The following is a 229,051-nucleotide window of genomic DNA, read 5'->3' on the forward strand; positions in this document are numbered from 1 at the left end:
TGCAACTCATCTCCGGAGACCCCTCAAAGGAGCCCCCCCCCCCCCGGGACTCCCTTTTAGCCAAGGTAAATCTCCTCAGAGTTTCCTGTGCATATCTTGGACTGATCTCTGACTGAGAAAAGTAGGCAGTAGGCATTAAATTGCCCTCCACTACCCTGAACAGAAGCCCCAGCCTGCTCCCCTTCTGAGAAGGAATTCAGCTCGGCATTTTCCAACCTCGGACGTCGCAGATGACCTAGTCTTTATACTAGAACAACCGATGGACTCAATAGACTGTCTTATAAATAAGATTAAACAATTTGGTCACTGGGCAGGATTAAAGATTAATTATCATAAAACAAAATTTCTGATAAAGAATATGATGATGGAACAAATTCAATCCTTCCAGCAAAGATCAGGGTTTTTGTATGAAAAAAGAATCAAATATCTAGGTGTTATTTCAAATAAGTGTAGTGACTTGAAAACAGATAATTATGACAAACTGCTTAAAGAAATTTAAAAAGATTTGGAAAAATGGCACGACTTGAAACTATCCTTAATGGGAAGAATAGCCTTAATAAAGATGAATATTCTTCCAAGGTTAGTATTCCTGTTTCAAACAATTCCAATATTTTTAAATAGTGGATTCTTCCAAGAACTGAACAAGATGGTTGCTAAATATGTTTGGCAAGGCAAAAAACCTAGAATTAAATTAAAGACATTACAAGACTCTAAATTAAAAGCAGGTATGGGTCTTCCTGACTGGCAATTGTATTATAAAGCCTCTGCGCTTCTATGGGTAAGAGACTGGATACTGCTGAATGACAAGAGACAATTGTTGTTAGAAGGATACGATCTCACTATGGGGTGGCATGCATATTTATGGTATCAAGAACTTGAAGGCCATTCCTATTTTAAGAATCACTGATTTCAAAAATCCTTATACCATACGTGGTCATGGCTAAAGACTAGAATTTATCAAAAAATTCCAAGATGGGTTTCTCCAGTAGAAGCATTTACCCATCCAAATCTCCTAAAATTAAATCAAAATTATAGGTATGAAGATCTGTTGGGAAAAGATAATCAATTGAAAACCAGAGAAGAGCTGGAAAATATGGATGTTAAAAAGAACTGGTGGTTAAGAATGCAAGTTGAATCCAGATATGCCAAAGACAAGGTGACAAGTTTCAATACAGAACAATATCTATTTGATAAAATCCTTTTGGGTCCACAGGAAAAACTAATCTCCAAATTATATACATATCTACATCAAATGATGACACAAGACGAAGTTGTAAAAAATTGTATGGTCCAATGGGCAAAAAATTTTGGTAGAAGAATGGGAGAGATTGTGGAGGACTTCCGGGATTGGAAAATGGTGAGCTGAGCTGCTTTCCTTAGGCTGGCACTTCTGTTCGGGGTAGTAAAAGGCAAACTAATGCCTTCTGCCTACTTTTCTCAGCTAGAGAATTGTCCAAGATATGCACAGATACTTTGAGGAGACTTACCTTGGCTGAAAGGGAGTCCCAGAGGGGGCTCCTTTGAGGCTTTGAGGGATCGCCAGACAGAAGTTGCATATTCATAATCTACAGAAGTTACCAGAGTCATTTATTTGACTTAAGCTTGACAGGATCCGAATCTTCTTTTACAACTTTAAACATCTAATCTACAAAAGCCTGGTGTCAATTTGGATAAACTACAAAAAAATTGTATTGATCACTGTCTTTTCACTCCGGGCCTAACTAAAGCTAAACAAAGCAAAATTAAAAGGTGGGAGTTGGATATAATGGAAGCCTGAAAGGAGGAGAAGAAAAGGGGCTAAATTTGAACTTTGTAAATTTTAAAGACAGTGCTAAAAGGAGAAAGGAATTTATTGTTTTGTCTATCTGCAGTTGAGGAAGTAGCCCCATTGTCATAGATCTGCAGCACTCACAGTCAACACAGGAAGTACATCAGACATCGCAAGTTTTCTCTACCAGCGAAATGAGACTTGGTGGCAGGAAAAGCAGGAAGTACCAGAGGAAGAAGAAGGAAGTAAAAGAAGTAAAAGAAATAAACAGCCTACTCTAGGATTATAATATCAGAGAGAAACATCGGCGGCCATTGTTGGGAGGACAAAGTTTTAACAATGTTTTTAAAGTGACTGGGACATTAAAAATTGGTAGAGTTAATTGAGTTGGTAATTTTAAAATAAGGACTATTGGACAGTGGTGAAGAAGATCTGAATTGGATAAAGGGAAAAGAAGGAAATTTTTTTAAAGTGAAGCAAAAGTCGCATCCACCATTTTGGGGAAAATAAAAACTTTAAACATTAATATCTGAGCCTGTAAGACTCAGAGGATGGCAAAATTGGGTTCATTGGAAAAGGCAAGCTTCACTCTATTAAACCTGATGGTCCAAATTTAATTTGGTGAGATAAAAATTGTCGATCTTTTTTTACATGTCAGACCCGAAGCGAATTCGTACTAGGTTTGCTTCAATGGAGAAAATGCAAGCCAATTAGATAGAATGGAAGCCAGAATAATGAAGAGGGTGAAAGAAATGATAACTGCCTCTAAAAAAGAAATAAGAAAGGATATTGAAGACTCAAAAAAAAGAATTAAAAAAAAGTGATAGAGAATCTCAGAAATGAGACTGTAGTAATAACAAAAAAAAGTACAGGAGATGGAAGAGAGAGTGAAAACATATGATTCCACCTTATTAAAATTACAAGAAAAGGTGATAATACATGACTGCAAGTTTATGGAGACACAGATTCGTCTGAGAGGTGTACCAGAAGATGAAGAATCTGACTTGAAAAAATACATAATAAAAATAATTGCAGAATTTTTGGAGGAAGATCCTGAAGGGAATAGAAATATGTATGATTATATGTATAGAGTGAATTCACTCTATGCAAAAAAGAACAATCTGCCAAGAGATGTGGTCATAAGATTTATGACAAAAGAAATGGTGGGAAAAATCTTGAACAAAATTTTTGAAAAGACATTGATAGTGGGAGGTAGTAGGATAAGAATTATGAAAGAGTTGCCAAGACAAGTGTTAACTGACAGGAATGCATATAAAAAACTGACAGAAAAATTACGTGACAGTGGAATGAGATATAGATGGGTAATACCCGAAGGTTTGAGCTTTGAACTTCAAGGGAAAAGGATCACAATTACAAACACACAGGAACTGCGTAGATTTTATGGAGAAAATAAAGAATTTGCACCATGATGGATTACAAATTAATATCTTGGAATGTAAACGGAGTAAATTCACCACAAAAAAGAAGGGCAACATTTCATTGGATAAAAAAACAAAATTTCAATATAGTTTGTTTACAAGAAGTGCATATTAGACAAAAGGACTATAAATTTATATGGAATAAGGAATTGGGACTAGAATTGTATACATTGGCTGAACAGAAGAAGAGAGGAGTAATTTTTTATATTAAAAAAGAATTAGACCTGAAATTGGTTTTTAAAGATAAAGATGGAAGGTAATTGCAGTGGAAATTTTATTGAATGCTAAAAAAACTTTGTTGTTGGGACTTTATGCTCCAAATGGTGCAGAGGACATTTTTTAAAAAAAATATTACGCAACATCTTGATGAAGTGACTTATGATCAAATTTTATTGATGGGGGACTTTAATGGAACAGTCCAGAACACAATAGATAGATCTGGGAAGAAAAAAAATTGACAAAGAAGGGAAATTGCCAAAATCTTTTTTTGAACTGGTTAAACAAGAGAGTTTGGAGCATATATGGAGGATGTTCAATCCTGAGGTACGGGACTACACCTTTTTTTCAGCCAGACATAATTCTTTTTCTAGAATTGACATGTTGTGGGGTACCAAAGATCTGGGACTTATAACAGAAAATAGAGATTTTACCCAAAATAGGAGCTGATCATAACCCAATAATGTGGATTACAAAATTGTCTAAAAAGAAATAGTGACATCTCTAGAAAACAAGACTAAAGCTTTCTTCCAAATAAACAACAGAGAAGATATTGAATTCCAGATGGTGTGGGATGCCTATAATTATATAATTACTTCTTATATAATGGTGAGAGAAAAAAACCATCCATCTTTTTCTTCCCATAGTACATATAAGCGTGCCAGCCAAATTTATTTCCATGACCTTCCAACGTTAAAAGTTTTTTATTCAATAACGTCACCCAATCTTTTATCCACACCAAACAAACTGCTTCATGATATAGTCTTAAATCTGGTAATTGGAATCCTCCTTTTTCTTTAGCGTCTGTTAAAACTTTCATTTTAATCCTTGGTTTCTTTCCAGCCCATACAAATTCTGAAATCTTTCTTTGCCATTTATTAAATTGTTTACTGTCTTTCACAATTGGGATAGTTTGAAAGAAATACAGTATTCTCGGCAAAATGTTCATCTTAATTGCAACTATTCTCCCAAGCAATGACAAATTAAGCTTGTTCCATTTTATCATATCTTCATCCATTTTACGCCATAACTTTTCATAATTATTTTTAAACAAATCAATGTTCTTCATTGTTATTTCCACACCCAAATATTTTACTTTAGAGGTGACCTCACATCCCATTAACCTCTGCAATTCCTTTTGTTTATTTACTTGCATATTTTTACATAAAAGTTTTGATTTTTCCTTATTAACATAAAGTCCCGCCAGTTCTCTAAAATTTTGTATTTTAGCTAACAACAAAGGTGTTACTTGTGTAGGATTTTCATTTATAAACATTATATCATCTGCAAATGCTCTATATTTATAAGTAAAACCTTTAATTCTCATTCCTTCTATTTCTTCATCATCTTGTATTTGCATCAATAAGATTTTAAGAGTCATTATAAACAACAATGGTGAAAGCGGACAACCTTGTCTTGTACCTTTGCTAATTTTCATTTCTTCTGTGAGATCTGCATTTATACATAACCTTGCACGTTGTTCAGTATATATTGCCTTTATCATTCTTATAAAGTTTTCCCCCAACTTTATTTTTTCCATTACTGCAAACATAAAGTTCCAGTTCAGATTATCAAATGCTTTCTCTGCATCCGCAAAAAATAATGCAACTTCCTTCTCTGGATGTCTTTCATAATATTCTACAATATTTACAACAGTTCTAATATTGTCTCTTATTTGCCTTTTGGGAAGAAAACCCGCCTGATCTTCTTTTATAAAATTTATTAAATATTGTTTAAGTCGTTCTGCCAGGATTTTTGTGTATATCTTATAATCATAATGAAATTGGTCTATAATTCTTTACATTCGTGACATCTCTATCTTCCTTTGGAATCAATGAAATTACAGCTTCTTTCCATGTATTAGGTATTTTCCCGTTTGATCTTATCGCATTCATCAGTTTTTGAAGTTTCGGTACTAATTCTTCTTTAAACACTTAAAATTTTTTTGCCGTGTAACCATCTGGTCCAGGTGCCTTTCCAGATTTCATTACATTAATCGCTGCTTCAATTTCTATTTTTTTCAATTGGATCATTCAAAATTTTTTCCATATATTCAGTTAAGGGTGCTATTTTGATCTTTTGCAAATATGTTTCAATCCTTTCTTTCTTTACCTTAACACCCTTAAATAAATTAGCATAATACTTAAAAAATTCTCTCTTTATTCCTTCTTGGTCCACCATCTCTTTCCCATCAATCACAATTTTGTTAATAATTTTACTTTCTCTCTTTTTCTTCAGTTGCCAAGCCAAGTACTTCCCAGGCTTGTTTGCTCCCTCAAAAGATTTCTGTTGTAATTTTTTCAAATTCCATTCCATTTCCTTATTTAACAAATGTCTCATTTGTGTTTGCAATATTGTAATCTCCCTTATAATTTTCTTTTTCCCTGGCCTTTTTCTTAATTTACCTTCTTTTTTCTTAATTTCATTTTGAATGTCCAAGATCTGTTTATCTTTTGCTCTCTTATCTTTATTATTCAATGATATTAATATTCTTCTAATTACAGATGATTCAATAAGAAATTTCTAAGATCTTGGGATACGAATTTAACAAAGTCGCAGAGTTGAAGTCTTGAAAGTGAATTCTCTGAATCTGTGATGTAAAGCAGCATATCATCCGTGAAAAGGCTGGTTTTAAATTCATGCTGACCAATGCTAATTCTGTGAATGAGAGGATCATGCCGTATGAGGGATGCAAGAGGTTCTAAAGCCAAGGCAAAAAGAGCAGGAGACAATGGATAGCCCTGTCTATTTCCTCACTGTAAATGGAAAGTGTCAGACATTAAGCCATTGATCTTGAGTTGTGCTGAAGGTTCTGAATAGATAGCTTGAATAGCCCGGGTGAAGGTGTCGCCAAAACCTATATATTTCATCAAGGATAGGAGGAATGAAGTCTCAAGAGAATCAAATGCTTTCTCTACATCGAGGGAGAGGAGAGAGGAGAAATGCAGCTGTTTTAGACTATTCACATGAGGACATTATATGAAGAGTTTTGTGGACGTTATCTGTTATTTCACGTTCCGGCATAAATCCAGCTTGGTCAGTATGGATATATCTTGTAATAAGCGAATTCAGACACTTAGCCAATATGGCTGTGAAGATTTTATCATCTTGATTTACAAGAGATATAGGACGGAACGAGGCAGGATTGGTGAGATCCTTGTTTGGTTTAGGGAGGACAATAATAGAAGCAGCATTCCATGTTCTAGGTAAAGTGCCAGATGGTAGAACCTCATTGCAGGCATTGGTCAGCAGATGAAGAAGATTTGATAAGAATTTTCTGTAGAACTCAGAGCTGTCTGGTCCTGGTGCCTTGTTATTCTTGAGATGTTTAATAGTGTCCATGATATCCTCAGGTTCAAACAGCCAATCTAGAAAATTATGGTGGTCTTCAGAAAGTCTGTAAAGAGCGGGGTGCGAAGAGAGAAAATTATTAATTGAAGTGGGAGATGGATTTTGAGAAGTATATAAGGAGTGGTAGTATTCCAAAAAATTGTTTACAATATCTTCAGATTTGGTTAGCAGATTTCCCATTTTTTCTTTAGAAGCATAGACATGCTTGGATTTCAAGACCTGTTTTATTCTCCAGGAAAGGAATTTTAAGGAATGAGATGAGTTAGTCCGATGTTTTTGCTTAATATGTACAAGATTCTTCTGTATTTGTGAGCTTTCAAGCATCTCTAACATTTTACGTTCAGAGAGAAGTTTTCTATAAGTCTTCTTGCCTCCTCTTTCTTTGTGTTGTAGTTCAGGTTGTGGTATTCTTTCTAGCAGTTTTTGTTTGAAGGCTTCTCTGCATTTCCTTAGATGAGATTAGAGGGAGATGATATTGCCTCAGACAACTGCTTTCAGAGCTTCCCAAGTGATAGACGCTGATGTACCAGCATTAGCATTATCTTGTAAATATTGTTTTATGAATAAGTCAATATGTTGAGTAGATTCTTCATTGTTTAATAGAGTATTATCAAATGACCAATTTCTGGTGGCTTTGGAGGCAGCTAAAGGTGTTAGTGTGCACATCACCCAAGCATGGTCTGACCATATGATTGAGCCAATGTCTGCATTGCAAGCCCGATGAAGAAGTGGATTAGAGAGAAGAATATAATCAATCCTGGTGTAGGTATTACATCTTGAAGAGTAGTACGTATAATTCTTTTCTGTGCTATGAAAAAATCTCCAGGCATCTGTCAAGTGGTGATCATTCAAGAGCAGTTGAAGTTTGGAAGGTTTTTGATGAGATTTAGCTTTGAGAGGTAGAGACAAAGAAGGATCCAAGGCTCGGTCTATCACGCAGTTGAAGTCACCTCCAACGATCAGCTCACCTTCCTAAAAATTTTGAAGTGTGGTAAAGACTTCCTCTAGGAAAGAAAGTTGTGCATTATTTGGGGCATAAACTGATGCTATTGTAATTTTTTTATCGTCCAGCAGACGTTTAATAAAAATAAAATGGCCCCGGGGATCTAGTTTTGTGGCCTGATGGTTGAAATGTAGCTTATGTGAGAGAAGAATTGAGACTCCCCTCAAATTTGAGCTGCCTTTGGCATGATACTGAAATTGATTCCATTTGGCTTTCAGAAAGGTATGGTCCGTGGACTTTAAATGAGTTTCTTGGGGTAGGACTATGTCTGAATGCTGTTTCAAAAGATTATTCAGGATGCATTTTGTTTTAATAGGATTGTGAAGACCTCTGACATTAAGAGAGATGATGATCCAGTTATGTGCCATGTGAAAAATATGAGTGAAAAAGTTATAGGTAAAGGGTTAGGAGGACTGTTGTTGAAGGGTTAAATGAAAAGAAGTGTCTGATAGTGAGTGTTGATTGTATGGAAAGCCATGACACAGGTATCAAATTAACAAAAATTAAAATGTGGAAAAATAAATCTAAATCTATATAAATGAGGGTGGAGTCAGCTAGAATATCAATATTTAGGGGGTTGGACCTCAATTAAAACTGAAACAGTTTGCCAGTGTGGGGGCTCCTGCCTGTGCATGCGGCCTAGTCAGGAAAATGAGGCCTCCAGGCAGTAAGACCAAGTAAGTCATCCCAAAAGGCAGGGTGTGTTTAGATCAGGGACAGTAGGACGCGTTTAAAACCACATTTTGTTTGTCATGCTGTTTGCTGTACGGGTGCTGTGCTGTGCTAACTTTTTACAAGCAACTGTTTTTGTTTTGTTCTTCTGTTCTTTTCTTTTTCTCTTTTAATTAAATATTTTTGCTGTTTTAAATGCTGGCAGTTCATCTCTGTACCACATAGATCCCCAAACCGCTTTAGACCAAGCTGTGTTGAGAAGGGGGGCCCGGGGAAGGGGGAAGGCATTCAGTTGGATAAGGTGCCAATCCTTCAGGGGTGCCCCAAAGAAGTGCTGAGGTCTCTGTGAAACCCAAGTGCAGGGTGGCAGAGGACCTTGAGGCCTAGCCTCATAGCTGGAGAGGGGGATTGGGAGTCCTGTTCCTCTCAATCTGAACCCCTGGACTGAGCAGGTGGTGGCAGCGAGCCCAAGGGGCAGGAGGAGAAATAGCTCCCTCCAGGAGTTGGCGACTCAATAGGGAGCTGACGGGACCGGGTCTGAAGGCAGAATCGGGCCGGTTCCGTCACACCCTCCTTAGTTTATGAACAATGTTTTCCGATCTTAAACTAAACAGACAATTTCAGATAGTAAGGATTATTAAAGAGGCAATTAGACTGCAGAAAAGCAATTTGAAGTGTATCTATACTATTTAAGGGTTTTTGTTTTTACTGCACACTACTTTTCAATGGCACAGCAGCACAATTTTTCCTCTCTCTCTGGGGAATACAGGCCTGCATGTAAGCATTATTTTGTTTCCAACTTGGACCAGATTTTCAGGGAGTATCCGCTACATCCACATATTTAAACAGATGGGAGAACAAATCCCACTTTGTAGGCATTTAAAGTCAAAACATGTTGCCAGCCATGACTTCTTTGTTTGGATGAGGTTCTCAGAGAATGTACCACACATCCAGGACATCATCATTACCAAATTTCAGAAAGGTAGGAGAAAAGCTTGAGGTTTGATAGGCAATTAAAAGCAAGACACATATCAGATATAAAACTTCTGTACGGTTTATCAGTTAAATGCTTCCTGTATGCCAATTTCATATCACTTGATCTCTCCTTACTCTCTCCTTCTGCCTCTGACTGCACATACCAATAATAAAAGATACTTTACTGTATTTTTGTTTAAATTAAGAGGCATAACAAATCTCAAGTCTCAAATAGTATGCAACATCCTATAAGGATTCAATTCAAATCATACAACTGTTTACAGAAAATCTAACTACTATACCACACTGCCTCCTGGTTAACAAATTCTTGTCAGATATGCATATAGCACTGATGTGTTCAGTGTTGTGCATCCAACATATCGAACAAAAAATGGGGATAAAAGAATAAAGGACAGTGTAACTGCATTGCACCTAAACTGTCAGAGGGTATGAAATGTCAGATTTTCCAGTCTCTTTACTGCTCACAGGACATGGAAATTAAGGTAGCAGTCATTCTTTTTGGAGATGTATGACTTTACAGGTCCTTCTCTTAAAATGAAGGATTTGTTTTATTTTAGATACCAATTGCTCCCAATGAAAATTGTTAGATTGTTTTTTTTCTCTCCCATGAACCTTGTTAACATGAATAAGAAGGTGCAGTTCCTGCCTTCTAAGATCATCTTTCATGTAAACTGGCATAGACAGTATTGTGCTCAGTGGTCCAGGGCAATGATTCGGTACATTGCTTCTCCTAGCATAAGAACAGAAAGGTTTGCTTCATAATGTCAAGTCCATGCCGAGCACACAAGTACATAACACCCTCCTCCAATACAGCCGTATTCCTGTGATTGCTGTTGAGATGCCTGCAGGCTTTGACTTGCCATGTAAAAGGATGGAAGATGGCTAATAGAATATGAACACACTTTGGCAGTTGTGCAGACCTGTTGTTTTAATGAGGCAAAATACTAGGACCCAAATTGTGGTGCAGCCTGTCAAATTATTTTCCATCTGTCACAGAAATGTGAACATTGTGCTTTCCAGGGAGGTGTGATGGAGCTCTTTGTACCCTCCCCAGCTGCAAATGAGTGGATTGAAAATGTAGATATTAGTATTTAGGGAGATTGACTAATCTGTCTGCATAACCATTGTATCTACTTGATTACATATTTTATTATTATTGTTTTCTTCCTGTATGTAACTCTGCCATATGATAGATAAATAAATAAATAAAGCTGTTATACTTTTCCCCCAGTAGTAAAAATCTCCAGGAGGGAAGCTGACTCAGAGCATCTAATAGGATGCATATGGTCCCAGTACAAGTTCTGACATCTCTAGTTAAAAGGATCGGGTCACAGGTGATGTGAAAGAGCTTGACCTGAGACCTTGGAGAGCTGCTACCAGCCAGAGCAGACAATACTGACTTCAACAAACCAAGGATCTCAGACAGCTGCATCAGTTCACATTATCCTAGATGGCTGCTAGCTGCCCCTGCATATATACCCTGTTGCTCACCAGCCCTCTCCATGTAGTTGTATATATTAGTCCACTAGGAGGAATTTGATAGCATGACTCACCCCTCCGAGTCTTCTATTAAGAACTGCCCAAAGGGAATTCCTGAAAAGGAGTGGTGTTAATATAAAGTTGTAAACTGAAGAAGACTATTTCCAAAATGCGGAATGTAGTCTTTCAGAATGTAGCCTTAATAATCATGCTAAAGTTGTAAGCAGAAAAACAAAATTACACTAGAAACAAGAACCAAACTAAAGTGTGTTTGTTTTTAAGATCAGTGTCCAGTTTAATTTCAAATGTCCTCTTGTTCACTCATGTTAATTCTAGTTAACCCAGGATTCCTTGAAAGGAGTCAGCCAGCCATCAAGGGACCCTTAACTACACACAGCTGAATACAGCTTGACAAATTAAAACTGCAGCGAAAACCTAATATATTTTGAAAAGTGCTTCTAAAAGACTCCATTCTGGAGCCAGAGAGTGCATCAATTCCTTGCCATAACTGATAATACAGAACTCTTGGAATGGACTGAAAAAGGGATCTTCTTGTTGTTCTCAGTTCCATTTTGTGACCTCAGAGGGCAGAGTAGTGGTTGGTAGGAAAAAGCAGGGGTGTATCCATATATTTTGACATCCTGTACATTAGCAAAACTCTTGTCGGTGCAACAGAGATCTGAGTCCCTATTTTCCAGTGCCTAAATCATTAGAGGAGTGCAAGAGATGAAGGGAAAAGACTACATCTTATTTTCCTCACAAGTTTTATACCTCACATGGATGCTGTGCTTTCTACTCTCCTTTCCCTCCCCCCACTAGACAGCAAAGCAAGCAAACTGTGGAAAAGTGCCCCAAAAGCGGGGGGCGGGGATGTGACACAGGAAATAGACTCTGCAAAAAAGAGGAAGAATGAAATTGAGAAAGAAGAAAAAAAGGAAGGGAACAAATGAAGAGGGTCAAGTTTAGGTACAGGGAAATCTGCTTCCTTCTTGCTCTCTCTTGAGCTGGGCAGGCTGGGAAAGACTGCATGTTTAGATTCATGTCTAAATTTAAACCCTGATTGCTTTGCCTCTCCCCACCCTCTCTTCCTCTCCCCCACCCTCCTCTCCTTCCTTGTTCTCTAGTGCAGGCCTCTTAGGACTGACAGTTTTTAAGCTGAGCAGGGACTGGGATATTAAACTCTCTCAAGCAGCTTTTCCCCCCTTGCCTCCTTCAGAGTCTTTGAGTCTGCAGACAGAAGAGGGACAGTGGAAAGAGGAAGGGAATGGGGGAACAAATATTGCCCAAGGACATCCCACACCTGCATAGTAGAGAGGTAAAGAACTCTCTCTCTCTTTAGTTATCTTTGTATTGTTTTGCAATGTGGTCCAAACAGATGTGGCTAAAGTTGAACTGCTTAAATAACTGGAATTGAACTGACAGACCTGCATGTCTTTGCTCTCTATGTAATGTTTAACCATCTGTGCAGAGTCTGGGGTTTGTTTGTTTGGGTAACTTTAGGACTATGTGCCATTTTCTTTTTCCTCTCCTGGTAGAATTTTGAGTTAATTGTATTTGGCGAAGGGAGACTGTGAGCACCCAAGACAGTGCTGTAGTTCATTTCTGAAATGGGTGCTAAAAGTGGACTTTCCTAACTTTTGTGAAAATTGAGACTAGTTCCATTTTCTTTAAGACAGAATTTAGGCATTCAGTTTTCACTTTGGAGGGCACACTCAAGTTGCTGCTAAGGGATAAATGTCTTCCCCTGACTGGAATGTGATAGCCGTATGTTATTATAAGGACTGATACGGTGGATCTGATCCCAGTTTCTCATTACTTGCTCAGAGACCTTGCATATTGTTCCCGGCAGGCCTCTTGTGCCTTTCATCATCATCTGAAATCCAACAGGTGAAGTTTTCTTCACTTGAAGATGTAGTTCGAGTGAGTGCTTCACATGCTAAATTTCTGCCTGCTGTACAGACTTTAGAGGCACAACAACCTCATGGAAGGGGCACAGATTGCCTTAGAAATCTGTGTGACTTCTCCACTCTGAATTTTTTTAGATTTTGGCCATTACAGAGAGTAAGTTTGTTTTATTTAATTGTTATTTCAGTAGATGTTAATTGAACTTAATTTTCTCAGTACAAGCCCTCCAGTATTGAGTGCTTTTTCTGCAAGTAGGACAGATTTTTAAGTGAAAAGATCCTGTTTCTCAAGGTCTTGAGGTGCAGGTAAATTTGAACAGAAGACATGCTCAGCATATTATTTAAGATAAGTAAGGTAGACTAATATGTTTGATCTTCATGATTTGATAGTCTAAGGTTGTCACTCCCCAGTTGGCAGCACAGGATCCCCTGGTTTGGAGATCGTCTTCCCGCTTCAGGGTTATCAGAAGGGGGGGTTGAATGTCATTGGCCACTCCATTATATGGAGACTGGTCCTTATAGGATACAATGGAGAATTGATCCATGAATATCTGGGGCTCTGAGGGGGCTGTTTTTTTAGGTAGAGGCACCAAATTTTAAACATAACATCTGGCACCTCTCCCCTCCCCCCCCCCAAGGTTTCAAAAATATTGGAGCAGGGGATCCAGTTCTATGAGCACCAAAAGAAGGTGCTCCTATCCCACATTATTTCTAATGAAAGGAAGGCATTTAAAAGGAGTGACCCCTTTAAATGTGATGGCCAGAACTCCTTTTAGAGTTCCATTGTCTCCTGGCTCCACCCCCAAAGTTTCCAGATATTTCCTGAGTCAGACCTGGCAGCCCTATAACCAACAGAGGCAACAGCTCTTCCTGCAGCCAGCTCTCAGGGTTGACCACTGATTTGCTGTGCCATAAATGTTTGTGTGTCATGCACTGTCTGCACAGCTTACCTCAGTGTTTCATTTGTATTGCAGGACTAACACAGCTCCCAGCAGTAAAAGCATAATATTTTATACCTTGGAAAAATGTGATTCTGCTCCCCGTACTGGGTATTAATGGATATTATGCCTCCAGTGGGGATTGTTTGTTGTGTAGGTACTTCTGATACAACTCGTGATTAGTGACTCAAGCGAACTTCCATTCCTGCAGTGTTTTGTCCCTTTTTAAGTTTCAACTCCAGCATGCCTGGAGATTTTGAGATGGAGCCTCAGGAGGAGGGCAGGATTTGGTGAGGGGAGGGACTTAAATAAAATGCCATAGAGTCCACCTTCCGAAGCAGTCATTTTCTTCAAGTCAACTGGTCTCTGTTGCTTGGAGATCAGCTGTAATCCTAGGAGATCTTTAGTTACCACCTGGAGGTTTGCAACCCAGTCTACCATTATTATTATTTTTAGCTAATAGCAAGGCTGCTGTCCTCTGCATCTGTGCCAGTGTACTGCTATTTTGTAAGCCTTTGTCTAGTCTGTTTTTAATTCTGTGGAGATAGGGTTGCAAACTGATGGAGAAAATATGTCTGTCCTTTTAATAGAGGCTTAATGGGTTGATATTTACCTCTGTGCCATGAAAAGCTTCAGCTGTCCATTTCCACATGTTTGGCCTCTGTTAAAAGGCCAGGACTTTTTTTCTCCAGGCTTGTTGGTGGCCCTACATAAAGAGGCTGTGCTGTGTCCTTCCTGAGGCAGATTGCACATATAGCCACTGGTTTTGAAAAGAAGGGTAGAGATGAACAGCTACCCAGCCTCCTTTGTTCAGTGTGTACAGGCAGGCAAAATACCATACTACAACCCTTGAAAAGGGACTCTGAGGCTCATTACTTACCATGCAAGTGGGACCTTTTAAAACTGATTTCAAAACAAGGACTGTCATATCCTAAAAGGGAGAAGAACAGAAAGGAACATGATTTTCCCTATGAAGATTAACACATCAGAATAAGCAATTTTTATAGGAGACAATATCTACAAATCCGAATTGATTGTGCTTATCCTTAAAAAAAAACGTGTCTCAAATTTCTGTCAGGGTTATCTTTCATTGCACAGATGCCTGCGAATGCCCCTTAGGTGTAGATTTTCTTATAGGAAATGCAAAACATTAGACAGTGCCTGCCTATCTAAACTAATAAATATTCTATGAAGTCCAAGCCCTACTGCTGTAGAGAGTAGCAGAAAATCAGATCATAAGACATTAATTCCTGTGTCACATGAAGAAATTGGCTAAAGGCTTACATATGAAGTAAAAACAATAGGTCATTTTTAGTATGTCAGAGCAACACCGATGTTTGACTTGCCTTTTCCGGTTATCTGAAGGCAAAAGTTTAGAGAACTGAAGCCATGTAATCAATTTGTTTAGGAGAGCTTGTGGATAGTAAAAAATTCTGCTTTATGGTACTTTAACTTAATGTTACTCTTTCTTATTTTGCCTCTTGCACCACGGATTGTATGCCTGGTAGTACTTAATTCATTTTCTTTGTCCTTCCCAGACATTTTGCTATAGTTACATTGGGCATTTTTGGCATTACTTATATTTAACCAACCCATGTGCTATTATTCTGAGTTACAGCTTCGTAGAATTGCCAAATGCCTGGGGAAAATGCCCTGTTCCTTTAATAAAGGCTTAATGGGATACTTACCAGATGATATTGTTGACCTCCATTCCAAGGAAAAGCCTCTATGAAAGGAACAGGGCATTTTCCCCAGGCATCTAGCAACTCTAGCATCTAGCTAGAGCTATGTATCTGAAGAAAATCTCAATTTTGTTTTTAAAAAGACAATTTAATTATAATGCTTAACTAATGATGAAAATTAAACACAAATAGAATTAGCCGGCTGGCCAATAATAAACCCAGTATTTCATCTTGTGACTGACAAGGGTACAAGGGCAAATTTGACAGCAGTTTTAATAAATCAAGCTTTATAGGAAGTTGGTGTGTGGGGGGGCGTTGATTAAGAATCAGGAGCTCTTCTCTTCAACTTCCATTTCATCTCAATCATCATAGACACCGATGTTTCTAAAATAAGGGATGCTTTTATTGGTAGTATTGAAGTTCTGGACAGTGCAGCCGGGGTGGGATGGGGTGGAGGATAACAGGCATAAGTGACAACAGACAAAACAGGTCAGAGGAATTGCTGGCCAGTACAATTTTGCCAGGTGCCATCCCATGGTAAAAATATGTTTGTGTTGTCTGTTTGTATCCTGCTTTGAAAACCCTGGCTTTAATTTTCATACAGCTACAAATAAATTTGAAGCTGATTGGCTATGGTTAGGCATCCAGTACTGAGTTGATGCATCTGAAAATCAACAGAGATATGGGTGGGGGGGATGGGTTTGCAGCGTTCCCGACAGATTGCTGATAGGTAGCTCTTGTTTCCTGGTAACATATACAGAAAAGAAGATATAGTAGATGCACTCTTGCTTGTTGCGATTGCCTTAAACAAATTCCTACAGTAGGCCAGACCGATGGTTCATTCACCCATCTATCTGTTTCTCAGTGTTAGCCAACTGTTACAAGGTACAAGACAAGTAGGGCAAGACATTGCACAATGTTAATGAGTCTTTTTGAATCATATAGCTCTACCATGTATCAAAATTAGAGCAGGTTTTGGGCTTATATTTTCTGTGATAGGGTGGGCCACAGAAGCAAGGAAAACACAGAATGATGCATCCCTGTCTCTGTGACTAATTCATTTTTTCCTCGGCCTTGGTTTTCAAATTGAAACGTTGTGGGGGTTGGGGGCACTGGGCTTCTGCATAACAATGCACTGTTTTTGCCTTGTTTCCAGGTTTTCTCTGCCCTCAATACATTGTCTCTCAAATCTACTTTAACCTTTTTGGAAAGGATGCTAGCTTGCTATTCTGGAAGGCAAGGTGTGCATTTTCCTGTCCTGCAAATGTCCCACCTACATCAGCATAATTTTCCTACTGTCATCTCTTCTGGGTGCCATTTTGTGTGCATGCTTTTGTGTGCAGCATGCACACTTCTTGCCTGATCTGAAGCTTATACTCAGAATTAAACTTTGTTGGTCTTAAAAGTGCCACTGGACTCAAACTTTGTCTTTTAACTAGTCACTGATTTTCCTATCCCATGACTACTTTGCTGATTTTATTAAAGAGACTGCTAAGGGACTTCTTGGAAGGTACAAGATTACAGTGCAAACCAAAAATACTGAAAATGTGAAATAGATCACATTTTCTACACACTAGATTAAAACTCTCCGTTGAATGTTAGCAAAGCGTGGCTTTTTTTACACAAACTATATTGCTTTTCCTTTAAAGTACTGTGATATGATAATCCATTCCATCTTTACTGTAGCTGTGATCATGTTGCCTTATAGAGAAGAGACACTCCTGATTTGTATTTTTTAGGATTATCTCCGACTAGGGTTGCCAAGTCCAATCCCAGAAATATCTGGGGACTTTGGGGGTGGAGCCAGAAGACTTTGGGGGTGGAGCCAGGAGACACTGGGGTGGAGCTGGGGGGGGAAACGGCGCCGGGGAGCGTGGTGAACCGCCCATCTCGGAGCGGGTGACGCCGCTGCGCAGCTGCCGCCTCTTCTCTGCTTGCCGTGGCTGCTCCTCCGAGATGGGCTCAGGCTGAGCCCATCTCGGAGGAGCAGCTGTGGGGGGGCGGGGGGGGTGGCAGCGGTGCGGCGGCCTCGCCCGCTCCGCCTCTGGGGTGGAATCGGAGGGGGGTGGAGGCGGGCCGGGGGCGTGGCGAGCCGCGAGTCCGGGTCCTAGAAGGAGGAGCAGCTGTGGGGGGGCAGGGGGGGCAGCGGTGCGGCGGCCTCGCCCGCTCCACCTCTGGGGTGGAATCGGAGGGGGGGGTGGAGGCGGGCCGGGGGCGTGGCGAGCCGCGAGTCCGGGTCCTAGAAGGGCCCGGATTCGCGGCTCGCCATGCTCCTGGCCTGCCTCCACCCTTCCCTTCTCTGGTTTTGCCTGCGCTGCTGCCGCCTCTTGGCTGCTCCTCCGAGATGGGCTCAGCCTGGGCCCATCTCGGAGGAGCAGCTGCGGTGGGCGGGGAGGGGGCGGGACTACGGTCTCCTATTCGACTTCCAGTGGTGGACAGGGGCACTAGGAGGATCAGGCCGGGACTCTTGGCAGGGTGGACACCTTCGAACCCACCCCTCAATCTCTTCGTCCATTCTCGGCCACCATACATAACTGCGTGCTAGGGCCTTCATCCGTACTATTCCCGGATGTGTTTCGTGTAGGTCTTCCAGCACTTGTTTCCGCAATAGGGGTGAGAACCACCACCCTGCTTCCCCAGAGAAGGCACCCCTTGTGTGTGGACAGTTCTTCCCTGCATGCTGCGAAGGCCCTGAATTCTGCGGCCTGTTTACCCTCAGGCCATCCCCTCCCCACCCAGTCTAAAACACGGGCGAGGATGCGGTCTTGACCCGAGGCTTTAGCCACCTCGGCGGCATGGAGAGGCCTCTCTGGTAGCATCTCAATAAGCATCACATGGTGGGCTGGGTCCCGGAGCTTTTGCTGCAGTCTTTCATCTTGGAGGCCCTAGACGAATCGATCCCTCAGGGCTTCGTCCAGCTTGTCAAAGCTGCAGTTCCCCGCAAGTTGGCGGAGGGCGGCCAGGTAGACTGCGGCCATCTCTCCCGCCCCTTGATCCCTCCTATGGAAGAGAAATCGGCGGGCGATGAGGGATAACTGGGGCAAGAAGTGCCCGGTCAGGAGTCTGACTATCTCCTCATAAGTTTTCTCCGTGATCTTCGCGGAGGCCGAGAGACCCTTTGCGATCTCGAATGTGGCCTCCCCACAGACACTCAGGAGCACGTCTCTCTTACGGCTGTCATCCTTGATCATGTTCGCTTGTAGGCAGCAGTCGACCCACTCCGTGTAGGTCTCCCACCTATCGGGGTTGGCGGGGTCGAACTCTGCAAGGTGGCCCGTCGTCACGCTCGGGTTCGCCATGGCTGCGGTGGCAGCAGCGGGCGCTTCTCCTAGACTGCGTGCCTTCCTCGTCTCCGGCCAGGTCAGCGAAGTCCCGCTTTGGGAGTTACCTGGCTAGGATCCCACCTTCGTCGCCACTGTAATGTACTGAGTGACGAGACGTGTTGAAGGCAACATACTTCATTGGCGAGTACATCACACGAGGGAGAAACGCGGGCCGGGTCCCGATTACATACATGCCTCGGAACAACCCTCTGTCTGGCCAGGTCCAATCCTGGCCAGTTAAACTTCCCGCCACAGATCTTGATTGGTGGAGTGTATTAGCGAGCTACATCTGGGGACCAGTGGGTTTCCACTGGTCGCCTCTGTAGCATTCGCTGTGTTGTACAAGAAGACTTACATGCAAGACATAACATGGCAGGTCCATTTTAATGGGCGTGCAAGCACATGATCAACAAGAGGCATGTTGAATGTAAAACACACAATTATCCCTTGAAAACAGTACTGAAGCACAAAGAGCAACAGGAGTGCAATTGTTTGGGGGGTGGGGCGGGGTTCAATTGACGGAGGAGATGAGCCACTTTTCCTGAGGAACAAAACAAAATCTAAAAGCCATAAAAGCACAGGGGAATGTACAATTGAAAGTGGCAGTGAGAGAACTGTGAAAAGGACAAAGGCTTGCATTAGATCACTATGTACTGTGTTGCGTTATAACGCGAATTAGTTCTATTTAAAAAAAAAATTGCTCATTGCCAGGCATGATTTCAAAGGGAAGGGGGCAAAAGTGATGCCCCAGTGAATGACGGAATAACAGGGTTAAATCGTGGGGGTGGAATGATGTGGGTGTGTTCTGATGCTGTGGAAGCTTGTCTGCGCATTTGCAAGAGTTCTGCACAAGAATCTAGAACCCTGAGTGTGGGGCAACCAAAAAAGTCTGGGAAAATTAGGATCACGTTGGTGCGGTGGAAAAAAGGGTGAGAAGCAGGTCTGACCACCGAGCTGGATCAAATAGTGCAGAATACGACAGCAGCCCCAGGGAAAATACAGCCATGATGCCGGGGCAAACACTACTGTGGAATCGACCTGACTCTGAAATATGTCAGGACTCAGGCAGTGTACTCTGCTATGCTGAACTCTTTCCAGCAGACCCCCTGTAGGTGTTAAGAAAAATATAACTTGAGAACAGATTTATACTTGTAAACTGGGGACTGTGACCAGTGGTGAAGTTCCAGAAAGACACTTGTGCAGTCATTCTCCTCCTGTTATAAAAATACTCATGATCTCTAATGTGCAAAAAGGCAGTAAGTAGAAATTTGGAAATTACTTTGCTTGAGAATCCAGTTTGTGTAAAAATGTTATCTGAAAAAGCTTTCTGTTGCATAGGCCAAGTTCTGCTTTTACTTACCTCATTAGTTACCTCATTAACCAGGGAGGAGTGCTGGAAATGGTAAGCCTGAGGCTCAGTTTATTAAAGTAGGTAATGTGTTGAGCTCATTGAATACTAGTTGCTACAGAAGGATGCAAGTATTTATTTTGTTTTATTTAAAATATTATTATGCCACCTTTACTACCAAGTAGGGTCCACAAGGTGGCAAACATTTAAAAAAATTAAAACATTTGAGCAATTAAAAATACGTTTAAAATTATAAAATAATTTGTATAAAACACATAAATAATACCCGAAGGAGAGCCAGTAACTGCTGTTGGGGGTATGCAAAAAAAGTCATAACCTGCTGGCAAAAGACACCAATAGAGGGAGACAGACAAATCTTCAAGGGGGGGAAGTTCCAAAGTGCTGGTGCCATGACAGAGAAGGCCTTTTCTCAGGTTGCCACCTGTTTGTCTTTGGATGACAGAGGCAAGAGAAGCAGGGCCTCTGATGATGACCAGAGTGCACAGGTAGGTTCATATGGGACATGTTGGTCCTTAAGATATATTCACTCTAGGCTGTATAGAGCAGTGGTGGCCAAACTATGGCTCAGGAGCCACATGTGGCTCTTTCACACATATTGTTTGGCTCTCAAAGTCCTTACCACCCCATCAGCCAGCTTGGAGAAGGCATTTCTCTCTCTTTAACTCACTTCTCTAAGCCAAGCTAGTGAATTGGAGAATGCATTTAAAGCTACTTTCTTTCCACCTCTCCTTCCCCATCAATTTTCCTTCCTTCCTTCCTTCCTTCCTTCCTTCCTTCCTTCCTTCCTTCCTTCCTTCCTTCCTTCCTTCCTTCCTTCCTTCCTTCCTTCCTTCCTTCCTTCCTTCCTTCCTCCCTCCCTCCCTCCCTCCCTCCCTCCTCTTAAATATCTGACTTTCATGTCTTGTAGCTCTCAAACATCTGACATTTATTCCTTGTGACTCTTACATTAAGCAAGTTTGGACACCACTGGTATAGAGCTTTAAATTGAGCCCAGAAGCAAATTGGCAGCCAGTCAGCATTCTGTACCAACTAAAGCTTCTGGACAGTCTTCAAGGGCAGCCACAAATACAGAGCATTTCAGTAATCTAATTTAGATTATTCCCAGGGCATGTACCACAGTGACAAGACCTTTTCTGCCCAGGAAGGGCCACAGTTGGCTCACCAGCCAAAGTTGGCCACCACTGCCAAGAGGTTGGGTACAGGAGCACCCCCAAGATAAGAACCTGCTCCTTTAGAGGGAGTGCAGCACCCTAAAGTAATAGGTTGCTAAGCATGTAACTGTGAATGATTTGGATTTGCATTGCTGTTTGGACATTGTAGAAATGTATCACCAGCTCTCCCCATGTAACTTTAGAGAACAACAAAGAAAGAGAGTGGGGCACTGAACACTGGCCTGCATGTTGACAGCCATCAGACAGAATTTACTGGAAATGGCCTGTATGGTGCCTTATTAATCCAAGTGAATTCTGATACATGTGCAGATGGTTAGATAATTAAAATGACATGTTTGTTAAAGCAAATGTAAACTGTTTACCACGTTGCAGTCTTTCATTTTTAAAGAAGGGTGGTGGGGGGAGGTCATTCAACTTTCTGTAGTGCGATTTTTGTGCTTCTAACTAGAGTGAGTGAGAGAGTGTGTGTGTGTGTGTGTGTGTGTCTCATGTGCAATCAAGATAACTTCTGATTTATGGTGACCCTGTGAATCTAACTGGATTAGAGTATGTGATTTTCATATTAATACTGCTATCATTTGGCAAACTGTCTCTGAGTTTTGTATATACTGGGTAGTGTGAGAGTAGCTTGAGCCAGATGAGCTGAGGCTCAATTGTTTTTCATTAGCCATTGCCAGTGAAGAAAGGATAGAAATTCTTTTAAATGAATTTTTGTAATAATATTGTTTATTGTCCAGTTATTTAGGGGTGCCATTACTTAGGGGTGTGTGGGACTTTATAAGATTGATTTTCATGCTAAATAGGACTTATAAATATATTTATTATATAATATATATTTATTCTGCTTATATTCATATATTGGAGCATAAGTTTGTTGAGTGAACACTTTCTTGTTCTATTCTGGTTTTTATTGGCTGTGATTTTCCTGTTTTGTAATTTGTAATTGGCCCCTCTTTTTGCCCCATGGGTATTTCCTGACTGCCCCATATGTGGGATGTTGTCATAGCCATTAGCGGAAAAGGTTGTTTAATCAATATTCTGTATTATTAGGGAGAAAGACATAGGAGACATTTGCAGAGTCATACTTAAGATATAAACTCTCTTGTTATTACACCTCAAGTTAGAGGGTAGTGGAGCAGACATTCTTATTGGATATCTGAGTTTGAGGTTCCTAAGGCAAAGTACCTGGAAGGGTCCTGAGAAGAGATGTTAGGAATATGCCCACCTGATATTTGTAATCAAGCAAGACTGATGTTATTTATGTAAGTGCTCTCTTTTTGCACAAGGACCCTTTCACCAGAATTCCTATCAGTTTGCCTTGAGCAGCTTTGTGGTAGGTTGTTGCAGCTTGCAGCTGCTTTTTCCTGTCTCTAGAAACTAAGTTTTCTTGATTGACAACTGAGTCATGTATCCCCACGAGTCATACTCAGGTCATTTAAGTGGCCTACTTGTATCACTGCAGTTCATTTGTTCTTTGGATCTGCACAGTCTGATGCATCCTTTAAATGATCGATACAAGTTAGATTGCATTGCCTGCTTTCTATACCAGAACTATTCAAGAAATGATGGCAGAGCTGCCTGCTTATTCTATTCTATTCTATTCTATTCTATTCTATTCTATTCTATTCTATTCTATTCTATTCTGTTCTGTTCTGTTCTGTTCTGTTCTGTTCTGTTCTGTTCTGTTCTGTTCTGTTCTGTTCTGTTCTGTTCTGTTCTGTTCTGTTCTTTATTCTGGTCTAGAAGATGATTTAGAGGTTTCCTTCCTCTCTATAGTTTTATAGCCCAAGGATTCCACTTTTTAGAAACTTTGACAGCTCTTAACGTATTTGTACAGATGTCAGTAAGTTTTCTTAAACTTTAGGTTGCTTTTTTGTGGTTTGTTGTATTTATCCTACTTGGTTACATTGTTTATTTGTACCCCAAGGCAGTCTGGAACCTCTGGTCTTTCTCATCATCCATTATGTATAACAACTAATTCTGTTTCAGTCTCTTGTACAGATAATCACTCTTGAAAGATTTATGATGGGATTCACACCCAGCTTATCTGTCTAGATTCTTCCCCCTTTCTGTAATTCTTCCTATTATAACCCCCAAAACAATTTCCTCTTCAATACATCTGAAAAAGAGAGCTCTGACTCACAAAAGCTCATGATGAAATAACGTGTTAATCTTTATGTTGCCAGTGGGCATCTATTTTATTTTATAAGAGGGGGAAAAACTCAGGTCACTGGACAAATATCTGGAAAGGGGGTTAAGAATGGTTGCTTATCAAAGGGGGTCTTTTTGGTGGAAGCAAATAACTTTGTCAAATAAAATTTCTGTTAGCTTTACTGAGTCTGTGTTACAAAAATGTATTGAGAAATATTTCAGCTGAATAAATACACATTGAGAAATATCTCGGCAGGATATCTCAACAGAAGTAATTCTGCAGAAAACTGCACACGTCCCCACAGATTTTGGTGTGCCAAGACAGCAACTGTGTGATGATGATCCATGTCCTACCTGATCTTCTTGAGAACATTCAAGAGGTCTGTTCATTTCATGGTCATCACAACAGACTTCCTAAACTACTCTACAGAGAAACCCTTTGTATATTTACTCAGAAATGCTCCCTATTTGAGCTCAGTGGGGCGTACATCCTAGTAAGTGTTTAGCCCAAGCCCTTTTTTACCTAGGTTATCTGATGTCTGAACAGTGCACATTCGTCTTGTGATACCATCTTCAAAATTATTTGTTTATTCATAAAGTACTATAAATGGTATGTCTTCTCTTTATGGCTGTTTTGGTATTTTTGCAATGCATTCCTAAATTGCTTCTGTCCACTGAAATCAATGGGCTTAGAATAGTACAGGTGGGAGCCTGGATAAAAGCTCAAGCAAACTTCTTGGTTAGATCTGCGGGTTAGATCTGGATTAAGGCAAGCTCTGGTTAGGTACTGTTATGTATGAGATGTGCAGTTTTCTTAAGACACTCATCCCAGAACAGGAAATGTAAGCTGTACTTGTAGCTAAAAGAAAAATAAAAGCATGCAAAGTTTTAACATTTGTTTTTCTTGCCCCCTATCAATAATAATTACACTACTTCTGAAATAATTTTTAAATTACAAAAATCTATACTCAAAATAGCTATTTATGTCACAGAAATGCTGTTCTAAGAGCTTAATGGAAAATTCTCTGGGCTGTTTTCCTCGAAATGTGAAGTGACCCATTCTCAGGATGAGTGCTAGAGTTCAAATCATATTGTCAGTTCTGAAGCCCTCCTTCTTTTCCCTAAATGTATTGGAACATACTGAAATTACTGAGCACAAAAATAAGGTATTCTGTACATTTTGGGAAGCACATTCATGTATAAATAGTTCACCATGGCTAGATTTATATATTAGGACATGACAGTTTATGAAGTATGTTTAACAAAAGAATGAATAACATCCAAGTCAAATAAGCTACTATATAATACCTTTGTATACATTTAGTGGGTGCCTTTCCCACAATTAGAAGGCTCTGATATATCAAAACTGGAGAACCCTTGTTCTTGGACCCTATATAATGGCTTTAGTTGATCTGACATATAGCAGTTGCTGTTTTAGTGTTAATTTGTAGGGCCTGTGGTGTGCTGGGTTCCGCATTCTGTAATGAAATCACATTGTCTCTTCTCTGAGCACTTACAGATGGTATGTCCAGATGTTCACGATGGAATGCATACATCATACCTAAGGCCAAAATCACATGTGCATTTTTACTGTGATTTAATGATCACTCAGGAATTCACTGCCACTTCAGTTAATGCACATGACCACTGTTGTCAGCTTATGACTTTCACAATTTATATAGTACTATATCCTCTCTAGCTAGCATGGGAGAAAACTCTCCACACACCTGACTATCCCAGATGTTGACCTGTGTAACCTAACAGCTAGCCACAGATGCAGTCCCACTGACTGCATCCTGCCCAGCCATCATGTCATTCATCCTGCTCTCAAATACAGTTGGCCAGGTCAGGAGGCAGCTTGTTGGGTTCACTGATATCTTGATGGTTTCTTTTTTTAGACTGAAGAATTCATACCAGTATGGATGTACATAGATGACCTTTGATGATGACAACAACAAGCCCTTTCCTCTAGCCACAAGAGAAATGGCAGCAGAAAAAATGTATTGGTGGTTGCAATTACCTCAGCATTATGAAATTGATAAGATTCTTCCTTTATGTTGCCATTTTCAATGGAGGGGTGAAAAGCAAGAAAATCTGCACCAGTGAAATTGACAAAACAACACCAACCCAGCAGTCAGATTAAAAAGCCATTTTCAAATGTATGCAGTTCTGTGGACAAAATGACAGATGGAGGATTGAAAATACCCTTTAAGTAGAATCCTTCTGTTCACAGAACTCACTAAAATCCAGGAATATTGGCATGTAATATTGGCATGTAAGTAGACAGGCGAGTTCCCTGTCTTTCACACAAACATACAAAAAATGGAAGAGACTCAGAAATGCCTTATGAAGCATGTAAAAGCTGATTAACATTTCAATCTTATACAGGTTTACTGAGTTTGGTGCAACTTACAAATGAACACACATAGGACTGCACCCTCAGTTAGCAGCACTGGTAGCAGCTCCAACCCAGCTGAGTTTCCTGCTGGTCCCTGTCCCATCTAATGCTAAAGAATCCAAACCACGTGGCCTTAGGAGAGCTCTTTCTGTGTATATATGTATCATCAAGTCACAACCAATTTATGGCAACCCCATCAAGGGGCTTTCAAGGCAACTGAGAAATGTAGGTATTTGGTCTCTAATAGTATGCAAACTGCAATCTGTATTTGGTTGGTATCCAGTTCCTGTAACAATTTAGCAAACTAGTTCTCTCTGAAAAGCATGGAAGCGGATGGCTGGACACACTTCAAGGTCCTGACCTCACTTCACCTATCCCTACTGGATCCTTGATTGAGGTTCAATGGCAAAGTTTCAACTAGGGGAAATATTCAGAGCAAACAAAAAATTAAGGAGAAAAATAAGGGGAGAGATCAAAGCTTGATGTAAAAAAAAACAGTAGGAATCCAGGGCAGGTTCCAGTAGGGTAGATGTGATCAGAGGCCTACTGCCAAAGCTTTGGCTGGTAAGTGGTCAGAATACATTGTATATATGTTGCATTTCCACGTGTGGAACATTTACATTTACTGGCTGAGTGTAGTAAAGTATTTGAGGAAGGTTTTCAGAGTTGAATCTGAGAATGTTCTGCACTGTGGCAGAAAGGACAACATGTGCCATTTCAATCCTGGCTAGATGGATCTGAGGATAAGCCCTTTCCCTGCTAGGCTGTAACTGACTGAGATCACAAGCCTCTCTTCTAGGTGGGCTCTACTCTTTCCACTGGTAAGGTTGGGTCTTCCACTATGAAGCTCAATCCTTTGGTGCTGGGAGCATTTGCTCATGCAACACAAATGTCTTCCAGGAGCCAAAAAGCCCCTAGCAACAGAGGAATGTGTTGTGGAGCAGAGAATGAAGCACAGCACCAGTGGAAGCAAAGAGCCAAGCCTTTAACCTTTAACAGGAGTCTTGTGGCACCTTAAAAATTAACAGAATTGTCTTTCAGTATAAGCCACATCAAGTACCACATGACTCTCATTTAGTTTTGCTGCAACAGACTAACATGATCCCCACTGGGATTACTAAATTTGTAACAGGAAGTCCCTTCCACACTAACTCCAGCAAGGAGATGCACCATAATCTTCTGTTGGGTGTTGGTGGATAATTTGGTGTTCCTTCTGTGCTGTCTTCATTTTGAAAACCTATGTGTGAGAGTGTGCACTGTGTGAGATATTCCTTGGTCCCAGGCAACTGGTAGCATTTCTCTGTTCTGTTTAAGAAATCGTGTGAGGGGATAAAGCAAGCAAGCATTCCGAAGGACCTTATTTGTCCAAGAGATTAATTGTCCTATTGGGAGAGGCATTCCCCAACAGGCCAAGTAGCACCCCCTACCATGACCTCAGGTTGGGAAAATGGCATGGGAGGGGAGGCTGAAGCCTCCTTTCCACCTGCCGCATGGCCATGATCTGAATGGGATTCCATGAATACAGGAACTGAGATAAACATCAACCCACAAAACAGACTAGAGAAGTCACATGATTAGAGAGATTTGTATGGGAAGAATACTTGTTGCAATGTAAATGGGAATATTTTTGTTCTGGCACAACATACAAAGATATGGGAAACGGTGGCAACATTTAATCAATCTGTTCAGCCTGATTCTAGCCATGCTTGGAAACCTGTTGGAATTCAGTGGGGTTTATTTCCAGTAAAAGCAAATTTGGATAGTGTATGTAGTTGTCTATTTCGCCTTCCCTTCTGGCTTTCAGTTTTTTCCATATGTAAAATGGGGTTAGCTTGGGACACTTATCTCAGAAATCTGACCATACCTGACCATACTCATGTGCCAAGTTACACTCCCAATACAAAATATTTATTTTTCCCTCTCAGATTATTCACTGGAGCTTTGTCAGTTTGCTTAATCTCCATAGACATTATTTAGAGAATCACTTGCTTCTTGCATACCACAGAAAGGAATAACAACTTACTATAAATCCAGAACCAAAAACCCTAAGCACCAGCCAAAAGTCCCTATTGGGTGACGGCACATAACTACACTATATAAGGCACTTCCTGCTTTGGTCTGTTTCAGGAGCAAAAATCTGCCTGTCAAAACTCCTTAAGACAACCAGCTGGATATTCTGTTGCATGCTCCGTGCTGTCCAGCAGTTTTTAGTGAACCCAATGAAACTGACCCCTTTTAAACAAATCCAGATTTAGCCTTCACCGAAATTTACCCACATGGAAAAAATTATTAACTGGAAGTGGGCATGTCTTTGGCCAGGTTTTGTTTCTGACCAGTGTCACTGAAGCTATTACAGAAACTCTGGCATGATATAATGCTCTTCTATGTGGCTTGTGCAAAGAGCCCACAGCAGCAGGGAGAAAAGGAATTAAAGGGATAATTCTTTTTATTAGAATATTGTAGACTATTCAAACTGTATCAACTACTTTTAAATAGAAAAGCTGGCCAATGTTTTTTGTGTTTATAGTTTCCTGCTGCTCACAGATGTTTCCTTTGCCTCTTCTGGGAAAGACAAAGTTGGTCAGTTCTAGGTTCTGCTTCTGCTGTAACCAGAGCAACTTTTTCTCTTAGAATTTCATGTGTAAATTACAAGTATCTCTAGTGCAGGGGTCCCCAACCCTTGGGCCATGGACCAGTACCGGTCCATGGCCTGTTAGCAACTGGGCCGTGGAGTGAGGCAGAGACACCGCACCACCCCTTTCGCCCACCCGTATCCCAGAAAGAGGCACTAAAGAGGCAGCGCAGCCTCACTCCAAAGCACCACCTCTTTCATTTGCCCAGGTCCTGGGTGGGCAGAAGGGGTAGTGCAGCAGTGACCTTTGCCTACCCCTTATTTGAAGACCCCCAGGGAGAGGCAACAAAACCCCCAGTACCCCCACCCACCCATCCATGAAAATATTGTCTTCCACAAAACTGGTCTCTGGTGTCAAAAAGGTTGGGGACCACTGTTCTAGTGCATTAATATGTCTATGTCTGAACAATTGCCTTCATTGAATTAAGTATTGTTATTACCAGTGGTTTTTTGTAGAAGAAGCCGAGCAGGAGCTCGTTTGCATATTAGGCCACACTGCCTGGCCTGGGAGCACATGGCTGCCACATAGTGGGTCAGGCCAGCTGCAGCTTCGACCAGCCCAGGTGGAGCTCCACTCCTGTGGGCTCCAGCAGGAAAAAAAGCCCTGGTTGTTACAGATTTCCATTCTAAATTATTGTAATCATTCTTCATATCCAATGTGATGCCATGGTTGGAGTGCTGGACTAGGATCTGGGAGACTTGGGTTCTTGCCTGCACTTTTCCATGGCAACTTGCTTGAGGCAGTCACACTCTCTCTGCCTCACCTACCTCACTGGTTACTATGAGAATAAAATGGAGGCAACAAGAATTTTGCAAGCCCTATTGGAGAGAATGGTGGGGTATGAGTTAAATAAAATAAATAGCACTTGACAAACAAAAAAGCCTGTTATGGGGAAATGATGAAAACCCATTTCCTGCTAAAATGATAGTAAAGCTTCCCCTCATTTTTAGTGCCATCCTAAATAGAGTTATTTCAAGCTAAACCCACTGTAAGAATAAAAAACCTCTGCAATCCTGGCATAGCTATTGATAAGAGCCCCATGGCACAGAGTGTTAAAGCTGCAGTACTGCAGTCCTAAGCTCTGCTCACGACCTGAGTTCAATCCCCGGAGGAAGCTGGGTTTAAAGGTAGCTGGCTTGAGGTTGACTCAACCTTCCATCCTTCTGAGGTTGGTAAAATGAGTACCCAGCTTGCTGGGGGGAAAGTGTAGATGACTGGGGAAGGCAATGGCAAACCACCCCGTAAAACAGGGGTGTCAAACTCATTTGTTATGAGGGCCAGATCTGACATAAATGAGGCCATGCTGGGCTGGACCATGTGTGCACCTATTTAAGATTAGGTAGCAGAGATATAAATTTCATAAAGAACACAGACAAATCCAAATATATATATATATATATTTTAAAACTTAAAACATGCTTAAAACATTAGCACTCATGGGTCTTGAAGATGCTTTCTTTGTATTTCTCCCATGGGGTCCAGGAAACTGGGCAAAGGAAGCTCAGGCTCTTTCTTTCCCTCCCCAGGGGACTGGGGCGGGGAGGAGCCTCAGCCAATAGGAAAAATCGAGGCTTGGCACGGTAGCTCTGCTGTGCAATTGAGAAGCCTGGCAAAGCAAGCTATTCCTCCCCAAGAGAAGAGCCTCAGCCAATGGAGAAAATGGAGGCTTTGTTCTGTCGCTCCTATGCAATTGAGCAAGCCTTGCAAAGCAAGTTGTTATGCAGAAGAAGGAAGCAAGACATAGGGAGAAGGAAGCAGATGATAGCCAGTCACCCGGGGCCTAATAGAAGCCCTCCAGGGGCCTGATTCGGCCTCTGAACTGCATGTTTGACACCCCTGCCGTAAAAAGTCTGCCATGAAAACATTGTGAAAGCAACATCACCCCAGAGTCGGAAACGACCGATGCTTGCACAGGGGACCTTTCCTTTCCTAAATAGAGTTACTCCAAGTTAAACCCACTGTAAGAATAAAAAACCTCTGCAATCCTGGCATAGCTATTGATAGGATTTCACTGTTTGTTTACTATTTCAGGGGCTGCCTATAAAATTTACGTTGTTGGCTACTCCCCTCTATTTATCAATATATCTAATTTTCAAATGTGACTCCCTCTGTGGATAGTTAAATCTGTGAATTATGGCCACAATGAGACAAGAGAGTCTTTCTTCAAATGGGGGAACCTCCAGAGTTGCAGAAAAATCTGAGAACTGCAGGGGGACTGAGGCAGGGAGACTGCAGAAAAACCTGCCATGTGGAAGCCACACCTTATCTGCAGCAGTTGGGAGACTGCAGAAGGCACTATAGATTTAATTTGTCTTCTGTTTTGCTAGGCATGATCTATTCTGCATCTTTCTGTCCTTCCCTGTCACTTATGGTCTGCAGAATGTCATATTCTCCTGCATAGTCTTCTCACTTAATGATAGCTAAACTGAAGGCTGCGTTCAGAGTTCAACATTTTAAAGCAAACATTATGCATGAACCAAGTTTGTGGCAATGCGTGTGCATTTGCCTTGCTTCCTCTTTGCCGTCTTGCACTGAGTGCAATGAAGGAATCCTGGTTTAAAATACCGTAAATTCCAGTAACCCCCAGTGTATGAATTCAGGCACCCAAATTAACTGGGGTTGGTCCACCCCACCCCCCAAAAAAACCCACACAAACCAAAGCCTGTATTAAATGTTGGTTTAGAATCTCAGTTTGTGGGAGGGAAACAAACTCTGTTTCACCTGGGCACCTGCAAATCATTTGTCACTGATAATGGGAATTTGTTTAAAACCAGGATTCCTTAATTGTGTGATATGTAAGAAGAAAGGCCTGAGGCATGTGCACAAGACTGGCAACAAACTGGGTTTAGGCACAACGTTGGCTTAATGTCAGCTCAATATGACAACCAGGGTCTATGCTAAAAAGGAATATATCAATCGGCATTAGAAGGAGCATGGTACAGTGGTTAGAGTGTCAAACTAGATTGGGGACAGCCAAGTTCAAATCTCAACTGTACCATGAAAGCTTGCTGGGGAACCTTGGACCAGTCACATGCTCTCAGCCTAACCTACCTCCTAGGGTTGCCAAGAGGATGAAATGGAGGAAGGAAGACTGTTATAAGCCACTTTGGGTCTCCACTGGGGAGAGAAGAAGTAAGATGTAAATGAAGTGAATAAATAGTGTATTGCAGTCTTTGAAGGAGTCTAGGATCCTTGCCTCCTGCTCTAGCATTAAAAGGCACTGATTTTTCATTAAAATTTTGTTACAAAAATACTAGGAAAGCACAAATTCTACAAATGCTACTAAATGAGGGAGATGAACATGAATTTTCCAAAATCCCTGTTTTTGTGGACTGACTGTGTGAGCTGGAGAGTTTATCATAGGAGTAAGTTCAGCAGAAAAGTGGTGCAACCCTGGGCAGAATAATCTAAAGGCAGATTGTGGCCATCATGGCTTCCACTGTTTGTTTAATGCCAAAAGCAGCTTTACTGTGGATAAAAGACTGCACACATGAATTGCACAATTTCCCTCTTATGAAGGGGCTTGTGTTGCCAGATGCATGATGTGTGGAGTGGGGAGGATAGAGCTGAAGCAGGCTGCAGGGGAAAAAGGATGTTCTGTCAGTGAAGGTAAAAGCAGTTTGTTGACACTCATCTTAAATCTTGAGAGGAGCTGTTCCTTGTGGAAAGGGCCCAATTTGCTCCTCGACTCCCAATTCAAACAGCTACTGTAGAATCTCCTTCTAGGGAAATAGTCTAAAGGCTCATGAGTATCACACACCCACTTCCGGAGTAACCTCAGCTTGGAGTTATCTGATGTATTCTTAGATAGTGATCTCTATACACAATCTCTGAATTCACCATCATTCCTTCTGCCCCATGCCTATTTCTTTCTTTTTTTGCCAGTTTGCTTTGGGGAGTTTTATTATTATAGTGCTCAGGTTTATTTATTGCTAATAGCCAAAGATTCTTTTAGATATCAGAATACTTGCAGTTCAGTTAAAGTTTCATCTAAAGTGGTGTGTCTGGAGTCTATTTCCTACCAATAAACAAGATTTGGTAAAGGATACAAATTAACCCAATGTTGTTGCTTGGAAAGCTTTTTCTTATGTGAAGTTTAAATTCCTTTTGAACCTTTCTTCCTTTACTTATGTTTCAAAGTTTGTTCTTTATTCCCTTGTAAAAGCACTCTGTCTTTGGGAGGGGGGGACATACAATTTGATTTGAATGAATTATTTCCAGAGTGCTCTCAGTCCATGGCCTTTTTTTATTCTGCTTAGGGTCCAACTGAAGAGAAACAAAACGTTATTTGAGCTGGGTTGTCACCAATATGAGAATTTTTCAATACTGGAAGCTCAAATAAAATGTATACTGCAAGTCAGAAAAGGTTCAAATAGGTATTTTAAAAAGCCTGAATTGTTAAGTAATGGAAGCAGTAAAAGGAAAGAAGAATTCCTTTAAGCCATGGAAGGCTAGACCAAGTGAGGTAAATAAAATGGTGCACAGGCTTTGGCAAATAAAATGCAAGCTGGTGATCACAAAGGGGAAAAAGAACTATGAAGGACATATTGCAAAAGACATAAAGACCATGGCCAGATTAACAATTAGGCCAACTAGGCACTGGCCTATGGGCCCCCACACCTTTAGGGGCCCCAGGCCAGCTCCCCCTGCCCCAGTTTTCTCTCTGCTTGCAGCTCTCCCAGCCTGCATGCACAGCCAGCAACTAAGCTGCTCTTTGCTCAACTTGCCTGGTGTGGCTGCTGCTGGTGTCATTGCCAAGTTTGCCTCTCTCTGCCTCTCCCCCGAAAAAGCTTTTGAGAAGGTACCTGCAGGCTGCAGGGTGGGCTGCGGCGGCAGGGTGGGTGCTCCAACTCAGAGATAATTTGCAAGGGCCACCCGAGATTTTGACTGCCTAGGGGCCTCCAGCACTGATAAGACCAACAATACAAATTTCTTAAAATACATTAGAGGCAGAAAACCAGTCAGGAAGGCAGTGTTCTATATTTTTCTGTAATAAAATCATAATTGTTTTACTTAATTAGTGTCCTTGGTAAATTTAGCGATAATTTCTGGAAGTGGAATCCTGTATACATAGATTCTAGATCCTTTTTAAGCCAAAGGTGCCCACCTGTCAATTTCCAAACTTCTTTTGAGGGCATTTTGGCTTACAGGTGAGAAAAGAAACCCCAGCACAAATGGTGGCATTTCTGTTTGGGGTGGAGCTCTGCCCCACTCCCAGTAGGCTCCCTCCCAACCCCCCACTGGCACGTAAGTACCTGGGAACTCTAGGACAAGGGTGACAGAGTAGATGTTGTTTACCTGTACTTCCAGAAGGCTTTTGATAGTTACTCATCAATGACTCTAAGTAAACTCAGCAGTCGCAGGATAAGAGGACAAGTTCTCTTGTGGATTAAAAGCTAGTTAGTTAACAGGAAACAAAAAGTGAGTATAAATGGGCAGTTTTCACAGTGGAAGATGGTAAGCAGTATGGTACCACGGGACTCAGTACTAGATCCAGTGCTTTTTATTTTCTTCATTAATGATTTGGAGTTGCAAGTAAGCAGTAAAGGTGCTAAGCTTATGGATAGAATCATAGGATCATAGAGTTGGAAGGGACCTCTAGGGTCATTTAGTCCAACCCCCTGCACAATGCAGGAAACTCACAAACACCTCTGCCCTAAATTCACAGGATCTTCATTGCTGTCTGATGGCCATCTAGCCTCTGTTTAAAAACTTCCAAGGAAGGAGAGCCCACCACCTCCTGAGGAAGCCTGTTCCACTGAGGAATTGCTCTAATGATCAGGAAGTTCTTCCTGATGTTGAGCCAGAAACTCTTTTGATTTAATTTCAACCCATTGGTTCTGGTCCTACCTTCTGAGGCCACAGAAAATAATTCCACACCATCCTCTATATGATAGCCCTTCAAGTACTTGAAGATAGTGATCATATCACCTCTCAGCCGCCTCCTCTCCAGGCTAAACATCCCCAGCTCCTTCAATCTTTCCTCATACGATTTGGTCTCCAGACCCCCCACCATCTTTGTCACCCTTCTCTGGACTCGTTCTAGCTTGTCTATATCCTTCTTAAAATGTGGTGCCCAAAACTGAACACAATACTCCAGGTGAGGTCTTACCAGAGCAGAGTAAAGCGATACCATCACATCACGTGATCTGGACACTATACTTCTGTTGATACAGCCCATAATTGCATTTGCCTTTTTAGCCACCACATCACACTGTTGACTCATCTTCAGCATATGATCCACTAAGACTCCTAGATCCTTTTCGCACATACTACTGCTAAGACAAGTCTCCCTCATCCTATAACCATGCATTGGATTTTTCCTACCTAAATGCAGAACTTTACATTTATCACCGTTAAAATTCATTTTATTGATTTTAGCCCAGTTTTCCAGCCTGTCAAGGTCATCCTGTATCCTGTTTCTGTCTTCTTCTGTGTTTGCAACCCCTCCCAATTTAGTATCATCTGCAAATTTAATAAGCATTCCCTCTATTCCTTCATCCAAATCATTGATAAAAATGTTGAACAAAACAGGTCCCAGGACAGATCCTTGAGGCACTCTACTTCTCACTCCTCTCCAAGAGGATGAGGAACCATTCTCAAGCACTCTAAGCTGTTCGAGGGAGGTGAGAACAAGAGACAACTGTTAGGCTCTCCAGAGGGATCTGTTGAGGCTTGGGCTAGTGGGCATCAACGTGGCAAAGGACTCAGAAGTTGGGAGCACTGCTGTCCATAGCACTGTCCAGGGGGTGGTGACTTGGAGGGACCCATGCTTGGGACCTTGACAACTCCCACCCCTGGTGGAGAAAACCATGTATTTCATCCTGAGCTACTTGATGGAGCAAAAGGATATAATGTATTATAATTGAGACCCAGTTTGGTGCAGTGGTTAGCAGTGCAGACTCTTATCTGGGAGAGCTGGGTTTGATTCCCCAGTCCTTCACATGCACCTGCTGATGTGACCTTGGGTCAGTCACAGTTCTCTCAGAGCTGTTCTCTCATAAGCAGTTCTCAAAAGAGTTCTCTCAGACCCAGCTACCTCACAGGGTGTCTGTTATAGGAATCAGAAGGGGAAGGCGATTGTAAACCACTCTGAGACTCCAAGCGAAGGGCAGGGTATAAATCCAGTTTCTCCTCCTTCTTCTATTAGGAAACTGGACATGTGTTTGTAGTTTTCTGCAAGTGTGGGTGGGTACCATTTGCCCACCCTTGCTCCTGAAATATCACCTCTGATCCCCTTTCAAGAGAAAGGAATGGAGGAAGAGATCTTTTTTTTTCTTTAACACTGCCAGGCCTATGGTCATTCTAATATCTTCTGGGAACAAGGCCCATTTCCTGTGAGAGTTTTCCCTCCATCCCTGCATTCACAGATGCAGATGGATAAAAAATTTCCATTGCAACTTTTGCTTTAAAACTAAGAATGGATGTTTTTGGCTAAGATTATAAAACTCCATTCCAAATACTGTCGATGTGACTGGGTTGAAAACGTTTACTGCTAACAGCTGTCTGGCTCATTTCCTCTTCTTCAGTAACAGGCACCACACTGTGTAGAAATTAAGTTGCCATCCTGTACTCACTTACTAGGAAGTAAGGCGCATCAAACACAATGGGATTTACTTCTGAGTATATGTGCTTAGGATTTCAAAGCTGGCCTGTGTTATGTATGGTGTGTAGCAGATGTTTAAAAGTCCATATACGATTCACAAGTATTTATTCATACAGAGCTGTAGCTGTCAACCTATCTTGTTTGTCATAGTTTTGCCAGAGTTGAAGGTCTTCCTTAGAATATTTGGGTTGAAGAGTTGAGGTGCCATTATGTGCTATCCTTTTGCATCAAGAAGTAAAATTTAGAGCATCCTCTTCTTGTTCAGTCCTGACTATGAAAGGCTGCAACCACACAGGTGCTCTGCTTCACCATGACTCACAAAGTGGAATAGTATTTTTTGGAGTATCCACATGACTTTGGCCTCCAATCATCCACTTTCCAGGATTTCTATTGCTTTGCTCCAGTTTTTCCTCAAACCAGCTTTGTTCTGATCTTTTCTGATAGATTGCCATTCAAGCAAGTTTGCACCATTTTTAACCTCCCACCCACAGCTACAGTTATGCTGTTTTTTCTGCTGTCTTCTCCTTGCAGCTGCCATTTTCTTTGCTGTACCACTGGATGGTTTTTTTGTCAGCTTAAAAAACCCACAATGATATAGCAACTACCTCTTTTTGAAAGCTGGCAAAAAGCCCTCCGTTGGCACAGGAATGGGGAATGGCAGTCATGAGAGGATGACCAAGGAAAGTATGGAGGAAAACCCTGCATGATGCAGAGGCATTTGCAGCAGGAATGGGTCCACAACAGAGGGCTTCCAGTGTCCTGGCCCCACTGATGGACCTCCTGATGGCACCTGATTGTTGTTGTTTGGCCACTGTGTGACACAGAGACCAATTTCACACTCACCTTACTCCGCCCTCACGTCCATCTTCTCTGCACGGCGCCCTCCCAATTTCCCACTATTTGGGCTGGGGCTGCAGCAAACATCGCAGTTTTCATACAGCAAACGGAAACTGCTAAAAACCAGTTTCCATTTGCTGCACAAAAACCGCAATGTTTGCTGCAGCACCGATGCAAATAGTGGGAAATTGGGAGGATGCTGCACGGAGAAGACAGACGTGAGGGTGAAGTAAGGGAGTGCAAAATCAGCCAGAGTGTTGGACTGGATGAACCATTGGTCTGATCCAACATGGCTTCTCTTATGTTCAGAGAGTTGTTGTCATGTGGATGCAGCCGTAGTAATTACAGAGTTGGACAGGCATCTATCATCCATGACCATGATGATTAAATCAAGAAATATAATCAGGAGAGTCCTTCTCTGTATCTAATGTTCTTTTTTTTGTTCGCAAATTAACCCTCAGTGGTTCCTGAAACGGCTTTAAACATTACCATTCTGTTTGCAAAATGTTCTGTTTATTTGATACATAGCTGCAGTTGTCAATATCTAAGAATCAACCTGTCCTTTAAAGAAAACAAATTTCCCTTCTTTATCACCGCTGTCTTCTTTAAATCAATACTGAGCAGAACAGCTTATATAAATATCAGTGCCTTTCTGATCTTGGATTGTAATAAACTAATTACCTCCTATCAGCACTTTTACTTTTTTGTTAAAATTGAACAGATATATGCTTCTCTTGCAGTGCAGTCCCTGTGCAGAATTAATCCAGGGTGTTGAAATCAATGTATTCAGATGGGAGTAACTGTGCACTGGATTTGTTTTATTTACCTCATTTATACCCTGCCTTTCTCCCTAGTGATAACACAGAGCAGCTCACACCATTCTCCTCTCCTCCATTTAGTCTTCACCATAAGTCTGTGAAGTAGGTTAGGCTGACAAGGGTAGAGCTGGCATCTCAGGATTCCAGCTAAGACCTGGTTCACACATGTGGGAGAATACAGAAATGAGATGCTACAATAGACTGTTCTATTTCATGTGTCTTCAGATGTTCCTTTGCAGAAAAGCTCATATAAGGAGAAAATCAGCACAGCAGAGAAATGAGACAAAAAGGAAATGTCATCAGGAGGTGAATTCACCCAAAACTCTTAGCAAAAACCAGAAGTGTCATGCACTGGCACAACTGCAGTACACCTGTCTCTACCCCCCCCCCATTCCTCCTAGTGTTTCCACCCATGGCAGTCAACCCTATGAGTTCCTCCACACACACTCCCCAATACCCTGCCCCATTTTTGCAATGGCTCCTCTGGTGACAACTTCCCACAGGTGCCTGGGTTTCACTATGCCAGTGGATTCTGCCCCCCTCCACTGTGACAGTATTGCACTGTATACTTGTTAAGGAATTATTAACTGTCCTAACCATGAGTGTAGTTCATGGCCAGGATATGATCAGAAATACTTTTTGTCATCCTTGAGGCATAATTTTTTTTAAAAATTTTTAAAAATTAACTTTTTAAAACTTTTTTAACTTTTTAAAAAATTAAACTTTAACTTTTTTCAATGCATGAACAGTTGCATAACAATTCTGTAAAAATACAATGCTTGAATAAAGTCTAATCAAACAAAACATGTAATGAATCAAAAGATCTATCAAAATGTGCAACAGGTTTAACCAGTGCCCAATAAAGTCCACTTAGGGTGTGGTCGCACGTACCATAAGTGACGACACAGCTCCGTCTGGCTGACGGATTAAATGTGTTCGTTCAGACATGCACATCTGGCAATCGAGCGTCATCCAGGGTCATTCCGACTTGCTGCGGATCAGTGCCGCGTTAATTTGACAGCACATAAAGTCCGGCCCTTTTTCAAAATAGCGGCACAAGATCGGCTTTTTGTTGTTTGGACAGCTCACGCGTGATACTGCCTCTCACCTTTAAAAAAAAAAAAAGCCCCAGCAGACATGCACATTGCCAGATCATCCGGGAATCTGAGGTGACGCTTCTGCTTCTCCAATCAACACAGGATCGGAGGGGGGGGGGAAACGTTATCCCACTATTCAGAACAGGAAAAAATTCTTTTTTTTCAATGTGGAGGATTTCAAGATATCATTGTCACTGCCAATTTCTAGGAAAATAATTCCTGGCAGTTCCGTGGTTTGGATCGGCAACGTTAATTCTGGAAACTTTCGCCCTTCCCCCCTGCCTCTGAAGAAAGTTTTGATTTCCCAGCTCCAAACAGTTGGGCGCATGTTCAATGGACCCCCTCTCCTCCCAGAAATCACCATCTGATTACGCATGCTCCAAGAAATGAGTGTGATAGTATTGGATGTCTGATCGCGCACAACAGAATGAATCACATTCTTGGATGCTCGTCTGAACTGCCCTGCATCGAATCAATATTCAGCAGTTCAGATTTGAGTGCTACACACACGCTTTTAATGGTATGTGTGACCGCACCCTTACAAAGAGTAGTAAAAAGAAATAGTTTATCTAATATGGTCAAACAGTGATAGGATTAGAACAGTGCCAAAAAACTGTACTTAGTTGGTATAGTTGTTTCTGGGTCATTCTTATTAGTTACATAGTCCTAGAATGGAAGCCATTGTTCTAGGAAAGGTGATTGATTGTAAAAAGTTGCCAGTAGATTTAAGTTGATCCAAAATAGTTTCCACGATGAAGAAATCCCAGATTTTATTATATCAATGTGAAATTGGCAGTAGGTCCTTATTTTTCCATTTAGCGGCAAGTATGGCTTTAGGAGGCAAACATTAGCTCTATCGGGCTGTTTCAGGCTGAGAAAATGGCAGAGGAGGAAGACTTAAATCCTTCTCATTGCATGCAGTGGTTCCAGTTGAATTGTGGCCATGCATGTCTGCTATTTAAAGAAAGAAACCACTGGGAGCTCCATTTGCAGAATTCTCAACGTCTTGGCTTCTTTGTCCCATCCTGTCCGTCCTGGCCACGAAAGAAGCTCAGAACAATCCTTTTAGTGTAAAACCAAAGCAACAGTGGCATATTTGCAGCACTAGGAGGAACAAATTACACACTTTCACCTTAGAGCAAAAGATTAAATTAATTCCCTCTTGTGTGAGAGGGAGAACATTCTTGCAATTCTTGCCCCAGTTTCTTGCCTGGTGTAAAAGCTATACAGCCCCCCTCCCCCGTTGATCTATCTTCTGCAAAGAGGAAAGCAGAAATCTGTGAAATTTGAGGGTATGATCTGAGAGTCTGCACTTTACTTGTCAGTCCAGCAGCCTGCAGTCTAATCTTAAAATGATATGCTTGCTGTCTCTTAGGAACTGAAGGCCCCACAACTCTTTCTCACCCTTAGGAAACAATATGGGTATATGTGCTGAAGGAAACTCAAAGTTCCCAGCCTCTTGTTTCCTTTGGATTTGATGTATGGTAAGAGGGGCACTTGCTAGAGGAGAGGACTGCTGGGTGGGAAGATGGCTTAACTCTTCCATATAAAAGTCTGGTGACACCTTACAGAGACTAACAACATTTATTTCAATGTGAACTTGTGTGAGTCGCTGCTTATTTTGTCAGGTATGCCAGTCTTCTCCTGAAAACGTGGGAGTCAGTTTAAAATGACTTGTCCTCAGCTAGGTTCCAAAATCATAAGGGAGTTTGTAAGCCAAAATGCCCTCAAAACGAGGTTGGGGAATTGACAGGTGGACACCTGGCTTAAAAAGGATCTTGAATCTATGTATACAGGATACACATCCAGAAATTATTGCTTAAAATTGCCAAGGACACTAATTAAGTAAAAACAATTAAAAATTTATTGTAGAAAATGTAGAACACACATACAAGATAATACATACATACAGTCCTAAGAAAAATAGAGAGAGATGCAGAGACAACACAAGGATGGACAAACAGGGTGATAATTACCGATCGTAGTCTTCAAGAAAAGCTCCAATGGTGACGAACGAGGACTAGGGGGAGGGAACCCTCAACTGATCAGGAATCGGGGATGTATCTAGACAGTGGAACTGGGGTACTGCTAAATGCACACCTGTGTGGAGCTGGGTCACAGGTTATAAGGACTGCCTTGAGCCCTTAGGGGATGGGAGGTACAGGGGTGGATGACAGTGGTCAGCTGGTACATGACCTCAGAAAAAGGGGAGGCTCTGCAATGACCATAAGGGCTGGACTTATGCAGTAGCCAATAGCCAGTTAATTGGCGGTCCCTGATTGGATGCTCATAGCTAGCCATTGACCAGACTTGGCCTTAGTTAACTGATAGGACTTCCAGGTAACAATGGGCCAAGGGGGAGGCTCCAGGACGACCATTAAGAGAAAGAATGGGAAAAATTATTAAGGGGGGGGGGTACTTAAGTCTATCAAACTTATCTAAAAAGGTGACAATAGATGGCCAAATTGCTTCGTAGGTAACACCTGATCTATACAACTGCCCCCAACTGGGGATTGGCAACTCTAATTCATGCTTGTATGAGAAATAAGCATGATAAACTATGTGACAATCCTGCTGATTCATTTCATTGTGCTTGTGTACGCTTATTTTGTAGAATACAATACACTTGGAATGCATGAGGTCAAATCCATACAATATTTTTCCCTATGGCACCCATGAACAGATTCCATTCAAGTGGGGCCTGCAGGGAATCCCATCTCTCCTCAACTCTCTCGCTAAGCCCAGTGTTCTCTCTGGCAGCCACTGCTGGATCCAGCTTGGATACTTGGATTGTTTGGTAGCTGCCGCCAGAGCTGCCACAGCCCCTGGGCTCTCTGATAGCCACTGGTGGGCCTGGAGCAGTCACCAGGCTCTTCCTGGGCTCTGCTGCACCATGGCTGGACACAACATGGCTCCCAGGCAGCACTGCTGATGGTAGCATGTCCAGTATGGCACCACTGTCATTGACTGCCAGAGGTCAACACTGTTTTACTTTTCAGGGGATTTAACCTCTCCCCACTGCATGTATTTTTTAAAAAATTTAATATTTTTCTGCAAATCTCAAGAGTGCCCCAAGTTTGCTGGGAAAATCTGTTTAGCCTCCACATGGCCGCAATCCGCAGATTTAGCTATCTGCAGATGGAGGCACTGGTGACTAATAGTATATTGCTTTTTCATGAATTAGTACAGTACTCTTGTTTCTCAATTGCATAATGCACACAAGATATTTTATAAGACAAATTATGCCTTTATTTTTAATAAAACACTCAGACCTAACTAGTAATCTTGAATGTTATCAGTGCCAGTATATCTTGTTTTGTAAGGGTGGCTTGTTCTTCAGCGGTGTAACTGCATCAGCAAGCTCAGAGCTTGGTATGTGCAGATATCTTGCAAGTATTTTCATCTTCACAAGTTTCTTGGTTTCCTGTATTTCTCATGCACTGACAAACATCTTTTTTCTGTGTTTTTCCCCTCAGGATAAACCATCAGATACTAATGTGGTGGAACAGAAGCCTGCAACTCTGTCTGTGGCACAACTAGCAGGGAAATTCCAAGATCAACCACCTGTTTCTGGAAAGGAGGTGAGGTACAATTCAGCCACTGAGGAATCTCAGGATAGACAATTAAGTGGTTGAGAAGTTTCTCTCCTGTGGCACAACAGCTTGAAGCTGCTGAGCTCCAGGCAAGAAAAGTGATTTCTTGCACAACTCAGTAGTCTAGGACTATATTTCAGTTGCTCTGACTGCTGAAATGCAGGATAGATTAACAGGAAGCTACTAAGGTATTGAATGCATTGTTATGAAGGCCAGATCTGACATAAATGTCACTTTGTGTGCCACTGTGTCAAGCAGGGGACCAGGGAGGGTTTCTACTGGCTGCAACCACTCTGGTAGAGTCTGTTTGGGAGGGCCCAGAGCACCCACCTGACAGCTGTCTTCCTTCTCAGCAACCACCTTTTATCTGTGACCAAAGAGGTGTGCAGACCCAGGCAGTATAACAACAATAATTTTATTATAATTGCTGAAGAACAAACAAATGAGTTTTAATTATTTAGTGCAACAGTGAACAAGGAAACAGTAAATATGGTGCAAAGAAAATAAAAGCCCTGACGCAACTAACGATACATTCCCTTCCTTCTGATTCCAACTGACTCACCACTCTTTAGATGAGGGAGCTCTCATGACTGCAGCCTTCCTCCAGCCCAGCCTTTCCAGAGAGAACACTCCTGATTACAACCTCTTCAGAGAGAACAACCTCCCCCTCTAGCCAGGTCTATTTATTCTTTCTTCCCAGGTCCCACCTCTCTTATCTCCACTGGGCAAGTTTTCCCTTCAAAACTGCTGCCCACACAATCAGAGGGACAGAAGAGATCCTGCGAAATGTAGGCCCTCTACCTACTCCAATACAGGCTTCCCTGGAGCCTGTAGGCCTCACTAGGCCTAGGTTCATGACAGCCACATAAAATGTAATGCCAGGTACAGAAGTAGGGTTGCCAATCCCCTGGTGGGGGCAGGGGATCCCCCGGTTTGGAGGCCCTCCCCTCGCTTCAGGGTCGTCAGAAAGCGGGGGGAGGGGAGGGAAATGTCTGCTGGGAACTCTGTTATTCCCTATGGAGATTTATTCCCATAGAAAATCATGGAGAATTGATCTGGGGCTCTGGGGTGGGGCACTGTTTTTTGGAGTAAAGGCACCAAATTTTCAGTATAGCATCTAGTGCCTCTCCCCAAAATACCCCCCAAGTTTCAAAAAGATTGGACCAGGGGGTCCAATTCTATGAGCCCCAAAAGAAGGTGCCCCTATCCTTCATTATTTCCTATAAAAGGAGGGAATTGAAAAGGTGTGCCGTCCCTTTAAATGTGATGGCCAGAACTCCCTTTGGAGTTCAATGATGCTTGTCACAGCCTTGATCTTGGCTCCACCCCTAATGTCTCCTGGCTCCACCCCCAAAGTCTCCTGGCTCCACCCCCAAAGTCCCCAGATATTTCTTGAATTGGACTTGGCAACCCTATACAGAAGATATAAAATTTATGAAGGACACTGGCAAATACAATTGATGATATTTTTACTCAAAATATGCACATGCTTAAAACATCAACACTTATAGTATTTCCTTAAAGTACCTCCCTGATACCCACCCTCCCACTTCCACTGCTAGGGTTGCCAAGTCCAATTAAAGAAAAATCTGGGGACTTTGGGGGCAGAGCCAGGAGACTTTGGGGGTGGAGCCAGGAGACATTGGGGGTGGAGCCAGGAACAAGGATGTGACAAGCATAATTGAACTCCAAGGGAGTTCTGGCCATCATATTTAAAGGGACAGCACGCCTTTTCAAATGCCTTTCTTCCATAGGAAATAATTAAGGATAGGGGCACCATCTTTTGGGGCTCATAGAATTGGACCCTCTGGTCCAATATTTTTGAAACTTGGGGGGTATTTTGGGGAGAGGCACTTGCTGCTATACTAAAAATCTGGTGCCTCTACCTCAAAAAATAGCCCCCCCCAGAGCCCCCAATACCCATGGATCAATTCCCTATTATTCTCTATGGGAATTGTTCTCCATAGGGAATAATAGAGTGCCTAGTAGACATTCCCTCCCCCCCAACACGCTTTCTAAGGGGGGGAGGGCCTCCATACCACGGAATCCCCCCTCCCTGCCCCCTCCCTCTCTCTCACACACACACACACACAAATACTTACCATACTTGGTCTTCTTCCAGCAGAATTTGCTCACTGTGAAAACGAAAGTAAGGCTGCACAGGAAAAGAAAGGGAGGGGCCGTTCCTGTTTCCTGTGCAGCCTTAAAGGAACACATTTTAAAAACGGATCCCAAGCTGTAAAACAACATGATGCCTACAGGTATGTTCTCTCTCTCTCCCCGCCCCCAGATTTTTTAAGAGCGGGGGAGGAGGCTGAAAATTCGGGGGTCCCCCGCCAGGGCGGGAGGGTTGGGAAGCCTATCCATTGCCCATTACTCATTAGCACTGGAACAGTATACAGAGACGTAATGCACAGCCACTGTCATCTGGAAATAAAGGTAATGACCAGTTGTTCATGGGCCAGGTAAGAGTCCTGGATGGGTCAGTTCCAGCTCGCAGTCTGACACCCCAGTCTGTTCTGAAAACAGAGCAGAATAATACAGGATGAGTGTTTTTATCTTTCCCATCATGTGCTGTATGGGATAGTGGGGGGATGCACGCCTCACACCATGGATCCCCTAACCCTAATGTTGGTCCTTCCAGGATCCTGTAAACTGTCAGTGGTGGGACCCCTTTGCAGTTTGGAAATTGCTTGGGAATGTAAAACTGGAGGAAGTGCCTTTTTCTGATCCTATGTAATCTCTTGCCTGAATCTTTTAAACTTCAAAATGCATAGGTTTTTAATATTGTGGGCTTACAGATGGAGGGGAATTAGGGTTGAGGAATGTGCACCTCCTGATCCTAATCTCCCTCTCATATTTATTATAAACTGGAAGTCTCTCAAGCAGGCCATTCTTCCTCTGTTCCCTTTTTCTTCCTGTTTTTATTGTAATCATGTGCTTTTCAGTATTCTGTATCTCCAGAGGACAATGAGCATAGGATTGCCAGTGCTTGGCAACTGGCAAGAGGGTTATGTGGAAGGGCAGCATCCCAGGAGAAAAATTAAAAAGAGAAATAAGGCCTCATTGAGTCACACGAAGTTCCTCTCATAGAGTACCTGGTAATTCCTAGCGTTACCCAGAAATAATAAAAGAATTTCCAGAAACGCTACGGTAGATCGGGGGTGGGGTGGGAGGGATTCCCTGCCAGGGACTTGGCACCACTTGCTGGGGATTTGTGGGAGATATTTTCTATTTACAGTCACTCTTTACTAGATAAAGTTTTTGCATAGGGTTGCCAAGTCCAATTAAAGAAAAATCTGAGACGGAGCCAGGAGGCATTGGGGGTGGAGCCAGGAACAAGGGTGTGACAAGCATAATTGAACTCCAAGGGAATTCTGGCCATCACATTTAAAGGGACAGCACACCTTTTTAAATGCCTTTCTTCCATAGGAAATAATTAAGGATAGGGGCACCATCTTTTGGGGCTCATAGAATTGGACCCTCTGGTCCAATCATTTTGAAAATTGGGGGGTATTTTGGGGAGATGCACTAGATGCTATACAAAAATTTTGGTGCCTCTACCTCAAAAAATAGCCCCCCCGAGCCCCCGATACCCACGGATCAATTCCCTATTATTCCTTATGGGAATCGTTCTCTATAGGGAATAATAGAGTGCCCAGTAGACATTTCCCTCCCCCCACGCTTTCTAAAGGGGGGGAGGGCCTCCAAACCAGGGAATCCCCTGCCCCTTCCCTCTCTCACACACACAAATACTTACCAGAACTTCTTCCTGCAGAATTCTACTTGCTGTTAAAATGAAAGCAAAAGAAAGGGAGGGGCCGTTCTCCATGGAAACTATTACTGACCCTTTCCAATGAAGCCTTTCCTGTTTCCTGCGCAGCCTTAAAGGCACACATTTTACAAACGGATCAGGAGCTCTACAACTATATGATGCCTACACGCATGTTCTCCCCCCACCCCCGCTTCTGGATTTTTGGAGAGCGGGGGAGGAGGCCACAAATTTGGGGGGCCCCTGCCAGGGCAGGGGGGTTGGGAAGCCTATTTTTGCATATTTGGGAGATCCCTACCTTGTTTGTGGTTACCCTGTTTCACTGCCATACTGAGAGGCACAAGGTCAGAAACTAACTTGTAAATAATGTTGAATTAATGCATGCTCTTGATTGTACAAGTGTATTTTGCACTTCTGTTGCATTTTTGCTATTGGACGAAACAAATGTCTCTCCAACAATGAGATTTTTTGTGTCTCAAACCCAGTTGGTAGTAGAGAGCCTGGGAGAGATTAGTAAACTCTTCAACGGTAAATGGAATGCCTTCACAGAAACTGGGAGATCAGAATTCCTGTACCGACAGAGCCCCACCACCACCACAATAAATGGTGCATCTGTTACCCATTTGTTTTAGTTAATTTTCCTAGATAGTATATTTATTGCTATAGTGCTTGCAGATAGAATGTGGTTTTGCAGCTGGCAAATGCACCAACTACATATTCCTGGTCATTCTATTAAGAATGAATGGCAAAAGTGCATTGTCATAGTTTCTATTCTTAGAAACTTTCTATTTTTATTTGATTTATGTATATGTATATACATACATGAATATCTGTGGAACAACAGATCTCTTTCATACAAACACAAACACTACCACACCTAGTTCATTTTTAGTCTTATATCTTTTGCAAACAAAGCAGTCCTCATTAGGGTTTGTAGAATCTTTCGGGCTCAAGTGCCGTGTTCTACTGGAGAATAGGAACAGAATAGGAAACTGCAGGAGAAACACAGAACAGTTTTTAAAAAGAGAAAAGGGGCTGATGTGAAATTATTCAGGAGGGTGTTTTTTATAAAGGCAATAGTATTGTATTTTAAAGCACAGTTTCTTGTATTGCACGGGTTTCTAATTTAATAACCTAGTCTTATTGCACTGCTTATTTTATGTTTTATGCTGTTTTGTATTTATATACCAATAGCTGCACATGGGGCCTCCATTTGTAGATATCTAAATCTGTGGATTCACACCAAGACTTTTCAGCAGACTTGGGGCATTCCCCAGGTTTGCAGAAAAATATTGCAGGGGGGCAGATTAAAATACAGGGGGGTTTAAATCCCACCCAAAGTAAAGTAGCATTCTCTATGCAAGTGCAGGGAATGCACTTACCGCAGATGCCAATGGTGATACAGGGGAACCTTGCTGGGCCCAGTGGTGGCACAGCCCAGGAACCCCCTTGACAGCTACTCTAACCCAACCATGGAGGCAGTGGACACCGGCTGCTGATCCAGGCCCAGCAGAGGAGCATGTTGGCAGCTGCTCCAGCCTGGCCACAGAGCTCAGTAGGAGGTAATGGACCCTGAAGCTGTTTGGTGACAAAGGGAAGGGATCCCCCCTCCCACTGAGCCACAAGGAGGGGCTCTGCAGCAGTGTATTGTGGGCATCATGAGTATCCATTTGTACTCTATAATCTGCTTTGAGTCTCAGTGAGAAGAGCAGGCTATATATAAAGTAAGTAAATTGTAAAGCATAGTGCATCAAGAGGAGGAGATGACTTTGGACTGTCAGGAGGAGCCGCACTGACTTTCAAACATATTTGAGATGCAGAAACGCTATTAAAATGTAGGTATGATTTGTTCACTACCAAATTTAATTAAAGGCACAGGGATCTGTACTGGGCCCTGTGGTGTTCAGTGTCTTTATAAATGACTTGGATGAAGCAATAGAGGGGATACTCATTAAATCTGAAGATCATACTAAATTAGGAGAGGTAGTAAATACAATAGAAAATTCAGGATGATCTTGACAGGATGGACAAGTAGGCTAAAATCTCACAAAAAGAATTTCAAAAGAGATAAATGTGAAGTTCTGCATTTAAGCAGGAAAAATCAAATACATAATTATAGGATGGGGAAGACTTGTCTTGATAGTAACGTATCTGAAAACGTTTGAGGGGTCTTAGTTCAGCATATCTGCATATGAGTCAGCAATATGATGCAGCTAAAGTCTCTCCGCTGAGTCTGAAAGTTTGTTGCCGGGGCAGTACATATATGAACTTTGCCTTCAAGCACTGTGCAGGTATGGGAGGAGACAGAGGAATTGCATCATTTCATCAGTGAAGTCACTGGTACTGTGCAGTAGATACCTATGACAACTTTGCAAGTGCTTTTCACACTGCACTCTGTAGCAGTCTGTAGCTCTCTGCAGGACAGCAAGGTTTGGAAATGCATATTTCAAACAAAATTGTGAAAACATAAGGAAGCACAAATAATCATTAAACTTGTTAGTGTGGGGAGGATCATGAAGGATGGTCAAGCCAGGGGCTTTTAGCAGAATAAGTATTCATAATTTCCTAACTCCGTCCCCCCACCCCCCAATCATCTCTGCTCTCAGGTTCTTTCCACACAAGCTGCAATTTGTTTTACAGTTTGAATTTCCTTCCTTCCTCTTCTGTCACTTGATTAGCTGTTTCTCTATTTTTAGATACCAGCCCCTAAACCAACCCGCCGAAAACCACCATGTTCCCTCCCTCTCCATGCACACAAGACAGAGCCTGGCCAGAATGGTGACCTTGTAAGTATCAGTATTCTGAGGAAAAGGCTGCAGGGAATCATTTGCTCTCCTTTTTATAAGATATAAGCAACTCTACATTTCTAAAGACTGCAGAGTCTGCTGTGGACTTTGATGGCCTGACCAGGTAGTGGCTTTGCTGTCATCTATACTCGTGTCTTTGTAATTAAAGTACAAACTATGAAAACAACTTCAGCCTCTAGTACTATCTCAGCCAAAGGAAAGATAGATAAGATATTGGATTTATATCCCGCCCTCCACTCCGAAGAGTCTCAGAGTGGCTCACAATCTCCTTTACCTTCCTCCCCCGCAACAGACACCCTGAGAGGTGGGTGGGGCTGAAGAGGGCTCTCACAGCAGCTGCCCTTTCAAGGACAACCTCTGCCAGAGCTATGGCTGACTGAAGGCCATGCTAGCAGGTGCAAGTGGATGAGGGTGAAGAAAGATGGGCATGCAAAGGAAGGGCAGCACTAATACAGGGAGAAGGAACAACATTTCCTACTTACAGAGCACTTTGGAGTAGCACTTGGGAGCCATGTAAAATATCAAAGCTTGTTAGATCAAGGGCTAATCAGGTCCTCCCAGTTGGTGTAGTGCCAGTTTGGTGTAGTGGAGAGCCAGTTTGGTGTAGTGGTTAAGTGCACGGACTCTTATCTGGGAGAACTAGGTTTGATTCCCCACTCCTCCACTTGCACCTTCTGGAATGGCCTTGGGTCAGCCATAGTTCTGGCAGAGATTGTCCTTGAAAGGGCAGCTGCTGTACAAAACTCTCTCAGCCCCACCTACCTCACAGGGTGTCTGTTGTGGGGGAGAAAGATAAAGGAGATTGTGAACCACTCTGAGACTCTTCTTCCCAGCCAACACAGAGTAGCCTAAGCTATGCATTCCACATATGCATAAATGTACCTGTCCTTGCTATGCTGAGTGATGCAGTGCCTGGCTAGGTGTGCGGCAGTTTGCACAAGCCTTCAATTTTTCCTGTAGACTTCTCTCGTTTTCATCTGACTGTTCCATGCAGAACCCACCAGCCAGGTCAGTTTTGCGGTTTTATTTAAAAGATCTGCCATTTGTTAAGTGCTCCTGGGAAAATATCATAGAAATAATCCATGTTGATCCCTTTTCCCTTTTATCTTGAGTCCTGGTTTTGGAAGGTCGACTTTGATGCAGCCGCAGCTTGTTGCGGTAGTGGGGGGGGGGGGGAGGGGGGAAGGGAACTTGTGTGTGAATTTTTAAGATAGTTTATCTGACATTTCAAATTTCCTTCTTCTAGACTGGCACACTTCAGTCTCCATTTCCTATGTGGCAGGCTTTTCAAACATTAAATCTCTTTACTGTGTTTTAAATCTTCAAGTTATAGATTGGGAATCTGTTCTCCAAAACGCCTAATTATAGGTTAATGTTTTCCCAGACCTATAATTTCTTTCTTTCTTTTTCTTTCTTCCTTCTTTCCTTCCTTAACTTATATCCCACTCTATCCCACAAGTGGGCTTACGGTGGCTCACAACATAAACTGGCTCACAAACATAAAAGCCAGTTGGATGCAGTGGTTAAGTGCATGGACTCTAATCTGGGAGAACCGGGTTTGATTCCCCATTCCTCCACATGTACCTGCTGATGTGAACTCGGGTCAGTCACAGTTCTTCCATCCTAGACCCTTGCCAGTCCGGCTTTCGTCCGGGTCATGGGACGGAGACAGTGCTGGTCGCCTTGGTAGATGACCTCCAGCGACATCTGGATCGAGGTGGTGTGGCGGTGCTGATGTTATTAGATCTGTCGGCTGCGTTTGATACGATCGAATATCAGCTACTGACCCATCGCCTCGCCGACGTAGGGGTTAGGGGGTTGGCCTTACAATGGCTTTCCTCCTTCCTCAAGGGACGGCGACAAAGGGTGGCAATCGGGAGTGAGCTATCCCAAAGGCACACACTCCCGATGTTATTCAACATCTATATGCGCCCCTTTGCCCAGATTGCTCGGAGGCATGGGCTTGGGTGTCACCAATATGCAGATGACACTCAGCTCTATCTGCTAATGGACGGCCGGCCTGGCTGTGTCCCAGGGAACCTGGACCTGGCTTTGCAGGCCGTGGCAATTTGGCTTAGGCTGAGTGGGCTGAAGTTGAACCTGACGAAGACAGAGGTCCTTTGCGTGGGTCACGGCGCTCTGGGGAGGGAAATTCCTCTCCCGGTTTTTGATGGTGTACCGCTGAAAGCGGTGCACCGGGTCAAGAGCCTGGGGGTTCTACTGGAGCCTTCATTATCAATGGAGGCCCAGATAGTAGCCACTGCCAAGTCGGCGTTTTTTCATCTGAAGTGGGCACGGCAGCTGGCCCCCTTCCTAGAGCGCCGGGACCTAGCAACAGTGATTCATGCAACGGTCACCTCAAGATTAGACTACTGTAATGCCCTCTACATGGGGCTGCCTCTGTGCCGAACCCAGAAGCTGCAGCGGGTGCAGAACGCAGCGGCTAGGTTGTTATTAGGGCTCCCAAAGTGGGAGCACATACGGCTGGGCCTGCATGGACTGCACTGGCTGCCAGTTATATATCAGGTTCGTTACAAAGTGCTGGTTATTACCTTTAAAGCCCTATATGGCTGAGGACCTGTCTACCTAAGGGACCGTCTCTCCCCATATGAACCCCAGAGAGCACTGAGGTCAGCGGGGAAGAACCAGCTGACTATCCCCGGGCCAAAGGAGGCAAAACTCCAAAATACTCGCACATGGGCCTTCTCTATTGCAGCGCCACACCTTTGGAACCAGCTCCCGGAAGAAGTGCGGGCCCTGCGGAGCCTTGAACAGTTCCGCAGGGCCTGCAAGACCATCCTTTTTAAGATGGCCTTTGCCGATTGAATGATCAAATGATTTGCTTAAAGTGACTTGCCATCATATTCGCTGATAGAATAGCACCAGAAATGTTGATTTTAACTTATAATTAGAATGTTTTTAAGATTAATGTTGTTTTAATATCCATTGCATAACTTACTGTATGAAATGCTGTTAGCCAACCTGAGCCTGCTTCGTCGGGGAGGGCGGGATATAAATAAAATATTATTATTATTATTATTATTATTATTATTATTATTATTATTATTATTATTATTATTATTATTATTGACAGAGCTGCTTTCTCAAGAGCAGTCCTTGAAAGAGGTCTCTGAGCCCCACCTACCTCACAGGGTGTCTGTTGTGGGGGAGAAGAGGGGAAAGGAGATTGTAAACCACTCCAAGACTCCAAGTGAAGGGCAGGGTATAAATTCAATCTCCTCCTCCTCCTGCTCCTCTTTTAAAATAACAAAAAAACCCCACACAAATAGCTAAACAATTTAAATGATCAAAAAAGATGCCACTAAATATATTCTGTAGCATTTTAAACAGATGGTGGTAAGCAGCCTGATTAATACAACACGCTCCCATATACAACAATATACAACACTCTACCATAGGTAATAAACAGTATCTGGAAGGCACTGGGCAGCTACCAAAGGGGAGGTGGAGATGGTTTAACACCTGCCACCTCACCCAAGGGCCTGGTGGAACAGGTCCGTCTTACAGGGTTGCCAAGTCCAATTCAAGAAATATCTGGGCACTTTGGGGGTGGCAAATACAATTGATGATATTTTTACTCAAAATATGAACATGCTTAAAACATCAACACTTATAGTATTTCCTTAAAGTATTTCCCTGATACCCACCCTCCCACTTCCACTGCTAGGGTTGCCAAGTCCAATTAAAGAAAAATCTGGGGACTTTGGGGGCGGAGCCAGGAGACTTTGGGGATGGAGCCAGGAGACATTGGGGGTGGAGCCAAGATCAAGGCTGTGACAAGCATAATTGAACTCCAAAGGGAGTTCTGGCCATCACATTTAAAGGGACGGCATACCTTTTCAATTCCTTCCTTCCATAGGAAATAATGAAGGATGGGGGCACTTTCTTTTGGGGCTCATAGAATTGGACCCCCTGGTCCAATCTTTTTGAAACTTGGGGGGTATTTTGGGGAGAGGCACTAGATGCTATACTGAAAATTTGGTGCCTCTACCCCAAAAAAACAGGCCCCCCCCAGAACCCCAGATACCCGCGGATCAATTCTCCATGATTTTCTATGGGAATAAATCTCCATAGGGAATAATAGAGTTCCTAGAAGACATTTCCCTCCCCTCCCCCCGCTTTCTGATGACCCTGAAGCAGAGGGAGGGCCTCCAAACCAGGGGATCTCCTGCCCCCACCTGGGATTGGCAACCCTACTTACAGGCCCTGAAAAATAGGTCCCGCAGGGGGGAGTATGTTCCAACAGGCCGAGGCCTGGGCCAAAAAGCCCTGAGCCTGGCAAGACTAAATGATGTCTCTTGGGTCAGGTATTACCTGGTGATGTGAATGAGTGGGACTGATGAATAGAATTGCTCTGTTCTTCTTAAAATTACATCATTTCTTGCAGAGAAAAGGACAGTGGGAAGGACAGTGACAAAATTTCCCCTAATACAGATTATAAACTTTCTTGGTGTTGTTTTGGTTTTTTGGGTAGGCCAAATGTTAGCTGTAGGGGCCACAAACAAGGATCAAAAGACAATATAAATCACAATTAAAATGCAAAACCATGTTCCCTTAGGGAGGGGATACTCAGCTCGTGTTTCCTGCCCTCCCTCTGATGGGCTCAGCAAAGTCAGCTGGAAGCTGCATGGAGGGAGGCCTGCGATTACAGCTGGATCCAGGCTCAATGGCCGACAGAGGAAGTATGTAGTTCACAGGAAGTGATTTTTGTAAACACTCTGATAAAGAGGAGTCCTGCAGCACCTACAAAATTTTTATAAACTTTTTTATATTGCATATTGTGTGTGTGTTTGCACCTGGAAGTCATGTCAAGCTCTGGTGACTGACCCCTACTGGGGGCCTGGAGGATATTCAGAGAGGTGGCTGAATATGGCCTGCCACCCCTGCCTTTCAACTGGGTATTTCAAGGAAGTCTCCCATCCAAGTACTAACTACAGTCAACCCTGTTTAGCTTCTGAAATCAGGCTTGTCTGGGCTATCCAGGTCTGGGGTTACCATAAATTTTTGTGAACTAAAGATCACATTAGATTCATGCAAGTTTGTGATAGAATTAAAAAATTGTTAGTCACAAGAAAAATTCCTGTTTATTTTTTGCTGCAACAGACTAACGCACTACCCCCTAGAACTAACTACTCATAGGCTTCCATCTAAGAACATAAGAGAAGCCATGTTGGATCAGGCCAATGGCCCATCTAGTCCAACACTCTGTGTCACACAGTGGCCAAATTTTTTTTATATGTATGTATGTGTGTATATATATATATATATATATATATATATATATATATATATATATATATATATATATATATATATATATATATATATATACACACATACATACACACACACACACACTGTGGCTAGTAGCCACTGATGGACCTCTGCTCCATATTTTTATTTAAACCCCTCTTGAAGGTGGCCATGCTTGTGGCCGCCACCACCTCCTGTGGCAGTGAATTCCACATGTTAATCACCCTTTGGGTGAAGAAGTACTTCCTTTTATCCGTTTTAACCTGTCTGCTCAGCAATCCAATGCCCACAAGTTCTTGTATCCTGGTATTTGTTAGCCCACTAATCTTCCAACAGTGTGTAGCCCAGTATTACTAATGCCATACTGAAGGTGCTGGAGTGTAGAGATGGTAGTTTGCCTAACTAAGGCTATGAGCTCATGGCTAGGGTTGCCAGGTCTGTGGTGGAAAATACCAGGAGTTTTTGAAGATGGATCTGGGAGAGGGCGGGGTTTGGGGAGGGACCTCAGCATGGTACAATGCCATAGTGTCCACGCTTCAAAATAGCCATTTTCTCCAGGGGAGTTGATTTCTGCCAGCTGGAGATTGGTTGTAAAAGCAGGAGATCTCCAGACCCCACCTGGAGGCTGGCAACCCTACTCACGGCTGATATTTGAACTTGGGTCTTCCCAGCTCACTGCATACCTTTAACCACCATTACTCCATGAAAGGAGGTATGCAGACCTGGAGAGTTTTACAGTAATGCTCCTTGAGTGCTCTGCCCCTGGTGACATTGTCCTCTCTAGGCCTCATATTTTTCTAATTCCAGTCACAGTCAGAAGGCAGAATTCTATAAGAGGTTGGAGTAATTGGCCCCTCTTCTCCCTCAAGAATGTCATAAAGATTATCAGCTTGTTCACTCTTTCTTATTTATTTACTTTACGTATTTGCTTATTTTGTTTACTTGTTTTATTTATTTGTCAGCTTTCTCCCTATCAGCATTCAAGGCAACTTTCAATAAAAGATAAAATATTTAAAAAACAGTAAAAACAGTGAATAAAACAGCAATTATAAAAAGGTCACAATTCTAAAATTCCAATTAAGACTGCCAATAAATAAACAAACTAAAGCAGTGAAATGCAATCCTAAATAAAACTATCTTCAGCTTACCTTCTGAAGATTGACAGTATACACCTCTCTGGGAAGATTATTCCATAACTGTGGGGCTGCCACTGAAAAGGCCCTCTCCTATATGCCCACCAGACAAGCTTCTTTGATTGGTGGGATAGTCAGAAGGGCCTCTCCCTGCAGTCTTAATTCCTAGGCAGGAACGAATGGGAGAAGACAGTACTTTCTTCAGCTTTCCTCCTGCACCCAGCCCTCTTGTGTGGTCAGTCATCTGTTTCAACTGCTTCTTATCTCTTTTTCTACAGAAACCTTCTCCAAATACTTCTCATCCTCCAAAGGTAAAGGTAAAAAGCTCTCCCATGATTGAAAAACTTCAGGTAAGACCTTGCTGCCTTTTTCATGTCAACTTAGACCGATTTCGCACTCAGCTTACCCCGCGGTCACATTCCTCTTCTCTGCGCAGTATCCGTCGAATTTCCCGCTATCTGTGCTGGAGTTACAGGAAGTGCCACAGCTTTCACGCAGCGAACGGAAACTTGTTTTTAGCGGTTTCCATTTGCTGTGTGAAAGCCACGACACTTCCTGTAACTCCGGCGCAGATAGTGGGAAATCTGATGGACGCTGTGCAGAGAAGAGGAATGTGATTGTGGGGTGAACTGAGTGCGAAATCAGTCTAATATTATTTTGGCTTTGTTCATGACCTTTTCCATGCCAAGCCACTAGAATGTATTCTCTTGATTGAGATGCTGGAAAAACTATAGAACTATAACTGACACAAGAAGCGTCGCTGGGTTCCCAGATATTCAGAAAGGGCAGTAGTCAAATCTTCTGTGCCCCAGATTATCTGTTGAGATGATGCCAAGAGAGAAAATAATCTCTAGGTTAAGAGCTTTGAGCCAGTAAAACAGGCCAGCAATTCAATATCTCTAGGTTGATAATCTTTAACCATCTTAAAACACGACCAAATGCATTTCAGCCTCCAAGGACTTCTTCAGTGGTCCCATTATTGTATACATGCACACTATGATATTTAAATATGTGTTAATGCCATAACTATTCAATAAATTGTTTATTTTTCATATATAAATTATTGAGTAATTATATTCTTAGAGAGAGATTGAATTGTTGATCCTGTTTTATTGGTTTAAGGCTCTTAACCTAGAGATATTGAATTGTATCATATCAGTTCTAATATTCGCTACTTCAAGGGTGGAATATACCTATGTTTTCAAAGTAGATTTTTCGTTTACTTTGTAATGAATATATAAATACATTGTTTATTTCTCATAATTTTCTCTCACCCAACCTTTGGCTACCCAATTTTGTTGTTTCTTTGGATTGGCTTTTTCCTCCTTCTGTTTTAGTGTGTTACCAAGAGAAACATTAGTTGATAAAACAAATACCAGATCCAGCTGTGTTGGTCTGAAGCAACAGAACATTTGAGTCCAGGGGCATCTTTTAGAGCAACAGTTTTATTCAAGGTATGAGCTTTCGTGTGCATGCACACCTTCAGATATCTGAAGGAGTGTGTGTGCACATGCAAGCTCATATCTTGTATAAAACTTTGTCCATCTCAAAGGTGCCACTGGACTCTTATCTTTGTTCTAAAACAAATGCTAATCATTTTCAGTGCAAGGGCTCCCTCTTGTGGTTGTTGTTAATAAAAGTGATTTCCAAATGGCAGCCAAGACAGAAACTTGTGTTGTTTTAATCCCACACTTTCCCCCAGGAAATTAAAATATCCTCCATCCTCCATAACAAATAGGCTCAGCGAAGTGTCCATGAGTTGCCCAAAGGTACCTAGTGAACTGAGTAGGGGTGTGTGAAAAATTTCATAATACATAATTGCATAATAAATTTCATAAATGTGTGATAAACTTAATACATTTTGAAAGTGCATTTTGCCATAGGGCACCAAGAAACAATAATGCACCATACAGGCTGAGGCATTCTTAAATTAAGATAAAGTTCCATTGGTTCATCATTTTAGGGATGATGGTGTCAATGTATTATTCAGTACAATTCACACCCACAACAAATGAGGCTTTGGAAATAAGTGGGGTGACAATATGAAGCCAAGACTTTAACTCTTGGGAAGGAAGCTGAAAATAATGACTTTTCTCTTCCTCTTTGCAGGCCAATCTGGCATTTGCTCCAGCTTCATTACTGCCAGGTGCTTCTCCCAAAAGTCCTGGCCTAAAAGTGATGGTTTCTCCATTTAACAGCCCACACACTACTCCCAGCTGCCCGCAAATTCAGCCTCATGCAAATGAATCAAAGGAGACACCAGCTAGCTTTGATCAACCACCAGAGGGCACTCATCTTCAGTTTTATAATAAGGTATGTTCAGATGGAGCTTGTATGCCTCTTGGTAGGTACTGGATTTTGTTTTTACTAAAATCTGGATTCCAGTCATGAAGTCCAGTCTTGTTAAGTTGGTCTGAACAGAACAAGCAGAATTAACCTTTGTTGGTCTTAAAAGTGCCTCTGGACTCATAATAAGATAGGGCACATGATAATTTTACCAATGCCAAACTTAAAACCAGATCACTGATATGATGAGTCACATGAGTTAGTTCCATACTAGCTGTTTAATTTTTAAGTCATAAATTGTTCACTCAGCTTTTAGGAAGAATCAAGATTTTGTGATTGCCAACTTGCTTCATTTTACTGGTTTTCATGCCTTTATAAAGAAGTGGTCTCGGGTAGTTTTTTTTAAAACTTAAATTCTAATTACAGCACCAGTTATCTGGTATATACTATGTAAGTGCTACTAAGGCCTGCTGTCCCTTAAAATTTTGTTGCTTCACTTATTGTTTTCAGCCACTTCTGTTTCTCAGTTTTATTCGTTATTTCCTGTGTACTTTAAATTGCTTTGGCTTTTCTGAATCAACCTTTAACTAGTTCTTATTCCTAAAATGAGATTTAGCTACTATGTTTCTCTTTGCAGCCAAAGCAGTTGCACTATTATTATTTTTTTACAAAAAAATTACTATAGTTGTATGATTAGGAAATTATAATATGAAGCAGGGCTTTTTTTGAGGAGGAACACACAGGAACGCAGTTCCACCTGACTTGGTGTCAGGTTGTGTAGCCTAATATGCAAATGAATCCCTGCTGGGCTTTTTCTACCAAAAAAGCCCTGACATGAAGAATGAAAAAGAATCAGCAAGCAAGTGAAACAGTAATTAAAGTCCTTCTCCACAGAGGAACAAGAACAAATTCAGTATTTATTCAGGAATACTGTGGCCACTTTTCATTCTTCTAATCATATCCAACATTCTCCTGTATTTTGCCTGCTATCTCCTTTGCCTCTTCTTCCAACCCTAAAATTGCACTTTGGACTTGAGCCCTGCTTGTCTCTTTGTGGATACTGGATTTTGGTTTTGCTAAAATCTGGATTCCAGCCAAGAAGTCCAGTCTTGTTAAGTCATCTGAGATCCCCGATACCAAACTTATGTGGGAAAGAAAGGCCTAAGGTGTATGGTATAATGGCGAGGAGAGAGAGAGAAGACCTGGAATTCATAGTTCAACACAAGACCGTCAGCATCCAAACACTGAACTCATAGTATTTCATTCCATTAATCCAGAATCAAAAATAAAACACTTGAGTGATTTTTGACTCAAGAGAATAAGTCAAGATTCATCTGTTTTCAGGAGTCACCTAGTTGTTTATCTAAGCAACAATGTTTCATTTGCCAGAATTTTCACATAAAGTTGATTACATAAAATAATCTGCTTATTGCTTCTTTTTCTGATAAGGGGCAATCTTATTTGTCTTGTGAAAGAAATGTGGTGGAAAATGAAGATGGCTGAACTAGAGCATGATGTAGAACAGAACTAGAACATGGCTGATAAGATGGGCATAGAAACACCTGTTAGATATCGTTGCTGGCATTGCAACATCAATCTAGTTCACACTTTTCAATCTCAGTTTTATCATCCATTCTAGGTACGAACACGAGGATCAATGAAACGCAGGCCACCCTCTAGAAGATTTCGAAAGTCACAGTCAGAGTGTGATGACCAGGATTTTCAGGTGACTGTTTCACCTCAGGAAAATGGTGCCAAGGAAGAAGAGGATGAGAATGGTTTATTCATGGACAAGAGTAAGACTGTGAAATCACTCTCTCCCACTGTAGATGGAATAGATCACAATATGAAACAAAACAGGAGCACATCTGATGAAAAAACCCTATCATGTCAGAGATCTGGAAGAACTGCAAACAAAGAGAGAGACATGGGAACAGAAAAAGGGACATTAGATAAGGACAGTGAAGAAGAGAAGCCTCACCAGAACCTTGCAGAGGAAAACCCATGTGAGAACATTGAGGAGGACAAGGAGAGAAATCCAGGTAGCAGCACTGCAGAGAATACTTTGCTGAATAGGGAAGATGGCAATGCTTCTGACCAGGAAAACAGAGATAAAGGAAAGAGGAAAGATAACTTCTTTAACAGTGAAAACACACAACAGGGATCAGACACAAAAGACACTGGGACTCCACAGTCTGCAGGAAACATGGAAACTGCAGCAAGCACCAGTGTGTGATAAATATAATACAAGAACTGGCTGTATACTGTAGGAGGGCACGGAGATAAAGGTAGGATTCCCAACACAGTGCTTGCTTCTGAATGACCTCAAGCTCATTTTAATATAAAAATTCCAAGGCTGCCAGTATTATTCTTTTCCTTTTGGCAGTCCTTAGGCTCTTTACTGAGCAAAGCTGGTCAACTTGAATGGAAAACAGCCTGGTACAGACAATGCTAAGCTTCTCAAGCTGGTGATTCTCCAAGAAGAAAGATGAAGAAAAGTCTTCTCTGTTCAGTTACAGAAAACAGCAGCTGCTGAGGCGTCACATTTCACTCCACTGTCCAGCTCTAACAGTAACAGCATTTTTTTCAAATGGAAAGAACTCTAATGCATTTAATTACATTTTTTTGATTAAAGTGGACATTTCCAAACCTCTTGTGGGTCGCCTGCTGTAATTCCACTGCATGCATGCCAATTACACGGTCACCCACAAAACCACACAGAACAGTCCTTTTCTGGTTTACTTTAGGGACTATGGGATAATTTACATGAGTGGTATAGGAAACTTTCTATTTGGTAAGATAAGAATGAGACTGTTATCCTTCAGTTTTTCTTGCTTTGCTGGGTGTGGGGTGGGCTGTGGGTGTCTTCACACATGACGTTTAAATTAACTTGATCTCTTTTAGCTCAGTTTATCCGATTGTCAGATTGTTATTTATGTAGATTGGAAAGTCTAAGAAATTGTCCTTATGGTCCTTATGAAAGGGAATTGTCCTTATGGTCAAGATAGGGTTTACATTTGTTTTCTTTAAGATCTCAAGTGAAGCAGCATCCACATTAAACCGTAAGTGCAGAAGAAGCCATATCTTGTGAAGTTCAGCTCTTCCACTCAGGAAGCCAATACCGGTAACTGTATAAGAAAATCTAGTATATTGCATCATCATATTGTCAGAAACAGATGGCAACAGCATGTCAGCTGCTGATAGTAATCTGAAGTAATGGCTGCCATGTAAAATAGCAGCATGAGAGAAGTATCTTCGGTAGAGGGATAATATTAAAAACATTCACACTGTTATTGACTGTCTCCTTGGGTTGCCAACTGCCCAGAGAAAAATGTCCTAAAGAGGCTTAATGGGTTGATATTTGCTGGGTGATGTTGTTTACCTCCAAGCCACAGAAAGTTTCACTTGCCACATATCAAGCCTCTATTAAAGATACAGAACATTATTCTTCAGCTCTTTTGGCAAACCTATTCCAGACAGAAACTTTACACATTGCTGGTTTGCCATGATAGCACTGAACTGGAAGTGCAGAAAAAGAAGGACTGTGTTACATCAGATGTAATGTGAAACATTACATATCAATGCAAGATGCAGCATTCAGACATACTATTTCTAAATATGGAAGCTCTATTGATAGCTGTTATGATAGCTGTTATGCCCTGTGGTGCAGAGTGGTAAAGCTGCAGTACTGCAGTGCTAAGCTCTGCTCACGACCTGAGTTCGATCCCAGAGGAAGCTGGGTTCAGGTAGCCGGCTCATGGTTGACTCAGCCTTCCATCTTTCCAAGGTCGGTAAAATGAGTACCCAACTTGCTGGGGGGGAAGTGTAGATGACTGGGGAAGGCAATGGCAAACCACCCTGTAAAAAAGTCTGCTGTGAAAACCTTATGATGCGATGTCACCTCAGAGTTGAAAATGACTGGTGCTTCCACAGGGGACTACCTTTACCTTATGAATAGTCATTTATATACTTAGTTCCTATGAATTTATCTACCCCGTTTCTTTTAAAGTAATTGATGCTATCACAACATCCTGCAGCAAAGAATTTCATACATTAAGACGAACTGTGCAAAAAAAATGATCTCTTTTGTTCGTCTTGATAGAATCATATTTTATGGCCAAAACTGTTTTTAGATGCAGAATAATTTATCTGTATTTATTCTCTGGATATAATTTATAAAAACCAAAGATTCAGTTCATATGGGCGGCCCATAATATGCTCTTAATGCTTTAGCAATAACTTGACTGGTTGAACTGAAAATAATTGTTAAAGTACTTGAAATGGAAGCATTGCTGACTGCACTCATTGCAAAGTCAGAGACCTGGCACATAACAGATTTTTTTGTGTTTGGGAACCATCTGTTATAGCGAGATTCTGAGTTTACCATGTTTCTCTGAGTAAAGGATGCTTTAGTCTCTTCCTGGCTCTTCCACAAGCCAGATAACTGAGATGGAGATTCACACTGATTTTTCACTAGCATTGCTCCGCCCCCAGGCTTCTGTTTCCCCTGGTATAAGCAACTGATTTCCCACCAGTTGCTCTGCAGCTGCATTTTGATGTGGGGCTCCCTCCAGTTCCCCTCACGGCTTTGTGATGCTGTCTTTTAAGGATTAAGAAACCATGAGGGGAACTGGAGGGAGCTGTGCTTCAAAATGTGTCCACGGAGCAACTGGTGGGAAATCAATCACTTATGGGGGGCGGGGGGAGAAGTCTGGGAGCGGAGCAACGCTAGTGAGAAATCTGTCTCAGATTTGTCAGGATCACAGTCCCACTTTTGATCTCACAACCTGAATCAGAGGAAAGACATCTGCCAAAACTTTTGGAGCTAGTTTGGCTGAAGAGTGTGTTGGAAGAGATGCCTAATTACAGCCTAATGAGCCTCATTTCAGGTTTGTTGCAAGGTTTTAAACAAGATGGACTCTTCATGGTGGTCAAGTTTATCCCACAACATGGAGGACAACTGGTTTATTATTAGCATTCATCATGTCCGAGTGATACCAAGGGGTTGTGTGATCATTCCATGAAGACTGTAGTGCCATCAGCTAACCCCAGCATGATGTTCTGATATGCCGCACCATTCATCAGTAGTTTTCTTGCTTATTTCTCAATGAACCTTCAGGATGTTCAGTTATCTGCTGTCTGTACTTTTGGAAGTAATACTATACAATTTTGCCCCAAAATACAGCATTTCCAGGATCAATATAGTTCTAATATAATTTGAGTTCTAGTCTCTTAGAGAAAATATACATATGTAAAAACATGTAATACATATGTAAAAACTGCCTTTTTACATACCTTCCTGCAATTTTTCCTAACAGTTGCTTTGTGTCTTGATGGTGGCATTAAGCATACCCTGAAGAGCCTGCAGATTCCTAAGAAAATCTGCTCTTTTTTGAATGTCTTTTTCTGAGTACCTAACAGTGAATGAGACCTTTGCAGTGCAGTCCTAAACTGTGATACCCTTCTAAACCCACTGATTTTTATGGGTCAAGAAAGATGTGATTGTATTTCGAATACCACCATTGGCCACCTACTATTATTAACTCTGACTGGCAGCATTACCCAAGGACTCAGGCAGGCAGAGGGTCCCTTCCTTACCTAACATGCTTTAACTGACATGCTGGGACTAAAACCACAGATTTCTTCCCATTCATTCAATTTATTTATAACATTTTGATGATGTCTTTCCACCCAAACAGGATCCCCAAGGATAAAACATGACAACAGTGCAACAGTAAAACAGCATTAAAATATAAGTAAATATAAAACTTTAAATAAAACATGTAAACACACATAACAACAACCCCCAGGGAGGAGGGCTGATAACAGTTAGTGGGATTTGTACAAGTCTGCCAAACAAAATTGTTTTTCTCTTCTGGCAGAAAATAAAAGTAGAGGGAGACAGAGGAATTTCTTTGGGAAGAGAGTTCCAAAGTTTTGGCACCATGACCAATAAGGTCCTTTTTTAGATTGCCACCTGCCCTAGCCTCAGATGGGGGAGGCCCCTGAAATAGGGCCTCCAAAGAGTCAGGATGGAGTAAATTCATAAGGAAGTAGGCAGTCCTTAAGATATGTTGGATCCAAGCCTAACAGGACTTTCAAAAGTTATTACCAGCACCTTGAATTGAACCTGGAAGCAAATTGGGAGCCACTGTAGATGGAACAAGCCCTGACCAGGATAGCCCAGGCAAGCCTTTCCCCTGGAAAATGTATAGCTTATCTCTATTTCATCGTCATCTTATCATATACGTCAACTACATTCCAGAACCCCAGCTGATTCTTACAGATGGCCAGTTATCTACACTCTTTCCGGCTGCTGCTCATACCATATAAGGCTAAGATTACCCTCCAATAGCTCTTACCTTTCACCCACTTTCTACTGACCTACATTCTAGCAGCTAGCTGCTAGCAATAAGAATGCTTGATAGTGCTTAATTTCATAAAGAGGTCTTGTGGCCAATTTCATAAAGAAGATCAACCCCAAAAGAAATTCCACCACAATCTCATAAGAACTCAGAAGCTAAGAAGGGTTGACTGGGGTTAGCACTTGGATGGAAGACTTCCTCAGAATACCCAGTTGGGAAGATAGGGGCAGACTTTATTCCAGGCACCTGTTCACAATTTTCACAGATTTCCTGGGATCTGCTAAAAGCACAAAATACAGCTGATTGTCATCTGCTGTTCAAGTCAGGGCATACCACTTTAGACACCAACAACATTTTCAGGGTACAAGCTTTCTAAAGAAAGGAGATTTGACACTCAGAAGCCTATATCCCCACAATCTTCTTGGTCTCTAATGTGCTACTGGATTCGAGTCTTAGCTGTTCTTATGGACCAACTTGGTTACCCTCTTCTGAAAGTATCTTCTGAAATGTTTGTTTTCTTTAAAATGCACAATATGCACAAAGATAAACACAGTGACTATAAACCAGGAAAAACAGATCTAATTCCATCCACCCAGCTTTCTTTTCCCCTCTGTTTTACAGTTTCTGCTTCACATGGCCAACTATCTTTAAAACTCAGAGGACTTTCTAATGCATTAATGAAGCATGAAGGAGAGGGGGTGTCAGTGTTCAAAGATAAGGTTCCCAGATCCCAACATTTATAGCACATAATGCAACACCAGGAATTCACCTGCTCAAAAGCTATCTAATATTAATTTTAAAAGCTCAAGTAATAAACATATTGCAAGAAGGACCATTCTAGTAAGTGGAACAGAGTAATCTGTCATGCTCTCACATTATTTTCACAAGCAGGATCTTCCCTAGAGGGAAAGACTGAGGAATGTATTTTTTCTAAAAGTGTCTGAATTATACAGGACTCCTGAACACAGAAATAGCCAGTGCTGTTCACTTCAGTTTGAGGATGCAGCCTGAGAACTCAGAAGAGGATGGTTATAGCAAGGAGTCTGTTCCAGGCATACCACAATTGGCAATGTTCTGTTGTTACTGTGAGGGACTCCAATATAGTCTGTGCATTTCTAATGAGCAATGCTTAAACATGTAAGATTTTGGATGAAGAAATACACAGCCTATCAAAAAGTTTGAAGGGGAAAAAAAGAGATGTGCCAGAATCAAAAGCCTACATGATTGCACAAGCTTGGCACAATTCCTGTTACCTTTAATGAGTTTTGTTTAAAATGAAATTAGTCAGTTTGAAGAAAGTGGAGATGGATAAATACACTTACTGGTAAATAAAGTCTAGCCTTCTGCAACATTTTATGAGTTTCCAACATATACCACAATAATGCTTGTTCCAGTATCAGGATTTCATTAGCTAAATGACACAAGCATTGTTGGAGAAGTGTCCAGTGAGGGTGGATAAACAGCTGAACGAAGAGCTGAGTAAGCAATGCCTTGTACATTGTAGCCAGAGACTTAGAATTTGATAGAGTTTAAAATTGGAAGCCTCTCCCATGTGGATGCTGCCAAAAAGCACTCTATCCAGCTATAGTTTTCATCCAATGAGTGTTGCAGATATCTACATAACAACTGTGCAAAGCTAGAGTAGATACCAAATGGCCATCAGAAGTAACCCTGCCTATATGCAGTTGTCATGACTTCCCTCTTAAAATATGTAGTGCTACCACCAGGAATTTAATTCCAAACACATTCTCCACTTAATTGTGCCCAAACTCTCAGGGTTCTTCATTGGATTATGTGGCCCTGAGGATGAGATTCTTATGTTATTAAAAACATAGCACTCCAGGTTAAGATAAAACAAAATAAAACTTTATTTGCACAATAAGTATATTGGTTTGAAGATGTTTATAGATTAATTCTTCAGTAAATAATAACTTCTGATTGAGGTGTCAATCTTTCACTTCACACACTCCTCACTCTCAAATCCTCCTTTCTCCTCCTAACTCAACTTTCTGACAGCTTCTGTCTCTCACACTCCTGTAATACTCTGACAATATTAGGTTTTGGCTCTCTATCTAGCCCCTAATATGTCCTCTAAAGTATTCTTCTTTCTTTTCCTAGTATCTTAATGCCTTTCACTGCACTAGTATGAGATTCTAATCAGATGACTGCTTCTCAGACTCTGTAGACCAGGGGTGGCCAACAGTAGCTCTACAGATGTTTTTTGCCTACAACTCCCGTCAGCCCCAGCTATCAGCCATGGGAGTTGTAGGCAAAAAACATCTGGAGAGCTACTGTTGGCCACCCCTGCTGTAGACTGTTGACTGACCACAACTGTTTGTTAACTGCTGTCCCTCTGCTGAGAGTTAACTGCTGACTGACTTCTCTCCCCACCCCCACTTCTTAGCTCCACCCATGCTCTCTCAGTCACCAACCAATCACCTCACTAACTCACTCTCCCTCTTTCACCCCCCCCTTTCTCTTCTGCAACTTCCTAACAATTAAAGGAACACATATATAAATTAAAATCGTTACAGCCTTAATACGTGAAAAAAATTTCAGGAGCTTCCACATGGCCATATTCACAGATCTAGCTCTACAGCTATCAAAAGAAGCCCCCTCTCCCCCCCCCAACAAAGGTACAAGCAAGGAGCTTCAAGAAGAGACAAAAGTTTCTTATACATATACACATTCCTGTGAGTGAATTGAAATTTATTACATCTGCACCTGATGTGAGAGAACTATGACTAGTTTGTACTATCAAAACATGTTCTATGTGAAGTAGTTTATGAAAACAACTCAGAAATTACTGGTCAAAATGTGGCTGCTTGCTTTTTAACTAGGACACCCCAATATGATTATATCACCTCCATTTAAAGCCATTGCACTGATGATCTGTATCAGTGATACTCAATCAGTGATTTGAGAGTCGCCTGATTCTGACATGCTACCTGAGACTCTTCTGGGCACCGTTCCCTAACATGGCACCCTGCCCCATCTTTCAGGGAAGTGGGCAAGGCCCTGCAATTCCCAGCTTTCAACACCAGAACAGTTAAACTGTGGGCATCCATGAGGTGCAGGTCTCATGCCAGGGATGGAAGTAAATGCGGCTCTATTGGTTGGTGTTAATTGTGAATGTAGCTGAGTACCATTGATCTATATGCTTTTGGATACAATTTCAAGTGCTGAGTCTTACCTACAAGCCCTTTATGTTTTTCACAGAATCTGCTGGCTGTAACTTTGATTAGACTTACACAAACCATCATAGCCGATTTTCAACCTTTTCCCCATTGTGACAACTACTTTCTGGAACGACCTGCCTGAAGAGATGTTCAAGCTTCCTTCAGAAAGACTCTTGGGCATTTTCTTTAGAAGGGGGCACTTGCTAGGCAATTACATTGGATTTTTGTGAAGTATTTTTGCCCTCACTTGAGAGGCAGTGCTGTTAATAGTTAACATTTTGTTTTTAACAGTATTTTAAAGATGTCTTATTATTGCTGCTAATCTGGTGTCTTGAACATTCTAGGAAAAGTATTATGTCTTTAGCCTCATTATTTGTATTGACTGCTTTTGTCACAAGGCCTGTTCTCTAAACTTCCATTTTTCAAGTATATTTAGTGGATCCTTGGGGGCCCTCATACCCTGAATATAAGTCCTAAATTCATTCTTAGACTGCACTTAAGATAAGCCTTTTCTGAAATTATAGTGGGGAATGAATGCATTTCCTCCCATGCTTGCAATACCAAGCTGCAGTGAAATAAGGGTTCTGTTATTTTAAAACAGGGTTCTCCAATGTGGCACCTGGGGGCCACAGGGTGCCCTTGTAGGTTTTGCCCACCACTGCTCAGCTGGGTAGCAGGGGGGCAAGTCTAGGGGAAATATTGTGGCTGAGCAGTGAATGCTACAGCATCACCTATATATGATAATATCATTTTGAAATTGTGCTACAAGTGATGGCACTGGGTCACCTGCTGCAACCCTACCTGGCACCCACTGAACTTTTCAGAAAGTGTGTGAGGTTACTGTAAGGCAGGGCTATGTGTTATTGGCTGCCCCCATCCAAATAGGAAGGTTTTCCTAGAGGATCAGGTAGGTGGGTGAGTTTTCCTTAGTCAGTGTGTGGCTCCACTTCTCCTTTGGGCTTGCCTTCTTCCTAGGAGGTGTGAGGAAGGAAGTGTTCCATTTAGCTGTGTCTGCTGTGGCTGTTATTTTGGGGTAGCACTCACCACCACTACCCTAAAATGCCACAGGATCAAAAAGGCTGAGCACTCCTTTTTAAAAAATGTATCAGCCACCTTTTTAATGTACACAAAAGATTTGCACAATTGTGGTAAAAGAACTGCAAAAACATAATAAATAGAAGCAATTGCATTGAATTTGGGTAAACCTCCTGTCATGTGCTTATTGCAGGGAATATTCCTTATATATCAGATCAGGCAACTTAAAAAAAAAAAAAACCAAAACGCTTTTGTGCCTTCAAAAGAATTTGGGGCACAGATTCTCCTTCCGACGTAAGGGCACTATCTACCAATCTCCGCCTGCTATGTAGCGCTTCAAGACGCAAGAGCCGGAGAGAAAGCTGGAAGCTGGCAACCGTCTTTGCCACAAAGCTCCACCATCCGGGACTTCTTCCTGGTCACTCCGTTCAGCAAAGAAAGAGTAAATCGCCAGGCCTGCTAAGATTTCAGCGGTTTGAAGAACTCGTAGACGAAGATGGTGTGCCTCCGCAGTAGAAAACGGATGCCTGAAAGGATTATGTTGCGTTCCAAGGCCCAGCAACGGTGGTTTTTATTTTGTTTTTGAATGCCGCTGCGGGCCAGCGCGCTTTCATAAACCCGGCGAGGATTCCTTAAGGAACATGGCAGTTCTCCGTGGTCTCTCCTCACAGTATAATGCAACAGTGGTGAGTACGCGCAGATTCGTCCACTTTCATCTCCCCCTCCGGATGAGAGACTCGGATAGGCCATACGATCAGTACAAGCGAGTATGGTATGGACGGGACAGTGGACGGAACGATCCGTGAAAATGGCAGGGGTGCCTCCTTGTGTAGCCATGAAGTCATGCAAACGATTAAAGGAAATACTTGCGCAGTGCAATGGGGGCGGGATAAAAGTAAAGAAGCAGACTGAGAAAAGCAGAGCTGAGAGCGGCTCGTTGGTCTAGGGGTATGATTCTCGCTTCGGGTGCGAGAGGTCCCGGGTTCAAATCCCGGACGAGCCCGCGAAGGGGGGGAGGACATTAAAGACTCTCTCTCCTATTTTGGGGGACCTCAGCAGTTTATTAATTTTACAGCTGTTTCATCACAGTCTTAGCGAGGGTTACTTGAGGACAGAGACGTTTGATGGCGGGGAGACGTGCCTGAGACTGCGCTAAGAATACTAGTGTAACATCCCCCCCCCTCCCCGAAAAGGTTAACGTGGGATGCCGAGGGCTGAAAGAAGGAGCAAAATATTACCCGATTAAGGTTGCTGTTTGTGTCTTTACACAATATCCGAGAGCTGGATTGAGAACCATGAAATACAAAAAAGAGAAATACCAGATTACGAGGCAGTATGCATAATTTAAAAGAGGCTCAAAATCTTATTTTATTTTTGGGTTTGTTTTTACTGAAAGTCAAGCAAGACAGTTTCATTCATTTTATTTTCTCATCAGAATCCTTCAATTGCAGCCCCTCCCCCCCATTTCACTGAATAGATGTATTATTAGAGTTATTTTATATGCAAGAAAATAGGGCACAGAGAAACAGGAAAATTTTATTTTTCTCACGATCTCTCATAAGGTTACGCAATGAGTAGCGCAAACAGCAACATAATCGTATTTGCACACAACCTCTTCCTACCCTAATACACTGCATAATATAATATATAGCTGTAAACATGGGGAAGAGATTTAAATATACAGGGGGAAACACTTCTTTGTTAAAGAGGGAAAATAAAGGGCTCGTCCGGGATTTGAACCCGGGACCTCTCGCACCCTAAGCGAGAATCATACCCCTAGACCAACGAGCCACTCTACTGAAGTTGTCTCAGTATTCTAGGAAAAGTTAAGAGTTTTGGTTTGTTCCTTTCAGGATTCTATGGCTATATGGATTCCAAAGTACTGATGTCCTTTAATCGTTCAGTAACTTACTTTTGCAAAAACATGCACACACAACCAAAAACTAAAGAAATTAAACTGTTTTTCCGGTGATTTGCTTGTGGTGGAATGCACACAGGCTAATCTGTTGTACAATTAGCTATCTATTTTGTTCGGTTTTTGCTATGGTCTTTCACTCATGCAGCGTAAGATATGGTTTTATTGGCAGCCGTGAATTCTACAATCCCCAGTTAGAATATGGATGCCGAATAAAGAAACCATGAAAATATATTCAGAATGCATCAAAATTCCACAATATATGGAGCTGGATTGTTTGCATGTGGGGATGCAATGGGTGTGCGCTCCTTATAATGAATTTACTGTGCCGCGATCTCTTTCCACCTCTTTGCCCTCTCCGGCATTCGCTCCAGTGGTGTGTCCATAGACTCGAAGAAGACCGTGCATCAAGGAGGACATCACAGCCATACTGCAAGTCCCACAAAATGCTATGCAGTCAAAATGGGGGCAGGGGCATAAACCTACAGTAGTGCTGTAATGTAATGTAATGTTCCTTCCAAACAAGGTATTACATTGCTTTTAATTTTATTTCTGTCCCCGCTCATAGACCAACATGCTCAGTCTTCAATTTCCCTAAATTCTTTTTGAACCTATAGAATTTCCAAAGTTCTTTAGTTGACGCGAAAGACGCTTGCCGGATCCAGGCCCGTAGCTACGAGGGGGCCTGTAGGGGCACAGCCCCCTGACTGCTGAAAGAGGCCTACTGACTCTGGGACCCCAAGCAGCCCCTGGGGCCTCTGCCATGGCTCCAGGAGAGCGGAGAGGTCGCTTCTGGGGCGGGGGGCATAAGTGGTCCCAGCCTCTGGCCTGAGTTAAAGGGTCCGCCTATCAGCTGAGCCGTGGACCCTTTAACTGGCAGCGGCTGGGGGCTGCTTCTGCAGCCGGCCCGCATGTTATTTTACTGATGGGGAAGAGAGGGCGACGGTGAACTCGCCACAGCCCTCTGTTCCCTACCACTAAAACAGCGTGCGGGCTAGCAGCAGTCGCGATGAGCAGGGGAAGGAGGAGCAGCAAGCAGGAGAGCGCCACAGCAGCGGGCCAGCAGAGCACGTTGGCAAAGCGCTGCAGTGGTGGGTGGGGGCGAGCAGAGCATGGTGACTCGAAGGTGCCGGGGGGGGGAGTCTCCTGCCTAGGGCCTATTCACCCTAGAGCTGCTCCTGACAGCAGAAGCAGCCCCCAGCCCCCTGCTACTCAAAGGGTCTGTGGATCAGCTGTTTTGCGGGCCTTTAACTCATGCGGGACCTGCTTCTGCTGCTGGCCCGCACGTTATTTTACTGGTGGGGAAGAGAGTGAGGTGGTGAGCTTGCCGCAGACCTCTGTTCCCTGCTGTTAAAACAGCGCGTGGGCTGGCAGCAGTCGCAATGAGTGGGGGGAGGAGGGGTAGTGAGCAGGGGACCGCTACAGTGGCAGGTGAGCAGAGCGCAGCAGCAGGCAAGTGGCAGCGGGGGACAAACGGAGCGCCACAGTGGCAGGTGGAGGCGAGCGGAGTGCAGCGGCCTATTTGTCCTAGAGCTGCTCCTGGCAGCAGAAGCAGCCCCCAGCCCCGCCCTTGCTACTTAAAGGGCCCGTGAATCAGCTGTTTTGCGGGCCCTTAACTCGCTCAGGAGCCTGATTCTGCTGCCGGTCTGTGCGTTATTTTACTGGTGGGGAAGAGAGGCCGGTGGTGAGCTTGCTGCAGTCTTCTGTTCCCTGCCACTAAAACACTGTGCAGGCTGACGACTGTTGTGGCGAGTGGGGGGAGGAGGGGCAGTGAGCGGTGAAGCGCCGCGGTAGCAGGCAAGCAGAGCATGGTGGCTGGGAGGCGCTGGTAGGGGGTTGCCTGCCTAGGGCCTATTTGCCCTAGAGCCACTCCTGGCAGCAGAAGCAGCCCCCAGCCCCCCCCCCCCCCCGCTACTTAAAGGGCCCATGGATCAGCTGTTTCATGGACCCTTAATTTGCTCAGGGGCCTGCTTCTGCTGCTGGCCCATGCATTATTTTACTGGTGGGGAAGAGAGGACAGTGATGAGCTCACCACAACCCTCCATTCCCTACCACTAAAACAGCACATGGGCCAGTGGCAGAAACAGCCCCCAGCCTCAGTGCAAGATAAAGGACCCATGAAACAGCTGATCCACGGGCCCTTTAACTCACCAGGGGGCTGGGGGCTGCTTCTGCCCCCAGCCCAGAAGCAAGTTGGTTGGGGGGGGGAGGGAGGGAGGACGGTGGCAAGAGAAAGAGGCAGGGAGGAAGCCACTAGAGGGAAGGTTGTTTGGGGCACTGGGCGGGGCATCAGTGCCCCCTGAAAAATGTAAATGGCCCTCCCACCTTCCAAATTCTGGCTATAGCCCTGGCGGGATCTCATCTGGCATATTTCTGAATGTAGTAGTAGTAGGCTTCGGGATTAGGTACGTTTGGCATCCACAAGAGGGCCTTCGCAGAGCTGGCCGGAGATGAAGAAGGCACACCGTCTAGGGAGACGGAAGCACCCGCCGCCACAGCCACCATGGCTAACCCGGGCGGAGTGAAGGGTCGCCTCGAAGAGTTCAACCCCGCTAAACCAGAGAGGTGGGAGACCTACACGGAGCGGGTCGATTGCTACCTTCGAGCAAACATGATAACGGACGACAGCCGTAAGAGAGACGTGATCATGAGCGTCTGCGAATACCTGGCCGCTCTCCGCCAAATTGCGGGAAACTGTAGCTTCGACAAGCTAGAGGAGGCCCTGAGGGACCGCTTCGCCTGGGGCCTGAGGGACGAAAGACTACAGCAGAAGCTCTTTGCAAAGGAAGAGCTCACCCTCCAGGGCGCCTTCAATGAGGCCACCGCATTCAAGAGAGCCACTAAAGCTTTCCACAACCTGCGGGCAGAAGCCGTCCACCAGGAGGAGATGACGCAGAGCCAGCCAGAGGAGGAGGAGACACACCAGCTATGCCGCCCACCAGGGACGGGAATGAGAGCGACCCAGCGGCCACAAGCGATTGAGAAACCAGCCACCACCAAGTGCGCCAGCTGCGGGGACCCACACGAGCGGCGGGACTGCCACATCGCAACGTGGACTGCCAGAACTGCGGGAAAATGGGCCACATCACGCAGGCCTGCCGGGCTAAGGCCACAGATGCCAGTCCACCAACCAAGACTCGATCGAGGACTACTTGACCGCCTCGACTAGCCTGCCCAGGCTGTGGCCAGCTGGTTTTATACTACGGGACTTCCAAAAGAACCCTGTACAGATTCTGGGATGGGCCACAGTGAGGGTGGAGTTTAAGAGCTTTAGAGGGAAACTTGATATACTGGAGGTCAAACGCCAGCTCACCAGACCTGGGCCTGGCCTGGTTTCGACCGCTGGGAATTCAGATCGTGGGGATGCAGCAGCTGGGGGCACAGGGGTTCAAGCACGTGTGCCGGGAATTCCCAAAGGTGTTTGATGGGGCCCTAGGGTGCTACAAGGGCCCTCCCATCTCCTTACCCCTTGACCCCCACGTACGACCGATATGGCTGAAGGCCAGGCGGGTTCCATTCACTCTTAAGCCCAAAATCGAAGCAGAGCTGGACCATCTCACTGCTGGAACCGGTTTCATATGCCACATGGGAAACCCCAATAGTTACCCCGGTGAAGCCAAATGGGGACGTGTGCATATGCGCTGATTACAAGTGCACCATAAACAAGGCACTACAAGACAACCCATACCCCGTTTTAGTAGTCAGCCACGTTTTGGCAGCACTAGCGGGGTCAAAAAATTTTGGGAAGCTGGACTTGGCCCAGGCGTATTAGCAGCTTCCAGTGGACACCGAGACGGTGGAAGCCCGGACCATAGTGACCCACAGGGGAGCGTTTAGGGTGAAGCGGTTGCAATTTGGGGTGAGTGTGGCTCCGGGGGTTTTTCAGAGCCTGATGGATTCTCTCCTCAAAGGGATCCCCAGGGTGCAACCGTTTTTCGACGACGTTCTGATCACCGCACCGGACGTGGAGGAGTTCAGTAACCGTCTGTGAGAGGTTCTCCGCAGATTCCAGGCGGCCAGACTGAAAGTCAAGTGGGAAAAGTGCTACCTCGGGGTGCCAAGGGTGGAGTTCTTGGGGTTTGAGGTGGACGCTGCAGGGATCCACCCGACGGCCGACAAAACCAAGGCCATTGCAGATGCCCCGGTCCCCACGTGCAAGGCGGAGCTACAAAGTTTCTTGGGGTTATTAAATTTTTATCATTCGTTTTTGCCCCACAAAGCGGCCATAGCAGAACCCCTCCATAGGCTCTTGGATAAAAACGCCCTGTGGGTCTGGGGAAAGTAGCAGGCAGCCGCTTTTCAGGCGATCAAGGGGCTCCTCGTATCCAATATCATGCTCCACCACTTCGATGAAGCCCTGCCGGTGATCTTAGCATGTGATGCGTCACCGTATGGGGTGGGCACTGTCCTGGGTCACCAACTCCCGGATGGGAGGGAGGTCCCGGTAGCCTACTACTCCAGGACCCTGACACCCGCGGAGCGCAACTATGCCCAGATCGATAAGGAGGCCTTAGCAATTGTGGCAGGGGTGCATAAATTCAATGACTACCTGTACGGTAGGCGTTTTACAATAGCCATGGACCACAAGCCGCTCCTGGGACTCCTCGCCCCAAACCGTCAGACGCCACAGATTCTGTCGCAGCGTGTCCTGCGGTGGAATCAATTCCTAAACTCCTATTCGTATGCCCTGGTCCACCGCCCGGGCAAGGCGATGGGACACGCGGACGCCCTCAGTCGCCTGCCGCTGCCCTCCATGGACCCGGCCTCAGCCCACCATGTGATGCTCATTGAAACGCTACCAGAGAGGCCCCTCCACGCCGCCGAGGTAGCGAAGGCCACGGGGCAGGACAAAATACTCGCGCGGGTTCTCGTCTGGGTGGGGAGGGGATGGCCTGAGGGAAAACAGACAGAAGAATTCAGGGCATTCACAACACACAGGGAAGAACTGTCCACACACAAGGGGGGTCTTCTCTGGAGAAGCAGGGTGGTGGTTCCCCCCCCATTGTGGAAACAAGTGCTGGAAGCCCTACATGAAACTCATCCAGGGATTGTGCGGATGAAGGCCCTAGCACGCAGCTATGTATGGTGGCCAGGGATGGACGAGGAGATCGAGGGGTGGGTTTGAAGGTGCCAGGCCTGCCAGGAGTCTAGGCCCGAACCGCCCAGTGCCCCGGTCCACCACTGGGAAGCCCATAGGAGGCCGTGGTCCAGGTTGCACATTGACTTTGCGGGGCCATTTCAGGGCCAAACATTCTTCATTCTGGTTGACGTGTACACCAAGTGGTTGAAAGTTATCCCCGTAGCTTCCACCTCAACGGCGGCAGCAGTCCGGGCATCGCGAAGGGTTCTTTGCACACACAGAATTCCTGACACCATCGTCTCGGATAATGGGACAGCGTTCACCTCCCAGGAGTTCTTGCAGAGATATCTAATACAACACATACGGTCTGCCCCCTTTCATCCGGCCACCAACGGCCAAGCGGAACAGATGGTGCGCACCACAAAGGAGGCCCTGGGACATATAGTACAGGGGGACTGGGACCACCGCTTGGCCGCATTCTTATTGGATAATAGAATCACCCCCAACCCAGTCACCAGGGTGAGCCCAGCCGAGTTGTTAATGGGGAGGAAGCTGATCACAAGGTTAGACCGCTTGCATCTAGACCGGGCCACTGATCTCCACAGTTCGCCCAAGATCAGGGAAGCGGCTAGGGGGTTCTTCCCGGGAGATCCGGTGTACGTAAGGAACTATGCAAGCGGCCCCGAGTGGGTAGCGGGCCGGGTGCTGCGCGTGACCGGGTCCCGCCACTGTGACGTCTCAACGGAGGGGGGCCAAATCCTGCGGAGGCATATAGATAGATGCGCCGCTGCACCCTACCGGAAGAGCCGGCTGTAGTAAGGAAGGAGGATGAACCAACAGCCGCAACCACACCGAGAGCTACCCCGCCCATGCCAACCACGCCGACTGTTCGGGCGGAAGAGCAGCACTGTGGCGGGGGTGACCCCCTAGGAGCTGGGGCAACAGGTGGCGGACAGCCGTGGGCCGGTGTTACCCCCATGCGGGGAAACTGCCGCCCCGTCCGCCGCAGCAGCGGCGGCCCCGGCTGGCCCGGTGGCCACTCCTACTCCACAAGTAACTCCAAGGAGATCGACCAGGGAACATAAGGCCCCAGCATACTTGCAAGACTATGTGTCCTGAACTAGGGGGGGAGGAGTGTTATGTCTTGAAACGTAAGCTAATGTACCGCGAGGCAATCGCTACAGAGGAGACCAGGGGAAACCCACGGGTCCCCGGATGTAGCTCGCCAGATGCCCCGCCCATCAAGATCTGTGGTGGGAAGTTTAACTGGCCAGGATTGGACTGGTCAGACTGGGGGGCAGTTCCGGGAAATGTATATAAGCGGGACCCGGCTGGCATGTTCTCTCTCTTGTAATATACCACGGAATAAAGCATGTTGCCTTCAACCCGTCTCGTAACTCAGTACATTACACACTCAAAACAATAACTGATTGGTGGGGGACATTTTTAAAAACTGTAAACACAAAATCACCTTTTGAAAGAGCAAAGAAGCATAGTGTCCTTGTGGAATCAATAAAGTTGAAATGAAAACACTTTGGCTGTCCAGTTAGAGAGAGAGACAGACAGAGATTGATTAAAAAGCAGTGATTTTAACTGTTGTTTTTCCTCTCAGGATACAGATTGCTAAAACTCCCTAATTCTGATGCTAGTGCTGGATGAAGCACAAACAGGGTTTCCTCCTAATTCCTATGGAGGTGGGGTAAGTGCACCTTGAACAAGTAAGGAAAGGTTGATAGTGGAGGTAGGCTAGCTATCAAGGAATTCAGTAGCTGCTAATTAGACAGCATCATCTTCTTTAGAACATAATAGCAATTTGCTGAATCAGACCAGTGGTCCATCTGGTCCAGCATCCTGTTTCACACAACAGCCAAGCTGTTGCTCAGGAGGGCAAACAGGGCATAGAGCCCAAGACCATCCCCTGTTGCTGCCTCCTTGCACTTGTATTCAGAGGTTTGCTGCCTCTGGATACGGAGACTGCTTTCAGTCACCATGACTAGTAACCATGGACTTCTTCTCCATGAATCAGTCTAATCTCCTCCCCTTAAAGCTATCTATGTCCATGGCCAACACAAGTAAATATTTCCTTTCATCTATTCTGAGGCTGTTTCCCAACAATTTCATTGGGTATCCCAAAGATCTAGTATTATGAAGAAGAGAGAAAAAGCTCCCTCAATGAACTTCGAGCCCATGCAGGATTTTATAAGCCTATGTCACAAGTTTTAAGTTTTAAAGAGATGCTCTTTAAAAAACAACCCTATATTCTTGTAATGGTAACAAAAGATCAGAAACACAAATGCATACATTTCATTCTCCATTGCCTCAAAACTGGTGAAGATCCAGAACGGGGGAGGGGGGATAATTTTGAAGGACAGAGAAACTGGCCTTACAGCATCCTCTAATAGCCAAAAAGTATGTAAAAATTGGATTATTAATCCTTAATATCCCTTGGAGAGCCCTGAGTTAGACAATTGGCACATTTGAAATAATTGGCACATGAGACTCTTGGGAGTTTTCAGGTCTTTTTCCATACCTGCTGGGATATGAGTGAAAGCAAGATTTGTGCTGGTCAAATATATGAGAAAACATAAAAGATACAGACAGACAGACAGACAGGCAATTCTATATGGAGATCACTGGAACAATGAACAGATCACATAGTCTGATGTCTGTGAGCATGGTATAGGGGGGGAATTACTTTTAAAAAGGAGGGAGGGAATTGAATACCCAAGAAATATCTCTCAGACCATTTAGCAGTGTAATAAGATTGGAATGGGGAGATCTAGGGAAAACAAATTGGGCTAGCACTTTTCATAAAAAATAATTTTTCTGCCATTTTCCAGCAACAGGTTCTACACACCTAACACAGCCACAGGACTAAAGGATGTATAACCCTGGTTCAGGGCCATAGCCAGGATTTTAAAAAGTCAGGGGGGCACCCTTTCCCATCCACTGCAGGGCTTGACGCTTCTCAGAAGCTTTCTGGGGTAGGGGCAAAATGTGGCCCAACTGAGGTAGCCAACCCTAAAACTTTGGAGTGAAGAAGGGACTGCACCTTGCGTGCTAGCAGGGGGGTTTCCTTCCACCTCCTTCTCTCCCATCCTGGCACTTGGCAGCCAGGAGCGCCATTCATCTCCCCCCTTCCCCAGCCCATTCCATATGGCTTCCTCTGCCTTCCTCCTCTCCGCCTGCTGCTTTTGCTGCTGCACTGCACTGTGCACTGCTCAGCTCTCCTGGCTCTGCTGCCACTAGTGACACTTCACTGGCTCAGCCATGACAAAAAGAAAATGAAAAAGAAGAATGCGTGCCAGAGGCTCCCTGGGAGTCAGGGGGCCATGCCTGGAAGTCGGGCCTCTGGCTACAGGCCTGCCCTGGTTGAATGTATAATCCCATTTGAAGCAAAATCTGATTATTCTGGTAGATAAAAAAGGCAAACAAGCATACAACACATCAGTTGTGTGCATTCATGCTCTTTCCCAGACTGGGACACAAAATATGACAAGATTCTCTTCAGAAGAGGCTTTCCCACACCCCTCCCTCCTTCTTTTCCAAGAAAACTACCACATCCTTCCCTACCAGGAATTTGAAGGAATAGAAGAGCATTGTGGGAGTTGCCACTCACAGTGGCAAAAACACGCGTGCAGAAATAACCTTCAGCTCTAGAAAGAAGTTCCTGAGCAAGCCTATATCATGTCTCCCCTTAGCCAGTTTTTTTCCTAACTTGTAAAGTCCTAGACTCACAGATTTTTCTTATAGGAAAGGTTCTCTAACCCCCTAATCCTTGTTGCCTTCCTTTCTCTCTCAAGTACTTTTTGAGATTTGGCAATCAGAACTGCACACACTATTCCAAATGAGGCCATACCAGTGCCTTATCCAAGACAAGAGCATTACAATATCGGCCATTTTATTTTCAGTCCCTTTCCTAATAATTTGCACCACGGAGTTTGGCTTTTTCACCACTGCTACACATTGGGTTGACATTTTCGTTGAGCTTTCCACTACAAACCAAAGATATCTCAATCTCAGTTTCAGCCTATTTAGACCACATTACAATTAGGATTTTTCCACCACCAAACATGTCAAGTTGTGAGCAATTTATGGCCACCCATAGGGTTTTCAAGGCAAGAGACATTCAGAGGGGGTTTGTAGTTGCCTGAGTCTGCCTACTGACCTTGGACTTCCCTGAAGGTCTCCCATGCTAAACTGTTGGAATACAAGTTATGCACATTTCACACATTATAGAGTTAACTGTTTGTTTACCTGGAAGAGGAAATGATGTATTGTAACCTAAACTCAATTGTGAACCCAGTCTTCTAAGCCCCGGAAAACATGTAAACATAGCATTGGTCAGAAAGGACATTAGGTGTGAAAAGCTTTGATGTTGTATGCAAGCTGAATTGCCCTTTTTCCTGGTGTTTTCTGGGATAAAGAAGTGAGAAAAATACCCCTAATTCCAGAACATCGTAGTCACCCGCTTGGTTGCCAGCGTGTCTGGAGACTCAACTCGCACACATCTGCCAGAAGAACATGGGTTTTGTCTACCAAACTGGAAGGGACTTATGAGTACTAACAGCCACAACATTACAGCAGCATTCCGTGTCTCTTGAGGAGTGCTAACCAGGAGAACAAATGGTTTCCAGTCGCTCTGTGTGATCCCCATCTCAGCCATAGCAGCGGAAGAAGGTGTGCCGCCAGGAATTGTCCAGGCAAGCGGTTTCCAGCCTTGACCATAGAATCCATCTTGGGAGGCTAACACCACCAGCAGCTATCTTCCTGCAGTGCCAGACTCCATAACAGCGAAGCGGGAGGCTCACGTACTCAACAGATGTCACCTATGCATAAAGCCATCAAGCTTATCTTAGGCGTGGATCTTGTCAGACCGCCTAAGCCTTTGTCCAACGGAACTCAAGACAAAGACTGGTGCCAATAGAAGATCGAAGAGAACATCTTCACCCAGAGCCAAGTTTCTTTGTATAGACCAGGTGTTACCTAGGAAGCAATTTGGCCATCTATTGTCACCTTTTTAGATAAGTTTGATAGACTTAAGTACCCCCCCACCTTAATAATTTTTCCCATTCTTTCCCTTAATGGTTGCCCTGGAGCCTCCCCCTTGGCCATTGTTACCTGGAAGTCCTAAGGCCATTGTTACCTGGAAGTCAGTTAACTAAGGCCAAGTCTGCTCATTGGCTAGCTATGAGCATCCAATCAGGGACCGCCAATTAACTGGCTATTGGCTACTGCATAAGTCTAGGCCTTATGGTCATTGCAGAGCCTCCCCTTTTTCTGAGGTCATGTACCAGCTGACCACCCCTGTACCTTCCATCCCCTAAGGGCTCAAGGTAGTCCTTATAACCTATGACCCAGCTCCACACAGGTGTGCATTTAGCAGTACCCCAGTTCCGCTGTCTAGATACATCCCCGATTCCTGATCAGTTGAGGGTTCCCTCCCACTAGTCCTCATTCGTCGCCATTGGAGCCTTCCTTGAAGACTACGATCGGTAATTATCACCCTGTTTGTCCATCCTTGTGTTGTCTCTGCATCTCTCTCTATTTTTCTTAGGACTGTATGTATGTTTTATGAGTTTATTATCTTGTATGTGTGTTCTACATTTTTCTACAATAAATTTTTAATTGTTTTTACTTAATTAGTGTCCTTGGCAATTTTAAGCAATAATTTCTGGACGTGTATCCTGTATACATAGATTCAAAGATCCTTTTAAACCAGGTGCCCACCTGTCAATTCCCCAACCTCGTTTTGAGGGCATTTTGGTTTACAAAGAAGCCAGACAAAGGGTTGTAATCCATAGCCATGTAGAGGTCAGACAAAATTAGACCAGCTGGTTAAGTTGTATTTCTTTTTATCCCAAGTACCCTAACCTGATGTTTTCAGGTAAACTTTATTTCTTTTGATAAGCTTAAGCCTCGACTCAAATTATTGCCACTCCACACCTCTGAATTTTCAAGTATCTCCAACACAAGCACTGACCCTGTTTAGCTTCTGAGATCAGATGAGATTAGGCTAGCCTGGGCAATCCAGATTAGGACTAGTTTATGTTTCTCATGGTCTATGTTGGAGTCCCATTTTCTTAAATGATACAGCTGTTTTTGGATATCACAATGTGATGTGGTTTATACGAATTGTGGTTTATTATGACACCTGCATTCACTGATCAGTTAGTTAAGCAGCATTGCTCTATCTAGAAACACAACAGTAACAATGGAAGAATGTTTGTTCTCTTTGAAGGGGCATGGTAGAAAAACAACAAGCAGACAGATTTATACAGAAGATGGTTACAGAATAGTTACAGGATAGTCTTTTCAGAATTTTGTTTACCACTTTTTATTGCGACATTAACTTCAGGCTTCAGTTGGGAGAAAGTACAAGAAATATAGGAATTCTTTGAAGAGGAGAGGGGAAACAAGAAGGAAATCATTTGAACATGATCTTGGTAGAATTTTTAAAATTTCAAGCTATGTTGATTGTAGGTGAGTTGATGTGGGTGGTTGGAGTATTTATGAGTTTAGACCTGTTCTCTGATTTGTTGTTTGTTTATCTTATCTCCACCTAACTTGTTTGCCTTCTGTAAAATGGATGTTGTGTTGCAACAGTGTATGTGGGTGCAAAGGAGAGGTTTGGTATTGCAAGACTAAGACCTCACCCCTAACTCGCTCTCACCTTGTGGCTTTGGACAAACCTCTTGCTTCCAACTAGTCCATCATGTTTCTAGCAACAGCCAGCCAAATTCCTCTGGAAAGATTACAGATAAGGACATGAGGTGATGAGGGCAGCAGTATTCCCTTCTTTTAGGAGTTTCTTTTTTTGGTGGGGAGGTCTACATGCAACATTATGCAGAACATGGAGTCCCCAGATTTGGACTGATCACAAAAAAATAAGTCAATTTGATGATACTGATTGGCATATGTAGTAAGGCAATATCTCAGTAATGTGATGCCCTATTCTTAATTCACTTCTGCTATTCCAGAAGTCACTTATGGAGATGCACTGATCTCAAGAATTTTCCAGATGAAATTGTACCTCTGTTAGAATTTACTGAATGCAGTCCATATAAGTATGCTTATATGAACATAAACTCTACTGAATGCAATAGGACTTACTTAAGAAAAAGCATGTATAGGTACGGTTGGGAACACCTAACCAAGTCTTTTTTGTAGAAAAAGCCCAGCAGGAACTCATTTGCATATTAGGCCACAGACCCCAGACACCAAAAGGAGCCTTGTGGCGCAGAGTGTTAAAGCTGCAGTACTGCAGTCCTAAGCTCTGCTCACGACCTGAGTTCGATCCCTGGTGGAAGCTGGGTTTTCAGGTAGCCGGCTCAAGGTTGACTCAGCCTTCCATCATTCCGAGGTCGGTAAAATGAGTACCCAGCTTGCTGGGGGGAAAGTGTAGATCAGGGGTGGCCAACGGTAGCTCTCCAGATGTTTTTTGCCTACAACTCCCATCAGCCCCAGCCAGCATGGCCAATGGCTGGGACTGATGGGAGTAGTAGGCAAAAAACATCTGGAGAGCTACCATTGGCCGCCCCTGTTGTAGATGACTGGGGAAGGCAATGGCAAACCACCCTGTAAAAAAGTCTGCCATGAAAACGTTTTGAAAGCAACGTCACCCCAGAGTCAGAAACAACTGGTGCTTGCACAGGGGACTTTTCCTTTCCCAGACACCAAACCAGTTGGAACTGTATTCCTGTGCATTCCTGCTTTTTTTTTTTTTTTAAGCCCACCACATAACTAAAATGAAGACTGACAATATGGCTAGTTGCATTTCAGCATCTAGTTTTTTCTGAATTAACTAAATAGCTCACATATTTTGCTACTCTTACCATTGGGACCTGGCTTCAGAGCTGCATCTCAAAGATGGAAACTGTGGCATAGTTTGTATTAATCAACAGAGAATGCAAGCAGATGTACATTGTCCAAACACAAAGGGAGAAGTGATTGCAGTCAGGCCAGACTACTGTGGCAGATAAATTTTAGGAAATTACTATGGCTGTAGCAGCTAGTCAGTTTATTCTGTCTGTCCTTGGCAGGAACAAGTGGACCTGCATTTCCAATACCTTTTTGAGGTCTGTGGCCTTTGCAGCTTCATATCTCTGCTAGGCTGAAGAATGGACAAGTATCCCAAGGCATATTCAGATGTCTCCTATTTGAATTATGTCCTTGTCCCATGTACAGAAGCCATTTGCCACTTCAACAGCTAGTTGTGTTCATTTCCCTCATAGCCACATATCCAGTTCCACCTGCAGCAAATACATACACAACTCTACTGCACATAGGAACAGCTTATAGTAGTGTATCTCAAGGGTAACCCAACCTTTACCAGAGACACCACACGAGGAAGCTTACTTTTAATAGCTTAGATCCTGTTACTTTCTTTCACCATGTTGGACCTTATGAGTGTCCTGCTAAGAGTAAAACTAGACATGACAGTATTCATAGGTTTGACCTGGGGATGCTGCTGTCTTTTAACGCAAGTTTTAAAATGCTGCACGGACCCAATCGTGATTTGGTGCACAGCAGGGGGAGGCTGAGGAGCTCTCGTTTCCCTCCTGTATGCTAGGGAATTCTGTTTGAAATTCTATTTCTTTATCTCAAACAGTGTGATGGATCACTGGATCAAATAATCATTGAGAGGCATTTAACATGAAAAAGCAAAAATATATTTATTTCTACAGGGAAAGGGTACTGGGAGGTAACAACAAACACTATAGAACTACATGCTTACACTAGAAGATCATGTGCTTAATGGAGACTACTTCCTCCTTCTTCTTGACCTCTCTGCCTGAACAAAGGAAGTCACCTGACTAACTGACCAAACAGACAAAACAGGTTTTCCCGCTTCCAGACTTGATTGACATCAGTCAGTATCTTCTTCCCAGGTGATGCAGACAATAGGGAATCAGGCACAGTGTTAACCCTATAATAAGGACATACAGAACAGATACATATTTCCAACATCCCTTCTCAATGCCTAATGTGCAAGTCATTATACATTCAACAGTCATTACTCATTAGTCACTATAACATTCACATCAACTAGATTCATCATTTCACGTAAATGTTCGAATCTAGCACAAGGTAATGGCTTAATAAGTATATCAGCTATCATAGCTTCTGTACAACAATATTCTATCTTAATCAGCCCCTTCTGGTGTAAATCTTTCACTAGCTCACATTAAATACCAATAGATCTACTTCTGGCCATTCTACTTTCCCCTTTACATATAGCAATACACGCTTGGTTACCTTCAAACATTTCAATAGGTACAGGTTCTTTTATCTCAAAGTCTTTCAGCAGATGAAAAATCCATTCAAGTTCACTGCAGGCACTGGCTACTGACACACACTCAGCTTCTGCTGCAGATTGTGCCATTATAGTCTGTTTTCTGCTAGTCCATTCTACAAGTCCATTTCCATAGAAGAACAAGTATCTGCTGGTTGATCTGTAATTGCACGATTCTTCTGCATAGCTGGCATCCATGTATTCAACTAGTCTGGGATTCTCAGAAGGTTCAATGATCAGTCTTGAGTCCATAGTCCCTTTTAAGTATCTGGCAAGTTTCTTTACTGCATTCCAATCGTGGTGATTAGGCGAACTTACTTTTCTGCTCAATATTCCAACAGCAGCTGTAATTCCAATATTCCAATATCAGGTCTGGTAGTTTTACTCAGGTACAGGAGTTTTCCTATAGCTTCTCTGTACTCTCCAATGTCTTTGAGTGGTTGACCACCCTGAGATCTCAGGTATGCAGGTTCAAGAGGTATCTTAAATTCTTTACAATCTCTCATGCCAAGGGATTCTATAAAATCCATAATCTTTCGTCTTTGGCACAGTTGAAAAATTCCATTCTCAGATCTCTCAATCTGTATTCCTAGATAGTGTTTAATATCTCCAAGTCTTTTGACTTCAACCTCTTTGTTCAGCTTTTCAACAATGTCTTTAATGCCTTCTTTGTTCTTGCAGCTCACGACCAAATTGTCAACGTAAACCAGAATGTATTGATATTCTCCATCTTTGAGTCTAGTGTACATGCAGGGTTCTGCTTTCCTTTGCTCAAATCCTTGTTGCTGTAGTAGTCCAGTTATTTTGTCATACCAACTTTTCACAGCCTGTTTCAAACCATACAGTCCTTTGTTGAGTTTGAAAACATAGTTCTCTTTGCTCCTATAGTCTGGATTGCATGCACATAAGTTCCTTCAGACGTTTAGTCACATTCTCCCCTTCTTGCACTTGAAAACCAAATATTTTTGCCCTTTAAATCATGAATAGTGCTTATGGAAGTTTTGTTGTATTTATTTTTAAGGCATTCAAGCATTTCTTTTGCAGTTTTAAAATTATGCAATTCAGGAATTTCATATGACTCAAGAGATTCTAAAATGAGAGTTTTTGCAAAACCATCTAGCCGTTTAAAATTTAATTTTTCTTGCTCATTCTCAGGGAGATTTTCAGTCAAAACTCGTTCAGCTTCATAAATCTCAAGTCTTTGCGTTAGGAGTGAGAGCCAGAATGAGAAATTATTCTTAGTAAACTTCAGGGTAAATCCTATCACTGGTAGGATACTCACAGAACCAAAACCAAGATATACAGTGGCTGTTCCTGAAGACGTGGAACAGAAGATCCAATGGTTCCTGCTGCTCCTGCAGATGTGGAAACAGAAGGTCCAGTGGCTCCTCTCTCTGGGCTCGACATTTTCACAGCAATCAGGCAGGACAGGGTTAAAGATTCTTCCTTCCTCACTGGAGAGAAAAGGCGGCTGAAGGTGCGCACATGGTTGCAGCAAGGCTCTTCCAAGGTCTCGGACATAATCCATAGAAAAAGAGTTTAAAAGCTCCAAAAATTCTCTTTCTAGCACATCTGAGGCTGTTAGACAAAAGTAGCAACGTTTCCAGATCAAGACAATCTGAATTCAAAGCTCATTTAAGTCAGAACGCTCTCAGTAATGGCAAGAGAAAAAAAAAGACATTGTTTTAAAATTGAGGCTTGTCTGCACAGCATAGCAGCCTTTTGCTTATTGCTTTCTAAATGCTCTCAAAGGCGATCCAGATAAAAAAATCATTTAGAGTTCAAAAAACAGTCCATTCTATAAGCTACCAGCTTGATGGCAAAAACCAAGAACCATCCTCTGCTACCAGTTTTGTTAGGAAATTCTGTTTGAAATTCTGTTTCTTTATCTCAAACAGTACAATGGATTACTGGATCAAATAATCATTGAGAGGCATATAACATGAAAAAGCAAAAACATATTTATTTCTACAGGGAAAGGGTACTGGGAGGTGAAACAACAAACACTATAGAACTACATGCTTACACTAGAAGATCATGTGCTTAATGGAGGCTACTTCCTCCTTCTTGACCTCTCTGCCTGAACAAAGGAAGTCACCTGACTAACTGACCAAACAGAAAAAACAGGTTTTCCCGCTTCTAGACCTTGATTGACAGCAGTCAGTATCTTCTTCCCAGGTGATGCAGACAATAGAGAATCAGGCACAGTGTTAACCCTATAATGACTGGAACTTTAGAACATTGCAAAGGACATACAAAACAGATACATATTTCCAACACTGCACACATTTTCAAGTGCTGAATCAGCTGCTGCTGTGTGTATATGCTACTGTTTCAGCACCTGAAAAGGTGCCATGGAAGGGAGAACAAGAGCACCTCAGCCTATTGCCTCATAGCATTTTAAAATCACTTTTAAATGGCCACAGTGCCCACAGTTTGGACCTGTGGGCACCAACACATCTACTTTGGCTCTAAGTCTTCCGTCAACAGCGAAAGACTTTCTCCAGTGGAGAATGATGTTTTCTAATGGATAAAAAAAATTCCTTGAAAGAAGTCTGGGTTTGGTGGAGGAAAATGTAGTGGTCATAAGATCCAACACAGTATTTGTAGAAATGACTGTCTCAAAAATTTTTTTATTCCGCACCCTACACACACAACCTAAAGTTCATCTTCTCAGTTCAGTCAAAATTAGTTCTATTGTGAATGAGAAGGGTACAGCAATAGGTGGGTCTTCTGTCAGTAACTGTTTCATGTGGAACAAATTCTCATTAAGTGATTAAACAAGAGGTTTTTTTTAAAAAAAAATCTGATGTTTTTAAATGTCTCCTTGGTAGAGGTTGGAGCTTCATAGTCCTGCCTGGTTTGTCATTACTGTCAGGAGAGAGGTGGCATGGAGGGAGGCATGCAGAGTGGGGAAGGTGTCTTGAGAAACACAACATTCCATTATATCCAAAGGCAGCTACAAAATCCAGGTTCTGGGCTGACAATTTCTATGGTGTTGGAAAAATTCCAGTGTTACAATGCAGTGAAAATTCCTCCTATACTATGAAGCTAACTGGGTCATGTTGTGCCAATCACTCTCTCTCAGCCTAAGCTACCTCACAAAGATGTTATGAGGATAAAATGGAAGAGGAGATGATAACCATATACACTGCTCTAAACACCTTGAATAAAATGTAATGATAAGCATTATGGTTTTATCTAAATGTTACACATTGCTGCATGGGGTGCTGGACTGATTGGTTTGGGAAGAGGCATGGAGTGATTGAATTAACATTTTCCTCTGTCATTTCTCACACACACACATGTTTATATCCCATGTGTAGAGAAACCAGCTTTTATGTGTAAAATGTACAGAATGTATGTGAAATGTGCAAATTAATTTTGCATTAAAAAGGGAATAAGGTTCTGAGGTAAAAGTGGTTTTACTTCCAGCAGAGGTTCTGCCAGGTTGCTATGCAAGGTGGGCGGAGCTGTTTCATAGTTACTGTAACCCAGGGAATAAAATCTCGGTGGGGTTTACAGTAGTCCTCAAGAGGAAGACATTTATACAGATATAGTTATATATGGGAACACAGGCATCTATGAAGGGGATCATACATAATCAGTCGATCTGTGTGGACAGTACAGCCACTCTTGTTGTTCCATAATTATGAACAATGAGTTGGTGACCTGAGAGGCAGTGGATATTACTGGCTGAAGAGATCTTGGCAAGAAAGTGTATAAAGCTAGACACAGACTGTTTGGAGTTACAGCAAACCACCTGGTGTTGCCATTGCTTGTGGTCTGGGCAGATTGATTTAAAGAGAGATGGAAACTGGAGAGAGAAGAACATAAAATAGATCAGGTAAGATTAAGCAGCAGAAGTTCCTAGGAACTGCTCCCAACCTGTGTTGTAGTTGTGGACTCTTCAGACCTAGTCCTGACCTAGATGACTGGCTTCAGTAACCCATATAGCCACGGAAGGACTGACTTCAGAATTCAGCCCAGGAGAACTTCAGAATTAAGCAAGTTTGTACTCTGTAAGAGCTACTGTCTTCAGCTATCTGACAACCAAGGAAAAGCTTGACCAGAAAGAAAGCTCCAGGATATAACAAGCAGCTGTTTTGTAAGTGCTGACATTTGGTACAGGCTAGATTGAGAGAAATCAGCTATTTGAATTTAATTAGAGAAGTGAACTAGAACAGAGATGATTGCCTCCCTTAATTACAGTAACTTTAAAGGAATTATTTACAGGGTGTGCAAGACATCTAGCTAAGTAACAATTATTACTGTTATATAAATTTATATTTGTGTGCGTGCTAACTAGTAGTCTCAGTACGTTTCTATGCTATGGCTTGCATCGATCTATGGGGGTATAACAGTATATTTTACCTTTGATGATAAATGGTGGCAGATGAGTTTAAGGGATAGAGATCAAAGAAGATTAATATATTTTTTAAAGTTCTAAAAGCAATAAGAGAAAAGAAAGAAAAAAAAAACCAGGCACAATGCAGGTACTTGTATTGTTTCTGCACTGAGGTTTAAAGAAGCCTGGGAGATGGAAGCATGGTGGGAAGAGGTAGGTGACCAACTCCCCACTCACCCAGTACCAGGCCCCAAACTATATCTGGTCCCTTTTGTGGTGGCTTTATGCAGTGCAATTACATAGCTGGGGATACTAATGCCTAGCCCACACATGAGAGGACAAACAGAAAAATCATGTATGTGAAAGGGGCTGCTATAATGTGAGCCTTGAAGGTTGATCGATCAAAGGATAGGGCTAGCTTATTACATTACTATTCAGAGCACAAATGGAAACCAGATACAGTCAAAAGTTTTAGGTGTGGACCATTCCCAACTGGTAATGAATTGGCAGAGTAAGACAGACAGTGTACATAAACCTCTAAAGAGGAACAATTGCCTTGTGCAATGAGTCAGCCACTCCCAAGCTCTTTTGAATTTGATAGTGTCAAATCTGAATACAAATACCAGCCCAACAGCCTCAGACTTCAGTCTCCTGATGAAGCTTCTTGAATAACAACTTTCAAGTCAGTTACTAGATGTCCAGAAAGAATGAAATCCACCCCTCCCCAGCAATTCCATTGTTCTTGTCTCTATGTAAAGACTGCTTAGTTTGGCCAGGCAAATGACAGAAGCTTCTAACACCACTGCTCCAAATATGGAATGAGTTAGATCATTTTAATGGGTAGTAATTGCCTTGTCCAAAGGCAAATGCAAGACAGAAGAAAAGGAGAGTTAGTACTGTGGTGGTTCTGCAAATATAAGACTACCAATTTCCTGTACATTTAGGTAAATGAGTGCAGTGAAGGGTCAAGGGTAGATCTAAAACAAAATGTTACACTAACAGTTACTTAAGTGGCAAAGTTGCTCACTTGAGTATCTCAGTAGTGCTGGTAGGTTAAAAAACCCATCTGCTACATATGTTATGGTAGTTGTTGAATCTAACCCTCCACATTCCTAAAGATGCTATGTAGCCTGCAGTCTATAGAAGAGAAGATTTATTTTTCCCCTCCATTGTCTGCTATGCAGACCATGGTCATGAAGAGACCAAAATAAGCAGAGAACTAGTTTGATGTGGCTGAAGATGGCTGTCTAGATAAGATTTCACTGTAGCAGACCAACTAGGGTGGCCAACTCCATGTTGGAAAATTTCTGGAAAGTTGGGGCTGGAGTTTGAGGAGGGAATTCAACAAGGATATGATGCCATAGACTTTGTCCTCTGAAACTGCCATTTCCTCCATGGTAACTGATCTCCGTAGTTACCATGATACATGATCATGGTCCTAGAGTAGGTCTGCATACAATTGCACTGTCAGTGTCTGCCACTTATTGTAGTCTTGTCAGTTGCCAGTGACCATAAATTTCCCCAAAGAATGAAGAGGGACTGAAATCTGGAATTTATATTTTACTAAGCCTTGGTTCAGACATAATACAAAAGAATTGTTTACTTTCATTATGTTTAATTTGGGAAACTAGGATAGACCCCACTGATTGCTCAAATCTTTGTTTGCCATGACTAACACTGGTTCTATTGTCTTCACTCTTTTCCCTGCAGAAACCCAGCTGACATCTCAATCTGCATTGATGCAAGGGTGACACTGTGGAAGCAAGTATGAATTAAGTGATAATGTCCATGTCCATTAATCATATGAAACCAGAGACTATGTGTACTTCATGATATAGCTACTTCATATTATGGGTTCAGATCATTAATAAGCATATTCTAACTAACTAACTAACTTTGATATCTAGCCAGGAGAGAAATGCCACCCCACATCATTATAGAGCTACTATGTGATCACCATCAGAAAAGAAGAGCTCACTTATTTTGCAGTGGTACAACACCACGTAACGGTTTAAAATTGTAACTTTGTTTTATTAGTTTTAACTTGTAAATATGAATGTTTTTATCCGCCCTAAGTCCACTTGGAGAGAGGGCAGGATAGAAATTTAAAGTAAATAAATAAATAAATAAATAAACAAACTATAGGTAGCAGAATGGGTTGCATTTAAGAACATAAGAGAAGCCATGTTGGATCAGGCCAATGGCCCATCCAGTCCAACACTCTGTGTCACACAGTGGCCAATATATATATATGTGTGTGTGTGTGTGTATATATATATATATACACACACACACACACCGTATTTTTCGGACCATAAGACGCACTTCCCCCCCCAAAAAAAAGTGGGGGGGAAAGTGTGTGAGTCTTATGGAGCGAAGGTACCTTCCTTGGGGGGGGGGGCGATCCGTTGCTTCCGCCTCTGATCCCGGGGCTTCCCCCGCGTCTGCCTGCCTGGCTCCAGCTTCTTCCAGCAAGTGCTGGGATCGCTCCACGCTGCCCCCACCGCAAACCCAGCGCTTCGCGAGCGCCGGCTGCGGAGAGGGCAGCGTGCTTCCTCTGTGCCTGTCTGCCTGGCTCCAGCTCTGACGCTTACAGCAAGTGCCAGGATTGCTCCCTCTGCCCTCCGATCCCAGCGCTTGCTTTAAGCATCAGAGCTGGAGCCAGGCAGACAGGCACGGAGGAAGCACCCACCCCCTCTGCAAACCCAGCGCTTCGCGAGCACCGGCTGTGGAGGGTGCAGCATGCTTCCTCCGGGGGAAGCGCCGGGATCGGAGGCGGAGGCAGCAGGTCGCCCTCCAGGAGGAAGGTGTGTCCTTAGGTCCGGAGTGCCTTATGGTACGAAAAATACGGTACACGCACGCACACACACATATGTATGCTGTGGCTAATAGCCACTGATGGACCTCTGCTCCATATTTTTATCTAACTCCCTCTTGAAGCTGTCTATGCTTGTAGCCGCCACCACCTCCTGTGGCAGTGAATTCCACATGTTAATCACCCTTTGGGTGAAGAAGTACTCCCTTTTATCTGTTTTAACCTGACTGCTCAGCAATTTCATTGAATGCCCTCGAGTTCTTGTATTCTGTGAAAGGGAGAAGAGTACTTCTTTCTCTACTTTCTCCATCCCATGCATAATCTTGTAAACCTCTATCATGTCACCCTGCAGTCGACATTTCCCCAAGCTAAAGAGCCAAGCTAATTTATGCAATTTTAGTAGTCAATGTTTGTTTACTTAAACTTTGGGTTCTTGTGACATCTGAACTTTGGAACTTTTATTTATTTATCTTTATTTATTTTATTTATCAAATTTATATCCCGCCCTCCCCCAACAGGCTCAGGGCGGCTAACAACAGTTTTAAACATTAGCAGTTTACAACATATTAAAATTAGATCTATAAAAACACTTCCATATATATTAAAAATCCGAGATGGCAAGCTTCTATTTCCCATTATATTAATTTAGTGAGATTGTCAATGCTGAAGGTAATAGGGGTGTGCATTCAGTTCGGCCGAACCGAATAGACTGCCGAATACCCGCTGATTTGGAAGTATATGGCATCATATACTTCCGAATCCAATTAGAAGGCATTACACAGGAGCCATATACAGTTCCCCGTATACTTCCAAATCAATATTCGGAAGTATACGGAACTCAATTTAAAAGGTGGGAAAGGAGCTTCTGCAGCCTCAGGGAAGCTGCTTGCCTTCTTTCCTGCCTTTGGAAGCCTTTTCTCACCTCTCCCATAGCCTCACTGGGATCAGGGAGGGAGGGGGAGAGAAGCCCAGCAGCCAATCCAAAGCATGCATTTGCAAAATGTATTGCAAATGAATGCTTTGCAGGGCTGTTGTGTAGCTGATGACTGGGCTAATCCCCCAGCCATCAGCAACATTGTTGTTCTTTTGTTTACTTGGGTATCCAAGTAAACACTGTTCTCTGGCCAATCACAGAGCAGTGGTATTTTTTGAAACTACTCTGTGTAGGGCCAGAGAACCTTTTTAAGGAGTCTGCCTGGCTGGACTCCATTCCATTGCTGCTGTGTTGGTGTTGGTGTGTGAGAGAGATTGTGCTGCGCTGGCCCTTGGCCTCAGCTGCTGCTGCTCTCTCTCAGCCTTGCCTGATCTGCCTGGAGAAGACATCTAAGGTAAGACAGTCTTGGGGTTCTTGTTTTTATTTTAGTTAGGATAAAAGTAAAAGGACTTTTTAAGACTCAGAGTCCCTTTACTTATCCAGATTTGGGTGGGTGGGTAGCTTATTTGGGGTTAGGGGGTTCTGCTGGGGGTGGGGGCCTGGGATGGGAGGGTTGCCAATTTGCCTATATCTAACTTTAGAGAGATGACTTTTAAAAGTGCAGTGTCCTTTTACTTTTCCTGATTTGGGTGGCTTGGATTTCTTGGGGTTAGGGTGAAGGTTTTTTTGGGGCGGGAGGGGTTGGTTAAGTTCCTGTATTGTAAAAAGTCAAGTTTTTTACTGTTTTAAAAGGATTCTGTGTTTGATTTGTTGCTGCTGTGTTGTGCTGCTATTGTTCCTTTTCTCTTCTGGTTCTTGTGGGGGGGGCGCTGTTTGGCCTAATTCTTATTGTTAAAAAGTTCAGTTTTTCAACAGTTGAGTTTGTTGGCCTTTTCTTAGTTGGATTTGTTTGGATCTGTTGTTGTTGGTTTTGCATTCTGTCCTGTTGTCCCTTTTCCTGGTTTTTTTTTTTTTGGGGGGGGGGTGTTGACTGATTTGGCTTGAGGTTTTTTATTGTTAAAAAGTTCAGTTTTTTAACAGTTAAGTTTCTTGGCCTTTTCTCGGATTTGTTTGGATCTGTTGCTGTTGGTTTTGCCTCCTGTCCTGTTGTCCCTTTTCCTGGTTCTGGTTTTTTGGGGGAGGGGTTAAAAGTTAAGTTTCTTTCTGTCACGTTTTGAGTTTTTTTTAATTATCTCTGGTTGGTGTGAGGGGGTTGATGTGCGGGCTGTGTGGGGTGGGTTACTTTCATGTTTTTATAAAGCTATTTTTGGAGTCTGACGGTTCCATGCAGTTTTGGGGGCTCTCCCTCAAACCCCTGCTCCCCAGTAGCCTCTGATTATGCCCTATGTTGCCATTGAGTTCAATGGCCCATAGGGTATAATGGTGGGATAGGGGCACACTCTTTGGGTTCCCCTGGAATGGGAACCCCTGGCCCAATCTTGTTGGGACTTGGGGGGTTCATAGGGGAGAGTCCTCTGCAGGTCCCCTGCAAACTTGGGGGCTCTCCCTCAAACCTCCTCCCTCCAGGTGGCTTCCAATATACCCTATTTTGCCATTGATTTCAATGGGCCATAGGGAATAATTGGGCCGTATATTCAGAAATAGCTGTATATCTCCAGTATATACGGCTCTTCCAAATACCGGTATTCGGAAATATACGGTAGTCTAAATATTTTGGCCCCATATATTTCCAAATCCGATTAATTCCGAATTTTTTTTTGCACACCCCTAGAAGGTAATAGTCACCTCCCCCTAACCATTAGAGGTGAGTTCGAAAAGTTCAGTCTTAGAGGCCCTGCAGAACTGTGGCAAGTACCGCAGGCCCCTGATGTTTTCGAGGAGGGCATTCCACAAAGTGGGGGCTGTTACCGAGAATGCTCTGGCTCTAGTGCTGGTCAATCAAGCTTCTTTCGGTCCAGGGATCTTGAGGAGATTTTGAGGCCATGAACATAGTGCTCTCTGGGGTACATATGGGGAAAGGCGGTCCCGAAGGTAGACAGGTCCCAGGCCATATACAGCTTTAAAGGTTATAACCAGCACCTTGAAGCGAATCTGGAACGCCACAGGCAACCAATGTAACACTTTCAGCACAGGTTGAATGTGCTCCCGTACAGGTAGCTCCATTAACAACCTGGCTGCTGCGTTTTGCACCAGTTGCAGCCTCCAAAGTTGAGTCACGGGCAGCCAGGCCCATAACTACGAGGGGCCTGTGGGGGCTAAGCCCCCGACTTCTGGGTGAGGCCCCCTGACTGGACACCCCAACCAGTCTCCGGGGCCTCTGCCATAGCTTGGGGGGCTGCCACTGGCCTCACCAGCAATTTGGCCAGCTGGAGGCAGAAGCAGTCTCAGCCTCCCCCTGGAGTTAAATAGCCAGCAGATCAGCGGTTTTGCGGGCCCTTTAATTCCAGGGGGGAGCTGGGGGTTGCTTTTGCTGCAGCTCCAAGCCTTGATCGCAGCCACTTCTCCTGGCCCTCCCCCTCCCTCCCAGCCCAGATCGCAGCTACTTCTCCTGCCCTTTCCCCTCCCTCCCAGCCCCGATCACAGCCACTTCTCCTGCCCTTTGCCCTCCCTCCCAGCCCCGATCGCAACCACTTCTCCTGCCCTTTGCCCTCCCTCCCAGCCCAGATTGCAGCTACTTCTCCTGCCCTTTCCCCTCCCTCCCAGCCCCGATCACAGCCACTTCTCCTGCCCTTTGCCCTCCCTCCCAGCCCCGATCGCAACCACTTCTCCTGTTTTTTCCCCTCCCTCTCAGCCCCAATCACAGCCACTTCTCCTGTTCTTTCCCCTCCCTCCCAGCCCCGATCGCAGCCACTTCTCCTGCCCTTCCCCTCCCTCCCAGCCCCGATCACAGCCACTTCTCCTGCCCTTTCCCTACCTCCCAGCCCCAATTGCCTCTGCTTCTCCTCACCTCTGCTGCCTGTCTCCCCCCCCCCGCCTATTCCCGCGAGTAACTCCGTGCCTGCCGCTTACTCGGACTACTCATGAGTAGGCAGCAGATCCAGTGACTGCGGCAGGGCGGAGCTGTGCTGCCTAGTCAGAAGGGCTAGGGCCAGCCCTGCCTGTCACTAGAGGGAAGGTCGTGTGGGGCCCTGGGGGGCATCAGTGTCCCCTGAAAAATGTAAATTCCCCCCGACCTTCCAAATCCTGGCTACGGCCCTGAGGGCAGCCCCACATAGAGGGCGTCACAGTAGTCTATTCTCGAGATGACTGTTGCATGGATCACTGTTGCCAAGTCGTTGTGCTCCAGGTATGGAACCAACTGCCTTATCTGCCTAAGATGGTAGAATGCAGATTTGGCAGTGGCTGCTCCCTGGACCTCCATTGTCAGCGAAGGCTCCAGGAGCACCCCCAAGCTCTTGACCTTCGACGCTGGCGCTAATAGCATCCCATCAAATGCCGGCAAGGGGAAATCATGTCCCCCCCCACTTAATCTCAGTACCAAAAAGAAAATGTGACAATTTTCATAGTAACTTCTTCCTCATAATTAGGCATGGAATGAGTCAGAATCTTTAAGCCAACCATGCAGGATTTCACATTTACAAAAAACGTAAGTTGGAGCAGGATAATGGCCTGTAAGCAAGAGTTGGCTAATGGGTCTTATTTAGTTCAGGGCCATCAAAAAGCATGTATTTATTTGCTTCTACAAAGCAGCATACAACAGGATAAATAGGGTTGCTAACTTCCAGCTGGGAAATACTTGGAGATTTTGAGGGTGGAGTTTGAAAAGGGCAGGTTTGGGGAGGGGAGGAACTTCAATAGGGTACAATGCCATAGATTATCCCCAATAATTAATCTGTTAAACTTCCAGACTGCTGTGAACTTCTTCAGCCTGCCCCCCCAGTCACATATACGGTACTCAGAAAAATGTCACACAGATTTCAGTGGGAAAAACACATCTGTTGGGCTTTATTTCCTTTAGGTCCACTTCCCTCCTCTGCTCACTTTGGCCTAAAATGCACAGGTTTCACCATGCACATCAGGTTTTCTTTGTCATTCTGTACTCAGTTCGCTTTCTGGTCACTGTTTTCCTGGGTTTTCTGAAAGTGATTTTGTACCAACTTTCCCTTTGTTTTGCTTCCAAGCCAAAGGTAAATCAAAAGCATTCAGATTCCCTCAGATCCCCCCCCCCACTCTTTTGCTGCCCCTCCAGGGTCCCTCCCCACCCACATTGAGGTCATTCCAGCCACTCAGCCAGCCATGCATGGAGCAGGGCTAGGCTGAGCCAAGCCACCTCCTTTCTCTTCCTTGCTGCCACTGTGTCTACCCTGTCTCCTCCTCCAAGGCTCCCAGTGATGCTCCCCCTGCCTAGGGGAAGCTTAACCAGCCATAGAGATTGGAGAACTTCGGTCAACTTTAATTTTGGACTGGTGCTTCCAAGAATAACCATTTGGGATTTAGGCTGTGAAGCCGCTGGCTGAAGATCTTTGGTTTGAAACTGGTTCCTCTTGCATCTGCACCATTCCTATATGCACATTGGAGGGCTTCCAGTGGATATTGACTTGTGAACTATCACTATGTTGAACTATGTTGTGGACTATGTTCAACTTGACAATATGAATTATTTCCAACAAATTGTGGATTAAAATAGACACAAGTTGGTTGTTGTATATTTATTATCCTTTTAACACATTGTGGAGTCATTTCTTATAAATAACTGTAAACAAGTAAGGCAATTTCTTGCCTACGTATTTAATGCTAAAGGTAGTCCCCTGTGCAAGAATCAGTTGTTTTTGACTCTGGGGTGACATTGCTTTCACAACGTTTTCACGGCAGACTTTTTATGGGGTGGTTTGCCATTGCCTTCCCCAGTCATCTACACTTCCCCCCCCAGCAAGCTGGATACTCATTTTACCAACCTCGGAAGGATGGAAGGCTGAGTCAACCTGGAGCCGGCTACCTGAACCAGCTTCTGCTGGAATCAAGCTCAGGTTGTGAACAAAGGGCTCTGACTGCAGTACTCAGCTTTACCACTCTGCACCACAGGGCTCTTTATTTAGTGCTACATGGTTCTTTATTGATGTAGTCCTTCATTCTTGAACCGTGGTTTCTTAATATTGGTAATACCCCCTGCCTGCAGGGCAGAGGCAAGGCACAGCAGCCTTCTCCTTGTCTCAGCATCTTTCCCTCCTCCTCACCTCTGACATAGCAACCTGCTAGGAAAGCCATCAGTTTTCCCAGCTGGAGGGAGCCTGGAACTGCACCGCCCTCCCCCCCCCCCATAAGAATCAGGTTCTCTGCTGGGCAACTGCCTTTCAACTCTGGGATGAGCCAGGGCTTGGAACTCTGCTGCTTCCATCCGAAGGACTAGTTTCCCCGCACTGAGGGTGAGCTTCTTGAAGTCATGTCTGGGCTCCCTGAGAGCAAGAGAGCACAGGAGCAGCAGGGGTCAGGTCGGCCCATGCAGTGCTTGGCGGACAGGAATCCTGCCCCCTTGGATGTCCTACCAAGAACCAGGTCCCTTCCAAGAACTAGGTTATCCTTCACTGCCCTTCACCTTTCAAAGTTTTCTGCCCCCCACTCCCATGGATATTCTTTGTCCCCAAAGTTGTCAGGCATCTACAAAGAAAGTAATTACAAAAAGATGTTTTGATCAGTTAAGATACTAATAATGTTTTCTATTTCCTTGTGTATCTGCCTCCTAATAACACAGAAAGGAGGAACTGCAGGGAAAACAACATTAAAATAAACCCCTGCCAAAATCATAAGTGAACAGGATCAAACCAGAGAATTACAAAGAGAAACCATGCAAATTTGCAAGGAAGGGCAGGAAATTAGTGTTACTATGCAGCTGTGCTAGGGCATTAGTGATACCCTTCCCCAGTTTTTTTCAATTTAGTGACACTTGACTAAAAAAGCTTTCCAGAGCTTCTGCCATACAAATTGCAGCCCTGTGCAAAGTGTGATGGAGTTGAAGCTGACTTTACACAGGCATGCCCGCGTGTGTGCACACACACATTGCCAATTATCACAGCTTGCAATGCCAATGTCAGTGGGTTCTACCATGCATTCTGTACACTCAACATGTTCCCCATATTATGAGATTCTGTGACTTCTGCTTTTCACAGTGGCCAATAACATAGCAGAGAATCCCCTAGAACATGGCAATATTGGGGCTTTGCAGCTGCTAGTCAGTTTCAGAAAAGGCCTGGTCAGTTTCAGCAGTGGGTTTCCCTCCTTTGCCTGCATTCCATTCTGTTCCCTTTTATTCAGTGAACTAACACTAAAATGCATGCACAAAACTTGAACCATGAGGATTTAAAAGGAAGGTGCTTGCAACCGCAATAGGACAATTGTGTATTTTAAAAAAATTTACGATGACACCCCCATATCTCACAAGTGACATTCCATCCCCAATTTAGAAAGTGTGTTTTTAAAATTCTAGCTGCAGAATAAATACACTAGAGGAAAAAGAATGATGCAACAGGCACACAATCTGAAGTCTGAAAATCTGCAACAAGATGTGCGTGTGTAATATGCCTATGAGTAATTCCTTTTTGTTGGTTTACTTTTAGCAGAATGTTATTTGCATATGCTGCATTTTGTATAGGAACTTTAGAACATAATGACATCCTTTATAAAACAGTAGCAACTTCTACTGATTGCCTAGCCCTAGGCCCAGGGGTTAGAATGCTTAGAATGCAGTAGATTCACTTTGGTTTCTATCCCATAAAGGTCTAGTTCTAGCTGGAGCTGGTTTTGTTGGGAGCATCGTGATCACACAGTACCCCTATAGTCTGCTATTCTTGCTTTCCATTGCTTGCCCCCAATCTTTCCCATAACTGGTTTGACATGATCTTTTGGGAAACATTGCATTCAAAGCATGTTTGTGTGCTGTGTGGACGGAAAGATGTGCATTTTTGTGGACTCTGCTACACATCAATGCAAATCCTGCCCCCATCTTGTTAAAAATTGCAGTTGCTATATCACAATACCATTATAATGATATTGGGGGTTTTTTTGTTTTTTTTAAAAAGACCCTTAGGCAATGGAGGTGGCTGGTGACCACAAAGGTTGACTCATGACCATGCAGGGAAAATCACAATGAGGGAACTGTCACTGCAAATTCACACTTGCAATGCGTGCTCCATATAGAATTGTCATTATATGGAATCAATCTTCATATAGTCCAGCTGCATAGATTATGGATTTCTTTTTTTAAAAAAAATGCTTGTCATGTTGCTTAGCACAAGCTGGTTTTGAAAATATGCAGACTGAAAATAAAGAACATGTTCTTTTTTTCTAATGGATACTATATATAGTTGGAACTTTGGCTAGAGACAGTCAAGAGGTCACTATTGATGTAAGATGTTTGCAGCTCTTAAAATGACACAGTCCATTCTGTTTTAAATTTCCATTTTCCTTAGACAAAAAAGCTTTCTTGTGTAAATTCAGACATACCTGGCAAACCTAAATAATTTAAAAAGTCACTATCTCTGAATATTTCATTGAAATCAGACTATCAGGCATACAGGCTGCTTTCACATCAGCGTTTATAATTTAAAATCACAGTACAATAATACACAATAATACACAACTTAAAAATAACCCAACAATATCAATTACATAGCAGTACAAAACTAGCTAGCAAAAGAAGCAAGTCTGTAACAGTAAGCCCTAATTATAGTCCTAAATGCCAAGAAAGAAGAAATGTAAGGGACTTTCATAGCGAAAACGGTCCATAGTCTTATTGCTGCTGCCAACAATCCCTTCTTACAGAGCACAATGAATAGGACTTCTGAAGATGACCTAAGAACATAACATAAGAGAAGCCATGTTGGATCAGACCAACGGCCCATTCAGTCCAACACTCTGTCACACAGTGGCAAAAACAACAACAGACGCCATCAGGAGATCCATCAGTGGGGCCAGGACACTAGAAGTCCTCCCACTGTGCCCCCCCCAAGCACCAAGAATACAGAGCATCACTGCCCCCAGACAGAGAGTTCCAACAATACACTATGGCTAATAGCCACTGATGGACCTCTGCTCCATATGTTTATCCAATCTCCTCTTGAAGCATGCTATGCTTGCAGCTGTCACCACCTCCTGTGTCAGTAAATTCCATGTGTTAATCACCCTTTGGGTGAAAAAGTACTTCCTTTTTTCCGTTCTAACTCAACTGCTCAGCAATTTCATTGAATGTCCACGAGTTCTTGTAGTATGAGAAAGGGAGAAAAGTACTTCTTTCTCTACCATCTCTATCCCATGCATAATCTTGTAAACCTCTATCATGTCACCCTTCAGTCGACGTTTCTCCAAGCTAAAGATCCCCCGGCGTTTTAACCTTTCTTCATAGGGAAAGTGTTCCAAACCTTTAATCATTCTAGTTGCCCTTTTCTGCACTTTTCCCAATGCTACACATATGTGTAGGTTCATATGAGAGGATGCAGTCACTGATACCCTAATCTCAGAACATTTAAAAGGTCAAACCAGGACTTGGGTTCAGAATATAACTGGAAGCAAATGCAGTTGTTTCAAATATAGTTGCAATATGCTCTCTACCCAGCCTTATTGGTAACGTATTGGCATCCATGTTCCAGATCAACTGCATTTTCCAAGCAATTTTCAAAAACAGCCCCTTGTAGAATCATTTCTGTGTGTGTCATTGTCCAAATCCTTCCTGTCTGGAAAAAAGTACAATTAGTGACAAGACTACAGCTAGCAAGCCAGATTTAGTGGGAGGGGTGGGGAGTTTTTTTTCTAAAGACCTGGACATCCAAGACACAATGCAAAACACCTGAGTGTTCAGGATCTTTAGCAAACTATCTTGGCAAGCAGAGGAAATTCACTGCTGAATATGCTTTCAAATGCATGGTGTTACCGTTGATTGGCATAAACATGCATATAGGGGTCTGATGTTGTTTCCTAGCACTAGCATTCAGAGGGGTTTTTTGTTCCAAAGTATGTCACCTTGTACTTACTGTGAGTGTCCATTTCTACAGGATCACAATTCCTTTCTCTGCTGTCCTGTCTTCCACATTGGAACTAGGGGAGGCCATTTCTGATTGAGGAAAAACTGTGTAGGGAAGGGTTAAACTCCCCTTGCTCTGAGCTATAGCCCCAATCCATATTTGGCTCCTTCTGTGGCTACTTGCAGCTCAGTTACACATCCAGGGACATTAAGAACATAAGAAGAGCCCAGCTGAATCAGACCAATAGTCCATCTAGTCCAGCATCCTGTCTCACACAGTGGCCAACAGTTCTTCTAAACCAGGGTTGTCGAACTCATTTGGTACAAGGGCTGGATCTGACATAAATGGGACTTTGTGGGACCGGGCCATGTGTGTCATAAAAAGTAATGCCAGGTAATGGAGACATAAACTTTATAAAGGACATAGACAAACACCATTGAAGATTTAAAAAAAACCCCACTTAAAACATGTTTTAAATGTTAGCACTCCTGCAATATTTAATTATTTAACAGTCTCTGATAACTGATAACTCTTGCTCTGATGAGCCTCGGCCAATAGAGAGGCTTGGCTCAGTAGCACTGCTGTACAATTGAGAAAGCCTGGCAAAGCAAGCTCTCCCTCCCCCCTTTCCTCACCAAAGAAGGAGCCTCAGTGAATGGAGAAAATAGAGGCTTTGCTCCATAGCTCCTGTGTGATTGAGCAAGCCTGGCAAAGCAAGCTGTGATGCAGAAGGAACCAAGAGAGAGGGAGAAGAAAGTAGCTGACAGCTAGTTGCTCATGGGCCAGATAAGCCCCTTCTGGGGGCCTGATTCAACCCCTGGGCCACATGTTTGACACCCCTGCTCTAAACAGCCAACAACAGAGCATAGAGGCTGACACCTTGCCCTGATGTTCCCTCTTGGCTCTGTGATTCAAAGGGTTAGTGCCTCTGAATGCAGAGGTTCCCCTCAGACACCATGGCTAGTAGCCACTAATAAAGCTATCCTCCCTGAGTCTATCTAATCCACTTTTAAAGCTATTTATTTCTGTGGAGATCACTACATCCTCTGGCAGTGAATTCCACATTATAATCACTCGCTGTATAAAGAAGAATTTCCTTTTGTCTACTGCCCATCAGTCTAATTGGATACTCTTAAGTTCGAGTACTTTGGAGAGGGAGAAATATTTTTCTTTGTCAACTCTTTCCATCCCATAATTTTGTAAACCTTTATCATGTCCACCCTTACTTGTCTCTTTTCTAAGTCCCAGACTCTTCAGCCTTTCCTCATAGGAAAGGTGCTACAACCCCCCCCCCCCAATCATGTCTGTTGCCATCATCTGTACTTTTTCCAGCTCCACAATGTTCTTTTTGAGATACAGGACCAGAACTACACAGTATTCCAAATGAGGCCACACCAGTCCCTTTCCCAATGATCTCTAACATAGTTTGCCTTTTTCACTGCTGCATCCCACAGGGTTGACACTTTCATTGAGCTATCCACTATGACCCCAAGATCTTTTTCCCTCACAATCACAGCAAGTTCAGACTCTGTTAGCCTATACTTGAAGTTGGGTTTTTTTTCCTAATGTGCATCACTTGACACTTATGAACAGTGAACTTCATTTGCCACATTGTCACCCATTCACCCAGTTTGTGGAGATCCTCTTGGAGCTCTTCACAGTCAGCCTTGGTTTTCACTAAATCATGAGCTGAAACAGAAGAAATCTATATATGTGTGTATGAGAGAGAGAGATGTTGTATAAAGGGAGGCCAGAAAGTCCAACAATCAAGATAGATCAAGTTGGCTGTATCTAAAGAAGTGAGCAGTGACTCATGGAAACTCTTACTCGACTCTTACTCTTTTCTGCTGCTACAATCAAGAGATAAGTTAGTATGTCACATTTACTGTGCAGAGCTCAAATGGATGCAAGATATAGTTAAAACAGTAAAAGATTCAACCAGAATAGGTGTGTACCATTCCCAACTGATAATGAATTGGCAGAATAAGATGAATAGTGTGCCCAAACCTCTAATGAGAAACAATTATCTTCTACAATGAGCCAGCCACTCCCAAGCTTTTTTGAATCTGAATCTGATAGTATCAGATCTGCATACAAATTGCAACCCAGGGGCCTCAAGCTGGAGTCTCTCCTTGGCTGTAGTAGGCTGGGTTTCAAGTCTGTTCCTAAAAGACCAGAGAGAATTGTCCCCCACTAAGTGTTTCCATTTCTCTTGTCTGATTTACATATTTCACGGAGAGACAGTCTAATATGGCCAATAAATGACAGAAGATGTTTTCTAATGCGACTGCTTCAAATATGGAATGAATGAGATCATTTTAATGGACGGTAATTGCCTTGTCCAAAGGTGAATGCCCGTATTGTACTCATTCAGCAAATGGTGGCACCAGAGCTTACCCAAGAAAATAGCCTCAACAATTCTTTGCACTTTTATCCAACTGGCAGAGCCAGTCCATGGAATGGTGCTATTCCAAATCATGCAGCTTGCTCAGCTGCTGGGTAAGACTGAGGAGAAATGTAAATGGGTTATGAGCTGGCAGTTAAGAAGTCCCTTTGTTGATGAACTATTTTGTATGCTGTAAGCAGACATGGTCACTTTTTCCAGATACTGCTAAGATTAAGCCAGTTTGGTGTAGTGGTTAAGTGTACGGACTCTTATCTGGGAGAACCGGGTTTGATTCCCCACTCCTCCTCTTGCACCTGCTGAAATGGCCTTGGGTCAACCATAGCTCTGGCAGAGGTTGTCCTTGAAAGGGCAGCTGCTGTGAGAGCCCTCTCCAGCCCCACCCACCTCACAAGGTGTCTGTTGTGGGGGAGGAAGGTAAAGGAGATTGTGAGCCGCTCTGAGACTCTTTGGAGGGCGGGATATAAATCCAATATCTATCTATCTATCTATCTATCTATCTATCTATCTATCTATCTATCTATCTATCTATCTATCTATCTATCTATCTATCTATCTATCTGTCTGTCTGTCTGTCTGTCTGTCTGTCTGTCTGTCTGTCTGTCTGTCAAGCCCTATATACCTGATAAGAAGTTCTCCTCATCATGAGGCTGGCTGGTCAAATACACACTTGTGAATTCCCTGCTGAGAACTCAATTCCCAGGCATGTAGGGGATTATTAGATCCAGGGGGGTTTTTTGAGCAGGAATGGCACAGGACATAGTTCTGGCTAACTTGGCATCAGGGGGTGTGGCCTGTTATGCAAATGAATTATTGCTGGGCCTATTCCACAAAAAAGCCCTGTGTGAAACAATGGTGACACCAGGGGTGTGTGGCCTAATATGTACATGGGTCCCTGCTGGGCTTTTTCTAACAAAAAAGCCCTGATTAGATCAGAACCACAGTATGCAGGGAGAGGCAGCTAATGCCTTTCTCCCATGACATTTGCTTGACGTGAAGGGGATCACTCTTTCCCCCTTTGTAGTAAACTTTCAGGTACCCCTTCAGTACAAGTGGAATCCCCAATGGAGCAAAGAACAGCACACCTGGGGCCACTGGAACAAGATTCCATGGGTTGACCTGCGGGCAGATATAGTGATCAGGGGTGGATTAATGCTCACTGGTGCCCTGAGCACTGACCAATCTTGGTGCTCCCCTCCTTTCCACACTGACCCAGTCCATTTTAGTTGTTGACCTGTCTGACCAGATATACAATGCAGGTTGCAGCAATATAAAAATTTATTCATATGATAACACAATATACTGTACAAACTAAGCCAAGCTTGGGCTACATAAAGTTCTACAAAAATGCAATACAACATCTATTTTAATATTTCACAAGTTAAATGTATCAAAGTTCCAATATTCATGACCTGAAAGGCATTTTTCTACATTTCATTTTCACAAAATCACTGATAACATCCTTGAAATTAATACTTCTCAGAAAGTCTGCTTCAATTGTTAATATACACAGTGAGTTGAGTCTTTCTTGAAGCATAACTGATCTATTTGGTTTTTTTTACATGTTTCAGTTGTGAGAAAGACCTCTCTGTTGTGCAGTTGGTGACCATTAATGTTAAAAATATTCTTATGGCAATTTCAACATTTGGAAAGGCACTCTCTAGTTTGTCTTCTGTAATTGTGTTGTAAAGTTCCATGTGAGTGAAAGATGTTTTCTTGGTTGTTTTAAACTTATGAAGAACATATGAATGGACCTGCTGAAGATCTGTAGACAAAGTATTGTTCATGTCATCTGGATAAGCATTAATGAGTGACAAGTCTTTGAGTACCTTTCACTTTCTGATAATTGGGAATTAGCACCTTGTTGGGTAGCATTGGGGGGGTGGGGGGGTGGGCTCCTGTCGGAGCGGGAGTAGCAGAGTGAGGGAGATGACTTGCCCGACACAGGGCTTCAGGAAAGAAAATCAGGCAGACACGTGCAACTAGTGCCAAAAGGTGTATTAACATATATACACAACAAGTGCTCTCTTGTGCAGTCTATACAATATCACCTCCACGGACAAAGTGCTTCGCCTAACCACCATCTCACAGGGAGAGACCTGTGTGATGCACACACAGATCATATATAGTCCAAGCAGCCAATCCTGGCCGTGCTGACTCAGCAGATTGCATCACTTGGCTTCTGCCGGCTCAAGCCGGTCTGCTGATCAGGTCACTGTGACCTAGCCTGGTAGCTAGATCACCAGCTGTCATACTGTAGCTGTCAGACTGGGTTTATGTAGATTCTTGCTCCAACACACCTCCTAATCTATTTAAACCCAGTGCACCAAAACACTTTACACAGTTTACATACATGTCCACCAGCAACATTACAGTTCATATTTACGTAGCTCGGAACCCTTTCCGGAATTCGTTCAGGAACTCATCATGATTGTAAAACACATCATCGTGTTCCTGTTCAGCCAGCTCTTTCAGACGCTTGGCTTCAGCCTCCTTCTCCCTTGCCTCGCACTCTGCCACCCAGGCTTTCCATTTCTTAGCCTTTTCTTTTAACATTTCCTCAAATCCGGGTGGGTCTGGATTGACAGTCAGAGTGACATAGGGACACTTGTACCTAGCGGGACGTTGGCCTTTGGTGGACCTGGCAGACACCCGTGGCCCTGTGCTTGGACCAGCTTTGTCTTCTTCGGGTTGCTCTGTTCCCACCTCCTGGGCTGGTTGCTCTGCCCCTGTAATTGGGTGTTGAACCTCCTGACTCTCACACTTTACCTCCAGTTCCTGCATTTGAGGCTCTGCCTCCTGACTCTGCTCGTCAGGCTCTGTGCCAGCATTCGGCTCACCTTCTCCAGCCCCACTGGGTGCCACCTCCTGGGCTGGAGTTCTGGGCTGCGCTCCAACATCGTTATCGCTACTTGGCAGCAGGACAAATTGTTTCTGCAAGGAGTGCAACCTTGGCCAGCTGCTTTCTTCATTGAACTGGGCACTCTTACTAAGTGTTATCTTGCTTTTGCTATTGCAGAAACGATAACACCTGGCCCTTGGCTTGTAGCCCAGAAAAATTAGGCTCTCTGCCCGGACATCCCCCTCCCCGCTACTCGTGGAGTGGATGCCAACCCGAGCCCGTGACCCAAAGACTTTTAAAGAACTCAAATCTGGGGTCTTGTTCAACAGTAACCTGTAAGGCACATTTTTCACAGTATTACACCAAACCCTATTTTGCAAAAAAACAGCTGCATGTATGGTTTCTGCCCAATAGGTCATTGGCAGTTGTGCATCCTCTAACATGCAATACATCACATTCTGCAATACAGCCCCATGCCCATTTTCTCGGGGCGTTGCCAGGTTCGTCAGACGGTGGGCAATGCCCTTGTTCTCCAGCCAACGTTTCATCTGGTTAGATAAGAATTCCCCCCCTCTGTCGGTTTGTACAGCTAGGAGATTAACCCCTAATTGTCTCTCCACTGCTTTGACCCACTTGGTGAATGTCTTATACACCCCAGACTTATGCACCATGGTGAAAACCCACGCGTACCTCGTGTGGTCGTCGGTGGCCACCAAGCAGTATCTCCTCCCCGACAGACTCTTTGGCAATGGGCCAATAACGTCTAAATGGACTAGTTCCAGGGCTCGTGTGCTTTCCCTTGAGCTTTCTTTAGCAACAGCACACGCCTTGCTTTTGGTCTTCTTGCAGACCTGGCAATCCAAGTAACATTTGCAAGGATTTACTTTCAAACTAGGCACAAGCTCCAGGGTTTTCTTTAACGCCCTAAATCCGCAGTGCCCAAGTCTCCTATGGAGCAAATGTATACAATTATTGTGCACAGGCTCATTCGACACCTGAGCCACCTGGGCACAATCACTCTGGACCACATACAGTTTACCTTCCCTCTTTCCTGTCACAAGCAACTTTCCCCCACCTCCCAGGATTTTGCAGCAGGTTTTCTCAAATCTCACCTGGTATCCCTGGTCAAACAGTGTGCTAACACTCAACAGGTTAGACTGCAGTGAGGGTACATACAACACATTTTGCAACATACATTTCAGTGCAGGAAATTCCACATTGCCTGAGCAAACAGAATTGGCAGTGGTCCCATCAGCCAATCTCACATACTTATGCTCAGGACTGTCAATGTTTTTCAACAACTCCTTCTCGCAGCAGAGATGGCTCGTTGCCCCGGAGTCTAAAATCCAAGCAGACCCTGTGCTCTCTACTGCAGACGTGACCAGCCGGGTTGCTTCCTCACACGGGCTGGCGGTCCTCCGCTCTCGCCGCACACGCCCCCGCCTCTTCTCCCTCTCAGGGCAAGCTCGGAGCAGGTGCTGCGACGACCCGCATCCATAGCAGCGACGGACTGCAAACGCAGTCGGCTCCACTTCCTCCACCTTCGGACGCCTGCCAGCAGCAAAAGCTGGCTCATTCTTGGCTGTCTTCCCGGACACACCGATAACAGCACGCTGCCCGGCCGACACCCCCGGACAGCTCACGGCCGCAATTCTCTCTTGGAAGTCAAGCAGGTGGGCACAGATGTATTCCATGGTCAGGGTCGCTACGTCCACCGTCTCCAGAGAAGTTATCAGGGGAGTGTACTCAGGTGGCAACGACGACAGCAAAATGTACACTCTGTCGTCTGGAGCTACAGTCTTGCCTCTTGCCTCCAGCTCAACGAAACAGTCCGTTAGCCGTTTGATGTGATCTTTCACACACCCTCCAGCCGGCATAACGGTGCGGAACATCCTCCTTGTCAAGGCCATGAGGGAACCAGCAGTGGTGCTAACATGCACCGCACTCAACGCGTCCCAGGCAGCCTTGGGAGTGTCCTTCCCTCGCACATAAACCAGCTGGTCATCTCCTATAGATAGCACTATGTTGGCCAGTGCCTTATCCGATAACACAGTCTCGGCAGGAGATAAGTCAGCAGGGGGGTTACTCACGAACAGCCATTGCCCTTCACGCTTGAGGTAGTGTTGCATTCTCAGGCTCCACACCGCGTAGTTGGCTGAGGTGAGCTTCTCAACGGCTACTCCAAGCTGTTGCTGAGCCATCGTGCCGACTCCTCCTCACAGCTGGCTGCCGACGTCCCTCTGGCTCTCAAACAGAGAACGGTGGTGCTTCTGTGTCCTTCACCGGCGTTCCTCGCCTCCGGCTCTTTCCAAACTCACAGTCAGCTCAACTCTCAACTCTCTCCTCCGCGCAGCGGAACCGCCCTGGGCCCATAACCCTGTCGGAGCGGGAGTAGCAGAGTGAGGGAGATGACTTGCCCGACACAGGGCTTCAGGAAAGAAAATCAGGCAGACACGTGCAACTAGTGCCAAAAGGTGTATTAACATATATACACAACAAGTGCTCTCTTGTGCAGTCTATACAATATCACCTCCACGGACAAAGTGCTTCGCCTAACCACCATCTCACAGGGAGAGACCTGTGTGATGCACACACAGATCATATATAGTCCAAGCAGCCAATCCTGGCCGTGCTGACTCAGCAGATTGCATCACTTGGCTTCTGCCGGCTCAAGCCGGTCTGCTGATCAGGTCACTGTGACCTAGCCTGGTAGCTAGATCACCAGCTGTCATACTGTAGCTGTCAGACTGGGTTTATGTAGATTCTTGCTCCAACAGCTCCCTCTGGGTATCCTACCCCCCCAGGGAAAGTGTATGCGCAATACATAGCCTCTCCTCTCCCGGTGTAGTGAATGCCGCGTGGTCACTGTCTGGCTATGCCTGGCAGATGGTCACTGCAATGGCCTCTCCTGCATTACTGCATCCGTAGCAACACCTTCTCGCTGGTCCCCCCCGTTTTCCACAGAGTTTGCTACGTCATGGTGCGACCGAATTGTCCGGCGGTATAACCGGATGGGCAGGCTGGGCCCACGAACCTTGCCAGCCTAAGAGAAGGAAAACTCTAACATCAAACCCGGGCAGATAGAGCTCGTTAATGTAACACCTACCACCTGGAAGACTCGCTGCCGGCGTCCCGGCTTACTGGGCCATGGCAGATGACCCCCAGGTGAAAGGGTGGAGCCAGTACCGCGCACACTGGGCTTCACCTAAAAAATTCCTCTGCGCAGGCCTGAAGGGCATAAATCCCTTGGCACCTGTCGCATCAACCATCACAAGTGGTCTGACCTAGCCTCAGATCGCAAAGCATGGAGGCACACCATCCACCAGGCTGTCTCTTCTTTTGAGAACGCACGCATAGCTGGTCTTGAGGACAAAAGGAGATTGAGGAAGAATCGCACTGCTACAGCACCAACCCTAAATCAGACTTTTCCCTGCAGCCACTGTGGCCGGACCTGCCTGTCCCGCATTGGTCTTGTCAGCCACCAGCGAGCCTGCAGCAGACGTGGACTATTGCACCCTTCTTAAATCTTCGTTCGCGAAGCCAAGCCGAGAGAGAGAGAGAGGGTAGCATTAGGAACATCTGTCAGACAAGAGACTCTGTCTGCTATTTCAGTGTACACCTTTTGTCTCCTCCTCGTTTCCGTTTCTGACTTTTCAACAATTACATAAAAAGTGGAGAAACGGAATTTGTCTCTGGCACTGAGAATGACCTCTGGTGTATTTCCATCGTTGGGCATTACCTTTCTTATACGCTTATGTGTTTGAGTTGCTTTGTATACTACATCAGGGAGCATGTCCTTTACAAATGATTCAAATCTCTCAAACTCATTTCTTGATATGTGCAACTGGATGAATACAAATCTGCACGTGTTTGCAAGATCACATTTTCACTTTGAAAAAGTTGACTTGATTCAAAAAATTCAGCATGAACAAATTCCAGTTCTTTGCCTCCCTTCTAGTGTCACCTTTTTGCAACTGGTCATCTGATAAATCTTCCAAAGTTTCCAGAATCTTGAAAGAAGAGTTGATAATTGCTGCAGTTGCCACAGCATGTGCTTTCTTTTTTTTTTTTTTTTTTTTTTTACCACAAACAAATTTACATTACACATACGACAAAATAATAAAGTACATACCTCCTTAGATATCCTCAAATCATAAATTACTTATTCAACCCCTGTAACAGAATTTATAGGATAAACATTATCCTATAACACCCTTCCTTTATCCAAGTTAAGGTATGACTGTGGCATAAAATTCCCAATATTCAACTTGTTATAACTTTAATTTAAACAATATATTATTATGTTATATTATAACTTTAATTTAAACAGTACTACCGTTATCCAATATACAGAATATAAAATATTATAATCTTTTATCCTAACCTATTTTTAATTTTTCTCTAACCATATATATACCTTTTCCCATTTTTTTATTGCGTCCTCCTTCAATTTTCCATGTATTGTGTTAACCAATATGTCCGTTTCCATTAACTGCATAATTTTGTAAATTAATTCTTCCCTTTTTGGGGATGTTTTAGATTTCCAATTTTGAGCCAATAACATTCTAGCCGCCGTTACAATGTAAACTACAATGAATTCATCCTCTCTGGGAACCATCCCACGTACTAAGGACAATAACATAAACTCCGGTTTAAGCGGAAAATTAATCTTCAAAATTTCAGTCAAAATTCTATGAATACCTTTCCAGTATTTTTTGGACACCTTACATGTCCACCATAGATGATAGTAGGTTCCAATCTTCACTCCGCATTTCCAACAATTAGGTGGGAAGTCGTGATTAATTTTGTTTATTAAAACCGGTGTAATATGCCACCTGTGAAAGAGTTTGAAAAAATTCTCCCGGTAATTAACCGGTTTTATGATCTTAAAATTATTCCGCCATAACATTGCCCATTGTTCCAACGTTATATTGTATTTTAAATTCGATGACCATTTCACCATTACGTTTTTAACCGATTCGTCCTCCAATTTAATTTGTAGTAAATAATTATAAACCTTCTTTATCGTTTTCCCAGTCTTATCTGTTATTAACTTGTCAAAGTCAAAATTTGTTCTCGTGAACCCAACAATTTTATCACAATTATATTTAGCCATAATTTGGGTCATTACCCACCAATCCAGAGTAATTCCACTTTGTTCTAAGTCATCCTTCCTCCTCATTTTATTCTTCTCATCTAATAAATCCGAATATCTTAGAGATTTTTCGGGAGACCACAGTTGTGGACGAATAGATGCCTCCATTGGGGATATCCACCTAGGCGTTTTGTCATAGATTTTCCTTTTTATTTTTGTCCAAGTTAGCAATAAAGACTGACGAATTAAATGATTTTTAAAGTAATTTTGTGGTTTCTTAATATACCACATATTAGCGTGCCAACCGGCTTGTAAATCGGCCCCTTCTATTGCTAACACACGGGTGTTTTCTAACATTACCCAGTCTTTCAACCAACAAATTGAACAAGCAGTATGATAAATCTCAAAATCAGGTAGCCCTAAACCTCCGTTCTCTTTTTTGTCAGCTAGTATTTTCCAGCCTATTCGAGGTTTCTTTCCTTGCCAAACATAATTTCTAGCCAATTGATTTAATTTCTTAAGAAAAGGAGCCCTCATAGCAAAATTCACCGATTGAAACAAAAATAAAACTTTGGGAAGAATATTCATTTTCAGTAATGACACTCTGCCCATAAATGAAAGTTTCAAATTAACCCAACATTTGAATAAAGACTCTATTTCTTTTAATAGAGGAACATAATTATTTTCATAAGTGGCACTGCATTTATCCGAAACAACTATACCTAAATATCTGATTTTTTTCTCTCTTTTAAATCCTGATTTTCTTTCCAAATCCGCAATTGCCTGTGCCGTCATATTTTTGGTTAGCCACTTCGACTTACTTTTATTTATTTTTAAGCCGGCAACCTTCCCATATTCTTCCAAATGATTCAAAACCGTCTCTATTGAGTCCAAAGGATTTTGCAACACAAGAACCATATCATCTGCGTAAGCTAATATTTTATAGTTTTCTCCTTTAACCTTTATCCCCTCAACTTTGTCATCCAACCTAATTGAGTCAATTAAAACTTCAAGAGAAAAAATAAACAGTAAGGGAGAAAGGGGACAACCTTGTCTCGTACCCTTGGTAAGATGGACTTCTTCTGTTAAGTCACCATTAACGATTATCCTAGCAAACTGTTTGTCATATATAGCCCGTATATTTTCAACAAATTTTGCCCCACAATTAGATTTTTCCAAGAGTTCTAACATAAAATTCCATTCTAAATTATCAAAGGCCTTCTCCGCGTCGAGAAATAAAAAGGCTAACTGTTTATCCCTATTAAACTCCGAGTATTCCAAAAAATTAAATAACAGCCTAACATTTGTGTGCATTTGTCTTTTTGGTAAAAATCCAGATTGATCAGTATGTATAGTTTCCCTCAGTACCTGTTTTAATCTACTTGCCAGAATTGACGTAAATATTTTATAATCTGTGTTTAATAAAGATATAGGGCGATAGTTTCCAATATTATCAGGGTCTTTCCCAGGCTTGGGGATAAGAGCTACATTACTGTAATGTAGCATGTGCTTTCCATCTTCTGTCTGAAAGTGATTTCAACCCTTTTTCATTTCCAATGCAATCTTTGAGAATTCTCCACTGAGCAGTTGAAGCTGAAAAGAATGTATAGAGCAGTTACACAGTGGAAAAGAAATCTACTACAACTTGACAGCAATCCACAGCAATTCATCCAACTAAATTTAGTGAATAAGCTGCACAGGATACATAAATGGCAAACTGATTTGCATCCAAAAGTTTTTGCTACATGCCACTGTAATGTCCAGACATGTTGGCAGCATTGTCGTATGACTGCCCTCTGCATTTAGGAAAATCCAATTTACAATCATCACATAAGTACTTCGACACCTGCTGTGGCATAGCTTCACCAGTGCGGTTTTGTAATTCCAAAAATGTGATAAATCGTTCAACTGACTGTCTGTCTTGCAGGTATCTGAGCACCATGCTCAGTTGGTCAACATGCGAAAGATCAGGTGTTGAGTCCACAGACAGACTGAAGTACCCAGAAACATTCATTTAATCAATGATGACGGAGTGCACTTTCTTTGCCATTAACTCAATAAGTTCCTCACATATCATTTTGGACAGGTATGAAGGGTTGCCTTTTCCAGCAATGCCATACCGTGATATGTGAGCAGCCAAGAATGGGTCAAACCAACATATCAATTAGAGTAGCTCCAAATAATTCCCATTATTGAGAAACCCAAATTTTTCCACTTTTCCTCGGAATGCCAATCCTCATCCAGCCAGTGTGCAAATAACTGCTACAACACGCCAAAGCACATTCTCCCAGTAATTGTACTCCTCTTCAATTTGTCGTGGAAGTAGGTCCAGGTTGTGGCACTTCATCATGTGCAACGTCATCATGAAAATCTGGCCTTGCACCAACACTGCCTGTTTCTGATGAAGGAGATAGATTTGATTTACTTCCTGTCTCTGAAGACTGACACTGGTTTTGATCTGGATTTTCTTTCTCTGCAGTTTGTAAGAAGAAATCTGTCAGCTTTCCTATCTTGGCTACAACAGACACATTCTTTCACTCATTCTCTTTTGCGCACCACTCAACTGAACACGCTTCATTTTTGACGTTTACATGGGGCTGAAATTAAAAAGGGGCAGAGAGGGTTATTGAAATGACTGTCATGACAACTGAATTTGGCTCCATCATTTTACTTTTAAACACATGCATTTTACTTTTAAACATACCATATGGCACTGCACCTCACCAACAAAAAATAGAAGATAACCTTCGGGTGCACCATGATCAATTTGTGCTAGTTTTATCAATTTTTTTAAAATAAATCTTCATTGTTTGTTTTTTTCTTTTCACCCTTTTCCCAACTTTGTGGTGCCCCCTTTAGTCCTGGTGCCCTAAGCAGTGTTTAGTCTGTTTAATGGTTAATCAGCCCCTGATAGTGATCACAACAGGGATTAGCAGGGCAAAACAATCCACCACCACCAACTCATGAAAGGCGCCCGCCTGGCATATAAAACAGACCACAGCACTACAAGCAACGTATGCAACCTCTCATCGGCTCCCGCAGATCCCAAAGGTAGCTCGAGGTCACGTGTCCCAAGAGAGGGCCGGACGACCATTGCCTCCGCCTCAGGCCCTTCCTCGAGATGAATGATAACCCGCCTCTCCAATCACGGCACCGCAAAGGCAGAGCCTGGCGAAAAGGAGAAGAGGGATTCAGGAGGTGTGCGTGATGGACGGCCCGACAGCTCAATCGCTGCGTGAAGATTCCCTCCTCTTTCCCCACCCATCGCCAATAATGGGCGGGGGTGAAACAATGGGAGGAAAAGGAGGTGGAGGCAGGAAAATGGCAGCGGCTGGGACAGCGGCGCTAACGGCAAGACGAGGCGATGGTGGCGGCGGCGGCAGCAACAGTGGCCCGAGGCGGCGGGCGACGTCGGCAGCTCGGTGGCCTGCGCTTTTGCTGGTGGCGGCTCTTAGCCTGGGTGAGTGCAGCGCGAAATCCGCCTCGGAGCAGGGTGGGAAAGGGGGGGGGGGGAGAGAGAGAGCGAAAGAAGGGCTCCTTCCTCTTTCCCTCTCTGAGCTCGGGGTGGGGGAAAGAGCGCCTGCACAGCAGTTCCTCGGCGAGGTGCCTGCGGGGACCTGGGCGGCAGCAGCGGCGTCTGTAGTAGGACCTGGGGGGAAAGGGGCGGCGGAGAGAAATGCTGCTCTGGCGGGGGGGGGGGTGTCCGCGTGGAATTTGAGGAGGGCGAAATTTGAGGTCTTTTCCAGCTTCCTTGCACAACCTTTGCCCATGTGATGCGCTTGATACGCTCCCCACCATCCCCCGGTCTTGCAAAGCGATGTGGGTTGATGTGCGTGTCGTGACAGTGGCCGCCTGTACGTGGGAATCGTTTTACGAAAGAGCCCTGGGCTGGAAAGGCAACTAAAGAATGGCAGGTGGTTGGTAGGGTGGCTTTTTTTGTGTGTGTCCTCCCTCCTGTTGCTTTAAAGGAGGTTTAACTGAGAGTAGTACCAGATAAGATAGTGCAGGGGCGAGATTGAATGGGAAAGAGAGAGAATCGTGGCGTCCTTGAAGCAATATCTTCTCCTTGCCGGTTACAGATAAGCTTCGTAGGCTGTTGCTAAGGGTGTATTTTGTTTTTTGCTTTTCTTTTCTTAAACTCCCTACCCCCGGATGGTAGTTAGGGTGGACATGATGGGTACCCAGAATAACCCCATGAAGCAGCATGGTGACATATGGATTCAGCTGATAGGGCTCTTGAAGTTATTGTGGCCATTTATGGTAGATATAGAATTAGGGGTTAGGCTCTACTCACAAGTGTAATGAATCCAAAACTGCCATTAATTAACTCCCCAAAGCCTTTGCAGTGTCTTGATGAAATGTGAACTGCTTCACTTCATGATGTGCTCAAGTCAGCCTGCCTCAGCTCATTCCCCAATGCATTACATCAGTTGGAAATGGGGGTGGGGGATGGAGGATCTTGAATATGCATAGCAGTTTGTTTTTGCAGTTTCTTCCCCCCCCACACACAGATTCTAGTCAACCTATTCACATTGATTTACAAGCGACCATTGTCTGTAATGTCACCAGCCTGCTAATGTGCTATATCACTGCTATTCCTACTTGAAGTGTTCTGTATCTGTGTTTCCTTGTCTTTATAAAATGTTCTCATTTCCCCCCATGTTCTATACTGCCTTATGCAATTTATCTGTTATAACTGAACGAATGGTGTAGTTAAAACCTACAGGTATGATAAAATGGTGTCTCTGTTGGCTAGCTGCATCAAGTAAAAACACTGCTGGCCACAAGCTGGATGGATTTTAAATGTATTATGTCTGTTAGATGCTGTGGAGACTTCTTCATGAAAGAGTCTTGGGATGGGTCTGTGGGTCAGTGATAGGTCATCCACTTTCCTCAAAGAGTGTCCAAAGTTCAGCTGCCAGTATCTCAGTTTAAAATAAGATTGGGGGTCCTGAACCTTTTTTAATCCGTAGGCGCATTTGGATGTCTGACTCTGCATAGAGCAGGGGTGTCAAACATGCAGCCTAAGGGCTGGATCAGGCCCCCAGAGGGCTCCTATCAGGCCTGTGAGCAACTCGCTGTAATCTGCTTCTTTCTCTCTCTCTTGCTTCTTCTGCATCACAGCTTGCTTTGCCAGGCTTCCTCAATCGCACAGGGCTAGCTTCTGTTTTCTCCATTGGTTGACCATCACATGAAGCAGCTCATGTACAAAAGCTCACAATGCCTAGCCCTTTCATGTTTTTCCCTGGGTCTTGAGCTCAAAGCATTGACCATGAAATTTCTGTAATGAATGTCAATAAATCAAAAGTAGGTTTGCAGCTTACAGACACACACCTGAACAATACCTGAACAGCATACTCAAGATTGCTGTAGCACAGTCTCCAAATTTTGATGCAATATTTCAGAGCAAGAGGTATCAGTTATCAGAAACTGTTAAATAAACATAATATTGCAAGAATTCAAATCTTTTAAGCATTTTTTTTAAATATTTAATTACTTTCGTCTGTGTCCTTTATAAATTTTATGTCTCTGCTATCTAGCATTACTTTTTATGACACACATGGCCGGGCCTGACAAGGTTTCATTTATGTCAGATCCGGCCCTTATAACAAATGAATTTGACACCCCTAGCATAGAGGGTGTATCCACAAAATGACTTGCAGGAGATGGAACCAGTCACAAAATGGCTCCTGCGGCTTTCCTTCAGTCCCATAGAAATTATTCTGTGGTGGCAGCTACTGCCAAACCAACTTTTTTTTTAAAAAAAAAAATCTGCCCAGTCAATCAAATCTTTAGTGGTCAGTCAGAAGCCTTGCTGAGCAAAAGCCCCACTTAGCTCCACCCACTTTCGTAAAACCATTGGCAGGCACCAGGAAAGGTTGTGGGTGCCATGGTATCCACAGGGACCATATTGGGAATTCCTGGATCGGAAAACAGGTGATGTGGAAGACCTCTGCCTGATATCCTGGAGAGCCTTCGCTAATCTGAGTAAATAATACCAATGGTGATAGAGGAAGGGTTTGTCTCGGTATAAGGCAGGGATGGCCAAACTGTGGCTCTTTCACGCATATTGTGTGTCTTATGGCTCTCAAACATCTGACATTCATGTCCTGCAGCTCTCAAACATCTGATGTTTATTGATGTGGCTGTTATTGTAAGCAAGTTTGGCCACCCCGGTATAAGGTATCTTCATGTACACTTTAGCCTATGGTTTAGTGACCTCTTACAATGAAAGAGCTGAACTATATCAAAGCTCAGTGCTACTGCTCAACCTGGAGTGGGTATAAGAAAGTCTGATTGCATAACAAGTATAGGCTACATTATTAGTTATTGGCATGTTAATTAATAATCCATACTATTTCTGCAGTCCAAACGCTAGGTGTTGTGAGTCTTTTATTAGGAAGGGGTGCATATGAGGGCTCATAATAGCACCCTGTGTGATTGGCACAAATCTGCATATCTACACTGGCATAAATCTACATGTAGTTTCCATTTGTAGCAGTGGTATCTGTTTACTTCTATCATTTCCCTTTTGTTTCCTTTTCTGTAAAAGCATCTCTAAGAAGTCCTATAGTTGGATAATTTTTTTTGCCTGCCATTTCTGTCATCTATTGGTTATTAAACATCCAATCTATTCCTCCAATATGCCTTAATTTAAATATTCCCTTTGCCTTTTTAAAGAGCTGTATTTGGCCTGGTATTTAAAGAGCCACATTTATTTATTTTATTGTATGAACATATGAAGCTGCCTTATAGCGAATCAGACCCTTGGTCCATCAAAGCCAGTATTGTCTACTCAGACTGGCAGCGGCTCTCCAGGGTCTCAAGCTGAGGTTTTTCACACCTATTTGCCTGTACCCTTTTTAGTTGGAGATGCCAGGGATTGAACCTGGGACCTTCTGCTTCACAAGCAGATGCTTTACCACTGAACCACCATCCCTCCCATTGTACCCTGCCATTTCTCCTCAGTGGGGACCTAAAGCAGCTTAATGCAGTTCTCCTCTTATCCATTTTATCTTCATGGCAATCCTGTGCGGTTGGTTAGGCTGCAGGAAAATGACTGGCTCAAGGTGGCAGACTTCTGTGGCAGAATTATCAAACCTGTGTCTCCCAGATCCCAGTTCAAAACTGTAAGCATTAATTACACCATACTCGTGTGTGTATAAAATCTACATACATGGTGCAACAGTTTCAAGTTGTGTGTTCCATATTATTTAGCTCTGTTATGTTGATCATATTGTAACAAGACATCTCCATGTAGCAGTTTTCTGGGTGTTTCGAACATTTAGTTGGTTTAGGAAGTAGTACAGTGTGAGTCCTGCCCTGACCTATGGTGGCCCACATTGGCGCAGTCCTATCAGACCTTGGAAGCTAAGCAAGGCCAGCCATGGTTAGCGTTTGGAAGGAGACCACCAAGGAATTCCAGGATCCCTGCAGAGGAGGGCAAATCATCTCTGAATGTCTCTTGCCTTGAAAACACTACATGGCCTGCATAGTTGGCTATGACTTGATGCAGGGCTGGATTGGGGGGGGGGGTGCTGAGAGGGGTGCTTGCCCTGGGTACCGACACAGGGAGGCGCGCCAGATTGAGTATGGAGTGCATTGTATTCTATGGGCCCATAAGGGGGGGTGTCATTTTTTAATCCCCCCCCCTTCAAAAAACATGTAGATCTGGTCCTGACTTGATGGCACTTTCTATCACTGCAAATCTCTTGGCTGAAGAGTGCTGAAGCTAGAAGAATTGTTTCCCTCTGTATCCAAGGCTCAGTATGTGAGTTCCCTCTGGCTCCCAGAAAGTCTGTGAAGGTCACTTTCAGGTTTACTAAATTTTAATAGCAGACTTAAAAACAGCAGTTTTAAAGCAAAAATGCAAAGAAAATAGTTTAGGGTGACTGGGTTAGTGTTTTAAAAAATTGTATTATGCATCAGCCAATATTATGCCTCAGAAAATATGATGCGTGATAACTTCAGTTTTGTATCTTTTATTCCATGGATGGGATGCTGCCACAAACAATCCCGTTATGTTTCATATGCCTTAAATAGGAGCAGAACTTTGAAGCATGAACCATTAATCTTAAAGAGTATATTTATAGCTATTACCTTAATAAATGCTAAGCAGAAACTACCTAAGAGCATTCTTTTAGATCACAATTTAGAAACCGTCATTTTCCCTTAACTTTTAGTTTGTAACTTTGGTTCTTTTATCCTGGACATTTAGAGATAGCACAAGGATAAAAGAAATCCTGGCTCTTGTTAGTAGAAGCCCTTTATGGCATTCTTTAACAGTCTCAGTTGGATGTATGACCCTTTTGCAGTCTAAATGTTTTCTTAACCCAGTTTCATTTTAATGAATCAAGATCATGGAAATAGTGTTTACATACACACAGTTTTGGCAGCACACTAGCAGCAGCACCCCCTCCATTCTCTGTTAAATATGTTCTTGGAGAATGTTGGATCCATGAATCCAGGTTTCTTTTTACTTTTGCCCACGTCAAATGACAGCTAAAGTTTCTGATTTCACATTATTCATGTTGAGACAGGAGAAGAGAAATTACCTCCAAAGCAACATGTTTTTCCCTGTTCATCCCTCTGCTAGTGCAAGCATATGATTTAGAGTGGAGAAGTAGTTTTGTCTTTGTAGGTAAGAAATGTTTTTAATCATGCTTTGATTCTGTGCATTGAAGAGCAAGTAGATAAGTATTAAGTGAATAAACTGACTTGATATCAAAGAAGACTTTCTTTGTAACAGGCTAGTTGTGTACTAGCATTACAGGAATTCTGAATACCACCCCATAACACTTATTTTGAGTTAACAGTTTACTGAATATTGCATTTTTGGAAAGTTAAATGGTAACTCTTATCGCTGTACTGATCCAGGATAAAGGTTTTCCTGTACCAATTGGGCTTTTGAACTGCCATGAAATAACTTGCTGGTTCTGTTGCTTTTGTAAGGGGGGAAAGGAAAGGTCCCCTGTGCAAGCACCAGTTGTTTCCGACTCTGGGGTGACATTGCTTTCACAACATTGTCACGGCAGACTTTTTTATGGGGTGGTTTTGCCATTGCCTTCCCCAGTCTTTTACACTCCCCCCCCCCCCAGCAAGCTGGGTACTCATCTTACCGACCTCGGAAGGATGGAAGGCTGAGTCAACCTTGGGCCGGCTACCTGAATCCAACTTCCACTGGAATCGAACTCAGGTCATGAGCAGAGAGTTCAGACTACAGTACTGCGGTACTGCTGCTTTACCACTCTGTGCCATAGGGGGAGTACGGGGGGGGGAGGGGAAGGCTTATGACTGGTGACTACCTATATGCATGAAAGTCAACAGATACTTGTTTCAAATTACAACGATGTTATGCGAAACTGTTGTATGTTTGCATGTGCTGTCTTGTAGTTTTCCATGCTTGATATGATTAAGTATCTACTCTTTAAAATGTTGAAATACTAGTTGAAAAGATCACTGGACAGTGTTATTTTTTTTAATGTAGCGTAAAAGTTCACTAACTGATGACACAGTTCTGATAACACTCTTTGAGGCAGTTTCTATTGAAGAGGAAGTTTCATGCTGTTAAAAACTAATGGAGTTTCCTAGTCTCTCGGCTTGGCTTCGCGAACGAAGATTTAAGAAGGGTGCAATAGTCCACGTCTGCTGCAGGCTCGCTGGTGGCTGACAAGACCAATGCGGGACAGGCAGGTCCGGCCACAGTGGCTGCAGGGAAAAGTCTGATTTAGGGTTGGTGCTGTAGCAGTGCGATTCTTCCTCAATCTCCTTTTGTCCTCAAGACCAGCTATGCGTGCGTTCTCAAAAGAAGAGACAGCCTGGTGGATGGTGTGCCTCCATGCTTTGCGATCTGAGGCTAGGTCAGACCACTGGTGATGGTTGATGCGACAGGTGCCAAGGGATTTCTTCAAGGAGTCCTTGTACCTCTTCTTTGGTGCCCCTCTATTTCGATGGCCGGTGGAGAGTTCGCCATACAGGGCAATCTTGGGAAGGCGGTGGTTTTCCATCCTAGAAATATGCCCTGCCCAGCGCAGCTGCGTCTTCAACAGCAGTGCCTCGATGCTGGTAACCTCCGCCTGCTTGAGAACTTCAGTGTTGGTCACAAAGTCACTCCAGTGGATGTTGAGGATGGTGCGAAGGCAGCGCTGATGAAAGCGCTCAAGGAGTCGCAGGTGATGACGGTATAAAACCCACGATTCGGAGCCGTAGATGAGGGTTGTCATCACAACCGCTTTGTAAACATTGATCTTTGTGCCTTTTTTCAGATGCTTGTTGCTCCACACTCTTTTGTGCAGTTGGCCAAAGGCACGGTTTGCCTTTGCCAGCCTGTTGTCAATCTCCTTGTCGATCTTAGCATCTGAGGAGATGATGCACCCCAGGTAGCTGAACTGCTGGACTGTCTTCAGAACTGATTCACCCACAGTGATGCAGGGAGGGTGATAATCTTCCTGGGGTGCAGGCTGGTGGAGAACTTCTGTCTTCTTCAGACTAACTTCTAGGCCGAATAGCTTGGCAGCCTAGTTTCCTAGTATCTGTTGAATATATGCATTTCGTTATATCTAGAAGGGGCAAGACTGCTGACCATTGGGATTGTATAGTGCTTAAGAGTTACATGTAGAAACAACCAAAGCCCCAGTCCATACATCAAATGTAATCTAGAGATGTAAAATTTCCAGAAATTTTGAAGGCACAAAAAAGTTATGGGGGAAAATTGAAATTTTGGCAAAGATTGAAATATATGCATTATTTACTGTAATATCAAACCTAAACCAGTTTTACTGTTTTAACAGCATAAATTAATATAAAATTGCAACATTTGACAGTCATAGAATTAAAAAATATAAATGCTTTAATATTTTACAAGCGGAATTGCAAATTTAGTGAGTACTTGAGAGAGAATGGCAAGCTGATGTGGCCTGTGTTACCTTAGCACATGTACCTTAGTTCTTTCTAGATGCTGTTGCCTTCCTTTTGTGATTCCAGGTAGATGCCATCTTTTTCCTTCTGTGGCTACTGGGTAGAGAAAGAGCTGTGTTCCCAATGAAATGTTCAGAGTTTTCCTTTTGAGATTTTGGTGCAGTTTCTGACCCAATTCCTTCTGACTGTTTTCCCCTTCAGCAAAGATTTACTTGTTACCCTGTGTGTGTGTGTATAAATAAATAAATCAGTGGTTCCAGAGAGAGATGAAAAGGTCAACCACAAGGGAAGAATCAGGTCAAAAGGACAACAGAAAGTGTGCAACAGTTGAGAAGCAATGAAAGCCCTTCATACTCCCCTCATGACAATTGGGTATCCTAGGTGCAGAAATGCATTTTGGATTTAAGATATGGGCAATGGGCATATGTCTATATGCCCATTGCACATCTTGTCTTTAAAAGCATTTCACTCATTCTAAACGAGAATATGTTATGGGAGGTTTTTTTTTTTAAGTACTCCCCCAAATTTCCAATTTTTCCCATCAGAAAACTGAGGGAAAGTGTTTTTTTGGAAAAAATGAAAAACCTTTCCCTTCCTGAGTCTTTCTGTTTCCCCCTTTGTAGATCTATTGTTTGGGGAGTTGGTGACTAGCATGCCTAAAATAAAATAATTGTTTTCTCAAAAATACTTCTGCCTTAAGAAGGCTTTGTCAGTCCACATCTAATTTTATAAATGGTGTTGTGTTAATACTGTCTAATACTGTCTGTGGATATGTTTGTGCATGTTGCTCTCTGTCCTTAGCATTGATGACTATCAGTTTTGCCGCTAGCAAAAAAGAAGCCTATGTGTGCCAACTTTGAAACAGGCTGCCCTTTGTTTTTATTTACTTTGTTTAAGAATTGTGGTTTATGAAATACTGGTCTAGATATCCTAGAACAAGTAGCAACCATTCTACATTATCTTTGAATTGTTGGTGGTTCTTGATAAATCACACTTGGGAGTAGTTTTCTGTGTTAGTAAAGGTTGCACTTTGGAGGTTGAGTGACTTGCTCATTGTGTAGTGATCAAAATCCAAACTAGCCTCTGGCTAATTACAGAATACTTTGAACTCTGCCAACTGTAAACTCATGACTTTTCCTCATGCCATGTCAAAAACTGTGTGCAACTGGGAATGATTTGTGATTACAATCTGAAGATAAGAACTCATATTCATAAATAGCCACATGGAAGTAAATATTTTTTTTCTGTATGAAGATGACTTTAAGATCCCTTGTGAATGAAATTAACTTGTCCCAGGTAGATGCTGTGCTGCAAAGTATCAAACAGTAATTTCAGAGTAAGACATATGTCTGAGTATTCTTTCCTTAATTGTTAATGTCCTGATTTGTGGAGAGAATTAAAATTAACTATTTACTTCTAGTTCCATGTAGGTACAGGCAGACTAGTTTTATGAACTAGAACATAGACAGACAAACACCAGCCTTAGCAGTATGCTGGACCATTTTCCTTGGCTGCAGGCAGAGGTGTGGGTTTTCTGGAAAATTTTCTGGAAAGGTTCCCAATGCTGTAAATAGAGTGTGAGCTGATTTAGCATGTTTATTTTGACTTCAAAGTACTTCATGTTAAGTCTATGTCTTAATAACAACAAATACTTGAATTGAAAGCATTTGAGGAGGAAAATAAAGTGTGAAAATATTACATTAAAATCCAGAACTTTATGTGGACATTTTATGGGGATTAATGCTGGAGCAGGTTGTTGTGATGTCAGTTAAATATTGTCAGTAGATTGCCTGTCATTGTCATCTTCCTCCATCTCTAATTAATATTTAATTCTCAATATAACTCCATCTGTAGATACTTAAATCTCTGTGGTTCTAGAATATCATTGCTCAGAAGAATTGGTTTCTCTAGAAGGGGCTGTGGCTAAGTAGTAGAATATTTGCTTGGCATGGTGAAAATCCCAGGTTCAGTCCTCAGCTAAAAGGAACCAGGTTTGGTGATGTGACAGACCTCTGAAATCCTGCTACTTGTCAGAGTATAAAATTACTGGCTTTGGTAGACCAATAGCCTTCTTCAGTATAAGGAAGCTTCATGTATAGTTGGAGTAGGATTGCAAGCCTCCAGGTGGGACAGGGAAAAAAAGGCACAGAGCCTCCATGTCAACCAGCCTCAAGACCAAAATAACAATTAATTTTTATGAAACAGTAATAAATTACTTCAACCAAGTCACATTATTACTAGTGCATACAACCAAGAATGTCTGCACCTCCCATTTCCCAAAGTCTCTTTATGATGCTATCAAAATAATTTCTTCAGGCAAGAGGGTCGGGAGGACGCATCCAAAGTAAGTAAGTATTCTTAAAGAGTCCAGAGCTCCAACTGAAGAATTCTTTGATTCAATGCAGCAGTAATATCAAGCTGACGAGGCCATACTTATATCCTCGTTTCATGTTGGCTTCGACGAGCTTCATATAATCAAATTCCAACACACTTCATATCCAGGCAGTATATACACTTGCTCTCTTTATAATAATAATAATAATAATTTTTATTTCTATCCCGCCCTCCCCGCTGAAGCAGGCTCAGGGCGGCTCACAACATAAAATGCACTGTACATCAGTTATACTTATAAAAACATAGTTAAAACAAATTATAAATTATTAAAATTAACATTTAACAATGTGGCGTTAAAACATTAGGTCTTCAATGGAATTCAGTGACTAAAAGCATTTTCAGCAGCATTTCCTAGCTTTGTCACTAGTTGAAGGCCATCCTGAAGAGGTGGGTCTTACAGGCCCTACAGAATTGATCTAAGCATCGTAGGGTCCGCACCTCCTCAGGGAGTTGATTCCACAGTAGTGGAGCTGCAACAGAGAAGGCCCGATCCCGGGTGGCCTTCAATCTGGCCTCCCTTGGCCCAGGGACATTCAGCTGGTTTTTTCCAGCTGACCTCAGCGCTCTCTGGGGCTCATATGGGGAGAGACGGCCCCTCAGGTAGGTAGGTCCTCGGCCATATAGGGCTTTAAAGGTGATAACCAGCACTTTGTAGCGAACTCGGTATGCCACTGGCAGCCAGTGCAGTCCGCGTAGCCCCGGCTGTATGTGCTCCCACCTTGGGAGCCCCAGCAACAGCCTAGCCGCCGCATTCTGCACCAGCTGCAGCCGCCGAGTTCGGCACAAGGGCAGCCCCATGTAGAGGGCATTGCAGTAGTCCAGTCTCGAGGTGACCGTAGCATGAATCACCATTGCTAGGTCACGGCGCTCCAGGAAGGGGGCCAACTGCTTCGCCCGTCGAAGATGAAAGAACGCGGACTTGGCAGCGGCTGTTATCTGTGCCTCCATTGATAATGAAGGCTCCAGAAGAACCCCCAGGCTCTTGACCTTATGGGCTGCTTTCAGCAGCGCACCGTCAAAGACCGGCAAGGGGATTTCCCCTCCCAGGGCACCGCGACCCAAGCAAAGGACCTCTGTCTTCGTTGGATTCAACTTCAGCCCGCTCAGTCTGAGCCAGCCTGCCACGGCTTGCAGTGCTAGGTCCAGGTTTTCTGGGACGGAGCCAGGCCGGCCGTCCATTAGTAGATAGAGCTGGGTGTCATCAGCATATTGATGGCACCCAAGCCCAAACCTCCGGGCAATCTGGGCAAGGGGGCGCATATAGATGTTAAACAGCATCGGGGAGAGAACTGCCCCTTGTGGCACCCCACACACTAGTGGATGCCTCCGGGACCGCTCTCCCCCAATGGCCACCCTTTGTCCCCGTCCATCAAGGAAGGAGGAAAGCCACTGTAAGGCCAATCCCCTAATCCCTGTGTCGGCGAGCCGGCGGGCCAGTAGCTGATGATCGACCGTATCAAATGTGGCCGACAGATCCAACAGTATCAACACCGCCACGCCGCCTCGATCCAGATGCCGTTGGAGGTCATCCACCAAGGCGACCAGCACTGTCTCCGTCCCATAACCCGGACGAAAGCCGGACTGGTGGGAGTCTAAGGCGGAAGTGTCATCCAAAAAACTCTGCAACTGTGACGCCACTGCCCTCTCTATAACCTTACCTAAGAATGGTAGGTTCGAGACCGGTCGATAGTTTGCCAATTCGGCCGGATCTGCTGTACTCTTTTTTAGGAGAGGGCGGACCATGGCCTCTTTCAAAGATGTTGAAAATTGCCCTTCCAAGAGGGCAATTTCATGTCATTGTATTGAAGTGTACATGTGGTGGGATTTCCTGCCTAGTACAACCTCTTTTCTGTTTTGTTACCCAAATAGCTTTCAAAATGTATGGCTCCTGACATTTGGAGTGTTTCTCTTATGTGTCAGTATCAAGCACATACACATGTATACTCAGGTAAAATTATTCTAAAGGATCACTGCCTATTTATACAAAGTGCAGAATTTGGAGTAGCACCTCACTGTGGGAATGGGAGAGTCCCAGAAATGAACAGGTAGAAAATAGGATCAAAGTTTAAAACTTTGGAAAAATAGTACAGGAAAAGCCAGAGGCACACAGGGAGGCATATGCTGTCCCTCTCACACATAGAGTAATCCTAACCCTAAACAGTCAACACCAAAAATAAAAGAACAAAATAAAGGGGGCTAAATAGAAACATATAAGCCTGTCTGATGAGTATGGAACTTGTGGAGGTATGTTAGGAGAATGGAAGAGGGAAGAACTTTCTGCAGCTCTGCTATCTCTTTGTGGTAAGCTATGATCCAGTCCTGTTGCTGTTCCTCTGCCTGCCTAACCCTAATTCCACTTGAAGGAGCAGTTGGCTGTACCTTAACTCCTTTGAGATCACATGAAGAGGAGAAAACATCCCTTCAACTCCAGCTGATTTTAATTGCCAATATTATTAGTTTGGACTGTGGATTGATAATTGCTGGTTATTTAAATAAGATTATTGGTTTACTAATTAGCTAAATTGAACAATTATATTTGTGGCAAATTAATTGGGGAAGATAAATGGATGGGGAGGGTTTTATAATTAAGGAGCCTATGGAGTCAATTAATTAAATTATATTTTAGCTAATGATTAATGGGTAGAGTTAGGATAAGGTTTTAATTAAATAACTATTGGGTAGTATTGGCAGGTTAGTTTTAAGTGATAAATTGGCTGGAGAGAGGGAGGGCTGAGGAGGGAATAGGTTCAGCTGTCTCACCGGTCTGAAGTTCTGGTGACACCGGCAGGAGATGACTGGCCTGGGGATTCCAGTACTCCTGGGGAGGGGAAGGTATGACGGTGGGAACAGGCGGGATTATAAGGGAAGGAGGCCGAGACATGACAAGGCTCGGCCCCCTTCCAGCCTGTGTCTCATCCCGACGGTGACAGGTAGTGGAGCCAGGTTAAAGTACTCGCCTCCGTCACTGGTGTTATGCAACGCCAGGTCCATAAATAATAAAATCTCTATCCTTCGGGAGTTCCTGCTTGAGCAGGATATGGACCAGGCGTACGTGACCGAGACCTGGGTGCGTGATGGGGAGACCGTAGCTCTCTCCCAGATGACCCCCCCAGGATACTTGGTCTTTCACCAGTCAAGGACTAGTGGGCGGGGGGGAGGGGTGGCTTTATTCATATGAGAGGCTTACTCCTTCCGGGCCCTGGAGATCAAGGGTATTGAATGTGCCGGCCTGGCGTGGGACGTTGGGGAGGGGTTGGCGATCTGGCTGGTGTTCTGACCGCCTAACTCACCAGCTGGCACCTTACCGTCCCTGCTGGAGGCCGCAGCAGGCTGGGCATTTGAGCATCCAAGGCTTTGATCCTGGGTGACTTCAGTGTCCATGCCGATGACGCGACCTCCAGTCAGGCGATGGACCTGGTGTCATCCATGGCGACACTAGGACTCTCCCAAATTGTTACAACGCCCACTCACCAGGCGGGGCACATGTTAGACTTGATCTTCACGGCGGGAGTTTCAGTGGACGATATTACTGCTTAAGCAGTGCCATGGTCGGACCACTGTGCCCTCAAGGCTCGTGTGGATGTCCCACCCCAAGCCCGTTTAGGCGGTGAGCGTATTTTAGCTCGCCCGCGGAGTCAGATGGATCCAGAACGGTTCCTGACTGCTCTACAGGCCCCCTGGCAATTCCCTAGATTGCCTGGTAGAGTCTTAGAATGATAGACTCTCCAGGGCCATTGATGAGATCGCACCTAGGCGTCCTCTGTGCCCCCGCCCAAAGCCGGCACCTTGGTATAACGAGGAGTTGCGGCAATTAAAGCGTGGACTCAGACGACTAGAGAGGCAATGGCAGCGCACTCGAGACGAAGCGACTAGAACATCTTATAGAGAAGTTATGAAGTCCTATGAGATGGCAGTCAAAGCCACAAAGAAAACATACTTTGCAGCTAAGATTGTGTACTTTGCACCTGGCACAATTGTTCAATACAATTTGGACTCTTATATCTCTGCCACAAGGCAGACCAAATTTTAATGAAATGGAGATTGGCTGTGAGGCTTTTGCGAATTTTTTTGCAGATAAAGTCGCGTCGCTCCATCACGACTTCCCCGCCATATTGGAGACAGTATGTGAACTTGAGGCTCTGTGCCTGTCTTCGAAGTGTGTCCTGGATGGCTTCAATGCTCTCAGCCTGGAGGAAGTTGACAGGATCCTCTTGTCTGCACGCCCTACAACTTGTAATCTGGACCTCTGCCCGTCCTGGCTTATTAAAGCTTGCCAGAGGGAGCTTAGATATCCTGTACGGGGTATCATAAATAGATCCCTGATGGAAGGGCATTTTCCAGCACCTCTTAAAGAGGCGGTGGTCCGCCCTCTACTGAAAAAACCAACTTTAGACCCGGCCGAATTGGCACACTATTGGCCGGTCTCGAATTTACCCTTTTTGGGTAAATTTATTGAGAGGGCAGTGGCGTTGCAGTTGCAGAGTTTTCTGGAGGATGCTTCCATTCTCGATCCCCATCAGTCCGGCTTTCGCCTGGGTCATGGGACGGAGACAGTGCTGGTCGCTCTGATGGATGATCTCCAGCGACATCTGGATCGAGGCGGCTTGGCAGTGTTGATGTTGTTAGACCTATCGGCTGCGTTCGATATGGTTGACCATCGGCTGCTGACTTGCCGTCTCACCAATGCGGGAATTCAGGGGTTGGCCCTACAATGGCTCTCCTCTTTCCTTGATGGTCGGGGACAAAGGGTGGCGATTGGGGGTGAACTGTCCCGGAGGCACACGCTTGATTGCGGGGTGCCTCAGGGGGCAGTTCTTTCCCTGATGTTTAACATCTACATACGCCCCCTTGCTCAGATTGCCCGGAGGTATGGGCTGGGTTGTCACCAGTATGCTGATGACACCCAGCTCTATCTACTCATGGACGGCTGGCCTGACTGTGTCCCAGAAAATCTGGACCTGGCATTACAAGCCGTGGCTATATGGCTCAGGCTGAGTAGGTTGAAGCTAAAGCCAGCGAAGACAGAGGTCCTTTGCTTGGGTCGCCGTGGTCCGAGAAGGGAAATTCCCCTCCCGGCTTTTGACAGTGTGCCATTGACAGTGGCGTACAGGGTCAGAAGCTTGGGGGTACTATTGGAGCCTGCCTTAACTATGGAGGCCCAAATAGCAGCCACTGCAAAGTCCGCATTCTTTCATCTTAGGCGGGCAAGGCAGTTGGCTCCTTTCCTGGAGCAGGACGATCTGGCAACAGTGACCCATGCAACGGTCACCTCAAGGTTGGATTACTGTAATGCCCTCTACAGGGGGCTGCCCCTGTGCTGAACCTGGAAGTTGCAGCTAGTTCAGAACGCCGCCACTCGGCTGTTATTAGGGCTCCCTAGACGGGAGCACATTCAGCCGGGGCTCCGGGGACTGCACTGGCTGCCAATAATATACCGAGTTCGGTACAAGGTGCTGGTTATTACCTTTAAAGCCCTATATGGCCTAGGACCTGCCTACCTTAGGGACCGTCTCTTCCCCTATGCTCCTCAGAGAGTGCTGTGATCCGGCTCTCAAAATCTGCTTGTAATCCCTGGGCCAAAGGAGGCCTGGCTGAAGTCAACTAGGGATAGGGCCTTCTCAATCTTAGCCCCTTGCTGGTGGAACCAGTTACTGGAGGAGGTCAGGGCCCTGCGGGACTTTGGACAGTTCCGCAGGGCGTGTAAGATTGTCCTCTTCCGGTTGGCTTATAACTGACCGGCATTGAAATATTCTGAAGGAAGATTGGAAGACAGCACGCTGACATTGATCGATTGATTTTAGTTGTTTTAATTATGTAAATTATTATGTATTTGAATGTTTAAACCCTATTGTTAGAATTTCTGTGTTGTGAGCCGCCCTGAGCCCGCCTCGGTGGTGTAAGGCGGGATATAAATCAAATAAAATGAAATGAATGAAAAATATGGCAGCACAATGCACTGAATAATTCTAGGTTGCGATCAGAGGGAGAGGACAGGAAAGCACATCAGAGACCAAGGCTATCTCAGGCTAGGATTTCTGGGATTTTCCTGTGATGTGGCACAGGATGGATGGTCCAAAAACTGCTGCGAAGTACTGAGGTTTTAGGGGACTCTATTTATGTAGATAGCAAAAATACTGAAATCTCCAAGGCTGGGATTGGGCTGCAACCAAAATTTTTGAATTCTGTTGTTCAACTTTAACTGCTAGGTAGGAAAATTTATTTAGTATAGTGAAGTAACACACCAAAAGTGGGGATAAGTGATGAAAAGGAATTGCTCACTTTGTGGCCTGATGGGCAAGCAAAAGCCTGGAAGTGTGCTGATGATTGTGTCAGGGGAAAATAATAGTCTTAACGTTAAGGGTGTGTTATCATAGTAGCTGAGATGTCCTCTGACTTTAAAGTGGGAAACAATTGATTTGATTACTTTCCTGTAGACCTGTTCAGGCTGTTTCTCTTTTGTCATGCTTGGAAGTGCCATCAGGCTGAGTGGAGTTTTACTGGTACCTCTTCTGAATCTATTGAATGTCAGACCACAAAGTTCAGGGGAGCCCAAAGTAGGAAGTAGACATAGATCTGAGTATGAGGATCTCCATTGTAAGGTACAGCTCCATCTGATGTGTCTAAACAATAGTTTTTGAGTATGAAATTAATAGATAGAGGTATCTTGATGCTTTGATTGCTCTGGAAAATACCACAATGTTAGTACAGCTGGACCCATTTTAAACTAAATTTTATTATTGCAATTACGATAGTAAACCGTTATTTTTTTAGGCTAACCTGCTATTCAGGTTTTAATGCCTTCTCCTTCTCCTTGTCCTGCTTTTACTTCTGTTGGTAGCAGCACTCCATCCAGCCACTGTTACAGTAAAGGAAAATATTTTTTCCTAAAGGCTTGGTTGGAGGGAACAGCAGAACTGGTGTGACCTGTAAGTCAGCACCTGAAAAACTAGCTTACAGAGTGTTCTTCTTGTCTGTTAGTCTTCGGTAAGACTGTAAATTCTTAATAGTGGCAATAATGTAAAAAATTGAATACTGAAAGTTTTTTTCCCTTGAAGCTTTGTAATAGTTGAAAATTGCAGGTATTTAAAGTGAAAAGCTCAGCTTCTGCTTTTTGAATGAAAACGGTGGCTGATTTTTCCTACATATTTTAATGCTAATTTTATATAATTACTTTACTGTTGGGATATGTTATAGTTCTGAAATATGCTAATTTGATGTGTGGGGTTTTTTTGTGTGTGTGTACCTGGAAGTCATGGTTGACTTCTAGCAACACATAGAGGGGCTTGGACATTCAGAGAAGGTGGCTCTATTACCAGTCTCTGCTTCCCAGCCCTGGTATTCCTCAGAGGTCTCCTATCCAAGGACTTGCCAGGGTTAGCCTTGCTTAGCTTCTGAGATCTGATAAGATCAGGCTTGCCTGGGCTATCCAGGTCAGGGCTAGTATGATGATTGATTTTTAATGGCTGTACCAGAGGTCAGATAAGACTGGATATTCATGTTTAAGTTTATGAGAAACTGCAGACAGTTCCTGTTTTTGTCTAAATGATCTAAGGAGCCTGTTATCTAAAAGGATCTAGAAACAGGAACCACAGTACAAGGTGTTTAAAGATGCTAGGCACAGTCAAAGTTTAAATGCAAAGTATCAAATATGCACTTGGGATTTTGATCTGCTAGCCTTTTCCTAATAATAGTTGACGTTGGGGATTTGAAGCGTTTGCTGACTTTTCTAGCTTATACTGGGAACAGAGAATTTAGTAAGGATGATCTTGCAAACATACGTAGTGGATGCTCCTGTATAATGTTGCAATATTCTTTGGCAGATGGGTCTGTTTTGGAAGACAGTCTTGAGAATTCCTCCAGATTGTTCTTTGGTGCCAAGTCTGCTGTCATTAAAACAGATTCTCTCTTTTTTTTTTAAATTAACTTGCTCTTGACAATTATTCATGGCAAATTGCATTTGTATATCCTATAGCTTTCTGGAGCACGTAACACTCTTAGTCTGCAGAGAAGTAAAATATCATGTGAAACACAGTAAAACATGCTCCTCTCTTCAGTTTACATTGTGCTAATCAATTCTCTAAAGTTCTGAGTTTTCTTGTCTTGGCGCTGATGTGGGAGGAGATTTGTAGTATACTTAAAGTAACATTTCTCAACACTTTTTTCTTTTTAGTCTGTATGATTAATAGCCAGTAGCTGTCCTCTGTATAATATTCACAGGTAATTATACTTAGTAGCAGGTGTGATAGTAGCAGAGGGATAGTCCTTCTGGATGTAGCACATAGAATCTGTACGCACAATGTTTATGCAAGTTAATATTTCTTAGGTTAACAATTTCACATATTTAATGTGAAGACAAGCCCTAATTTGTTCCATTCACTGCTATAGGCCACTGGATCTTTGGGATCTTAGATGTTAAGGGGCTGCTCTGCACCTTCCCACTCAGTTGATTGGGAAGTATGCAAAATTGGGCGGCTTGTTGCAGGTTTTCCAACTGCTGTTGATTTGAGATTCTTTAACTGAATGAGGGAGGTTCTTCATGCAAAGTATAGATGTTACTACTGAGCTTCAAATTCTGCCTTGCAGTTAGCCAGGTATAACTGACATTTCCAGAGGTTATGTGTAGAAAGAAAGGTATAACTGTCCTTTGCAGAGGTTATGTGTAGAAAGAAAAGAGCTTGTAGTGATAACTTACACATGCGGTATTGTATGTGTGCTTGTAATAATAATTAATAATAATTATTATTATTATATCCCGCCCTCCCTGCCGAAGCAGACTCAGGGCGGCTCACAACATAAAAACACTTCAACAATAAAACAATGTATATTATAAATCATACATACATATTATAAATCATTATATTATAAATTAGACTTAACCCTCTTCATTGTAAGTAAAGGCTAAAGTATGACAGAGGGGTTTTGTTTTTATTGCTGAAATGTTTGCTTTCACTAGCTCATATTCATATTTTATTGAACTGTTGTTCCAACCTACTTTGGAATAAGAACTCTGCTGTGGACAAGATAGGTTCTAAATATTACTCCATTTGACACTCACTGAAATAGGTTAAGGATGAGGAAGAATGTTTGTGCCTATAAACAACTATCAAAAATTTTAGTTGGGATTTTTTTTTTTTTTTGGTAACTTCTTGGCAGGTCTGCTGAAATTTAACACTGTATGGAGAACATGAAAATACAACCCCAATATGAGGAGAAGATTCTGTTTACTCATTGGTTTTCTTGCCTCAGCAGTAGAATACTATCATATGCTGTCTGACTGTAGCCTGTGAATGAAGAGTAGAGAATGTGGAAAAGCAGAGGCAGGACATATCAGTATGGGAATGATAGCTCTTGCTCTAATATTGCTGTGTTGTCTCAGCTACTGCTGACTCCCCTGCCACCTGCTTGCTGCATAGAGCATGGGATGGATGTAGAAGGGCTCCCAATTCTAAGTTTCTATTTACAGGGGATGTAAATAGAGACTCCCCTGACCCCAGCTTTTCATTACAGTCCATGGGAAGTGACAGCAAGCTGTGTAAAGTGCAGGATCTTTGCTGAAGATTTCACTGTTTGGTGTGTCTTCAGCAAATGCATTTTTTCTTCAGAATGTGTCTAGCTTTCAAGTGTCAGAAGTCTGAAATCTGTTCCAGTCCAGATTTTTATGTTGACTGATCCATAGGTTTCTCTTTTTTTGTCTGACTGTAGAACAGCTGCTGTTGTTGATTTGTTGCCAGGGTTAGTCCAAGGCCAGTCAACCTTTGCCAGCTATACATATCTCCAGGCAGTAATTGAACTCCTCAGTAAATGATGCTAGCAAAGAGTCACTATTGTCCCAGCAAATGTTCAGATAATCCCTTGAGAAACATTTTGAACATTGCAGAAGCATCCATAGCCTCCATGAGAGCCTACAGTTTATTCAAGAGAGAGAGAAACATCTTCTGAGGGTTCATAAGAGCACATAATCCATATAATTTTGATGCTGTTATAAGGAATTAAGTTCAGAGTTCAAATGTATTTATTTCATGTGCAGTATTTATAACCCACCCTTTGACTTACGTAGGTCTGTGGGATAGCTTATAACAAGAATTAAAACATCAGCTACAGTATGGGATAAAAGCAGTAAACTGAAAGCGGCAATAAAACTCAACCTCGTATGTAGCTACTAACAGAGCTAATACGCCACAAAACTTTGAGTCGAGTTACAACTAAACAGTTAACTAAAGCCTTGTGAAATGAAATTGGCCTGCTGTCAAAAATCATAAGGAGCAGAGCAAGTAGGGCTTCTGCAGAGGGTGTTCCAAAACTAATGCTATCACTCTAAACACCTTGTCCTGATTAATCAACTTCCAATGATGGAGGACTGCAGAGGAGGCCAGGTGGTCTGACTGTGTGGGTATGTTCATACGGGAGAAAATGTACATTTAATATAGGTGTAGCAAAATAACCCCACAATGAACAAGGTTCAAAGCTTCTCAATTAAGGACAAATAATTAACATTAGCTGCAGTTTAAGATGAGCATGTCCACTGAGGGGAAACTGGAAGAGCTCAAGAAGAGGAAGAGACAAAAAAAAAAAAAAAGAGAGCAGTAATTGTAAAGTGTTGGCTGGTTTCTTGCCAGCATTTGGTGATAAGGAAGTCCCGCACAGATGGTTATAGGGGGAAACTCCTCAGAGCAACTCTTAAGGAGAGGCCCTGTGGATATCTTTACCAGATTGCTAGCTTCATAATACAGGTGACTGAAAATAAGTAGAAATGGAGATGTAGACAGGATGCACTGGCTAAGTAGAAGCTGGGGCCAGTTGTAAGCGATATTTCAGATTTTTGTCCTTTCACTCCTGATTAACCAGAAGCACTGGAGGCCAAAACATCTCTAAACGATAAGATGAATCAATACTGAGACACTCTGGCTCCTTTAAAACTGTATGGAAGTGGTCCATTTTCATTTCTGAAGAACTCATTCTCTTTATAAAGAAAGCCTTCTGGGTTATAACAGGACATGTAGAGCTCTGATTTTTTTAGAAAGGGCAGCATTATCAGGAGCTGCCATAGAACACTGGTTTGGAGGTGATTTTCCTGTCCTCTTCCTTCCCCGCAACTGATTCTTCTGATTTTTTAAAACTCATGGATGGCTTCTACCTGGCAGACTTTTCTATTAAAAGTATGTGCTCTAAGGCACGTTAGTTTTCTTTCCATTCATCAGTCACTGGAGAATGTTTTAACTTTGCAGTGCTTTTGCCAGCGATGCCATTCAGAAGAGCTGTTGCTTGCAGCTGTTGGATAATTCAGTTCCAAGTTAGCATTATTTTCTGGACCAGTATAGTCTAACTCGTATGAAAACTGAAAGATTACTGGCTATCTTCAGAAAAACAAACTAAACATCTTCCATTTTGGGAGCCAGTGTGGCATAGTGATTATTGTTGCACATGATTGGGGTGACCCAGGTTAAAATCTCTGCTTGCCATAAAACTACTTTGTGATCTTGGGTCAAGTCACCCTTTGTTAGCCTGATATACCTCAGTGGTGATTGTGGGGGAGAAACAATACTGTCCTGAGCATTTTTGGGAAGGGGGAGTGCACTAATTAATAATGCTACTGGATAGCGTACTTTTTGGTGAATTACTAAGCTTATTATGCTTCTTTGCCTTTGTGATGTAATTCTGGATTATTATAAGCCTATTATGTTTCTTTGCCTCTGTGATGTAATTCTGGAGTGCTTATCAAGCATCTTGGGTGGCATGCTATAATTTATTTGTTCTTTTACAGTCCAGGTTTCAGCGGTAGAAGTCTACACACCAGGCGAACTCTCTGTGGAGAATGGGACAAAGGCAAAACTGGAGTGCACATTCACATCTACAGAGGTGATCAGCAGTGCAGCTTCTGTTACTTGGAGTTTTCAAGCAGAGGGAGCACCTTCTGCTGTATCGGTAAGAGGTGATCTTTAAAGTAAGGCTAGATTTAACTCCAGGTCTGAGAAGAGTGAAGATGGGAAAAGTAAAGGTGTTACTTTAGTACATGGCATTTGTCTGTACTTGCCTATATCACTGGTAAGAATGTGCATTTTACTGCTATTTATCTTAGACTGATGCTAGAAATGTTGATAATTTCTGAGATATTCCTTTTGTTTTATGCTGTAGAATTCTGCTGGCAAAAGTCTTGTTTAGAAGATGGTGATTTATTTAAACTCAAATTAGTATAGGGTGCTGTCACTGAAGTGTGTAATTAGGGTGCAATAGAAGTCATGAGAGCAATAGGAAGATGCAGCAAGGTATTTGTTGGTGGGAGACCTCATTGTAACAACTTGCAGCTATGCCTAGACTTTGTGCTATCCTAAAGTAGATGCTCTGTTGTTGTTTTCAAGACTAGACATCTAAATTCTGTACATTATGTAGTTGAATATCAGGTTCAATAGAAGTAATGCAGGTGGAAAATATGTTCATAGTGCATTTTTTCTCTTACAGTTCTTCTATTATTCCAATGGAAAGGCATATCCTGGGAAAGATGCACCATTTATGGACAGAATCAGCTGGTCTGGAGATCTTAACAAGAAAGATGCATCCATCAGTATAGCAGACATGAGATTTCAGGACAATGGCACTTATATCTGTGATGTGAAGAACCCTCCAGATATAGTTGTCACTCCAGGAGAAATCAAACTCAGAGTTGTGGAAAGAGGTATTAATGTCTCTAGATAACAATAGTGCTGGTAGTGAAATGCCATACTTAATGGAATGAATGTTCCCTGTAATGAAATAGTTGATGAAAGGTGGTTTGTTTAAAATAGTTCCATATGTGTGTTTTGGCTAAATACTACTGCATTTTGTTAATTGTAGTTTCAGGGTTTTTTGATCAAAAAGAAAGTGAAATAAAACCACGGTAGTGAAGCTTAAGGCTGGTGAGCAAATCCAAGCCTGTGTGAAGGGAATTCCATAGTTGTGGAACGGTCACTAAAAGGACTACTTTGTACAAATGAGACTTAGATAGAAGTAATATGAATGCCATCATTATCTTCTAAGATATCATCCATAGACCCCAGTATGGTATTTCTTCACATCAACATCCTGACCAACTGCTTTGTTTCATCTTGAGTCATTTCTGCCTGCAATAATATTGCAGACTAACACACTCAAGGGTGAACAGTAACAGTGGACTCACTACATCATTAGTCTTCTATGGATGAGATGTTAACTATATAAGATGAAAGTATTGTTTATACTGTACTAAAGTTATAACATAAATGGGAGTATTTATGATCTCTGCTACATGAGGTGCACTTCCTTCATTATAAATGATGATACAAGTCTTGAAACTTGCTTTTGCCCTCCTTGTTTGGTGAAGCTCTGAGGTGCATATTATTAAATAAGTTACAGATGCTTTACTTAGGCCTCCCAGTAGCCACGGTTATAACACATGGCAGAACTCATTGTCAACTAGTGAGATAACCAATCTACTTAACTATTCCATTACACATACCTGTTTGTTTCTGATGTGGAAGCCATGTACATGCGCCTCCTTGCCATCTTCTTCCTCCCTGCTGTTGCCTGTCCAGCTCCTCCCCAGATCTGTCTTCCATTTGTCTGTTTCAATATCTGATATCACCTGCCTTTTCATAACCTGCTTTCATGATTATTAACTTAAGACAGTTTTAGCATATCTTTTTCAAAGGACTCAAGTGGTTATGATTATGGGATTGGCATATACTTGGTTAAATACTTGAAAGTGCGGCTTCCTTGCACTCTAGCTGTTGCTTTTGAGTATGCTAAAGGTCTTGTGCCTATGTCTTTTTACACTAAGAAGCGGCTTGTGTATTTTCTTCACAACTTTAAAGTAAGAAGTAGTCTCCAGCAGAGGACTTCAACAGGTAACTTACTACTTAACATAATTTCTCAAAGTTATCTCTCTGAAGATAAATGAGTGGTAAATTGTAAAGTGATTTGTATGTTGAAAGTTCAATAGAAAATCCATACAGGATATATCAGTTAATTTATATGCAGACTGTGACTTATAAAAGAAAAAATGCACACAATTGCTCAGAGGTAGCCTTAATTTATACATTTAAAATCCAAAGTGAATCATTTATCAACTTGAACATGAAATGAATTGAGCAGAATGTTTTTCTTTTCTCTGCAGGTAACCTGCCTGTATTTCCCCTTGCTCTTGTGGCAGGGGTAGCCATTGGTGGAGTTCTGGGTTTAGTTTTGCTCATCATTCTTATTGTGTGTGTTGTATACAGAAAGAAGAATTCTAAAAAGCATTACTCCGGGTAAGAGAGTCCTCTTCTCATTTCTTGTATTTTGGTAGGCCAAATTGGATAGAAGTGATGTAAGAACAGCTAATGTGAAGTAAGAACAGCTAACGCATATTGTCCTGTCAGCTCCCAGGATTTAGAATGTTCACATCAGCTCCCACCAATTACACAGCCATTCTAAGAAGAGTTGTACTCTTCTAAACCCATTGACTTCAGTGGTCCTAGAAGGGTGCAACTTTGCTTGGAATGGCACTGTAGAGTACCAAATTATTCATGTCAGCTAGGAAATGTCCCTTCTTAGAAGGATTACTAATATCATTGTGCATAGAGGGAACTATTCCCCTGCCCTTGTATATAAAAGACCTATTAGATCACCTTATACATGCTGGAGGGAAGTATGTAACACAAAGCTGTTCAAAGAGACAGTCCTCCACTCTGTCTTCCTAAAGAGTTGTTCTTGCAGCTTTTATGGTGGAATGTGAGATGAAGACTAGACATTTTCTACATTTTGAATTGATTGTACAGCTCTGTTTCTGAGCCTGTAGCTGCCAGCTCCTTTACAACAGTCTGCTTGCCAGAGGTTTCCAACTCCAGCTTTGGGAAAGCAGTTCCTCTACTATCTTCACCGGCTTCATCATCTGCATGACTTCCTTTTTTTGTTGCTCTCAGAGTATCTTTAATTTTGCTTCGAGGAATGTTTACAAAGGTGTTTTAAGGCAGAATGTAGAGCTTTGATATAGGCTTTTTGAGATGCCATGGTGTATTTTGCAGATGGGTTCTTGTGTGAAGAGGTGCCTTTCTGAAATGCAGCCTTTGTATAGAAAAAACTAAACTCCCACCTTCTGTGGAAATTCATCAATTCACTGTCCAACTGCTTCCTTTCCTACTTTTTGTGAATACTATCAATATAGCCTTTAAAAAGTAATACTTGATGGGTTTATTTAATTGATTACTTCTCTTGCTGTTACCTTCTTTGCAGCTGGATATTTTAAAGAGGGTTTCAGTAGAGGTCAGTGCTAATACTGAGTGCAGTGGAATCTGCTTTGTAACCTCAGTGTGGAAAGCCTAGTTCCTTTTCTGCATGTGCTTTTTCTATAACAGCTTGAAGGTTGCCTTAATATATGAGTAGCTAACTCTCACTCCAGTACACTGCTGCTGAAAGTTACTTTGAGGTGCTCAGTTGGGGTTGCACTATGTTTCTATTGTTATCAATGTTCTCCTACCAGATTTTTAAAAACACTTTAATCGATTGCAGCAGCTCTCTTTTTATGCTGGATGATACTAAAAACCCCCAAAGGGGGTGTATAAGTACTGATGAGGACTAAAACGTTATTGTCTTATTTCTCAATGAAACTAACGCCATTGCATAATGGATTGATTTGGGTGGTGTTGGGAACCTTTGCATGGCAGTTCCACAACTTCTATTCTTACTCTGATATTTTGGTTTTTTCCTTTCTGCTTTGGTGTGCTGGGATTGGATCCTGCTCTTATCTTCCTCTCCTTACAGAGACCCTGATATAGACGCAAGATTGGGAATGTAACAGGGCTGGGTCTCCTCTTCCAGTCCCACTTTATACCATGGTAACTAATCACATTGGTGGTTGCTCTTTGGTTACGTTGTTTGTGTGTGTGTACGCATTTCTGCCTTCCTTGCTGAAAAACCTGGCTAACATAAAACCATCACTTGTGCTGAAATCCTGTTTTGTAGACTGTTGGTGAAGGGGCAGCACAACTCATCTACTGCTTTGAGCTTTGTTGTCTCGGTTTTTTAAAAATTGTGATAGTGCTGCTTATTTTCAGAATTAATTTGCATCTCTTGGCAGCAAACTCATGTGCATGAAGAAGTGTGGAAAATTTGGACTCTACACTGTGAGGGCACCAAACCATATTGTGATGGGATCTGTTCTGGTCAGGCCAACTGAACGTTCTCTATGCACAACCTTTATGGAATGTCTATTTTTAGATACCATGCGAAGTTGCATGAATTCTTGCCATGAACTCCAGGCATTTTGTTTGTCCTCTGGCCACCATGTTTGCTTAGATTCAGTCCCAGTAAGAATGGGGACTCTATTGGTACTTTATTTCGCTACTGTTACATAGCTCATGTGTCTGCTTTCTAAATGTTTCAAGTATTCATGTTGGATAAAAGAATGGCTTGCAGGGAACTGCATTCTGTTTAATGTCATTGTCACATTGTCATGATCCATGTGTGCTTGTACATGCCATGTAATGTGCATGCAGGAAAAAGCAGTAGGGAGAAGGGTCTGATGATGTGAGCTTGTATTCCTATTGGAGGGGGGGGAACTAGAAGTTGCATGCAGATGTTCCTAATACTACTGTGCTGTGACCCCTTTTTAAACAGGAAGAGATGCTTCTGAAAAAAATTAGGTACTTAACCTTTTCCCTGCCTGGTGTGTTCCTGTTCAAATAGGCCCCTCTCCAGTGCTTGGGTAAACATGCATTTGGGACCGCACATGGAAAGGGGGCAGTACCAAGGCAAGGAAAGGGTTAAATGCACACACCACAACTTTCTCTGATCTCAGTTGCCGCCAGTAGTTTTTAGTTTAAATAAGTTAATGTTAAATGTCTGTGTTCAGTGTGTTTTGAATGCACGTAAGAGAGGGTTACTGAGGTGTTCAGACTTTTAAATTTGATTTGTAAGGCATATGCCTTAACAATGGTATTTTGGAGTCCTGCTTTTTCAAGCAAAAGTGCAAGCACATCTTGGAATACACATCTGATGCCTCTAGACATCAGTACTTCCTGAGTTTCCAAGTGTTCCTTAAGAAGATCAGACAGGATTCTAATGGCAACAAAAAGCAGACTGGCATTCTGTCTGAAGACTGAAATCTTTAAATGTGCATCTGTGCATTTGTGGTGTTAGTTGTGGTGCCTGAGACTTATAAGGAAAAACATCCCTCCATCTTAACTGTAGATGACTGGGGAAGGCCATGGCAAACCACCCCGTAAAAAATCTGCCGTGAAAACATTGTGAAAGCAACGTCACCTCAGAGTCGAAAACGACTGGTGCTTGCACAGGGGGACTACCTTTACCTTTTATCTTAACAATCTATTGATTGAAAACAACAGCTAGCAGGAAGTCTATAGAAAGCTGTTGGCTTCTAGCAAAGCTGCTTTCCTTCTTACACTTGCAGTTGGGTCCCTGTGAGAAAGGAAATACAACTGCATTGACCAGAAGCAGGGAAAGGATGCATGAGGTGTGTCATCAGTTGAGATCACCCTTTATTTTGGCATAGGTTGCCACGTCATCTTGCCATCACTTTCCTTTGTTTTTGTTTTGTGTTTGCCTCTTGAATGTTGTCCTGCAAACTCTGCTCTGCCACTTCATCAGCTGCAGTACATCTGAGAGCTTGGTGTCTCCAGTTAAGCAGGCTCCAAGGAAGTCCCCTTCTGACACAGTGGGTCTGGTAAACAGCGTGCCCATCCGATCGCACCAGGTAAATTGCATCATCCTGCTTTGAGAACTCTGACTTGGAGACCTTCCAGGTGGTATCCATGGTGAGGGGAGGGAGATAACATGTAGAATGCCTTTTATTTTTAACTCTTTTTAAGGATCAAGAAAGAAAAAGGTTCTGCTGCAGTAGAGGAATATGTAAAGCATGTCATTCTGAATCTCTGATGTTAGATTCAGTGAGTTGGAACCTGCATTTGTCTCAGTAAAAGGTACTTGGGTGAATGTGCAGATTTTTGCCCCCTTTGCCTTTTCCCAGCAGCAGTCTACAAGTGGTGAAAAGGTACTGGTGGGAGTTGAAAGGACCTGTGTGGCAAAAAGCAGGCGAAAAACCTAATACTTGTAGAATTAGAGGCATCAGATCCACCCCAGTAGTTTTGGGATATTGGAATGGATTGGTTGGCTCTTGACCACTTGTCAATCCAGTAATATTAATTACTTATATTGTTGATGCAGTTGTTTGGTTTTAGATTTCCCTAATTTGCATGGATTAATCTATGGAGACTTGAATAGGTTGCCTTTAGCAGAAGAGATTTACCTTTTAGTGTGTTCCAGCCTTCTAGGATCCCTGCAGAGTTGAGTGCTGCTTAGAGTCATAGAATCATAGCATTGGTGCCCACAGGATCATCTAGTCCAACCCCCAACTTGTTCTATAATGTTCTGTAATGACCTTTTATCAGAGTTAACAATATTGTGATCCCTTGTGCCTCATTGTCACTAGCTTGTGATGGGTAAAGTTACTCAAAACACCATTAGGTACTAATCCACTATTTCAAAATGCTGATTTTAGCATATTGCCTAATAGGAAGTGATCTGCATGTACATGTAGCAAGATGGGAGACACTTTTTGGAAGCAGAACCATCATAGTAAGATAGTGTATGTTGATTGAAACAGGAAGATGAAATAGTTGGGCCTCATTTCCTTGTCAGATATGGGAAGTTGGAAATCTGAAACAAGATAATGGAAACAACTTTCAAAATATTATGACTAAGACATTTTCAGGTTAGGCCTGTTTAATGTTACATGCCTCAGGATAAAAAGTGAGAGAGGTGTGGGGGTGAGAAACGTTAAGGAAAGGTTGTGTAAAAGGAAAAATCTTTCCCAGTGAGCTTTTCAGCAACATTTTTAAAATGCCTTTGACAAAGAGGGAGTTCTCTGTGGTCATATGAGACACTATTAAGAAACTGCATTAACAAATGTACAGTCTTCATTATTTTTAAGACCTGGCTTATTGTTGATGACTTTCCTCACTTGTTTTGAGCTGATTATGAGCTGCTGCTTGAAAGGAATTATATTTATGGGAACAGCTGACTTTATTGCAGCTGGGGCAGAAAAGGCTGTCATGTGAAGTTGGTTTCAATTCAGAGGCTTTATTGTAAGTCTGTGCCATTGGGGAACCATAAGATTTTGGTTTCTCAGGATCCTTCCAACACGCCTATTAAAGGCATGAGTCACCCTCTGCCTATTTGCCAGTGAAGACATGCAGAACTTTTCTGTGCAAGTTTGTTTATAACTTACGGTATTGACACACTTCAAAATATCAGTGTGTGCATTTTGCCAACCATTTATAGGTTACTTTTGATAGGAAGGTTAGGAGGTACAATAAACAAATGAAAGCTATGACCTGCCTCTAGCCTAAACAGGAATAAAAAGAAGCTCATTTACCTAATTTATTAATGAATCTGCATACAGTGGATGTGTCTGGAGACTCTGATCTTCTTTGCTGGCATGCTGTGTTGAATTGTGCCCAAATAAGTTGGTTTCCAAACCTAGACTTTGGTTTCTTTACTGTGGAGAGAGCTGTGCTCTATTTGTGGCATGAAAAGTTTGGAAATAGCAGAATTAGGACAGTATTCTTTTAGAGTTGTCTCTTCTTGCTAGGCAGTGTGTGTTGTGTAGCAGAATGTGAATTTTGACAAGCATAGGGCTTTTTGTCACTATGATGATATGGACGTTTTTAAACAAAGATAGAAAAAGGCAGGGAGGTTAGTACTTAAACATTAAATACTTCACTTTCAAATCATATCCTTGGTAGCAAGGTAATGCACAGAAGTTCCTTGCTCACTACAACTGTATAATCACCTTATTACAAATCAAGTTGTTTACCATCTCTTGTTGTGAAAGCAAGAAGTTGGTTGCCTGAGGTTATGTTTCAAATGGCATGCATGGATCTCGGCCTTGTTTGAATCATTGCATCTTAGGCTGGCTGATTACTCATCAAGTGTGCTTTCACTCTTGCCCTTATTTGTAATTCATTTGAGGCATTGTCTTTCCACAGTTGTGCATGCCTGTCTAGTGCCATGTGTCTGTTCACAGTCCTCTCATTTGCCTGTACAGTGTTGGTTCACTTTGAATGCAACAGCCTGAATTCTCTGTCTTCTAGTTCCAATAATTACATGACTGGTTTTCTTGATTCTTGGATTGCATTATGTATAAATATTATGAATGATTCCAGATCGCACTTCTGAATGCTGAACTTGTTTACCTTAAGTATTCCAGGTTGTTTTCCTAATTAGCAGATTCAGTTAAAAATCACTTACCACAAGCTGCACATAGATGTTGCTTTTCTGAGGTGCAAATATTTGTGCATAGCACTCTGTACTCTTTCATTGTGTGAGACACACTCACATAGGGTAGCTTGCATATTTACATGACATTAAGGCATAAAAGTAGGCAGATATTGCAGAACTGACAAGGTAAGGCAAGACATGTAGATGAAAAGTGGCATCCATAATAAGGAAATCTTCAGAGACTGTTTCTAGATTTTGATTATTTATAATTAGTGGAGATACTACTTTGTATGAAATTTGGAAAAATCCATAGACTCACCCTGAATTTCTGCATAAAATTGTGATGGTCATCTAATAGACCAAGACACCTTCTTTTCAGATATGCTTGTATTTTCAAGTGTATTAGTTATGTAAATCCCTTGATATGTAACTTGGTAGGAATAATTAGGCTGTAAGTCTGGAGTCATTACTGAGTTGAAAGGAAACAGTTTTTCTTGGACACTAAAAGGGCTAGTACAGGGGTAGCCAAACTTGCTTAATATACAAGCCATATAGAAGAAATGTCAGATGTTTGAGAGCCACAAGACATGAGTGTCAGATGGTTGAGAGCTGCAAGACAGGAAAGAAGTCAAATAGATTGAGGGGAGGGAGAGGTGGAAAGAAGCCAACTTTAACTTTAAATGCATTCTCCAGGCTGCTGACTGGCTTGGCTTAGCGATTTAAAGAGAAATGCCTTTTCCAAGTTGGCGGATGGGGACATAGGGGCTTTGAGAGCCACACAATATGTGTGAAAGAGCCATGTGTGGCTCCCAAGTCACAGTTTGACCACCCCTGGGCTAGTACACAGAAGAAAATGTACCCATGGAACTAGACCTTGGAAGAACATTTGTTGATCTGACTGATTACTAGTTTCATATGAAAGGTATAAATTTAGTTACACATTAAACAGAACAGAAAGATTCATGTGCAGAGCAAGATTCATTAATAAGGTTTTCTGTAAAAGGCTTTCAGAGTTCTATTAGTTGTGTTGAAAACTGAGCAGCTAATAGAGGAAGTCTGTTGTGTGAAATTTATTAAAATTCTGTCTTCCCTTCACATGTTTCCTTATAAGGAGTAGATATTTTTTCCTTCATTCTGAATTATATCAATATATTATTCTTTGGTTCCTGACTCACCTTTTCTTAGGTATGCTATTCTCTTTCTCTAAAATCTCTCTTCCTCTAAAATCCTTTTTTGCTGCATTGTTCATCTGTCAAACACTTTAAAAACAAAACAAAACAAAAAACTCAACTCTTCTCTTTCCCCTTAACAAACCAGTAAAATTGTATGGACATGTAAGATGGCATTTCCCTGATGAGAACTAGGGAAAGAATACTAGGCCAACTAAAAATGGTAACTGTAGATTACAAAAACATGCCACATTAACCTGTGATTCCTTGTGAACCCAGTGATCTTGTTATAATGAGTATTTACAGACTGTTCAACTTCTAGCTGCTGTCTGTCCTGACATTGCATTAGTATTGCTGCCATCTAGAGGAGTAAGACAAAGGTAGGCACTAGGCAGATATTTCCATGTCTTTGTGGACATTGCACAAGGAGGTGCAAAGTTGCCAATGTCACCATGATCTTCCACAAAGGAGAGAAACACCACTTGTTTGCCATTCTTTCTCTTGGAACAGAATATGAAAGTTTCCCAGTTTGGAAAGCCTGCTGTGAACAAATAGATTTGTGATGATTTATGCATGAGGCCAATATTTCAAAAATAATTTGGTCATACTGTGATCACTTTAAGCACATATGTGCTTAATGTGGTGAATGAAATTCCAAAGTGTGTAGTTCCTTAAACTGTGTACATCAAGATGATACCATGAATAGCATAAGTTAATGTATAGCACCACTGTCTGAGATATGGGACTGATCCTTTACTTTTGTTCTGCTTCCCCAGTGCTGTCCTCCTTCATGGAGATGGTTACTTCATTGTGGAGTGTGTCTCTTGGTTGCATGGTGCTGTCTGCTCCTGCAAGATACATGAGCAGAAAGTGCCTAGTTACTGAATGAACAGCAACCATATGCTGCAAAAGAGGGCAGTGCTGGGGAAGTAGAAGGAATGTATATGACCCAAGAACTAGTTTAGTTCTGGAAGGCAAATGGAGCTTATCGAATGAGCCCATAAAGTAGCGTAGTGAATGTATGTGCTCCTTTGAAATAGCAGTCTATTCAGCCTGTGCTGCAGTGCTGCCACCAGATGATGTTGTCTACCTGAACAATTGTCTATGAAAACATTTTCTGATCATTAATCTGCTGAAATAACACCGTGCAAAATCATTTCAAGAGCGGTTGACCTAACTTACATATTTCCCCAATCAAAACGTCTCTCTGTGTGTATTTTGTGGTATTTTTGTCTGCATGTAATTTGATGTGATGTATCACTAGTTTAAATGGTTGATGAATTTTGCCTTTATGCCTTGGTTGCTGCATTATAGCAGAGAGCCGGTGTGTGTGTGGGGGGGGGGGGGGGCGGTGTCGCTGAACAAAATATGCAGACATATAATGGGATAAAAGACTTGTTTGCTCACCTTAGTTTGCTTACACTCAATTTCTTTTTTTCTGTTTTAGGGCCCAGTAATTTATGCACAGTTAGATCATTCTGGTGGGCATTACAGTGACAAGATCATCAAGTCAGAGTCTGTGGTCTATGCTGACATTCGGAAGAACTGAGGAGATCCCAACTTACCCAAAGCTAAACAAAAATTCTAACTGGAATCGCTTGAAGAAAAATGACCCAGAGAACTCACATGTGGCCTTTGATGCCTAGGCTAGGACCAATGCATGTGCATACAGAGAGAAAGAGATTATATATGTATTGTGTGTAAATAGTCTATTTAATCGAACAGAAATGAGACCAATGTTGCATGTTGAAATATGGTAAAAATTCTGCTTATAAATTACCAATATTTTTTTTTAATCTAGGATAAGGGGAAGAAAGTGAAAGTTCATATTACACCTTTTAGATAACTTGTCTTAATTGTTTTGTGGAAAACTGGAAAATTCCTGGATATTCTAAATGGGGTTGATACTTTGTTTTTACAGGTTCTGTTTCTCTGATGAAATGGACATGAAGAAAACTGTTTCTGCATGATTCCTTTTCTAACTCTGGTGCTTTCCATACTTTACTTTTTCATAAAACTTGATTCCTGTCCTCTGTCTTCAACATCCATTTAATCTCTTTCCCTGGGGTGGGGGGGGGGAAGGAACATTCCATTTTCTCATGGCTTCCAACCTAATCTCAACTGGCTGGAGCCAAATTTCAATCTTTAGGGCATTACTCTAACATCATTTATACAGTCTTCATAACTCTGTTTTAACAAGAAAGCATTAACAGAAGTCCCTTTGCATACCCTGCTATAAGATTAGTTCTTACAGGCATAGTAGGATTTTTTTGGTGTGGTGGTTAAGCGTGTTGGACTGTAATCTGGAGAGCCAGGTTTGATTCCCCACTCCTCCACATGCAGCTGCTGGGTGGTCTTGGGTCAGTCACAGTTCTTTCAGAGCTGTTTTCTCAAGAGCAGTTCTCGAAGAGCTCTCTGAGCCCCACCTATCTCACAGGGTGTTTGTTGTGGGGAGAGGAAGGGAAGGAGTTGATAAACTGCTCTGTGACTCCCGAGTGAAGGGTGGGATATAAATCCAATCTCTTCTTCTATAAAGGTGGAGCATGTTTATACTTTGAACAAGAGTGTAGTAGAGAATGCATGCTGAATCTTTGCAGTTTGATCCTGGCATGGCTGTCAGTGAAACACCAGAAAGCACAGAAGGCTTGTTAGAAAAGGTCATTTTATTGTGATTGTGATCAGACTATAAAGCAGTCTGTCTTCATCTAATCTCACTCCTGTGGGAAGAAGCCATGAAATGTGATAGGCTTGCTGTGGTCTCATTCTGCTTCAGAAGGGCAGGACCAGCATACTCATGTTACTAACTTTTAATGCCTTGGTTCTCACAGAAACAAAATGTTGTGTAGAGTTTTATACTGTGTTGGGGCCAGCATACTGCTACCTCCTCTGGTATCTGGGACTAGTAAAATACATGTCCACAGAACTTGCTTTGGTTTTTAAAAATTTCCAGTTACAAAAGGAAAAGACTGCTTCTCCTTGGTTAAGCAAAGTGCAGATGTCTTCAGATGTCTGAGAGCCAGTCTGGTGTAGTGGTTAAGAGCGGAGAACAGGGTTTGATTCCCAATTCCTACATATAGCCAGCTGGGTGACCTTGGACCAGTCACAGCTCTCTCAGAGCTGTCTCAGGGTGTCTGTTGTGGGGAGAGGAAGGGAAGGAAATTGTATGGTGCTCCAAGATTCCTTTAGGTAGTGAAGGGTGGGATATAAAACTGACTCTTCTTGAGGTTTATTTATTTATACTTGTTATACTCAGATAAACTGCAGGCAGAAAAAAAATGTAAGCAAAATTTAGTTTTTCACGTTTGAGTATCTGATGACTCAATTTGTTCAATAGGAGCAATAATATAATGAAAATATACAGAATAGGGTTTAACTTTTAAGATGCAGCAAGAAAGACCAGCTGCAGACAATATAAAAAGTTCACATTCTCTACTGAATGGAGCCTGTTTTGTTATTTGAAATTTGTTCTTGTGGTGGAGAAATGGAAGACTTTCATGGGTTTTTAAGCTTGCCCGTCACCCAGTAATTAGTGCTACTTGTCTTCTGTAGGTCAGGAGCGAGAAGAAAGCAGATCTGACTTGCCAGTGGGCCATCGAGCACTGTCTTGTTGCTGAGATTCTTGTGAAGCACGTGGGTCTACATGGACCATGGTGTGAGGCAGCACTCCTTGTTTTTGTAAACAAGAGGATCATGTAACACAGATTAGTTATGCCTTAACTATTATGTGATCCTGAGTTATGCATTCTTGCTTCATAAATATAAAATAATGGATCATGAAGGTTCTAGTGAAGAAAAAAAAGTTACAAGATTTTAAGTTGGCTCATTTCTGCTTTAGATTGACTTCTAGTGATGGATGTTGTACTGCAGGGAAGAAGCCAATCACGTACCGAATCATAATAGAAAGGCTGAAAGTGAGGTAGGATGTCTCACATTGCAGTGGAATGAATTGCTATCTCTCATCTTTATACCACTATCCCCGTTGTGAAGTGTGAGAAAATACTAATAAGGCCTTCCTTAGTATGAGTTACTTGTGACTATCTGTACTTTGCTTAGACATTAGTTTGAACCAGCAACAAAATTAAATGATTTCTCATGTAAGTCTTTAGTTCACAGGGTAGAATCTACAGATTAACAGAATTCCTTGATTCCAGCATCTTTTACTGTCTCTCCTCCACTGCCCTACTTCTGTATCTAATTGTCATCCACTTCCTGCCTTCTATCACAATGTAGATAAAAAGCTGATATAACTTGCAGCTTTTCTGTGGGATCTGTTCAAAACTGACTGCATTATACATCCTAGGTCTCAGTATTTTAGAAGCTTGAATATTGTTTAATTTAGGAGTGATTTCCTCAGCTCAGCGTCCCTTTTTAAAATTCTGAGTTTTGTAAAACAAAGTAGCAAGCTTCTTGACAAATGCAAGAGTGGCTGGTCTTTCCCAATAGAAGAACACTTATCAAGCAAAAAAAAAAATCAAAAGACATCACTCAGTAACATTTTACTAGGTGTACCACATGCTGTCCTTAGATCTGTCAATTAACCAACAGCTTTAATTGATCAGTCATTGAATATTATATATATTTGCATATATATACTGCAGCAGTTCTAAAGAAACACACTGTCAGAAGAGGTGTTTCCTCCTGCAGGTGGAAAAGATTGTGTTATAGGAAGCAAACTACTGTAATACCTATGGATTTTAAGTACTTGTATTAAAAAGTCAGTGGCCCACTTAATCAGGGCAGCTTTCTGTTGATGAAAGTGATTCCTCTATTGACCTACTGATTACGAAGATTTCACCACCAGTAAAAATTGCCCTGCTTTGTGAAATAAAGTCCAACTACATTAAAATCTGCCCCTTTTACAAAAGCAGCTGGTATTGCTAATGGATGTTCAGTCAGTGAATTAACAACTACATCCTTCATCTCATTCAGATACCTCTAATTTGTGTTGCTTGATAAATGACCATGTTGGAGTGAATAGAATGTGGTCAATAGCTTTTGGGAAAAAAATTTCAAGATCTTTGATTGTAGCAGTAACCTTATTTGTGCTATTGCTTTCTTCATCCTAGAGCACTTTTTGTGGCTCCAGTAGTGACATTTCAGTGTGTAAATAAACTGGAACTATTTTGTCCTAACTTTTTGAAGTAGGTTGGCTGAACATCTGTCCTGTAACTTGCTCTGTATGCACAACATTCAAAGGCTTTCCTTGCAGTGTACAGTTGTTTTGGTGAAGTGAGCAGGTGTTTGATCATCAAATGAGATCTGTTTAAATCTTGTTTACATTCTTATGTCTGTCATATTATAAAACCAGGACTTTTCTATTTGTATATGGTGGGTGGGAAGTTACTTGTTTTCCCCTTTCTTAAACCACGTTTCCTAGTTAACATCTAGGGGACAATTTGGCATGTGTAAGGGCAACTTTTCTATGGTGCTGTATTTTAATGCCCTTTTTCTGTGAAAGGCAATCAAGATCAAATAAAGGACTCCCTATTGTGAAACTCCACACTCAAAGCCTTGGACCTTTTCCCCCCCAAGATCTCTGTATGCTCCACACAATGCAGCTTTTGAGCCCCTTTCTGCTTTGTTTCTGCACTTTTTTAAACAACCAAACCTGGAATTGAATTTTATATTTTGTTGTATAGTTGTCTTTTCTCCCTTCCCCACTTACTCAAAAGTAGCTGCTACAGGGCAGTTTGCTGATTTCTGGAAAGCACCACTATGAGGTGACCACACTGATGCTGCTAGATTGGAGGGGGGGGGGGAGAAAGGGGGTAGACACCTATAAAATGGGTGTATAATTTGGGGGAAATGGTGTATTCTCCATGGTCTTTGTAATGTTAAGTAGGATTCTGTGGTAGCATTCTTTTTGTTTTGACTAGCTTCTGAGTTGGACACACATCACATTGGATATTTACATGTTTTTTATTGTATGCTTGTGACTATTTTAATACACTTTTTCCATTAGTGGTCTGTTGTGTGTATTTAATTCATATGATAAGAGGGGGATGTTACAATGCCTTTCAGGCACCTCTGATTTCAGGATGGGATTTAGGTGAAGGACAAAGTGGCTAAAACTGTAAGAGTCACCTTTCCTCATCCATCTGCACTCCACAGGCAAAGAAACAGTTGCTTACTACAGCCAGTCTAGGATTGATGTCTTCATAGAAGCAGCCTTGTTAAATTGTTAGCTCTTAAGAGTTAAGAAAGCAAAGTTCACCCTCAGGTTAAATAGGCGGTTGATAAAACTTTTTAAAAGTACAAAAAATTCAGTAAAACTAAGTCTAAACAATTCATGCAACTGTTGTCCAGGCAGCAATACAGAAAAACAATGGCAGACAGTTCCAAAAAGTGAAGTTGTTACATCAAGGTATGCTTGAGTTGAACTCTTCTGCATTTCCTGTTGTTGTGGCAAGAAGGTAACACCACTTGATTGGGCTATCTGTAGTAGCACCTGTAGGAAAAGCTGAGTATTTGCTTGAGTAAGGAGATTCCTCCTCTAATAAATGTAAAGAATATAGCAAACAATATTAGTTTAGAGTTCTCTCTAGCATCTATACATTTATTTAGGAAAAGTTTATTAGCTTTCCCCAAAAAGCAGCAAATAACAAAGCACTTTTTTTTTTTAACAACAGCAGGGTAAACAGACAATGTGAAACTTTCCTTGTACAACAGGAGTTCTGTTGATAGGTTTTTTCCACAGATCATGCCTAGGATTCTTTCTCAAAATGTAATGTTTGGGCGGGGTCCCCTTTAGAAATAGTATATAGATTGAACTTAACTAACAGAGAACACATTTTATAACCTGGGCTGCCATTTAAGCCAGCTGACAGACCAGAATAGCTATCAGTATTGGATTGTGAAATCTGAGTCTAAAAAGCATTTTATTATAGTCGTCAAACTTTATTTGTGTAAAGAGATGTTTTTTAGTTTATATAAAAACATGCTCAAACATTTGTAAAAATTCAGCCTGGACAACTGCACAAGATTACAACTAGGTCCCTTGAAAGAGTTCACAACTGAAATGTGAAGAGATGAATTACATTTTTATTGCTGCTGCTTCTCTTCCTTCTCCTTGGCTTTTAGCTCTTGATTATACCTGTCAGGAGAAAAAGTCAGTGCATATGAGCTAATTTTTTTTTATTACTCTCACAGTTGAACAGGGTATCTTGTGGATGTCCCCGGCTTGAGGACTAAATGTTACAGTTGAACCTAGGCAAGAATAAAGTGGTTATGACAACTCAGTCAAGATTGAATAGGTTTTTTTCCAAAGAACATCCGCTCTTTCACATGGAGCCCATATAGCATACAACCTTGTTTGCTCCTAAGTGCCATTATTACAGTGTACAAAGTGACTTGCAATTTTACTGTATTTTCAGCTTTCAACGAACATGGGTAGCTAATACTAGTTTAGTTAGGTGCAAATCAGGAACAAGTCCCATATTCTAGATAGTTGTCTGAAAGATGGGGTCTAGGAGCCATAGGGGTGGTCACTGGGCATCATCACTTTCTAGTGGGAATGAGACCCAAATCCAGTGAATGTTTTGAAATGGAGCTCCTTTTTCTAAGACATAAAAGATATTGTCAAAAGAGCTAGGGCTTAGTAGCCAAATAAGCTTGTAATAGAAAAAATAATGGCAACACAGTGTGAACCAAGACCCCAAAAAGCAACTGCGTCAGAAATACAAAACACTTATAAAAATTTCTATTATAAATGTGCAAAAGCACCCACAAATTCATCCAGAGATAATAAAATTCATAAAGAACACAAAGTCCTGCACAAAGGAATACTGTTCCAAAGGATGACTCCGGAAAACCTCAAAAAGTCTTTGTAGAGTAATACTACTTGAAAGTGAATCCCAAACTGAGTCCTTCCACTGCTGTTGCCTTCAGAACGTCCTAGGTAATCCTGGGTTTGGTCAAGCCATTACATAAAAATTTGAAAGATGGACGTGTGAGAGGAGCTGGTCTGAGGACTTTGTAAGTTGGCTTGTGAAGAAGCTGCAATGCAGCGGAACGTGATAAAAGCCGGTGATTGCGTGAAGGCAAGATTTTTTCCTTATGAAGCCAACAGCAGTGGAAGGACTCCGTTTGAGGTTTACTTTTGAGTAGTATTACTCTACAAAGACTTTTTGAAGTTTTCCGGAGTCATCCTTTGGAACAGTATTCCTTTGTGCAGGACTTTCTGTTCTTTATGTATTTTATTATCTCTGAATGAATTTGTGGATGCTTTTGCACGTTTATAATAGAAATTTTTGTAAATTTGTTGTGTTTTGTATTTCTGAAATAAGCTTGTGAGGCATAAGGCAAAAAAAAAAAAAAGGCACTCTCACATGTCAGTAGAATCTTTTATCTTGATTTTGTTTTGTGGAGTGTTAAAGCACAGGAATTATGCCAGGAAGCACTGGCAGCACTGAAGAGTTTGACCAACCTGAGGAACCAGATGCTAAGTGAGTCAACTAAAATCCTTCCTACTTGTTTACAGTACTTACCTCCATATACGGTACAGCTGAGAGCCACCAGCACATCCCACGAAGAAATTAACAGTAAATAGACCCCAGTTTTTAGGAATAATAACTAAGGAGTATCTTGACCAGATAAGTCCTGTTGGGTTATAAATACAGAAAAAAATTAAATGCACGTAGTACTTCAAAGGTAACACTGATTGTTGTCTGTAGTTAGGTGTTCATACCCAGTGGGATAATGATCTAAGAGACCTAGGTTTCAGTCCCCAACCATAATCTTCAGCCACTCACTGTCTAACCTACCTCACAGAATTAATATTCCAGTCCAAAATGTATTATATGGAAGCAAGTCCTACATGGCATACTTTTCCGCCCATTTTTGTTTTTAAAAGGTAACTTCTAAGTTATAACCTCTCTCCAAGGTGCATATGTATGGACAGGAGTTATCACACTATTTCCTCAATGGTGTGAGCTGTGCTAGGCAGAATATGACCAGGGATTCAAACCCAAGCCTCTTTGGTTCAAGACTAATATTCTAGCCAGCCAAATATGATAAGCATTGCTGAAGATAAGATCACACATACCTGTGGCCATTAACACTGCCGACTGTGATGTGCTGAGTTTTTCTGCTGGCCTAGTCATATCAGCCATTCCAGCACAGACCAAACCCTATAAAAAGGAGCATTCAACTTAATTGGGACAGTGCTGAATCCAGGTGTCATTGTCCTTTGCGTTTAACAGTTAAAGTCATTCAAACACTGAACATGTACATTCTAGACAGCAAGGATTTATAAAGGCATATACAAGCATATTTCATGCTGTGCTGCATTTTGAGGAAAGAAAGATTTGAAGGAGAAAGCAGTTAGTTACGTTTCTTCAATGAACTGGCCTAGAACTCAATTTGCCTGGCCCTGTAGTCTGAAAAATCACAGTAGAAGTAGTGGTTGATACCACTGCACTACAAAGCAAGAAGTCTTAACTGTTTTCTAAACTCTGCAACTACTGGGGCAAACTCAGCCTCCCACCCCCTGCTAGTTCAAAAGCTACCAGATGAGTCCACTTGTGCACCCTATCATCACTGGCATGGATGGATCCATAAGAACTGTCAATTTTAAATGTTCCATATTCATAGTAAGTTTGTAAAATCCCAGATAGGCCACAGTTAATTGGAAAAAAATGCAAAGATTTATCCTGAAGGAAACAAATGTCATACTGAGACCTCTGAGTACAGCTAACCACCAGAATTTAATCACTGCCTGAAATCGTGATAGTAGCACATGCAAATGTTTTTAAATTGTTTTTATGTCTTATGTTTTTATTGTGTGTTTTATCGGTCACACTAATGTGCTTGTGTCAACCCTTGGTCTGTGAGCTGCCCTGAGCCTGCCTTCTGTGGGGAGGGTGGGATATTAAATAAATAAATGACAAATCCCATAGAAACTTCACATCCAGCAACAAAAAGGTTCAGTTTAGAAAGGGGGATAGCTTCTACACTTTTTCAAAAGGTTTGGGGGCTGCTTCATAAGCATTCCCAATTCTCTTGGGAGCAACATAAAAGAATACATGAAAGATCTTAGAGGCCTAATAGCACCAGCTGGAAATCTATGTACATGGACAAATAATGTGGCCTGTTTTTAATCCATGCTGTTTTAACTGTTCTGTAATTTATATTTTATATATAATGCAATTTCTATGATGCGTTTTAGATTTTGCTCTGTGATCCGCCCTGAGCCTGCTTATGGGGAGAGCGGAATATAAATTGAAACAAATAAACATAAATAAAAGTATGGTCTGTGATTTCCTACAGAATTTCCTACTGAAACACATCCCATTGATAACAAGCTGTGCTGGGTGGCACCGGTACAAACACATGGAGGTGTCTCCCCGAGTCAGACTATCAAGGTGGCATTAACTGCCTTTATCTTAGGCTAGGTCTCAAGGATGAACTGGTCTTTCTGATCGCCTACCACCCACCTAGTTCCTCACTGGACACCCTGTCTGACCTGACAGAGATAATCTCAGGGTGAGTACTGGAGAAACCCAGATGGATTTTTCTGGGTGAATTCAAATCTCTGCTGATGACACCTTGGTAGGGAGGGATTTTTATAGCCTCACTGGCCACCATATGCTTCTCTCAGATATTAACTGGCCCAATGCATAAGAGAAGACATACTTTAGACCTAATTTTTTGGTTTGAATCAGTGGGGGGGGGGGGAAGAGCTGCTATGGGGAATGGAGATCTACTCTGTGCCATGGTCCAACCTTATCAAGGCTAAGGTGAATATGCCACCAATGCTCTGCAGAAACTAATGTATGCTTTGGTTGACTTAGATCCCAGCTGATGGCCTTTTTGAGATCACAGATGATGCCTAAATTAAGAAAAGCTTGGAAGCTACTGGCATGGCCTCTTGTTGACATGTTCGATCCTCGAGGTGGAATCAGGTACCTTTGTTTACTGTGGAACTGGGTGACTTAAAGAGGGTGAAGACAATCTCAAATGCGGCTGGCAGAAAATGCATACTGACTGATACGTGGTGATATAGAAATCACAGAAAAAAACAATTAGGTGGTGGTGATGGTGCCAAAGAAATCCTACTTTGCTGGTATGATTGCAGTGTCTAGCTCACACACAGTTCAGCAGTGTAAAATAACATGGGTACAATGTTTGAGCCCTTAAACTCCCAGGAATTGACACTTAGCTCAGTTCTTTGTTGAGAAAATCTCTTAAATACATTCTGATTTGATGCTACAGCTGAGACAGCAGAAACCTCCAACATAGAATCTGGCCCCTTTATCATCACATTGAGCTGATTACTATGATGGATACCACCAGGATCCTGAAATCTGTGAAGGCCACCACTTGTTCATTAGACTCTTGCCTGCTTTGAATACATAGAAAAAAATCACGTCATTATGCCCCTAACATCCATTATAAATGAATGACTCTGAGTGCCTTTCCTTGAGTTCCCAAGCAGGTGGGAAACTGTCTTTTACCTTTAAAAAAATTGCTAGAGAAAGATCATGTGACTAGATATTGCCCAGCCCCTAATTTGGCCTTCATCAGCAAAATTATAGAAAAAGTGGTAGCAGACCAACTAGGCCTTCCTGGATAAAATCATCTGCCCTAGGTCCTTTTCAATTCCATTTCAGACTGGGTTATGGGGCAGAGACAGATGTAGTGCTGGTGACCTTAGTAGATGACCTTTCTGCTGCTTTTACTGGGCTCTGGCAGCCTTTGACATATTGGACCATACCTTCCTGCTGAGACATTTGGAGACGGAAGTAGGGATTAAGGAATGTGCTCTGGACTGGTTTCAATTGTTCCTTAAAACTCAGATGGTTGCTGTACAAGACAACTTTTCTACAGTACTGGACCTGCTTTGTAGAATTCCACACTGATAAATTTTGTTCCTCATGCTCTGTGTGAAGCACTTGGAGGAAAAATCATTTGTGGTTTTGTAACAGCATACCATCAATATGCTGACGACACCCAACTTTACATGTCTATCGAAACTGCCTGGCAACACTATAGAGTCTTTGAACCAGTGCCAGATTATTGAATAGTTAAGCACAAACAAGGTGAAACTGATTCCTGGCAAGACAGGTAACATGGTTGGGAGGGCCTGAAGGACATGGGGCTCTCATTTTGATGAGGTCCGGTTGTCTCTTACTGGCTAGGAGTGATCTGGATCTATCTTTATTGTTGGAGAAGCAACCTAATACAGCTGGGGGGAAAAAAGCATTCTGCCAACTACGCAGGATCTGGGAGATGGCTGACCTGGTCATGTGGATCTCTGTGTGTGTTTTTGGGTGTGGTTTTTTGTTTTGTTTTTTTGCATTCCTTAAACAATCCCAACCAGTTACTGTTTTTATGTTTTGTATGTACTTAAACTCTGTTTTTTTTAAGTGTTTAGTTATGTGTGTTGGGGTGCTTTTGGTTTTAAATGTGATTTTATCTTGTATGTTTTAAATTGTTTGCTGCTTGGTGACTCTTGTAAAGGCAGAAAGGTAATATACAACTTTTGTAAATAAGTAAATGTTAGATTATCTCAAGGCTAGGCAACTGTACAAATTCTACATGGGTCTGCCCTTAAAGACAACTTGAAAACTCCAGTTGGTTCAGAATGCTGCAACACAGCTGATATTGGGTGCTAAGTAGAATCTGCATATCTATGTAGACTCTGCTGTGCACCGAAGTAGATACTTACAAGGTAAGGTTTTAGCTTAACTAATAGAGGCCTTCAGAATTTGGCATCACTTAAGTAGAATAGTAGAGATAATATATGCAATGTTTCCACTAAGCTACCAGACAATGCAGCAGCTTGACAAAACCAACCAGGGAGTAGATGTCCTTTCAACTCAAGTCAATTGGCAGCATTTCTATACATCTTTCTTCCAACATATTCTGGGTCTGTTTATTGGTCAAGAGACAGATTAGAAGAGCTGTCTAGCCGTATTCAGAAGGTTTCCTATATGCAAATGTTATTCCCAAAATAACTGGGCCACAGCTTAGTTTTAGCTCATGGGTTTCATGCATTTTGTAGGTCAACTTACCCATTTCATAACAGGTGCCCAGAAAAACACTGTTTTGGGACCTGCAAGAGAACATTTGTAGTTAATACACAAAACCAGGAAACTGAAGCAACAGAGTGGAATTGCATATACTAGACTTACAAGTCAAGCAATAAGCAAAGTATGCTTGGGTTATTCTAAGGACTGTCTGCTGTGTATAATTTGCACAATGGCACCAGTTTATTGTACTAGTTTGCAAAACAGCAAGAACTTGCTGCACTGAGCAGATACAGACTGTTAAAGGGAAAAAACCCTGATGTTTATCCTTTTGTGCAGTTTGGACACCCCTCCTCATCAGTAGCTTGCTACTCAAAGGAAGCCTCTGAATTCCTGCAAGTAGCAATCTGGGTTTTGTCACAATGTAACTTCCCCATGTGGTGGGGGGGAGGAAAACTAAAATTCAGAAGACCCCAACTCCCCAGTGGATACAAAGTGTCCTCCATTGACATCATTCTTCCCGAACTGAAGGCAGCTGGGTGAAAGATGCTCAGAGAAGAATAATGCCTTGTCAAAGGAGGGCACTTTATACCACAGGGGCATTGGGGTCTTTTGAATTTTACTTCTTCTCCACTTCCACCTCATGGAGAAGTTATGTTGTGAGAAAACCCAGATTGCTACTTGCCCAGGAAAAACAGAGGACAGCACTTCTCTGCTGTGAGTGGGTTGAGTCACAGCACAGATGAAAATTTGCAAACCCCATGCTTATTCCAATGCAAGACCAAGTCTTGAGTGACACCGGCAGTTTGTGTCATCACCTGTTGTATTGTGAAATGCAGTTTATTGAGAAATGACATGACTACAGCAATTATTTTAGAGAGGCACCTGAGTATGTTTCCCCCTAGTCAAGGCTGTGTTATTCTTGCAAGGCCTCAGAGGGGAGGGAGGTTACACCACTTTCTTCCTCCTTTTGGCATGCCTTGCGCTTACATGCTGCCTGAGCAGGGATACCTCATCTTCCATGGCCTGCTGCCCTTCCAATGCCCTCCCCTGGCTTGCTCCTCCTAGCTACCCCTTTAAAGGTAAAGGTAATCCCCTGTGCAAGCACCAGTCGTTTCCAGCTCTGGGGTGATGTTACTACCTGAACCCAGCTTCCGCTGGGATCAAACTCAGGTTGTGAGCAGAGAGCTTGGACTGCAGTACTGCAGCTTTACCACTCTGCACCATGGGGCTCTTAGGTGTCTACTCCTTTACCCAACCAGAAATGCCCTGAAACCCTATCTTGGGGCAGCTGCTTCTTGGGTTGTTCCCTTCCCCCAGGCAGGGCTTGATGATGTGCCTGGTTTTAGCTGGCTGCCAAATCCTATTACTAAACCTAGAGTCTGCAAGCCCCACCCTGCCTGTTTGGGGCATGTCCTGACCTAGCGGCGCCAGCTGCCAGTTGTGTAGAGCTTGTCACAAAGAAACAGCTGTCCTGCACATCTGGGGTTAATTCCATTGCCAAACAACTCTAACGGCAACCATCAAACAGCATGTTTACAATTTTAGTTGGGGAAAAGCCCACAAAACAGTGTGGTATTTTTCAGCCAACTGGTCTCCAGCAGCTCCTCTTCTCTAGGAGATAATGCAAAGGCTAGGAGATTATTTTGTATTGCACCTTAATTCTTTCATAGGTGCTCAAGTTCTGCACAACTTAAGAGTTTCATCATTATGGCAAGAATATTACATCCAAAGACAACACGTTCACAGCTTGCCAGTAAGGTACATACAAACCAAGAATGACCAATACACTTAAAGATCAAGAAATCAACAATTGATAATTTACAAAATAATATTCATATATGTACCTGGCTGTATTTTGTACCACAGTTTAATCATTTTATAGATGGTCAAGTTCCACACAAGTTGGGGCCCCTGAGCAGTAAAAAGTAAATACTCTTATTATATTTGTTCAAAACTGCTAATTGCAGCTATAACTATCCATTCCCTCTAGATGCACTGTGGGAGAGAACTGATATATTCATGGCAAAAGGTAGCGATTCACTGCTTATTGGAAAAGAAGCAAAGAAACAATTGTTTTAATCCACTGGCACACTAACCAATGTTCCTTCTAATTCCCACCCCCTAGCCACTGAGCAGAGCAGTTCTCATGCTGAACAGGATATAACTGCTGTGATCTTAAAATGGCAAGAACAAGTGTGGCTCCAGATTGCTGCTGAGTAGGCCTTCCTGTGTTAATGAGCAGCCACTCACACACACAGCTTAGATGGAACACTGCTGCTAACTATATAACAAATCCACCAAGAGCTTTTAAAAAATTATTCCTATCTTCCCAGAACAAAGTACATGGTTAGAGAATCTCATTCATATTAAGCAAATGACCTGTGAGGTTAGGCTCACCCTATGTGTTTTGTATCCAAATTGAGATCTGAACCTTGGTCTTCCCAGTCACAGTTTGACACTAACCAATGGTGTCCATCAGGCAATATAAAACCACTGCAAAAATGAGCAAGTGGTTAATTTATTTAGCATGTCAATACCCTACATCCAGATTTGTTTCAAGTGAACAGTAACTTTTAAAAACATGATTTATAGCAGATGTATTATGCAGCCATTGATTATGGCAGTTGACGTATTTATAGTTTTAAAAGTTGTAAGTTGAACACTTCTTGCAAGAGAAGTTTCATTATTCAAAATGCCTTTGAGGAATTCTAAAGAGCTTTCTATTTAGAGTAACTATACAAAGGACCAAATGAGATGAAGGAATGCTTTTCTGCTGCCAGCAGCAACTTTCTCTACTGCATAAAAGCAATGATAACTAGAGGAGCGGGAGATTTAGCAACACAGTAGCATGGGGGTGGCCAAACCGTGGCTCTTTCACACAAGGTATGTGGCTCTTGAAGCCTCTGCTACATTGGGGGAGGGGATTTGCACCCAGTCCAGTTGGAGAATATTTAAAATTGCTTTCTTTCCATCTCTCCTTCCCTCCTCCCTTTCCTCCTTCCCTCCCACATCTGACATTTATTCTTTGTGGCTCTTACATTAAGCAAGTTTGGCCACTCCTGCTGTAGCATATGAGAAATTACTAGCATAAGAATCAGACACAGAAGTCCTCTACAAACTGGCCATTTAATTTGGAAGTGCCATGATTCCTTCACACAATTGCAATGGATTATACTGCTGGCAGCACTCTACAAGTCACAGTTTTCTATGCTGTCCTACTTCTTTCAGACCCCTCTTTTGTACAGATTTGGGTTTTTTTACTTTAAAACAGAATTACATGGTTAACTTTGTAGAACAGAACAGAAAAGCACTTTTCAGTCCCTCTTCCACAAGGAGTGTTGAGACTGGTGACAGTGGCAGTTTCCAGCTATTTATTGATTTCACCAGTGTTTAAAAGTTTCTGGCAAGGAGGGGGGGAGTCTTTTTAAAAACCCAGCATCCATCAATGTCACTGTTATACTTGTGGAACTGAAACCCAACGGCTTCAAGGGATGATGCAGAAGGACAGGATCACAACCTCCCACCTGCAGCACAAAACTTTAACCCCCCCCCCCCCCCCCACACACACACTGTTCACCATGCAAACAGCATGGATGGGCAGGGATGGTGAAAACAAAGGTGATTTAAACCAGTCTTTTGCAGCACTATGTCTGCACAATGAGTTGCCCTCCCAAAGTAATTCTTAATTGAAATTAAAGAGATTGGCAATCCCACTATAAATCTTCCTTTTTTAAACTCTGGAGGGTCTGTTCTTGAAAGCGCCTAGCTAAGAATTTTACACACACAGGTCCTTCCTGGTAAGAGAGGAGGAACACCAGATAAGGCAGCTGAACAGAGCAGGAGTCAAGTGCACCTTTAAGACCAACCAAGTTTCATTGAGAATGTAAGCTTTCATGTGCTCTCTAAGCACACTTCATCAGACGAGGGGATTTCAGTTTATTCTTGTTTCTCATCTCCTTTACCTTTAATGCTTCATACATTAGGCTATTTTTCCTAATCTGACAAGAGTAATTTGGTTGCTTTTTGCTGGTTTTCAGTCCCCCAGAAGTACTACATTGCAGTAACAGGGTCAGAAATGAAAAAGAGTAAACATGGGTTTCGTTTCTTAAGGAATCTAGAAAATTATAAGTTAGGGGATCAAAACCAAATGGAGTTTATTTTTGAGTAACTGCGCTTTGGCTCTTACTGTTCCATGAGGACAAGAATAACAAATTTGTGTGTGTGTGTGTGTATGGAGGTTTCAATTCTTCTTCCAACTAAGTGCAGAAGAGTAATCCTTCAGCAGTGCAAAACAGCCCTTTTGTGGGCAGATCTAAAAGGAAAGGGTTATTCCTCAGTAACTGACACATATTCTAGGGGAAATGTCACTTATCTCACTAGGCCATCAAATTGACCTGTATCATGGACAAAAAAACATTGAACTTGCATTTCATATTGCATGGGTTTTGTTATTGAAAATAAGTCTCAAGCACAACAGCAGTAATAACTTTCAACTGGTATAATGTTGATCAGCATCTTGGTTTAGCACCCTCTCATCACAGAATTGTAAATTGTCCAGGGTCTCTGTTAATTAATCTCAGCATTCCACAGTTAAGAAGAGTACATCTGCCCATCAATCTCCAATTTTGATATATTCATTTCCTTCACTAAGCCTTAGAATTAAACCCAAACAAACAGTAACCATACAGAACAATTAAAATACATACAAAATATAAAAACTCTGATTAGGAAGGAGAGATCATTGAGGGAATGCTAACCAAAGAAAAAAGTCTTCACCTGCTGGCAGTGAACATGCAGTGACTTCATGCACATTTAGTTTTATGTCATTCAGCAACACATTCTCATGAGACACAATAAAATAATTGCTGAAAATACTAGGGCCATGATGAAACCTCTAGGTACAATGGGACTTGTCAAGCCCTGCCATAATCCATTTGCCCCCCCCCATAGGTAGCTGTAATTTGCATATTAATATAATTTTTTTTGCCAAGCCCCACAGCCTGAAAAAATTTATACAGGAGAGATACTAAAGTTGAGAAAGTCAGCTTCAAACAAAGAGAACGGTAATCAGTAGTTTGTTTTCTAGTGGATTATCGTTAAAGATAAGATTACAAATAGTTTCTTCTTTTCCCACAGTAATAAATCCAAGGGAAACTGTGGTTAGCAAATTCATTCTAACAAGGGTGTCAAATGGAGAGCAAGAATTAAAGCCAGTCAATCTATCATTGCTTTAACATTGAGATTATTTTATAATATTGAATGACAATACAAGTGCTATTGCTGGGTTTCTACTGTGATAGCCACAAAATATATTTTAGGAGCTGCTGAAGACAAAAGATAGTTGTATTGGGTCATAGAAAATCCAGAACTAAAGGCATGCAACACTTATTTAACCAAAATAACATGCGTTGTGTTGAAAATATTCTCCTGTCCAAGCCTTCAAATGAACATTTCAATAGGAGTAGTTCCTAGAAAAATGTTATGTAAAAAACTGGGGATGGGGGAGAAGTTGCTTTTCAGACCTCAACATTACCCAAGGCCACAAATCTTCTAGGCTGAAGAAATGCAAACACAGAAAGGTCTTCTATACCTTCACAGTACAGAAGGAATCTGCAGCAAATAAAGCTTCTTTTATCCCTGCATGACAATTTCATTTTGCAACTGATCACCCCAGCCCTCTACCCTCCCTTAGTCAATTATATATCTCAAAACTACAAAGGTTCTGTACGATATGCATCTTTGTCAGCAAGGAAAGTTTGTTATCAAAATAAATTGGGGGCATCAGTATGGAAAAGCTGTACATCCTCCCCCCCCCCCCCCTCATTTATAACAGGCCTCTCAGTTCTCAGCATGGAAAAGGAGACTGGGAAAACACCCTGCAGAGTTCCCTTAAAAGGGTTTCTAACCTCATCACACTCTGCTCCTTTACCTTTACACAACCACACACACACACCATGCCAGAGAGAGGAGGCAGAGTTAAAGGATTTCTGACTTAAATGTTTTTAGCCTCACTTAAATGTTTTTAGCCTCACTATTAACCAACGCATTATAACAAGCTTGGGAGGGGGAGGAGGGTGACCAGATGTAACAGAGGGGTAGTACTGCACTACTGAGAACCTATCAGTCTCTTTCTCCCTCACTCACCTTAACAAGACTCTTGTGAAGACCAAATGGTGAGAGGAGAACCATTTACAGGTATGTCACCTTGAGTCACTTGGAGGAAGGAAAGGCTAAAAATGTCATAAACAGATGCTTAGCTGCTCCTACTGAAGCAGCCTCTGTTATAACTAATGAAAGGTATTCAGAGCCTTTCTACTTCCAAAGTCCAAAAACAAACATGGACCCTTCTTACCGATCCCAACACTAACCTCCATCCTCAAGAAACAAAAGATAAGCATTCTTTTCTTTCGCAGCATCATAAACAGGTTTTGGTGCCCGAGTCGAGCCAAGCCAAACGGCCAATCTCTATCTCACACATACTTTCTAATAAAGTAATCGAACGAGCAGACAAGAGACCTTCAGCATCCCCTCTCGCCCACTTCCTCTACCTGCAGGATGGTTATACATAGGGCGCAGCCGCGGAGGCAACATTAGCTCGATCCGGTCCAAGAGTCGATGGTAAGAGGCACGGAAGCCCGCCACCGCCGCCATGGTGAGTGCGGTGACTGGTAACGCAGCGCCTTTGGTCGACCTGCCGTCCTTCTCCGCCTCGCAGAAGCAGAGCAAGAACACCCCTCCTTCACAGACACACAAGCAGGTGGTAGGGCGAGCCCGCTAGCTCTCTTTTGATTTGCTCGCTGAACGAGAAAGCGGCGGGCTTTATCAGCTGATCTCCACGCTATTGGCTTAGCTAGTCTCTATACGGGCTTGTCCTCTGGATTCGATGACATTAACCCGGTCAACTTCGCGTCCGCTTTTGATTACGACAACACGATTGGGACGATGATCGATGACGATAATAGCATATGTTTATATTATGGAGATAGCTTACAAAACCGTCTGTCTTCGGGCTTTTTCTTCTAACGCGTGGCCGAAGCCGTCTAGTTGTTTTAGAGCAATATGTAAGGCCGTGGCTGTCTCTATCTCATCGCTATTAACACTGAATCTGAGCCTGCAGTGTCTGGGGGGTGTCTGAGAGAAGATGCTGCCCGAGTCAAAAATGGCGGCTTTGCCAGTGTTGACCAAAAGACCATCGCGCCGAAGAGATCACGATGTGACCAGCATTCCTTCCTATGGCTATTTTTGTCACCTTGAGGGTGGGGCGAGAACGATGCGTGCGGGCGTGAGTTCTCGCGATAGTCACTCTAGCTCGTTGGTAAAGGGGATCTGTGGAGAGGGGAGGAGCCGAGGGAAAGGTGGGAGGCGGGGCCGTGGCGCTGCTGAGGCGGCTGTCCGATAGGGGTGTTACCGGTGGTGGTGGTGGTTACGCGCGCGCAAAGCGCGCCCGCGGGTCTCCATGGTGAAGGCAAGGGTGGCGAGAGCAAGTGGCAGCGGCTGATGTCGCTGGCGGCGGCCAGCCTGAGCCCTCTTGTTAGCGCGCGGTGCCATGTCCCGGGGGTGCTGCACCCACCTCCTGTGGGATGTGAGGAAGCGGAGTTTGGGGCTAGAGGAGCCCGGCCTGCTGCGGAGGCGATACCTCGGTGAGAAGGGAGGGCGGGGTCTGGGCGGCGGGGGGGGAGGGGAGCGGCGGGGGGGGCACGTCGTAGGTTGCCCCTCCCCCGGCAGCGCAGGCCACGGGCTTGACAGCGCTCGAGCTGGAGGGCGGGGCTGGCTGTGGGGCCAGGAGTTCAGTCCTTGGGGCAGCGCTACGAAACCGAAGGGAGGCGGCGCTTTTGCTGTGCCGTTGGGTAAAAGCCTTCTGGCAATCCTGATCTCAACTTTGCACGCGGATTTCCTCGGTATAGAGGAATTCTTCGAATACGTCCCTTTTTTCAGAATTTGAAACCCGAAACCTTCGGAAGAATACACACACCCACAGAGACACGAATGTTCTGACATATGTGTAGTGCACGTGTTTACTCACGTGCAAATTTCGCCCTTCTCTCACTTAAAATAATTGGGAATGGCTTTTCTGTTGCTCCTCTACCCTTGTCCAACAAAGTTGCACTGGGGCATGAAGTACTTTTGGTAACTCGAGTTCACTTGAACGTATAGTTCGCGTTTCCTAGAGGCCTGCTGTGTAAGAAATCGCAGAGCGGAATCAGAGGGGCTTATCGCTTCTGTATGCAGTCGCCGTGAGCTAAACAGGTTCAGGATGTACTTAACACTTGCCAGCATTTAACTCGAACGTCATTAGCCTGTGGCTTTCGTAACTTGGAAATTGTTTCCTGCTCCTTTGCGGGGAAGGAATGTCGTACAAAATCCCCTTTTGAATAATGTTCTATTGAAAAAAATGACTAGTACTTTTGTAGGTGTTAACAAAGATTTATTTTTTAAACAAAACCCTTACTCCTATTTGTATCGCTATCCAAGTTTAGCTTATCATGATAACACACGTTTGCTTTTATTTTCTGTGAATTACAAAATACATCGTTCCAGTGCCTTGAGAAAGGGTTGCAGGATACCTTCAATTTTCTTGTTATATTTATGTTTTTTTATTATTTGATAAATATACCAGGGATGTTTGGGTTGCCTTTCCAACATGGAAAGAACCCTGATATAGGAAGACTTCAAATATTTATGTAGAACTTCCATTTAGTTAATTATGTATTGAAATATTTGCATCCTTCCTTTGCTCTAGGCTCCAGTGTTGCTGCAAATAGGCTTAATAGCTTTAGAAATGTAGGTGGGATTTTATATATTTATGTTTATTGTAAAAACAAATACTTCAATTTAGTAACGGAAGTCCATTTGTGCATCTTATATATAAATATGCATCCAGTTATAGATTTTTATGGAATGTGTTGGATGGGAATGGGCATTATCTCCTAGTTCCATGAGTCACTTGCAACAAAGTACAACTGGAAAATTTTCTCATAATATGGAATGCCAAAATAAAGAAGCCATCAATCTTTCCTGCTACCATGCCTGATCTTATGCAGAGTTAGGAAGATTTTAATGTTGTTTTCCCATATATTTTTATTACTATTATCTACAGTAGCAAATCAGGACTGCAGTCCTATATAAAATTAGCACACCTATCTCTACATATAAGTACAACCCAGTAACATCATGAGTGCTCATAAAGGTATGCACGTAAAGTGGATTTATTTCAGGGAGAGAAAACAAAAATCAGCTAAAGAGGAAAACAAACTTGGAGGAGAGAGAGATCTTCAATCCGGTGCTCAAAGTAGTAATTTATGGATAGATTTAAATTGTTACATACACACTTCTGGAACAAAAGACCCATAAATTGTATTCTGGATACCTCAGTAAAGCAAATCAGTCAGGTTGCTTTCACACAATTTTGCTTTTATTGTCAGTATGAATGCAGAGGAATTCCCTTCAGCAGTACAGTGTCCACATGGGAGTTCTCTGCTTGCTGTCCTCCCACAACCAAATCCTCCCCCTCAACTTGGAAGTCTTTTTGAGAGCATTTTAAAGCAATCAATAATTGCTCTAGCAGTGGGGAGATAATGGCAGGAAAATGGCACCTGTGTGGCAGAATCTTTGCACGGCCAGAGATAATATGCTTGGATTGCGCTCTTTCCAAAAGCATCAGAGCAAAGCTGATTTAGGAAGACGTGTTCAGAGGACATTATGTGAATTCTCCAAAATAATAACAACAACAAAGCACTCTTATTTGCTCCAAAATAATTATAATAATAAAGCACTGTGGCATTTATAATAATATCTATGTAATAAAACACTATATATGCTCCAAAATAATAACAACAACTATAGTTTGGAAGCCAAAGTGAGAAGAAACCATGTGGAAGCAGCTTCAGATGATCCCCCTTCACATTTCTTCTCCCTCCCCCCCATTACATGAAACAAGAATTTCTTCACAATTTGATTTGGTGATGCAAGCTGCAAAGCTTGACTACTTAAGGGTGTAAATCAGTCAGCATTCATGGGTTGATGAAGACTGTTTTGGGGGATTTGGTCCAATATTACTTTACATGAACATAAAGTTTTGGTATCTTGGTTGTAATTTCTTATTAAAAATCAGTGTTTGTTTAGGTGACAATGCTTTAGTTGTGCATTAGTCACCGGCTAGTGTCTATACCTATATATAATCTATATATTATATATACATCTATATAAGAGATGGCAAGACTGAACATCGACATCTTGGGAATCAGTGAACTAAAATGGACGGGAATGGGTGAATTTATCTCCGAGGATCACTACATTTATTATTGTGGCCAAGAGTCCTGTAGAAGAAATGGAGTGGCCTTTATAATTAACAAGAGAGTGAGGAAGGCAGTAGTGGGATACAATCTCAAAAATGACAGAATGATCTCGGTCCGTATCCAAGGCAAACCATTCAATATCACAGTAATCCATTTCTGTGCCCCAACCACTGATGCAGAAGAGACTGAAGTGGACCAGTACTACAAAGATATACAACACCTTCTAGAATTAACACCAAAAAATGATGTCCTCCTCATAATAGGGGCCTGGAATGCCAAAGTAGAAAGTCAAAAGGTAACCAGAACAACTGACAAGTTTGGCCTTGGAGAACAAAATGAAGCTAGGCAAAGGTAATAGAGTTTTGTCAAGAGAATAAGCTGGTCATAGCGAACACCCTCTTCCAACAACCTAAAAGGTGACTCTACACATGTACATCACCTGATGGGCAACACAGAAATCAGATTGATTATATACTCTGCAGTCAAAGATGGAGAAGCTCTTTACAGTCAGCAAAAACAAGACCTGGAGCTGACTGCGGCTCAGATCATGAGCTACTCATCGCAAAATTCAGGCTTAAACTCAAGAAAACTGGGGAAGCCATTAGGCCATTCAGGTTTGACCTTGATCACATCCATTATGAATATACAGTGGAAGTGAAGAATAGGTTTAAGGAACTAGAGTTGATAGACAGAGTGCCTGAAGAACTATGGACGGAGGTTTGTGACATTGTACAGAAGTCAGCAATCAGCAACATCCCAAAGAAAAAGAAATGGAAGAAAGCAAAGTGGCTGTCTGATGAGGCTTTACAAATAGCTGAAGAAAGAAGGAAAGCGAAAGGCAAATGTGAAAAGGAAAGATTCGCCCAACTGAATGCAGATTTCCAGAGAACAGCAAGGAGAGATAAGAAGGCCTTCCTGAAGGAACAATGCAAAGCAATAGAGGAAAATAATAGAATGGGAAGGACAAGAAATATCTTCAAGAAAATTGGAGAAATGAAGGGAACTTTTCGTGCAGAAATGGCTATGATAAAGGACAAAAACAGTAAGGACCTAACAGAAGCAGAAGAGATCAGGCAAGAATACACAGAATAATTATACAAGAAGGATCTCAATGTCCCAGACAACCATGACAGTGAAATCGATGATCTTGAGCCAGACATCCTGGAGTGTGAAGTCAAATGGGCTTTAGAAAGCATTACTAACAACAAACCGAGCGGAAATGATGGTATCCCAGTTGAGCTATTCAAAGTCCTAAAAGATGATGCTGTTAAAGTGATGCACACATTATGTCAACAAATTTGGGAAACACAACAGTGGCCACAGGATTGGAAAAGATCAGTTTATATTTCAATCCCAAAGAAGGGTAATGCCCAAAAATGTTCAAACTATCGCACCATTGCACTCATTTCACATGCCAGCAAGGTCATGTTAAAGATCCTACAAGCTAGGCTTCAGCAGTATATAGATCGGGAACTACCAGAAGTTCAAGCTGGGTTTCGGAGAGGTAGAGGAACTAGAGATCAAACATTTGCTGGATTATGGAGAAAGCACGGAAGTATCAGAAAAACGTCTATTTCTGCTTCATTGACTATGCTAAAGCCTTTGATTGTGTGGATCACAACAAATTGTGGCAAGTCCTTAGATGGGAGTACCAGACCACCTCACATGTCTCCTGAGAAACCTGTATAAGGGTCAAGAAACAACTGATTGGTTTAGAGTAGGAAAAGGAGTTCGACAAGGATGTATATTGTCACCCTGCTTATTTAATTTATATGCAGAGTACACCATGCGGAACGCTGGCCTGGATGAAGAACAAGCTGGAATTAAGATTGACGGGAAAAACATCAACAACCTCAGATATGCAGATGACAGTACTCTAATGGCAGAAAGTGAGAAGGAGCTAAAGAACCTCTTGTTGCGGGTGAAAGAGGAGAGCACAAAAGTAGGCTTGAAACTCAACATCAAAAAAACTAAGATCATGGCATCTGGCCCCATCTCACCTTGGCAAATAGAAGGGGAAGACATGGAAGTAGTGATAGACTTCACATTTTTGGGATCCAAGATCACTGCAGATGGTATCAGTAGCCATGAAATTAAAAGATCTTTGCTCCTTGGGAGGACAGCTATGGCGAACCTGGGCAGTATAATAAAAAGTAGACACATCACCCTGCCAACTAAAGTCTGTATAGTCAAAGCGATGGTATTCCCAGTAGTAATCTATGGCTGTGAGAGCTGGACCATAAGGAAGGCTGAGCGCAGAAGAATAGATGCTTTTGAGATGTGGTGCTGGAGAAGACTCTTGAGAGTCCCTTGGATTGCAAAAAGATCAAATCAGTCAGTCCTAAAGGAAATCAACCCAGACTATTCCCTGGAAGGTCAAATGCTGAAGCTCAAATACTTTGGCCACCAAATGAGAAGGGAGCACTCCCTGAAGAAGATCCTGATGCTGGGAAAGACAGAAGGCAAAAGAAGAAGGGGACGGCAAAAGATGAGATGGCTGGACAGTGTTGCTGATGTAACAAACACAAATTTGAGCAGACTTCAGAGCATGGTGGAAGACAGGAGGGCCTGGCGGCGTGCCTTTGTCCATGGGGTCGCAGAGAGTTGGACTCGACTGTGCGACTACAACAAAAGTGTCTATACCGACTTCTTGAAAATTATTGCTTGTTCTTGCAGAATATACCATTAACCGTTTAAGACCAACCCTTTGCACACATATAGAGTTAAATTGGTTATGTGCTACATCTTTGTATATTGAAATGATCCTAAAGGTTCATTCACAGCTAAGTAATCATTTAACGGTTTTTAAAATGTGTTGTCTGTTAAACCATAGCCAGCATTGACCTGTTTACATTTTGAAGATACTGACCTTTCTCCCAAAGAACATGGAATCCTACAGCTAAGTGTTGACTCTGCTAGATCAATTTCACAGGCCTGTCTGTGCCGATAAGTTCAGTTAAAATGTCTGAGAATCTTTGAAGTAGCTGAACCAGTAGTCTTTCCTAACCCTCTCCATTACTGTTATCTTTGTGAGAAGAAAATCTGCAAATGTTAGTCTTTCTCTTCAAAGAGGAAGAGGGGTGAAGAACTTTTGGGGCCCAGCAAGTGAAGGTGATTGAACTACAACTTAGTCTTGCATAAATTAGTTGAAGTTAGTATGAGTCTGAAACTGTAAATGTAACTTCTGTAAGAGAATTTAGTGTGCAATTGAGCTTAAGTGGTGACGTATATGATAAAGTGTTTGAAGTTTGAAAAAGTAATCCTATCTACAGTAATTGTGTACTGAATGACATGAATTATTAATCTGATCACCAACCAACATTTTAGCTCAGAATTATCTATCTTTTATGTATTTGTGCCCTATTCTTATATCAACAAAGCTGCATTTATTTTATAGTGGAGGACGGTTTAAAAATCCAACTTAATAAATAAATAACACATAATAAATTGATAGTGCTGATAATATTGTGTCATGTTCTGCTCTTTCCTGAAGCAGCAAGAAGATCCTAGGCAACTTTCTAGGCTCGGTTTGGAAAAGGAGACTAGAGCAGGGGTGTTGAACTCATTTGTTATAAGAACCAGATCTGACATAAATGGGACTTTGTTGGGCTGGGCCACGTGTTTCATAAAATGTAATACCAGGTAGTGTAACATAAAACTTTATAAAGGACACAGATAAAAACAATAAAATATATTATTTTTAACTTAAAATACAAATATGCTTAAAACAATAACACTCTTGCTATGTTTTGTTTATTGAATAGTCTTTGATAACTGATCCTAAACCATCTCCTCCCTGCCCTTCAAAGATGTCTGCCTAAAATGGAAATGTTGGGGAATAGTAGGACTTGGCAATTCACTTTTAAAAACAAAATATCCAGAAAAGGCACAAGCACTACAGCAGAAACTAAAAATATAAGCTAAAAATATAAAATGCTTTGAGCCTAGGAAAATATAAAATGGCTGAAGAAGATGATGATATTGGATTTATTTCCCGCCCTCCACTCCGAATCTCAGAGTGGTTCACGATCTTCTTTATCTTCCTCCCCCACAACAAACACCCTATGAGGTAGGTGGACTGAGAGATTTCACAGAAGCTGCCCTTTCAATGACCCAAAGCCATTCCAGAATCTGCAAGTGGGAGAAGTGTCTCTCCCCCCCTCCACGTCTGATCAGAGTACCTGTGGTTCTCAAGGTGTAATGTTCCCCTTAGGCTTTGGCTGTGGGTTCCCAGCTTAAAATACTCAGGCACCCATTCTCAGGTCCATTCAGCAGAGATGAGCTGGCTTGAAACATCAGCCATTTGCCAGAAGACAGTTGAAGCCTTTGGTTTTTGGAGTTAATATATAAAACTGGAAACTGAAACAAATGCTCCACCCAGTAGGACCAAACTAAATCATAAAGATATTGGGTGGGTGTGTGTGGGGGGGGCGGGGGAGACTGTTCCATTACATACAAAGAGTTGCAAAGAAAATGCTTAATGGATTTTCCATTAAGATTCCTGGGCACAGATAGACTACTCTGGGAATGGAAAACCTGCTCCACATTTCCTTTGCAATTTTTTCTGTGTTTCAGCGGAGCTCAAAGAAGAAGCCAGTGACAACAGAGGTAGTAGCCCTTGTCCTCTGCTTCTTACAGCTTGATCTTGAAAAGGTGAGGACAGGCAAGGGGGAAGAAAGCCACGGACCTGATTAAAGCCATGGCAAGCCAGTTCTGGCCCATGGACTGTGAGTTTGACACCTCTGCACAAGAAGATATTTTTAGAGTATCTTTAGGTGCAAATATCCAGGTAGGTAAAAGAGCAAGAAAGCAGGTGCACAGATACAGCTGTAGCCCCAAAGCAAGAACACCACATGTGATGTCTCCAAATTGCTTCAGCCGGTGAACTCCAGAAATTTAGAGTTTCTTTCTGTGGCCAAATCTGACTGCTCTTTTACAGTGTAATCATAAACAAGAGTTACAGTTTTCTAAGCTCGTTGACTTTAATTGAATTAGTAATGTGTAATTAGGATTGCATTGAAGGGTGCCCTGCTAAATCCACACAGATGTAAAACAGTCCATTCTCACACTTGGACATATGACTTCCTTACAAAAAATTGTTTGACAAAAGCTGATTTCTAAGAAGATACATATATAATACAAATCAAGAGTTTCAGCATAAAGATTTTTGATGTGAGAATGTGTATTGCAATCAGACATCAGCATTCTAGAGTAGGGCTGGAACATGAAGAACTTGAATAGGCATTTCTCAGAAAAGGAAGTAAAGTGTTTTAAAGAAAATATGTAAGTTTAGTTCTTCTTGATGGGGAACATCAAACCAGTCTGGGTTTTGAAAATTGTATGTGATATTGTATAGGGTTTTTTTCTATCATAAACAGCAATTATTAGTGTAAATATTTTTTAAGCAAAGCATACATTTATGAGAAGGTTAATTGCAATAGCTTGAAGAGGATAGTTCTATAACACTTTTTAAATAAATAATTTTACACAAGACTTTTTACGTGAGACCTTCAAACACCCAATAAATCCCAGTGATAGATAAGAGTAATACAGATATCATGCAGTTGCATCCCAAAAAGAGGAGCATTAATTTCTGTGTTTTAAAATTGCCCTATTGAGTACTGACCAGTTAACCCCGTGAAAATTTCTTTAGTGAAGAAGTATCTATCAGACATTTCAACAATGTAATTCTAATTAAATCAGCAGATCCAGTAACATTTTGTCAGGCTCTCCATTACTAGGTCAGATCCCAGGACTGGCTCACCCTCCAGCCTCTTTTCTGGTATTGACCTAGGATGACCCTCGGAAGCTTTAGAGGAGGGAGATTCAATTGCATCTCAGGCCACAGGGAGGTCTGGCTCTTCACTTCTGGCCCACCCTTAGACAGATTTTTAAAGGGTGGTCTAGAGGCAGAGTGGCCCTGGTTTCTACCAGTCCCAACAGCCCTGGAACTAGATTGTGGGAAGGACAGGGTCCAGTGCTATTGGTTCCTCCCCCAGGGCCTCTTTGCCTTCTGTCCCACTTGTCCTCTTGTCTCCTTCAAATGACCATGTGCTTGGTCCTCACAGTCTTCCTCTCCCCCTCCGTGAAAGACAGTTCTTGTCATGCCTCCTTTGGAAATGGCTGCTACTGTGGCCTCTGCTTTTTCCCAGGACTACCTGGGGGATTCTCCTCCTTTGCAGGCTGTTGGGCCACTTCCTGCAGATCATGGCTGGCCTGCTTTCCTGCTGCCTCTGACTGCCAGAGTGCTTGTGGAGCTAGTGAGTTCAGAGGTCAGGCTGCAGGCTCTGGATATGTTTTCTTCCACAAAATAATTACCATGTGAAAATTATCTTGATCATATCATCTCACAACCAGTTCATTTGTCTGCATTTGTGTCTCATAGAACCGTAGGGTTTTTCAAGCAATTGTACCAGTTTTTAAAGAATTCTGAGTCGTTTTATAGGATGACTGTGCTAATACATTAACTTGTTTAGTTTTTATAATAGATTGTGTGATTGCATTGCTTATTCAGTTGTGCTTTAAGGCAGAGGCCCCCAACCTTTTTTATTCCAAGGACCAGCCCCATGGCTGGCCGGCCCACCGCGGCCCCAGAGCCAGCGGCCACCCCCTCCGCGGTGCCTCCTCCTTCCCCTGTTTCCTCCTCCTTCTTCTGCCCCGCCCCCCGCAGCCTTGCCACCTGCCCCTGTGCAGCCTCGCCGCCTCCTGTTACCACTTTAAGACCAGGGAAGGTAAAGCGCCTTCCAGACCAACCTACCCCCCCCCCCACGATCAGCTGATCCAATCGGCCAGGAAAACTACAACAGTGCAGCTGTTTCAGCGGTTGCTCGCCGCTGCTGCTGTGGTTTTTCCCGCTGATTGGATCTGCTGATCAGCAGGGGGTGGGGGAGGTCGGACTGGAAAGTGCTGCATGGGACCTTCCCCGGCCTTAAAGTGGTATAAACGGGGGACAGCGAGGCTGCACAGCCCACCTGGAAACAGGCCATGGACTGGTCCAGGGGTTGGGGATCCCTGCTTTAAAGTACTTTCCGCCTTCTGGATTTAGCTATCTTCTCTGGTGTTTTATTATTAGGAATGAGAATGACAAATAGGCATGGCTAAGTTATGTAGCCTAGTCATAACTTTAATTTCTTTGAGCTAACGCTTTTAGGTTCATCGCTGGCAGATAGCCAGAGATCTCATTATTAATATAGTGGTGTCAGTTCAAAAGGAGCTCTGTAATGCTGTCTGCAAAGGTTTATAGGTCTTTTGAGAATACTTTGCTGAATATTGCATTTCCTGTAAGGTGACAGAAATGTTTGTTCAGCATACTTGACTAAGCAAGATAAACTTTTTGAATGTTTTTCCTGCTAGTCTCCCATGCATAAGCACTTTATTTGCAAGTTAGTATACTGGCTTGAAGACAATATCAGTTAGGATATTCCATATATTTGAAGTCATTTTGCGGAAGAGACCATGTTGAAAATGGTTTAATACTACCAGAATTTTTTCCTGGAAAAAATAGGATCCCTGCCCCCCCCTTAAAAAAATTAAGTAAATTAATCATTGTAGTTATTATTTTAGCAGATAAATGATAATGACAGCCTCCCAGCTGGCAGTCACTGTTGATGTTGAGGAGAAGAGTATAAGTGTATTTGATATATCAAATGTCTGGTGCTGTTTTACTGCTTGCTTATAATTTTTGTAATGGTTATATTAAATAAACTAAGCAATGCATATTTGAATAATAGAATATGTTTGGCATTTGTATGGATATACTGTTTTAGACAGACTAATATTGTTACTGTACAATCCTAACAGAGTTACACCTTTCTAAGCCTATTGACTTCCATTCAGGACTGTAAGACGTGTGTGTGTGTTTTGGTAATGCAGGATGGCATACTTTCATGGTTCTTCAGTACTTTTTTTATTCCTGTGCTATGGAAAACACGTTAAATCGATTGTACTATATTAGCTGTATAGATCCTATTCTTAGTGCATAGAAACCTGGAAGAGGGCTGCAGTTTATAACAGGGGTTCCAATGGGTGTCATGGTACTTGCTGACACCCTTTCTTGTGCCTGCCAAATGTTTTTTTTTTGAAACAAGAACAGGTGAGAACAGGTGGGTTTTTTGCAAAACAGTGTTTCCGATTGACCATTGAAGAATTGATTGACTGCAATTTTTTTAAAAGTTGCTGTGATATTACATAGCACAAAGATCTTCACTGTGACTGAAGGTAAGTTGTGGCAGCCATTTTTGTGACAGCCAGTGTGTCCACCACACTGTTTCAGAATTGCAAAGGTGCCCACAGACTCAAAAAGGTTGATACCCCTGCTTTATAAATTTTATTTTGTGTATCTCTGTAACAAAACCATCCCTGGGTTGATCACACAGTACTTGGAATTCCTGTGGGAAACTTTATGCAGTGGCTTGTGCATTAATATAGAGAACTGTACTCTTTCCAAGGTTGCAGTGTTAGCAGTAAAATCCAGCAATGGAAGGAATAGTGCTGTGATCACTCTTCCTCCTTTTAAGTCAGGGGTGAGGAACATCTGGCCCAAGGGCCATTTACGGCCCTTGAGATCACTTGGTCTGGCCCTCAGGGATTGCTGGGCCAAGCCGAGCCACATGGCAGCTCCCTGGGGCCCAGCTGGCCAGTGAGGAGTGTGGGGCTCATCTGCACTGTGCAGTGGCCTCCCCAGGGCCTGACTGGCCAGCCAGGATTGCTGTGGGGCCTGGAAAAGTCACTGTCACAGTTCAAGTAAGTTTACCCCTCATTTCTTTATTCCTCTTTCTTTCAATTTCTTCCCCACATTTCTTTATCTCCCTTTATTCCCCCCATTTCTTTATTCCCCCTGCTTTCCATTTCTTTCCCACATTTCTTTATTTTCCTTTCTTTCCATTTCTTCCCCCTTTATTTCCCTTTATTCTCCTTTCTTCCTCTTTTATTTCTTTCTTCCCCTTGATTTTCCTTTATTCCCTCTCCTTTATTTTCCTTTCTTCCCCTCATTTCTTTATTTCCCTTTATCCCCCTTTCTTCCCCCATGTCTTTATTTCAGTTTATTTCCTTTTCTTCCCCCCATTTCTTTATTTTCCTTTCTTCTCTCCATTTTATTTCCCTTTCTCCCCCCCCCATTTCTTTATTTCTCTTTCCCCCCACTTGTCCCTTCCTTCCTTTCTCTCTCTCTCTCTGTGGCGCCTGAGTGGTGGGCATTGTGAAGGACTGCTGCTGGGGTATGTGGGTGCCTTTAAAGTCTGCTGGGAGCAGCTGCAGTTTCTGCATGAAGGAAGGGAGGGGTGGCAGCCAGCTACCACCAGTTCAGTTTGCACTTTATTATCTCAGATGGTGTGGCCTAATATGCTAATGCCTAATATTATTATTATTATTATTATTATTATTATTATTATTAATGTGTGTGACCTAATATGCTAATATTAGGGGATGTGGTCTAATATGCTAATGAATTCCTGCTGGGCTTTTTCTACAAAAAACCCCCGCTGGACCTAGGCATTTGGCTAGGATGGTGGGCTGGGTGTTTGTGTGTGTGTGCCAAATTAAGCTCTCCCCACATGACTTAAAACAGAAAAGCAATTATTTGCGTTAATTTTGCCAGCCTGAATTGTTCTTTCACCGCAGAGTACTGTTTTTTAAGTTGATAATTTTGTTTGGCCTGCAAAATGATGTTATAAATATCCAAATCGCCCTTGGCATAAAAAAGTTTCCCACCCCTGTTTTAAGTGTATCTGATCTATTAGTACAACTTCAGTTTCATGCATTCCATGTGGTCAATTGACATATTTCAGAGATCTATAGTATCAATCCTGTTAAAGCCAAGCAGAGGGTAAACTGGAGACTATAGCTTGTTTAACAAAGACACATTCCCTACCAGAGTTTCCCCCTTACTAGCGCTCTGTATACCATATTCACTGCAGTTGAGCCCAGATTGTGCTCTTACTGATTTATTTATTTATTTATTTGAGATTTATATCCCGCCCTTCCCACGAATGGCTCAGGGCGGCTTGTATTGTTTGAAGGAGTATTCAGCCACATGATTTCCTCTCTCCCGTACACACCAGAAGTCAGAATTAGTACAACTCAGTCTACTAAATCAGTGAAAGTTGCTGTAGAGCATTGGATCTCTTGCTGTAGAGACTTGCTGTAGAGCATTGGATCTCTGTGCTTCTGATGAAGTTCTGTTGGCAACATGAAACTTGTGTGCAAAATAAACCTTTTCAAGATCACTTAGCCCTATAAAAGCACATTATATATTAGTATTCCTTAATAATGGAAATCAAATTTCCATCAAATTTATTTTAAATAATTTAGGTTGCCACTGCAACACTGTTTACTTCAGTTGAAAGCTCAACTGCCTGTAACATTATCAGTGGCTAAACAGGAAAGGTTATATTTAGCCCATGTGCTCATTTAGGATCTGTGGTATGTCTGGAAGTATAGTAAAGACATCTAGATTGTTACAGACAAAATTGTTTCATTTTACAAGACTGTGTTTTATGCACTAGAGGAAGAAGAGATTGCATCTTAGCAATGGAAATTAAAATTGGCTTTGAAGCTAAAACTCCACTTACTTGAGGAGTGTTTTTTTTTTAGAAGTCTGTTTAGAGCGTGATGACTGTAGCTCTCAGAATACTCATTCAAAGGCTAAAGTTTTAGAAATTGTTGGTTGCCTATACCACATAGGTACTACATTGTGACTTTTCTGTAGCATATGGCTCTGCACTTAGCACTTCATCAAAATTACTTCTTGAAATGAGTTCTATCAATTTTGGCAGCAAAATGTTAATAGCTTGTTGACTTTGATTGGCTTAAATATAAAATTATATTTTGCATATAGAAAAACTTAATATCTTACAATGACAAAATTTTGTTAAAATGTATGTAATAAAAGAACCTTCCTTTCATTATCAAAACCTTCAATCTGTTTAATGTCTACCATTCTCTGAGGTTTCAGTCAAGGCTGGTAACAAGTCTGCTAGCTGAGATTATTTTAAAGTAGATGTTCAATGACTGAAGATAGGAACTTGAGCTTTACTCAAGCTTACAGTTACATAAAACTTATATGTATCTGTAGTTTGGCTCTCATGCTTTGCATTTCCTATTTTGTGTAGTTTGTGTTATTTGTAAGCCTTGTTTAGTCAGATGTTGAAGGTAGACCATTCATAGTCCATTAATTTTAATGTATCCATTTTCTTTTTTTCTTTTCTTTTTTTAAATTAAACTTAAAAAAACAATATACAAAAAGTAGAATCCTTGCACAAATAGCATTTTCATACTTGTTTATATAGAGTTCTAGGGTATGATGATTGATGGGTTTCTTTTTCTAAAAATCACAAAATGGCCATCTGCTTGAAAGAATTGATGTGTGAGGGAAACAAGAAATCTGCAACTCTTACTTTTCAGCAGGTGACGAAGGTTCCTGTTGCCTTAAATTGTAGGTGGTACAGTGAATCTTGCTGTGCTTAGTTATGCTTGAAAATAATAATTTTTCTTAAAGAAAGGACTACTAACTCATCTGGAAGTGTTCATTCTTGTCCTTGCAGATGAAGCCACAGGAGGGGGTCAGGGCATGTAGCAAGTGCTGTTTCTCAAGGAAGGAACACCAGAACTTTTAAAGTGCTGAGGCCAGTTGGGGCAGTTTGCTCAAGTTTGGGGGCGGGTATGTATTGTCTCTGTTACTGTACTAATTTGGTGATGGTATACTCTGATTCTTCCATCTGAACTTTCCTTTTTGTTGACTCACTCTGGGGTCTCTACACAGCACATTTGACTGGACAAAACTGGAAGGAGCTACACACATTGCTCACCAAATTACCATACACCTTAGGGAGGCTCACCTTGAACTTTTAGAACCATAGCTGTAGAGGCAGTGCAATACCTGCTATAGAAAGAAAAATGAAAGTAAAGTAGGTTGGTTAACCCTACTTAGATCAAAGTTCTGTAAGTATTCAAAGCAGTTTGCTAATTTTTCTGTTTTTTAAAAAATAGGAAGAAGAGAATTTATCCAAAGATTAAAACTTGAAGCAACGCTGAATGTGCATGATGGCTGTGTAAGTGACCTTTTAAAATGTTGCTTATACAAAATATTTTTATTTTATTTTTAAAAATGCAGAATACTTAAAGATATCTACTTCATGTTTTATAGATTAACTGTAATATTTAGTGTAGTGCATTTTTTAATGTAGGGTATGCTGTACTTTCCAAGATGGATCTTGCAGATAGTTTAATATAGTGCATTTACTTCTCCGTATGAAAGTTATAGTAATTCTAAAATGTGTTTAACCAAATTCATTCAAATGTAGAGATTTTTTTCGAGCCTTAATAAAAATTGGTTTCTTAAATATGCTGTATAAAATGTAACATAGGCATTAGAGAACTGAAATGTTGTATTCATTAGTTCATCCAGCAAAAATAGGTTGATTTACAAATTTGCTTTAAAAGACAGACTTGACATAATATGATTATAATCATGCATTGAATTTGTGGCACTGAAAGACTATGGTTTTATAAGGTTGTCAATCTTGGTTTGGAAATTTTTGGAAATTCGGGGTGGTGGTGGAGCCTGAGAAGGGCAGGGTTTGTGGAGGGGAGGAACTTCAGCAGAATATAATGCCCTAGAATTCATACTCCAGCTGGTGAACCTGGTCTCTGTACTCTGGAGATCAGTTATAATTCTCAGGTATCTCCGAGTCCCACTTGATGGATGGGAACTATATAGTTTTAGGATCAAGAAAGTTTAAAAATTAAATACTGAAAATTCATTATTACAAATTACTAGGCAATGTTTGAAGGTCTTAACCAATTTTTTTTCAAGACTTTTTTTTTGGGGTGCTGGTGAAGGAGTAGAGGAAGGGGTTAATTTCAACGATAGTGTTTCTTACCCTGTCATTCCCCCCCCCCCCATTCTCTTTGGCCCTATTCTGTTTGCACTTTGGAGTGCCACTTTATTACCATAGGGAATAGTAGCTGGTTCTTCCTAGTTCTTTTTATAAGAGTATAAAGTGTGTTTTAAAATTGCAGTAGTGTAAATATATTGTCATCCAGAGGGCTGCTTGTGCAGTTTGCTGTAAAAAGTGCAAGGCCTCACACATAACATGTACATAAACAGTATTCCATGTGCTGATTTTTTTCCATGTAACATTTTTGCACAAGGAAAATATCCTCCACGTATAAAAGCAGGTGGCCAAGAGCACAACTGTTTTTAATTTAATTTTATTTTTTTGCTGTGGTGCTTGCAGGAGGTATATTTTAGTATATTGGGAATTTTAAAATCCATTGGCTTTTTCAGAACTTCATATCTTTGGAGAGTTTAAATCTTAACATATCAGATTGTATAGCTATCCTTTATTCTTGCTTAACATTATTTTGGTTTTCTGAAGGATTGAGCTTTGTTTTAAATATTTATTCATAGGTGAACACAATTTGCTGGAATGATACAGGAGAGTACATTTTATCTGGGTCTGATGATACTAATCTTGTAATTACTAATCCATACAGTAGAAAGGTAAGATGGTTTGCTGTCCTCTCAAATCTTTTTGTGGGCAGAAAACTTGGTTATATTTACATATATGTGATCATATTGGAAGTGCTTTTTGTAATATTGATGGATCCTAGGGTTATGCTTCCAGAAGGATGCTTTATTTTGCTTGAAAGAGTTACGTTTACAAAAACAAACAAGACCTACCAGCACCCTACACGGAACATTTCAGTGTGATCTTGATCCCACCCACCCCCATAAATGCTCCTTCCCTGCTGCTGTTCTCATAGCACCTTTTCTCATGGTACTGATTTTGTTACTTGTACCTCAGAAGTTATTAGTGCTTCTAATTTTGTGTATTTTTGACATGTTGGCTACTGTAGCTTACTGTGGAAATGTTGATTATGTTGGCATTTATTGTCCCACTTTTGCTTTCTGTTCTGCTACTTTATGGCATTGTTTTAATTCATAAATGAAGACTATTTGGTTTTTGTTTCATTTAGTATGAAAATACTTGTAAATAGTAATGTGCTGAGGTGAATGTAAGAGTAAAGAAATAGATCATTGAAAAAGTTGGTGCAAATATTAGTCTGGGCTAAATGGGTGGTCTTTACCTATCTACCTAACCAACCACAAAAAGAGAAAGGTTCTGAAGATATAAAACAAGGATACATGGTAGCCTTCATGTGGCTTTTTTAGAGTAAAGTGGGAAGGAAATATGTATATTTTCATTTTCCCATGTATTACTTTAATAGTAATAATTAACAGTATATAAGTAAATTAACAATGTTTGTTTTCTAGGTTTTAACAACCATTCGCTCAGGACACAGGGCAAATATATTTAGTGCAAAATTCTTACCATGCACCAATGATAAGCAAATTGTGTCCTGTTCTGGAGATGGAGTTATTTTTTATACTAACGTGGAACAGGATGCTGAAACAAACAGACAGTGCCAATTTACATGCCACTATGGAACAACTTATGAGGTACTGCAATGTATATCTTTTTTCTACAGAGATGGGAATGCCTTCAAGTGCCTGGCTATTAGTTTCATACTTATTATTAAATATTGTTGACTGTAAGCCTGCACTGTGCAGGCACTGCAGCCCCATGCTGTTCCTGAAGGGCTAGAGAACTACCAGATAAATGAAGAGGCAGCAAAGGGACCCCTCTTGAAATCCCTTAGGTCCATCATACATTGGAGTTGGTATTGAATTATCAGTGGGATCAGTGTGCTTATAAAAACTGTTTTAGATAAAATAATTTAGAATTTGTATTTTCAGAATTAATTCAAAGTTAAAAAGTACTTCCCAATGTATGGAAAAGTTGAGTTGCCCTTGATACTCATATCATCATACAAGGAGCATTTTTAGATTTTCCCAGGAGCATGTGTTTGCTCAGTAGGTTTTTACACTTTTTAGAAAATCTGACCCTCATTTCATATAAAATTTAACTTGAAATACCCCTCAGTTTCAAAAACTGCCACTTATGTGGCACAAGGAATTACTTTTTAAGGAAAACAAATCCTAAATTTTCTTGGGTCCACAAATTGACTTTTGTGGTTCTTACAATCTTGGTTTTTATTTCTAAATCATTTACTTTGTTTTGCTACACTCAGTTGTTCTTATTGTTTATGCTCCAGATAATGACAGTCCCAAATGACCCCTATACTTTCCTGTCTTGTGGAGAAGATGGCACCGTAAGATGGTTTGATACTAGAATCAAGACAAGTTGCACAAAAGAAGATTGTAAAGATGTAAGAAAGACTTTTGAGTGTAAATAAAAAACTGTACTGTGCATTCTGAGATCCTGAGCTGTTTGAGTACTGCTGCTTAGGACTCTAGTGAGTTGTCAAAGGTATGACAGGACAAAATCATAAAAAAATAAATAAATCCAGGGGCCTGTATCCTATCACATAACTCAGCAAAGTTTGAAGTCTTCCTCCAACTTTCACTTCAGGAAGAAAATATTTACACTGAACGAAAGCTCTTTAGGCTGGAGGAAGACGTCAGACTTCTCTGAGCAGAAAGGTAGGATGCGCATTTTCATGTGTTTAAAACAGTTTTGATGATTTTGCTACTGGTGTTTTTCTCCAGGTATGCATTTTACCCATCTAGTTTTTTTCAGTGTTTTACAATCCACTTTTTTGTAGCTGTTTTCAGTTCACAATCTTACTGCATTGCTCTTGCTTCTGATCCAGTTGTCTACAAATAAAGCGCATGTAGCCTGTGGCACAATATTGTGTAATGTTCCTCTTTTCTAAGCCCATTGAAATCAGTGGTCTTAAGTCTGGAATAACTCTGTACATCACCAGTCATTTAAAACTAGTTTAGGCAGTTTCTGTCTTTGCCATCCACATCCTAGTCAACTATCACAAAAACCTGGTAGATTAAACTTTGTGTCTATGTTTTTAATTTTCCTAGACAGTAGCTATTCCATTTGCCTTCTGATAGCATGCTTAAAACCATTTTTTAAATGAGAGCCAGACATGATTAAATTAACACAGCTCTCTTTACTTCAGATTGGATTAGTTAGTAGGATTTAATGCCAGGTGTTCATGTGCTTTTTCAATAAGTGCAGTGTTTTCCCTTTATTCTAGGATATTTTAATAAACTGTAGAAGGGCTGCCACCTCTGTAGCTATTTGCCCTCCAATTCCATATTATCTTGCAGTTGGTTGCTCTGATAGTTCAGTAAGAATATATGATCGGCGAATGCTTGGGACAAGAGCAACAGGTAGGACAATACATACTATTGTAAAGTGATTTGTAGTTGAGCGCTACATTTGAATTTCATCACATCAACTTTTTAATGCGGCTGTTTATTAGAAAGAATAGTTTCTGTGTAGAGACTGGCTGGCAAAGCCCTTGATTATTTTATTTATTTGTGTGTGTATAATAACTTTTTCATAGTTTGAAAAAATCTGCAGTTCTTCTAGGGTTTGATTAAAAATGTTCATGTAATGTGGATTGAAAATTATTAAGGTGCAAACATTTATCAGTCACTGTATTGGTACTTTTAAACAGAAATTCTGGATAAAAATCTTCTAAATATAACTAAAAGAATAGTTGGGGTGTGATTCAGAGGCATACATGCAAACTGCACACTGTTCAAAGAACAGTTTCAGTTTTGGTGCAAGAAATGCTTAAAAATGTAACTTGGAAAGAAAAAGCTGCATTCCCCAAACAAGTTGCAAATTCCTATAAATTAACAGCCATCACATATGCATGCTGATTAAATCTTTTATAAGTTGCAACTGTTATCACTATTAAATGTTATCACTTTCAGCATAAAAATTCCTATTTTTATGTTGTATTGTAACTGTGCATAGCACTTCGCAGAGTAACTATAAAATGACAGGTCCCTGCCCTGAGGAACTTGCAGCATACAATTTGACATAGAAGAATGGAAGCAAAGATAAAATGGGGAAAGAAGAATAGGTGTTCCATTACACATTGATTAGGAGATGGAGGCTAAGGGCTTGTGATTTCAGTGATTAGTTGAGGACATAGTGTAAATAAAAGATCTTGGAGACGGATGTAGAATGTAATTTTCAATTACTTGGCAGTTTCCTAGGTATTATCATGAATTGTGCCTGAGGGGGTGGTATAGGATAGAATGTTTCTGTGCAGGGGGGTGGGGAGAGAGATTAATGTTAATACTGTGGGAACATTCTCTTATTGCATATTCAGTAGACTGAATTTCTACTGAATTTCTATTCAGTAGACTGAATTTCTATTAGTTAAAATACTCTCACTGTTGTCGGTGCTAAGTTTGAGTCCAGTGGCACCTTTAAGATGAACAATGTTTAATTCTGGCTATATGCCTGCATACTTCTTCATGCACATAAAAGCTTATACCCTGAATAAAACTTTGCTAGTCTTAAAAGTGCCACTGGGCTCAAACTTTGTTCTGTTGCTTCAGACCAACATGGCTACCCACATGAATCTGTTATCTGTACTGTGTATTCCCAGTAAGAAAATAAACAATCCTTGTGCAATTTCCCCCCTTATTTTTTACAATGTCTCCTTTCTTGATACTCAATTGTAGTGTTATCCAGTCTGATAAAGCATCACATCTGGCATGTGGCAGTGTTATTAGGCCTATTCAGAATGAAGGCAGAAAGAAATGCTGTCACTGTAAAATCCTTTGTTCGTTGTGGAACACCCCACACATATAGGCAGACAAGGAAACAAGTCAATGGACAGTCAATACATGCTTTTTTCAGTTTGCAAAATCTTTTGCAAAAAGTACCCTTCCTGTTTTGATTTAGTGTTTGAAAAGGATAGATAGGTTACATTGATTTGCATGTAGGAAATTAAAACTTCATTCATTTTTGTTTATGCAGGTAATTACGCAGGTCGGGGCACTACAGGTTTGGTTGCACGTTTTGTTCCTCCCCATCTCAACAACAAATCCTGCAGGGTAACATCCCTGTGCTACAGCGAAGATGGCCAAGAAATTCTTGTGAGTTATTCTTCAGACTACATATACTTGTTTGACCCCAAGGATGATACAGCTAGAGAACTTAAAGTTCCTTCTGCAGAAGAGAGAAGAGAAGAGGTGAGTGTGTGTTACCAATAAAATCTTAACACCAGAAATTAGGTATATTGAAACAGTTCTTAAGAAATATTATTTTTGGCAGGCAGGTGCCATATCTCTTAGTACCTTTTACTGTGTGTACTTGCTGCTTTTGCAAGAAAGCTTATTAAAACCCTTATGAAAATTGATTCAGAGATAGAAATTCATTGGAATAAAGGAAGTGGAGAAGTTTGCAAAGATCTGGGGAGCAGTGTGCTTGGGAGCTAAGGCTATGATGTGACCACCTAGAAAATACATATTGGATTATTAACCAATTTAAAGGTTTTCTAGAGGAGTAATTATTGACTCTGTAACCAACAAATAGAGTATTTGAATCTAAATACATTTGTGTGTTATTCAGTCCTCCATCTAGATATTATTGAAATAATTGAAGGAACTATAAGTCAACTTAAAATTTACTAAATAAAAATTATTTTTCAGTAATCTTATTAAGTTATAGTGGTAAAACCATGGTACAGCTGTTGGGCCCACGTCTTGGACTCATCCATTTTCCCTTCCTGCTCCCCTTCTCACACATTCCAGTTCTTTCGTGGTTCAATGAAATTGGAGCTTGCTGTGACATCTGAGTCAGAAAGAAATGATAGTTTATGTAAGCTGTGAATTGGAAAGAATGGTTTGAAGTGGATTTCCAGTTCATGGTTTGTTAGGGTATTACTGCAAGCCATATTTTCAGAGAACCAGGAAATTCAGAAGAGAATTGGAGTGTGTGAGATTAGGAATGCAGGCACAACATTGTTAAAAGACTATATTTATTATTTTCTTTGTATCAGAAAGAAGTATTTAAATAAATGTGACCTTAGTTTGTGTTCCTCTTAACATTTGCCTGTGGCAGTTAAACTTGGTCCTATTGATTAGTCAAAGCATTTGTCAAGACTTTACCAGTTAAAGTGCTTAAAGTTTATAGCCCTAATTTTGTTCGTAATGAATTAAAAAATTAACACTACTACTTTAGCAGCAGGATGATTTATTTATGATTTCCCGCTGGTCTTTTGACCATAATAAACTTGATTGGTATTGATTTATGATTTTCCTTTGGGGTGGTAAATAATATGCAAATTCTTCAAAAGCAAATTCATTTTTCACTGCTAAGCACAAAACTCTGGCTTGGTTGTTAGCATTGAGCAGAAGTGTGGGCAAGCATAAGAAATTAGCCTATTGTAGTGAACTACTTTTAGAGATCTGCAATAATATTTATTTATAGACATGTGGTCACTAAGCAGTATATACAACATTAAAAGTGTGCAAGCAAACCTGCTCATTAATGTACAATATCAAAGGGTGAACATAAAAGGAAGGAAGAAGAAAGGACATGTTTGAGCAATTATGGGAATACTTGTTGCATTATACTCTTTGCTGTTTGTTCATCCACTTAAATATAGCTCCTTGAGGTTATGAAGACAGTTTTATAAACAACATTCAAAAACCCTAAATAGTGTATCTGTATTTGAACAACAGTGTGAAAATGTACTGTTACAGCGGACATACTTTCATATAAATGACAGGAGTTATAGTTTATGTGTACATATTTGCCCATTGTGCACAAATTGTGCCTGTCCTTGATGGCGAGTAGAAAGGTCTTTAATCTTTTAAAGCACAGTGAAAATGCATTATTTTTTTGTAGGTAAGTGTATATGTTAGACAAGAAAGAAAATTCTTAATAGTTGCTCATTAAATCCTGATCAAGGTGGGAATCCTGTGGTATGCCATGATGTATTGGTATTCTGTATACTTTAACATTTAAACTGATGGTGAACAACTTCCATCTGTTTCATGCTGTGGCTGCAAAAGCTTGCTGGACAGGCTTACCGAAATGAAATTCTACTCTAGATATAGGAGCAGCCATGTTCTGATAACAGAATGTTTCCTTGAAGACAGAAATAGCAACATGAAGAGTTCATCTGGCACTGTTTGTAAGAATCCCTAAAACATGTTCCGCCCTACATTATATAAAGGGGAGACTGATGTTAACAAGCCATGTTTTTATTTATTCAAATACAAATCTGATGAAAGCATATGTAACCAGGTTATGAAATGTCTCCTTCAGTGTACCGCATACATTCTGCAAAACAAATAGCTGAAATTTAGTGACTAGGTAAATAAAAGTGTAAGAATTTTGGCTTTACTTTAATGTACTAAATCAATCCAATTTTATTAGCTGTGGGACTTGTGCATCATGAATGTCCATGTTTGTGTTTTTCTAGTTACAGCAACCTCCTGTCAAACGTTTGCGACTAAGGGGAGATTGGTCAGATACTGGACCAAGAGCAAGGCCTGAAAGTGAACGAGAAAGAGATGGTAAATTTAGTTTTTTCCCATCATTTCTGAGCTGAAATAATAATTGTTGTGTTATATCTGATATGCCTTATAGTCAGTGTCAGATGTTACTGTAATCTTGTGATTCTAGCCATTGACTGCATTGTTAAAGTCCAATTATAGGCTTACAGTGTAATACAAAATATTTCATACTGATGAGTATACTGATATAATGTAGCTGTGCCTGTACATTTTCAACTAATGTGGTCAAGAAGACAGAATTTGGCTACAATTACCCATGCTGGAGACTTTGGAGGATGGTAGAAGACAGGAGGCCTGGTGTGACTTTGTCCATGAGGTCACAGAGTCGGACTCGACTGTACGATTGAACAACAAAAATCCATGCTGTGGACACATCTGGGCTAGTCTACTGTAGTGTGCTTTACATGGGTCTGACACTGAAGATTGTTTGGAAGCATTAGATGGCACAAAATATGGCAGCTTGATTTGCTGACCCACATGAATAAAAGGGAATATATTTTCCAGTTTCAAGACAATTGCACTGGCTGTTTATTTCTGGGCCTAATTCACAATACTAATAACAGTGAAAGCTTTGTTATCCAGCACCTAAATATCCAGAGCACATGCTTAAGCAACATTGTTCAAAAGGCAAGCTCCTCAGGCCCCCCTCCCCCCAAATGCAAGAATTATACTCCTGTGTTTTGGGGCACTTTGGTCCTAGTATGTGCACATCCCACTCCCACTTCTCAACTAGGCAACTTGATGCCTCCAGCTGGTTCTTTGATTGACAGCCCATGCTGTCATCGTCAGGCATCTCCTTTCTCTTCAGCTTGCTTTTAGCAGCCTCATCACCCACCTACCTCAGCCACCATACTCCTCCCCATGTCTTTGGGAGAGGGGTAACCCCTATTCCTGCCTCTTTAGCCAGCTGACTTGATTCCCCCAACCACAGTTAAACTTCTGACAGGCAGTGCTGACCTCTGGTATCATCATAGGTTGCCTCCTTACTTCTCGGCCTTCCTTGCTTTTTGAGAGCCACCATGGTTTAGGAGGAAGAGTTCTGCAGGGGGCTGATATGACATTTCCAAGGGGCACTGTGTTTGATGGCCACAGTTCTCCAGGTGGAGATGGGCAGTCCAACAAACTTGAGTATCTGGTCCAGTTGATTTATGTACAGTCTCCATTTTCCACGAGTCTCACATAACAAGGTTTTTACTGTGTATAGTTTCCCCCTTTCCTTTTCTGTTTTCTGATAAAGAAAGGGGAAGATTATAAAAACAAGGTACAATTATACCCTAATTGACTTGGAAGATATTTTATAGCTCTTTATTTTACATTTAATTTTGCCCTTCAGTTTTTAATCTCATTTTTAAGCAGTTGTTTTCATTTTGTAGAGGCCTGAATAGGCAAGATTCCAATGCTTTTTCATGTAGTCGAGGCTCACAGGTATTGTGCAACTTTTGTTAAAAGCTTTATCATCTCTGCTTATGTACAGGGGAGCAGAGCCCTAATGTCTCATTAATGCAAAGAATGTCTGACATGTTGTCGAGGTGGTTTGAAGAAGCAAGTGAAGTTGCACAGAGCAGCCGAGGACGAGGAAGATCTCGGTCTAGAGGTGACTACGTTTAACACCCCCACAGTCTTCCATATGAAATATCAGTGAGATTGTTTTGTACTAGGAAGTGGAATTTAATAGATTTTTTAAAAGGTTGCAAACCTTTTAAAATCCTTTCTTGTTATGTACCGTGTTATGCAGTTCATTTATTTAGATAATAACTAGCAACATAGCAGTAAGTTCTTTGTTGCTAAGTTGATTGTTTTCTTCAAAGGTGGGACTAGTAGATCAGATGTCTCTGCTGCTTCTGGTGCTCTTGCAAGTATTGAAACAGAGGCCACAATGGAAGTGGATGGTCCAGAACAGCTTCAGTCATCATCCTCTACAGTGTCAGCACAAGCTCCCTCAACATCCTCCTCAACAGAAAGCCCCCCTTCTACTTCCTTCCTGTCATCACCTGACAATGAACAAAGACCTTCCTTGGAGACCCCTGTACCTCCTACACTCCATCAGTCTGGTATGTTAACTAAGTTTCACCCTTAGAATGTTTTAGGTATCTCATCTACCCAGGTTTGTTGAGTGTGTGGTATAACTGGAATGTGGATTTAATATAGCAATATTCAACTTAAGTTTTTATGTGGCTGTAAAGCAGTACATGTTTTCAGAGGGGGGCACTTCAGATGAAACTACAAATCCCTTAATAGTAAATACTAATTATTTCACTCAAAACTTCACTAGATGCTTCTGCAAAATTGGAGTTTGGCTGTAACTCACCACAACACAGCTAGTCATCAGTTGTGGTCTCCCCCCCCCCCCCAGCACAGAGTAATAGGGCTAGCACTAGGACTCTTCTCCAGATTTATAGACCAACTTGGGTGTTACGGGAATTATGCCTGAATTGCAACCTTTCCCCAGCAGTTTGGTGGGGATGTGCCCTGTCTGTCTGGGACTTGCCCAGTTGTTCTAACCATTATTATTTTGACTAAAACCTTTTTTGCTCAGATAATGTATTAAATCTGAAGTAACTCCATTTTATAACATGAACTATAACATTGCCCATGAAGATGGTTGTGCTGCACCCTAGGGAAAGTGGAAATACTGGGTCCAGCTCAATGTTTTGTTTTTACTTTGAATATCAGAACCTACTGACATATCACAAACTGCTTTTGAAAGTCAGTTCATTTCCTAAAGCAGCTTGGTTCGTGGCATGAGGATTAATGTTCAAGAATACACAATCAGTTGTTCTTTGTATTCCAGCTACTGCTAAACTAATGAGACATCTGTTCCTTGTGCTTCCTTGCACCAGGCTTTCCCCCATACTAGATATCCAAATGTTTTATTGATAGCAAGTACAAATAAAAAGCAAGAACCCAGGTAGATCTGCTGTCTCCTTTCAGATCTGAAACATTCTGTGCATAGAATGTAGAACTGTTGTGTTGCGTGTGGAATTTGTCCTGGATGAGTAGGACCCCCCCCTTCAATTTGGTTTAGCTTCCTTTCTCCACCTCTGTGTACATGTGCACCATTTCTCACTTGAATTGAGTATCTTTGACCTGGATCAGAGTCATTGATTGCAGAAAGCAACTAATAGCATTTTCACTAGGCAGGGAGAGACAGTTATATAGAATAGGAAAGAATGGAGGTTTGGGTTAAAGTAAACATAGGGAAGAAGAGGTGAAGGCTATAATTCACAGCTAGAAGGAAGTACTGATGATTATAGTAGTGGTCTCTTAGTTTTATTTAGACAGGTTGCAAGTTCTGATTTATATTCTTCATTGTTTTGATTGTAACTTCATATTAGATTATTTTAAATAGTGCAGTCCAGTTTATGCTAATGTCATGGCATAATCTAATTTATCAAGATGTGAACTTCCTTCAAGGCAGAAAGCCAGTATAGAACCGTAAAATACATTGCCTGCAGAGAGGTGATCTTTGCTTAGGGAAACTGGATAGACCTCTGTATGTATGAAAACTGTGCAGATGGTCTGTCTTAACTTCGGTTATGTGTATTTGGAAATAGTTGTATGTTGGGTATTTTTTGTGTAGGAAAATATCCTTAGATTTATCTAATGAAGCATTATGACTGAAAACTGGAGACTACCTGAGCCATTTAACATAACATAAAAGTATCTGCTGAGTGTTCAGAGATGCAGAGCAAACATTCTAATCTGCAGCAAATGGCTTTCTGGTTAAATGTGAAGGCGCTCTCAGAGCCAAACTTTAGACATGGCTGCTGCAAGGATTCCACTGCCATTTTAAAGTTGTTTTAAAATGATGTGAGGATCTGATCCTGATTGGACCCACAGAGTGGCACTCTTGTTCTCCCCTCCTGAGCCTTTTCATGTGCTGAAACTGCCGTTGGGGTTGGGATTGGGGATGCAGCAATTTCAGCACTTGATAAGATGCTGGATGTGGGCAAGAGTGCCTCAGTCCACCATGCTGAAATCCTGATCAGGATCCTCACAGCTTTTAGTTTGAATCACAGTATGCTTTGAATGTGAACATGTGGAACAAGATTAATGGATGCAGATGCCTTATTAAGAATTGTGCTTTGAAGATGTAGATTTTCCATCCTCCATCAACCTTACCAGTAAGTGTAGGTGTTGACCCCTGTTCCACAAGTTAAGGCATTTTATATAGTGCATGTTAATGTTCTGTCACCAGTCACAGTTGGGCACGGGCTGAAGTGAAAGCAAACATCAATTTAGCCCATGTTATAAGGCAAGAATAAGACATTTGATCATTTTGAAGATACTCTTATCCAGCACCCCACACTTCTCATATTGGCTTGCTCATTTCATTACCTGAATAGGGTGAAAAACAGCATATCTGAAATCAAGGGCTGGGTTCAAAGAGCTGCTTAAGCTCATTTCTTATTGAACTTTGGACTTTTCCTTTGATCAGAAGACTTCCTTGTGTCACAAACCGCGTTTGAAATGGCTTAGCTTGGTTTCTGAAGTTGCTTATCTTGTAGCATAGGGTGCTATTTCTTGAAGAAAAAGAAGCCTGAAGTTTACGGAACTAATTCCATGGTGGTTAGACCTCTGACCAAGGTTGTCTGGATTTTTCGAAGAAAAATGTTTAAATAGTTATATTTCTGCTCTCTTACTTTGATAGAGAACTCTTGGTCTACTTTTTAGATGTTCAAAATTAGATATCTGGTTTTTTTTAATCTTAAACTTAAAGCTCAAATTTAAGCTCAAACAATGAAGTTGGTTTTTTTAACATTTAAAATATACTCACTTAGCTATAATATGGAGTTACTCCTGATGGACACCAGATTTGTGAATGTGAGATACTCCTACATAGTTAATGCAAAGCAGTGTTTTCTTGAGGAGAGGGTAGTCACTATATGCTCAAAGCACCTTGATCTACAAAATGGACACTAACAGAGGTTTTTTTGTATTCCAGAAGGTTTTGTGCCTTTAGGAAAGGTACTCTTTAACTTATCCTGTTTGGAAGAATTGTGTCACTGGGAAGTTCTTGAAATTTCCCTTTTCATAAGCCCCATCTTGTGTGGTTTGTCCCCTCCCCTAAGCACTCCACTGGCCTCTTCTTAAATATGAAGCCTCAATAATGATAAGTGGGTATTGATAGGGCCCCAGGGCTGTCTGAAAGTAATTCTACTTGTACAATAGAGAATCTTGTACTTTTCTGGAATCCCATCCTCCTACTGTAGCTCCTGTAGCATATCCTACCATGGCCCCAGCCATCAGGGGCAGGTTTTTTGGAGGTTCAAAGGACTGCAGCAGGAAGGAAGAGATAGGAAAGCCCTGTTTTTTGAATGGACTTATGCTGAAGGTAGTCAGAATCCAGACTATTGCCATTCACTGTGTTGTGGCTGTTACAGCCAAATTTCTCTTTGGGACATGCAGCCCAAACAGCAAACCAGTTAAAGATTTTAAAGCAGTTTAATCACCCTATTTACTAAAGTCTTGCCATTTCAGCTTAAAGCAGTTGTTACTCAGACACAGAGTAAGTCCCTAAGTAAACAGTAAATATGAGAATGCTTTATATGCCCATATTAGTCAGACACCAGTTGATCTTCCTTAACAAAGAAAAGATAAAAGAAAACTTCCATCACCCTTTATTAAAATGGAAGAAAGTCACATTTTTTTCCTCTTATCAGTTTAGTCCCTATTTTATTGTTCGTCATTCATATCTCCCAGAAATAGTACTTTTCTTGATCCTGTTGACCAGATTATCAAAATTTGATGAGTTCAGCAAAATAAAAACTGAAGGTCAGGTCACATTATTAAGTTCTATACTGTACAAGGTCAGCTTGGTACAGAAGATATACTGCTTTTCATTTTTCTTTCATGACAGTATGTTTCTTGTCTACCTTTCAAAGGCTGCACTGTCATCTCAAATGTGTTTCTTAAGCATGAGTTTGCCACTCTGAGATAAGCTACTCTGTTTGCATAAGTTTAGATATTTTTACTCATTAAACAAAGATGTGTGATTTTTTTGAAGGGTAGGGTTGAAAATCCTCTTAGCTCAACAGAAACTTTGATGGCAACAACCACTTTCCTAAAAAAGAAAAAAAAAGTGACTTTTTAACATGTTGATCAGGCCTTTGATCTCCTTGCCTTCCATGTTAAACTCCATGTTAAAATCTTACATGAATTAATGTGTTCAGGAAGGAACCACCCATTAAATCACAAATACCAGTTCATGTGGGTCATACCAGCTTAGCTTTTTTTTTTTAAAGTTACTTTACATAATTGCTTCAGTGTTTGGGAGATTGGTGGAGGCTCCAAGCATGAGAAGTGAGCTTCATAATTCACATAATTTTTAAAAGGATACATTCAGATAAAGCATGCTTTATTTTCATGCATATCATTACTGAGTATTAGTAATCTGCTTTTTCAAAAGAATTTTGCTGCTTTTATTCCTCTATTCAATATTATCTCGCTCTTTAGTCTTTATGTTCTTTTTATCCTATGTTCTATGCCTGTTTCTTTTTACACCCTTTTTTTCCTGTCTGTCAGAATTAATGGCGCCAGAGTTAGCTATACTCCGTAGGGGCCTGCAGCGGCTGAGGCTTAAGAAGGCTGAACAGCAGAGACAGCGAGAGATAGCTGAGGGTTCAGCACAACAGTCTTCCAGCTCTGATCAGTCTTCCCCTAAGGGCTCCTCACAGGACCCTCAGCCTACAGGTTGTCATTTGTCAAGGTTTATTAAGCAGCTGGTGTAGTTACTTAGTTTGTGCTGCTGTTGTTTGCTCAAATGCTTCCCATCAAGAACAAAATAATGCAGTTGCTGCTTGACTGTTCTTCGCATTTGGTGCTGTTTATCATCACTCTGTTATAGAGGTACTAATAACTGGCTGCATCATTCCTTATTTCTTTAACACTTTTGTATTCTAAAATCAACACACAAATATGATGTGATCAATACGATGGACTGCTTCAGTATACAGAATTGTAGGATTAAGGGCCAGCTATTCCAATCTAATGTGTTATTTCAACTGAAATAATTTCCTATAATATGATTTTCTTGCTTTACCTATTGTAGTAGTTTTTATGGAAGAGGTGAACATCACCTGCAATGAAGGGGGATGTTTAAATGGCCCTTTCAGATAAGAAGAAGAAGACTGCAGATTTATACCTCACCCTTCTCTCTGAACCAGAGACTCAGAGTGGCTTAGAATCTCCTATATCAGGGGTGGCCAACAGTAGCTCTCCAGATTTTTTTTTGGGACTGATGAAAGTTGTAGGCAAAAAACATCTGGAGAGCTACCGTTGGCCACCCCTGTCCTATATCTTCCCCCCCCCAAACACACACACACACACAATAGACACCCTGTGAGGTGGGTGGGGCTGAGAGGGCTCTCACAGCAGCTGCCCTTTCAAGGACAGCTCCTGCGATAGCTATGGCTGACCCAAGGCCATCCCAGCAGGTGCAAGTGGAGGAGTGGGGAATCAAACCTAGTCCTCCCAGATAAGAGTCCACACACTTAACCACTACACCAAACTGGCTCTCCTCCAAATGGAGCAGTGCATGATTTTTTATAAATTTGTATATAGGCCACTCATTTCTGGGCTACTTAAGGGTTCATCATTTTAAAAAGTATAAGTGGCTTTTATATTGAACACAGTTAGCCCCAGACTTATGTGCTTAAATGGGGAAGGTAGATCTTGATCTCAATTTTTTGTTATGACCCACAACTCATAAGTTAGAATAGGCAACAGAGTTTTAGAACAGAATGACTCCATTTTGAGGGGCATAAAGCAAAATGGTGGTCTGTGATAAAATAGATTTTTTCCTTTGTTAAATTATATTTCCATATAACTTGCTAGTTAATAAACTGCATCTAATATGCTAAATATAGGTGCATGGCAGGGGCAGGGATGGGTTGTGTACCTTTGATGACAAGTGATTCCTAGAGAAGACTGATAACACATTTGGGTTTTCCCCTATGGCCTTTTTGGTATTTCTTTCAGAGTGGCAACAGAAAAATGGGAGCCCCATTTGTAGCCCTAGTGCATTGTAAAAGGAAGTCTGTAGTTCTCTTGTAGTTATTCTTAATGATTGGTGTTGCCAACTCTTGTAGATAGGTATGTTAAGAGATTGCAAAGCAACAATGGCCCATTCATGAATTTAAGAAAGAAAAGTCCGTCTGATTGCTGTAACCCTTTATGTCAGAAGCAAACAGCAAGGTCTAAGTTTTACTTCCCTCCAGGATATAAGATTTATATGTACTCATGTAATGAAGCAACATTTCAGGCCTCACATGTGAGAAATAGGCCTTAGTGCTTAAAACTCCATGCTAGTACGCTCTCCTTATTTCAGTGTCTGCTTTAAACAGTGGGTAGATAGATTGCACAAGCCATGCATATTTTGAGGTGAAAATGAAGGTCCGTTGTGAGAGAACAAGCACATGGGGGTTATCAGTTTCCAGCCCACCTTCACTGCATCCCTGTGCCATGATGGCATAGATCCCTGATGCTTATTAATGGATTTTCAAGAATAGTAGTGACTACAGTAAGAAGGGGAACTGAAAAAGCCCCAGTACATGTACACTGTCCTTAGTAATTTGGATCCAAGCCTTTGTATAGAGGAAACTTTTTCTTATTATATATCGTTGTTTTCTTTATAATCAGAAAATTGTTTTTAAAATGTGACCAGAATCTCTTTAAATGTATTATTTTAAATGGGAGTATTATAGAAGTCTCTAGCTCTGTGGTTAAACAAATGAAACACAAGTACTATAGTGGAATTGAGTTTAAGACTCCAACTTACAGTTTTCCATTCATATTTTCTAAATCCTGGCCATATATTGGCATTTGTTTTGTCCTAAAGAATAACACAGTCTGGAATAGCACAACACAAGACCCACAGCAGGATTTTGCCCTGTTCAACTTCTAATAATACACAACTTTATCAGAATGTAATTGTCATTCAGGGGAACATGGAGAGAAGGCAGCAAGCTACAGGATTCCATCCTCTTTCCATTTCCATCTTCCCTTTCAGTATTTTTGTTTCCTAACTTATTGAGTCTTTAAGGTGCCTAGTCTGTCTAGAATTTTCTGGAAGAGCTTTTTTTGTAAAACCTAAAAGGGGAGAGGAGCTGGCCCATTTGTTGCCCCTTTCTACCTCTATATCCTTGCAGTGCATGTTAGGAAGTATTTATATGTCATTGTTTTCAGAACTATATGCAGTTTGCAAAATGAATTTAAATTATCAATGTAGTGTCATTGGATGAACAGACAATAGATTGCTAACTGGTTAGCAGCTCCTGTGCATATCCAGGCCATTGGTATATTGTAGAAGGATATACATGTCCATGTGTGGGGTGGAGGGGGTCAGTGCCTGTTTCTCTGTTGAATCATGAAGGGTTGAAAGAAACCCTAGAATCAGAATAGTTGATTTTATAGCCCACACCCATGTTACTTAAGGGTAATGTTGGAGAAGCAGACCACCTATCTAGGATCTTTGCCATGGTACATAACATTTATTTATTTACATCATTTCTATCCCACTATGTCTCTCCCCACCACATCCCTCCCTCAGAGGCAACATTTTCCCTCTGTTTTCATTTCCCTGTCTGACTGAGCTGTCCTAGTAATATGTTTTCTTCTTTTTTTAAAAAAAATCTCTGGCTGTCCCACTCCGTCACAGTATAATATTTTGGCTGTTTGCTCAGTCCAGGAAGCTGAAGGAAGGATTGGGAGCCCCCTTTAACTTAAATGGCAATTGAGACCTTTTTATATTCCAAATTGACCATATAGAGGAGAAATTGACAACACAGAGTGGAAAGATCAGGTGAAACCAGGGTAAAATTTCTGAAGTAACTCAATATAGATAACTCTGTAGTAAAATCAGTTCATGCACAGACTACAGTTCATATGTTTCAGGCTAAATAGTCTCTTAACAGTAACTTAAATCTTTATTTTGAGCTGCTTTTTTCCAGTGTTTTCCTCAAACACTTTCTTTGAGTAATTTCTAACTTATTTGGTTTCCAGAAGGCTGGTACACTCTTTCCAGTACCCAAATTCTTTACACCAGTACTTGTCTTGAGGTTATAACCGACTCTAAAGGCAGTTTCTAACCACACCAGACCAGGGATCACCTTGTTTAGACTGGGTAGAGAAATTCCTTCTCTCACTAGAAGATCTATCCTCTTTCCTTGGCCTGAATAGGAGTCTCCATCTAACTACCCACTCATCCGTACCAATTTTGCCCAGTTCTCCTGTTTGTGTTAAACTGCTCTCAATCCAAAACTGTCAGCACTCAGTTCTTCTCAGCTGAAATCAGACTGCCTTCTCCTCAGCATCCAGTTCAGAAATTTTTCTCTACTCAGGTGATGCTAATCAATCAGATCTCTTGGAACAGCCTGTCATTCAAGGCTGTCTGGCTCTATGAAGAATTAAACCTTCACAGTCTTTTACCTACTTGTATAGCACTTCTAAGCTTTTAAAAGTGCAGTCCATCACACCCACCATACTCCTCAGTGGGGACTCAAAGCAGCTTATATTGTTCTCGTCTCAATTTAGTTGTTTTTAAGATGCTGTATCTTTGTGAATTGATGACCTTGCATACTTATCAGAGCAGAATACTCAGCATGTGGGCACCAAATAAGCTCCTGTCACCTGCATGTAGCCCACTGTGAAAGTATCTACATTCATGTGTTGCACTGAAGTTTTTGTGTTCTATGAAATATGTTCATACTTAGATCTGTAAAACAGAACAAATATTAATATATATATATATATATATTCAAAGTATTGTCTGGGTGTATGTCTTCAAGATACATTCAGCATAGTTTAAATTGTTAAACATGTTTCTCAGAAACATCTCTGATTATTATATTTAGACAATAGTTTTTTGTGGGGGGGGGTTTAAATGATAAATGAATATCTGCATGGAATGGCACCCACTGATTATGAAGAAAAGCTTCTAACTTTCCCTGATATTTTTAGGTCTTCCCCAAAGAGTTGAAAAATAATTGTAGCTAATATGCAAGCATTTATCTTTGTGTAGGCTCCTTCCGAGATTCTAAAAGAGCAAGAGCTGTATTGTTATAACCACTTTAGTAGCCAAATTGCTTTTATAATTATTATCTGTTTATATAATGTGCCAGGGTCACACTTAAAAATGCTTTGTTTTCAGATGATGAAAAGATGAGTCCACGGACAGGAACAGGTGAACCTGTTTTAAGTTTACATTATAGTACAGAAGGAACAACTACAAGCACAATAAAGCTAGACTTCACAGATGAGTGGTAAGAGCTGACTGCTTTCTCTAATGTAAGCCATGTCTTCTGTCATTGTAGCAATTTTACTTTTTTTGTCTTTATGGCTGTCTTTTACTGCACTGTAGTAATAATCTGATTAGGGAAGAGATACTGCATTAGAATAGTGAAAGGAACATATGGTGAGTTCAGTTTTTACAAAATGTACCTGCTCCATGAGTAAAATCTTTAAGGAAGGGACATGTGAAAATTGTGAAGGGGGCAGTCATTGTAAATCTTTTTTTATTTCTTGTACTAATATACTTTGGGTTTAGTAAGTTTGGGGAAAGTACTTTTTACTGAACACATAACTGTTTTACAGTTTGCTGCCGTAATATGCAATGGTGGCCCCTAGTTTAGTTGATTTGAAAAGGCGATTAAACAAATCCATGATCTATTGATAGCTATTCACTATTATGCATAAATGCAGCCTCCATGTTCCAAGGTGGCATACATCTGGATACTGTGGTAGGGAAGCAACAAGGGGAAGCTTTGTTTCCATGCCCTGCTTTTAGGTGTTGTGGTCAATCACTGTGCATACTGGATTAAATGGAAATTTGGTGTAATCAAAGAAGCCTGTTGATATGGTAAGATGATATGCAGGCTGTCATCTGAAACTCTCATCTTTACTAAAGTTTGCTGTGTACCTTTTTTCTATTTTATGACATGATTTTAAAAAGTAGTAAAATCAGTGCACACTATCAGGCCAAAGAAACTACTAACCCTGATTAAATGCATAGATTATTATTAGGGTTTGTAGAATCTTTCGGGCTCAAGTGCCGTGTTCTACTGGAGAAAGTTCTTCCCACTCAATGCACAGCAGCCAAGAAGGTCAGAGCGCCTGCTCCGGCTGCAACACCACTGAGGATGTTCTCCGCAGCTGAGAACGAAACATCTGGAAGAACTTTCTCCAGTAGAACACGGCACTTGAGCCCGAAAGATTCTACAAACCCTAATGATGTTACCAGCCGTGAAAACCTGAAATCTTTGATAGCATAGATTATTTATTGAGAGACTCTATATGTTGCCTCTACAGATACTTGATCAAGTCTAGCTCTCGTTCCATGTAAAAACAATGCCATGAAATAATAAAAAACAACATAAATTATCATTAAAAGTTATCATATATTTTCAACATGTATTATCAGTATCAACATAATTATCAGTATATAAGCCATTATAAAAAGGCCAGGGTTATAAAAAAAGCATAAACACTGAGAACAGTTTTAAAAATTCATTAAACTGTTCTCAGACTAGAAACCTGGTATCTAGTTGCTGTCCACCTCACCTTTGCAGATTGGGTGAAGAGACACAGAGAGCTGGTCTTGGGAGCTGGATCTTACAATACAGTAGGAAGTAATCCAGTACTCTAAAGGTCCCGTTGAAGGCATTAAAAAGTAAGAACCAACACTTCATTTTTAGTCTGTAAACAAACAGGCAGTGAGAGCAGATCTTTCAGTACAAGGGTGATATGAAGCCAACTGTATTCTGGCTGCCACATTTTGAATCATCTGACTTTGGGTGAAGACATTATAGTAATCTAACCTGGGTATGATAAGAGCATGGATTACTACGGCCAAATTCAGCTTTTCCAGGAATGTCCGTTGCTGGTGTATCAGCTGGAGCTGATGAAAGGTGCTACATATGAAGTAGACCTGAGCTTCCAACTGCCTCCCTTCCAAGTGCAACCCCCTCCAGCACAGGCTGACCCCGTTGTTATCAAGTGGTTTTTCCACTGACCAACAGCATTTTAGTACTGTTTGCATGGAACTTCAGTTTATTGGCCCTCATCAATCCCATTACATTCCTGCCAGGACCTTCAGAGATCCACATAATTAAGTTGATAGGGAGGAACAGAACTAGGCATCATTTGCCTGTTTATGAAATTTCAAGCCTCTGTGTCTCTCAGTGGTTTCATGTAAATGGGAGTCAAGGTGGAAGGGACATTCATGGTGTAAATGTTGCAGGGTTGAGCATGTATTGTGATTTTATAAATATGACTGAAAGGTAATTAGGTAGATTTTGCAAAAGGTTTCTGAAAATTGTCCTAAAATGTCTTTTAGTTCAGGGCTGTCAAACTTATTTGTTATGAGGGCTGAGTCTAAAATAAATGAGACCTTGTCAGGCTGGGCCATGTATGTCATAAAATGTAATGTAATTTATAAAGGACACAGACAAACACAATTAAAGGTTTTTTAAAAACTTAAAACATAATTAAAGCATTAGCACTTGGTCTTAAAGATACGTTATTTGTATCTCTCTCATGGGATCCAGTGGGCTGGGCAAAGGAAGTTCTGGCTCTTTCCTTCCTTCCCCAGGGGACTAGGACGGGGAGGAGCCTCAGCCAATATAAGGAAGAGAGGCTTGGCTCAGTAGTTCTGCTGTGCGATTGAGAGAGCCTGGCAAAGCAAGCTATCCCTCCCCCCCTTCCTCCTCAGCAAATGGAGAAAATAGAGGCTTTGCTCTGTAGCTCCTGTGTGATTGAGCAAGCCTGGCAAAGCAAGCTGTGATGAAGAAGAAAGCAAGAGAGAGGGAGAAGGAAGCAGAGACAGCTAGTTGCTTGGGGCACTGATAGGAGCCCTCTGGGGGCCTGATTTGACCCCCAGGCCACATGTTTGACATCCCACATGTTTTGGTTGGCTTTTACAAATGTCAGTGAACCTTTAAAGGTTATTAGAAGCAGCAGTAAAATTGTCCTGTTTTTGTAGTTTTCATGCTGCATGTTTCTCTCTTTTTGCATGGTCTTGTTGGTAGGAGCAGCACAGCTTCAAGTTCCAGAGGTAGTGGAAGTCACAGCAAGCCTGAAGGTCAGGAAGAATCCCTGAGAACCCAGAGCTCAGAGGCGCCAACACCAGAGAGTGAAGAATCAAGTAAGATGTGAAGTTATAGCTATAGCAAGGTCCATATTCTACTTTTATGTCTTTGAACATTAAAGCATGTTTGTGTCTACAAGAACAAAGTTTGAGCCCAGTGAGACCTACAAAGTTTAATTCTGGGCATGCACACAAAAGCTTATAGCTAGAATTAAACTTTGCTGATCTTAAAGGGAGCACTGGACCTCAAACTTTGTTCTGTTGCTTAAGACCAACATGGTTACCCACCTGAATCTGTGCCTACCATGTATAAGATAAACTTTTCAACCTGATACAATGTTCAGGCAAAACTAGACCCATTAGGGGGTAGGGTTGCAGTAACCTAGTGGAATTATTTATTTCCTTTATTTTACAAAATGTTTCTGCCCTCACATTGGCTGACAAGGCAGCTGAATTGATGTCTGTTGCACTAGCAGAGCCTAATGTCATATTACAAAGTGCTTTTGAAAGTATTCTTAGGTACAGAAGTAACTTGTCATGTGGTATGGGATTTTTTTAAAAAGTTGAAAAATAAGTCAAAAGTACTTTTAGGCTCATGGAACTGATTTCATGGCTCTTTTTCATCTCGGCTTCAGTCTCCTGTAACCAAGAAAACCATCGATTTCAGATCCATATAAAATGGTATTATAAAATATTAGTCTCTCATAGTTAATAACAGGTGATAAATATTGATAATGTTAAAAACCTTTTAAAATGCAAGCCATTTAGGGTGGGATCCAGCACTACATTTCCACAGGTGTAAAGCCTTCCTTGGAGGAGCAGAATCTCAGGAGGCATTTCAGGCTACTGAAGAAGGGTGGCGCTATGAAACTTGTCCTCCAAGAGCTGAAGTCCTTATGCCTGTGGAAGTGGAATCCAACCCATCCAATGCTTTTCAAAGGAGGGTTGGATTAGATCCTACAGATCTGTTCCATTAAAGGCAGTGCTTTCATCCAGCACGATGAGCCTTTTGCCTCTGTGGGATGCTCCTTTCACTTGAGGGAAATGCTGCTGTTATCAGAATCGTTCTGTGGGATCCCATCCATTGAGTTGCATGAGTTATGTTAATTCAAAAAATGACTAGAGATAGTTTTATGAATATTGGTATCTCTCAGTTCTGCATACAATTGACCAGTAGATTTCAACTACTTAGGCTTATCATATTACTTATCTGCAGTGTGCTATGTGTAAATTGTCAAAAGTTATTAGCATAAGTAGTTGGAATCAGGCAGTTTTCTTTTTCATTCCTCTTATTTCACATTTAAGATGTGGATGATTGATATATTATAGAAGTTTTTAATTTTTTGAGGTCATTCCTTGATGATGCAGCATATTTTTTCTAGGCTACCAAGTTTTTTGTTAACCATTTTAACATACTTTTAATACTGAATTTCAGGAGTCCTTGAAGAATCACATGAGGATATTACAAATGTTGAAGAGCTGATACTTACAAGTGAAACTGTTGGAACACCACATTCAGGTATGTTACACATTAGTGTACAATACTTTTGTCCATGTCCTTTAGGTTTGTCATTTCTAGCTACATTTATTAGTTATATGTACCTCTATTAATATTATTTTGTACATAAAAGTACAAATCAGCATGATAACTTAGCAGATTTTTATTGTTCTATCAGATGATGCATCTGACCAGCCTGAGACTAGTATGGAACAAAGAGATGATTCTCATCTGGACATAAACACTCCCCTGGAATCTGGAAGATTATCAAACAAAGATGCTGAAGAGCAAGAAAGTCTGATTCAGCAAAGTAGAGAGTCTGCTGCCAACCTAAATAATACAAATCATGAACCTCAATCCCGGCCTGATTCCTCAGGACTTGCTTCTCATGAAGAATCATCCACAAGGAGTTCTGTTTTCCAGGAAACTGATGATAGTGATGATGACCCTGTGCTGATACCTGGTGCAAGGTATCGTGGAGGAGCAGGCCACAGGTTGGTATTGCAGTATACCTTCCCTCCACCATCCCTTGGCAATTTTGTTTGAGGAGAACATGGGAACTCATGCTAAGCTTCTTGCTGCAGAGCCACGTGCATCTTTCTGGCAACTTGCAATATACTTATGGGCATGAAGAACTGTTCTTTTATTTAACTGACTTCTGCTAGATCTGTAGCTGTGGTTGGGCATTTTTAATTATCAGTGCATTGCCTCTTCTTAAAAAATTGTTTTTAGAATATGAACTATATTTGCTTATGTTTCTGCATATTTTTAATTTGTCATGTGGGTCTTACATGGCATGGATTTATAAATTGTTTACCCATGTATTCTCTGTGGCATGTCTGCATGATAAGTGTACACAAAGGATTTTTCACCATGATTTTTTTTACACTTGTGGATTGGATTTAAGAGCCTGAGTGTCGTCTGGAAGTTTTGCAAGGCTTTTTCTTCATTTAGATCTACTATTAGTGCCTAATAGAAAATTGATAGTATATAGGGATCTTGCTTACTTTAAAATGTTCCTGGTTTTATACTTGTCCAGGCTGCTGCGTCCCACCCGGGCTCATGGTGGCTCGACCTTGCCCCACCCTGTACCCATTGGCCGAGAGCGGCCGCGGCGCAGCCAGACAGCTGGCAGCTCTGCCCCCGGTGCCCCCGGGCTCATCTACCTGCAGTGCCTTCACTGGATGATGTGGGGGCTGGTTGGAGAGGCCGTCTGTCCGGGGCCTGCCGCCCCGCCGCAGAGTTGTCCCTGGGCCATGACCCCACCCCATTGGCCCGATGTGACTGTGACCAGCATGGCCCGACCCAAGAGCACCAGAGCCGCAGGCAGTGGATGACGGATGGGCCTAATGAGGCTGCCAGAATGAGCGTGCCCACTGGGACAGGTGTGCCCCACCCCACGGTCTTGCCCGAGGGCGGGGCTCATGAAGGGGGCTTCAGGAGGGGGCGGGAGGAGTCCGTTCAGAGGGAGGAATTAGCCAATGGGGGGTGGGATGTTGGTGGACAGGAGAACATAGGAGGAGAAGGGGGCGGAGAGCTGGGGCACGGAGGTGTGTGAGATAAAAGGGAGCAACGCTATTTATTTTATTTATTACGTTAAGCTTATATCCCACCCTCTCCACAAGCGGACTCAAGGCAGCTCACAACATCACATTACATCCATTAAAAACCAATAAAACATAATTACATATTTAAATTATTTAAAACATTTCATGGTGCTGTATTAACGCTGACAGCCAAGGAGGAAAAAAGAGCAGAGAGCAGCAGGTGAACACAGAGAGAGTGCCTGACTCTGTGGAGGAGGCGGTGGCGTGAAGTAGCACCCACCCTCCTCCACTTTCTGAGGCCACAAGTGCCCTTTGGCCTCCCTTTGTCCCGTCACAGACATCCTGTGGGGCGGGGCCAGCAGGGGGGTCCCCCACGATACATTTATTTATTTACTTTCCATTTATATCCCGCCCATTCCAAACGGACTCAGGGCGGCTAACAATAATATAAAAACCAACACCTCAATTTCAAATATAAAACAATAAGACAATCAATTCTAATTTAAAACAATTTAAAACAAAGTATTGGTGCTATACAGAGTATACAATTTATCTGTTGGTGGTCCTTCTGGTGGAGTTGCCCAGTAGCATAAAAGTAGCAGCCTTCTCCCCTAGTTGTTATAGACCTGTTTTAAAAGTTCAGCATTGGTGCTGCCACTGAGAAGGCCCTGGCCCGTGTAACGCCCAGTCTGGCCTCCCTTGGTCCGGGGATGGACAATAGATTTTTAGTTCCTGAACACAGTGCTCTCTGGGGAACATATGGGGAAAGGCGGTCCCTTAGATAGACAGGTCCTCGGCCATATAGGGCTTTGAAGGTCTATACCAGAACTTTGAAACAGACTCGGAACACAATAGGCAGCCAGTGCAGCTCTTTCAGCATTGGTTGAATGTGCTCCCATCTCGGGAGTCCCATTAACAACCGTGCTGCAACATTCTGCACTAGCTGTAGTCTCCGAGTCAAGAGCAGCCCCATGTAGAGGGCATTACAGTAGTCTATTCTCGAGGTGACCGTAGCATGGATCCTCATTGCTATGTTGCAGTGCTCCAGAAAAGGGGCCAACTGTCGTACCCACCGCAGATGGGAAAAGGTGCACTCCCAGGCTCTTGACCTTCGGGACTGGAATTAGTGGCACCCCATCAGAAGCCGGCAAGGGGATCTCCCTTCCTGATAGAGAACCGTGGCTCAGATAGAGAACCCTCGTCTTCATTGGATTCAACTTCAGTCGACTCAGCCTGAGCCAAGATGTCACGGCTTGTAATGCCAGGTCTAACTTGTCTGGGATGCAGCCAGATTGGCCACCCATCAATAGATAGAGCTGGGTGTCATCTGCATATTGGTGACACCCCAGCCCGTATCTCCTGACAATCTGGGCAAGGGGCGCATGTAGATGTTAAATAATATCGGGGACAGAACTGCCCCTTGCGGCACAGCACATGTGAGTGGGTGCCTCCGGGACGATTCTTCCCCTATCACCACTCTTTGTCCCCGACCTTGGAGGAAAGGGGCCAGCCATTTCAAGGCAGACCCCCGAATCCCCATGTCGGCAAGGCTGCTAGACAGTAGCTGGTGGTCAGCCGTATCAAATGCGGCTGACAGATCTAACAACAACAGTACCGCTGAGCCACCTCGATCCAGATGTCGCAGGAAGTCATCCATGAGGGCAACCAGTACTGTCTCCGTTCTGTGACCTGGACAAAAGCCATACTGGAACAGATCCAGTGCAGAAGTGTCATCCAGGAACCCTTGTAACTGAATAACCACAGCCCGCTCTGTAACCTTACCCCAAAAGGATAGGTTTGATACCGGGCAATAGTTCGCCAATTCAGCCGGGTCTGCCGTTGACTTTTTAAAGAGGGGGCGTACTACAGCCTCTTTCAGATGTGTGGGAAAGATCCCTCTAAAAGGGATCTGTTGATAATCACCTGTAGTGGTTCACATAGCGTCGCCTGGCTGGCTTTTACCAGCCAAGACTGGCACGGATCCAACCCACAGGTGGTAGGCTGCACAGTGAGAAGGGTCCTGTCAACTTCTTCCAGACTGAGTGGAGTGAAGGAATCTAAAAACGGACCAGAAGACGTGCTCGGTGCCTCGAGTTCACTCACTGTATCAAGTGTGGCAGGCAAGTCATGTCGGAGTGACGAGACCTTATCTGCGAAAAAACTTGCAAAAGCCTCGCAGCCTATTTCCAATTCCCTTATATTTTGTTTACCTTGTGGTAAGGTTGTTAATGACCGAATTATACTAAACAATTGTGCCGGGTGTGAGGTCGCAGATGCAATCCGGGTCGCAAAGTAAGCCTTCTTTGTGGCCCAGACTGCCATCATAGGTCCTCATAAATGACTTATGTTCTCTTATACTACTACTCTTATAATACTACTACTGCTATTATAATGCTACTCTATATATTATATTGTGCCATTTTTAAAAAGTTAGGTTATATCCTGAAATTTGGGAATGCCATATTCCCATTCTAGCTTCTTTTATATGTGTGTGTACCGAAGCAACTTGAGATACAGTAGATTTACAGTAGAATATGTAACTGTTAAATCAAGTTACATATTCTACCTTTTCCCATACAAATAAATAATATGCCAATAATTTTATTATTTTTCAACAGTTTCCACTTCCCTAATATGTTAAGGTCCTGAGTGAGACTACATAGTCCTATTTAAAGTTAGTGTACATACAAAATTGGACTTCCTCTTTTTTGGTTGAATAAGAATAATATCCATAATTCCAGTCATGAAATATAGCAGATCAGTATAGGGATAAAGCACTTGCTGTCTTTTATTAACTACTAAATAGGGCAGTTTTTGCCTCTAGTCACAAAAGTAGAACTATTTTTACTTCTTCAAAAAGTGATAACCAAAACTATTATTGTTATTAACATTCTCTAAGGAGTTTGGGGTGGTATACATATTAATAAATTCTGCATTAGTAGTTTGATTACTGCCCCATTCAATGTGGTTCCCTCTGCAATGTGTGACCTACTAAATATAAGCAACAAAATAGTTCAAATGTACAAGTTATATATATTTATGTGTTACTGGTTCAGTTTTTGACCCTTTGTCGTGACTTCAACTTCTTGTTGTGACTTCAGCTTGTTAATAAATATTGGGTTAGAGCAAACGATCTGTCAACAGAAGGCACAGATGGATGCAGATCTTTCTTTTGGCACCAGAAGTAATTTGTGACCTTGGAGAAAATCCATTCCCAAGTTCATGGGATTTGCATGGGTATGGGTCAAGAGGCTGTTCTGGGGGTGAGCTATATTGATGTAAGATGGAGGACAGGATGATTGTGCCTCCTTCCCATGCAGCTCCCTAAATGCACATGGCTATTAGTCCACATGGGTCCCATGAGTGAGGAAGAATCAGCTTTTCTCGAATGGAAAAGAACTGCTGAAGACAGGAGGAAAGATCAGTAGTCCTTGGACCCAAGGATTGTTGGATCCAACCTTTATGTAAAGTTGGATGTTGCTACAAATACTAAAGTACTGATGGTAAGCCGCATACTTGGCAAATGCATTTAGGGTTTTTGCTGGAAACAAGAGGGAAGGAGACATGTAAGAGAAACCATAATGGTACAGAAAACATCTTTTGCCTCACTTCATCTGTTCAGAAGTAATTTGAAATTGATAATTTGAATTTAGAACTCAGTTTACACTATTACTTTTAAAGACAGTACATACAATTTTTATTTGAATGACTTCAGCTGTTATTCCTTTCATTAGATATATCAGAGGAACAGCAATAGGTGATAGAATAATGAGGTAATTCAAAATTCCCATTTCATATGGACTTCTGATTTATTATAATCTCTTATATTACTCAGTTTTAAATCTACTAAACTTCATTATAGTGAGGGATGAAGAGCAGAGTGACTGCATGTTTTGCTCAGAAATAGTGCAAACATATTGCTGTGTAAAAGTTTAACAACTTTATTAACCTATTCAGTGTGTTCATTAAAGATAACTGCTATATTAAAAATGTAAGTAAATCTGACACCCAACCAATTTTCATCTGTTAAAGCACGTAGTGTATTTTGCATGTGGCACTATTTACGAGGTTTGCTGATAGGTTACCTGTTTTGAAATAATTGGTATTATTTGAACACATTGTTCACTAGCTAATGAAACTATCAGTGGACAAACTTAAAAATACTTCTTACATGCAAGAATGATGAAGTGGGATTCATATGGATATGTGGGCACCAGTGATCTTCCCTCTCTGTGGATTTTTGTGAACAAAAATTCTATTTTGTGATCTACTGGCATTAAAGTTGTGAGCTACTGCATAAATTAGTTTGTTCTGGGACCATTTTTCCTGAGCTAAGACAAAAGTGTGTGAGCCAGAGGCTAAAAAACTGTGAGCTAGCTCCCACTAACTCAGTTTCGAGAGAACACTGGTGGGCACATTTCATGTTCACATTTGTTTTTCTGTTTAGAAAGCACTTTCTCCATTTGTCTCCAGCATGCTCTTTAAAGCTTCTGGAGACGAAAAAGTTGTTGACTAGAAAGGGTTTTCCTTTGGTCTGGAAAGTTTAAAGAGCAGTCTGGGAGTTCTGAGAAGTACCACATTCTCTACAAGAGCAAAGTTAAGTGCTTATCTGCCTGTCTTCTGACCATGTTGTAGGCTTTGATAAGAAGTTCTCTCCGCCATAAAAAATTAAGTGCTCATTGGGATTCACTTATATCATGTAAGGAAATGCCTGATCATGCTAAAAGGAATAAAGGGGAAGGGGTTATTGAGCTTCACAGACAACACCAAAGAAGCTAAGGCCTCCTCAGTCCTATTGGACTTATCCATGGGTTATATTCTGTGGCTCAAGAGTATGAAGACTGTCGATCTTTCCTGTATTTCCTTCCCCACAACAATCCTCTCCATCCGGGAAGGTTGATTCCCAAAGTCAGGGAATCCATGTGGCTAAATAACCATGCGGGTCTGGAGGCTGCATTGTGGAGAGTGAAGGGGGCAAAATTGCCCTCTGCACCTTCTTCCATTAGTGGAGTTCCACAACCACCAGCTGATGCATTATGGGATCCAACACCATGTCTTGAACAAAATGATGAATAGGTAATATTAATGACATGAAAGAACATAATATCTGGGAATTGTAATTTTCTAATATTCTGAAGCTCACAATTGAGCTGCATGGTACAGAAAATGTTGTTTTGGGCAGTACCAAAAAGTCACTTTGGCAAGAATCACAAGTCACTTTGTGACTGAAAGTAAGCTGTGGCAGCCATTTTCTTTCTGGCTTCACTTCCTTCAGGAGCCATTTTGTGGTTATGCCTACTATGTTGTGTTAGAATTCAAGAGGTGCACACAGGCTCAAAAAAGTTGGGGGCCCCTATAGTAGGAAGATCAGTAGAGCTTCACTTCACATATAGGTACTTATTAGTGACTCTGCTTCTTTCTGGCATTTGCCTTGAGCAAGCTTCTAGTGAAGCAACTTTTAAATTTTGTAACTAAATGAATAGTCAAACTGATCCTTTCTGTTCCGACCCCCGCTTCCACTCACTTTCCTTTGTGTACTATGTAAGCCTGAAGACAAGGCCTATATTGTGTCTTATCTGTGTAGAGTGCCTGCCACAAACAATGCATTGAATTTTGGGCAAAACTGTTTTCATCTGTAGAACAAAATAAAAATCTAATCAATGGAATATCATTTTCTGTTACTACTATTAACCTGAATGACATATATGGATATATGTTAAGGACAGCAAACTAATTAGTGGCTTTTCCTCAACTTTATCTCTCCATGACTTTTCAAGAGTTCACACAGAAAAGTCCTGAGCTGGATAGCCCAGGCAAGCCCAGTGTCATCAGATCATGAAAACTAAGCAGGGTCAACACTGGCAAGTACTTGGGTGGGAGACCTCCTTGGAATACTAGAGCTGGAATGCAGGGACAGACTTTATTCAGCCACCTCTCTGAATATCCTCCAGTAGGGGTCAGTCACCAGAGGTCACCATGTTTTCCAGGTGCGTGTACACACACACACCAAAAATACCCCCCCCCCCAAAAAAAAGTTCACATGGAAAAATTACCCACAATTAAAATGAAAAACAATAATGGTTTCTTGCTTGTTTTCCTTCAAGAAATGTGTTCTGTGTCAATTCAAGTGTGAAGAACTAAATTTCATGGGACATTTACCACAGAATTTAGATGGGAATCGAATGTTTGAAAGTAGCTTAATGTGCATATTTTAAAATTTTATCATACCAGGCTAGACAAATTTAACTAGCATTTTATGGGTAGACTGAAGCAGGTAATTTTCAGTAAAGCCTGCTAGTGTTGGTGACTGCTAATGAGATCATTATGCTAAAAGAAATCACATGTTCTATTTGTGCCTTTTGTAGCATTTGAAGGGGAATTTTCACAAGCGGCTGTATCTGTAGGCTTGAGCTTGCTACCTCTTTGGAGACAGAACATCTAGCAGCTTCATACATAGCAAAGGTTTCTGTGTGATGGATCTGCATACAGTTGCCCAAAAAGCTGGGTGTAATGTAAAGGCAGCATCATTCGAAGCAGCTTTTGCATACAATTCAGGTGTGACCAAGCTCACCAACACATCTGAGGAATTTTTCTTGTACTGTATTTTTTTTAAATAACGTCCAACTTGATTAAGAGTTCTGGTAAACCTGAAAGCTTGCACACTGTTATGTATCATGTGGTTTGTCCTGATGAAAAGTGTTATGTGGATTGTGGATTGCATACAGTTAGTCTTTGTAAATCCCATAGCAGCCATTAAGGTTTAAGCAGCCTGGCTGTTCATGGGCTTGTTCATATCCACATCATAATGTAGCTTTGTGATGGTAATTGTCATTCTGTTCTTAATTCCTAGGCGATCTGCTGTTGCTCGTATTCAGGAACTCTTCAGAAGAAGAAAAGAAAGAAAAGAGATGGAAGAATTGGAAACTTTGAATATTAGACGTCCTCTAATCAAAATGGTTTATAAAGGTCATCGTAATTCCCGGACAATGGTACATTGTTTCTTGCTAAGGTCATCCTTTGATTTGTGATAAATATTTATTATGCTTATATGATTTAGAAGAGAGATTATAATGAAATGTAAGGTGTGTGCAGTTCTATCATAATGCATTAAAATTACTGCATAATTGATCTGATTTTTAAAACCCGGTCGTCTTCATAAAATAACAGATCGGAGGTTGGTGATCTAGTTTGTGTATTGCCTGCATAGTGTCTTCTAACTAGAACTTGAATGTTTTAAACCTGCTTGTGTGTATACACACATACACACACACAAAACCACAGCATCTGCTACAGGTAGTGTGTGAATTTCATCTTAACTAGAGCATATCATTCTGAATTTTTTTTTAAATGCCTTTATTTGGGGGGAAATGTGCATGTGTCAGCACCTGTCAGTGGGACAGGAAAATCTGAGATCTGGGGCTCCACATGTTAGTACAGGGTAAAAATAGAGGGCCAGTTTAGCTTACCTCACCAGCATATTCTATTTTCTGTTAAAAGCAGCTTTCACTAACCTACTTATTTGGAAGGTCACAAGTTCACGTAACCTACTAGGAAAGTCACATGAATAAATACATCTGGACATCCATCCTTCATTGTTGGGACATGGCAGAGGTTATGCACAGGGCATTTTTTTTCTTTCAAAAGTTGGTGTCCATAAAAACTTAAGGTGCATACCTAGTCTTTCTGTTAAGAATATAGGATCCCTGCTGGGTCATATAATCTAGCATCATGTTTCCCACAGTGTCAAGCCAGATATTTCTGAGAAGCTCGTGTGCGGTTTCCCACTTTCAGCTTCTAAAGAGCTGATATTCACAGGCATGCTGCATCTGAACCTTTAGGGTTTTGTTTAGCTATCATAGTTAATAGCTCCTGGTAGACTTATTGAGGAATATGAAATTGGTAATTCTGACCCTGCATTCAGTTATGGTGGTCTGGCTATTTGCTGTCCTTTTCTGCTGTTTACTGCTTTTTAAGTCTTATCCGTATAGCTTGAGTCAAATAGTTAAATAAGAAAAAAGGGGTACAGGAAAATGGGATTAATATATCATAGAATCATAGAGTTGGAAGGGACCTCCAGGGCCATCTAGTTCAACCCCAATATCTTCTTTTGTTCCTATTACCTAACCCCGTAATAGTGCCAGTGACTCATCACGCATTTTTCTCCTGTTTCTTTTTAAAGTTGTACTTTAACCTATATTTCCAGTCCCAGATTCTCCTGATCTCTGCAAGTCTGAGGCTACTGTGAATCCCCACCCCCTTCACTACTACTGATGTAGCACACATACATTTGGGTGTCATGTCTTGTCTGCTTTTTGAATTTTGAGTGCTGGTAACTTAGAGTTTGAAAAATATTTCTTTTCATCTATTGTATTTGGTTCATGTTGCTAATGTTTGGCTTCCATGTTTTCCAATTAAGAATGCCAGTCATAATTAGCATGCCTTTAGGGATTGTAACTTATATTTTCCTGTAGATAAAAGAAGCCAATTTCTGGGGATCTAACTTTGTTATGAGTGGTTCAGATTGTGGCCATATTTTCATTTGGGATCGGCATACTGCTGAGCATTTGATGCTCTTGGAAGCAGATAACCATGTGGTGAACTGTCTGCAGCCACATCCCTTTGACCCAAGTAAGTCACTTTCTTTCTTTTTTTAAAGAATGGTTTGCGATTAAAAGGCTTTATTAATATGTGAACTAGATGCTAGTGCCAGTTCATAAAGTAGACTGTCTGTTCAAAAAAATGTTTCATTCAAATGAGACCTAGATGAGAGAGGAAAAAGATGTTCTTGAAAGATGTGTGCTCAAAAGTCAAAAGGATCCTACTGATTTCCAGAATACTTCTTTTCTACTTATCCTTGCACTGGTATTGAAAAAAATCATCTTTGTCCAGACCCTGTGAATGCATGCCCTACCTCACATCTGAATCCTACAAGCTCTGTTTTTTTTTTTTAACATAACACTGTTCTCTATAGCCCAAGCACAACAGATAAGAGATGGAGCAGGAAAGCAATACCTAGCTCAAGAATTTAGTGAACTGTGACTGTGGTGTTTTCAAAAAATTACTGTTGCTCCAAAGTTTAAAATAAGGACTCATACACTCTTAAATGAAATAAAAGCAAAAGGTTAACAAAATGGGAAGGTATTGTGAGGGGAAAGAGGTGTTCTTATTGGTGTTTGTCACTTTATCCCAAAAGAATGTTTCAGCTTTGGAATTGAGTAGCATCGAGCTCAGTCTATTAAATATTTAACAGTAAGTGACATATTTTTAAACACGGCAGTGGCACAGTTATGCTGTATCACTATTTACATCATCAGTAGTTCCTGTAGCAGTTCATGACACCTGATGCCACTGCATTCTGCACAGCAGTCCCAAAGAATGCTGGCTGAAGAATTCCATCTTCTCAGGAATAGAATACAACACATTCCATTGCAGAAAAATGCTGTAGTACAGAAACCATATGTAGGAAATATGCAGGTGGGTACTACATAAGGCTGTAAACTTTAAATAGTTTAACCAAAAAAGATAGCTTAATGAGGAGATTTTATTTATAACAACTTCAGCTTCCCTTCTACCCACTGAAAAAAAAAATCTGTTGCGCTTCGGGTTATGGGCATGCATATCTGTTTTTAGTCTACTTTGATTCTAGTGTGTTAGTGAAAAATAGAATGAAAATGGAAATATTAAAAGATTTCCCTTTCTCTTCATTATGGCTGAAAAGTGGGATGTAAATAAGTTTTCGCTAAATTGTAAGCTTCTTTCAGTGTCTCACAAGGATAGCCATGCAGACTTACTTTCTCCCTTGTACTGACTTCATTTGCTTATACATATTTTTTCTTGAGGAACAAGACCATATCTCCCAAACCATTTTTTCCAGGTGACCTTTTTTTTGAAAGATTTAAAAATACCTATAGTGAGTTTTGGCACTTCCGTTGCAATTGCAAATGGGACTTCCACTGCAAACAGTCCTTTCAGAAGTTAATTGACATACAGTTGTTGTTTTATATGTGGCTTATGATATGCTTAGTGTATAAGAAAAACATAAAGTCAACCATTAGTTCACCTAGTCCAGCATATTGCTTCACACAGTGGCCAACTAGTTGCCCTGGAGGACCAAACAAACTGGGCTTCTCCTTCCCCTAGCACAGTTATTTAGAGATATACTCCCTCGGTAGATGGAGGCTCCCTTCAGTCACCATAGCTAGTGGTTATCTCATATTTGACTAATCCTCCGATTATTCTAAGATGCTATCCCTATATTATGTATTTTCTGGACCTCAAACTGTAGCACACCTGCCCTACAGATAAGACAGAAATGAAATAAAAACAAGCTCCCTTGTTAATATCAGGCGTTCTTGTCTTCATAGGGTTGCCAGACCACTTGTTGTAGGTGGGGGTCCACCCCCAGGCCCCACCACACCGCTGCCAATCAGCTGGCTGGCAGGGAGAGACATACCTGGAAAACTTGCAAGGCCCAGTCAACTTTGCAGCAACATGTCTACATTTCTTCTGGTGTGACCTGGAAGTGACATCATCATATTGGGATGATTTGGTAATTGGACAAAAACTCTTTGGTAGAAGTCAAATGTTCTGCAGAGTTTTTGCCCAAATACCAGAGTGTCGCCCCAGCATTGCTCTCTGATAACATCACTTCCAGGTCATATTGGAAATGATATAGACACATTGCTGCAACATCAGCTTGGCTGCTTTCCTGCTCCCAGTAAGTCCCCCTGTCCTCCACCAGTTGTCAGGAGGGACTTGGCAATCCTATGCCTTCATTATCAATGGAGCAGCAGGAGCAATGGTTGGAAGCTCTTATATCAGCAAGCAGAGTTCCAGCAGTAGCAGTAGTGGGGGCATCTGTAGTTGAAGGATGTGGGGTGAGTGAAGTTTCTGCAGTGTGGCTATTCTTTCCAAAGGAAGTGACCTGTTGCCTGAGGGTTACATATTGCATAATTACCACTATTAGGCTAATGCTTATTTGGCATTATTTTGAATAGGCTTTGTTTTTATTTTTGGCTGGAAGTTCCAGCTGTTCATCTCTCTGCAAGAACATGGAGGAATTGTCTCCTGAATTCATATTTCTTGGTCTTCTCTTTGTTTTACCTGCACCTTTTGGAACAACATGAGAATCCTCCCTCCCCAACACATACAATTAGACTGGCTCTATTTGTGCCACATGGATGATGGTTTTTTTGGGAGGGGGGAAGTAATTTGGGATAAGTCATGATGAGCTGATAAAAAAAGTACGAATTAATAAGCAGGTGGATGGAATTGTAGGTATATATTTAGTTCCACACTAGATTGCAAGCAAACCTTAAGTATTTTCATCAAAGGTTAACAAAGAAGCTGACGTTTGGATGAAAGTATATATTAATGTTATGGAATACTTTTAATCTTAGGCCCTAGACTATGATCAGGTGCCCCACATTTGCATGAGGCTCCTGTTGCGAGGTGGTGGGGAAGACTCTGTTATATTTATGGTACATCCTTGCTGGATAATGGCTTGAATTGTTCCAGATATTCACATATGAATACATAGGGGTGGATCCTGCCTCTTTCATACCTCTCCACTGAGCAAAATCTAGCCTTTTTCTAACCTAAGGAGCCTTCCTCCAACTTAAGTGGCTCTTCTGTTGGAAGGAAGGAGAAAGGGTATTTGGAGGATGGTTGGATACATGCCCCTGACTTCTTAGATGTGTCTTTGAAAACTAGAGGTGAAAAACATGTTAAATTGACAGTGGATTGAAAATGGAAAACCTTAAATAAAATGAGGGGAGGCAGTAAAACCTTTCATTATTTTCTCAAATCTATTTGTTCACATTTGCATTTATGAATTTAGCAGTGAAGAAAATAAGTACTTACAGCATATTTCTAATATATTTTAAAATAATCGCTTAGTTCTAGCCTCATCGGGTATTGATTATGATATAAAAATCTGGTCACCGCTAGAAGAGTCCAAGATTTTTAATCGCAAGCTTGCTGATGAGGTAAGATATTTATATTTTGCTGTATTAACACTGCTGTTTCCCAAAAGTTTCTTCTGAAAGGAGTACAAAGTAACTGTTGTCAGAGCTTATGACAATCTCCTTAATAATGCTGTACTTTACTGGGATGAAAGTATTTGGTATTTTCTCCACATCTCTAACACTTATGTGTAACTAGGAACAAAACATTTATTTCATAAATGAATGCCACAGAGAGATAAATTGTCAGGGTGTGATTTCTTCATCAGGGGAGCATACAGTTGGAATCCAAGGTGTTTGTAAATGCTGCTTCATGTAAATATTGATATATGTCACTGGAATCAGTGTTTACATATCATGCATGTCACTAAACTGGCAATTGTATGTATCATGAAAGTCTGTCTTGAGTAGTGTGCAGGGTTTTGTAGCAGGAACTCCTTTGCATTTTAGGCCACACACTCCTGATATAGCCAATCCTCCTGCAGCTTACAATAGGCCCTGTACTAAGAGCCCTGTAAGCCCTGGTAGTGTAGAATTTTATAGACTGTGATACAAAATGTCAGCTTGGTCCATTTGATTATTGTCTACTCTGGCAGCAGCTTTCTGAAGCAGAGGGAAGGTTGTTTCTCATTGTATTGTACAATTAGATATGTAGAAGAAGCACTCGCCTTCTGACATTTTTTTGTTTGGTAACGTCCCCTCTTCCCTTACTTGTCCTGTAACTTGTTTAGTAACTGTCCCTTCCCCCCTTCTTGTCCTGTAGGTTATAACACGAAATGAATTAATGCTGGAAGAAACAAGAAACACAATCACTGTTCCAGCTTCTTTCATGTTAAGGATGTTGGCATCTCTGAACCACATAAGAGCAGGTAGGAGTATTTTAGGCACCCTTCTGACTGACTTCATTTCTTATGTAGGAGACTATTTGTATATCCTTTTTTTTAAAAAAGATATTTATTTATTTTGTGGGCTTCTATTCTGCCTTCTCCCATAACCGGGCTCAAGGCAGATCACAACATACAATAGTAATAGTACAAAGCTATAAAACAGAGTTAAAATACCACATTAAAATTAAACAGTAAAAACAATAACCAATAAATAAAATGCACCATTGGAGGAAAAGGCACAGCATGTCAAGTAGCAGTTATAAGCCCACATTTAAGTGATGGTGATAGCACTACGATAAGGTACAGTGTCACCACAAGGGCACGATGTACCCACGAGGGAGGCCAAATGATGGAATAATAGGACACCAGCTGCCTCAACCATAAATCCCGTCTTGCAGGCGCTATGAAATGGTAGTAGTTCAGGTAGGGCCCGGATCTCCACAGGGAGTTGATTCTACCAGGTGTAGGCCAGGGCTGAAAAGGCCCTGGCCCTGGTTGAGGCGAGCCGGCCATTTTTAGGGCCAGGGGTGGTCAGGTGTTGCGTAGCTGATCGCAACGACCTCTGGGGCGTATATGGGGAAAGGCGGTCCCTCAAGTATGTTGGTCCCAGACCGCACAAGGCTTTAAATGTCAGTACCAATACCTTGAAGCGGATCCGGTACTCAATAGGTAGCCAGTGCAGCTGGTGCAGCACTGGCTGAATGCTTGCCCATAAAGGCAACAGCCGTTAACAGCCATTCTGCCGCATTCTGCACTAGCTGGGGTTTCCAGATCAGCCACAAGGGTAAGCCTGTGTAGAGTGAGTTACAGTAATCCAACCTGGAAGTGACCGTTGCATGGATCACAGTAACTAAATCCTGGGGGGATAGGTAGGGCTCCAGCTGCCTGGCCTACCGGAGATGGTGAAAGGCAGATCGAGCAACTGCTGTGACCTGGGCCACCATGGTAAGTGAGGCATCCGGTATCACTCCCAGACTCCTCACCTTCTGAGCCAGTGCAAGGGATGCACCGTCCAGGGTTGGGAGTCGAAGGCCCAACTCTAGTCCCTCATGGTTCAGGTACAGGACCTCCGTCTTGGTTGGATTGAGCTTCAGCCGGCTTTGTCATAACCATCCAGCTACAGCTTCCAAAGCCCCGGTCAGATGACCCAGAGTAGTGTCTGAGTGACTGTCCATCAACAGATAGAGCTGGGTGTCATCTACATATTGGTGACAACCCAACCCAAAACCTCGAGCAATCTGGGCAAGGGGGTGCATATAGATGTAATTGGTGAGAAAATAGCTCCTTGCAGTACCCCACACTCAAGTGGGTGTCGCAAACAGGTCTGCTCACCAAGAGCCACCCTTTGTCCCCGACCATGGAGAAAGGAAGAAAACCACTGAAAGGCAGTCCCCTGAACTCCTATGTCGGCATGGCAGTGGGTCATTAGATCGTAGTTGACCGTGTCAAACGCTGCTGAAAGATCTAATAATAGCACCGCTTTCTCAATTACCTCACCCAGAAATGGAAGATTCAAGATTGGGCGGTAATTGGCCAGGACTATAGGACCCAAAGATGGCTTCTTCAAAAGTGGACGTACCACTGCCTCTTTGAGCCTAACTGGGAAAGTCCCTGACGAAAGGGACAGATTAATAATATCAACCAGAGAGCTCCAGACCTCAGCGCCACCTGCTTTAACAAGCCACGATGGGCATGGGTCTAGAGGACAGGTGGTGGGCTTCACTGCAGTCAAGATCCTGTCCACTTCTTCCAGAGAAAGCTGGCTGAAGTGGTCCAAAGAAGGGCCCAAAGACGGACAATGGGCTCCCAGTTCACATACCATAACAACTGTGGCTGGGAGACCTCAGCGAACAGCCAAGATTTTGTCTGCGAAATAAGTCACAAAAGTCTCACAGCCAATATCCAATTCCCTAACCTTTTGGTTGCCATTCAGCACTGTGGTTAACGATTGAATTGTCCTAAACAATTGGGCTGGGCCTGACTTCGCAGACGCAATGGAGGTCGCATAGAATTCCTTCTTAGCAGACTTCACTGCCTTCTCATAGACCTTCATAAACGTTCTATAAGAAGTTCTTGACTCCTCGTCATAGGAGCGCCACCACACGCTCTAGCTGTCTAAGTTGCCGTTTCATCCTCTACAGCTCCAGGGTATGCCACGGGGCCGCCTTGGTATGGCAGTGCAGAGGGCGTTGGGGGGCAATGTCGTTGATGGCCGTAGTGAGCCGGGAATACCAGTACTCTACTTGCTCATCTAACAACCCGCCAGGGGCATCGGATCCCACAGAGCTTCTCGAAGCCACTCAGGGTCCAGTTGGCTCTGCGGGCGAGCATAAAGTTGCTCGCCACCTAAGCAGGAGGAGGGCTGCAAGTCCAGTGGGACTTTCAGAGCATAGTGATCTGACCATGGAACTGTATCTACAGCTATCATATCCGATGTTATCCCAGCTCCAAAAAACAAATCCAGCGTGTGACCGGCCTGGTGAGTGAGAGTCGATATAATCTGGATGAGTCCTAGTGTCTCCATGGATGACACTAGGTCCTGAGCCTGCACAGATGTTGCATCATCGACGTGGACATTGAAAACCCCCAGGACCAACAGCCTGGGGAAGTTCAGAGCCCAGGTCAATACAGCATCCAGCAGGGCAGGCAGGCTCTCAGAGGGGGCGTTAGGCGGTCGGTATATCCCCCAGATAGCCAAACTCTCCTCAGCCTCCCACACCAGGCCAGCACACTCAATGCCGGGTATATTTTGGGCAGGGAGTACCCTGAAAGAAAAGAGTCACGAATAAGCACTGAAAACCCCACCCCCCACCCAGTTATCAGAGATTGATGAAGAACCGAGAACCCGGATGGGGCAAGCTGGTTCAGGGCAACAGTTTCACCCTCCTTCACCCAGGTCTCCATTACACAGGCCAGATCTACCTATTTCTCTTCAATATAGTCACGTAAAGTATGGATCTTATTATTAATAGATCTGGCTTTAAACAACACCAGTGTCAGAGCCGGGTAAACATTCCTAGCCCCACAACCAACATGCTGAAGGATGGGACGAAGGTGGGAAGGGGTCTGAACATTTCTATATCTCTGGCTATATGTCTACTTTCTGAGGTCTGTGTAAATATAGATGAAGCAAACTGTATGAGGTGAGGACATCCTGCAGATCTTTCATTGACTGGTACTGCTCCAGAGCAAGTCAGCCACCTTACTGACCATCCCCAACCCCTGTGCAAAGTTCCACTGAAGCTTCTGTTCAGAATCTGTAATGCTTGTTACTGTTTTTCCACCATTAAGCTTCCCCCCTTAATATTTATTTATGTAAATATTTTTATCCCACTTTTCTCCCTCTGTGGTACCCGAAACAGTTACTTTTAGCAGAATATGTGCTATTCTGCATATTTCTGTTTGGTTCACTAGCAGGGTGCACCAAACAAAAATTGAGAGAAACATTATGCAGTTTTGTTTTCTAAAATGGAAAAAGTACTTGAAATGTCTCTTCCTTTGAAAACCATTCCTTCTGTCCTGCAGACCGTCTGGAGGGTGACAGGTCTGAAGGGTCTGGCCAAGAAAACGAAAATGAAGATGAAGAGTGATTGGTTCTTCTTGGAACGCACCTAGACGCCATGAAATTTGTATAAGTCATGAATTATATTTTTCCTTACAAAGCTTTAGTGCAATTTTAAGGTTTTGCTTTTGGGTAACCTAACATCTTGATTTTGAATGAATGTGTGCATGACTTGTGAGAGTGTGCAAGTAAAATAAGCAAAATGTTTTAAAAATGTTTTGCCACGTATGAGGGGTGCTAGAAAATGCAAAGTGCAATATTTTCCCTTAACCTGCAAACATGGGGGCTTGGATCAATGTTTAAAATAACTTACCTTATAGTAAAAACGTTGGTTCAAATAAATTTCTATACCTGCTATTTGCATGTTTGTTGCTTTCTATTAAAAGATGTGGTTGTTTTACATTTGCATCTGTGTTTTCAGTTATTCTATAAAGCAACCAGTCTACATGCACAATAGGTCCTTTGTTGATACAGATTTCACTAGTTTCTCCCCCTCCCAGGGGCCCTCAGTTTGTTTTACTGACTTGAGGAATTCACCTTTATGTGGGTATGGCCAGCTGTTTTGCAGCCTGGTTTTACCATTCCTGTCAGAAGTGAATTGCCCTACAGCACACAGGCCCTTGGGTTAGGGGCACATCCCATCTGGTGCACTCTTGATCATTCTGGGAGAATATAGCTTCCTGTGATTGGATGCCTCTGTATAAATAGTAAAAAGATAATGTGAAGTAGTCCTCAGGCCCCATTTGCTTCCTATTTAGTCCTTCATTACAGATCACTCTCTTTTTGAGTATTCCCAGACTCCAAACTTTAGAAGCAGAACTTGCTGAATATTGCTTGAGTTATTTTTCTGCCGGACGTTTTAGTTACATGCATCTGTCATTATCCTTCCAGCCTTCACTCTGAAAGGTCTTAATACTCTACAACCTTACAAGTCACCATAGCAACACCTAGTCAGATGCAAGACTTCATTTTGTGACTGTGAGGCTGTTAAGATTTTAAAAGCCAAATGAGTATCTGATATTATTGTACCTGAGAAACACTGGTGTCTTTCCAAGATCTGAGTGTATTTCAGAATTAGAGATTACAGCTATCCAAAGAATGTTCTTCTGAGACTATTGAAATGACAATATGGTCATCTGTTGCATTCAGCTTGCAAGTATGATAGCAAGTGTTTCCATCTGCTTAATTTAAACAAAATAATGAATTGGTCTGCACAACATTTACAACAGTAGTCTCCTGAGCAGAATTATTCCAGTCCATTGAAATCAAATGGTTTAGACTGGAGTAACTCTGAACTAGACTGTGCAGTAAATATGCACGTTTGTTTATACTTGGTAAATCTTCCTTTATAGTTGGTAAATCTTCCTTAATGTGTAAAGCAGAAATAATACATAGACTTACTGTCTCAGGAAGCATGATCCTGTGAGGTTTTGCTCAGAATCTATCACAAGACTTCTTGAGTAAATGCAGAAGAAGCTTTAATGAAGAAACATATAGCAGACTCTTGTAGCACTGTCTTTGTCAGACTGATATAAAATGAAATCTACAATCCAGATAAAGGTTACAGGTTAACGGCCCGTCACCCCTCCTGCTTAATTCTCCCACTCTTCTGAAAGGTATTATGTGAGTGTGAATGAGTACACATGCCTAACAGACAGTAGCCCTACCCCTCCTATGTTTCTATACACTAGTGCTATTCCCTCAAATACATGAAGACCACTGGAATTACATTGAAAAGAGCAAGAGTGAGAGCACAAACCATTAAAACCATGATTCTGCCATACGTTATGCCGAAGCATTACTCTGGAACGCCAGCCATTGATGACTGATTCTTTGTAAACTGTACGATTGTGGTATATGGTTCATCAGTCTCTGTAGTACGCATGCACCTGACGAAGCATTTGAGAAACAGATACCTACCGGTGTACTGTTGCACTGGTACGTCCAAAGCCGGACTCGGGACTTCTTGTGGACTTTTTGGAAACAACATACACTCTACTTGGATACTGCCTACCAGCTATGTATGGCTCTGCTCAGCTATGTATGGCTTTACTCACTGTGCTGGATTCCTCATCTGATGAAGTGTGCTTAAGAGCACACGAAAGCTTACGTTCTAAATAAAAATTGGTTGGTCTTAAAGGTGCAACTTGACTGCTGCTTTGTTCATCCACTTGGATAAGTTGATGGACTTTGATACATCTTCATTGAGCTTTTGAAACATTGGAAGCTTAGGCTCCATATACGGTGCTCAATTGAAGGTGGTCAGTGAGTCGGCATATGTGAATAAATTTCAAGTTTTTGTAATTATGATATCACGTGTCAATAAGTGTTAGTAACATTGTGCAGCTCTTTTTGTGGGTTGTTTGCCTTAGGCTTTTTGGGTTACCATACGTTATGCCAAAGCATTACACTGTAGACGCATGATGCAGAGAAGAGTGCATTCACTCCAACTTCCATATCTTTAGCCAAAGATCTGCAGGAACCACTGAATGTACAAAGGTGTAACAGAAGGGCTCTTGCGTAACAAAAAACAGCATTGCTGCTCCTATGGAAGAGCTGATGTATGGATATTTGCAAGCATGTATTGCTCACTGAAGTTATGGAAGTCAGGAGCACTCCCCTCAACATCCATATAATGCCGGTTCTTTTGAATGTCTGCCAGGGTGGCAGTTCCATGTGTCTGCAGCAAACTTAGTACACTATCTTACCTCCTTCCCTTAAGTCAATTAAAATATATGTTGAAAGCTCATATCTTAAAAGATGCCTCCATGCTAAGTTGCATTTTATAAATACACTAAAAAACCCCTCTAATTCAAACATTAGGAAATGCAAGTACACAGTGGCTGTATAACCCAATCTTACTTTTTGAACCACTACTACAAAAGGGTCACAAAAATCAGAGGAAATGGAGGTGGTATTGCATCATGTAAGTGTTGCAGCCTCTAGCCTACAAACTCATCCAACAATTTTCTGAATTACCTCAACTGGAATAGAAGCATTTCATCTCTCCCTGCATCCAGAAGAACAAGAGCTGTTTCAGACACTGGTGGCTTTTCAGAAAAGTAATTCACTGTATAAATTGGTAATAAAAAGTCATGTTACTTAAGACAATTTATTATTTATGAATAAAAAATATTAACATCTGAACGGACTCCTAGAAGGAAAGGCTCATGCAATTCTGCCACCAAGTGGAGGCTGCTTGAAACTGTCTGGTTGCATCTTAGGCAGTGAGGTCACAAGGATGAATTTGTGCCAGAAGGCTTGTTGCTAGGAGCATTTGGTTGTAACAGAAAGATAAATCCACTCAAGGGGGATCGTTCATGTAGCAACATGGTACACAGACACCAGCTGATTGCTGATCTGAATGAATACTACTGAGGTTGCTAAGCATTTCTTGGGATGGGATGAACTAAATTATTTGCAGGAGAGCTATGTTTAGGATTTCCAGCTTTTAAAAAAAGATTTAGGTAGTTGCGTGAGGTTGATTTAAAGACTTACAAAAAAGCACTGTGTGTGTGAGGGAGGGAGATGTTTTAACCCTTTCCTTCTGTCCATTTTTCCTGTTGTAATTCCCTTCTCCCCCTGCTGTTTTGAAGTAGCCAAAAATACCATGCCAGTCTTTCCTCCTTGCAGAGTTAGCTGCAGTTTTAAGGGAGTGATTTACATTAGGTTAATCACCCCTTTCTGGAGTAGGGTTGCCAAGTCCAATTCAAGAAATACCTGGGGACTTTGGGGCTGGAGCCAGGAGACATTGGGGGTGGTGCCAGGAGCATAATTGAATTCCAGTGGGAGTTCTGACCATCACTTTTAAAGGGACTGCACACCTTGTAAATGCCTTCCCTCCATTGGAAATAAGGATAGAGGCACCTTCTTTTGGGACTCATAGAATTGGACCTCCTGTTCCAATCTTTTTGAAACTTGGAGGATGTTTTGAGGAGAGGCACTAGATGCTATGCTGAAAATTTGGTGCCTCTACCTAAAATAACAGCCCCCACCCCCAGAGTCCCAGATACCCTCAGATCAATTCTCCATTATACCCTACAGGAATCGGTCTCCATAGGGAATAATGGGGGTGCCCAGCAGACATCCCCCCCTTGCTTTCTGATGACTCTGAACTGGGGGGAGGGCCTCCAAACTGGGGGATTCCCTGGCCCCACCTGGGGATTGACAACCCTATTCTGCAGTCGTGTGAGGTTGCTAATTAGTTTTTAGAAGTAGGAGATCCTACTGTTGGATCTCTTCTTTTCATATCTAGCTTGGTCATCAGAACTGGGTCTCCACATTTTATTGAGTACTGTAATGTCATTGTGTAGTAACAGTGGTTCACAGCTGGATTTTCTTGTGTTGGACAAGGCAGTCTGGATGCAAATGATTCCTGTAGTGCAATGGTAGGGGTGCAGGGAATATCCAGTGATATGTGGATGCAAGTCAAGTTTGCCCTGCCAATCTCATGTGATCTTTTTGTTACACACATGGGTTACAATCCTGTGTGAATTTGCACACCCAGAATTCAGAACAGCACATGTGAGTCACTGGCATGCAATTTCCCAGCTATTTGCAGAAGAGGATTACTGGATAACAGCATGTGTAATCTGCATGAGGTATTCTGTTACAGTAAGTTTCCTTGTCTGTTTTTCTCCCGTTTGTAGTAGGAATCAGCTGTTATAGCACTAAGCTTTTGCAGTGCTAACATCTTTTGCAGCTTAGAGCACACATAGTGTATTTATTGTCATGTTGTAGTGTAGCTCAGGTGCTGGTCAGAATCCTGCTAGATATTGGGAACTGGTTACACCAGTTCTGATAGTGAAGCCAACTGCAGTTTGCATAAATTTGTTGCTGAGTGTTCAATGAAGGCGAGCTTTAAAACTCTTTTGCATCCCCCCCCTCCCAGTAATTTCATTTAGATGTTTCTTAGCATCTGGCAGCAATGAGAGATTGCAACCTACTTAAGAACAGCTGTGTGAGAATATATTGCCTACAAAAGAACATGACTTCTGTTCTAAGCATTTTTTCTGGTTCTATACTTAAGCCTCCTGGCCTCTAGTGCTAGTTGTTTGTACAAAACAAACAGCTCCCCCACCCCACTCATTTTTAACACTCTGAAATATGTTATTCCTTTGAAACATCAACAACACAATAATATGAGGCAGATGTACAAGAGCCTCAGAAAATTATTTGTTATGTGCAGTTGGGTTGCCTGCAATTCAGTTCTTGGGCTTGTGAAGTTAATAGAAAAATGCATGTTCCCTTTTG

At 42.1% G+C, this 229,051-nt stretch overlaps 4 protein-coding genes and 3 non-coding genes across 16 annotated transcripts; 4 read left to right on the forward strand and 3 right to left on the reverse strand.

The window, feature by feature from the left end:
* Positions 1 to 11,624: 11,624 nt before the first annotated feature.
* RCSD1 (RCSD domain containing 1) lies at positions 11,625 to 69,702 on the forward strand. Of its 4 annotated transcripts, none has more exons than XM_060234480.1 (7): positions 11,625 to 11,686; positions 12,141 to 12,239; positions 42,329 to 42,433; positions 48,914 to 49,003; positions 55,710 to 55,781; positions 57,541 to 57,744; positions 59,357 to 60,366. In XM_060234480.1, exons 2-7 carry the CDS (start codon positions 12,189 to 12,191, stop codon positions 59,951 to 59,953), a joined length of 1,119 nt encoding a protein of 372 aa, XP_060090463.1. In that variant the 5' UTR covers positions 11,625 to 11,686; positions 12,141 to 12,188; the 3' UTR covers positions 59,954 to 60,366. The 4 variants fall into 4 exon arrangements, with proteins under 4 accessions (XP_060090463.1, XP_060090459.1, XP_060090465.1 ...); XM_060234482.1 differs by lacking the exon at positions 11,625 to 11,686 and adding an exon at positions 69,687 to 69,702 and having other exon boundaries at positions 11,901 to 12,239; positions 59,357 to 59,785; XM_060234476.1 differs by lacking the exon at positions 11,625 to 11,686 and having other exon boundaries at positions 11,883 to 12,239.
* On the forward strand, positions 69,228 to 69,299 carry TRNAP-CGG (transfer RNA proline (anticodon CGG)). Its single transcript has one exon. It is a non-coding gene; the product is annotated as a tRNA-Pro (tRNA).
* Positions 69,703 to 70,015: 313 nt separating the features above from the next.
* Positions 70,016 to 70,087, reverse strand: TRNAP-AGG (transfer RNA proline (anticodon AGG)). Its single transcript has one exon. It is a non-coding gene; the product is annotated as a tRNA-Pro (tRNA).
* A 44,953-nt stretch (positions 70,088 to 115,040) lies between these two features.
* MPZL1 (myelin protein zero like 1) lies at positions 115,041 to 152,582 on the forward strand. Of its 3 annotated transcripts, none has more exons than XM_060234488.1 (6): positions 115,041 to 115,375; positions 136,988 to 137,148; positions 137,683 to 137,896; positions 139,352 to 139,484; positions 142,822 to 142,927; positions 148,069 to 152,582. In XM_060234488.1, the coding sequence occupies exons 1-6, from the start codon at positions 115,123 to 115,125 to the stop codon at positions 148,168 to 148,170; spliced, it is 969 nt and encodes a 322-aa protein (XP_060090471.1). In that variant the 5' UTR covers positions 115,041 to 115,122; the 3' UTR covers positions 148,171 to 152,582. The 3 variants fall into 3 exon arrangements, with proteins under 3 accessions (XP_060090471.1, XP_060090473.1, XP_060090474.1); XM_060234490.1 differs by lacking the exon at positions 142,822 to 142,927 and adding an exon at positions 140,977 to 141,050 and having other exon boundaries at positions 115,108 to 115,375; positions 148,069 to 148,230; XM_060234491.1 differs by lacking the exon at positions 142,822 to 142,927 and having other exon boundaries at positions 115,108 to 115,375.
* Positions 118,784 to 118,858, reverse strand: TRNAH-GUG (transfer RNA histidin (anticodon GUG)). Its single transcript has one exon. It is a non-coding gene; the product is annotated as a tRNA-His (tRNA).
* A 915-nt stretch (positions 152,583 to 153,497) lies between the features above and the next one.
* MPC2 (mitochondrial pyruvate carrier 2) lies at positions 153,498 to 166,834 on the reverse strand. Its single transcript, XM_060234492.1, has 5 exons — positions 166,141 to 166,834; positions 159,635 to 159,675; positions 155,665 to 155,749; positions 155,108 to 155,219; positions 153,498 to 153,714 (listed from the first exon to the last, which is right to left on the reverse strand). The coding sequence occupies exons 1-5, from the start codon at positions 166,241 to 166,243 to the stop codon at positions 153,663 to 153,665; spliced, it is 393 nt and encodes a 130-aa protein (XP_060090475.1). The 5' UTR covers positions 166,244 to 166,834; the 3' UTR covers positions 153,498 to 153,662.
* A 108-nt stretch (positions 166,835 to 166,942) lies between these two features.
* DCAF6 (DDB1 and CUL4 associated factor 6) lies at positions 166,943 to 224,198 on the forward strand. Of its 5 annotated transcripts, none has more exons than XM_060234483.1 (21): positions 166,947 to 167,232; positions 181,873 to 181,934; positions 183,296 to 183,388; positions 184,163 to 184,348; positions 185,005 to 185,118; positions 185,962 to 186,097; positions 187,710 to 187,924; positions 190,165 to 190,258; positions 191,733 to 191,852; positions 192,067 to 192,309; positions 196,784 to 196,951; positions 201,408 to 201,519; positions 204,283 to 204,398; positions 205,777 to 205,860; positions 206,018 to 206,333; positions 211,121 to 211,159; positions 214,237 to 214,375; positions 215,858 to 216,014; positions 219,285 to 219,373; positions 220,113 to 220,218; positions 223,762 to 224,198. In XM_060234483.1, the coding sequence occupies exons 1-21, from the start codon at positions 167,139 to 167,141 to the stop codon at positions 223,824 to 223,826; spliced, it is 2,748 nt and encodes a 915-aa protein (XP_060090466.1). In that variant the 5' UTR covers positions 166,947 to 167,138; the 3' UTR covers positions 223,827 to 224,198. The 5 variants fall into 5 exon arrangements, with proteins under 5 accessions (XP_060090469.1, XP_060090468.1, XP_060090466.1 ...); XM_060234487.1 differs by lacking the exon at positions 166,947 to 167,232 and adding an exon at positions 181,456 to 181,543; XM_060234485.1 differs by lacking the exon at positions 196,784 to 196,951 and having other exon boundaries at positions 166,944 to 167,232.
* Positions 224,199 to 229,051: the final 4,853 nt, after the last annotated feature.

The sequence above is a fragment of the Heteronotia binoei genome, chromosome 3 (genome assembly GCF_032191835.1).
Source record: "Heteronotia binoei isolate CCM8104 ecotype False Entrance Well chromosome 3, APGP_CSIRO_Hbin_v1, whole genome shotgun sequence".
Classification (NCBI taxonomy): Eukaryota; Metazoa; Chordata; class Lepidosauria; order Squamata; family Gekkonidae; genus Heteronotia; species Heteronotia binoei.

Bases quoted from the DNA above. Each gene is read 5' to 3' on its own strand.
- MPC2 (XM_060234492.1), bottom strand. From the start codon at position 166,243: ATGGCGGCGGTGGCGGGCTTCCGTGCCTCTTACCATCGACTCTTGGAC. The intron at 159,676-166,140 runs GTAGAGGAAGTG...GTTCTCTTGCAG, and splicing joins TATGTATAACCATCCTGCAG to GTCCCAAAACAGTGTTTTTC. The intron at 155,220-155,664 runs GTATGTGTGATC...ATAACCCAACAG, and splicing joins GGCAGTGTTAATGGCCACAG to GACTTATCTGGTCAAGATAC.
- DCAF6 (XM_060234483.1), top strand. From the start codon at position 167,139: ATGTCCCGGGGGTGCTGCACCCACCTCCTGTGGGATGTGAGGAAGCGG. The intron at 183,389-184,162 runs GTAAGATGGTTT...TTTGTTTTCTAG, and splicing joins CTAATCCATACAGTAGAAAG to GTTTTAACAACCATTCGCTC. The intron at 187,925-190,164 runs GTGAGTGTGTGT...GTGTTTTTCTAG, and splicing joins CAGAAGAGAGAAGAGAAGAG to TTACAGCAACCTCCTGTCAA.
- RCSD1 (XM_060234480.1), top strand. From the start codon at position 12,189: ATGGGGGAACAAATATTGCCCAAGGACATCCCACACCTGCATAGTAGA. The intron at 12,240-42,328 runs GTAAAGAACTCT...TTTTCCCCTCAG, and splicing joins CACACCTGCATAGTAGAGAG to GATAAACCATCAGATACTAA. The intron at 49,004-55,709 runs GTAAGTATCAGT...CTTTTTCTACAG, and splicing joins CTGGCCAGAATGGTGACCTT to AAACCTTCTCCAAATACTTC.
- MPZL1 (XM_060234488.1), top strand. From the start codon at position 115,123: ATGGACGGCCCGACAGCTCAATCGCTGCGTGAAGATTCCCTCCTCTTT. The intron at 115,376-136,987 runs GTGAGTGCAGCG...GTTCTTTTACAG, and splicing joins GGTGGCGGCTCTTAGCCTGG to TCCAGGTTTCAGCGGTAGAA. The intron at 137,149-137,682 runs GTAAGAGGTGAT...TTTCTCTTACAG, and splicing joins GAGCACCTTCTGCTGTATCG to TTCTTCTATTATTCCAATGG.